This window comes from Artemia franciscana, chromosome 2, assembly GCF_032884065.1.
Source record: "Artemia franciscana chromosome 2, ASM3288406v1, whole genome shotgun sequence".
Classification (NCBI taxonomy): domain Eukaryota; kingdom Metazoa; phylum Arthropoda; class Branchiopoda; order Anostraca; family Artemiidae; genus Artemia; species Artemia franciscana.
Genome location: NC_088864.1, coordinates 11629493 through 11917850, shown reverse-complemented (window position 1 = coordinate 11917850; position 288358 = coordinate 11629493). Strand labels below are relative to the sequence as shown.

At 34.9% G+C, this 288358-nt stretch overlaps 2 protein-coding genes across 3 annotated transcripts; one reads left to right on the top strand and one right to left on the bottom strand.

Annotated features, from left to right (window-relative positions):
• Positions 1 to 96564: 96564 nt before the first annotated feature.
• LOC136037282 (calcium-activated chloride channel regulator 1-like) lies at positions 96565 to 155190 on the top strand. Its single transcript, XM_065719920.1, has 12 exons — positions 96565 to 97043; positions 101670 to 101934; positions 106051 to 106186; positions 116185 to 116352; positions 119899 to 119998; positions 135079 to 135309; positions 139311 to 139625; positions 144607 to 144837; positions 146027 to 146306; positions 147201 to 147362; positions 148820 to 149056; positions 153818 to 155190. The coding sequence occupies exons 1-12, from the start codon at positions 96894 to 96896 to the stop codon at positions 154732 to 154734; spliced, it is 3192 nt and encodes a 1063-aa protein (XP_065575992.1). The 5' UTR covers positions 96565 to 96893; the 3' UTR covers positions 154735 to 155190.
• Positions 155191 to 170211: 15021 nt separating this feature from the next.
• On the bottom strand, positions 170212 to 283739 carry LOC136037267 (calcium-activated chloride channel regulator 2-like). Of its 2 annotated transcripts, none has more exons than XM_065719905.1 (13): positions 283428 to 283739; positions 230257 to 230533; positions 217286 to 217424; positions 203123 to 203278; positions 195229 to 195328; positions 192584 to 192814; positions 190428 to 190751; positions 188488 to 188715; positions 184524 to 184694; positions 181936 to 182041; positions 175421 to 175570; positions 173629 to 173853; positions 170212 to 171426 (listed from the first exon to the last, which is right to left on the bottom strand). In XM_065719905.1, exons 1-13 carry the CDS (start codon positions 283572 to 283574, stop codon positions 170462 to 170464), a joined length of 3219 nt encoding a protein of 1072 aa, XP_065575977.1. In that variant the 5' UTR covers positions 283575 to 283739; the 3' UTR covers positions 170212 to 170461. The 2 variants fall into 2 exon arrangements, with proteins under 2 accessions (XP_065575977.1, XP_065575983.1); XM_065719911.1 differs by lacking the exon at positions 283428 to 283739 and adding an exon at positions 233059 to 233178.
• Positions 283740 to 288358: the final 4619 nt, after the last annotated feature.

Genomic DNA, 288358 nt, shown 5'->3' with positions numbered 1-288358 from the left:
TCAGGGGTCAGGGAAAACATTGCCTCCCCTCTCCCAACATTTTTGTCCACCTTGATTTGAAAAATACCTTTTTAATGTGTAAAAAAAGCTTTTTTGTGTACTTTAGTTGAAACAATTGAAAATACAACAAAATTACCCCCCCCCCCTTTCAGTGAATTGACATAACGAAAATAAGCCGAGGTAACAATGTTATCCTGGGTGGAGAAGTTGCAATGCATATTTTTTCACCGCAAAAAATTGTCAAGATAATTCACCTAAAAGACGTGCAAAGCCTCATGTAAAACAGTGGAAAATTTCTAACAAAATAAGACTGAAGCATATAAGAAAAAGTTATCAAATCATGGTTTGATAGTAATCAATGAATTATCACTGTGAATCACTATAGTATCTATGAATACTGTCAGTTATTTTTGGCAACGCTACTTGAAATGGTGAGTGTTAGACTGAGAATATATTTGTAATAGGCCTAAATTTTCGTCCATCCTAGTGATAAAAGAACATTTTCTTCGACTGAAAGTTATGAGAAACATCATAACTGCAAAAGAACAGAAATTATTCGGTATTTGAGGGGGATTGCACCTTCCACATCTCTCGTTCTTTCCACTAAAATCTAAAAGTTCTTTAAAAATATTTCTTATTTAAATTCATTGATCCTTGTGTGTGAGCAGTCTTCCTCAAAGAATTGTGACAAAAAGTCAAAATTTAGCGTAAAGGGCAGAGGATGAGGAAGGGGAAGCCCCTCTCACACAAAGAACAGTTTCTGTTTGTTTGAAGTTTTAATGTTGCTCCTTAATTTCTGATATAAAAGCTTGTTTAATTTTTGACCGTTTTTCAAATCATGCCAAGAAATCCCCATCTTCTCTGTACAATTCTTTCCGGAAAATTCCCCCTGATAACTTTACTCCCCAAAGAAATACTACCCACAGACCCCTCCCCCCCAAAAAAATATATTCTCCGATAACAAATACTACACGTAAATAATTTGAAAACTGCATAACTTACAACCCCTTCCTCAAGGACGCTGTGGGTTCATGGCATCCTTTGAGACATGGTGTTACCAGACCTTTCAACTATGCTTAAACAAATGGGTATCTCCAAGATTTGATTGAACATGTTTGGGGAAAAAGCAGCTAGGGATGGGGGCTATTTGACCTCCAATATTTATGGTAACTGAATAAGGACCCTGGAACTTTAAATTTCGTCCGAATGAGCCCTGTTCCGATTTGTTAGGACCATTTGCTTTATGCGAAGCGCAGTGTTTTTTCTTCTGGCAAAAAATACAAATTTTGACATTTTTGCAGATAGTAGGTTGAAACCACCATAGTAGAGGCCTCTGATATGCTGGATCTAATCACATAATTTTCATTAAGATCGCTTAATATTTACTATGTGTTTCCCCCCTCTCTCAGAAATCAGGCAAGTTCCTCAGGGTCCTGGTTTTTAAACTTAATATTAAACTCAGTGAATTTTATATATTTGGAATGAATATGAAGAGCCCATTCTTTTGATGTATCAAGTATTATCATAATTCCTTTTTTAGAGTTTCTGTTATTATTCGGTCTAGTCGCTGCCTGCCCACATTCCGTTAGAACGAACAGATTGACTAGCTTGAACACATACATTTACTGAGTAATATAATAGATATAGTATTTTATATTGTATAACATTTTTATGTTCAGATTCTTTTATTATTTAATAATAGAATATAAACAATAAAATATAGAATCGGAGCAATAGAATAAGTAACAATATTCTAACATAATTGAGGGTAATATAAGAAAATAGAATATAGAATAATGAAATAAAATGTGGAAAATAAAATACAATAACCTTGCCTGAAAAAGAAACTAAACAAATTAGGGATTAAATCCCATGTTTCAAACAGTTCGTGGTAACGAACTGTAGTAGGGAGTGACCCGGCTCAATAGTAACCAAAACTCTAAAAAATGGAATTTTGATACCAATAGCTACATCAAAAGAATTGCATTTTCATGCTGATTTTAAATATATTAAATAAAAAAAACAAGTTTTTTTAAATGAAAGTAAGGAGCGACATTAAAACTTAAAACGAACAGAAATTACTCCGTATATGAAAGGGGCTTTTCCTCCTCGACACCCCGCTCCTTGCGCTTAAGTTTGATTCTTTCTCGCAACTCTACTTTTTAAAACAATAAAAAACTTTAGCGTAAGGAGCGGGGTGTCGAGGAGGAAAAGCCCCTTTCATATACGGAGTAATTTCTGTTCGTTTTAAGTTTTAATGTCGCTCCTTACTTTCATTTAAAAAAACTTGTTTTTTTTTATTTAATTTCTGAAAGTTTTTGAATTAATGCATGTCTGATTTTGGCTCTCCGTACATAAATTACTAAAATGAAATTTGCATATTAATTCTTTTTTTGGCTAAATGGCTTTCTCTTAGTTTTGATCAGACGATTTTGAGAAATAAGGGGTGGGGAAGGAGGTCTAGTTGCCCTCCAATTTTTCGGTTACTCAAAAAGGCAACTAGATCTTTTAATTTTTAACGAACGTTTTTATTAGTAAAAAAAAACGTAACTTAAGAATTAACTTACGTAACAAACGTACATAACTTACGTAACTTACGTTACGTTTTATCCCAATTCTTTAAGAATGACCCCTAAATCAGAAAGGCCGTAGAATAAATAGTTGAAATTAAATAAAAATTTTATAGCATAAAGAGCGAAGTATTTATCTCCTCCTAAATACCTCGCTCTTTATGCTAAAATATTTTTAGAACCCTTCATATGCGTAATAATCTCTGTTCGTTTTAAGTTTTAATGCTTCTCCTTACTTTCAATTGAAAAAAACTTTTTCATGTTTATATTTTCATTGTTTTTTTTTTCTAGTAATGCTAGAAAGTCCTGCACCCTTTTCATTGAATTTCTCTTCCCCCATGAAATACTCCTCCAAGGAAAGATCCTCCCATATAGCCCCCTCCCCTGAACCCCACACCCAAACCAAAAAAAACCCCTGATAACGTCGGTACACTCCCAGTAACCATTACTGTATGTAAACATTGGTCAAAGTTTGTAACTTGCAGCCCCTCCCCCAGGGACTGTGGGGGGTAAGTCATCCCCAAAGACATAGTTATTATGGTTTTCGACTACGCGGAACAAAATGGCTTCTCAAAATTTTGATCCGTTGACTTTGGGAAAAAAAGAGCGTGGGAGGGGGCCTAGGTGCCCTCCAATTTTTTTGGTCACTTAAAAAGGGCACTAGGACTTTTCATTTCCGTTAGAATGAGCCCTCTTGCAACACTCTAGGACCACTTGGTCGATACGATGACCCCTGGGAAAAACAAGCAAAAAAAACACAAAAAAACAAATAAACACGCACCCGTGATTTGTCTTCTGGCAAAAAAATACGAAATTCCACATTTTTGTAGATTGGACCTTGGAATTTTTTCTATAGGGTTCTCTGATACGCTGAATGCGATGGTGTAATTTTCGTTAAGATCCTATGACTTTTAGGGGGTGTTACCCCCTATTTTCGAAAATAAGGCTCGTAAATTCTCAGGCTCGTAACTTTTGATGACAAAGACTAAATTTGATGAAATTTATATATTTAAAATCAGCATAAAAATCCGATTCTTTTGATATATCTTTCAGTATCGAAATTCCGTTTTTTAGAGTATCGTTTACTATTGAGCCGGGTCGCTCCTTACTACAGTTCGTTACCACGAACTGTTTGCTAAGTTTCATCAAATTTAGTCTTACCCATCAAAAGTTACGAGCGTGAGAAAGTTTGTGTTATTTTAGATAATAGGGGGAAACACCCCCTAAAAGTCATAGAATCTTAACGAAAATCACAGCATCAGATTCAGCGTATCAGAGAACACTACTGAAGAAGTTTCAAGGTCCTATCTACAATGCGGAATTTTGTATTTTTTGCCAGAACTCTGATCACACATGCGTGTTTATTTGTTTGTTTGTTTTTGTTTTTTTTTCCCAGGGATGATCTTATCGATCCAGTTGTCCTAGAATAATGCAAGAGGGCTCATTCTAACGGAAATGAAAAGTTCTAGTGTCCTTTTTAAGTGACAAAAAATTGGAGGGCACCTAGGCCCCCTCCCACGCTAATTATTCTCCCAAAGTCAACGGATCAAAATTCTGAGATAGCCGTTTTATTCAGCGTAGTCAAAAAACCTTATAACTAGGTGTTTGGGGACGACTTACTCCCCCACAGTTCCCGTGGGAAGGGGCTACAAGTTACAAACTTTGACCAGTGCTTACATACAGTAATGGTTATTGGGAAGTGTACAGGCGTTTTGAGGAGGATTTTTTGGTTGGGGAGGGTTGAGAAGAGGGGGATATGCTGGGGTAAATTTCCATTGAGGAATTTGTCATTGGAGAAGAAAATTTTCATGAAGGGAGTGCAGGATTTACTAGCATTATTTAAAAAAAAGAACAATGAAAAAATAAATATGAAAAAAATTTTCAGCTGGAAGTAAGGAGCACCATTAAAACTTAAAACGAAGAGAAATTATTACCCATATGAGGGGCTCACTTCCTCCTAATACCTCGCTCTTTAGGCTAAAGCATTTTTACTAATTTCAACTATTTATTCTACGGCTTTTGTGATTCAGGGGTCATTCTTAATGAATTGGTACAAAATTTTAGCTTTATTGTAAAGAGCGAGGTACTGACGAGGGGGCAAATCCCCTCATATTTGTAATAAAATCGTGAGAATACAAAAGTTCTTTATGTAAGCTAATTTATAAGTTACGTATGTCTTTTACTAATAAAAAGATTCGTAAAAAATTAAAAGTTCTAGTTGCCTTTTCAATTAACCAAAAAATCGGAGGGCAACTAGGCTTCCTCACCCGCTCTTTTTTTCTCAAAATCATTCGATCAAAATTATGAGAAAGCCATTTGGCCAAAAAAAAAAAAAAATATATTCAAATTTCGTTTTAATTATATCTCTGCGGAGAGCCAAAATCAAAACATGCATTGATTCAAAAACGTTCAGAAATTAAATTTAAAAAAAAACAAGTATTTTTTAACTGAAAGTAAGGAGTGATATTAAAACTTAAAACGGACAGAAATTACTTCGTATATGAAAGGGGCTGCTTCCTCATCAACGCCCTGCTATTTACGCTAAAGTTTTACACTGTTTCAAAAAGAAGAGTTGAGAAAAAGAGTCAAACTTTAGCGTAAAGAGCGGGACGTTGATGAGGAAGCAGCCCCTTTCATATACGAAGTAATTCCTGTTCGTTTTAAGTTTTAATGTCACTTCTTACTTTCAGTTAAAAAGACTTTTTTTTATTTAATAACTACAAGAAACGGAAGCAACTGTATGTGAGGTATAAGCACAGGCATTGGCATAAATCCATGGATTAAGCCCTTCTTACCAGACTGATTTCATAAAATCATCGCCTATTTGACCGTTGATTATTAGTATACCATAAAATATTAACGTAATGTAAATAAAATGGAAATTCACACCCTCTTATATTTAGTCTAAAGAACTTCAGGGAAGCTTGAATTAAAAAAAAAACAAAAAACAACAACAACAGAAAATAGTCTGCGTAAAGCATGTTTCAAATTTTCAATTTTAACAGTTGTCCTTGAGGTAATATTAAATAAAATCAAACATTTTTTCAACAGAAAATAAGGAGCAACATTAAAACTTAAATGAAAAAAAAAATCGTTATAAGAGGAGGGCCTTCCTCAATCGTCACTCTTTATGCTCAATTCTAAAGTTCCTTCAAAATACTTCTCGTTGAAATTGATTGTTCCTTGTGTTTCAGTGGTTGTTCGAATGAGCCCTCTCCCGATCTTCTTGGTCCAAGGGTTGGATACGATCACCCCTAGAAGATGTTACTGTCACATGCTTGCATACAGAGAAATGGAAAAAGAATTCAATGGAAAAAAACAGAATTCTAAATATCCCTCTGAAGAGTAATGCAATGGCTTGAGAAAATCATTTTTGGCATTTTAAATTGCCCCCCCCCAAAAAAAAGAAAACAAAACAGGGGGGTTCATTTTGGAATCTTCCGAAGCATCATTTTTCATGGGTTTAGTCTTGTTGGGTGCAGTTTTTGCAGTGTTCATCTTTAAATTGCTTTAGTTCATTGTGGGATTAATTGTGTAAGCACTCAGCCTCGGTAGGTTGTGATTTTTGGGTAGAGTTTTGAGCGATGAGTTTAGCAAGAAATATATTTTGAATACATTCCCTGACTTATATCGAAAGGTGTGTTCTGGCCATCAGAGAGTATATTCAAGCCGAAGTATATTCAAGACATCATTCAAAATGCCTGGACTTAACACAGAATTTCGAAATAATATATGTCTAACTTGCGAATATAAAATATGATTCAGATTGTTATATTAGAGCAAACCCAGCCTAAAAATTGTCATTATTCAATAAGGATTTTAGAGTCAGTCTTTAAATGATATGGCAAAACCTGAATTCTTTTAAATTTCTTCACTCCTCATTATTTTGCCTGCAAACATATAATTATATCTTTTAGGCTCTCATCCACTATCAGTTTTGACATATAGTATGAAAAGGATGAAAAACAACACGTAATAGGCGGAGCTGCGGAAACTTAAGAATGTCCATTTCTTCTTCGATTTGATCTTTTTTTATCCTTAGTTTTTGTCTATTCAAGAATCTTCTTGATTTACGAACGCATCATTACAAAGACATAATCTGAAATAAACGTCTTTATTGACAAAGATGTTAGTTTGAGACATAGTGCCCATATATAGTAAGTTCCCAAGGAAAATAATTTTTGGTTTGCAGTGGCAGGAGAGAATAATCAACCAATCCATCAGCGAATGGATAACAGGTCAGTCTCTTGTGACAGATGTCAAAGAGTTCCCCGATGGAGATAACTTGGTTATGTACCAGGTATGGACAATCCCCAGCTACCAGATGCAGCGCTCCAATGACAAACCATCGGTACACGATGCAAAGGCAGAACCAGAAATACCGCGCACCGAACATACCAGACAGACCTGTGAAACCTAAACACCTCAATCCAGCCTCAGTGGGAGGATATACTGGCAGCAGCAAATCTGTGGGAAGATTGACAGCCTTTCTGGATGCCCTGGGTGCCTCTGGAGGCACCTGCGGAATTAATATAAAGTTTGCTTTTATTGTAGTTGGACATATAAGATTTTTTTTTAACCTTTAAAATATTTTTAATTTTACAACACTGTCTGAACATGATATGTGCGAACATAAGATTTCTTTTGAAATACTCTGACGTTTATATCTCTCAATTTCTTCTGGCTTAGAATTATTAGAGCGATATAATCAAATTTTACCTCTATTTAGGGACTTGAACTGATTCGGCTTACTCTTAGCTCTCACTTTTCTCGTCAGCCAAGAATAGAGAAGGCTCGTGCTTTGTGATTAGACAAGCCGTTGACCTGGAATTGGGAAGCAGACACGCCTTTTGAATCTAGCTGTATAAGTTATCCTAACACGTCATCTTACCCCACTTTTTTTTACTATTAATTTAAAAAATTCCGAAAAAAAGTTTTTCAAAGGAAGTAAAAGCTATATTAAACTTAAAGATCAGCAGATACAAATACCGGTTAAAAATCATAATAGAAACGACAAGAAATTACTATCAAAGAATAAATGAAACCCAAAACGAACAGAAATTAAATAAACAATCAAATCAAAAAAAAACATACAACAAGTACTAACATAAATGAATATGAATGAATAATAGTAAGGAATTACTATTAAAGAATAAATTAAACCCAAAACAAACAATCAATGTAAACGAACATTCAATAGGTAATAATATAAATTGATAAATAAATATTAAAACGAGTGAAAACTTAAATTGAGTAGGTAAATCAAGCTTGAAAAGAACAAAAATTACTACAAACAAGAGTCAAAAATACGTGTAATGACAAAAAATCGAGTGGAAAAGGGGGTACTAGATTTAATCTCCTTTTCTCATTGTAAAAGTCTAAAGCCTACTGTGTCATTACCACTATACTGAAAACGAATTAAATTACAAATATTTTCTTTTGCACTTATCACAACATTTAAATAAACATACAAATTACAGTATAATTAAATTTTGAAGTGATGAGCTTTAAGCAATTAATATCGTTATATATCAAATATTGAGTTTAATTTTATTAGTTCTTTCAAAGACTGTTCAAGACAAATATAGTTTCACTACAAACAAGAGTCTAGATACTGCCCCCTTCCTTAACTGTAAAAGTCTAAAGCCTACTCCGTCATTGGCATTTCACTGAAAACGAATTATATTAAATTTTTTTTCTTTTCCGGTTGTTACAGCATAGAAAATTACAATAAAAATTACAGCGAAATAATATCTTGAACTAATTATCTTTCAACAATTAATTTTATTATATATCAAATATTCAGTTTGATTGTACTTGTACTTTCAAAGACTGTTGAAGATACGTGCAGTTTTCAGTAAAGCGCCAATGAAGCAGTAGGTTTTAGTGAGAGCTACAGTGAGAGAAGGAAGCAAATATAATTTTCATTTATATTAGTACTTGCTGTATTTTTTTTTGCTATCTTTGTTTATTTACTTTGAAAAAAAACACGTTTTTAGATGAAAGTAAGAAGCAACATTAAAACTTAAAACGAACAGAAATTACTCCGTATATGAAAGGGGCTTTTCCTCCTCAACGCCTCGCTCTTTAAGCTAAAGTTTGACTATTTCTCTTAACTCTATTTTTAAAACAGTAAGAAACTTTTAGTGTAAAGAGTGGGGCATTGAGGAGGAAAAGCCCCTTTCATATACGGAGTAATTTCTGTTCGTTTTAAGTTTTAATGTTGCTCAATATTTTCATTAAAAAAAATTGTTTTTCTTATTTAATTTCTGGACGTTTTTGAATTAATGCATGTTTTGATCTTGGGTTTCCGCACATAAATAATTAAAATGAAATTTGCATATTAATTAATTGCAATTAATCGGAAAATTTTGAGAAAAAGGAGCGAAGGAGGAGGCCTAGTTGCTCTTCAATTTTTTGATTATTTAAAAAAGCAGCTAGAACTTTTTAATTTTTTACAAACGTTTTTATTGGTAAAAAATATACGAAACTTACAAATTAACTTACGTAACGAACTTCAATATTCGTATGTTTTTATTGCGTATATGAGGGGGCTCAGCCCTCGTCGATACCTCGCTTTTTACACTAAAGCTTAAATTTTGTCCCAATTCCTTAAGAATGAACTCTGAATCACGAAGGCCGTAGAATAAATAGTTGAAATTACTAAAAATACTTTAGTGTAAAGAGTAAGGTATAACGAGGAGGTAGACCCCTCATATGAGTAATGATTTTGTTCGTTTTAATTTTTAATGCTGCTCCTTACTTTCAGTAGAAAAAAAACTTTTCATATTTATTTTTCCAATGTTTTTTTTTCAAATAATGCTAGAAAATCCTGCGCCCCCTTCATTGAAATTCTCTTTCCCCATGAGAAGTTTCTCCATGGAAATATTCCCAGCTCAACCCCCCTCAAATCTCCCCCTTAAGCCAAAAAATCCCCTTGAAAACGTCTGTACACTTCCCAGTAACCATTACTATATGTAAACCAGGTCAAAGTTTGTAACTTGCAGCCCCTCCCACGGGGACTGCTGGGGAGTAAGTAGTCTCTGAAGACATAGTTATTAGGGTTTTCGACTATGGTGAATAAAATGGCTATCTCAGAATTTTGATCTGGTGACTTTTGGGAAAAAATGAGCTTGGGAGGGGGCCTAGGTGCCCTCGGATTTTTTTAGTCACTTGAAAAGTGCACTAAAACTTTTAATTTCTATTAGAATGAGCCCTCTTGCGACATTCTAGGACAACTCAGTCGATACGATCACCCCTGGGAAAAAAAACAAAACAAAAAAACAAATAAATACGTATCCGTGATCTGTCTTCGGGTAAAAGAAAAAAAAAAAGAAGCAAAATTCGACATTTTTGTAGATAGGAGTTTGAAACTTCTACAATAAGGTTCTCTGATACGCTGAGTCTGATCGTGTGATTTTCGTTAAGATTGTATGACGTTTAGGGGGTGTTTTCCCTGTTTTCTAAAATGAGGCAAATTTTCTCAGGCTCGTGACTTTTGAAGGGTATAATTGATCTTGATGAAACTTTGTATTCAAAATCAGCAGCAAAATACGATTCTTTTGATGTAACTATTGGTATCCAAATTCCATTTTTTAGAGTTTTGGTCACTATTGAGCCGGGTCGCTCCTTACTACAGTTCGTTACCACGAACTGTTTGATTATAATAGTTATTAAATAAAAAAAAAACAAGTTTTTTGAAATGAAAGTAAGGAGCGACGTTAAAACTTAAAACGAACAGAAATTACTCCGTATATGAAAGGGGTTTTTCCTCCTCGACGCCCCGCTCCTTGCGCTAAAGTTTGATTCTTTCTCGCAACTCGACTTTTAAAACAATAAAAAATTTTAGCGTAAGGAGCGGGGCGTCGAGGAGGAAAAACCCCTTTCATATACGGAGTAATTTCTGTTCGTTTTAAGTCTATTTTCTAAAATAACGCAAATTTTCTCGGGCTCGTAACTTCTGATGACAAAGACTAAATTTGATGAAACTTATATATTTAAAGTCAGCATAAAAATCCGATTCTTTTGATTTAAAGTCAGCATAAAAATCCTATTCTTTTTATATATCTTTTAGCATCGAAATTCCGTTTTTTAGAGTTTCGTTTACTATTGAGCCGGGTCGCTCCTTACTACAGTTCGTTACCACGAACTGTTTGATTTACATCTGCTGATCTTAAGTTTAATATGACCTTTACACTTCTTTGAAAAGCTTCTTTTTCAGAAAGTTTAATATTTGTTCGTTTTGATTGTAAATAGCTTCAAGTTTTTAGAAAAAGCCTTATTTCAAATCATTTTTTTGTTCAACATCAAGATTCCATCTAAGTATCAAAAGTAGGATCAAAATACCAAAGTATCAAAGTAAAGATAGTATCTAAGAAACAAGGTATCAAGGTAAACAAAGTATCAAAGTAACAATAAGCAAGTTCCGTAGCTTCTAGCCATATCCCTGGGGATTGGGGGGGGGTTCAAGCCTAGAAACATATTTATTTGGCCTTTGAACTATTTTGAACAAAATGTCACTCTCAAAATTTTGACAGGATGACCATTGGGAAAGTTGGGAGTGGGTTAATTGTCCATTGATCACTTTTGACTCTTAAAAAAAGAAATAAAAGTTCCGATTCCCGATCATATGAGTCCACACCAAAGTTAATACGACCAGCCCTTTCAAAAAAAACTTATATTCTAATAACGGGCAACTTACATAAGCTACAATCCTTTCCCTGGGGGCTATGGAGGATTCCTAAACTCCTAAGTTATAGTATTTTGAATTTAGGACTATTTGAACAAAGCGGGTATTTCAAAATTTTTATAAAATGCATTTAGGGGGAAGAAGAACAAGGGAGGGGGGGGGTGTTACTTTTTGATTATTTTCGATACTTAAAAATAAACTTCCTCCAAAGTATTTACGACCACAACTTCCATAGAAACTTTATATGTTAACGATGGGCTGCTAGTATAGCTTACAGCTCTCTCCCCAAGGGCTGGGGGGAGGGGTTCAAACCGCTAATCATAGCTTTTTGACATTTGGATGATTTTGAACAAAATGGCTAACTTAAAGTTTTGATCGAAAGCATTTAGAAAAAAGGCGGGGGGGGGGGTGGGGGTTCTAGTGAGGCTTTTCCTAAGTCTAAACGATTACCCCTTCGATAAAAACCTTATAAATGAACAGTGGTTAGTTTACATAACTTACAGTCATTACCCTGGGGGAAGTGAAAGGTTTTGTTAGCCCCTGAGGAATTATTTTCTTATTTACTTCACCTCTTGACTATTTCAGAATGGTCATCTCAAACTTTTAATTGGATGCGAATGGGGGAAAGAGGACGTAAAAAGGGAGGGAGGTGGCTTGATGTCCTCCAGCCCCGTTTGACTCTTAAAAAAGGCACTAGAAATTACTATTTCCAACTGAATGAGGCCCCTTCGAAGTCTATAACACCACTCATTGCGTTTGAAGTGCCTCTGGAGATTGAAATTGGAACCATATGGCCTTGGGATTGGCGGGGGGAGTTAGTTGCCGTCGGATTACTTTTAACTCTTAAAAAGGGAATTAGAACTTTCAATTTCTAATCATTTAAGTCCCCTCCAAGATTTTATACGACCACCTTTTCCGTAAAAACCTTATATGCCATCGGGGCACAAGCTACAACCTTTCCCCCAGGTTTTTTCGGGGGAGAGAGGTATGTGGAGTCCTAAGTTTTGTCTTCTGATCAATAGAATATTTCAAACAGAATGGCTATCTTAAGATTTTTATCAGATAAATTTGGGGAAAGAGGGTGAGGGGGGGGGGAAGCGATCCCTTTTTATGACTTTTAAAAAAGTAAATGTAAATTTAAATTTCCAATCAAATGAGCGACATCTAAAGTTTATACGACCAACCCTTACAAGAAACCTCATCAAACTTACAACTTTGATCAGATGCATTTGGGGAAAAAGGGGCCTTTGGGAGCTAGTTGCCCTTCGATCACTTTTGACTCTTAAAAAGGGCACTAGAAATTCCAATTTACAGTCGAATGAGCCCTCTCCAAAGTTTATACTACCATCCGTTCCAAAAAAAAACCTTCTATGCCCCCAGGGCACAATTTACAATACTTGCCCCCAGGTTCTGTTGGGCTGTGCTATCCCTTGTGTCTTTTTTATAGTATTTTCGGTCTATTTTGAACAAAATAACTATATAAACAATTCGATCGGAGGCATTTAGAGAAAACGGGGTTGGTGGGGGGGGGGGCTAGTTACAATCCAATCATTTTTGACTCTTAAAAAGGGAACTAAAACTTTCAATTTCTAATCATTTGAGTCTACAAGGTTTGTACGACTACTTCTTTCATAAAAGTTTGTATGCTCCAACGGGATAAGTTATAACCCTACCCCTTGGCTCTAGGGGGGAGGTACGTTGATCCCAAAGTTTTTGTTATGTGACCGCTGGACTATTTTAAACAAGCTGGCAATTTCAAAATTTTTATTGGACGCATTTGCAGAAAAAGGGGTGTGTGTGTGTATTGGGGGGATAGATAACCTCCTATCCCCTTTGACTCATACAAAGGTAACTAGAACCTTATGTTTCTAATCAGGTGAGCCAAATCTGAAGTTTAAGTGACCCCCCTTACATAGAATCCTTATACGCCCTCTGGGCATTATTTTAGAACACTTGCTCCCGGGCTCTGGGGGCTCTTGTCGACTCTGGAGTTTTTATTATTTGATCTTTGAACTATTTTTAGTAAAATAGCTACCTCAAAATTTTTATCGGGTGGGTTTGGGGAAAAAGGGCGTGGGGAGGAGCTAGTTGCCCTTTGGTATCCTTTGACTCTTTAAAATTGAACTAGAACTGTCAATTTTCAATCAAATGAACTCTCTCTAACCTTTATACGAGCATCCCTTCTATAAGAACCATTTATACCCGGAGGGCATAACTTATAACGCCGTTTCCCGTACCCTGGGGGGTTGTGTCGACCCGGAGTTTTTATTATCTGATCTTTTTATTATTTCTAACAAAATGACTATCTCTCATTTTTATCGGTTGGGTTTCGGGCAAAAAAGGGCACTGGGAAGGGGGCTAGTTACCCTCTGGTCGTTTTGACTCTTGAAAAGTGAACTAAAACTTTTGAATTTCTAATCAAATGAGCCTTCTCTGAATTTTATACGAACATTCCATCTATAAGAACTGTATATGTCCACAAGGCATAACTTACAACGACTGTACCCAGGCCTGGAGGGGGTGTGTCGACCCCGGAGTTTTGTTATATGATCTTTAACTTTTTTTTTTAACAAAATGGCTATCTCAAAATTTTTATCGCATATATTTGTGGAAAAAAGGTCGTGGGGGAGGGCTGAATTACCTCTGATCTCTTTTGACTCTTAAAAATTGAATAAGAACTTTCAATTTCCAATCAAATGAGCCCTCTCTGAAGTTTATACGAGCATCCCTTCCATAAGAACCATATATGCCCCCAGGGCGTAACTTATAACGCTTGCCCCAGGGTTCTGGGGGGTTTTGTCCACCCCAAAATTTCTTCTGAATTATCTTTGAACTAATTTTAGCAAAACAGTTATCTCAAAATTTTTATTGGATGTATTTGAGGAAGGAAAGGCGTGCAGAGCTTGGCTTCTGATTTCTTTTCAAATGAGCCCTCTCTGTAGTTCATACGAGGCTGCACCCGGACCCTAGGGTTTTGTCGACCCTGGAGTTTTTACTATCTAATGTTTTAACTATTCTTAAAAAAATGCCTCTCTCAAAATTTTATCGGATGGGTTTGGGGAAAAGGGCTTGGGAGGGGGGGGGCTAGTTGCCTTCTGATCTCTTTTGACTCTTGAAAAGTGAATTAGAACTCTTAATTTCCAATCAAATGAGCCCTCTCTGACGTTTATACGAGCATCCCTTATATAAGAACAATGTAGGCCCGTAGGGCATAATTTGCAATGCCTGCCCCCAGGCCCGGTTCTTTTTTCAACCCCAGAATTCTTGTTTAGTGATCTTTGAACTATTTTCAATAAAATGGCTCTCTTAAAATTTTACCAGATGTATTTGGGGAAAAAGGGTGTGGGAAGCTAGCAGTCCGATCCCTTTTGACTTTTAAAAAGGGCACTAGAACTTCTAAATTTCTAATTGAGTGGGCGCTTTATGAAGTTTATACGACGGCCCTTTCCAAATGATGAACCTCTGGGGGAAAAACATTGGAGCTGTATGTCCTTTACTAAGATTCAAACCCATAGCCAATGCTATTTGACATAGCTATTTGACAACACTTGCCCTTGGGCTCTGGGGGATTTTGACGAATCCAAAGTTTTTATTATCTAATTGATGAATTCGTTCTAATAAAATGGCAATCTCTAAATTTCCATCGGGTGGGGTGAAAAGGGCGTGGGGGGCTAGTTCCCCATCAGCCTCTTTTGTCTCTTTGAAAGTGAGTTAGAACTTTCAATTTCCAATCAAGTGAGTCATCTCTAATGTTTATAAGAGCATCCCTTCTATAAGAACCATACAAGCCACCAAGATAGTGGCTATAAAGCCTGCCCTAGGCCCTAGGGGGTAATTTCGACCCCGGTGTTTTTATTATCTGATGTATCGACTATTTTTAACAAAACGGCTATCTCAAAATTTTTATCAGAAGGGTTTGGGAAAAAAAGGGCGTTGGGGGCTTGTTGACCTCTGATCTCTTTTGACTCTTAAAAATTGAATAAGAATTTTCAATTTCCAAACAAATAAGGCCTCTCTGAAGATTATACGAGCATCCCTTCTATAAAAGCCATATATGTCCCCAGGGCATAACTTGCAACGCCCGCCCCAGGGCCCTGGGTGGTTGTGTTGGTCCTGGAGGCTTTGTTATAGGATCTTTGAACTATTTTTCACAAAATGACTATCTCAAATTTTATCAGATTTATTTGGGGAAAAAAGGTATTTGGGGTTAGTTGTCCTTTATCTATTTTGACTCTCAAGAATTGGACAAGAACTTACAATTTCCAATCAAATGAGCCCTCTCTGAAGTTCATACGAGTATCCCTTTTACAAGAACCATATGCCTCCAGGGCATAATTTACAAAGCCTGCCCCCGGGCCCTGGGGAGTTTTGTCAACCCCAGAGTTTTTTTTATCTGATGTCTAAACTATTTTAACAAACTGGCTGTCTAAAATTCTTTATTAGGTGGGTTTGGGGGTAAAAGACGTTAGACTTTCTCTTTAGACTTTCAAAAAGCGAACTAAAACCTTCAACACACCTGAAATTTTAAATTCTACCAAAACTATCAAACATTCAACACTCGCTGAAACATAGTTCTATTTTTATTCTCTTGGATTTTCTAGCACTTTTTTCCTTTATTTTAGTAAATTCTTATTGATAAATTTATCGTGATGTGAAACAAATAGGTTCAGGCTTTTATTACCTTACTGAGTTCACACAGGGGTGTCAATTCATGGAGGTGTAGGGGAGGGAGGCAAAATAGGTTTTACAAGAACTAAGGGCATAATTTAATTGTTTTCGAATTTTCTTAATGAAAATGCCCTTAATGAAAATGTCCTTAATGTGAAAATGTCCTTAATGAAAAAAGCATTTTTGAATACCAATACCAAAAAATGTATTTTTTAATTAATGTATGGGGGGAAGACAAAGAAATATAGAAGGTTAATTGCCCCTCCACCCGAATAACCCTGTTGAATTCACAGACTTGTTGAAACCTTTATCCGCTGTTATACGTTTTATATTTTCGTTGGTTTATAATTTAAAAGACAGTGTTGTCTAAAAATTTTTATATTTAAATGCAATGATAATTCTAGTAAAAACTACTGTCAAATCTGTTTGTTGTTTGTTTTTTTTTAATCATAAGGAAAAGAGAATGAAATAATAACGAAAAGGTGGTAAAAAATAAAACAAAAACAAGCATTAATATGATTAATATTTCGAGGTTACAGACAGGTTTAGCCCTACTACTACTACTACTAATAATAATAATTCACTGCAGCACCAAACCGCCTGAGGCCAACACAGCTACGCACGCTCCACCTTCAACCTAATCTATTCAAGCCCTCTCTCTTTACACCCTCCCAGGAAGATCCCATTTCCTTTAAATCTTTATTTATGACATCCTCCCAACCCAGACAAGGACGACCTGCTTTCCGTGTAGCCCCAGACGGTTGGCCAAAAAGGACAATCTTTGGTAATGTCATCCTTCATCCACAGAACGTGGCCTAGCCCGCTCAACCTTTCTTTCATTAGAGTCCTAGAAAGCGGGATTGAACCACATTTTTCGTACTACCTACTGTTTGAAATACGGTCTGTCAGTCGGGTACCCAGAACAATCCGTAGGCAATTTCTCTGGAAAACATCTATTAAATTTTCATCTGCTTTTCGGAGTGCCCATGCTTCAGAGACATATTGACCACTGTCATCACTGTAGCTTCCAATATTATAATCTTGGTTTGCAGACTTATCTTTCTATTCTTCCAAACTTTTTTTAACAGTGAAAAAACACCCTGAGTCTTAGATATTCTACTTTTAGCATCTTCACTGCTCCCACCGTCTTTACTAATAATACTGCCAAGGTAAGTGAAGCTGCCAACCTGATCAATCTTTTAGTTACCCAATTCTATTCTAGCTTCCTGAACTCGCAAAACCTCTAAAAATTCATTCATTTTGCTCACACTTTCATCTAATATGCTTAAACCATCAGCATTATCTAAGTCCAGGAGCGTTTTTTCACCCCATTTGATTCCGTGGTCTCCAATTGCCTTTCCTGGGCTCCTTAAGACGAAGTCCATCAAAATGACCCATATGAAGGGGGATAGAACACGACCGTGCTTAACTCCTGATTCAATACAAAACCAGTTGCTAACCTCATTTCCTACCTTAACCGCAACAGTATTATTCTCGTACATAGCACAAATCACTTTAATGTATTTTCTGGTATACCATATAAGGATAAGACTTTTGCTAACGCTCTTCTATCAACAGAATCGAAAGCTTGCTCATAATCGATAAAACTGAGGACCAAAGGTGTTTGACAACGATGGGACTTCCCAATTATTAGCCTAAGAGTGAAAACGTGGTCGACACATCCTCTACCTTTTCTAAAACCGCACTGTTCTTCCGTTAAAACTTTGTCTACAGGATCTCTGTCTAAAAAGTATCATATTACTCAGTAATTTGCTATCTATAGAGACCAGACTAATGCTTCGATAATTACGACACTCACTCTTGTCACCTTTCTTATACAGTGGTTTAATTAAGGTTTTCCTAAAATCATTAGGTACTTCCCCTTTTTCAAAAATCATGTTTATATTCTTCAGTAGCTTATTCCTAACGTCAGAGCCATCATATTTAAGAAACTAATTTATCACACTATCAGCACCTTGAGCCTTATTATTTTTAATCCTTTTAGTATTGTCGCTAATTCTTTCTCATTAAATAAATCTTCCTTCACATTCAAGGTATCACAAACTTTTTCATTTTCATCTATATCTTTTCCTGCAACTGTATCTCGGTTTAGCACATTCTCAAACTGTTCCACCCATCTTTCTTTAATTTTTTCCTTATCATTAATTGTGGCCCCATTTCTATTTTTAACTGGGACTAGTCCGGATTGACTACTCCCTTTCAATTTATTAACATGTCAGTATAATATTTTACTATTATGCCGTCTAGCCGCATCTTCCAGATCTTCAGCAATTTTATCCATGGCCTCCACTTCACATCTCCTTAGTTCATATTTTAATGCTTTCTCCACTTTCTTCATATTCATTTTGTTTTCATACGACCTATCACTCGGATAATTCTTGAATAAACCCCTTTAAAGCTTTTTCACTAGTATTCCTAGTTGCAGCGTTAGCACTCTTCCCTAAGACACTATCAGAAACTTCACAAAATGTTTTTCTAAAATTATTCCATCCATCTTCCACATTGTCAAATTTTAAACTCTCAAGTTTAGTATTCAACTGTTCCCGGAAGTTTTTTTTCTCAAATTTTCGTCATGGAGTCTACCAACATCATAACTTTCCGGGAGGTAGTTACCCTCCCGAAATTTCAGCTTTAAATTAACCCTAGACACTACTAGATGGAGATCTTTACTTTTAACATCGATTACAGCACTCCTATACCCCTAGTATCTTGTACTGATCCTTGTAGTCTTCGGTTTACAATAACATAATCAATAAAGTTTGCTGTCTTACCATCATGTGAATACCATGTCAACTTATGGGCCATTATATGACCAAACACCGTATTGGTTATTGCTAGGTTGTTATACCTACAAAATTACAAAAGTCTATAGCCATTACTTTTTTTTCTACACCAGATTTACCTGGGCTAGGATACCATCTATCCCTATTTCTACCAACCTGGGCGTTAAAATCTCCAAGCAAAACACCATATTTCTACTTGGTACCCTGTCTATTTGATCCTGTAACTGTAAGTAAATTTCATCTGAGTCACTAGTATCTCCATCAGTTGGTTCAACAGGGGCATATACTACTATAACTGATACCCTGAACTTCTTAGTCATAAAGTGAGTAATTAGTATTCTATTATTAATACCTTCCCAGCCTAAAGAAGACTTAGCAGCTCCTTATTCATCGTGAGCCCTACTCCCTGTCTATGTACCCCATCCTTCCTTCCTGAGTAAACAAAGTCTATGTCACCTAATTTCATGCTTCCTACGCCTGGGATACGAGTTTCTGAAATTCCTAATAAATCCAGTTCAGACCGTCTGAATTCGTCAGTCAAAATGTCGATGCGATAGTCATTTTGCTACGTCGTAACATTCCAAGTTCCAATTTTCATGTTCTTTAAATTTTTAAAATTGTTTTGGCCCTTGGAAAAGCAATGATCCCAGATACCAGTGCAGGATGTGGACCAACATATCTTCTCAAGTCTACACCGAAGTGCTTAAGCCGGCTTAGAACCGGACAGCAAGAAGTCCCTTGGACCTCCAGTAAGTTGGAGGCTTTGTGCAATCCTGGGCCCATCTTGGTCACAACATGGTTTTCAGCACTCTTCTATCAAGAAGAGTCGAATCCAAGAAACCCGTCGAAATCCCAAGCCTATTACCTCCGACTCATATATTCATGCCTACAAATATTATGCTACTACGGGGAGGCAGTCCATAGTAGATAAATTAGCTAGGAAGAGGTTTTCAGCCCAAAAATGCCCATCAAAACACCACGAGCCCAGAAGAATATCCAATAATCAGAATCCCGTGCGAGTGCTGTGTTGTTTACTAGGCTATAATTTCCTCAAGGGGCGCCAATCCTCAAGTGGAAAAGATGACCGCAAGTGTCCCAGTCTTGCAGGTACCCCGAAAGGGTCGAGGAAGCCCTTTACAGAGGCCGTTGACCATAAATCTGGATCTTACGTCCTGCCGCAGTTACCCTCCTATAGAGGATCCTCCAACGATGGTGTTCTGCATCACCATGCGATTTAACCCATTACTGGGAGAAGGTTTGTAACTCATGTGACGTGTGGACACGCCAGTGGGCCCTGTTGAGTGTACATTTTAGGGAACTTCTACCTCCTACTCCTGTGTTTATGACCCCAGGAGAGGGTACCCCAGTTTCTATTACGGGCCCCAGGGACAAGGTCCTTCTTGGTCTGTGCCTCCTATGGAGGTACTCTATATAACTGTAGGTCATTTCTCTATCTGTTATCTATCCCTATCCCTATCAGACAAATTTGGTATAACTTATCTTAATCAGGAATTGCAAAATACCCTATTGTAAAACCTTATTTTCCCGCAAATGAAAAAAAAAAGAACTCTCTGTTAAGATCCCGTTCACACGTGCGCTTAGCTAAACATCAATTTCTTGCCACCATCACTTTGGATAAATAAGGACTGTTTACAAAAATGAAGCAAATCATGATTGGTAATTGATGATTATGCCTACACATTGATGTCTAGTTAAGCATGTATGAAAAATCGGTTTAGAAAGGTTGTTAATTTTAGTTTCTTTTAGAAACTAATTTCAAAGAAACTAAACTAATTTCTTTTAGGTTGTTTCTTTTAGAAAAGATTAGTTATTAGGGAAATAACCGTTAAATCAGACGCAGAAAACAGTCCTATAAATTAAGTGTAAGAGCTGTGTAAACTGCGTAGCCTATACATATTATTATTATTATTACCTGAATAGATATCAGACAATATAGAAAAATACTGTAATATACGAGTTGGTAAACAGTCGTCACGTATTTAGAAAGAATGGTACCATTATAGTAATGGCTGGTGTATTAGACAAACAGCCATCTCAGGTTTGGCAAGAATGGCGTCATTATAATTGCTGTTTTTAGCGATTACCTAATAAACCTAAGTCAGCAAATCTAGCAAATTAACCAGACTAAGGCATATTAGCGAGAAAATTTTCCAAGAAAAAATCAAGTCATATATAAATTAACTAGCCGAAAAACTTGTTAGACTAAATTTGTAATAATTTACAAATTTAAAGCAAAAAATAATCTAAGTTTAAAAGAATTAATTGCAAAGTTTATAATATGCACTATTGTAAGGTTAGAGAAAAATTCCCCCGGTACAAAATTTGAAGTTTCTTTGCCTTCCCCAAACAGTAAAAGTTTTTCAGAAAGTTTCACCTCGATCGCCCAGGCCTTAGAAAAGTAATGGCAGATATACCAAAGCACCATATAAATTGGATTGAATTCATCAATATTACCAATTGTGTGAAGTAAGGTCTATTATAAAATGTGATGAATATTAGCGAAAGTTGGATTTACACAGTCTAATCAACATGGAAATGCTGAACTGGAGCAGTATCATTCTGACAATCCAAAACCGACTATCTTGCGCTGAAGGAAGGTTATCAAACAGTTTGTGGTAACAAACTGTAGTAAGGAGCGACCCGGCTCAATAGTAACCGAAACTCTAAAAAAGGAATTTTGATACCAATAGTTACATCAAAAGAATTGCGTTTTTACGCTGATTCTAAATACATAAGTTTCATTAAGTATAGTTTTACCTATCAAAAGTTAAGAACCTGAGGAAATTAGCCTCATTTTAAAAAAATAGAGGAAAACACCCCCTAACAGTGAAATAATCTTAAATAAAATAAAATCATCATATTCAGAGTATCAGAGAAATCTATTGTAGAAGTTTCAAGCTCCTATCTACAAAAATGTGGAATTTTCTACTTTTTCCCAGAAGACAAGTCACGGATGCGTGTTAATTTTTTTCCCATGGGTGATCGTATCGACCCGGTGGTCCTAGAATGTCGCAAGAGGGCTCATTATAACGGAAATTAAAAGTTCCAGTGCCCTTTTTAAGTGACCAAAAAAATTAGAAGGCACTTAGGCCCCCTCCCACGCTAAATTTTTTCCCAAAGTCACTCGATCAAAATTTTTAGATAGTCATTTTGTTCAGCATAGTCGAAAAACCTAATAATTATGTCTTTTGGGTCGACTTAATCCCCATAGTCCCCGGAGGAGGGACTTTAAGTTACAAATTTTGACTGTTGTTTACATATAGTAATGGTTATTGGGAGGTGTAGAGACGTTTTCAGGGGAATTTTCACGTTAAAGGGGGGTTGGAAGAAGGGGGCTTGGAAGAAGGGGGCTATGTAGGAGAATCTTTACATGGAGGAATTTATCATGAGGGAAGCAAATTTCCATGAAGGGGCCGCATGATTTTCTTAAATTATTTACAAAAACAATTAGAAAATAAATAAAAACAAGTTTTTTCAGGTCGAAGTAAGGAGCAGCATTAGAACCTAAAACGAACAGAAATTATTGCGTATATAAGGGGGTTTCGTCTCCTCTAAAATACCTCATTCTTTACGCTAAAGTATTTTGTGATTTTAGCTGTTTATTCTACGGCCTTTGTGTTCCAGGGGTTATTCTCAAAGAATTGGGACCAAATTGAATCGTTAATGTAAAGAGCGAGGTATTGACAAGGGGGAGAAACCCCTCATATACGTAATAAAAACATACGAATATAGAAGTTCGTTATGTAAGTTAATTCGTAAGTTACGTATATTTTTTACTAATGAAAAGGTTCGTAAACAATTAGAAGTTCTAGTTGTCTTTTTAAGTAACCAGAAATTGGAGTGCAACAAGGCCTCCTCCCCATCCCTTTTTTTGTCGAAATCCTCCGCGGATGTGAAAGCCATTTAGCCAAAAAATTAATATGCAAATTTCGTTTTAATTATTCGTGTGCGGTGAGCCAAAATCAAAACATGCATTAATTAAAAACGTTATGAAATTACGTAAAAAAACAAGTTTTTCAACTGCGCTTAAGGAACGACATTAAAACTTAAAACGAACAGAAATTACTCCGTATATGAAAGGGTTATCGCTTCCTCAACGCCTCGTTCTTTACGCTAAAGTTTGATTCTTGGTCACAACTCTACTTTTTAAAACAATAAAAATTGTAGCGTAAAAACTGCCTATATACCCAATAAAGCACAGTTTTTTTTTTTTAACTCATTATCTTTCTCAGCTATGGTATGGCAAGCCAATATTGCTTCTCTTTGAACAACTATGTGAATCCGGACTACGAAACAGATTAATCCTATCTATCAAATTTAGAATATACTTTTATGCCGCAATATTATAATGTGATGGAACCTAGACAAGTTCAAACTCAAGGAAAGGGCACAAAGCTCGGAATGTAGGCTATATCAGGGATAATCCTGATATGTACAAAGGAATTATTTGTGTCTGAGCTATAGGCTTTCTAAAGACACACACGGGGAGGGGGCTTTCAGGCTATTACCCCCCCCCACCAGATAAAGGAATAATTATCGATTTTTTCCGTTTCCATAATTTCACATATTTTCCATTTAAATACCTATTAGAGTTCTTATTCTAAGGCTATGTCCCCACCTCGGAACAAATATTGCGTACTTGTCTGGCCACGGGTGCACTACATTATTCAATCTTCGAACTAATGGAAGACTTAACTACTTTACAGATTCCAACTTTGCATTCTGAGAAGCTAGTTATTTTTTAACTGACACCCAAAAATCATAAAACAGATTAATCATATTCCGCAAACAAATACCTGAGTGGCAAGCCCCCAGCTAAAGGCAACAAATTCAAGCAACAGATCATAAGTCATATTCCATTTCATTTTGCCATGGTTTATTCAATAATTCAGAAAGTCAACAATTAAAATTCAAAGTAGTTCGTACATAAATCTTTTTGAGCCAGGCTTATCTTCCACCATTAATCTCTTGACTTCACAGATGTACATTTTCCATCAGACGTGATTTACAATCCTACCCTAAGCTACCCGGAAGCCACAGGGTTGTCAGAAAAGGTTTGACAATTCACTCATGCACAGCTCAAAATACGAGACCCCACTAATAAAGGGTACATAATCATATGCAGTAGATAGAGGGTTCCTCTATCTATCTCCTCTATGAGGAGAGCTGCTTCCTCATCAACGCCCCGCTCTTTACGCTAAAGTTTGACTCTTTCTCTCAATTCTTCTTTTTAAAACAGTAAAAAACTTTAGCGTAAAGAGCGGGGCGTTGATGAGGAAGCAGACTCTTTCATATACGAAGTAATTTCTGTTCGTTTTAAGTTTTAATGTCGCTCCTTACTTTCAGTTAAAAAAACTTGTTTTTTTTTATTTAATTTCTGAACGTTTTTGAATCAATGGATGTTTTGATTTTGGCTCTCCGCAGAGAAATAATTAAAACGAAATTTGTATATTTATGTTTTTGGCTAAATGGCTTTCTCATAATTTTGATCGAATGATTTTGAGAAAAAAAGAGCGGGGGAGGAAGCCTAGTTGCCCTCTGATTTTTTGGTTAATTAAAAAGGCAACTAGGACTTTTAATTTTTTACGAATCTTTTTATTAGTAAAAGATTTACGTAACTTATAAATTAGCTTACGTAAAGAACTTTTGCATTCTCATGTTTTTATTACGGGTTGGTTTGCCCCCGCGTCTGTACCTCGATCTTTACACTAAAGCTTAAATTTTTTCCCAAATTCATTAAGAATGACCCCTGAATCACAAAAGCCGTAGAATAAATAGTTGAAATTACTAAAAATACTTTAGCGTAAAGAGCGAGGTACTAGGAGGAGGTGAGCCCCTCAGATGGGTAATAATTTCTGTTTGTTTTAAGTTTTAATGTTGTTCCTTACTTCCAGCTGAAAAAATGTTTTCATATCAATTTGTCTATTGTTTTTTTTTAAATAATGCTAGTAAATCCTGCGCTCCCTTTATGGAAATTTTCTTCCCCCATGACAAATTTTCGATGGAAAGTTCCCCCAGCATATCCCCCTCTTCTCAACCCCTCCCCCAATCAAAAAAATCCTCCTGAAAACGCCTGTACACTTCTCAATAACCATTACTATATGTAAGCACTGGTCAAAGTTTGTAACTTGTTGCCCCTCCCACAGGGACTGTGGGGGAGTAACTCGTCCCCAAAGACATAGATATAACGTTTTTTGAATACGCTGAATAAAATGGCTATCTCAGAATTTTGATCCGTTGACTTTGGGAAAATAATTAGTGTGGGAGGGGGCCTAGGTACCCTCTAATTTTTTGATCACTTAAAAAGGGCACTAGAATTTTTCATTTCCGTTAGAATGAGCCCCCGTGCAACATTCTAGGACAACTAGTTCGATACGATCACTCCTGGAAAAAAAAAACAACAAACAAACAAACAAATAAATAGGCATCCGTGATCTGCCTTCTGGCAAAAAATACAAAATTCCACATTTTTGTAGATAGAAGCTTGAAACTTCTACAGTAGGGTTCTCTGATACGCTGAATCTGATGGTGTGATTTTCGTTAAGATTCTATGACTTTTAGGGGGTGTGTCCCCCTATTTTCTAAAATAAAGCAAATTTTCTCAGGCTCGTAACTCTTGATGGGTAAGACGTCATGAAACTTATATATTTAAAATCAGCATTAAAATGCAATTCTTTTGATGTAGCTATTGATATCAAAATTCCATTTTTTAGAGTTTTGGTTACTATTGAGCCGGGTCGCTCCTTACTACAGTTCGTTACCACGAACTGTTTGATGAGAGCAAAAGCGAAGAGGGAGCAGTATCAGTTACATCACCTGATTTATATTGAATACTTTAACGAATACGGTTTATTGAGCTCCAGTTAGAAAATACAAAAAAAGTAAGTGATATTCAATTATAACTAGTCAAAGCAGCATGTCTAGAACACAAAAAAACAAAACGTGCTGAGTGAATTTAAATGGCGCCAGTGCAAAGAAGAAATTGGGAAAAGGGAACAGTCGAAAAATAAAAATATTCCCACGCGCTTTGAATTACATCACTTGAAGTATCTTGAGTACATTAATAAATACGCTTCATTGAACTGCATTTAGAAAATATTAAATAAAAAAAAAAAAAAAAAAACTGACACTCGACTCAAATCAGTCATAGCAGCAAAGTCTGAAACGCAGAAACTGAAATGTGTTGAGTGAATTTAAATGATTCCGATTTTCTATGTCGGTAAACACAAGACTTAAATTAATGCAAACAAAACAGCAAGATATTGAATGGCTTGCTGTTATCTTTATCGAAAATTTTAGTAACATAAATAATGATAGTCAATGGTATTACTAACTGGTTTCTCTTTTTTTTGGCAAGTCACTGACATGAATGTATTCGCTTTTAAGCCGTACATGGAGCTTAGTAATGCTGGTAAGAGACTTGCATTGGCGGCAAACTCAAACATTTATGTCGTGGGGACAAAGGGGATTAAAGTCTGTGTTCCAATGTGCAAGTTTGGGTTCATTATTTTCCGCCCTCCTACATCTTTATTATATCAACAAAAGACAAAAATTTAATCAAATAGTTCGTGGTAATAAACAAGTAAGGAGCGAATTGGCTCAATAATAACCAAAACTCTAAAAAAACATGATATTGATATCAAGAGATTCGTCAAAAGAATTGAGTTTTTATACTGACTCCAAATATATAAGATTCATTAAGCCTAGTGTTACCCATTAAAAGCTAAGAGCCTAAGAAAATTTGTCAGATTTTTGAAAAAGCAGGGAAACATTCCCAAAAGGTCAAGGAATCTTAATGAAAATCGCACCGTCAGATTCAGCTTATCAGTGACGCGTACAGTAAAGGTTTCAATCTCCCGTCTGCAAAAAAGTGATTTTTTTTTTTTTTTGCCAGAAGAAAGTTCACGGATTCATGTTTATTATTTTTTCCCTGAGGTCATCGTATCTAAACAATGGTCCTAGAATATCTCGAGAGGGATCGTTCAAATAGAAATTGAAAGCTATAGTTTATTTGTTGAAATATCCGAAAAGAATGGAGTTTCAACTAGCCCTCCACCATACCCCTTTTTTCCCCAAAATCATCCAGTCAAGAATTTGAGATACTCATTTTGTTCAAATTAATTGTTAAATTTGTTCATGGATAGCAGCTGAGTAACCCGAGGGGAAATATTACAAATGAACCTTGAGCTTCACTAGTGCCCTGGGAAGGTTCCTGGAGTTATCTTTTCACGCCTGCCTCGTCCAAGAATCAGTAAGTAGTGATGGACTTGGATAATTTATGTGTTATAAACTAAAGCTTTTAAAACATACATCTCTAGCTCAAATGAGCCCCCAAAAAGTGTTTTTATAAGATGTTAGGACTTTTTAAGAATATGTCCTAGTTTAAAAAAAACAAGAAAACAATAAAAAAGGGCTTAAAACCTCACTTAAGTTATTATACATAGGTTTCACAGGTTGTAATTTTCAAGGTACGATACGTAGACTCAATTTAAAATTCAAAAACTAGACTCAAAGCTAACTCAGGATAGCTAGTCAGGAAAAAATATGTTTTGTAGAAGGTAAAACCAGTATTTTACAGGATATTCTAGACCTTAAAAAGAGAAGGAGTAGATATATTAACTTGAAAACTCTTTCCCACGATACATTCTGAAAGTTCCATTCACCCATCTCCGCAGCTTTCCATGATACTGAAGAGCCCACCTATTAGAATTGTGTGACCTCTTTCGAATAACCCTACTATTTTTTGCATTTTTTCCCATATAGTTCATTGATCCGAATTTATGTGCCTCCTTTGAAATAGATTCTTATGTAATGCCTGAAAGACCTGAAGGAGGTATCTAAGAATTTTCTTCTATTGTGGCAAGGAGACTTCATTAAGATTAAAAACAAATCAAAAGCCACCAAAAGAAATACAACCTGTAATAAATACAGGAAAATTGCGACTCAAGTAGATATAGGCTGTTTGAACCTGTTATTTCAAATTCTTTAAAAAAAATAAAGTTAAATAAAGACCATTAAAATAACAAAAAAACACTATAAAATCGCAAAAAAAGTAAATAAACGTAAACACCTATTTTTTTTGTAAATATTTTCTTTAAAAGAAATTTATTTCTATATGTTGTTTTCATTGAAAATACCTTTTTGCTTTGGATTTTCATCGAAAAAAACAACAACAAATTTTCCTATCTAATTTTGAAAAATTACCCCCCCCCCCCTTCTTCCTACAGTAGTACAGTTAGATTTTATTATATAAAGATGTAGCTATAGTTACACGGCTACGATACAATTAGATATGCAGAAATTGTGATGATCAGAATATGTTAATTAACTATTACTATCCATAAGAACCAAATTGAATCATGAATTCAGAGTAAAGTGTTTACAGCAAAACAAATATGCATCAAATTAATACTTTTGTATTATAGTTTGTATTATAGCTGTTTTTGCTAAAAGTTATTTACTTTGGTCTCATAGTTTCGTACTATGATAGTTACCTTTGTATCGCAGTTTCATTATTTTTGTTATAAGTTATCATCATATTTTTTCGTTTCTTTTTATTGTCTTTCTTTGATATTGATGGAGCGAAGTTGAAGAAACGACCCAAGATAAAAAATAGAGAATATAAGAATGTCATAGCAATTAATCCTGCTAACTCTTCGTCTTTGCTTCATGGCATCCCAAGATAATATTGCTATCCTAGTGTCATATTAAATAAAAAGAAAACAAACAAATTTATTCAACTGAAAGTAAGGAGTAGCAATAAAACGAACAAAAATAATTCTTTATGTGAGGGGGGCCGCTCCCTTCTCAACAGTGACTCTTTACGCTGAAGTCTTAAAGTTCTTTAAAAATATTTTTAATGAAAATTCAAACACCCTTGTGTTTGAGCAGTCTTTCAATTGTCTTTCATTGGGACAAAAAGTAAAACTTTAGCGGAAACAGTGAGGGTTAGAGTAGGGATAGCCCCCCTCATACAGAGAATAATTTCCTTTCATTTACTGTTTCAATGTTGCTGTTTGCTTTCATTTGAAAAATCAGTTTTATTTTATTTAATTTAAGACCGTTTTTCAAATAATTCCCGGATGTCCCCTTCCCCCCTCCATGTAAAAGTTTCCTCCTGAAAATTCCCTCCCGATGAAAATTCTTCCCGTGGAAAATTACCCCTGCAGGAAATATCCTTCAAAAATTTTTCGTCAGTTTCCCAATCACAAATACTAAATACAATGGGCAAATTACGTAATTTAAAGTCCTTTCCCCAGGGAGTATGGAGGGTCTTGTTATCCCCAAAGATATAGGTATTGTACCTTTCAACTATGCTGAATCAAGCGACTATCTCAAAACCTTGATCAGATGTCTGCGCGAAAAAGAGGAATCGGAGGGGGCTAGTTACCCTCCAATCTTTTTGGTCACTTAAAAAAGGCATTAAAACTTTTGAATCCCTATCAAATAAGCCATCTGCCGATCTTCTAGGATCACCAGTTTAATACAATCAACCCAAGGGAAAACAAAAAAGAAATAAACACACATCCGTGATTTTCTTTTTGGGAAAATAAAAAACTCCTCATTTTTGCACTTTTGCACATAAGAGCTTAGAGCCTCTATAGTGGGGTTCTCTGATGCGATGAATCTGATGGGGAGATTCTTATTATGGGTCTTGACATTTCTGGATGTTTCCCAATTTTTTTGAAAATCCGACAAATTTCTTAGGCTCGTAGCATTTGATGGGTAACATTAAACTGAATAGCCTTTATACATTTGGATTCAGCATAAAAAGTCAAGTCTATTAATGTATCCATTATTATGAAAATTATGCTTTTTAGAGTTTCGGTTACTATTCAGCCGAGTCGCTCCTTACTTACAGTTCATTGCCACGAATGTTTGAAAAAAAGAGAATATGTTTTAATTCTGCTGAAATTAACTGTCACTTACTTTTATGAAATTCTGTTAGAATTGTGCAATTACGACTGATGTGCCAGTCGTGATATGCCAATGATAAATGCGCCAGTGGTGCATTTATGCAAATCCAGGATGAAATTCAGGAACTTGGGAAAAAAAATGAGAGTAAACACATGGGCTTCAGAAACAAGTCCCTTACCTACAAAATGTAATCATTTTGAAAATTTCTTTCCGGCGTTATATAATTTTGACGCAATTAGCCTCTTTTTTGAATTATGCACCCTCTCTCCGAAAACAATTGATCCTTCGATAAAAAAACAAAAACATCTACATACGTTGCTGAATGAAATTAATTTTTTTGATAAGATATGGATCAATTATATAAGATATTTCATCAATTAGTATGCATATTATTGTGTTATAACAGAGTGAAATATTCGGAAGGGAATACAATTAATAATGGTAAAGGAGTGAACTGTATACGAGAGAAATAATTATTCCCATTTCTTTTTTAACTTTGCCGAAAATAAGGATTTCATTATAAAAATAGGTGAAGAAGAACTATATACCAGACATGACCGAGTACAGCTTGCAGACTGTTTAAGGAAGTCACTTACTCAGAATACTAACCTAACAGAAGTGAATATGCTACTAATTTAGGACCAGTAAAATGTTTATCAGGTAGTCCAGAATCTGTCGTTTCTGTTTGAACCCCTCTCATGAAGAATCCAAATAATTGTTTTCACGGCCAAGAAGCCATACGTTGATTAAACCTTTAAATTTGAGAAATTAATACTGATTCATTACTTATCCAAGCTTGGGTTTAGCCTTTTTGGCATCCAACAGTTATTGTTGAAACTGATACCAAAGAGAATCTCAGCTCTTTATAGCTCTTTTCTTTGAACCATATATCAAAGTAATGATTGTTGGGCGAGGGAAACCCTAATCATCCTTCTGCCCACATAGGTTGGGTATTTCACTGACCAAGAATGCCTTTTCTTACCCTTCCAGTCCGAATAGTAAACAAAATCAATTACTTTAGATTAACTTTTATTTCCGACAAGAATTTTAGTCTAAAGAATTTTGGATATGCACGTGTGCAATATTTTAATTCGGTTATTTGGGAATAAAATAAAAATTTGAGTTAATTTGGTTATTAGGACAATTTGGCCAATTAAAATAAGCGTCTTCTCTTCTAGAATAACATGCCAAGAATCTTTAATTGATAAGCTACGGCCGTTCAGGTTCAAATTGGAAAGGGGGCTCAAAACGTAATGCTTTTCTTAACCTTTTCCAATGCAGCATTAGGTAATAATTTTTTTGTGTCTGTTACTTTTTTTCTGCATCGATTTTTTATTACACCTGGAAAATTTCCCTGGAATCATTTTAAGGGTTCACTTGAAGATAATACCCAAGCTTCCAAAACGCTATTGTGGTGTTTAAATACTACACAGTAAAACAATTCACATTAGCATACCTTGAAGATTTTTCTTTGTGCCGTGTGATCTTACAAACGGAACTTTTGATGCTAAAAGATGCATCAAAAGAATCGGATTTTCATGCTGATTTTAAATATATAAGTTTCATCAAATCTAGTCTTTGTCATCAAAAGATGCGAGACTGAGAATATTTGCCTTATTTTGGAAAATAGGGGGATACACCCCCTAAAAGTCATAGGACCTTAACAAAAATCACACCATCGCATTCAGCGTATCAGAGAACCCTATAGCGATAGCTATTTTATTCAGCATAGTGGAAAAACCTTATAACTATGTTTTTTGGGACAACCTACTCCCCCATAGTCCCCGTGGGAGGGGCTACAAGTTATAAGCTTTGACCAGTGCTTACATATAGTAATGGTTATTTGGAAGTGTACTTACGTTTTCAAGGGTATTTTTTGGTTGGGAGGAGGGGTTGAGAAGAGGGGGATATGCTGGGGGAACTTTCATTGGAGGAATTTGTCATTGGGGAAGAAAATTTCCATGAAGGGAACGCAGGATTTTCTAGCATTATTTAAAATTAATGAAAAAATAAAAATGAAAAAGTTTTTTCAACTGAAAGTAAGGAGCATCATTAAAACTTAAAACGAACAGAAATTATTACGCATATGATGGGCTCACCTCCTCCTAATACCTCGCTCTTTACGCTAAAGTATTTTTAGTAATTTCAACTATTTATTCTACGGCTTTTGTGATTTAGGGGTTAATCTTAAGAAATTGGGACAAAAGTTAAGCTTTAGTGTAAAGAGCGAGGTACTGACGAGGGGGTGAACACCTTCATATACGTAATAAAAACGTGAGAGTACAGAATTTCGTTACGTAAGCTAATTTGTAGGTTACATATATCGTTTACTAAAAAAAAACATTCGTAAAAAATTAAAAGTTCTAGTTGCCTGTTTAAGTAATCAAAAAAATCGGAGGGCAACTAGGCCTCCTCCCCCGCTCCTTTTTTCTCAAAATCCTTCGATCAAAACTATGAGAAGGCCATTTAGCCAAAAAGATAAATATACAAACTTCGTTTTAATTATTCATCTGTGGAGAGGCATAATCAAAACATGCATTGATTCAAAAACGCTCAGAAATTAAATAAAAAAAACAAGTTTTTTTAACGAAAAGTAAGGAGCAACGTTAAAACTTAAAATAAACAGAAATTACTTCGTATATGAAAGGGGCTGCTTCCTCATCAACACCCTGCTCTTTAGACTAAAGTTTTTTACTGTTTTAAAAAGTAGAGTTAAGAGAAAGAGCCAAACTTTAGCGCAAAGAGCGGGGCGTTGTCAAGGAAGTGGCCCCTTTCATTTTCACAGAAAGTAATTTCTGTTCGTAGCAAAACTCTTGTTTGTAGTGAGAAGGTTTTACACTTTTAAAGTTAGGGAAGGGGGCAGTAGCCAGACTCTTGTTTTAATGATTTCTGTTTATTTTCAATTTGATTTGCATTTTAATTTAAGTTTTAGTCGTTTTAAGATTTACTTATTCATTTATATTAGTACCTGGCATATGTTTGTTTGCTATGGTTGTTTATTCAGTTTCTGATCGTTTTGGGCTTCATTTATTCTTTAATAGTAATTAAATAAAAAAACTAGTTTTTTAACTGAAAGTAAGGAGCGACATTAAAACTTAAAACGAACAGAAGTTACTCCGTGTATCAAGGGGCTGTTCCCTTCTCAACGCCCCGCTCTTTACGCAAAAAAGCTCCACAAATTTGTAGATAGGGGCTTGAAACTCATACAGTAGGGTTCTCTGATACGCTGAATGCGATTGTGTGATTTTCGATACGATTTTATGACTTTTATGGGGTGTTTCCCCCTATTTTACAAAATAAGGCAAATTTTCTCAGGCTCGTAACTTTTGATGACAAATACTAAATTTGATGAAACTTATATATTTAAAATCAGCATAAAAATCCAATTCTTTTGGTGTATCCTTTAGTATCATAATTCCGTTTTTTAGAGTTTCGTTTACTATTGAGCCGGGTCGCTCCTTACCACAGTTCGTTACCACGAACTGTTCGATCTATGGTCGTTTTCAGTTTGAATTACTCTAGGAATTTATTTCTGTTGAACTTAAGTTTAAAATGACATTTAATTTTCTTTGAAAAATTCTTTTTAGGATAGTTTTTTTATATTTAATCCATTAAAATAAACTTTTGATTACTACAGCTGTTTGACCATGTTGCACCTAATTTAGTAGCTAATAACTCCCTAGTGTGACTATTTTAGAGTACTAATAAATGATAGTTTAATCTTCTTTGAAAATTCTGGTGTTAAATTCCGGAATAAAGAATACCACTAGTATGTTGATGGACCACTCAAAAATGACTTGTCTCCATTCCTCCAGATTCTTGAATCTGTCAGCTAACTGATAATAAGAAGATCAGAACTCGCTCCTATCAAACAGTTCGTGGTAACGAACTGTAAATAAGGAACGACCCGGCTCAATAGTAACCGAAACACAAAAAAACGGAGTTTTGATACCAATAGAGAAATGAAAAGAATCTATTTTTTATGCTGATTTCAAGTATATACGTTTTATCAAGTTTGAATTTACTCATCAAAAGTTACGGGCCTGAGAATATTTGCCTTATTTTCGAAAGAAGGGGAAACCGCCCCTTGAAAGTCGTAAAATTTTTAATGAAAATCATACCATCATATTCAGCGTATCAGAGAACTCTACTGTAGAGATTCCAAGCTCATATCTGCAAAGATTCGGAATTTGTATTTTTTGCCAGAAGAAAGATCACGGATGCGTGTTTATTTATTTTTTTTTTTTCAGGGGTGATTGTTCCAACCCAGTGGTCCTAGAATATCGCAAGAGGTCTCATTAGAGCAGAAATTAAAAGTTCCAGTGCCCTTTTTAACTGATCGAAAAGAATGGGGGACAACTAGACCCCCTCCCACATCCACTGCTCTTCCCAACGTCTTCTGATCAAAATTTTGAGATAACCATTTTGTTCAATAGTCAACAAACCTAATAAATGTGTCTTTTGTTGTAAAATGACCCCTGGAGTTTCCGGGGGAAGGGCTGCCAGTTGTGAGCTTCACTCATTTTTTACATATAGTATTTGTTATTAGGAAGTATGCAGACAATTTTCTTTGGGGGAGGGGGGTTGTGGTTGGGGTGGCTTTCTATTTGGAAAATCTTCATTGGCGAGGGAAACTTTTACAGGTAGGGGAATTCTCAGCGAGAATGGAACTATGTGGAGGGAATTTGACAGGGGGAAGGTGAACTTTACGCTGGATATAGTTTCTGCGGAGGAATTTTCTTGGAGGGGGAAGGGTAAATTTCATAGAGGGTTATCCAGGTTTACCAGCATTATTTGAAAAACGAACAGAAATTGTGCCATATATGAAGAATTGCCCTCTACTCAATACCTTACACTTTACAAAAGTTTGACTGTTTCCTAAAGTTGAAATACGGGAGGCGTTTAATCAGAATAGGAGCCTTTTTTAAAAGTAATAACAGCTATAGTGTAAAAGCAAGGTATTGAGGAGGTGGCAACCCTTCATATCCAGAATAAATCTGCCAAAATCAATATTAAAATTTCGTTCTAATTTCTTATGTACGGTGAGACAAATTTGATCCTGCATTAGTTGCAAAACGTTCAGAAATTAAATGAAAATTTTTAAAAACTGAAAGTAAGGAGTGACATTATAACAAACATAAAGCATTCCGTATATGAAAGGCATTTGTCCCCTCCTCAACGCCCCACCCTTTACGCTAAAGTGGTTTTTATTGTTTTAAAAATTAGTGTTGTGACAAAGATCAAACTTTAGCGTAAAGAGCGGGATGTTGAGGAGGGGACAGCCCCTTTCATATACGGAATAATTTCTGTTGTTTTTAATGTCACCCCTTAGTTAAAGTTAAAAAAACTTGTTTTTTTGTTAATTCTAAAATTGATCACAGGAATTCAGGCACCTCTGTCAAAAGTTTTGCAAATTCTTGGCGGCGGCACTGAGTAGATATATTGTTTTGAGAATGATTATTGATATAGCTGGTTAGCAGGATGAGGGTGTCTATCAGTGCTGCAACAAGTACTCCAAATTTTTACTTAAGTATCAAGTATTAAATACTCATTGTTTTTAAACTTAAATATAAAGTAATAAGTACTTTCCAAATTCTTACTTAAGTATAAAATATCAAGTACTTGCCAAAATTTTACTTAAGTAATACTTCAAGTACTACTTCAAGTATTTATTCTATGTGTATATTAAATAAAAAAGCCCATACTACCTTTTTTTAAAGCCATTCTGAAGGCTTCTTAGCCCCTTCCCTTGCCTGTAAAATGTCGCCTGTCATTCCTCTCTTGGAAATCTTAATCAAGAACCAGAATTTCCGTTTTATCCTTTTTAACCGTTTCCCTTGCTCGGCTGGTACAACCCAATGAAGTCCAAGAAATAATCTTAACCAATTTTCAACACAACGGCTTGAAAGCAAAAGACTCAAAATATTTAAGTTCAGTCAAAAAACTTTTGATTGGATCAGAAATATCACATGACAGGATTAACACAGTGTACGCAGAGTTTAACTTCTGGCGATTAGTGTTCAATCAAATCTGGCACGTTTGAAAAAATAGAGGGTTATTCTGAAACATGTGGGAATGATGGAAAACATACTGAAAGTATTGTTTTCCATTGTTTGGCTGGTATACACTCAACGAAGTCCAAAAAATAATCTGAACCAATTTTCAACACAACGGCTTGAAAGCAAAAGACTAAAAATATTTAAGTTCAGTCAAAAAACTTTTGATTGGATCAGACATATCACATGACAGGATTAACACAGTGTACGCAGAGTTTAACTTCTGGCGATTAGTGTTCAATCAAATCTGGCACGTTTGAAAAAATAGAGGGTTATTCTGAAACATATGGGAATGATGGAAAACATATTGAAAGTATTGTTTTCCATTGTTTGGCTGGTATACACTCAACGAAGTCCAAAAAATAATCTGAACCAATTTTCAACACAACGGCTTGAAAGCAAAAGACTTGCAAAACAATTAAGTGCAGTCAAAAAACTCCTGATTGGATCAGACATATCACATGACAGGATTAACACAGTGTATGCAGAGTTTAACTTCTGGCGATTAGTGTTCAATCAAATCTGGCACGTTTGAAAAAATAGAGGGTTATTCTGAAACATGTGGGAATGATGGAAAACATATTGAAAGTATTGTTTTCCATTGTTTGGCTGGTATACACTCAACGAAGTCCAAGAAATAATCTGAACCAATTTTCAACACAACGGCTTGAAAGGAAAAGACTCAAAATATTTAAGTTCAGTCAAAAAACTTTTGATTGGATCAGATATATCACATGACAGGATTAACACAGTGTACGCAGAGTTTAACTTCTGGCGATTAGTGTTCAATCAAATCTGGCACGTTTGAAAAAATAGAGGGTTATTCTGAAACATGTGGGAATGATGGAAAACATATTGAAAGTATTGTTTTCCATTGTTTGGCTGGTATACACTCAACGAAGTCCAAAAAATAATCTGAACCAATTTTCAACACAACGGCTTGAAAGCAAAAGACTAAAAATATTTAAGTTCAGTCAAAAAACTTTTGATTGGATCAGACATATCACATGACAGGATTAACACAGTGTACGCGGAGTTTAACTTCTGGCGATTAGTGTTCAATCAAATCTGGCACGTTTAAAAAAATAGAGGGTTATTCTGAAACATGTGGGAATGATGGAAAACATATTGAAAGTATTGTTTTCCATTCTTTGGCTGGTATACACTCAACGAAGTCCAAAAAAAATCTGAACCAATTTTCAACACAACGGCTTGAAAGCAAAAGACTTGCAAAACAATTAAGTGCAGTCAAAAAACTCCTGATTGGATCAGACAGATCACATGACAGGATTAACACAGTGCACGTAGAGTTGAACTTCTGGTGATTAGTGTTCAGTCAAATCTGGCACGTTTAAAAAAATACACGGTTATTCTGAAACATGTGGGAATGATAAAAAAACATTGAAAATATTTTTTTCCCTTGTTTGGCTGGTAGACACCCAACGAAGTCCAAAAAATAATCAGAACCAATTTTCAACACAACGGCTTGAAAGAAAAAGACAATCAAAACAATTAAGTGCAGTCAAAAAACTTCTGATTGAATCAGACAGATCACATGACAGGATTAACACAGTGCACATAGAGTTGAACTTCTGGCGATTATTGTTCAGTCAAATCTACCACGTTTGAAAAAATACAGGGTTATTCAGAAAAATGTCGGAATGGTGGAAAAAATATTAAAATAGAAAAATAAACCTTGGATTGGCTTTAAAACAGATAAAAGATAATAAAGTAGTTCATTCTCTGATTCAATAAGTAAAACCCTTAGCAACAAAAAAACTCAAATTTAAAAGTAAGGAGCCAAGTGAGTCATTTGCAGACTTTTTTAATAAGATAAATTAAAGCTTAATAATCAAGAATCAAAAATCAATTTATGGCATGTCTCGCCCTCGGCACCTTTACAAGGAAACTACCTAAAGTTTTCAAGTTAAATTTCAGACACGCTATGAAAATGTATGGCATCTATATCCTTTGGCTGGTTTTCACTCAAGCAAGCCACATGGTATGTAGTCAATTCAGATGGTCGGTAAAACTCCCTACAAACATATATTATAAAATCACGGGCCTGCAGTAAGCCCGCTTATTCAGACGCATTCCATACGGCTGGTCAAACTGCAGAATGAATGAATGAATCAATGAATGAACTTTATTATCCGTAAAAGTATAAAAAAACACAAAGTACGGAGTATTATAAATAACCAAAAACAAAAACGATAAACAGCAAGAAAAAAATTCAAACTAACAAAAGACAACATGGACTAATTAACCAGTATCAATATGGAAAAAAGGCTGCAGAGGATCGTAAACGTGAATAAAGTAGATAGTCTTTTTACATAAATCATCACTGGAAGACCAACTCCAAGAAGGCATATCTATTAAACCAAATCGAGCAATTATTTTTCTGTTTTGGTGCCATCTAGGAAGCCGGAGGAGGATTTTGCAATATCTGAAATAAGCCGCACGTAGAGTATGGGGTTTTCTTACGAAACAGATGACCCATGCCTGATAAAAACAAAAGCACAGGGGCGGAATAAGCGTTATAAATCATGCACAAACCGTTGCGGTTGTAACAGCTTTTGTTTGGGGATATTTTTCCGTAAGAGACGCGTAGGTTCTTCATGGCTTGATTCACTAGGGATGAAAAGGTAGTGGAAAGTGTTGGACCGAAACACAGACCAAGCCAACCAACTAAAGAAGAACATGGCAGAATTGCAGTCCCAGCAACGAAAGGAGCGACCGCATAAGGGCTATTAAAACAAATAAACTCGCAGTTAGACGCATTAACTGACAGTCCAATCATAGATAGCTCAATGGTTAATATAGTAAAATTGGAAAGCAATCCACGGCGAGTCCGGGCAACAAGAAGAACGTCGTCTGCATATGCAACAGAAGACAAACCAATATTACCGTAAGAAACAGAACTTTTAAGGGTACGCAGGCACGATGCAAGCACACATTTAAATATACTAGAAGACAATGCGGCAGAAGTTGCAACCTATCTATTTCTAGCAGCAGTTTTTATACCATGAAGTGGAAAAAACCATGAGACTAAGTCGAAAATCTTCTGAGAAAAAAGGAATAAAACAAGAGCTAAGAGCTCATATGGCACTTGTGACGAGGTCGGAAGAGCTAAGAGCTCATATGGCATGAGCTCTAGCAAAATTATAAGAATCAATAGATTAATTTAAAAGAAAAATCAGAGGCTTAATGTTGGTCGGCATTTAAAATAAGAGCTCCGAGACACAAGGTCCTTTTAAATATCAAAATTCATTAAGATCCGATCACCCACTCACAAGTTAAAAATACCTCATTTTTCTAATTTTTCCTCTCCTTTCAGCCCCCCCCCAAGATGGTTGAATCGGGGAAATCAACTTTATCAAGTCAATTTGTGCAGGTCCCCCTCCAACTCTCACCCAATGTCACCAGAACAGGTCGGGGTTTAAAATAAGAGATCTGAGACATGAGTTCCTTCTTAATATCAAATTCAAAATACTTCACGAACGGTCATCCGCTCTTAAGTTAAAAATACCTCAATTTTTGTAACTTTTCCGAATTAACACCCCCCTCCAACTCCCCCAAAGAGAGCGAATCCATTTCGGTTATGTCAATCACGTATCTAGGACTTGTGCTTATTCTTCCCACCAAGTTTCATCCTGTTTACTAAACTCTAAGCGTTTTCCAAGATTTCCAGTCCCCCCCCCCCAAAAAAAAACAATTCTCCCAATGACACTCGATCTGGTCGGGATTTAAAACATGAGATCTGAGTTATGAGGTCCTTCTAATATGAAATTTCATCCGATGAAATTCAAGATCCGATCACACCTTCGTAAATTAAAAATACCTCATTTTTTTCTAATTTTTCAGAATTAACCCTCCCCCCAACTCCCCAAAAGAGAGTGAATTCGTTCTGTTTATGTCAATCACGTATCTAGGACTTATGCTTATTTTTCCCACTAAGTTTCATCCCGATCCCTCCACTCTAAGCATTTTCCAAGATTTTAGGTTTCCCCCTCCAATGTCACCTGATTTGGTCGGAATTTAAAGTAAGAGCTCTGATACATGATATCGTCCTATATATCAAATTTAATTAAGATCCGATCTAATTTTTCTAAATTAACCGTCCTCCCACTCCCCCCCCCAGATGGTCGAATCGGGGAAACAACTATTTCAAATTTAATCTGGTCTGGTCCCTGATACGCCTGCCAAATTTCATCGTCCTAGCTTATCTGGAAGTGCCTAAACTAGCAAGACCGGGACTGACAGACCGACAGACCTACAGAATTTGCGATCACTGTAATGCCACTTGGTAAATACCAAGTGCCATACAAAGTAATTTTTCTCTGGGAATGGAATATTTGGTGGAAGGCTGGCTTCAGTATGACTTATTTTGGAAAAGGGTTATTTCCAGGCTTTGGGCAAGCCATGGATGGAAGTAGTTATAGGCCCTACTAAACTGAAGGAAAACTCGACTTTCTTAAAACTTGAAACCCCTCAACTCGCCCTATTTTAGATAGGGCTTGTGGTATCAGAGCTCAGCTCGATATGAGCCCTGATCCTAGTCATCTTTGGTCTAGCTTTCATTTGGATCCGTTGCTCCATTCGCAAGTTATACTAAATTAAACCAAAAGCTTCACTGAGATCCTTCAATCTCTCGCAAGCTACACTGAATTAAATGAAAAACTCAACTTTTAATTAAGCTTGGGTCTCCATCCCAGAACTCAATGCATACCATACTCATGGGCATCTTTATTCAATTTTCACCGAAATTCATCTCCATATGCAACTTACAGTGAATTAAATAAAAAACTCGAATTTTTTTAACACTTAAAGTCCCATTGCCCTAATTAAGCTCAATTTTAAATCCAAATACTTCAATTTCAATACAAATCTGACTGGTGGTTCTCCCGCTATACTCGATTGCACAGACGGGCGGACAGACAGACAGATATCAAAAACCTATCTTGATAGATATTTTCCACTATCCAAATAGGTGATGATACCTGGAGGATGATATGCCATTGTTTTCTTATTTTTGGATCCAATTAGCCAACATGGCTACCTAAGACGTTGCGAAATCCGTCCGTCCGTCTGTCTGTTTGTCCGTCCGTCTGTGTAATCACGTATAGGGGGAGAAACGCTGTTTGGATTTGGATGAAAATTTTGATGGCCAGATTTGGTGCCAAGGATCATGAGACACATCAAGTTGAAAGATGAAGACCCTAGCTCAAATAAAAACAGGGGGGAGAGGGCTTTACCTGCTAAAAACAGTTTTTCGTTTAATTCAGAGTAACTTGCGACTGGAGTGATGGATCTGAATGAAAATTGAACATAAGAGGCCTAAGACCATGAGACATATCAAGTTTTGAGATAAAAACCCTAGCTCAAGTTTAACAAGGGGGAGGGGGTTTTAATTCCTGAAAAATTTAAGTTTTCTGTTTAATTTAGTATAACTTGCAAATGGAGTAACGGATCCGAATGAAAACTAGACCAAAGATGCCTAAGATCAGGACTCATATCAAGTTCTGGTATCAAAAACTCTATCTCAAATAGGGCGAGGGGGAGAGGGTTTCAAGTCTTAAGAAAGTTGAGTTTTCCGTTAATTTAGTAGGGCCTATAACTTATGAATGGAGTGACAAATCTAAAGTCAGATTCGTCTGAATACCTGAATTTTCTGGAACGACTTTGACAAAACACCAATGCATTGGATCCAGCTAGAATTGACTAGACTTGTTTATTGCAGACAACATTTAGATGGGCAAAGATCCATAGCTTCAGTAGTTTTACCAATAATATGGTCCTGAAGATGATGAAATGGTAGAAATCTGGTTCAGTTGACGAGATGACAAAACTTAAACACTAATGTCAGAAATATAAGCCCAAATTGACTACAGTATGCAACATTTAGCACAAAACAAGGGATTTTAGCTCACTGTCGACCAGTGAACCGTGAAATAATTTCAATTTTCTTTGTTATATAACTTTTAAACAAAAATTAAACCAAGTGTTAATCATGCTATAATTTTTTTTTCGTCAAAAACAAATACCTTATTTCATATCTAAAAATAGGGCATGGAGCTATATCTGAGTTGACGCTAAATCTAAAGGGTGATGTTTTCTTGTACATTGCCAAAGCACAGACACACAAAAGCTATATCTGAGTTTGCTCTAAATCTAAAGGTGATGTTTTCTTGTACATTGCCAAAGCACACACACACAAAATTTTCGTGTCAAAGGTTAAGTATATGAAAAACAAGTACATTAAAAATAACTTAAGTAATAAGTATTTCGCAATCTTACTTAAGTATCAAGTAATAAGTACACCCTACAGTTTTTGCTTAAGTACAAGTAATGGAAAATTTTACTTAAGTATTACTTCAAGTAAGTGACAGCACTGGTGTCTATCTCCTATAGACTCAGCTTTTCCGAAACCTTTTATGGTATATTTGATAAGTTAACCAATATTAACCTGACCTATAATTTATTACAATTTTAATAATAAAGCTATACTAAATTTATTGTGTTAATACAATCTTGTGGTGCCGTAAATTATCTATTGTGTCATTTTTAATAGTTTTATTAAACTGTGTAAAATATTTTTAAAGAATGTTTAAAGAAATCATTGGGATAGTAGCATATAACAAAAGCCTTTTGAATGTACTTTTTTTGAAAAAGGAGAAATGCACAGACTGAAACTTTGACATAAACCAACACGATTGGGAAATTTCCCATTTAGCCTTTTTGCCATTGAACCCAATGCTTTTTCCATTTATTTTATTAGTAGATTATTTAATTTTTTTCACCCCCTTCTCCGCCCCATCCTCAGACTTAAAGTTTGAAGCTCTCAAAACGTGCGAACGTTATTACAGTTGCTATTTGATTATCAGATTAAATCCAAACATGTTGTAGATGAAGTATTATGTAAATATGAGTACAAACCTTTCGATTCATCTTTATACAACACTGTGAAGAAGGGATAATTCCAAAAAACACTTTAGGCTTGTATCAATATATATATATATATATATATATATATATATATATATATATATATATATATATATATTTTAGCCTCTCCATCACTTTTTTCCTCCAAAACAATATTTGTTTCATCTTGCCCCCCCCCCCAACCCGATTTTTTCCCTAGATTGTCCAAGTTGAATTTTTTTAAAAATTGTGTGAATCTAAGACCTCTTGGTGTTCTCAGGGGCAAGATTAAGTTCATAGGCATAGATTTGATGAAATCTGATGGCTGAGAATCGGAACCATCTGATTCCTCAAACGGTTCCGATGGTACGCTCTCGTGATTTTGACACTTTTTCCAATAGGTTTCACCAGCTCTGAAAGGATCCTAATATGACCTAATTTTGGCTGAAAGTTGAATTCTGTAGAGTTTACTTTATCAAATTTTTTGTCGATCCTTAATCTGTACCTTTACTCCAACTTGGATGAGGAAAGTAGAGGGGACGTAGAGACTGACATTTTAGCAAGACCTATGAAGTGATTTTTCCACAGTCCTTGTGGCAAAATAGCACCGCCTAAGCAAAGAATGGATTAACCTGTACTTTTTATTTACTTATATAGTTAACGTTTCACCGGGTCACTTCGTATGGAAAAAGTTGTCATAGAAACTTCAGAAGGAGATCGCTCAGTTGGAAACTATATGTTCGTGTAACTAGGGGGAAACTAAACTCTAATCTAAATCCCTTTTTTTGTTTCCCTTCTCGCAAAGACATTTGATCAAAAATTTGAGATAGTCATTTTGTTCTGCATAGTTGAAAGGTCCAATAACTATACCTCTGGGTATTCCATGTCCCCCCCAAAGCCTTTGTGGAAGGGTTTTTCCTGTTGCTTCCATATAGGATTTATTATTGGGAAAGGGTACACGTACTTTCTTACTTTTGTAACTGATAGTAACTAAATAGTAACTACGACCGTTTGCAATTTGTTGCATTTGCTACGGATCAAAGCGTGTCATAAAGTTTAAACAACGGTAGCACATATTTAATGACCTTTCAATTGCTGTGGTGGATGAACAGAGATAGTTGTTATTTTGGTATCACTTTCATAGCTTCTTTCAGACAATACGGTAAAAATAAACATTTCATTACTCAGCCTTTTGGACTGTGTCGCACATAATCTAGTTACTATTGAGGTTCTAACGTTGCTAATTCAAAGTACCAAAATTTCAGTCATGCCAGATTCCAGAATAACGAAGATCGGTAGTATAGTTACGGATTGGTTGAAAAATGACTGGAGACTGGAATTCTGCATTCAAAGATTCCAGAATCTGTCAATGAAGACTAAGACACAAGTAAACTGCAGTAAGGTCAGTGATTACAGGCGTTGACGAATTTCACAGGCTTTTCGGCACATTAGCCACAGGTTCTGGAAATTCGTGGTTGCAACACTGATCGTAAACGTTATTATAGTTCTTCTGAAGGCACAAAAGAATTGACAATTATTAGCTAACATAGGCAATGAGCAATTCCTTCTAAAAACTCTCAAGATATCTTTATTCTTGAGAAATATTTTTGTTTGTAAGTAAATAAGCCGAATTTTTTATTTGTTTATTCTGTTGAACTGCATATAAAATGTACAGCTTTTATAAAAATTTAATAGGTAATTTATTAAAGAAATTTTGTACCATACAATCTAACGTCCGGTCTATTGTATCATGATTTTTTTTTTTGTAATGTCAGTGGTCAAGGTTCAGCCTCATTTGATCTTGAGGTCACTATACTTAAGAATTAATTAGCATGCTTACTGTTAAACGCAGATGCGCCCCCATGTGGCATTGTGACATCTTAAGCTGGTAGGCTAGGCGAATAGCTTTATGTAAGAGGCTTCTTTTATATACTAAATTTAATTGTGTAATTTTCGTTATAATCACCTCCCTCCCTAAGGTCCCCCTTTTTCTAGAGCTAGTTAAATTTTCAACAGCTCTAACTTTTGATGAACATTTTTAAACTTTATTTAACATAAAACAAAATGAGCAGAAATGAATTAATGTTATCTTCCAAACGAAAAAATCTACAACAAATCACCGTCAATAAATAAATGAAACCCAAAGTGAACAGAAATTTCAATAAATAACCGAGTCAAACTGAAAAACAAGCACATATTTACATGAGTGGTGTTGACAACCACCATGTCTCCCCAAAACCAGAACAGTATTTGCATTTTACTGAAAAAAAAAACAAAACAAATGACCATGGATCGCAAGTTTAATATGCATTTACTGATATTTATTCATTAAAGGTTTAATAGAACTTTTATTTATTAAATCCAAAAAAGTGAAAGATTGAATATGCAAATTGTTTTCAGTGAAGTGCAAATTATTTTCTATTCATTTCGTTTAAATCTGGAATTTTTACGTTCCAAATACCCATAGGCGTATTATTGTTAATAGACGCCAGGTTGCATGGGAGCAAGTTTCTTTCCCTTTGCCCTTTGCCTCCAGTTAAACATAAAGTTTGAAATTTGATTTCATTCAGAATGATTATTCCATGAATTGTGTTTCTTGAATTATCTTAGGATTGAGCTTCTTGAATTTTGAGAAGATCGAAGTGTGATTTTTAGACCAATTGTTTTCTTATGGTTTCAGGAAAGACAAGAAAGACAAGAAAAATATATAATATAAAAGGAAAATTCAAATAATCAATAAAAATCACAAAGGATCACAAAAAACGGTTCCTAACATCACGCATTAAAAATTTAAGAAAAAATGAAAAAAGGACAATATTTGTTAGTAGGCTAAGACAGTTAAAAAGAAAATGTACCAACAATCAAAGACCTAGTATTTCGACTCCACAACTGAAATGCCTTATCAACGGGGAGGGGGAGCTTAGCTTGAAACAAATAAGAACTATACAATAGTAATCTGAGCATTGAAAGGAAGCTCAAACCTATCAATTGGTTCCGATTCAAGAAAATTTATAATAGGAGGGGGAGGGGCCAAGTTTTTGTTCAAAATCTAACTTTTTTATTTTTTTATTTTCTATAAAAATGCCACGCCGGTGTCATGAGCCGCCACTTTTCAAATGTGCAAGCCCGTGTTAAAGCAATTCATGCAATTTGCATTTGATTGCATGCTCATACTCATAGACTTATCCTTATGTTGGGTGGTTGCATTCAGAGCTTGAATCAAACGGCATTTTTCTTTTCCATTCTTCAATAGCTGTGCTGTTTTATCACGAATAACATTACACGCTAACAATTGTTTGTTACTGCTCAGAAACCCACTGGCATAACTGTTCTTCAGCTGGAGAAATCATCTACTACAAGATTGGCATACTGGAATAGATCAATGAACAAAGTACTGAATAGATACGACTGCATTTCAGTCGTTTTATCAATTACCAAAGCATCTAGTCACAGGAAATCTGCAGCTCAGACAAACAGAATTGCAACCAGACATTTGAATTTATATTTACACTCCAACTAGTAGAGAAAAAAATTTTGTTTCACGAAATCTCAGTCTGAGCAGCTGCAGGTGGAAGACCTGGTTTTCTCTAGAGCCTTATTGCAGCTGCGTGAGATAAAATTATAGATATGTGAACTGAAAAAGCTTTTAATAATATCTTTCATAAAGCAAAAGAATTTCCTCTTGAATTTAGCCAATCAGAAGACCTTCTGCGATATTTTCAGAATTCTGATTCTTCATGTAAAAGACCAATGTAGGCATAGCAAGTAGTTTCTTGCTCACATGGTTTTGTAACAGTTTCGACTTTGGGAAAAAGCGATCTTGCTGAAGTGAAAGAATCAACTAAAGACGCTTTCTGTAGGGATTATTTTCTTTTGATAGACATATTATGTTCCGAGGTTGAATCCGCTTCATGTATGTTCTTCAACTGTAAGAATCAATCTCTGTGCTAGATGCCGATTCAATGCACTTTCTCGATACTAGTTAATTAGCAAGTGTATTACAAAGAAGTTTACATTGACATAACCCTGTTGGCCTCGCAAGTAGATTTTCTGAAAAGATATATTGACTCTTGAGCCAATAAGCCAAAAGATCTCTTTGAACCTGTCGATTGTCTGAAGGCAATGTCAATAGCATATTCCGAAGTTTTGAAAATTATACAAGTCTTTATTACTCTGCCTATCAAAACAACTGGTAATGAGAGTTTCTATTCTACACTAACCTGATTAAACCCTATTTAAAATCAGCAAGGGTGACGAAAAACTGAGTGATCTAATGTTGATGTCTAGCGAAAAGGCTCCTGTGAAGTGCTATGATGCTAGGATTTTGATGCTATGGTTGATATTTTTGGTTGATATGGTTGACATTTTATGATGGTAGGATTTTGATGCTATGGTTGATATTTTTGGTTGATATGGTTGACATTTGATGATGGTAGGATTTTGATGCTATGGTTGATATTTTTGGAAAAATAAGGTCTCGTAGATTCCATGTGTTGGAATAAAACTGTAAATTACTTTCCAGCTCAAGTTCTTTCTGTATTCATTGAACACTTTTAAATAGCTTCTTACTGTCATTACTCGATTTTGGAAGAGGCCTATGCTAACCACTTTTGAGAAATATTACCCTTGAACAACAAGAGGTTGCTTAGCCCCCCTGAGGTTAGAACAGAATGATTCTGCAAGTAACACTAAGCTTAATGAGTCTTATGTATTTGGAATCAGCATAATTAGCTGATTCTTTTGATAAATTTATCGATTTCAAATTTCATTTTTTTTAGAGTTTCAGTTACTATTTGAGTTTCGGACCCTTGTTATTCCTTATTTACAGTTCCCTACCATGAATTATTTGACGTCATACTTTTGATGTGTAGATCAGGATGGACAAAACATCACTTTAAAAATATTCGAAGTAATTTTCCTTGTCTTTAAAAACGGGGCTGTAAACCTACACTTGGTTGTTTTCAGTTACAGCAATTTCAATGGTATTCCTTAAATTTCGATCTGACGAAAATTTTTAGAAGATTCAGGCTATTTATTCAAAATTCTTGAAAATTTTTCTCATAAAATGATGTAGCCCTGCAACCATGATGCCATGTTTTCTATTTGAAATTTAGAATGGGCAGAACACATCTATTGAACAATTGAAGTTAGAGCCGATGAGAGAAAATAATTGGTCTCCAAATGTTTTTAATACAAAACCTTAAAAAGAAATTATTAGTCATTTACAAATATTGTTGAATAGAAGGGTTTTGGATATGAAGTATTTTGGATTAAGCCAAGTTTTCTGATTTAGTAGGCTTAAAGTATTTGAAAACTGAGGTAAGCGTGGCAGTATATGTATTTACTTGATTTTATAGTCCGTAGTATCACCTATGCCAGCCTTGGAGGAACTAGGCGGCTCAAACTACACCCCCCCCCACTGAGGTTAATTTATTTAACTGAATCTCCCCCTTCTCAAAAAATCTAAGAAGTATACAAGAGAAGTCATGTGCATCTTCTTTTAGTATTTATTTGAGATTAAAAGGATTCTATCAGTTCCCTCTAGAAGAAAAATATCTCTGAAATTACATGGATTTGTTGTCTTCTTAATTCAATTTTTCCTTGGGCACAATAAGGGGGGGGGATCATAAATTCCTTTTCTAATGGAAAAAAAAAACAAGAAAAAAGCACTATATTTTCGCATCTTCATTTATTTTGTGTTTTACACACATTTGTCAACCTTCGAATCTCAGGGGTTATAGCTCTGTGTCTAAATGACTTGGTTTTGGATATAGAATCGTAATACCTCACTCGGGTTCCGTATGAAAGCCTTTGTGTTTCTATTTCCCACATAGCACGAATGTTCGTTATTGAGCTATAATGGATGTTTTCAAGCCATTGCAGCTTTTAGAGGTGAGAGTGGATAGCCATATAGATAAAAGCATTTCTAGAAAATAGGCAAAGGCTAGGCCTATACGATAACCTGACTTTTCTTTTACGTCATATGTCTATTTATGTACAGACTTATGAATATTTAGCCATAAGATGGCCACTTTCCTTCTAGGCTAACCTCCAGAGGTAATCTTCTACTCATGATAGGGCATACCATATTGAAAGTTTCTTATATTTAGACACGAATGAGCTAACACATTTGATTTGAAAATAAAACTATTTAATCGTAGTTCACGACCGATTATTGGTGTTTGCTTAAATACAACATATAGAAAAAAGGGTTTAAACAGCCGGTATTGGGCCGTTCCATCTGTCGGCCATTCTAGTTTAGGCAAACATTGCTCTATTATATGCCTTGTTTTCAAATACGCGGCAAAATCTATTTTCATGACTAAGCCCCGGCTCTTATTTCACACTTGATCACTTCAAAGAGGTCGTCAACAATGGTTTGGATAAGCTACCCAAAACCTATTCACAAAATCGGGTAGCTTTAACTATTATAGAATTGGTATAGTATATAAGCAGAAATATCAAAATTTTCTGCTTCAACTGCTTACAATGGGTAGAAGTCTATCAATCCTATTTTTGGTGAGAAAAAACCATGGGGGAGATGGATATTCATGTTTGATTGACAGCCTAATACCCTTTTGTATCACCAAAAACGGAAAACCAGTCACTAGCGATGGCTATCCGTTTTTCCTTTCTAAACTTAATTTGGACTTGTCGGCAGTTTTGCTTCACAAACTTTTGTTAATCAATTATGTTTACGTTTCATCTGCTCTTGTGTTCTATCAAAAACGGATAACCAGTCATGGGAGATGTTTATCCGACATGTTTTTTCTAAACTACATTTGGGCATGTCGTTGATTTCATTCAATAAACTTCTGTAATCGGTTTTACTTAGGCTACGCTTCATTTTCTTTTATGATCCTTGGGTATCAGGTTATTGTTTTCGGGATGGGTTTGAAGGAGGCTTGTAGAACATTTCCAGAGAGCCGGAGGTTGCTTAGTTAAAGCAAAACGGCTATGTCCTATAATATTGGGGTAATTATAGTTGGAAACCAAAATCATTATTATAATTCTTTTATGACCCAATATACTAGGATATAATTATTATGTCATTATATTATCATATCGCTCTTTATATATCATATTGTTCTTTATTATATTATCATATCACTCTTTATAATCATATGCGTTTGATTATTTAATGACTTATTTCGTCTAGAACAGTCCAGATAGTTTATTATTTATTCTTCTCAACTCAAGCTAGTATTGTGTTATATATATATTAATTTAAAAAAAAGTTTTCTGAGGGAAATAAAGAGCGAAGTTAAAACTTAAAACGAAAAAAAAATTATAACTTCACAGCCTATCTAACATATTTCGATATAACTACTGCAAATAAACCAACTGGTGATATTTTCTTATGCTTATAGGATTACGGAAAACTAGCACTTTACTGATAACACATTTACTGATTTACTGATAAAAACAAGAATATTGATTTGGAGTCAAAAGTTAGCCAAATTAGTCTTAAACAGTTGAAAAACCACTGACGGTTTTTTGGCTGTTATTAGTCTTATGTTTACTTATTAAATAAAAAAACTAGTTTTTTTTAACTGAAAGTAAGGAGCGACATTAAAACTTAAAACGAACAGAAATTACTCCGTATATGAAATGGGTTATCCCATCCGCAGTCCCTCGCTCTTTACGCTAAAGTTTTTAATTGTTTTAAAAAGTAGAATTGTGGCAAAGAGTCAAACTTTAGCGTAAAGAGCGAGGGACTGCGGAGGGGACAACCCATTTCATATACGGAGTAATTTCTGTTCGTTTTAAGTTTTAATGTCGCTCCTTACTTTCAGTTAAAAAAACTAGTTTTTTTATTTAATTTCTGAACGTTTTTGAATTAATGCATATTTGATTTTGGCTCTCCGCACATAAATTATTGAAATGAAATTAGTATATTAATTTTTTTTGGCTAAATGGCTTTCTCTTAGTTTTGATCAGACGATTTTGAGAAATAAGGGGTGGGGAAGGAGGCCTAGCTGCCCTCTAATTTTTCGGTTACTTAAAAAGGCTACTAGAACTTTTAATTTTCACCGAACGTTTTTATTAGTAAAAAATATACGTAACTTAAGAATTAACTTACGTAACAAACTTTTATATTCTTATATTTTTATTATGTGTACGAGGGGGTTTGTACCCTCGTTAATACCTCGCTCTTTACACTAAATCGTAAGTTCTATCCCAATTCTTTCAGAATGACCCCTGAATCAAAAAGGCCGTAGAATAAATAGTTGAAATCACTAAAAATATTTTAGCATAAAGAGCGAGGTATTTATCTCCTCCTAAATACCTCACTCTTTATGCTAAAGTATTTTTAGAACCCTGTATTTAGTCTGTATTTAGCTTCCATCCAGTTTTTCCATCCATTTTAAAAATTAAATTTAAAAAAACAAGCTTTTTTTAACTGAAAATAAGGAGCAACATTAAAACTTAAAACGAGCAGAAATTACTCCGTATATGAATGGGGCTTTTCCTTCCTCAAAGCCCCACTTTTTGCGCTAAAGTTTGACTCTTTCTCTCAAATCTACATTTTAAAACAGTGAAAAACTTTAGCGTAAAGAGTGGGGCGTTGAGGAGGGAACAGCCCCTCCCATTTACGGAGTAATTTCTGTTCGTTTGAAGTTTTAATGTCGCTCCTTACTTCCAATTAAAAAAAACTTTTTTTTATTTAATTCCTGAACGTTTTTGAATTAATGTATGTTTTGATTTTGGCTCTCCGCACATGAATACTTAGAACGAAATTTAAAACGAAAGCTAAAGGGTTTTTTTTTAGTTTTGATTGGACGATTTTGAGAAAAAAAGGAGGGGGGAGGAGACTTAGCTGCCCTTCAATCTTTTGGTTACTTAAAAAGGCAACTAGAACTTTTAATTTCTTACGAACGTTTTTATTAATAAAAAATATACATAGCTTCCGAATTAACTTTCGTAACGAACTTCTATATTCGTATATTTTTATTAGGTATATGAGGGTGTTTGACCCCTCTTTAATACCCTGCTCTTTACACTAAAGCTTAAATATTGTCCCAATTCTTTAAGAATGACCCCTGAATCACAAAGGCCGTAGAAGAAATAGTTTAAATTAATAACATACTTTCACGTAAAGAGCACGTATTTAGGAGGAGATGAGCCCCTCATATGCTTAATAGTTTCCGTTCGTTTTCTTTTAATGCTGCTCCTTACTTTCAGTTGAAAAAACCTTTTCATATCTTTCTTTTCATTGTTTTTTGTTTTAAATAATATTAGAAAATCTTGCGCCCCTTTTATAGAAATTCTCTCCCATGACAAATTCTTCCATGAAAAGATCCTCCCATGTAACCCCCTTCCCTCAACCCCCTCCCTATCCAAGAAAAAATTCCCCTGAAAACGTCTGTACACTTCCCAATAACCATTACTATATGTAAACACTGGTCAAAATTTGTAACTTGTAGCCCCTCCCCCGGGGACTGCGAGGGAGTAAGTCGTCCCCGAATACATAGTTATTAGGTTTCTTGACTATGCTGAAGGAAATGGCTATCTCAGAATTTTGACCCGTTGACTTTGGGAAAAAATTAGCGTGGGAGGGGGTCTAGGTGCCCTCCAATATTTTTGGTCACTTGAAAAGGACACTAGAACTCTGAATTTCTGCTAGAATGAACCCTCATGCAACATTCTAGGACCACTGGGTCGATACGATCACCCTTGGGAAGAAAGAACAAAAAAAAAACAAAAAAAAAAAAACAAAACAAATAAACACGCACCCGTGATTGGTCTTCTGGCAAAAAAACGAAATTCCACATTTTTGTAGATAGAAGCTTGAAAATTCTACTGTATGGTTCTCTGATACGCTGAATGTGATGGTGATTTTCGTTAAGATTCTATGACTTTTAAAGGTTTGCCCTATTTTCCAGAATAAGGCAAATTTTCTCAGGCTCGTAACTTTTGATAAGTAAGACTAAATTTGATGAAACTTCGATTCTTTGATGTATCTATTAGTATCAAAATTCCATTTTTTAAAGTTTCGTTTACTATTGAGCCGGATTGCTCCTTACTACAGTTCGTTACCACGAACTGTTTGATGAAACAATTCCTGGTAACAAAATTTTTTACGGTTCGATTGAACTCGGCTCACAAGGAGCAATTCGGCTCAATGGTACCAAAAACAGAAATATGCCGGATTTTCAAAAAAAGGGGGAAGTATTCTCTAAAAGCAAAGGAAACTTAATGAAAATCACACCATCGGATTCAGCTTATCAGCGAACTCTACTGAAGAGGTTTCAAGCTCCTATATGCAAAAAAGTGTAATTTTGCATCTTCTGCCCGAAGAATGCGCAGCCATTATGGACGTATACGTGTTTATTTGTTTTTTTTTTCATGGGGTAAGCATATGGAAATAGTGGTTCTAAAAGATCGGGAGAGGCTGCAATCGAATGGATATTAAAAGTTGTAGTTCTCTTTTTAAGTGACCAAAAAGATTGGAGGGTAACTAGGCCCCCTCCCACTCTCCTATTAGTCCCTTACCGTTGTCTGATCAGAATTTTGAGATTGGCGTTTTTTATGGCACTTGGTATCTACCAAGTGACATATAGCAAACGCAAATTCTGTCGGTCGGTCTGTCGGTCTGTCTGTCCCAGTTTTGCTACTTTAGGCAATTCCTGGTAAACTAGGACGATGAAATTTGGCAGGCATATCAGGAACTAGACCAGATTAAATACCTCTTAGGTATTTTGCAAGGATATCGTGTCTCAGAGCTCTCATTTCAAATCCCGACAGGATATGGTAACATTGGGGGGGGGGGTTGAGGGGGAGAGCCTAAAATCTTGGAAAACGCTTAGAGTGGGGGGATCGGGATGAAACGTGGTGGGAAAAATAAGCAGAAGTCCTAGATATGTGATTGTCATAACTGGAACGGATCCGCTCTCTTTGGGGAGTTGAGGGGGTAGGTTAATTCTGATATATTAGAAAAAATGAGGTATTTTTAACTTACGAAGGAGTGGTCAGATCTAATGAACTTTGATGTTTGGAAGTATATCGTGTCTCAGAACTCTTATTTTGAATCCGACCGGATCCTGTGACATTGGGGGGACCTAAAATCTTGGAAAACGCTTAGAGTGGAGGGATCGGGATGAAACTTGGTGGCAAAAATAAGAACTAGTCTTAGATACGTGATTGACATAACCGGAACAGATCTGCTCTCTTTGGAGGAGTTAGGGGGAGGGTTAATTCTGAAAAATTATAAAAAATGCGGTATTTTTAACTTACGAAGGAGTGATCGGATCTGAATGAAATTTGATGTTCGGAAGGATATCGTGTCTCAGAGCCCTTTTTTTAAATCCCGACGGGATCTGCTGACATTGGGAGAGGTTGGGGGGACCTAAAATCTTAGAAAATGGTTAGAGTGGAGGGATCGGGATGAAACATGGTGAGAAAAATAAGCACAAGTCTTAAATAAGTGACTGACATAACCAGAACTGATCCACTCTCTTTGGGGGAGTTGGGGGAGGTTTAGTTCTGAAAAATTAGAAAAAATGAGGTATTTTTAACTTACGAAGGAGTGATCAGATCTTAATGAAGTTTCATATTTAGAAGGACCTCGTAACTCAGTTCCCTTATTTTACATCCCGACCAGATCCAGTGTCATTGGGGGGGGGGGGAATCTTGGAAAACACTTAAAGCGGAGAGATCAGGATGAAACTTGGCGGGAAGAATAAGTACAAGTCCAAGATACGTGACTGACGTAACTGGACCGAATCCGCTCTCTTTGGTGGAGTTGGGGGGGGGGAGTAATACGGAAAAATTAGAAAAAATGAGGTATTTGTAACTTATGAACGGGTGATCAGAATGAAATTTGATATTTAGAAGGATCTTGACCAGATCCGGTCGACCTTGAGTTGGAGGGGGAAACGTTAATTTTTGGAAAACGTCAAAATTGAGGTAGGCTATCTTTCTCTTACGAATGGGTGATCAGATATTAATGAAACTTGATATATAGAAGGATCCTATGTCTTTTATGCTCAATTTTCAATTTGAATCCGATCTGGAGACACAGGGGGTTGGAAGGTGATAAAGAAATATTGGAAGCCGGAAATCTTGGAAAACGCTTCGAGTGGAGAGATCGGCATGTAACTTGATAGGAAGAATGAACACAAGTTATAGATACGTGATTGACATAATTGGAACGGATCCGTTCTCTTTGGGGGAGCTGGGGAGCGTTAATTTGGAAAAATTAGAAAAATCGAGGTATTTTTAACTGAAGAACGAGTGACCTGATCTTAATGAAATTTGATATTTAGAAGGAACTCATACTTCAGAGCTTTTATTCCAAATCCTGATCAGATCTGTTGACATTGGGGGGATTTGGAGGGGGAAACCGGAAATCTCGGAAAACGCTTAGAGTGGAGAAATCGGGATGAAACTTGGTGGGTAGAATAAGTAAATGTCGTAGATAGGTGATTGAGGCAACCGTACTGGATCAGTTCTCTTTGGGGGAGTTAGGGGGTGGGGTTCCGTGCTTTGGCGAGTGAATTTTGGTATTTAGAAGGACCTCGTGACTCAGAGCTCTTATTTTAAACCCGACTGGCATTGAGCCTCTTATTTTCCTTTTAAATCATTCTATTGATTCTTAGAATTGTGTTATAGCTCATACCATATGAGTTCTTGGCTCTTCCGGCCTCGTCACAAGTGCGATATGAGCTCTTAGCTCTTGTTCAACATAGTTGAAAGATCCAACAGCTATACCTTAGGGGTAACATAACCCCCTATAGCCCGTTGGGAGAGGCCTGTAAGTTATAAAATTTGCCCATAGTTTGCGCTTAGTATTTGCTACTAGGAAGCATACAGACATGTTTTCAAGGGGAGAGAAAATTCTGGGGGTGAACTTTCTGGTGGAAATTTACGCTGGGAGAATCGACAGAATTTCTTTACAAATTTCTTTTTATTTGTCTTACTTTCTCTTTGCCAAATCAATTTTGCACGCGGAGATGTTCAGGGAAAATGGTCCGAAAAATTTCCACGGAAGAGGGACTGGGAAAAAGATAAGAAATTAAAGTCTTTTTCAAATGATTAAATAAAAAAAAAGTTTTTTTAACTGAAAGTAAGGAGCGACATTAAAACATAAAACGAACAGAAATTACTCCGTGTATGAAAGGGGCTGTTCCCCCCTCAACGTCCCGCTCTTTACGCTAAGGTTTTACCCTTTCTCTCAATTCTACTTTATTAAACAGTAAATAACTTCTTCAATCAATTTTTTTTCATAATTTTTCTTCAGTTGCTTTTTGATTCTCATTGAAGTAACTCAAATAGCTGCTTTTCCCTACGTGGATAAGTAGCGACAATTGTATTTATTATTATTGGTGGTGGTTTTTATTTGTTTTTAGATTTGTTTTCTTTTAATTTTCTATCTTGTGCTGAAGACGCCTTGTTTGGATACAGGCAAAATATCCGCGTTGTTTTAGTCTTTCGATTCTACTGGCCGTCGTCTCGTTTGAAATTTTCGTATTGTAGAGTTTGATCTCTCTTGGTTGTTTATTGTCATGTCTGGCCAGTTCGGATTAAGAACTTTCATAGGGAATATCTTCCCACGTAGCTCCGTCCCCTATACCCCCCCCCCATCCAAAAAAGCATCCTGAAAAGGTTTGTACACAAACAAATAATAATTACTGTATGTAAACGCTGGTCAAAGTTTTTAACTTGCAGCCCCTTCCCTGGAGACTGTGGGGGAGTAAGTGAGCCCGAAAGACATATTCATTATATTTTTTGACTATGCTGAACATTTGTAGATAAGAGCTTGAAACTTCTACAGTAGGGTTCTCTGATACGCTGAATGCGATGGTGTGATTTCCGTTAAGATCGTATGACTTTTAGGGGGTGTTCTCTTTTTTTCCAAAACAAGGCAAATTTTCTCAGGCTCGTAACTTTTGATAACTAAGACTAAATTTAATGAAATTTATATATTTAAAATCAACATAAAAATCCGATTCTTTTGATATATCTATTGGTATCAAAGTTCCGTTTTTAGAGTTTCGTTCACTATTGAGCCGGGTCGCTCCTTGCTACAGTTCGTTACCACGAACTGTTTGAAAGTGTGCTAAGGAAAATTTCAGGTTTAATTGTTCGCAAGAAATTCAACTGGGGGAAGGGGTTTCAGTGAGGAAGGAATTATCCGGAGGGAATTTTACGGGAGATTTTACTTAGAAGAAAATTTCCACGGAAGAATTTCCTGTGAGGGAAAAGAATTTTTCATGGAGAGTGAGCCAGATTTACTGGTATTATTTGAAAAGGATGAGAAATTAAATAATAATGAAAAAAGAATGAAAGTTAGGAGCAACTTTAAAACTAAAAAAGAACATATATTTTTGTATGAATGGGCTGCCCCCTCCTCAGTACCTTGCTCTTTAGGCTAAAGTTTGGTTGTTTGTCCGATTATTTTTTAAGAACGGCTCCTGAAACAAAAGGGCTGTTTAATTAGAATACGAAGCTTTTTTAAAAAATCCCAAGAGTTTTAGTACAGAGAGCCAGTTATTGAGGAGGGGGTAGACCCCTTCAACACAAAATGATTTCTGTTCGTTTTGACATAATGTTGCTCTTTACTTTCAATTGAAAAAAACGTGCTTATTTCATTTAATATTACATAAGGTCAAGTCTTGTAAAAATTTTTATGAAAATATATTACAATAAGGTTTTTGTTTTTTCAACTGGGTGATTTAGAAGGGATGGATACCCTCCCTTGTGTGTGTGATATTTTCAAAAAAAAAAGTTTCCATTGGATTTTAGTGCTATGTTCATTTTAGTGTGTAGTCTTGGTACTATGCAACTGGGCATGTAAATTTTGCACGTAAATGACATATAACTTATTTCTATAATTTTGCTCTATTGGGTAGCTATAGTAGATTTGTTCGTAGGGCAATGGAATTTATTCATACCCAGGTGTCAATATTTCTTTCTATTACTTTGATGGTCAACTCAATGGGGTATGGGATGATCTTTAACAGTTTATTGAGGCTCTAGTTTCACATAAAAGTTAAGAAACAGTGGGCACCCCCAGGGAGGGACTGGAAGGCAACAACCCCTCCCTGAAAAACAAGAAGACGTTTAACAAGAAATGTATAAAAGGGGGAAACTGAGGAAAATTTCAACTTGAATCCTCGTAAAAAAAAAAAATTGGTAGTTTTGCCCATCGACAATCAGTAGGGCCCGAAATTCCCCCTATGATATAAGGATTCATAAGAAAAGCACAGATAGGAGAGTGCGAAGTACTCCCATCTACATATTGGTAAAAAAAAAGATCCCGGTTTTTGCCCCTCCTCCTCTCTATGGCAAATTCTCTGGCGGCACTCATTTACATACCCCTCCCCTGTGACCACGTTCTGCTAGGAGCCATTTCTTTTAGGTTAGAATCCTGCGGTCGAATGTATTCCAGTCTAAATGTGTTCTTCCAATAAAACTTCTAACACAAAACCTTTTCAAAAATCATCAAAATCACCTTAAATTTCTGCTTTAGACATTGTAATTGCTTTACGGAAATGTCATCTGAAATTGACAGATAGCTTTATTTGACTTGGGTTTTGACATTTGAGTAATTTAAACAATGGGTTTAGGGCTACCTTTCAAAAAAAGAATAGTTTACTGGCACTACCCAGCTGAGTTTTGTTGCCTTAAAAGGGGTTTCAAATGACAACTTAGTTGCACAAAACTGCAGATGTTATTCGGAAGCTTTGACTAGCCATCTGTCCCCCCGCCGTTCAGCAAATTTTCTACAGTTTATGCTTAAGATTATTGTTGAACTATTCAAGTATATAATAAGAGATTAAGCAAATCTTTCCAACTGTTGTGTAACAAATTTCAAATACCCCTAATCTAAGCAAGGGAATTTGAGAAGCCCTTGTGCAGGTCTTAAAGGAACCGAGAATGGGAATATTTTGTTTAAAAAAAATTAGTACTTTTGTTGACACAGTTGTCACCCAGTTCCTGTCAAAATACGTTAGTCTTCAGAAAGTGAATACTCCTTATGGTACGATGTTTCTTTAGAGTTGGCCCCAAAAAACTAATTCTAACGGTTGTTATCTGTGGGAAACATTGTAGCGGGAGCAAAATGAAGAAGTTATGTGGCAAAGAGTTTGCTTTAACTTCATTTGTTTACGTCTGTGACTTATTTTCGTAAGTCAATGACATTATTTCATATAGAAATGCAATTTCCAAGGAGACCATTAAAATCTGAGTTTTTAAGCCATTAAATAACAAAAAGTTCAAGTTCTTAAAAAATTATGTTTAGCTAAAGAGCTAAAAATGTAAGCGTGAATGTACTAACAGCTCAAAATCTTAAACTTCAATTTATTGAGGTTTCAACAGCATAACTTTATCTGCATACGCTCATGATGGAAAATAAAAAACAAATTTTATTTTGTGATAAATGCTTAAATTAATTTCAAGCTTGGCCAAAACTTTACTTTTTCTCTTTCTCCCTTTGGTGCTCCAATCACACGGTACAGATTGTAAATCATTTTATGATTCTACTTCAAACAAAGCGTCATCTACCTACCTTTTTTCTAGTAAGTCAGCAGTAAGTGAAGGTACAGTCTCTAAACTCATACTTAACCTTCCTACTAGAAAGTAAACAGTAGGAGGGACAGGGAAATGATAGTGGATAGATTGCCCACTTTTACTCTTCAAACATGCAAATCGAGAATCCTTGCGCACTTATGGATTAAACAAGTGCAACTTGTCCACCTTTTTGCTCAGAATCCGGGATTGAAGGTCCAGTTAAAAAGGTTAGAGGGCTGGAAACAGGATATTTAAGGGCTCACTTTTAACCTCTAGCTTTGTTTTGTAGATAATCAGGTAAACAAAGTAAATAATGCAAATATTCATCAGCCCTTCAAGGAGTATTGGTCAGTGTTAAAATCTCTCTTTGCTCAAAAGTCGACTAAGTTGCTCAAAAGTTGCCATGGACCAAGTTTCTAATATCCCTGTTTGAAAAAGAACAGATGGAAAGCTCCAATTTCCTTAGCAATTAGGGAGCTATTAAGTTTTGGGATTTGAATGTGGCACCATTACGCTTTCTTAGTCCTAGTCCCAGAAATTCATAACAAGCTCAAACAGAGCTCAAGCGTCACAAACAGAAATTTCTTGTTATAGCAATTTGGCAGCACTTTTAGACCTACGGAAAAATGTTCCTGTTTTTTTTATTTTTGAATTTTTCTACTTAATATCATAAGAAAATATTTTAATAATGAGACCAGGGAACCATCGTACATTTTCAACCCTCTTAAGTTTTAGTCTAAATTCAGCTTGAAATTGATGCCTGCTTGCTTGTCACTTTGATGGAGCTTTCCACTCGAAAGCAGAACCAGGTTTCAAGAAGCTTAAGGCTTGGTTGAATAAATTCGTATAGCTCTCTCTCTCACAAGAGTATAAAATTCCACTTTTACCCTGCTCACTGTAGGCCGTCACTCAAAGACAAGCAAAACCCATCATTTTTGGAGTCAGGCAAAAATTATAATCAACTTCCCAAAATTAAATATTATATTCATTAATCTGACCAGGGCCACCTCCCAGTTATCGTAATAAAATGAAATCGATGAAGTAAGACAGAATAAAAACAGGCCAGCGCCAAATTGTTGCTCATGCGACACAATAATAAGCAAAAAATTCAATAATATATGCATAATAACAGTATGATAATAAAACAATGCCAAATAATATAAGAAGAAAATATAATGTAAACTAGTAAAGTAATATAAAATAAAGATATAATAAATAATTAGAATTCTAAAATTTAATCATGATCAAACTTTTAATTTAAAAATTTTGCAAAATTAACAGAATCACACCATAAGATTCAGCGTATCAGAGAACCCTATTGCAGAAGTTTCAAGCTCCTTTCTACAAAAACGTGGAATTTTGTATTTTTTGCCAGAAGACAGATCACGGATGCGTGTTTATTTGTTTTTGGACCAAAAAATTGGAGGGCACCTAGGCAACCCTCCCACGCTAATTTTTTCCCCAAAATCACCGGATCAAAATTCTGAGATAGTCATTTTATCCACCATAGTTGAAAAACCTAATAGCTATGTCTTTGGGGACGACTTACTCCCCCAAAGTCTCCTTGGGAGGGGCTACAGGTTACAAACTTTGACCAGTGTTTACATAGAGTAAAGGTTATTGGGAAGTGTACAGACGTTTTCAGGGGGATTTTTTTGGTTTGGGGGGGTATAATTTGGGGAGGGGGTTACGTGGAAGGATCTTTCCATGGAGGAATATGTCATGAGGAAGAGAATTTTAATGAAGGGGCGCAGAATTTTCTAGCATTATTAAAAAAAAAACAATGAAAAAATAAATATGAAAGTTTTTTTCAACTGAAAGTAAAGACCAGCATTAAAACTTAAAACGAACAGAAATTATTACACATATGAGGGGTTCACCTCCTCGTAATATCTCGCTCTCTTCGCTAAAGTATTTTTAGTAATTTCAACTATTTGAAATTATTATGGAATTGGAAACTATTAGGAATTGGGACAAAATTTAAGCTTTAATGTAAAGAGCGAGGTATTGACGAGGGGGCGAACCCCCTCGTATACGTAACAAAAACCTACGAATATAGAAGTTCGTTACTTAAGTTAATTCGTAAGTTACGTATATTTTTTACTAATGAAAACGTTTGTAAAAGAATTAAAAGTTCTAGTTGCCTTTTTAAGCAATCAAACATTGGAGGGCAACTAGGCCTCCTCTCCCGCTCCTTTTTTCTCAAAATCTTCCGATTAAAACTATGAGAAAGCCATTTAGCCAAAAAATTAAAATGCAAATTTCGTTTTAAATATTTATATGCGAAGAGCCAAAATCAAAACATGCATTAATTCAAAAACGTTCAGAAATTAAATAAAAAGAACAAGTTTTTTTAACTGAAAGTAAAGAGCAACATTAAAACTTAAAACGAACAGAAATTACTTCATATATGAAAGGGTATTTTCCTCCTCAACGCCCCGCTCTTTACGCTAAAGTTTTTTACTGTTTTAAAAAGTAGAGTTAAGAGAAAGAGTCAAACTCTAGCGTAAAGAGCGGGGCGTTGAGGAGGAAAAGCCCTTTCATATACGGAGTAATTTCTGTTCGTCTTAAGTTTTAATGTCGCTCCTTACTTTCAGTTAGAAAAAACTTGTTTTTTTATTTAATTTTGCAAACAGGGATGTGGATTGTAAGAAGTTTATATTTAATTGACAATCCAACAATATAAAGTGAAAATTTGAAATAGGTAATGAAAAGGCCCTATCATAGCACTGTTTTGCGCAATAAAAGGGCTAGTGAGCCTTGGAGCTTAATCCACATAAATTTATTGTTCGTTGCTGTCGTAAAAAAAAGTGGTTATCAAACTTGTTATCGAACATTGAAGAACAATATTTACTGTCAAAGGAAAGAATCCAATAATGACAGATATCAAATACAAAATTGATGAGTCAGTTGTCATGGTTTTTGTTACAGGCTTTGTAGAAGAGACAAATGGAGTAATAAAGATATGCTCGGCGTAATTATATTTTAAAGCCTAGAGAATAAAAAATGGGTTAGTTACACTTTACACGCTAAAGTAGGGAAACAACTGAAGTACTGAATTTTACAAATAAAATCTTACTTTGTATTTTAACCAAGGACCTTGCTAGGAAGTGGGGCAAGGAAAACCTTTGAATCAGGATCTCCCAGCACCAAACTTCTAAATAAGAGACTACACAATTTAATATGGATATTTTTGAAGATTCGTACAAAAACTGGACTTCGTTAAGGGGATAGGGACTTTGAAAGTAATGTCAAACGTAGTGAGTTATACGAAAACATGGTACTTACGTGTTAGCCCGACAACACTCAAAAAATTAAGGTAGGTTAATTGTAATGAAATATTCTAAAACATGATGAAAATAGGAAACTACAACAAAGAAATATGTAAGAAAAGGCCCCCCAGAACGCATTATATTAAATGCCTAACATAAAATAACCAAAATACCAACTGTATATAAAATATTTAATTAAAATATAGCTACAACGTAGTCTATTTCAGTGAACCTAAGCTAATTATCTCCCAATACGGAATGGTAAACCGGTTTTTAGCTCATTCAACTGGGAAAAAATCTAGAGTGTTTTCAAAAATTTAAAGTGCTAACATTCTGTTAAAGATAAAGTTCTAACATTTTTGTATTGTCGACTTACAAAATCATTTATTAGCAAAATCTGCCAACTAAGCTCTCTACTTGATTTTAATACAAATAAATTTGAAAATTACAAAATTATTACAACCGTTTGAATATTGATTGGAAATTTTGTCTCCCTAAAATTTCTGCGCCTGGTGAAAGTGACCCTTTCTGTCTCCACCCTAAAACCACCTCTTTTAGGGTCTGACCTGTGAATGTTTGCAAATCAATTTTATTTAATTTAAAAGGGATAATCTTATGTCAAAAGTGAAACACTTCTATACATATTTCCGATTTTGGATAGTAGCAAATCCCTTCTTTAGGATTTGAAATTGGAAAAGACCCCTCATCACCCTCCTTTTGGCCATAACCCATACGTAACATATCTGGGAAAAAATTATGTTTGCCTTAAAATGATTTTCCTTGGGAAACTGTTCCAAAATAAGCTGTCAACAAGTTTCAGATTCAGAAGCTGGTCACTGACAAATTCATCGCCCTGTTATAAACTCCCCATTGTGTCTTCCCACCAATGCTTCAAACCCCCAGATGGGTACCCCGGAAACTTCACGCGATCTCAGTGAGTTCTATTGTAAAAACCCGGATATCATTTCAATCCGCAAAGGCACGCAAAGTTCAGGGGGTCTGAAACAAGGCAACATGATATCTTCTATCGTAGGGAGGGTCACAGGGGTATGAACTTTCGACTGATCACCCCCATATGTTTGACAAATGAACAGAGTGATTTGTTGGAGATAATAAATGAATGCATAAGCTAATTCATTCGGGCGAAGAAATGAAAGAGTTCTTTTTTTTCTTCTTTCTTTTTTTTAAACAGAAAAAATTGATAATTATGTCAGCATTTACTGCTTTGGATTCACACAAGTTATGCTCACGCATGCTTTGTTAACACCTACAATAAACGAACAAAATTTATGTCTTGCCCCTTTTTACTCTTTTTGTTACAATGAACATTATTAAGCAGATGTATAAGAATCTTTATAGTTTATCAAATTTTTTCACCTTTATTTCTTTTTAACGAGCTATTGCTATAGCCAAGAGACTGGTGAAATAACGAAGATAGATGTCGTTCGACCTTAAAAGTAAGGCATCATTTAATTATATATTTTTAAAAAGTATTTTTATTTTTCCTAGACTATTGACATTCTTTGCTCAATTTGACATGAAAAGAACACATTTCTGCAGAACTAAAGTTAGAAATTCTTAAAAAGTGTCAGTTTGAACATAATGGTGGGAAGGTGGCCCTACTAAATATTTAGAGATTGCCAAAGACCCTTATGTCTCCTGAGGCATTTCTTATGAGTCAGAAATTTCTGGAAATTTTCATTTGAAGAAATAATGTTTAGAAGGTGACCCTACTAGACAATTAGAAAGTGACAAAGACTCCTATATCGGCTTTTTGTCCGTTGGTCGAGGCATTTTCACTCAATTTAATTTAGCAAATACTGACCATGATTCCGATTATAGAAATATTCAGCATCTCTAGCTCAAAGACGGTTAAAACATAAAGGGAAGGAGTGTTTAGGGGAGGGGGTTACGTGGGGGATCTTTCCATGGAGGAATTTGTCATAGAGAAAGAGAATTTTCATGAAGGGGGCGCAGGATCTTCTAGTAATATTTAAAAAAAAACAATGAAAAAATAAATATGAAAAAGTTGTTTCAACTGAAAGTAAGGAGTAGCATTAAAACTTAAAACGAACAGAAATTCATACGAATATAGGACTCACTTCCTCCAAATACCTAGCTCTTTACTCTAAGATATTTTTAGTAATTTCAACTATTTATTGTGCGGCCTTTGTGGTTCAGGGGTCATTCTTAAGGAATTTGGACAAAATTAAGCTTTATTGTCAAGAGCGAGGTGTTGTCGAGGGGGTGAACCCCCTCATATACGTAATAAAAACATACAGATATTGAAGTTTGTTACGTAAGTTAATTCGCAATTTATATATTTTTTTTTACTAAAAAGACCGTTCGTAAAAAATTAAAAGACGTAGTTGCCTTTTTAAGCAACCAAAAATTGGAGGGCAACTAGGCCTCCTCCGCTGCTCCTTTTCCCTCAAAATCGTCCGATCAAAACTATGAGAGAGCCATTTAGCCCCCCTCCCCTCCAAAAAAAAAATTATATGAAAATTTTGTTTTAATTATTCATGTGTGCAGAGCCAAAATCAAAACATGCATTAATTCAAAAACGTTCAGAAATTAAATTAATTTTTTTTTTTTAACTGAAAGTAAGGAGCGAGATTAAAACTTAAAACGAACAAAAATTACTCCGTATATGAAAGGGGCTGTTCCCTCCTCAACGCCCCGCTCTTTGCGCTAAAGTTTTTTTTTATTGTTTTAAAAAGTAGAGTTGTGAGAAAGAGTCAGACTTTAGCGTAAAGATCGGGGCGTTGAGGAGGGAACAGCCCATTTCATATACGAAGTAATTTCTATTCGTTTTAAGTTTTAATTTCGCTCATTACTTCCAGTTAAAAAAAAACCTGTTTTTTTTATTTAATTTATTACAGACAAGATGACATAATGTTGATTTTGACCTGAGCCTGCGATTGATTTGACGTAATTCAAACAGTTTCGGTCCCATATTAGCGTTGATTTATGCATATTGAAGGGCGCTGTAACATAATTCTTTGGCAAGTAAGAAATTATTGGAGTGCCAAAGTCAGTCAAAATAAAATCTGATTTTTTGAATTTATTAAGTGGAAACTTACAAAACCATATATGTCTTTAAAAATTAGAAAAAAAATGGGAATTCGACTTTTAATGAAAGGGACCTCCTTATGCAGTTTTTGGTTGTAGCTGGAACCAAATTTAAAGAGAAAGAAACGTGGGTGAAAAATTGGCTATAAATAAATTAAATATAGGCTGCATCAAACAGCTTAAGACGGTGTTGCTGTCCTTTGAATTCCGAAAGAACTGTCTCTGGGAATTAACAATTTGTTAATATTGTCAATAGAGTTTGTTAATAAAGTGCTTTAAATTTAACTATTCGGTTTTGCTTATCTATTTTCACGGTTCAGCATGAAAACACTAACGAGATAGTGGTTTTCAAGTATGCTTAGACCAAAGATGGGTAAATGGGAAAAAAGTTTATATTTGTGTTCTCAGTACTTTAAGTGGGAAAGCTCCTAAGATTCAGCAATGGCATACACTGATATTTCATGACTTATAGAAACGTCTTAGCGTAATTGGAGGTAGAAAAGGAAATATGAGATACTGCACAAATTAGTGTAATTTTTAACCAAAGCTAGTACCACATATTCAGCTAATGAATGAAACAACTACAGGAAAAATTGCGGGCCAAATGAGATTATTTCTGTATTCGTGTTATTTCAAGGGATTTCATTAACAATAGGTTAATAAACATTCGTCATAATTTTCTTAGTTGATAAATATCTGGTCTTATTTCTCAACAATATTTCAAAATTTGCCCCAAAATATATCGCATTGAGCAGCATAAATGTTTCAAATCCGATGTAGCAATTAAGCAGCCCAATAATACGTTGAAGTGAGCTTAAAGTTTAATTCATTTTTTTTTTATTGAATAGCTAGTCAGGATTGTCTTTCTTTTGCTCTAAGGAACTTGTACATTCGATTATAAGATTATTCAATGAAACTCATCAGACAAAATAGTTTTATCCCCACCTCCATATACTTGTTGGCAAAGAGGCTATGCTAATTAAAAGTGTGACATATGCCATTTTGGTCGAAAATGACTCATATATCAAGGGTAAACGAAGCAAGAGGAATTGAATGGTGCAGTCAGACTTGTCTTGTCTTGTACTGTTACAAAGATACAAAGAGACATAAGCCTCCAAGTGGCGTATGTCTATTTTAATCAGGTCTTGTTCCAATTCACAATGAATGTCTTTTTTTTTTAGGAAAATGGAGATATATGCCATATAATAGAAGAATTGTATTATTCGAAATACTTGGATTATGATTAAACCACTGAAAAGAGCATAAAAAGTTGGTTTAGAATATATTCCCTTTATTCCCACTAGCCTCACCTTTCATAGCGACCAGAACCGACAAACTTTTTTCCGTTTTTGGATCTCCTGAACATAAAAAAAATGGCATTCGTCGCATTTTTTATTATCATAGCCAAAAGAAGCTGCACACTGCCCAAAAGCTGGGCGTGGTTTTGTGTATTCAACGGAATCTATGCAGGAATTTCTTCGTGAAAAAGAAAACGAAAACTATTTGGCTAAATAGAAAAAAAAAATTAAAGCGTAATCCATAAAATATGTAGATCGATGGAGGAGGGGCTGGTGGGCCCAAATACTCCCATGTACTTGACTCCCCCACACATTAGATTGTGTCCCTCTGGTTCAGACTTCTGGGCAACCAGGAGTCTACCCAGAAAAAGTTGAATTAGTAAGTAGTCCCTGGACTTCCCTTAATATAGTTATCTCTTCTTTTTTTGTACCATGAGCAAAATTTCCCTTTTTATAAGTACTACTTGCTCTTGTTAAACTGACAAAGATCAATTCGATTTGAACTTTCTAAGAACATCATAAAGATTGCTTTCGTCTTTTAGCTTTCAATCAATCAAGTTGAATAGTAGATGCGTCTCTTGTTAATTGCTAGCTACGTGTTTATGTCTTCTAATTATCCGAATTCTTCACAAGATTCATACTGTACAATAGCTTTTGTAGAGTAAATGGATGGGATTTGTTTTTAAATGGAACTTTGAGGCCTATATTGCAAACCAAGGTTTGGTCAAACGCTGGCGTTTTTGTTCTATCAGCTGCAATCTTATTTATAGGCTATTCAACCATAAAACGCCTTCAGTATTTAATCAATAGCTTTTAATAGCTTTCTTACTTTAGCTGAATCATATTGTATAACAATAACAATAGATGCTTAGATAGACATGTATAAAAAGGTGATAATTTATAGCGAGGTCAATACGCATTTTGTCTGCCTAGACGCAGAGAAGCAAGTATAATTGATATTGAAACATTTCTAAGCGTCGCTTTAGTGTAAATTCAGCGTTTCAACTTTAACGATATTAAATGAAAAAAAATTTCTTTCAATTGAAAGTAAGGAGCTGTCTCAAAACTTAGAACGAATAGAAATGATTCCGTATATAAGGGTTCTGGCCCCTTCCTTAAACCCTCGCTCTTTACGCTAAAGTGTTAAAGCTCTTTTAAAAATAATTCTCACTAAAACCCAAAAGCCTTTGTGTTTGAGCCATTTTTCTTAAGGAATTGTGACAAAAAGTTAAACTTTAGCAGAAAGAGTGAGGCCTGAGGATGGGGGGGAGCCACCCTCGTGCACGGAATAACTTCAGTACAGTTTGAGTTTCAATTTCTGATCGTTTTTGAAATTATGCAGGAATAACACCAAACCCTCCCTCCCTGAGTAAAATTTCCCTGGAAAATTCAAAATATGAAATTCTATATGTAGGTTAAACAATGGGAATTGCTCAATTTAAAGTCATTTTCCCAAGGACTGTGGGGCATTACGTTATCCCTAAGGCATAGTTATTAGACCTTTCAACCATGCTGAATCAAATGGCTATCTCGAAATTTTGATCGGGTATCTTTGGAGGAAAAGGGACGTGGTAGGGTGTCTAATTTCTCTACAATCTTATTGGTTATTTAGATAGGACACTGGAACTTATTATTTTTGTTGGAATGAGCCCTCTCCTGATTTTCATGGACCATTGTCTCAACAGGATATTTAATTTGAGGCAGGAGCTCTGCCCTCATACCTACATGCTTTTAAAAGCGTAACGGTTGGGTTGGTTCCTTTTAGGAAGCTGTTACGATCTGATTTTCTCAGTAAAATTTCACCCCCTCCTCATAATGAATGCGTGCTCTAGGCATATCACAATTCTCCTGTGTAATCATTTTGAGCTTACCCCTCTGACTGAAAATAAATTTTGTCTTCGTTCCTGGTTCAGAATCCTTATATTATTCATTTGTTTGACTCTATTTTCATAGAACCTGTAAGACAAAGTGGCTTCCCTTGTATGTCCCAAACAACGTTCCAAATAATAATAGATCACACCCCCTTAGACATCTGACAAAGATCATCTCCATATCAATCATTAGCCCTTTACAAGGGGGATGGAACCCTTTCTCGTTTTCCACGCTCTTCGCTCCCTTAGAATTACAGCTTTCTGGCAAAGTGAGATAGAGGAATTTCCAACCAGAATGTCTCTCTGGTTCATTTCTAATTTGAGCAAATAAGGCGGTCTCAATTGATAGATTTAATATAGCTGGTAGAATAATTGATTATCAATATGAAGGGAGAGGAGATATGAGAAAAGATAATGCAACTTTGAAAAATACCTCCTGAAAGAAGTATGCAAAAAGCGTTCGCATTGTTTATGTATGGGGGCCTGAAAGTTAATTTTACCTTTTGTCGAAGTTGCATCTTTCTTCTGCTATTCATAATCTCAGCGTCAGAGGGCTCAATTCAATTAAGTATGTTTATTTGCTTTTTCTTTTTTCTTTGTAATTACCAGAAAGAACTTCCTTGATATGTTTTTTGGCTTAATTTGTAAAAATCCCGGGGCTTATTACACTTCTGTCTTAAAGAGCTCTAAGAGCTTATGCCAGATTTGCCTCTCACTCACTCGGACTGTCTGTCTCGGCCTTTTCTACAATTTAACCATGTCCGCAACTACTTTATTTTATTAAGTCCGTTGATATTTAATTGATGAGCCAAAAAGGAGCTTAAATTTGGGCTAAAAAGCTCAGGAGCCTAAAAACTATAGGAACAAATGATAGTATGCATATGTTCAACCCATGAATCTCTGCTCAAAGTCACTGTTTAAGGGGTATGGGTTAAGAACTCATTTTTTAAATCAAAGCCTTTGTACAGCCCTTGCGCTGGATTCGGGATCCCTTGTCTGAGAGGACGCGGGTTCGAATCCCGGTGTACCCAATTCTTCAGTTTGGGACGGGGGTCAGTGGCGTGACTCTGTAAGCTTAGCCAGAGTCGACCCAGCTCTAAATGGGTACCTGGAGAAATCTGGGGAAGGTAAACAGGAAGGGTGTGCCAAAGCACAGGATGGCTGGCCCCCAACCCCCCATTGCACTTCCTGGCTGAAGGGCCAAGAAACGGAGATCAGCACCGCCGGTACGGACTGTAAAGTCTAATGCCGTATCCTTTACCTTTTTTTTGCCCTCCCCCTTACCAGTTTACTCAAACTCTAACCAGATAAAGCCCTGAAAGCAAGTCTGTCCATTAAGTGTGGCATATTGATTGCCACACTTTGCCCTACCCCTTACCAGTTTTACTCAAAATCTAACCAGATAAAGCCCTGAAAGCAAGTCTGTCCATTAAGTGTGGCATATTGATGGCTAAATTCAGGGGTAGCTATCTCAAATCCTATTTCAAGTTTATAGCCATTTTCTGCCGTTCATTTCCCAATTTGAATGCCAGTTTAAAATGTCACAACATAGAAATCCTCATTTTATTTGAATCTCAATTGAATTGTATCGTCCTCATTTAAAAATTGTCAAGCCCTGTCACATAACTTTTTCGCAGCATTGTGCTAGTGAACCTTCGTAAACCATAAATTCTGGGGCTAAAGAATTAAATTGGGTTTGACTTCCACAATTGGTTGCTTATAAGTCAGTCAGAATCTGACACGGGTTTCAATGCATCAGTGTAGTTAGTAGATTGCTGAAATTTTGGGAATTGAAAAATTTAGCTCTTAATTTATTTTCGTTTGGAAAGAAAATGCTCATTAGACGATAAAACGAATCATTTCCGAACAGGAGAACATAAATTGAAACTATATCTTCCTATTTCAAATGCAAAGTCAATGGAATTTTTGCGGAAATATCTAGATAATTAAAATTCTTTTTTTGCTCAACAATCGCGATAGCATAGATGAAGACTGGTTTTCCTTTTTTCAACCATAATGCGCGTATATTTCTATCTTAACCATAGCCACCAATTCTCGAGCAGAAGTGTTACTATGGTCCGGTTTCATCTTCCTCCCCATTACCTTCATAAATTAGCCAGACATGCATCAAAGCAGGAAACTTTTACTTGAAAACGATGTAAATATATTCAAAAATAAAAAGAGAAAAATGGATACGATATTTAACCAAAGCAGCGGTTAAAAAAAAAAACACAACAAACATAATAAAAAACTAAATAATAAAAATCCAAATATTTCGACTCCACGTCCAAGAGCCTTTATCAACGGAAAAAATGAATTAAGCTAATTTAAACACAACATATCAAGAAAAAGAAAAAACAAAACAAATAATTAAAAATTAATAAATATTTACCAACGAAAGTTAAATCTTTTATTTGGAAAATGGACAAATTGGATAATATACAATCCTTGATGTGGATCTGTGGGGCATGGTGTCCCCAGAGCCATAACTAATATACCTTGTGACTATATTGAATAAAATAGCTTTTTAAGATCTATATCAGTGTAAATGGGAGCATCTAAAATGGCAAGGGGGAGGGGCTGGTTGTCCTCTGTTCCCTATTCGACTTCCCTCTCAACATGATTTTAAGGTTCGAACTTAATACCTTTAGCCATAATTTAGATATAACTATTGTACTCCTTTGACAGTCCTCCTACATATAGAGCGTTTTGATTTTGTTTGAAACCCCCTCAACATTTTCTAAAGGTTTTACCTCAATACTCTTAATCTTTTTGGAGAACCAGGATCAAGCTTCTCCCTTTTCACAATAATAACCAACCTCATACATAAACAAGGGGAAACTTATATAACGATACAACACTTACTCTAAAGGTTTTTGGGATTTTGTTATACCTGGAAACGTAATTATTTGACTTTTCAACTATTTGGACTAGATGCCTAATCAAAAATTTTGACCAGATATTTTTGGGAGATTCCAGCTAAAAATAGTATGAGAGGGGGACTAGTGGCCCCAAACCATATTTCAACACCTATTTCAACATTCCCTGAAAGTTTAAACTTTATACCTCAGCCGTTCTCGAGATATTGCAAATATACATTTTGAAAAAACGGAATGGACGTAGTATATTTTGATTTGGTTAAACATGTCCTTCAGCATTTCCTTGTTTCGCCTTAATACACATATTCGCTGTAATTTCGCTGTAATTGAAAAAGGTTAAATTGTGTAATTCACAATTCTTGCCTCAGGAGCTTTGGGGGTCACTGCAACTTTGGAGGCACTTGACCTTTTTCCTATTTAGAACAAAGTTGCTGTTCAAAATTGGGATCAGTGTTGAGCGGAAGGGCATCTAAAAAGGACAACGGGTTCTTAGCCCTACAACGACTTTTCAACATCCCCCTCAACACATCCTGTAAGTTTCAGCTTAAGGTATAACTGCCCTGTATTAATTTGCCGGGTAAAATTTCTTTACGCTTGTATTTCCTTATACTTCAGCACAAAATTAAGATAGAGATGCAATTCAATAACAATAACTATATTCCTGAGTACCTTACTTTTTCTTTTCTTTTTTTCAATTCTTCAAAAATGTAAAAATATTTTGGAAAGGTGTAGTCTAATTAAGTATCTTGCATGTCTTTATTCTGAATAAAAAGAAAACAATATCAATACAAATTTGTTCAGCACTTCCTGATCTAGATAATAATTACGTCAAAATTGCAATATATCTCTCATATTGATCTCATAAAAGCAGTATAAACTTCATGGAAAAACACCATATTTTAAAAGGACGTGTAATCGCTGGTTTTCCGTTTAAACCCTCTCTGTTTACCCTCAGCCGTTCCTTAGATACTGATGATGCACCATTTTGACAATTAGCATGTTGTCATGCCATACATGCATGCATCATATATATCATATGTATGTATCATAACATGTTATGTTATGATTTTGTTCGGCATTTCTCTCCAAAGCCTTGGAGGATTACGTTATCCCTATTGGCATAAATATTTGACCTTAAGGCTGTTTTGAACGAGATGGGCATTTCTAAATTTTGATCGAATGTTTTTGGAGTGAGAGCAGCTAAAGAGGGATGGGAGGGGGACTGGCAGTCCTTCAACCACTTTAAAATATACCACTCAACATGTCCTGAAAAATTTAACTTAATATCCACAGCCCTTCTTAAGATATTGTAGATCCACCTTTTTGATAAACTGGAGGCACATAGTGCCTTTTGAGCGGTTTGAGGTACACATGGCTGCCCTCCTATTTCTCTTCAATATACCATGAAAGTTTCAACATAATACCATCAGCTGTTCCTCAGATGTCGCTTATATTCCCTTTTAACAACAAGCGAGGACATGGTGTATTTTGATTGTTTTTGGCATTCCTCTCAACACCAGGGGCATGGTTATTTGACCTTTGTACTATTTTGAACAAAATGGCATCTCGAAAATTTGATCGGAAGGATTTGGAGTAAAATAGCGTTTAAGGGGAGGGAGGGGACTGGCTGCCCTTCCATTACTTTTGGTTCTTATATAGAGAACTACAAATTTCGATTTCCAATTGAATGAGCCTCATCTAAAGTTTATACGACCATTCCTTCCATAAAATAAAATAATATCAGGAGCGCGGCGGTTTTGCTACCGGGGCCGACACGGCTACGGGGCAGGCTTGTATATATTGCGTCTCATTGTCGCTTGCCTTTCAACCGCAAACAATATGGGCCTCTTCTTGATGTCATGGCATCACCACAAGTTCGATACAACCACTTTGGGAAAATACGAAGTATTATTTAAAGTTATGACCTATTTACATATTTCCCGGGGACAGAAATGTCACTATGCCAGTTTTATGAAAATGAACTATGTAGCCGATCGCGAGGCCGGGCCCAGACTCTCGGCACGTGCCGCTTGTCTTGAACTTCTTCTTAACGTCATGGCTTCAGATTGGATTTTATGCAACAACGCTGGAAAAAATATTAAAAAAGTCTACAATTTTAACAAAAAATGAAGTTTTAAATAAATAGACACTTACATCTATTTTATAGGAATTTTTTTCTTCAATTCCTCAGAGAATCGTAGATTTCATTTACGATTCCATGCATTTGTTGTGATTCTGGTTGTCAAATTTCTTCTAGCCGCATATCTCGCTTGCGCTTCATTTTCGTGCATCATTACCTCAGACGTTTTTTCATGCCTTTTACTTTAGCTGTTCCGATTCATTGAAAATCATATGTTCCAGTACCTATGCCCTCTGAAACATCTAAAATTGTCCTAATCATCGTTTTATTCTTCAGTTTCAAGTAAAAGGGTGGCAAATGAACAATTTAAGCTGAATTAAGAAATTCTTTCATGAATTTAATTCCTCCTTCCTGCTTAACACGTTCCTTATTCCCTCGTAATTTTTTTAAATATATATGCTAAACATTAGCATATTATTGTATTATTCTTTAGTTTTAAGTCACATTTTCGTCTGCAATTCAATGAGATTTGTTGCTGTTTCTTGTTCCATGTATTTTTCTTTGGCTATTAAGACTGTTTTGTTATTTCAGGCCAAGATTTACCAATAGGCCCGCTAGCCCGGGCGTAGGGACGCACAATGCCAAGGGGTGCAATAAATTATTTCTAAGTGACTTTTTTCTTAACGAAAACTCGACAAGTGAGATTTATCGTCAAAGTGCCAAGTGCACCCCACCGCCACTCTATCTATTCACAGAAAAATGATTTTAAAATAACACAAGAATTCCGTGGCCACATATAAACTCTCAGATATCTCCCAAGAATGGCAGCTGAGAGTTCAGTATCATCTCACTCTTTCATTACTTTGGCTCCTAAGTTGTGTTCTGTTTAGTACTTCCACTATCCTCGAATTTTTGGAGATTTCATCGAAAATCTTGCAAAAATGGAGGGGAAAATGCTTGGGCCTAGAAGCATCAAAGCTTTAAATGTGGCCTAGCTCTCTTTGTGTTATTTTGCTCATGTCATAGATACGAAATATTAATTCCTCATTCTATCCTTTACAGATGCTAAAATAAGACGTTCCTTGCTCAATTGTAATTTTTTGCAAAGCAGTTTGCCATCTTGTGTAGTTTTGCAAGCGTCATAGATACTAAAAACGGTACAACCACACCTGGGGTGGAAATGATATATTTTATGCTCTTCATATATGTTCACAAATACGACGTCACTTGCATAATTTGTTTTCGAAAATTAAGGCTCTAGACAAATTTCCTGGAGCTCGTGACCTATCGAGATCGCTTCTTCAAGCCAGAAAATGCCAGGGTGCCAACCCCTCCCCCAAAAAAATATGGAGTCGGTTTCAAAAAATATACATAGATGCATAAATAAACAATTAAAATTTTAATCGGATGCTTTCGAGGGGAAAAGGGTGTTGGAGACTGGTTACTCAACGATCACTTTAGATCTTTGAAATGGACACTAGAACTTTCAATTTGCCATCGAATGAGCACCCTCAGAAATTTATGCAGCCACGCCTTCCATGTGAAGTACCTTTGGGAAAATAAAAATAAATAATAATCCATTGATTCCTTATTGTTTCTTACTATAGACGACGCTATAGCATTGCTTCTGATAAAAAAAAAGAGATGTATTCACAAGCCCGCATAACACGAAAAAATCAGTTCAGTTTTTGGGGGTATAACAGCTATTGGTGTAAAGCTACGTTGTTACAATTAGCCAAGACCATAAGCGAGCGAAATAGCCACAATCTGACAAGCAATAGCATAATCATAGCATGGCCATATTATGTCATAACAACACCATTGCATATAGCCATGCTGCGCGTTAACCAAAAAATTCATTGTAGCCATTTCTCTTTGAATTGCCTAGGAGGAAGCTCCTTTTATTGTTCATTCTCAATTCGCATTTCCTCCTCTATCTCAAAGGTGGGGTTTACAAAAATTGACAAATTTGTCTAAATGAGTTCAGTTTTTTGCAGGACCCGCAACCCCCCTATCAAATAAGGAGTTAGTTGGAGCTACAAAACTATAGGTCTGTCTCTAGTAATACAGTTTGTCACTCATGCACCACTTAAAAATTGTATCTGAAATTTCTACACTGCTGGAATGATTACCAACAACGAGGGGTTCCTCTCCCTCAGAAATCATGTACACCAAGAGGCACATGCTAAGCGTAGTGGCACTGTGAAGAACGTTTTGGGGACTGTGCCAAGTATTTGGGGGAATGTGGCAAGCGTGGCTAAACTGTCCCAAGCGTAGCGGAGCTTTGCGGCACACGTGGCGGTCCGCGATGTACACCAAGTGGCAGGAAGTCAGCACCTGCTTGGCCGAAAACGTTTTTTTAGATTTATCGCAGGGAGGATCAAGGGGCCGATCATTGGCCGAAAAAGTTTTCTTATATTTATCGAAGGGAGGATCAAGGGGGCTATTTAGGTCAGAAGGATTCAACATACTGATGATCCCCCTGGTGAGCAGCCCTGCTGATCTTCCTTTGTGAATAGCTCGAAAAAAAGTTTTTGACAATTATCTCAGAAGCTTGAAAATTTTAAATACGACCTTTAGTCATGACAGCTACGTTATTGTAGCACCATATTTATTTGTACTGCCTAGGAGCAAGCTCTTTTAATTGTTCATTCTCTTCTCGTATTTTCTCGAGCCTCTCAAAAGTGACGCAAATACTTAGGTATAGGATTCCCTCTAATGATAGCACCATGTAGGGGGTAAAGACAGCCCATTGCGAGACATATTTTCAATACCATAGCTCTAAATCCTGGCCATTCTTTGCCTTACTGCATGTCATCACCATGATATCAGCAAGTAATAAAGAGAACATTTGAAATTATGTGGTTCATTTGTCAGGAGATTGTAGTTGCATGGCGGTTTAGTTGTGTTTCTGGAATTTCAAATCCATGTAATATAACTGCGCTAAGAGGATCTTGAATTCAAAAGACAAAAACTTTTCCCGGTTGAATAAACTGGAATCAGAATTTATGAGCAATAATTATGTAAATTTGTCGGCGCCGTACTAAAGACCGTAAGTTTGAATTTCGGAAAAGGTCCCTGGTTTACTTATTAGCTAAAATACCAATGACAGTGAAGATCCAATCTGATCGTTTTTATTGGCCAAGTGGAATCTTGTAAAATCATATACATCCTAAATCATATACATATCAATCATATATATTTCAATCACATGCATCTTCATAAATAAAGAAAAACCGGGAATTTAATTTTTAACGAAAAAGTCAGAAATCAAAAATTCAATTTTTAACGAAAAAGATTCCACTTACAATTGCTCAGTTCTTGGGGAGTGAAGGGTGTAAAAAAAAACGTAAGTGAAAACTCAGTGAAAAATTATTTTAAAATGTATGGCACCAAACAATTAAAAGAGATATAGCTTTCTTTTAAAGATTATTTAAAATATATTCTAGAGAAACAAGTTTTTCAAAGAAAAGAGATAGGCCTACACTAAACATAAGACAATCAAAATTAAGTTCAAATAATAATTCAAACTTAAAACAAAGAGAAATTACTATCAACGAATAAATGAGAGTCAAAAGTGAGAAACTGAAATTAACCATCAACTCAAACTTAAAATGAACAAAAGTTGCCACAAATGCGAGTGGGGCTAACATTCACTAAGCGTTCCAAAGGTAAAAGTATCATTTGCGCTTTATTGAAAGATATTTCCATTTCAAGCGATGTGAATTTACTTGACATAAAATCAACAAAAAATGTCGGAGGAAGGGTGTAATTCACCCTTCCTCCCCTATTCAAACATAATTTATTAGTCTTACTTATTTGTTTTCAAAATTCAACAGAGGAACACTAAATAAAATTTTGAACTTCCCAAAAATTTTCATAATTCAGAAACAATTCCATGACATATCATAGAAAATGCGTTTTCCAGATACGAACATACCTAAGATGAGTCGAGGTATTAGTCAACATTCACTAAGCGTTCTAAAGGTAAAAGTATCGTTATCGTTTTATTGAAAGCCATTTTCATTTCAAACGGTGTGAATTAATTTGTCACAACATCTACAAAAAAAGAAAGAAAATAGCCATAATAATCTGTGGCGTCAATTTACTGAAATTATGGCGGAAACAAAACACATTTTCCAAAGACGTAGGGGAAAGGGCGTAATTCTACTTTCTTTTTTCATTTTTTCAATTAATACCAAAAAAGCCTTTTCCGATGAAAACACAAAAAAGTTATTTTTAAAAACGTAGGAGAGGGATTTTTGGGGAGGGACCAACGCTTGATTTTGAGTTCTAAATGCGTTGTCGAATATAATTTATTGGTTTTACTTATTTGTTTTCAAAATTCAACAGGACAACACCGAAGAAAATTTTGAACTGCCCTAAAACTTTCATAATTTGGAAATAATTCTAAGACATATCACAGAAAATTGCGTTTTTCATATATGAACATACCTAAGATGAGGCAAGGGGGCAAATCGTTTTTATAATGATTTCTCTTTGGTACTTTAAGACTTCAATAATCTTGTCACCCATCTGAAAACTTTGAAAGGCACTAAATTTCAAACCCCCGAGGTTTTGATTCTTAAAAAGACAGAGCAAAACGAAATTGTCTTTCAAAGGAGTTAGCAAAGCTTAAAAAACATTTTTGGTAAGAACGGTGTTAGTTCAAAGTGTTAGTTATGATTTCAATTGACTCATTTATTTAAAGATAAAAAAGGTGTTTGAAAAAATATCATGCAAAATAATATTATTCTAAGGTTATTTAATGTGTATTCAAGGGTCCATGTCCACATGTATGTCCACCAAAGACATGTGGGCATCTAGATGATCAAACACTTCGTGGTAACGAACTGTAGTAAGGAGCGACCCGGCTCAATAGTAAACAAAACTCTAAAAAACAGAATTTTGAAACTAATAGATACATCAAAAGAATCAGATTCTTTTGCTGATTTTAAATATATAAGTTTCATCAAACTTAATCTAACTATCGAAAGTTACGAGCCTGAGAAAATTTGCTTTATTTTGGAAAATAGGGAGAAACACCCCTTAAAAATCATAGAATCATAACGAAAATCACACTATCGCAATCAGCGTATCCGAGAGCCCTACTGTAAGAGTTTCAAGCTCCTATCTACGCAAATGTGGAATTTCGTATCTTTTGCCAGAAGACCGATCGCGGGTGCGTGTTTATTTGTTGTTTTTTTCCAGGGGTGATTGTATCGACCCAGTGGTCCTAGAATGTTGCAAGAGGGCTCATTCTAACGGAAATGAAAAGTTCTAGTGCCCTTTTTAAGTGACCAAAAAATTGGAGGACACCTAGGCCCCCTCCCGCGCTCATTTATTTCCCAAAGTCAACGAATCAAAATTCTGAGATAGCCATTTTATTCAGCATAGTCAACAAAAAACCTAATAACTATGTCTTTATGGACGACTTACTCCCTCGCGGTCCACGGGGTAGGGGCTGCAAGCTACAAACTTTGACCAGTGTTTACATATAGTAATGGTTATCGGGAAGTGTAAAGATATTTTCAGGGAGATTTTTTTTGGTTGGGGGGATTAAGGTGAGGGGGTTACGTGGGAGGATCTTTCCACGAAGGAGTTTGTCATGGGGAAGAAAATTTCCATGAAGGGGGTGCAGGATTTTCTAGCATTATTTAAAACAAAAAACGATGAAAAAATAAATATGAAAAAGTTTTTTTCAACTGAAAGTAAGGACCAGCATTAAAACTTAAAGCGAACAGAAATTATTACGCATATGAGGTTTTCACCATCTCCTAAATACCTCACTCTTTACGCTTAAGTATTTTTAGTAATTTCAACTATTTATTCTACGGCTTTTGTGAATCAGGGGTCACTCTTAATGAATTGGGACAAAATTTAAGCTTTAGTGTAAAGAGCGAGGTACTGACGAGGGGGTGAACCCCCTCATATATGTAATAAAAACATGAGAATACAAAAGTTCGTTATGTAAGCTAATTTATAAGTTACGTGTATCTTTTACTAATAAAAACATTCGTAAAAAAATAAAAGTTCTAGTTGCCTTTTTAAGGAACCAAAAAATAGGATGACAACTAGGCTTCCTCCCCCACTCCTTTTTTACTCAAAATCATTCAATCGAAACTATGAGAAAGCCATTTAGCCAAAAAAAAAATATGCAAATTTTGTGTTAATTATTCCTCTGCGGAGAGCCAAAATCAAAACATGCATTGATTCAAAAACGTTCAGAAATCAAATTAAAAAAAATAAGTTTTTTTAACTGCAAGTAAGGAGCGACAATAAAACTTAAAACGAACAGAAATTACTTCGCATATGAAAGGGGCTGCTTCCTCATCAACGTCCCGCCCTTTACGCTAAAGTTTTTTACTGTTTTACAAAGTAGAGTTGAGAGAAAGAGTCAAACTTTAGCGTAAAGAGCGAGGGATTGCGGAGGGGACAACCCATTTCATATACGGAGTAATTTCTGTTCGTTTTGAGTTTTAATGTCGCGCCTTGTTTTCAGTTAAAAAAATTTGTTTTTATATTTAATTTTACAAGAGAGCAGAAAAAAAATTGAGGGAATTGATTGGACAAGGGGAATCATTTAGGTTAGATTAACTGACACTTACGTGTCTTAAAAGTTAGAGCACAGGATCCCATTTGAAAACAGGACAATACTCCCGTTCATGAAAAAACTGCATCACGGAAGTCATTGTAAATATCCATAACGCATTAAACTTTTTCTAACAATAGAAACAAGTTCAAATCAGCCCAGTTGAACTACTGGATGCCCTGCATTCGGAAGGAGGACTTTCACAGCAAGGTAAAACTACTTGATTATGGAAGTGCAAGCTAAAGGCAGATATAAGTTTTGAGATCCGTGGCTTCCAGATGCAGCGTAAATGACTGTATTGTTTCTAAGCAGTTAGAGAAGATACAGCGGTTTGGGCAACACTATTCGATCGAACATAGCGAATTTAGGTAAAATCTTTTTTTTTTGAAATGGTCAGATATTGACTTTGACTTTAATCATCCGTAAGCAGTTCAATGCTCAGGGATGACAGCGGAGCTGAAGATTACTAAGCTGATGAGGTAAGCCTACAGTCAATGAGGAAGGTAATGAGACACACATGCATGTACATTCGCAATTGTTAGTGTAGAACCCCTTGAATACATAATGTTTTTTAACTAATAGAACAAAGAAGATTTTTCATGGGTCTTTAGATATTTAGCACCGGTGAAAAGATCAGGGCGTAGACCTTCCACCGTGTCAGTTTCATCTCTTTCTGGTTTGAAGTTCAATCCAAATTTTGACAAAGCTCTTCGATCAGTCCTGTTTTTTGAACCTCCCAAACCTTGTCAAATTTCTTTCGCTTTGTCCTATATGCCAAGAGAATTATAAATAGGCTTATAATCTATTGCCTATAATTGCTTAGTGACGCCTTGTTTACCTTTCAAATTGCTTGGGTATGATGAAAATGGTTGAGTGGGGCTACCTAATTAGCATTTTTAGTGGGTTGCTCGATAAAAGCCTATGATTATTAAACGGTCAGAATATTGAATCTATTCTTAGTTAATGGAAAAGGCTGTTTGTTCGTCTGATAGACCGAGAAATGCACCTTATAAAGCGAATAGATTGCGGAGATTCTGACTTTTGTTAGCTTAACCAGGATAATTGGCATACAGAAAGTATTTTAAAAGGTATTACCTGTGCTTGAATCATGCTTTGGAGGAGGGAAAATAAAAAATGAGAAATATTTATTATTTGGAAGAAACCTGGAGTAAATCTATGAAGATAGGCTCGCCCATTAACAAGACCAATAGCTTAGAATAGGGCTCACAGAGGCGGTTTTAAAGGAGTGACAGAGGGGGCGCTGGCCGCAGACGCAGACATTTTAGGGGTGCTTATTTTCAAATAAACAATTCAACAGTTATAGTCATCTTTTAATTTTTAAATTTTGTTTTTATTAAAATAAAATAGAGTGCGCAATTAATAAATGAAAATAATTAATCAATCAATAATTAATTGATAGAATAAAAACAAAATAAAAGAATAATTAATAACAATAATTAAAATTAATTAAATTCAAATAACTAATAATAATTAGATAATTAAATAATAATTAAAAAAAATTATTGAACAATAAATTATTAACTAATTAACAGATTGAAAACAATTTCGTTAATAGATCAGAATTTTTCTTAAAATTTGACCTAAAAATTTTGTGGGAGACAGGGGGGGGGTCTAATCAAGATTTGGCCTCGGGCAAAAGAAAGGCCAGAACCACCACTAGGGGTTCAGTACCTTATCTTTAAGGAAACATCTTAATGTATCCTTCAATTAGTTACCCTTTTACTGTTTCTGAGAAAGGGCCTATTTTAATTTATTGATTTGTTAATTTGAGGTATCTATTCTGCCTTCTTCTTTTTTTTCTTCTGAGGAGTTGATAGCCCCTGTGTTTTGTTAGTGGTGTGTGGTTTTCCTCTCCACACTTTGCTCCCAGGCATCAGGTATGTTCTGTATTGTTTTTTTTTGTTTTTTTTTTCTTTTTTTCTCCTTCTAGTTGTTGCTTATATTGTATCCCCCGTAAATATGTTGCCTGTAAACTGCTATATGTGATTGCCTATATTGAATTTATTGGTTGTGTAATATTTCTATATCCCCCTTGTGTCCCTGGCCATGGAGCCTTTCGGGGGGGGGGGGGGAATTATGTGTATCGTAATTCGATTTTGAATTGTATTTTGTATTGTCTTTTATTTAATATTAATAAACTTCTCTCTTTTCTCTCTCTTTGGAATTTTGTCTGTATATTTTAACCCAAGATTTTTAAAAACACCGTTTTTTATAAATAAAAAACCCAGGAAAAATCCTTCCCCCCCCCTTACCTACAGTTTTATGAATGGGTATTCCTATTCTAATCAAACAGTTCGTGGTAACGAACTGTAGTAAGGAGCGACCCGGCTCAATAGTAAACGAACGGAATTTTGATAATAAAAGATATATCAAAAGAATCAGATTTTTATGCTGATTTTAAATATATAAGTTTCATCAAATTTAGTCTTTGTCATAAAAAGTAACAAGCCGGAGAAATTTTACCTTATTTTGGAAAATAGGAGTAAACACCCCCTAAAAGTCATAGGATCTCAAAAATCACACCATCGTATTCAGTGTATCAGAAAACCCTATAGAAAAAATTTCAAGGTCCAATCTACAAAAATGTGGGATTTCGTATTTTTTGCCAGAAGACAAATCACTGGTGCGTGTTTATTTGTTTGTTTGTTTTTTTTTTGTTTTTTTTCAGGGATCATCGTATCGACCAAGTGGTCCTAGAGTGTTGCAAGAGGGCTCATTCTAACGGAAATGAAAAGTTCTAGTGCCCTTTTTAAGTGACCAAAAAATTGGAGGGCACCTAGGCCCCCTCCCACGCTCATTTTTTCCCAAAGTCAACAGATCAAAATTTTGACATAGCCATTTTGTTCTGCATAGTCGAAAACCATGATAACTATGTCTTTGGGATGAATTACCCCCCCACAGTCCCTGGGGGAGGGGCTGCAAGTTACAAACTTTGACTAATGTTTACATACAGTAATGGTTATTGGAAAGTGTACCGACGTTTTCAGGGGGATTTTTTTTTGGTTTGGGTGTGGGGTTCAGGCTGGCACGCACGTACACAGGGGGGACTTCACCTCCCCCCCCCCCCAAAACTTTGTCAAATGTTAAATTAGTCCATGGTTTCTTGGGATTTCTGGCAAAAGTAAGACATTTATTAAGAATCTAGATACATGTGTAAAGCCTTTTTTGGGGGATTTTACAGCATGCCATTATCCGGTCATGGCACTGCCCAATTATTAACCCATTTTCTGTCTAACTTTTTATCCTCTTTTAAGTAATTAGCAATTGTGCTGTTATTTTTTTTGTAAAGAGAGTTTGTTTTCCACAGCAAAATAGAATTATCCTTGATATTAGGGCTTTTATCCCCCCCCCCCTTCAGGATAAAGTACAGCTTTTAATGGATCAATTTTGGAAACTGTCATTTTTAATTAAAATCTACGTTTTTGCAATAAAAGAACTACCCCACACAGCATCCATATTGCACTGTTAACCCTAAAATTTCCCTTTCAGTGGCGATATAATAGATTAATTACTGGTTCTAAATTTCTATGAACATAACCCGAGCCTAAAACGTACTTTTGAGGCTTCAGTCTTCTCCCCCCCCCCCATCCGCCACAATACTACAGATTAAAGTTAGTCTGTATTTTCCTATATACGTGCTTTTTGCATTACTAAATAAAAATAGTGCTACTTTATATCTGCTGTTTCGAAGGTTTTGCCCCCCCCCCCCCGAAAAAAATCCTGCGTACGTGTCTGGGTTCAGGGGAGGGGGCTAAATGGGAGGATCTTTCCTTGGAGGAATATTTCATGGGGGAAGAGAAATTCAATGAAAAGGGCGCAGGATTTTCTAGCATTACTATTAAAAAAAAAACAATGAAAATATAAACATGAAAAAGTTTTTCAATTGAAAGTAAGGAGAAGCATTAATACTTAAAACGAACAGAGATTATTACGCATATGAGGGGTTCTAAAAATACTTTAGCATAAAGAGCGATGTATTTAGGAGGAGATAAATACTTCGCTCTTTATGCTAAATTATTTTTAGTAATTTCAACTATTTATTAAATAAAAAAAAACAAGTTTTTTAAATGAAAGTAAGGAGCGACATTAAAACTTAAAACGAACAGAAATTACGCCGTATATAAAAGGGGCTTTTCCTTCTCAACGCCCCGCTCTTTACGCTAAAGTTTGACTCTTTCTCTTAACTCTACATTTCAAAACAGTAAAAAACTTTAGTGTAAAGAGCGGGGCGTTGAGAAGGAAAAGCCCCTTTCATATACGCCGTAATTTCTGTTCGTTTTAAGTTTTAATGTCGCTCCTTACTTTCATTTAAAAACTTGTTTTTTTATTTAATTTCTGAACGTTTTTGAATCAATGCATGTTTTGATTTTGGTTCTCCGCAGAGGAATAATTAAAACGAAATTTGTATATTTATTTTTTTTTGGCTAAATGGCTTTCTCATAATTTTGATCGAATGATTTTGAGAAAAAAAGAGCGGGGGAGAAAGCCTAGTTGCCCTCCGATTTTCGGTTAATCAAAAAGGCAACTTGAACTTTTAATTTTTTACGAATCTTTTTATAAGTAAAAGATATACATAACTTATAAATTAGCTTACGTAAAGAACTTTTGTATTCTCATGTTTTTATTACATATATAAGGGGGTTTGCCCCCTCGTCAGTACCTCGCTCTTTACACTAAAGCATAAATTTTGTCCCAATTCATTAAGAATGACCCCTGAATCACAAAAGCCGCAGAATAAATAGTTGAAATTACTAAAAATACTTTAGCGTAAAGAGCAAGGTATTAGGAGAAGGTGAGCCCCTCGTATGGGTAATAATTTCTGTTCGTTTTAAGTTTTAATGCTGCTGCTTTCTTCCAGCGTGAAAAAAACTTTTTCATATTTATTTTTTCATTGTTTTTTTTTAAGTAATGCTAGTAAATCTTGCGCTCCCTTCAAGGAAATTTTCTTCCCCCATGACAAATTCCTCGATGGAAAGTTCCCCCAGTATATCCCCCTCTTCTCAACCCCTGCCTCCAACCGAAAAATCCTCCTGAAAACGTCTGTACACTTCACAATAACCATTACTATATGTAAGCACTGGTCAAAGTTTTGAACTTTTAACCCCTCCCACAGGGACTGTGGGGGAGTAAGTCATCCCCAAAGACATAGTTATAAGGTTTTTCGACTACGCTGAATAAAATGGCTATCTCGGAATGTTGATCCGTTGACTTTGGGAAAACAATTAGCGTGGGAGGGGACCTAGATGCCCTCCAATTTTTTTGGTCACTTAAAAGGGCACTAGAACTTTTCATTTACGTTAGAATGAGCCCTCTCGCAAAATTCTAGGACAACTGGGTCGATATGATCACCCCTGGGGAAAAAAAAAACGAAAAAATAAACAAACAAATAAACACGCATCCGTGATCTGCCTTCTGGCAAAAAATATAAAATTCCACATTTTTGTAGATAGGAGCTTGAAACTTCTACAGTAGGGTTCTCTGATTCGCTGAATCTAATGTTGTGATTTTTGTTAAGATTCTGTGACTTTTAGGGAGTGTTTCCCCCTATTTTCTAAAATAACGCAAATTTTCTCAGGCTCGTAACTTTTGATGAGTAAGACTAAACTTGATGAAACTTATATATTTAAAATCAGCATTAAAATGCGCCTTTTTTAATGTAGCTATTGGTACCAAAATTCCATTTCTTAGAGTTTTGGTTACTATTGAGCCGGGTCGCTCCTTACTACAGTTCGTTACCACGAACAGTTTGATTCTACGGCCTTTCTTATTCACGGGTCATTCTTAAAAAATTGGGACAAAACTTAAGATTTAGTGTGAAGAGCGAGGTATTAACGAGGGGACCAACCCCCTCATATATATAATCAAAAATATAATAATATAAAAGTTTGTTACGTAAGTTAATTCTTAAGTTATGTATATTTTTTACTAATAAAAACGTTCGTTAAAAATTAAAAGTTCTAGTTACCTTTTTAAGTAATCGAAAAATTGGAGGGTAACTAGGCCTCCTTCCCCACCCCCTTATTTCTCAAAATCGTCTGATCAAAACTAAGAGAAAGCCATTTAGCCAAAAAAAGAATTAATATGCAAATTTCAATTTTATAATTTATGTACGGAGAGCCAAAATCAGACATGCATTAATTCAAAAACTTTCAGAAATTAAATAAAAAACAAGTTTTTTGAAATGAAAGTAAGGAGCGACATTAAAACTTAAAACGAACAGAAATTACTCCGTATATGAAAGGGACTTTCCTCCTCGACACCCCGCTCCTTGCGCTAAAGTTTGATTCTTTCTCGCAACTCTACTTTTTAAAACAATAAAAAACTTTAGCGTAAAGAGCGGGGTGTCGAGGAGGAAAGCCCCTTTCATATACGGAGTAATTTCTGTTCGTTTTAAGTTTTAATGTCGCTCCTTACTTTCATTTCAAAAAACTTGTTTCTAGATTCTAGATTCTTAATTGAATGGGATCTTTTTTTAATGAAAGATGTAACATTTGGTTATTTACTAACTTGCCCATTAGCAATATTTTCTGTTGGAATGAAAATTTTTTACTCGCAATCAATCTTCTCGTTTTTTTCTAGATGTTTCTATCGCTTTCTTCAACAATTATGGAATGTAATTTCTCTGATTGATAACTTCATGCAGGCAAGCTGACAAATAAAAACTATTCGTTTTGAAAATGGATAGTAAAGCATTGTTCTCTTAGGAAATTAAATAAAAAAAACAAGTTTTTTCAACTGAAAGTAAGGAGTGACATCAAAACTTAAAACGCACAGAAATTACTTCGTATATGAAAGAGGCTGCTTCCTCATCAACGCCCCGCTCTTTACGCTAAAGTTTGACTCTTTCTCTCAATTCTTCTTTCTAAAACAGTAAAAAACTTTAGCGTAAAGAGCGGGGCGTTGATGAGGAAGCAGCCTCTTTCATATACGAAGTAATTTCTGTGCGTTTTAAGTTTTGATGTCACTCCTTACTTTCAGTTGAAAAAACTTGTTTTTTTTATTTAATTTCTGAACGTTTTTGAATCAATGCATGTTTTGATTTTGGCTCTCCGCAGAGGAATAATCAAAACGAAATTTGCATATTTTTTTTTTTTGGCTCAATGGCTTTCTCATAATTTTGATCGAATGATTTTGAGAAAAAAAGAGCGGGGGACGAAGCCTAGTTGCCCCCCGATTTTTTGGTTAATTAAAAAGGCAACTAGAACTTTTTATTTTTTACGAATCTTTTTATCGGTAAAAGATTTACGTAACTTATAAATTAGCTTACGTAAAGAACTTTTGTATTCTCATGTTTTTATTACATATATGAGGGGATTCGCCCCATCGTCAGTACCTCGCTCTTTACACTAAAGCTTAAATTTTATCCCAATTCATTAAGAATGACCCCCTGAATCACAAAAGCCGTAGAATAAGTAGTTGAAATTACCGAAAATACTTTAGCGTAAAGAGCGAGGTATTAGAAGGAGGTGAACCCCTCATATGGGTAATAATTTCTGTTTGTTTTAAGTTTTATTGCTGTTCCTTACTTCCAGCTGAAAAAGCTTTTTCACTTTTATTTTTTAATTGTTTTTTTTTTAAATAATGCTAGTAAATCCTGCTCTCCCTTCATGGAAATTTTCTTCTCCCATTACGAATTCTCGAAGGAAAGTTCCCCCAGCATATCCCCCTCTTCTCAACCCCTCCCCCAGACCAAAAAAATCCTCCTGAAAACGCCTGTATACTTCCCAATAACCATTACTATATGTAAGCACAGGTCAAAGTTTGTAACTTGTTGCCCCTCCCACGGGGACTGTGGGGGAGTAAGTCGTCCCCAAAGACATAGTTATAAGGTTTTTCGACTACGCTGAATAAAATGGCTATCTCAGAATTTTGATCCGTTGACTTTGAGAAAATAATTAGCGTGGGAGGGGGCCTAGGTGCCCTCCAATTTTTTTGGTCACTTAAAAAGGGCACTAGAACTTTTCATTTCCGTTAGAATGAGCCCTCTTGCAACATTCTAGGACAACTGGGTCGATACGATCACCCCTGGGGAAAAAAAACAAAAAAAACAACAAAAAAACAAAAAAACAAAAAAACAAATAAACACGCATCCGTGATCTGCCTTCTGGCAAAAAATGCAAAATTCCACATTTTTGTAGATAGGAGCTCGAAACTTCTACAATAGGGTTCTCTGATACGCTGAATCTGATGGCGTGATTTTCGTTAAGATTCTATGACTTTTAGGGGGCGTTTCCCCCTATTTTCTAAAATAACGCAAATTTTCTCAGGCTCGTAACTTTTGATGGGTAAGACTAAACTTGATGAAACTTATATATTTAAAACCAGCATTGAAATGCGATTCTTTTGATATAGCTATTGGTATCAAAATTCCATTTTTTAGAGTTTTGGTTACTATTGAGCCGGGTCGCTCCTTACTACAGTTCGTTACCACGAACTGTTTGAAAAAGAAAGTTAAAAACTGAATCGTGAAACAGTCGAGGGGCTACGTACTAGGTTACATATTGTATCCCTTATTTCCACCTGCTGCATTTTTGAAGAAAAGAACAGTTTCGAGGCAGAATTTTAGAGTTCTCATGCCTTCAGATATTAAATTACAACGTCCAAGAGACTATATACAGGAATTGAAGATAAAAATATAAGAATATGATTTTGGGAAAACTCATTCAATATTGTAGAGGGTACCATATTAATCGCCATCTCCTCTCTCTCTGACTCTCTCTCTCTCTCTCTCTCTCTCTCTCTCTCTCTCTCTCTCTCTCTCCCCTCTCTCTCTCTCTCTCTCTCTCTCTCTCTCGTTTTTCTGTTCCTATCTCTCATACTTCTTTTTTTACTTCAAACCATTTTATTTATATTTCATTTATGATTTTCCACACCAAAAGGTGTGATTTTCTCATCGGTTTTACTTAAAATCCCACTTAGTTCTTTTTGCAAAAGGAACAGAAAAATTGAGATTATAGAGAGTGGGGGCAGTTTATAAAAAAATGATTTGCAAAGTTCAAAAAACTAAAGAACACCTTCATCTGACCTTTCACTTCGATCTGGAATGATTAATTATCCCGAGGAAGTTATCCCCTAAGGTTTCTCTGTTGACTTTTCAAAAAAAAAAGATTCAATAACTTGATAAGAGGCTAGCGGCAAACCAGTTATTCAATTGTAACTGGCACCGGAAATTTAGGGATAAAAAAAAAGTAAGAAAAGGTAATGTAGTCGCATACACTGGAGTATTTCAACACATATAGGAAAGCGCACGTGAAAAACTAAGGCTAGCAAGATATATTTTGGTTGAAAAACCAAAACGAGTAGCCTTGTTATACGGTCCCTTTTCTAATGCTGCTTTGATTCTTCTGTTTGTTTCCGATTCTTCTGCGTTCCAAGTCTGTTTTTCAAAATCCTGTGTCTGTTTCTCATTGAGAGAACACATAAGGGTTTTTCTTGAAACGTATATCTGGATAGTAGGATATAGCTGCTTCTCTTTTGTGAATTATGTGTGCTTGTCGAGTTGGCTATTTTTGAAAATAAAATGGTTTATTCTTTTTTACATACTTAATTAGAGCCCTGGCTTGGCAGCATCATCAGTGCAGATGGAACCAGGCGGAACACCGTTAATCGTCTCCAAAGAAGTCTGCTCTGGACGAGGGTTGGAGCTTCATTAGAGTCAATACCTCTGGTAGTGAGACAAATGCAGATGGTGTTTACCGTCTCGTACATGGTCATAATCTGGACTGCTTCTAACCGTTAGTAGTTGGGCAAAATTCCAAGATTACTTTTACAGCTATTTGGATTGGCAGACAGAGCAAATAAACATACCATTGCAGCGAATGAGACTTAAGCTGCTCAAGTAGGGATGGCAGTTTAGAGGACCTGAGGATCTTCTAATTCCGCATCCTGTCGAACCCTCTAATGCGTTGTTGTGGGGGGCTGCCGCCCCCCTAACCCCCGCTCTTGGCTTCGGAAAGGCCCTCTTTTAATTAAAAAAACAAAAAACCTGCACAAAAGAGTCTTTAAAAGCGGGGGGTTTGGGGGGCGGCAGCCCCCCAACTGCCTCTCCTAATTCCTGTACGTTTTAAGGTTTGACTATGGGACGCAGCCTCTTTAACTCTTTAAGAAAACGAAGTTTTTTTCATATTATTTCTGTACGTTTTTCTACAATCCATGGTGGATGTAATTTAATAATTCCTGTACTCCTCGTACAGGAATTAGGACTGCCTCTCCTAATTCCTGTATGTTTTAAGGTTCGACTTTGGGACGCAGCCTCTTTAACTCTTTAAGAAAACGATTTTTTTTTCATATTTTGTGAAAAAAAAACCGCCCGATAAGGGACTTGATCCCTTGACCTTAGGATTAAAAGTCCCACGCTCTACCGACTGAGCTAACCGGGCATGTTTGAAGTCGAAATACATGCATGTGTATAAATATAACTTTTAAATAACTTTTAAGAATTTCAAAAATTAATTTCTAAGCTAGAAAATCGGGGGGTTAAGATTTTCCGACGAAACTTTCAAGCAAAATTACTCGAAGAATTCCACGTCGAATGAGTCTTCGTACACCCAGATCCGATGTCGGCTGTGACCTGTAGGCGTGGCGAAAAAAAAAACAAAAGGAGAACATGAACATTAAGTGTCTATGCGTGGTTTCTGGAAAACAGGGAAGGAGTTATCGGATTGAGCTGAAATTTTGCGGATAAGCTCCTGGGCGCTAGGGGACCTTAACTTGTGAATTTCAGCCCGATCGGACAACGTCAAAGGGGGGGGGGGGTTGGGGGGTCGAAAGTTTCGGCCAGATTTTCCCCATGAAGGGAAAGTCGGAGGGGGATGAAATTTGGCAGGTTTCTTAGTTGGAGCTTGGGCTACGAAATGCATTCCTCCCCATCCCTCTGCGACGACTGGAACCGAAGATCGCTTAACATTGTCGTGGTTCGCCTCTTTAAAGAGGCACGAGTGTGCCTCCTTGAAAGGAAAACGCTAGCTAATGAGTCAGAGTTATTTCGTGCCTTTTGTGAACCGGGGTTTATGAGAAGTTGATCGCAGACGATGGTCGGAGACAACATTCAGCCGTGCTACACTTACTGGTATGTCTACGTCTAGATCATGGTTACAACAGTAGCTGCAACCTAGTAAAGAGCGAACAACAGCCCATAGCAACCAAAAGTTAAAAGACACGTTTAGAAAAAAACTGCCATCTGAAACAATTGTCATCTGACACTGATTCAGGAATGGTAACTGTTATTTCAGTTCGTCTTAAAAGTAAAAGTTTATTGCGAAAAGTAAATTATGATTTCGAAAAAAAGCCTGAAACCCCTCAAAAATGGCATCAGATCAAAATGAAAAGTGTACCATCGGAACCAGAATAGTCATAAACCTCATACAGGGAAATTACAGTCCCCAACCTTAAGCAGTGAGGAAAGTCACTCTTTTACCTGGGTAGCTCTGATGTGTCTCCCGATTTGTTTTGATTTTTTTTTTCAGGATTAGTAGTTTACCAGAATATCATAAAGAAATTCGTAAGGACTCATTCAAAAGATATTTTTCCCATCTACTTCCTTTTTTATAAATTCCACCATCTGCAAGTGCCTTATGGCAAAAAATGGCACTTTCTGTGCCATTTCTCAATGGGTGGGGCTAGCGGGCTACCGAATCAGTTCTACCATCTGTGAGTGCCATATAGCACGAAACACGGCACTTTTGGGGCCACTTCTTAAGTGAAAAGCTTGGAAGTATAAACGGTACCATTGTAATAATTTTGTTCCGAAGCCCTTAACTGTTAAAAGAACCCCTCCTGTATGCTCCCCCTCCCAGCCCCCTTATTAAGTCTCATTAGTTCGTTGGGAGAATGCAATATAAACTCTTTAAAACTGTCAGCGGACGTTGAAGCTCGCAAAATGATTTTTAAAGTATCGAATATTCTTAAGATGAACAAATTCATAGAATAACAAATAATTTAATTTAGAAATCCCAAATGCCTGTTCCTTGACGTAATCCCTCCCCTCTTCTTGTTTACAAAAGTTCAGCTTCACCAAATACGATTTAATGCTCTCACTTTTTATAATAGAAACTTTTGTTAACTCAATGTCTTATAATAGCCAATTACAAATGTATTTGCTGAATATGGTCCAATAACTATGCTTTTGATAATGACATAATTCTTCATAGTCTTTTGGAAAAGAGCTGTAAGTTACAAAGTTCTGTAAGTTACATGAGCTGCCGTAGTTCAGTTACTAGCGCGTTAAACTTTGAATCAGAATGGCAAGGGTTCAGTTTCTTAATCAGTCATTTTTTTCAATGGTTTTGTGCCATATGTATGAATATTTTTCAGCAAATTCACATTTTTTTGGGAATTGTGAAATGTTCTATACAATATTTTGGAGCAAATTGCGCCCCGGACCCCAACCCCTTGCCACTTAGGGGTTGGAAAGTATATGCATATGGTTCTGGAACACCTCAAAGTTGTATCTTCAAAGAAGGATTACTTATTGCTATGTTTATTTATTCATATTATTAACTTTTTTTACTATTTAATAGACAGAATAAAACTATTTGCAATGTATATAGAAAAACCTTAGCACTAAGAACATATTCGCATTTTTTTTTCTGTGATATTTTTCTAGTTGTCAGGTTACTTCCCAACTTTTTCTTTTTTATTGACATTCTACACCTGTATGCCTGAGGTTTTTTGGTGTTTATCAGGGGGAGGGGGGAGATGTTTGGTGAAATACGTTAGACATACCAACATTTTGATTAGGTTTCGAAAAACATAAAAATCTTCTTTAGAAAAATAGTTACTCTTTCCTAACTGTCAAGGTTGCCCACCTTCAAAAATCGTGTACACCATTTTGAGTACCATAGATTTCTCGGCAATATTTTGAAAACGATCAGAAATTTAATAATTTTTTTCAACTGAAAGTAAAGAGTAACATTAAAACTTAAAACGAACAGAAATTATTCCGTATATGAGGGGGCTGCCACCCACCCAAAAAAATATAAAAAATCACTGTGGTGTTGCTTTTGCAATAAAATTTAAATTAAAAACGGGTAAAGATTAATTTAAAAAACAAAGTATTTTGAGGAAAGTAAAGAACGAAGTTGAAACTTAAAACGAACAAAAAATATCACTTGACAGTCTATCTAACATATATCAATAAAATTAGTACAAACAAACCAAATAATCATGTTTCCCATGTTTGTAGGATTATAGAAAACTAGCGCTTTACTGAAAACATAAAACAATATAGGAGTTTTGGTACAGTAAAAGCAAACCGATTAAGGACACTTATTACAGTATAAAAATAAAGCATTTTAGGATTGTTGCTTAATCTTTCTTTTCGTTTAATTTCGTAATACGTCTGCACAATGGTTTAGTCCGCTGATTGGCTCTTGTTTTGGTTCTGAAAAGGACTTGTTATGATTACTTTGTAGACAAGTTCGAAGTGAAGCCATCCTAATAGTATTAGGACTATAGACTAGCTTTAAAATTTTTATCATAACTCGGAATTTCCTGTTGTATAGAGAGTAATTACCAGACTTCCAGAGTTCATATTATGACTTGTTTGACCTTCATTTTGACTAATACTAAAGCGTATTTCTTGCAATTTAAGATTGCTTATTACTCACTATTAAATAAAAAAACCAATTTTTTTAGCTGAAAGTAAGGAGCGATATTAAAACTTAAAACGAACAGAAATTACACCATATATGAAATGAGTCGTCCCCTCCGCAATCCCTCGCTCTTTACGCTAAAGCTTTTAATTGTTTTAAAAAGTAGAATTGTGGCAAAGAGTCAAACTTTAGCGTAAAGAGCGAGGGATTGCGGAGGGGACAACTCATTTCATATACGGTGTAATTTCTGTTCGTTTTAAGTTTTAATGTCGCTCCTTACTTTCAGCTAAAAAAAATTAGTTTTTTTTATTTAATTTCTGAACGTTTTTGAATTAATGCATGTTTGGTTTTGGCTCTCCGCACATAAATTATTAAAATGAAATTTGTATATTAATTCTTTTTTTGGCCAAATGGCTTTTTCTTAGTTTTGATCCGACGATTTTGAGAAATAAGGGGTGGAGAAGGAGGCCTAGATGCCCTCCAATTTTTCGGTTACTTAAAAAGGCAACTAGAACTTTTAATTTTTAACGAATGTTTTAATTAGTAGAAAATATACGTAACTTAAGAATTAACTTATGTAACAAACTTTCATAACCTTAAATTTTTATTATGTATACGAGGGGGTTTGTACCCTCGTTAATACCTCGCTCTTTACACTAAATCGTAAGTTTTGTCCCAATTCTTTAAGAATGACCCCTGAATCAGAAAGGCCGTAGAATAAATAGTTGAAATTACTAAAAATACTTTAGCATAAAGAACAAGGTATTTAACTCCTCCTAAATACCTCGCTCTTTATGCTAAAGTATTTTTAGAACCCCTCATATGCGTAATAATCTCTGTTCGTTTTAATTTTCAATGCTACTTCTTCCTTTCATTTGAAAAAACTTTTCATGTTTATTTTTCATTGTTTTCTTATAGTAATGCTAGAGAATCCTGCGCCCTTGTCATTGAATTTTTCTTCCCCCAGAACAGATTCCTCCAAGGAAAGATCCTCCAACATAGCCCCGTCTCCTCAGCCCCACCCCCAAACAAAATAAAATCCCCCTGAAAACGTCTGTACACTTCCCAATAACCATTACTATATGTAAAAACTGGTCAAAGTTTGTAACTTGCAGCCCCTCCCCTAGGGATTGTGGGGGAGTAAGTCATCCCCAAAGACAAAGTTATTATGGTTTTTGACTATGTTGAACAAAATGGCTATCTCAAAATTTTGATCCGTTGACTTTGGGAAAAAAATGAGCGTGGGAGGGGGCCTAGATGCCCTCCAATTTTTTTGGTCACTTAAAAAGGGCACTAGAACTTCTCATTTTCGTTAGAATGAGCCCTCTTGCGACATTCTAGGACCACTTGGTTGATACGATGAACCCTGGGAAAAAAAAACAAATAAACACGCACCCGTGATTTGTCTTCTGGCAAAAAATACAAAATTCCACGTTTTTGTAGATAGGAGCTTGAAACTTCTACAGTAGGGTTCTCTGATACACTGAATCTGATGGTGTCATTTTCGTTAACATCCTACGACTTTTAGGGGGTGCTTCCCCCTATTTTCCTAAATCAGGGAAATTTTCTCAGGCTCGTAACTTTTGATGGGTAAAACTAAACTTGATGAAACTTATATATTTAAAATCAGCATTAAAATGCGATTCTTTTGATGTAGCTATTGGTATCAAAATTCAATTTTTTAGAGTTTTGGTTACTATTGAGCCGGGTCGCTCCTTACTACAGTTCGTTACCACGAACTGTTTGATTATTAGTATTATTACTACTAATAATAGCAATAATTTCACATTGAAGCACCCAGCCGCCTGAGGCCAACTGCGGGTGGAGAGTTTTCTGTATGAAGAAGTGAAGTGGGGGAGGGGGTTATAGCTATTTTGTGGAGAGCTAATCTGGAATTGAAATTGTGTGCTGTGTTGTTGTTTCTTGAGTACTTATCTGTTAGGCAGTACACACTCGATAATTTCGATCTACAGGTACGGGGTTGAAACAACGGAGACGCTTTGGAGATAGATAGGATAGATATATAATTTGGACTGTATATTTGCACATTAGGGGGTGGGGGTTAGGAGTTAAGTATAGCGGGGCTGCGTGCAAAATAAAATCAAACCAAAATACCAACTAAATATTTATTAAATATAGCTACAATGTAGCGTTCCACTAAGCCGAAGGGAATTGTATCCGTATACAAAAAGAGCATTTTTGGCTATTGTCTGATTTTACAGATCCAAATTCCTGAGTGTGTACTTGCTAACAGATAAGTACCGTTTTTTTTTCTTTTTTTGCGTGTGTCATTATCAAATCACTATCTTCCCTTCTTTGAACACACAAAAACCATTATCCTTGTATGAACCTTTTCAGTTTTATTTTCCTGCGGGGGGGGGGGGGGCAAAAACCGTTTTTCCTTTTTCAGGAAAATCCCCACCTTTGTCACTTATTTCGGGAATTTACGATGCGTAGAGAAAGGGTGAGTTCAAGCTCTTCAAATGACGGATCTATTTATTTACTTTCTTACGATTTTTCACGAATCTAAGATATGCAGGCTCTTTTTCACAAGCTTAATATGAGCTATAGACTAAAGCAGTCGGTGCATATACTATATGTTATTTCCCGTACACCATCTGCATGACGTAAAAATCAAGAACAATCCAATTATTTTTTGAACAAACACACTTCAAAAGGCATATAATTGGGCCCTTAATGCCACATCCTTTTTTAAATCCTCAGATTCGAAATTACTAACCATACACTCGCTTGTTGGCCATTATGTCTTCGCCGTTCCTCCGGCACGCGAGTGGTAATCTCTGAAACAGTCCACTACCAGCCGCTTCTGAACAGTGTTTTTCTTGACGGCAAAGAGCTCAGGTCAAAGTGTATTGTAAAGAGAAGAAGAATAATTGACACTGCTCTATAACAGCTATAATAAGATTTTTATTTTAATTGTGAACTGGATCTGTTCAATTTTTGACGAATTCCAATTGAACTAAAAAATTTGGGTGCAACTAGTGAATATTTGGAAAAGTTCTTTGTTTTGTATAATTTAAACTTGAACATAATGTGGATAAACCTTTTCATTTTTCTAACTTCTGTATTGTGTGCATGGAGCTTAACTTTTAATAATGGAGGATATGAGAACATTGTTGTTGGAATCAGCGAAAGAAATAAAGAACCCTCAAATTGCACAGAGTTCTTCCAAAAATTAGAGGTAAGACTGGAAATTTCACTTAGGATTGGGGAGGGGTCAAGATACTATGGCCTTGAAGAACAGGGGCTCAATTTCTATGAGGCAGGGAGGCAATTGCCCCTCCCAGACTTCAGTTTGCCCCCCCCCCCGCCCCTAGACCTGAGTTTGCCCCCCCCCCCCCATCTGAAATTTAATTTCTTCAAAAATCTTGTCAAAACTTACATAAGCATCCATAATTCAAGGATCAACAGAAACGGATCAGTTTTCTTTAGTATATGTTTACTTTTACAGTACTATAAAGCATCTTTATAGTACTTTTATAGTTTTTTTTTAACTGTAGGTAAGGAGCGACATAAAAACTTAAAACGAACAGAAATTACTCGGTATATGAAAGAGGCTGATTCTTCCTCAAAGCCTCCCTCTTTACGCCGAAGTTTGAATCTTTCTCTCAACTCTACTTTTTAAAACAGTAAAAACCTAGGTGCCCTCCAATTTTTTCGTCACTTAAAAAAGGCACTAGAACTTTGGATTTCCATTAGAATGAGCCCTCTCGCGACATTCTAGGACCACTGGGTCGATACGATCACCCTTGGGAAAAAAACAAAAACAAAAAAACAAACAAATAAACACGCATCTATGATCTGTCTTGTTTCAAAAAATACAAAATTCCACATTTTTGCAGATAGGAGCTTGAAACTCCTACTGTAGGGTTTTCTGATACGCTGAATCTGATGGTATGATTTTCGTTAAGATGACTTAAGATGACATTCTATGCCTTTTAAGGGGTGATTCCCCTTATTTTCTAAAATTTGGTAATTTTTCTCAGGCTTTTAAAATCAGCATTAAAATGTGATTCTCTTTTGATGTAAACATTGCTCCCGTCCTCCCAAGAAAAATCTTGCTCTTACTCCTTAATTTGCAATTCGGATGACACTCCTTTGGAAGGCTACAGTAACACAAAATCAGTTTCCTCATAAGTGAAAAATAGTGAATTTGCTTTTCTTGAAGTTTGTAAGCAGCAGTCTTTTCTGGAGATAAACTAACATTGACTATAACCCCCATATACCCTCCGATATACTAACGATTAAAAAACACAGCCACTCCATTGGTATCAATTGTAATGATCTGTGATCTGTTTTCCGCATGGACCTAAACTATAGATTTCTGGAATTTTGGGAAGAGGGGATGAGGGTGCAAAGCTATGATTTTTAAAAGCTTCAATTTTCATCAAATTTGTATCTAGCTATCCCCTAAAAAAAAAAAAACATAATATGTCACATAGTATGTGAGCGCCTGAATAAAACAAGAAAAAAAAAACAGATGAAAAATAAACAAAAATAAGCTAAATACACATGGCACTAACCAGCTTAAAAAATTGTAGCTTCCTTTGAAGGTGCATTGCCTTTAGGCTTAAAAATTGTTAATGTTCGAATATTTACGGAAAAAATGTGCTGTCAAGTTTAGCCAGTTGTTTTGCCCATTCCTTTTTATAGTTCAGTATGGCAACACTGACTAAAACGTGGTGTGGCCCTAAAAACTTTACAATATCAAAATAACCACGAAAAAAAAATCCAAGAAAGTCGCTTTTTTCATTTATGAATAAGCCTAAGACCAGCTGAACTTTAGGAGGGCAGCTGCCTGTCTACATTTTGAAAACTATCTCACTTGGTATTTTCACTAAAAACAAATTTAATTGAAACAAAAATCGAGAAATGAGCAGAATTTTCCCAGACTAAATTTTGATAACATGTTTTACTCTTCCCCCTTCTCTAAGCTTTTGTGAATTAGTGTTCCTTCTTAAAACGAGCCTAGAGAGTAAAAAATGTTTCAATTTTGATGTCCCTGGTGCTTGAACATCAAAAATACAGATCCATACACATCAGAATAACAAATTAATGAGCAATTTTGTTTATTCCAAGCATCTAGTTTTGCAAACAGTTAATCTTACATTATTACTTGTCTAAGGCTTTGCCAAGATAACCCGCCTTCCAACGAAAACTTAAATGATTGCCGATGTTCTGAGTGAATACCTCCCCTCTAATGTATTTCTACTCGGGGTTTACAATTAGGTTAATTAAAAGCCATGGCATATTTCACTTATCAAATTACATTTCTTGTAGATAAGGAGAATGCAAGAATACTCATCACCTCGATGTGTTCTATAATTTGGAAGAGCTAATATTTTAAGGAAGGTTTGACATTTGGGTCATGTCGGAGGTTTAGGGACCCTAATTAAGGGAACAGTGGCTTTTGCTCCTCTTTTAGATTTTATATACGGTGAAGTAGGTCTACCTAAGCCAACTACTCAATTTGGAAGAAGGTAGTGAAGTAAGCTAGTCCTTCCAACTTTGTACATAGAAGAGGCATTTACCACACCAACTCTCCAGATTATTCCGTACTCCCCCATGTTTGTTTGTATAATTTGTAAGATTTTGTGTTTTATTTAGTGGGCCCTCTAGAGCATGTGTGCCCCCACAAAGAAGTTCCTGCGCGCGTGCCTTAAAAATGGTATGAATCACGCGCACGGTTACATTATGGCCCCCGTCCTCCAGTGTTGCTGAAACGTAGCTCAAAAGTAGAAATATATAGTTAAATAGATGCAAAACGATTCAAAATAGGAAAAAAACATCTATGTTAGTCGAATACTCGATTAATTGAAAAAAACAAAAAACACGTTCATTAAGCTTACATATAATTCTAACTTCTATAAGAGTTTATTAAATATAAGACTTTACCAAAATACCTAGAATATAATTAGTCCAATAACACAACTGTTGTTCACTCACTAACATCATTTCTTACCAGGTCATTACTCACCAGCAATAAGTTCCGGTTCAAATTCCAATTTTACGTTCATTGTTAAGAAGATAAAAACTCTCTACCCTACGTATAATAACTCTGTGGGATACCCTATTGGGCCACCCCGAAGCATGGTATAGCTTAACGCTTATAAATGTGAAAGAATTGTCCCATTGGTTGAGATACTTTCTCTTTGAAAGTCAACGCTGAATAATAAAGTTTTTGGTAATCAAAATATTGTGTAAGAATATAAGAATATAAAATTAGTTTTATGTTTAACAAGCTGCTGAATTTTAGCTTAGCATATCTTATCGTCAAGATCTACATTTAAAAAGTTCATTTTGTTGCATGCTTACATGTGCTTTATTATAAAACTAAAAATATAGTGGAATTAGCTTGAATCTAGGGGTCTCATCAGAGGTGTCGAAAAAAAATTTGAAACTTCATTTTTTTTATATACAACAGACTTGGCTTTTATTAGCCAGATTTAACGAAAAATTTTATTTTTTGTGTAATTTTTGAATATTTAGAGGTAGGCCTTCCCATGTTTACAACACTCCTAATTTAAGGACTTTGATATATTGATAACTTCAACTTAATATCATCAGCTTTCTTTTCAATAAATGTGCTGCTCCGTCAGTTATTACTCAAGGTATCTCTTATTAATATCTTTTGTTCACTTGATTTTTTTTCCTTAAACTTTACACAAAATAAAAAAAGAGTATATTCGAACAATAAACAAAAACAGTAAAACCAATCTAAAGAATGGTATAGATGAGTAAAACCAATAAAGAATGGTGAAGTAAATAAATAGTAAAATATAGTAAAACAAGTAGAGAATGGTAAGACCAATAAAGAATGAATGTGAAGAGATAAAAAAGGATTTAGAGGACCCTGGCCCAAAAGAACAGCGCCCAAAGAACCCTGCCGTTTACCTCCATGCTTTTGAATACGGAAAAATTCTTAAACCGATGTCTTTGAAGCAATGTCAGTATTACTTACGAGTGCGTAAGTGCACGAAGCTATGAAGCCAGATTCCCGGAAGAAAACAATTGAGGGAATTGAAGAAATAGATATTCGAAAAAAAATTAACTGGAGTGCATTCACTTCCTGAGGGATTAATTGCGAGGGAGGGCGGTGACAGGTTCTTTGTCCCCCCATAGAATTTTTGGTTCTCCCTACAGTTTGAAAAATGCCTTTTGCCGGAGTATACTTATTGAAAGTTCTTTTTGTTGGCATTTTTATTGAAAAATTTCGGAACTTGTATTTTAAACGGTCTGATTGAACTTGGTTGAATTTGAGTGATTTATAGTTTTTTCATTCAACCAAAATTTGTTTCTGGCATTTTTTTTTTACCAACCCTCCAAAATGCAACACACTCGGGCCAAGAGTCAAGCGTCATTGCACGGAGCCACTGTTATAATTTCCAAAGTAAGGGGGTGGATAATAATGCAAAAACGAAATTTTTGGGCAATTATTCTTGAAATTCCTTGTAGGGAGGGGGTTCAAACATATATTGGTGGATTCCTTCCCCATGTTCCTATGTTAATTAATAGAATGAAACTTTTCATCTTATTTCAATGATATACTATTTTTGAGTAATTTTTTGGTTGAATATCACATAATTTTTTTTATTAAAAAGGCACTTAAAATATACTTTCAGTTTTTAGAAAGTCCTACAGCATTTGGGACAGTATTAAAATGCTTGAGAATTACAGGGGTTTAGGACTTCACTCCACAATTTCCCGGCACAATTGCTCCTGGCACAATTTCGTCGAAATGACTTTTAAAACAAAGCTCTTAAGTGAGTAATACTCTTTTTTATTTAATTGTATATTATTATTCTAGGAATCTTTCCACCAAGCCTCTGCGAAGCTCCACATCGGAACCAAGAGTCGAGCATCGTTTCGAAGTGCTACTATTATCATTCCAAGAAAGTGGCAGTGCTTAAAGACAGTTGATTCCTCGGCCGAGACTAACTGGGCAGATGCAAAATACAAGATTACAGACATAAATCAGGTTGTTACAGTACAGCCAAAGCTATGTGGTAAACCTGCAGAGACATCGATGTTATCATTTAAATTATTCGCCGCCCAAAGTACCAGCGATATCGGTAATTTCTGTTTCATTTCGACATTCGATTGTATCAACAAACTGTAGCGTTAAAAATTGCTTTTACAACATTTCCATTGAACATACTGAAAAAATGACAAAGCTGCTCCCCCTAGATTTTGGAAAATACAATGGATTTTGCCCCCCTCCTATATTACCGTGAATTAACATCACTGACCATCCCTGGCTGAAACATATTTGTCCCCTAGTTTTTCACCAAGAGTCAAACAGTTCGTGGTAACGAACTGTAGCAAGGAGCGACCCGGCTCAATAGTAACCAAAACTCTAAAAATTGAATTTTGATATCAATAGCTACATCAAAAGAATCGCATTTTAATGCTGATTTTAAATATATAAGTTTCATCGAGTTTAGTCATACATATCAAAAGTTACGAGCCTGAGAAAATTTGCCTTATTTAAGAAAATAGGAGGAAACACCCCTTAAAAGTCGTAGAATCTTAACAAAAATGACACCATCAGATTCAGCGTATCAGAGAACCCTATTGTAGAAGTTTCAAGCTCCTATCTACAAAAATGTGGAATTTTGTATTTTTTGCCAGAAGACAAATCACGGGTGCGTGTTTATTTTTTATTTTGTTTTTTTTCCCAGGGGTCATCGTATAGACCAAGTGGTCCTAGAATGTTGCAAAATGGCTCATTCTAACGGAAATGAAAAGTTCTAGTGCCCTTTTAAGCGACCAAAAAAATTGGAGGGCATCTAGGCCCCCTCCCACACTCATTTTTTCCCAAAGTCAGCGGATCAAAATTTTGAGATAGCCATTTTGTTTGGCATTGTCGAAAACCATAATAACTATGTCTTTGGGGATGACTTACTCCCCCACAATCCTTGGGGGAGGGGCTGCAAGTTACAAACTTTGACCTGTGTTTACATACAGTAATGGATATTGGGAAGTGTACAGACGTTTTCAGGGGGATTTTATTTTGTTTGGGGGTGGGGCTGAGGGGAGGGGGCTATGTTGGAGGATCTTTCCTTGGAGGAATCTGTCATGGGGGAAGAAAAATTCAATGAAAAGGGCGCAGGATTTTCTAGCATTACTATAAGAAAACAATGAAAAATAAACATTAAAACGGTTTTTTCAAATGAAAGGAAACAGTAGCATTGAAACTTAAAACGAACAGAGATTATTACGCATATGAGGGGTTCTAAAAATACTTTAGCATAAAGAGCGAGGTATTTAGGAGGAGATAAATACCTCGCTCTTTATGCTGAAGTATTTTTAGTAATTTCAACTATTTATTCTACGGCCTTTCTGATTCAGGGGTCATTCTTAAAGAATTGGGACAAAACTTACGATTTAGTGTAAAGAGCGAGGTATTAACGAGGGTACAATTCCCCTCGTATACATAATAAAAATACAAGATTATGAAAGTTGGTTACGTAAATTAATTCTTAAGTTACGTATATTTGTTAAAAATTAAAAGTTCTAGTTGCCTTTTTAAGTAACCGAAAAATTGGAGGGCAACTAGGCCTCCTTCTCCACCCCTTATTTCTCAAAATCGTTTGATAAAAACTAAGAGAAAACTAATTTTTTTTAGCTGAAAGAAAGGAGCGACATTAAAACTTAAAACGAACAGAAATTAGTCCGTATATGAAATGGGTTGTCCCCTTCGCAATCCCTCGCTCTTTACGCTAAAGTTTGACTCTTTGCCACAATTCTACTTTTTAAAACAATTAAAAGCTTTAGCGTAAAGAGCGAGGGATTGCGGAGGGGACAACCCATTTCATATACGGAGTAATTTCTGTTCGTTTTAAGTTTTAATGTCGCTCCTTACTTTCAGCTAAAAAAAATAGTTTTTTTTTATTTAATACAACCATAAGTCAAGGGGTTACAATACAGACGAATTTAACCCATCTAAAGTCAGGGTTTTGCCTTTGCTTTTCAATTTTTTCTTACTTGGGGCTTTGGAACTATATTTGGAGCACGCTCTGCCCTTTTTTCGGCAGGTATGATGGAATTATCTCTACGAATAACAGCTATTTTAGGCATGCTGTTGAAATGAACAAGAAGAAAAGAAGCAAATAAAAATAAGAGTATAAATGTAGCTAATAAAAATTAATATTTTTTGGTTACAAAGTTGAAGCAGCTGCAAGCTGGTAGAGTCTGCCGTATGTCGTTATAACAACCACAGCTTCCTTGCATCAACTAAATTGAAGCAGATCAGTTTCTTGGAGGGTCAACTGTCATTGCATGTCCACCTGGACTTTCCCTAATAAGGAACAATGATCGAAATAAATAAAGATTAGGTAATTTACGGAATACCACTGTAGCCTCAGCTCCACAAACTTTTGAATACCACAGCTATGAAGCGCTGTATGATTGATTCGCTGTTTTGTTTTTAATAGTGCCTTAAATATCATTTTCACTACAATATCATAAGTTTCTAATGCGGGGAACATATCCGCACACAGCCTCCCTCACCCAAAGGTTGGTCGCAGAGACCAAACTTGTCCTGAAAATGGAGAAATTATCTCCTTAAAAACTGCGTTTTTTTGTCTTGGCCCCCTCTTACTCTCTTATGAAAATTAAATAAAAAAAAACAAGCTTTTTTAAATGAAAATAAGGAGCGACATTAAAACTTAAAACGAACAGAAATTACTCCGTATATGAAAGGGGCTTTTCCTCCTCGGCACCCCGCTCCTTACGCTAAAGTTAATTATTGTTTGAAAAAGTAGAGTTGCGAGAAAGAATCAAACTTTAGCGCATATATAGCCCATATAGCCCTCTTGCAACACTCTAGGACCACTTGGTCGATACGATGACCCCTGGAAAAAAAAACAAAAAACAAAAAAACACGCACCCGTGATTTGTCTTCTGGCAAAAAATACGAAATTCCACATGTTTGTAGATTGGACCTTGGAATTTTTTCTATAGGGTTCTCTGATACACTGAATCCGATGGTGTAATTTTCGTTAAGATCCTATGATTTTTAGGGGGTGTTACCCCCTATTTTCCAAAATAAGGCAAATTTTCTCAGGCTCGTAACTTTTGATGACAAAGATTAAATTTGATGAAATTTATATATTTAAAATCAGCATAAAAATCCGATTCTTTTGATATATCTTTTAGTATCGACATTCCGTGTTTTAGACTTTCGTTTACTATTAGCCGGGTCGCTCCTTACTACAGTTCGTTACCACGAACTGTTTGATTATGTTTGATCAAACAGTGCTAGACTAATTTTGAAATAGCGGGCAATGGCCCAGAAGGGCTTTGAGGCGTTTTAGGCCGATCACTTCCAGACGTTGAATTCCGAGAGGAAAAGAATGGAATTTCCATGAAATTATGCCCATCGATTTATACTTTAAGTGGTTCTAAAGGACTTAAGGATGCAATGCATACATTGAATAAGGCAATCAAGCACCACTTGTCGATGGGACAATAATTTATCTACAAAATAATTTTTATTTCACAGGTCGTTAACAATTTTGATTAATTCTAAGAGACACTCACTTGAGATTGTTGGAAATCATGATTGCTTGTAATTCCATTAAGAGGTTTACAGATATGAAGCGAGTTACGTTTTTTATGAAGTACAACACTATGGGAATGTGGTAAAACAAATTTGATATTATGAGGTGCGACATAAGAAGTAGGTCTATATCACATGCAAGCTTCTTTTTTTTACGAAACAACCAATCATTTTATTAATATTAAAACACTATTACAAACGTAAAAAAGTTATTCGGCCCAAGAAGCAGTATATTTTTAGTTGGTATTTTACAAAATTACAAATAAACTTTGATATTATAAGGGGCGACATAAGAAGTAGGCCTATATAAAGTACAAACTTCTTTTTTTTATCAATCAATCAATCATTTTATTAATATTAAAACGCTATTACAAACGTAAAAAAGTTATTCGGCCCAAGAAGCAGTATTTTTTTAGTTGTTATTTTCTTTTTTAAGTTGTATATTTTACTAAATTGCCCTATATATGTCTTTTTTGCTCGACAAGTTTAATAGAACAGCTTATGATAAAAGGTATATATCCCTGAAGCTATTCCTCCATCATAAAAAATCTTAGGATTTCATCACCCCTCCCATACCAGAATTCCTGGTAAGTTCCTGCTTCGACCAATGTTTCTTTTTTTCCAGGAAATGTTTTAGTAAAAGAATGGCTGAAGCTTCGATATGGTGTGTACGACCAGCATGGTTTTCCAAACGACCCTGTTTACCCGTTACAAGAAAACCTTACTACAGAATGCAATAGAGAATCTATTGACAATAGAATGTAAGACTTTTATTCATTAGAGTTTTTCATCTTTTTGCACAAATATCACACCAACTTTCAAGAATTTTATATCAAAGAATAAGCTGTGTGTTAAATATGGTTCGATCGAGTTTTCTACGACTACAATGAAAAAATTAGACTAAGAAGGCTATGCCACATTTTAAAGATGAAGGATGATATGATCTAGTGCCTTTTTGCCACCCACCTAGGATCAAATAAAATTCAGGTCATTCTGGGTTAGGGTGGAAGGAAATCATAAAAAGGGTATTTGTTAATTAAACGAAATACACTCAAGAATTACGCTTAGGTTAGATCTGAGAAAGCCGGTTTTATAGCAACAAAGACAATTGACGGATGATAGAATGCATTGGACTTTCGCATGCTATACTTAAACTTAACCTACCTAATACTTAAACCTAACCTAAGCGTAATTCTTGAGTGTGTTTTGTTTAATTAGCAAGTACCTAAAAATAAGTATTTAAAGAATATAGGAAGTTATTGAGAGGGACTAAAAAAATGAAATTCTTAGCAAATTGGGGTGGAAAAGCTTGCCAAGCTGTGTTGACCTCAGATAGCTTTGAACTACAACGAGTTATTAGTAGTAGTGCTTGTTTTAAGGTCAAGAGGACCCACTTGGGTTTTCCAGGGATAATATATGGAAGGCAGGACATTATTCAAGTTCCATGGGTGCGAGTCAGCTTAAACTTTTCTGTGGGGAAGTATGTAATAGCTAATATATACATAATATAAGCTAACATATATAATAAAAATAATGTAATAATAAAAAATATTCCCCATGGACACTAGTAGGAGGCAACGCCCCCTGGGGAACAAGAACACGTTAAATGATGTATATAGATATGAAAATGTGAAACATTACCATTTGAATCTGAATTCAAACAAAGCTCCTTCTAGCACTTGCCCCCCTCAGAAAAAAGTCATCTCTTTTGTATTACAAAATTTGGTTTTCTCCTATGTTTTCTTTTCTGCCTCCCAGATGGGTGAATAGACCCCTCCCTTCATCTATGTGTACCCGTGGTTTACCGTGCTATTATCTGATTTTTGGTCATTCTCTTCAGCCTTAGTCAATTATTAAAAATATGTTCAGCGGAATAACAAGCCTTTAACCCTTTTATAGTCAAACATTGATCACAGGCATTTGTCAGGTGAAGCTGCTGCATCTTAAAATTAATGGAACTGTATTCTATTAAGATAATGAATTTATGTCTGAAGCTGCAACCTCTGGTATTATATTAAAAAAGATTCAATAGTTTGGTGAAACAACAAGTTTTTCTTGCATAATTAAAGACGTTAAATGTAAATGTTTTACCTTTGTTTGCACTCAGAACATTTCTCAGTGTCAAATATTTGCAAATGACTACATGAAGAAGCGGAAGAAAATTAAAAAGACCGGTCGTAAACCTACGAAAAAAGAAGTGAAGAAAAATGTTAGATAACCAACTGTCAAAGTTTGAAAGGGACCTATGATACCGTAATCTCGAAGCTGTCTGTAGTCAAGGAATTATTGGCTATAGTATTTAAAGTTTGACCACAGAGAACAGACTAAAAACAGAGTACTTGTAAAAAATGCTGTGAATAAAAACTTTGGATCTTTTTACTGGGAAAGAATTTGAATCAATAGAACCATTCAGGGTTTACGTTCTTTTTGACAAAGTCATTTGGTGCAAGCTCTCTTAAGATGAACAATTAGATATTAAAAAGGCTGTTCTATTTTTCTCTCCAGAAATAAAGAATAACGTTATTGGCTTAAACACATCACAGAAATAAACTAATCAGAAAATACGTTAACACGGCCGTATGGGACGGTCATCTCATTTTTTATTTTTATTTTTTTTATTTTTTTTTGATGTTGGGATCGTCAATTACAATATTAAGGTTGACGCTACCTGTAAAGCTAGAGGGGAGTGCAGTGGAAAACAGATCTTGGTACCAGATTTTCCCTCCAGAAATAAGGAATAATGCTATTGGCTTAAACACATCACAGAAATAAACTAATCAGAAAACAGGTTAACACGGCCACATGTGACAGTCATCTCTTTTTTTTTTTTTTTTTTTTTTTTTTTTTTTTTTTTTTTTTTTTTTTTTTTTTTTTGATGTTGGGATCGTCAATTACAAGATTATTCTGGCGCTACCTGTAAAGCTGGAGGAGAGTGCAGTGGAAAACAGATCTTGGTGTCAGAGAGATTTTGTGAAATAATAGTTTTGGAACATAGACGCTAATCGAGCCCTCCCCATTCCCTGTTCAAACCTGGAAAGCGTCTGGTATAATTAATCTACTTTTTAGTGTTGAATAAATAGAAATAAATAGCGGTAGCGTAGGCCTCTTTTCTGAAGCTTCCTTGTTTTTTAGGGGAGAATATAAAAAATGGTCGTTGTGTCGCTACATTGTCATAGCCAGTTTGTTCTTCGTATTTCTCTTATGAGAACGGAAATCAATCTGTTTTTCTCTTCAAACCGTAAGAAAATATCCCCCTATGATTCTAAAAAAAATCCTTTTACATTCTTTTGATAGGTAATTCAATACGTCATGCAGTGTGGCTTCAGATCGTTGTTTAAACATCCGATAGCAATGTCAGCGTAAATTGAAACCAGCCAACAAAATGCTGGCGATTATCTATAAAAAAGGGGCGACCGCAAATATATCTCACGGTTTTCGTTTTTTCTGTATCTACAATGCCAGCCAGACTTCAAGCCTTTGTCGGTCAGGATATAAAAAGGACTGTTATGGCAAATCTCTTAGTGATGCGATTAATTTTATGCGTCTGAAATGCACGGACTCACAACGCGCTCACAGAAGGTTATGTCGGACGTAAGCTAGGCGTGTGACCTGAGATTCTCAAGGCAGGCTCGTTGATAAGACTACTACATAGGTCCTAATAGGTATGGGTGTTTTAACGCCATCGTGGTTTTCCACCACGGTATATTTTCCGCCACACAGGAAAGCTTGCATCACCAAAAGGATTAGTTGGGTCAGAATAGACAGGTTAGGTTAGTCTGTGTCTATTTCTATGTTTTTGTCTATATCTATATCTGTGTCTATTTCTTTTCTGTCTATGTCTATCTATGTCTATTCTGACCTACCTGAATTAAAAGGTGGCGGAAAACATATGGTGGCCTAAAACCGCGGTGGCGTTAAAACACTGCTACTCCTAATACTGGCACATCTCCATGCTTTCTGAGGTTATGACATGGAATTAATAGCCTTCAGTTTTTAATAATTGACCAATTGCGTAATTACATCCAAACTCCTAGGGGAGGGGAGCGCAAAGTTGGAACCAGTTTTTCCAAGTCAAGTAAAAAAGACAGTGAAAACTGAATAATGTGCCATATAGTACCATTAAAGCAAAGTTATATGAAATTAAACTGACCCGTTTCTGCTGATGCTTAAATTACGTAGGCTTAACTTAGTTTTGATAAGATTTTTGAAGACATTGAGTTTCAGGGGGGAACTGGGGTTTGGGGGGAAGTTACCACCCCCCTGACCTATAGTAAATTATGCCCCTGTAATTAACTACAACTGAAAAAGCAGCAAAGGCTACGTACTTACTCAGAGGTTCAAGTCAAGTGGGTGTGATATAAAACAGGAAAGTAAATATTGCATTACAGGGAATTTTTACAAGTAAATGCAGTTGATATAAATGCAAAAACAAGGAAGTAAATTGAAAATGTAATGAACAATAAGAAAAATAATAAGAATGTCGAAGTTTCGAGGAGGTGTATGAGTTCAAAAGCATACCTAAGGATATGTGGGTGGTAGTACCATCATTTTTATGTTGTTTGTTTCATTTCGTTTTAAGTTCAAACCTCCCTATATATTGTCACCACCTTTCAGTCATTATTTTTTCTGTTTAATCATTGTTTTTTTATACATAAAATTTTTAGTAAAAGTTTCAATATGCGATGGCATTTTGCATCAGAATTCAAAACGTTTCGTCAAACATTTTTGATAAATACTTTTTGAAACGATTGTTTCCAATTTTTTCCGATGTGCCTCATACCAGATTACCGTTTTTGAATCGAAAAGGGCCTTTGCAGCATGTTGTGTCACTAGCTCAAAAACGCTTTGTGTGTCAGTTTATGAATTGACCGTTGTTAAGCTTTCTTCAACCATTGATTAGATATATAATCACCCTAGGAAAGTTTTCACAACTCCTTTTTGATTCATTATATATCATTTGCTTTTTCAGAGTGGGGGAGGTGTTTGCAAAAAATAATCCTGAGGAACAAGATCTAAAAAAAAGAAAAGATTGAATTTCTCAGAACTTGGACAATATTTTGCACTTTTTGTGCATGTTTGATGTTTTCTTTGGGAGCGGGTGGGAGAGGGCGGATGTCCTCTTAGGCCTCCCCCGTGTGCAATGTTTGATGCATATGAACGAAATTCATATCTAAAAATGCCAATATAACACGGATTTCATCCTTTTTGGGGCAACATTTTTTTTCTGGGGGGGGGGGTACAAATGGTGAAAAATTGCATCTTGGGATAATGTGGTATCTCCAGTTTAGAAACTGTTTAAAAAACTAATATATTCAGTTTAGCTGCCTAAACCCCCTCCGCTTTATATAGTTAAATGACCTGAAAACATTGACAAGGGGTAAAAAATTTACTCTTACGCAAGTGATTGGGTAAGTCTGAATATTTTGGTTTCACATCCGGAAGCCTTTATCTACGAGAAAAAAACTAGAATAAAAGTAACTTGACACAATTGACAGATTGACACAACAAATTGATGCATCCATAAAAAAGAGAAAAAAAACAAATACTATACAAAAAATAAAACGAAAGAAACGCATACCTGATAAACAATAGTTGCGGTTTTTAAACAAGTTTAATATTATAATTTAAGCACAAATACGAGACAGAGTGACTGCTGTATACTATAGCCAAAAAAAGAATTAATATATAAATTTCATTTTAATAATTTATGTGCGGAGAGCCAAAACCAAACATGCATTAGTTCAAAAACGTTCAGAAATTAAATAAAAAAAAACTAATTTTTTTAGCTGAAAGTAAGGAGCGACATTAAAACATAAAACGAACAGAAATTACTCCGTATATGAAATGGGTTGTCCCCTCCGCAGTCCCACGCTCTTTACGCTAAAGTTTTTAATTGTTTTAAAAGGTAGAATTGTGGCAAAGAGTCAAACTTTAGCGTAAAGAGCGAGGGACTGCGGAGGGGACAACCCATTTCATATACGGAGTAATTTCTGTTCGTTTTATGTTTTAATGTCGCTCCTTACTTTCAGCTAAAAAAATTAGTTTTTTTTTATTTAATTTCTGAACGTTTTTGAACTAATGCATTTTTGGTTTTGGCTCTCCGCACATAAATTATTAAAATGAAATTTATATATTAATTCTTTTTTTGGCTAAATGGCTTTCTCTTAGTTTTGATCAGACGATTTTGAGAAATAAGGGGTGGAGAAGGAGGCCTAGTTACCCTCAAATTTTTTTGTTACTTAAAAAGGCGACTAGAACTTTTAATTTTTAACGACCGTTTTTATTAGTAAAAAATATACGTAACTGAAGAATTAACTTACGTAACAAACTTTCATAACCTTATATTTTTATTATGTATACGAAGGGGTTTGTACCCTCGTTAATACCTCGCTCTTTACACTAAATCGTAAGTTTTGTCCCAATTCTTTAAGAATGACCCCTGAATCAGAAAGGCGTTAGAATAAATAGTTGAAATTACTAAAAATACTTTAGCATAAAGAGCAAGGTATTTATCTTCTCCTAAATACCTCGCTCTTTATGCTAAAGTATTCTTAGAACCCGTCATATGCGGAATAATCTCTTTTCGTTTTAAGTTTCAATACTACTTCTTCCTTTCATTTGAAAAAACGTTTTCATGTTTATTTTTCATTGTTTTCTTACAGTGATGCTAGAGAATCCTGCGCCCTTTTCATTGAATTTTTATTCCCCCATGACAGATTCCTCCAAGGAAAGATCCTCCAACATAGCCCCCTCTCCTCAGCCCCACCCCCAAACAAAATAAAATCCCCCTGAAAACGTCTGTACACTTCCCAATAACCATTACTATATCTAAACACTGGTCAAAGTTTGTAACTTGCAGCCCCTCCCCCAGGGATTGTGGGGGAGTAAGTCATCCCCAAAGACATAGTTATTATGGTTTTCGACTATGCTGAACAAAATGGATATCTCAAAATTTTAATCCGTTGACTTTTGGAAAAAAATGAGCGTGGGAGGGGGCCTAGATGCCCTCCAATTTCTTTGGTCACTTAAAAAGGGCACTAGAACTTTTCATTTCCGTCAGAATGAGCCCTCTTGCGACATTCTAGGACCACTTGGTCGATGCGATGACCCCTGGGGAAAAGAAAAAAAAAAAAAAAAAAACAAAAAAACAAAAAAACAAATAAACACGCACCCGTGATTTGTCTTCTGGCAAAAAATACAAAATTCCACATTTTTGTAGATAGGAGCTTGAAACTGCTACAGTAGGGTTCTCTGATACGCTGAATCTGATGGTGTGATTTTCGTTAAGATCCTAAGACTTTTAGGGGGTGTTTCCCCCTATTTTCCTAAATAAGGCAAATTTTCTCAGGCTCGTAACTTTTGATGGGTAAGACTAAACTTGATGAAACTTATATATTTAAAATCAGCATTAATATGCGATTCTTTTGATGTAGCTATTGATATCAAACTTCAATTTTTTAGAGTTTTGGTTACTATTGAGCCGGGTCGCTCCTTACTACAGTTCGTTACCACGAACTGTTTGATTGTGTTAAGTCCGAGTTGCTTTCTGGTATAATATTCTGACAAAATAAAATAATTGTTTAATCTAAAAATTGTACTTTAACTTTGTCAAATTAATTAAAATCAGATTAATGTCTAAAATCTTTTAGTGCGCTTATATTTGGGAAAATGAATGAATTCTTATTCTATGTAAGCTGAAGTAGATAGACCTTTCCCGTAATTGTGGCTTTTGAATTTTTCCTCTTCTGACTGGTGACAAACCTTTGACTTTTTCCCCCTATTTCCAAAAATCAGCAAAGAATTCATGAGTACGTGTCTGCCTGAGACATACCAAAATTTTTGCAAGTTCTTTTTGTATTCACTCCAAAGAAAAAAGCTGCTGAAGCTGCTATCATAGTTCTGGAAGTTGAATACTTGGAGCAGCCATTATTATTAATATACTCTTCTGAAGAATGTGAACTTCCTGTGAAGTTCTAAAGGATCCATTTTAACTACTGCAACTGATTATTATTAGTATTCTGTGAATGAAAAAGTCATCTTTCTAAATATGTTCAGCGTTGTGTAATGCATAAATGCAGCTTCTGAAAGTACCACTTTAAAATCACCACTGATGCCAGAGAATTGTTCTTACAACTTCATATTAATATTTTCTTTCAAAGAATTATTCTGACATTCACAATTGATTAACATTAGTATTCTCTAAACGAAAGAGTCATCTTTAGAGATGTGTGTAAAACATTGTATGATGATTAGATTTTGCTGTTTAAATTACCGCTTTAAAATCGACCACTGTTTTCCACTGTTGCCAAAGAATTATTATTACAACTGATTATTAATATTTTCTTCCAAAGGATGTGAGCTTTTGACGAACTATTCCGACTTTTCTACTGATTTTCATTAGTATTCTCTGAACGAAAGAGCCATATTTTGATATTCATGTTCAGCATTGTATAATGCATAATTTCATCTGCTAAAAGTACCACTTTAAAATTAATCAGTGTTTTAGAAATTCTCTATTTCTCACATACAATTACGTTACATTGCAATTCTCCCTTTTTAGAGGCTCGAGTTTTTGTTTACTACACTAGCATTTTATTTAATATTGCAAAACCTGTTAATAGGCAAAAGGTTCGCTCGTGTCAATCCGTTTATTGTATAGTATTACGTTCAAATTAATTTTTTCTTCAATAATAACACACGTAAGTAAAACAGTCGAATTTACAAGGTGCTAAAATAGGAAGTGATGGTTGTTTTTATTTTCTAGTATGTGGCTTGTGCAAATAATATCTTTTTTGCTCATTATGTCCTTCGTGCCAAGACTAGTAAATATGCTTGAACATATCTATTCGACCTCTTCTAGTTTTATCTATTTTTTTTTCTGAGTACCTGGATTTTTATTGGGAGCTATTAAGTGGATTTCGCACGTGAGTTTCTATGCTAAGTGGCTGAGATATGTTGTGTTAAGTATAACTTTTCACACATAGCTTAAGCAAGTCTTTTCACATTAGACTAACGTAAAAAAAAAATCACAAAAACCCTCAAACTAATCGTCTAAAAACATCACAATTATCATATGTAAATTATATCAAAACTAAACACGTGGAATGGAGGTGGAGATTCAAGCTGTGACAGAGCGTGAAAGGCTTTTTGTAAAAATTTTACACATTTATTTTTAAAATTTATTGTTCAACCAGGAATTCAATTTTGTCGCTGATATTTTGAAATGTTTCACTGCATAACATAAATTAATGTAACGTTAAGTTCTGAGTAGAGCTTGAATGTACGCAGCAATGCCTGTGTCTTGAGCAAAATTTGCTCCATAAGATATACTAGTGTAAAAGGTGTACGGTGTAGTGTGAATGAACCATTATGCCTTTTAATAGTAGCTACTTGCTGATCAGCATAAAGCTGGTTCTGAAAGAATAGACTCATGGGAGACGGCACCTAAGAAAATTTAGGGTTTTGGAAAGGCTGGAGAAGACTCTCCATTGTTTTTGCTTGAAACTGTATTGAACCTCCCTTTTTTCTTTTACTTGACAAAATTTAGTTCAGTTTTTTTGCAGTTTTTAATTTTCTTTTTCTGAAGAAGATCATGTATTTTTTCAAAATTGTAATTATCTTTCTTACAGAAAAGAATAGGAAGACCAGGTTTCTCATATAGAGGACCCTTGTAGAGGATCATATAGAGTACTAATATAGAGGACCCTTGTTAAAGTGCATGATTTTTTTTTTCACTGAGTGCTCTTTGACTGCGCTTAATCTTTGGATTAAACAAAAAAAACAAGCTTTAAACGAACAGAAATTACTCCGTATATGAAAGGGGCTTTTCCTCCTCAACGCCCCGCTCTTTACGCTAAAGTTTGACTCTTTCTCTTAACTCTACATTTTAAAACAGTAAAAAACTGTTTACGCAATGATTATGATAAATACGGCTATGAAATAACATTACAATATTGAAGAAATAACACATAACTCTTTAGTCTAATCTATATTTCTTCGTCACGCATGGGTTACTCGGTAAAAAAAGAAGATTATCGAAGTCAAAATCTAAAAATCTTTCAGCCTAAAATCTATATCATCAACCCATTCTGACTCCAAAGGGCTATTGCAATAGGCGAAACTCAGAGTATTTGAAAAAATCTCAGTCACCCGCTTGCCTACAAGTCCAATGGATATTGAGTCAGTCATGAGTCAACCTAAGAATCTTGGTTGCTCCCCTGCAATTCTGCTGGGCTTTCCCAATAGGAAAAAGTAAAAGTGTTTGAAAATATCTCAGTCTCCCATTTTTACTACAAGTTCGGTGGACATTGTCCGTTATAAGTCAAACCAAAAATTTCGGTCACACTTAACGGGAATTTCAGTAGGCTTTCCCAGCAGGCAAATCTCATATAACATGAACGATCTCAGTCGCTCACTTGCCTGCAAGTCCTGTGGTCATGGTCGGTCACATATCTTTGAATCATTTTTTTGTCAGCAATTGCCTTTAAATGGCTTGGAAAATTTTAGGGCCATTTGAACTGCCCTTACTGTATGTACCCTCTACCCTTACTGTACCTTATTTCTGCCCTAAGATGGATGATAGACATGATCGTCGAGAAGGGAAAAAAATTATTTTTCAACAACTCTGAAGAAGTTATGCCAGGTTTGCCTCCCACAGAGTCTATCTATATTGATTCTACGCTAATTAGCCATGGCTCTCAAGCCTTTCATCACTTCTGCCAAGTTGATCATTCAGTGTGTTTTGCTTTCTTTTTGTCAGGTTACAATGCGATGGCTATTCTACAAACTGCTCGATAATACCGTTGATGGTCAAAACAGGATTTCTACCATGTTCTTCTAGCCCTTTGAAGCCTACAAAACATTCTGTTCTATGTGGAAGACGATCAGTAGATGAAATGGTCTTTTCAAGCGATGATTTAAGAAACAGGTAATTTTTAGGCACTATAAGTACCAAGGACAGGGGAAATGAAATCTGCCTGAATTGATTTAGTAGAAGCTTATACAATTGTGTGTATTGTTAAAAATTGGTAAAAACTGGAAATCCAATTGTTAATAAAACAACCTTCACATGAAGCTATGCAGTTTCTCGTAGCAACGGGTGGGAAATTAAAAAATTTTGCGAGTGAAAAAGCAGCAAAAAATTAGCTAAAAAACATGGCACCACCAAACTGCCTAAAAAAGTTTGAGCTTTTCTTTGAAGGCATAGTTGTCTTTGAGAATCAACGGATCGTTAGTTACTGTTTGAATTTTTAGGGGCGAAAAAGGTTTATCAAACTTAAGTAATTAGTTTTGCTAATTTGTTTCATAGTTCAATATGGTAACTTGTTAGTTAGTGTTTGAATGAAAAGTTTTTTATCGAATTTAAATAATTAGTTTTGCTAATTTGTTTTCATAGTTCAATCTGGTAACTCGAAAAAGCGAGACGAAAAGCGTTTATCAAATTTAAGTAATTAGTTCTGCTAATTTGTTTTCATAGTTCAATGTGGTAACACTAGCGAAAATGTGACACTTCTCTAAAACTTCATACTCCTAAAACAACCAAACAAAAATTTTGGAAGATCGCAGTTTCCAGAAATGAAAATACACCTAAGATCGGTCCAGAACTAGAGACACAAAAGCTGTTATTTTGATGTCTTTGACACTTAAAAAAATTTAATTATGATTTTGAAACATATTTTCCAAGCAAGAAGTAGCTTACCCTCTTTTTATTTAATGTATTGGATATTGGATATGTTTCCTCATATACAAATTCAACAATATATATATATATATATATATATATATATATATATATATATATATATATATATATATATATATATATAAATATATATACATATACAATACATATATAAAGCGTCAAATAGGCGATGATTTATTGCACTCAATTTTATCTTTTCTGAATCCTAAGATTCTGCCACCTGTGCTAATTAAGTTTTATGACTTTAAGTTTTTTTTTTTGTCACCGAATAGCTCTTGGTGTCAGTAAAGACAAGTTAAAAACCTACTAATGAGAAAAAGCAAGCAAAGGCGCTCTGTTTCTGTCATGATTCTGGGATGCTTTGCAACAAGTTCTTTCTTGTCTTCAAAGAACGTTTTCTTGGTTTTGTATTCTTTTGAAATTTTGTTGAAAGCTCTAGGGTGTTTCTTTGAGCTCAGGTTTCTCAAATTTCGCAGAGCACTTAGTACCAATTTTATAGGTGTCAACTCACCCATGAGTAAATGTATTTCAATTGATCCTTCTACTTTCTTTTACTGTGGGCCTATTAGCTCTTTTTCTATATTTCACGGTATATATGGTTTTTGAGTGTAAAAATTAGGAAAGTCATATTTGAAATCATTGAAAAAAGCTTTTTATCGAAACGTAGGGTTTATGTTTCCCAAATTTATTTTACCGAAAAAATGTTTTTTGTTATCTGTGAAAAGTCTTCTGTTTTAAACTTTTTGAAAAGAGGAAAATTAACTTTGATGGAAATAAAAGGCTAATCAACTGCAAAGCAAGAAGGTAAAAAAAAGCAAATACCAAGCCTCTGGTCAAGCGTTTTTTGTAGCATTTGTCGGGAGGTTCCTCAGATCCCTCCTAGGTGAAAATATATATAAAAAAACAGTTTTTTTTCAACTGAAAGTAATGAGCAACATTAAAAATGAACAAACGAGCAGAAATTATTCCGTATATGAAGAGGTTGTCTCCTCCTCAATACCTTGCTCCTTAGGCTAAATTTTTTTAGCACTCTTAAAAAAAGTTTCTTATTCTAATTAAACGCCCTTGTGCTTCAAGAGTAACTGGCTGCCCTCAAATCGTTTTGGTCTTAAAAAAAGGACACTAGAACTTTTGATATCCGATCAACTAAGCACTCTCCCGATCTTCTAAGATCATTAATTCGATATGATCATCCCTGGGGAATATATATATATATATATATATATATATATATATATATATATATATATATATATATATATATATCCATCTGAATATATATATATATATATATATATATATATATATATATATATATATATATATATATATATATATATATATATATATATATATATATATATATATATATGTAAGGAGCGACCCGGCTCAATAGTAAACGAAACTCAAAGAAACTGAATTTTGATACTAAAAGATACATCAAAAGAATTGGATCTACTAAAGTAGTTTTTTACTGTTTACCAAAGTAGAATTGAGAGAAACAATCAAACTTTAGCGTAAAGAGCGGGGTGTTGAGAAGGGAACAGCCCCTTTTATACACGGAGTAATTTCTGTTCGTTTTAAGTTTTAATGTCGCTCCTTACTTTCTGTTAAAAAACTAGTTTTTTTTTATTTAATATATATATATATATATATATATATATATATATATATATATATATATATATATATATATATATATATATATATATATATATATATATATATATATATATATATATATATATATATATATATATATATATATATATATATATATATTCTGAATCTTCACCTATTTTCTCCGTTCCAAAAATAAAAAAAAATCACTACTGGGTAATTTTCTCAAATCCCTGTCTAATACAGATACTAGGTTTTGCCAAAGGAGAGCCAGTCGCTGAAGTCCTGTCGAAAATAGAAATTCAACCCTTGCAAAAAGCATAAGACTCCATATCGTTATGACTTATTGCACAAAAACGCGGCTAGTTTACCATACATCATCTGGCTTAAGGGTACATCAGTAAATGGCTTTAGTTTATAATTCCTGACAAGGATCATAGACAGCTTATGACTTGCAAAGGGCCGCTTTTTGATTGATGCTTGGAGCGACACATTGCGGACGGACACATTGATGGCCATAATTAGAAGTTGGCTTGACAGGCAAACTCCAACATGCGTGGGGTTGTCATTGATGCGTTTAACTTTGTCTTTTATGTTTGGACCGTCATTATGTCTATCTGCCGAACTTAACATATCTCTTAACAAAGGTTAATGGAAGCCTAATTTTGTGGTTGAATTGTTGTTGCATGTGAAGCTTTAAGCAGTCCATGAGCTAACTCCTACTTTATTTCTAGGATTTTAAGTCTTGCGGAATCATTAACAAAAAAAAACTTTAAATCTCAGTTCCATAAACATTAATTTATGATTAAATATTTAACTTTTCCATCCTGTGTAAATTTGGCCATGCTTCTTTTGCCTTTCACAGGCGAAGTTGTTTGTATGATATAAAGATGGTTAACCCATCAGATGGCACACGAATAGTACGGTTCTGGCCCCATCGGATCAAGGTGAGCATTGACTGATTATCTGCAAAAGACAAACAAAGATGCAGCTTATTTTAGCTGTTGGTATAAGATCTATATACACAAAAGAATCTGTATAAGACATTCGCTTTGGTTGTGTTTTAATCACTGTCTTCAAAGGATTCCTCGTTGACTTATATTTTATATGACTAAAAGGCAGGGTTGTCTAATTCTTTCTGTTTTTATATAGTTTTAAGACAGAGTTGTCCAATCTAACGTTCAAGTATGTAAAGCCTGCTCTACCCAGATTTATCTTGGCACTCGACGCTTCCGCTGAAATGAATCAAAAGGTAAGTCATTAAAGTCATTTTGTATTATGGTCGAGCTACCTGAATTTATTTTCCGTGGCAGTTGTTCCTACAAGTCCAGACAGGTTTAGGCTACATGGGCTCTGTGGTCACTTGTCAGGGATGCACATAGGGGCGCTCATATCATATTTTCGATGTAAATCACTTTTTTGGGGGGGCATTTTATAAAGTCCCCCTACCCCCCAAAAAATCGTGTGTGTTGTTGAGGATCAAGAGTTTTTCATAAGTTACATTTAGTAATGCATGGATATAAGCAATAATCTTGTATAAATGGTCAGAACGGTTAAAAAGAAAGAAGATACTTCGTGTAATTGGGACGACTGTCTTCTTCCAGATTCTGTTTCTGCCAAAAAAAAACTTCATATTTTCGGAAATAGGTAGAAAATGTTGAAAACCAATGATTGGTTACTAATCAAATAAAGTGAAGTTTCTAACTATAGTAAATAAAAACAAGTTTTTTCAACTCAAAATAAGGAGCAACATTTAAACTTAAAAATAATAGAAATTATTACGTATACGAGGGGTTTCACCCATCGTCAATACCTCGCTCTTTACGTTAAGGTTGGAATTTTGTTCGAATTCTTTAAGAATGACCCCTGAATCACAAAGGCCGATTAATTAGAATAAAAAGCTCTTTTGAAAGTACTAAAACTACTTTAGCGTCCAGATCAAGGTATTGACGAGGGGGGAGAACATTCTCATATACGTAATACTTTTTTTAAAGTTTTAGTGTTGCTCCTTACTTTTAGTTGTAAAAACCTGTTTTTTCATTTAATTTTGCAATTTGAATTATGCTGGGAAAACCGGCGCCCCTTCTTGGAAAATTCTCTTCCCCCGTGAAAATTTCCTCCCAGGAAAGATACTACCACGTAACCCCCTCCCCCAGCCCCACTAAAAAAGTACCCCCTGAAAACGTCTGTATACTTCCCTAATAACCAATACTATATGTAAACAATGGGCAAAGTACATAACTTGCAGCCAATTGATTTTTCGATTTGATTTATTAGATTTTTCGACTAAGCTGAACAAAATGGCTATCTCAAAATTTTGATCCAGTAACTTTGGGGAAAAAAATGAGCGTGGGAGGTGGCCTAGTTGTCTTCCAGGGCACTAGAACTTTTAACATCCGTTCGAATGTCCACTTTCGCGACATTATAGGACCACTGGGTCGTTACGATCACCCCTTGGGAAAAAAACAACAACAAAACAAAACAAAAAATAAATAAACACGCATCCGTTATCTTTCTTCTGGTAAAAAATACAGAATTCCACATTTTTGCAGATAAGAGCTTGAAACCTCTACAGTAGAGTTATCTGCTACACTGAATCTTATGATGTGATTTTTATTAAGATTCCATGACTTAGGGGATGTTTCTCCCTTTTTTTGAAAATAAGGCAAATTTTCCCAAGTAACTCGTAACTTTTGATGGGTAAGACTAAACTTGATGAAACCTATATAATTAAAATCAGCATAGAAATCCGAGTATATTGATGGATCTATTGGTTTCAGAATTCCGTTTTTAGAGTTTCGGTTACTATTGAGCCGGATTGCCCCTTACTTACAGTTTCTTACAACGAACTGTTTGATCAAGACAAGGCAGTTGAAAAATCAGCTGCCTTAATAGACGTCCTAATGGCAGAAATCAACCCTTTTTTTTATGACATGGCAATTTTCAGGTATCGGCCACAGGCCATTGTTGGATACAGGTAGGCCCAATTCCATGTTTCTAGAAGATTTTGACCCTCGTTCTTAACTCATTCAATTTTTTAAATCCTTCATTTTTTTATTCCATTTATTTGTATTCCACCCCTTTCTTGGTATTTTATTAGATTCTTTACATTTCAATTCTGTGATGTACCTGGCACTCTTTTTCTTGCCAAAATGATAAAAGTTATGTTTTATCTTTTATGGATTATTTATGATGAAGTTATGTTTTATGCGTCTGGATTATGTTGATGGGACAGTACAAAGGCTATGGGGCAGCAAGGAATCAAATGCAAAGGTAAAACTCTCCTAGATTTAGATTGCGCAGATTATTTAAGCGTCATGAAATTTTGTTTTAGTAAAAGGAATGAATTTCTGAAGGTTTTGATGGTTCAGAGCACAAGAATAGGTTTGAAAATTCATGGTAGGAGACTAAGTCGCTGCGACTGGGAAAAGCGAAGGTGAAGAGACGATATTCTGTAATGATAAGGCCGATCAAGTGGATACATTCGCTTACCTGGGTAGTATTATTAGTAAGATGCTAAAAGCAATTTGCCAGGACCCGAGACGTTTTCTCATGATTTACAAAGATTTGGGAGAATAGAAAGATAGGTCTGCAAACCAACATTTTAACTTCGGAAGCTACGATGATGAGAGCGGTCAAGAGTTGTTCAGATTCTGAAACGCGAGTGCTTCGAAAGACGCAGAAGGATTTGTTGTTGTTTTTCCCAAAGAAATTGTCCACGGATTGTGTTGGGTACCCGTCTGACTCGCCGTATTTCAAACAGTAAGCTGTATGGAATATGTTGTTCTACCCTGCTTTCTAGGTCTATAACAAAAGGAGGGTTGAGTTGGCTAGGACATACTCTGCAGATGAAGGATGACATATTGCTAAAGACCGTCTTTTTTGGCCATCCATTTAGGGCCAAACAAGAAGCAGGTTGGCCCTGAATGGGTTGGGAAGAGGTCGTAAGAAAGAATTTAATGGAAATTGGAACTTGTTGGGAGAGGATGATGAGGAAGTTTCGAATAAATTGGGTAGGAAAAAAAGCATACACAACTGTGTGTTTGGCGTCTCAGTGATTTCATAGTAGAAGTAGTGGCAGTAGTAGTACGGGATTAGGGACCTTCTAGCCTGCTCTCTACGGCTATAACAAAAGGAGGGTTGAGTTGGCTAGGACACACTCTGCAGATGAAGGATGACATATTGCATAAGACCGTCTTTTTGACCATCCATCTAGGGCCAAAGAAGAAGCAGCTTGGCCCTTAAATAGGTTGGGAAGAGGTCGTAAGGAAGGATTTCATGGAAATTGGAACTTGTTGGGAGAGGATGATGAGGTAGCTTTGAATAAATTGGGTAGGGAAAAAAAGCATACACAACTGTGCGCTTGGCGTCTTGAGAAAAAATTTCTGTATCTTCAGAAACAAAATTTAAGATACTTATTGCCCCTCCTACAATTTTGTGGTTTGGAGCCAATGCTATCCCTAGTTCGGAGGCAGTAATGAAGAGAATCGCATTTTTAATGGAAAATGGACTATATTTGTAACTGCTGTGCACAAAACGTAGCATTTAAAGTTAACTTTTCTTCTCGAATAAATTTTTATCATCAACTAAAATATATTTTGATGAAGATCCAAAAAAGGTATATTTCAAAATTTAAGAGGGGCAGTTGCATCCCTTCAGTTGGCGCTACTACCTTCATACGTTTATTCTAGGGATTGATGACATTTTGATACCTCATTGAGCTACCTCTTTGAGCTACGGGCTGATTAGCAAAAAAAAAGACAGAAAAGAAGTTGGTTTAAGAAATGCCATACAATACCACGCCATTTTGGATAAAACCTAAAGGCATCATTTTCAATTACGCTCTGTCATGATCTTTTGCTTGTAATTCTTTTATTAACACATTTGAAAGAGCGTTAAGCAACTTTTTTTGAATATCATCACATTGCCTATCGATATATTAGAAACCATTCAAAAGAAAATGCTAAACGTGATGCAGCAGAAAAAAGAGGGAACGTATCCCACGAACCTTCTTTAATTTGTTAAGCGTTAATAATTTCGTGGGTAACAAGAGGATAAATAAGTCTTAGATTCTATTTAGTGAAAGCCTAACCCCTGGTTTCCACTGCTGTGATTTCGTGCGAAATCCTGCGACATACGACGAATGACATAAATCGTGCGACAAACGACGCAAAACCATCCGTTTTGCTCCAATGCCGGATGCGTTGAATAATTTCAACTCATACGACAAATCGCACGCGTTGTTCTGATAATAAAAAAAAAAAAAAAAAAAAAAAAAAAAAAAAAAAAAAAAAAAAATCATAATCAAAGTCACGGAGCTGATTGGAAAGCTAATTTTGGCTAATTTGAATTCTTCTAGAGTTTATCACAGTGACAAAAAAGTCTTTCTGACTGAACCTCAATCCAATTCTGTCGTATGTCCGTTCCACCAGAAAAAAATCGTGTCGGGATTGACGCAGCAGTGGGAACCAGCGTTAACATGTAAGTAGTAGTTTGTATAGGAGGGAGTACAGAAATTGAAGCGGATCAGAAAGAAACGCACTGACGACAAAAATAGGTGAATTACATGAAAAGTAAAGGGAATCGTGGAATAGATTGTAAGAATCTTCAGATATCGGGGAGGGGTAACGGGTACAATGGTCCTGTTTTGTGCAAGCGTCTCACTAGCGTAATATTGACTAAAATACTGAAAATACTACACAGGTCTTTTGTATTCCATTTGTAATTTGTGGCAGATTGAACCCCAACAAAATCTAGGGTCTAGACCCAGGCATCAAAAACGTGAACCCATGAAAAATCCCCCTGCCATGTTGTGCCAGCTGTGGAACCTTCCATCCCCTAGATTACCTCCCAGCTGAATTTTTATGTGATTTAACTTAATATTATGATATGTATAACAACCGGTGATAAACATCATCTAGTTTAGACTTTATTTCAGGTAGTCTTGGAAGGTTTTTGTGCAATTTTTTTTTAATAAGTCTCAGCATTTGATCTTGAAATGAGACCAGCTTAAGGGAATCTTAAATTTGGTGTTTTTTTAGAGAAAAAAAGTAAACGTTTCTTCTCTATCTTACAATCCTTCCTAGTAATCTCTTACTAAAATTTCTAATTATATTCTACTCTTTTTTTAATTTAAGGGGATTTGAATATAAGACTGGCCTGCAAGCATTTTGAAATGGCTACTTTTGAATTAAAAATGAATATTTAGAATATTTATGATATTTTTACTGAATAATTTTCTGTTAAACCCATTTTACCAGACTTATTTGTTGTTAAATAAGAAGAAAAGGGGACACAATATGCCTCCTTTCCCTTTCTCCTTTTCTATTTTATGAATGTTTTTTTTTATAGAGTATTAGAATTAAGCAAATAAAATAAATTGGAAACAAAGTGATAGTTATGCGGGTTTCGCTAGAATGTAAAATAAAAATGAATACCGACAAACAAGGAATAAAAAGCTATGGAACGACAAGTAATAAGAAATGAAATATCGGATTTAGTATCTACGAGAGTCTTTTACTGAAAGTAAATTAAACACAGTTCTTACTGACACTTGTTCACTGAGAAATGTGGGGTAAAAAACCCCACGAAAATGAATATTGCATAAATTTGACCTCGTATGCATTTATCAAGGATTTTAGATCTTTATTGACTTGCGTTATCTTCAAATCCTCTTTAGGGCTCTTAATCGCTACAACAACAAAACTTGATTATCGAATCCGCCCAGATTCACTGCAAAAGTAATAAATAAGACAAATAAAAAAGTGAATACTTAAAATCCTTATATTTCTTAAACCGCATGTGGTTGTACATTAAATATGTTGAACCACAGTTTAGAACTCTCATTTACATCAGAATGAGTAATGAGACGTTTAAGTAAATAGGATTGACTCTGGTTTTTGTTCTGGTCTTAAGCAAGATTTGTATTTTTCAATGGTTTATTTTTATACTTCTTCACTGACAGTTTGAAGTTGTACAGATTGTAACTGAAGGAAGGAAGTTTTATTATGAAGTTAGTGGATAAAAAAGTACCACGACAGGATTGCTCCGAAGTGCAGAAGAATTCATTTATTAACAAAATATTTGTAACATTAATCAAAACCCATCAAGAAAACCAATTCAGCTGCTAATGATGGCTTTTTCCATCCTTTCAATAAACTAAACATTCGATATTTCAAAAGAAAAAAAATCCGATCTAAATTTGACCCAGTTCAATACTTTCTGTCAGCAAACCTGTGTTTTCACGGAAACAATGATGCTCGTCGAGTATTCCAAGCCCAGAGGTGGTCTTAGGAGGGACAGAGAGGGTACCTGCCCTGGGCACAGAAATTTTAGGGAAGTAAAATTTCAAATGAATAACCTAACGGTTATAATTAATTTGGAATTTTAGAAAATTTATTTTTATTAAGATAAAGTAGAGGTTAGAGTTAATAAAGGAAAGTAATTAATAAATTATTAATGAACGACTAAAATCATATATGCAAAATAATATAAAATTAATCAATAATGATTAAATAAGGAGATAAATCATAAAATAACTATAAAAAATCATTAAATAATTGATAAACTGAAAATAATTTTGTTAATAAATGAAAATCTTGTACTATTTGTCCTTAAGCTTTTGTGGGAGACATAGAGGGGGGGGACAAAGATTTTGCTTCGGGAGCAAGAGAGGCCAAAATCACCATTATCCAGGCCTCAAATACTGCCCTAGAGAATTCCTAGTTCCATCACAAGGATAACATAAGTTTGGCCTTTGTGTTTCCCGAAGCATTGGGGTGAATATGGGTTCAAACATTGATAAATAAAGATGGCTTGTTGATATTCTCTTAACTTACGAAGATTTAAAAGTAAAACAACCCTATTTTCCATTTTCAACTCTATTCTATTTTCAAAAGCACTTTTTGAAATCTGATATGATCACCTAACAGAAGAAAAAAGCTTGTGAAAACAGAGTACAAAAGAATGTTGAAATGAAAGCGAAGGCTAGAGCTTACAAAGAGGGGGAGGGGTTACAGATATAAAGTTTAATAAAACTTAAATGCATGGATTATATGGGAAATTAATTACTTTTTCTGAAAAATTGTGAAAATCACGACCTTTTTGGGAGAAGAGTTGGCGCAAATACTCTTGCATGCGTGCATGTAGCCTACTGGAACATTAATTGGCTTGTCTAATGGCCACTTTTAAAACATCTCATATTGTTTCCTTACGTGTCTTCTTGGGTAAAACACAATTCCTATTAAGAATGGGAGATGACTATCCTATTGTAAAGCTAATTTCTTATAAAAGTTTGCGAAGGATTGCTTTCAGAGAATAGTTAGCTGACATGGTTTTTTCACAAAGTTAAACGAGAACTCCATATTTTTTATGGTGTTTCAATCAATTATTTACCTTTCATTGCCTTCTATTTTTGAACAGGACTAAATTTTATCTCTATGTTAACACCCCTACAACTCGATGCTTGTTATTAAACCTCAACTAATGTTGATTTTTAAGCTCAAATCTGCACCTTCTTTAGATTTTTCCTCGTTATACCAGTTTTCAGTATTATGATACTTTGTTGTTGTTTTTTTTGTTATTCGCAATTCTGTAAGATAATATAGATACGGGAAAGAATGAAGCAGGGATTTAGACTAATGCCATTTATCCCCCCTGTCCCAGTTTACTCACCAACCTTGGTCCTTACGGAGATCCATTGAATTCGTTTCTTCCCCTTCATAACGAAACATTTTAACAATAGCAGAAAAACAACTTTTTTCCTGAAAGAGAAATTGTTCCTCCGTCTCTTTTTGGTTTCCTTCTATATTCGGTTTTCTTTCATTGTCCCTTTCTTGGTTTTGCTTCTGTTTGACACTTTTTAAGCCCTAGTTTTATGATCTATTTGTCCTTTATTGTTACTTCTATTTTACTCGTTTTTCATTATGCATCATGTTTTGATTTGTTTAACAAAGAATACAAATTTGGCTTTATTAGTATGGGATAGTCGTTTATTATTAGAGCATTATCTTATCTCAAGTTAGGTTTTGTTTTCATGATTAAAGAAACAGCGATTACATTAAGTGGTTTTCACTCTATCATGTAATTTTCTATGCCAATTGCTTTAGTTGCGTTAAGTAAATTTTTTCGCTCGTAAACAAGTCTTTTTACTCTAGTCTGAAGTGAAAATCCATAAAATCCTCACAATAACGCGTAAGGTCATCACGGCCATCATAACCAACCTATAAAGAATATAAATGGATAAATAAAACTAGCCAATCTAGAAAATCTTTGAAATAACCCATGGCTGGGTTTAAACACCCACTTGGGTAGGAGCTCTGCTGAATTGCAAATTTTTTATAGGTTGGCCATCATAACCAACCTATAAAAAATAAAAATAAATAAATAAAACTAGCCAATCTAGAAAATCTTTGAAATAACCCATGGCTGGGTTTAAACACCCACTTGGGTAGGAGCTCTGCTGATTGCAAATTGACTATATTAAGTTTCAATAATATTTCTAAATGATCGTTAGCCAAGGCCGTGACCAGGGGAGGGTTAGGGGGCTTGAACTCCTCCCGAATTTTTTTCTGACTCGCATAAACATAACAAAAATGCATATAAGCAAATTTAAATTCGTTTTTCAAATTTTTTGTAATCACCCCAAAAATATCTCCCCGTCTGAATAAAAATCCTGAATGGGGTCTTGCCGTTAGCTTTCTTTAACTAGCTAATTCAGAACATTTCTGAAATTATTTTTTCTTCGTCAGTCTTCTTCTGTAGTTTATTTTATTCTGATTTCTTGTGTTCTTTTATAAATTAAATAAAAAAACAAGTTTTTTTAACTGAAAGTAAGGAGCTACATTTAAACTTAAACGAACATAAATTACTCGGTATATGAAAGGGGCTGTTTCCTCCTCAACGCCCCGCTCTTTACGCTAAAGCTTGACTCTTTCTCTCAACTCTACTTTCTAGAATAGTAAAAAACTCAAATATTTTTAAACAGTCTTTCCCTCTGAAATTTTGTGTTTACCTCCCCTCCTCTCCACAGTAATATTTTGGGTGCACTAATACATCCATACTATACCATACCATATACCATACTATACATACACCCATACCATACTATAATACGAATATAAAATATTCTAATAACCTTCATGATCCCCAATCAGTGTGGAAGTCCGTCTTCTAAAACCAATCTATGTTATAAAAACTAATAGCCAATGTTTCATGTCATTGCCTCATTGAAACCATTCTGGAATGCAATTAAAACCCTTTTTGATAGCATTATTATATGGTAACAAAAGGGCATTATGTAGTATTTTAATGGTTTAGCTGTGCATATGTTAGCAGAAGCGGTTAGTTGCTTAAAATTTATGTAGTCGCAAAAGCCCTGAACAATAAAGTAATTTAAAGGTTGGAATGAAAGTGACGAAACTCAGGGACAAACCCCAGCTGTTTAGCAAGACAGGTGTGAAGTCTTTGTTTTTCGTAGAGGTTACACATTACTTTGCTCTTGCAAATTGCCATAATATATATTAAATAAAAATAAACAGGTTTTTCTTAACTGCAAATAAGAACCGACGTTAAAACTTAAAACGAACAGAAATTATTCCGTATATGAAAGGGGCAGTCCCCTCCTCAACGCCCCCTCTTTACGCTAAAGTATGACTCTTTCTCACAACTTTACTTTTTAAAACAATAAAAAAACTTTTAATTTTCGTTGGAATTAGCCCTCTCGTGACATTCTAGGACCACTGGGTCGATACAATCACCCCTGGGAAAAAAACAAACAAAAACAAACAAACAAATAAACACGCTCCCGTGATCGGTCTTCTGGCAAAAAATACAAAATTCCAAAATTGCAAAAATACAAACAATACAAAAATACAGAAACTATAACATGTGACAAACAAGTCCAAGTGGTATATTTAAACATGTTTTCGTCAGATTCATCACTTAGGGTTAATCTAAAAAATGATTTAAGAAAAATCATCTGTAATGTTACTTTAAAGTTACCTTATATAGTGCTTCTTATTTCTCAATACTGAATTTCCGAATTCCTTTAGAACTTATTAATTACTATAATACTGAGTATTGAATTCGATTTGGGACTTCCGGATTTTAAAGTTTAAGAATTAGTTTTCAAACAAATATTAGCGTAACTAACTCATTACAAAACTAAAATTAGTTTCTTTTGAAATAAAATTTTTCCCGGAATATTCTGTTTTAAAAATTTTGTTTAATAACAGAAGTATTGATTTTGGGATCAACATAATACCCGTTCGTTATTTCAAATAGCTCCAGAGGCCTAAGCTTTCAACTCACTATTTTAAAATGCTAAAACAATAGGCTTTACAATTTGAAAGTAAAATATTCTTCTAACTTCCAGTTGATCATTATGGTAACCCACTTTAAATAAAAGCTTTTAATGATATCTTAAAGACCACTACGGGGGCTTCGATATGATGCCGACATACCAGACACGTACACATACATTTATTTCCTGGGAGACACGACTTGGAAGAAATACAAATTGGTAGTCTATACGGAAGACATAAGAAATTATGGGAAAAATTTCAGGGGGACATTGGCCCTTAGGTCCCCATCCTATATGCACTGTTGCTAATAGCAAAACACCTGGAACAGATATAATTATCATCATAATGCTTGTTATAAATAAAAGAAAACAAGTATAAATAAATAACCACGAAGGAAACGAAACTCTCCCTGAAGAAGCAGAGGATTCTTAAAGAATGAATGGAATCAGTTAGAATAAATTTAAGTTTATTGATGTAGACATTATTCCTTGGATATCTACTTTGAATACCAGTTGTCAAGTAAAGGATTGGTCCCCCCCTAGCCGCCCACTGGTTGTTTTCCATAATAGGCGTGAACCCCATGTTGTGCTGCTAATATTTGGGTTTAAAAAAATATTTAGGCAGCTTCACAAATCAAATGAAAAATTTGGGCGGGGACGGAAAAGTAGAACTTTGGAGCGACCATCAAATGTTAAAATTTATGCTAATATTCCTTTTTGAATTCTTGGGCTCCAAACCTTTTTTGTTTTACATAAAACTTTTGCGTATGAATTCATTGTATTGCGGTCATGTTTTAAAATGGTTAGTCTGTTATTATTGCTTTTATAGGATGAGTTAAATGAGAAAAAAAGAATTAACTGCGAATGAAACCAAAAAGTCAATGTGGCTCTGTTGCCACCATCAACACTTTCAAAGTACCATTTAAATATTAAAAATATGCTATTATAATTTTATGAATGTTTGGGGTTACAAACCCTTTTTTATTTTGGTGAAAAATTTTTATATGTTCAAGTTGAGAATTTATATTGATGTATTCTATTGAGAATTTAGCTATAGTTGAGTTAAAAGAAACAAAAATAATATAACGCTTATACAACTAAGCGTCAATATGCCAAAATTCTGTAACAAGTAAAAATTGATACGAGGGGGAGGAGGGTACAGGATAGCCATGAACGCTCTTGGTTTTAAATAATGTTGCGGAAGTATTCTTTGCAAAACCATAGCGATAATATTTTTAATAAACAATTTCCCTAAACAAACTACAAAAGACAAAGACATTATTTTGATATTTTATGACATAATTTTTCAAAATCCTCAAAGGACCGAGGAGAGCGAGAATGAAATCTGGTTATCTAAATTGGTTAATTAGAATTTTACAAAACCATATTAATTAAAAAAAAAATCTGAAAAATAGATAGGTTAATTTTTGATGAAAAAGACTTCCTTATACATCATGCAGTCTTTGGATGTAGTGGACGCAAAGCTAAAAATAAAGAAACATGGGTCAAAACCTTCAAAATATAAGCTGAAACATTAACCCCCCAAAAATAAAGAAGCTGTAGCTTTGCTTAATAGGTGAAGGTGTCTTTGTGAGCCAATTGATTGTTAATGTTTAAATTTACTAAGATTGATAGACCTAAGATGAGTCGAGGGGAAAATTTTATTTTGATATTTCTTGTACAAAGAGTATGGGTAACTTATAACAGTGGAAACTGACGCTAGTGTTGGCCAAAAAACCATCAATGCCATCTAGCCTTTGGCGATATTTGATATTTTTCTAGCTTTGTAATTGTTTTTCTGTCAGCAGCTGAGATCATACTCTTTTACCCATACTCTTTGGTGTATATCTATCAATATTGGACAGACATTCACCGTTGAATCTTGGAATGCTGTAAGACTCATTAACAACATGCCCATGGCAAATGGGGACAAGGGAAAAGCCCCCTCTATTTAGTTTCCATCCCTTTGTTCCCTCCTTCAAGTGAATGGTTTTCAGAAAATGTCACTCAGGTTCAAGGTTCAAGGTTCTTTTATTATAACCAATATATACAAAATATTAGGTAACTCAAGGCTGAGAGTATAGCTCTAATGCAATTACGATTTGTTATAACTCGAATGTTATATACGATTTGACCAGAGCCCTATCAAGTAGTTGCTGATATGGGTTGACCAAAGAAGTGGCAAAAAGACGGACAAGTAATTAATTAGATAGTATCAGTTTTTTTTTCTTCAGCCATTAATAATTTTGGAAATAAATAAGCAGGATGAGGTAAGTTTGTTCGTCGAATAGTGTTGTTCTCAGGATCTATTGCTGAACAAAAGCTATTCACACTGAGTCCTCACATAGACCATTCAAAAGACAATAAAACTTATGCTAATTTAAGAAGGAAGTAAAAAAAATTGAAATATTACAGATTAGGATAATTCCATAACTTTTGGGTTAAGTTCTTAGGCCCCGTAACATTTGGGTATTTTTGACTATTTTTGTTTTTGTTTTATATTGAGTCAATTATATGTTTGGTGGTATCAAGGACACTCATACAGTTCGTGGTAACCCGGCTCAATAGTAACCGAAACTCTAAAAAAGGAATTGTTATAACAACAGTTACGTCAAAAGAATTGAATTTCAATGCTAATTTTAAATAACTAAGTTTCATCAAGTTTAGACTTACCTATCAACAGTCATGAGCCTGAGAAAATTTGCCTTACTTCAGAAAATAGGAGGATACACCCCTTAAAAGTCATAGAATCTCAATGAAAATCACACCATCAGATTTGGCAAATCAGAGAACCACACAGTAGAAGTTTTTACTGTATAGAAAATTTTTTACTGTTTTCAAAAGCAGAGTTAAACTTTTAAAAAGGAGTCAAACTTTAGCGTAAAGAGCGGGGCGTCGAGGTCGGAAGAGCCACTTTCATATACGGAATAATTTCTGTTCGTTTTAAATTTTATTTTCGCTCCTTACTTTCAATTGAAAAAACTTATTTTTTTATTTAATTTTACAAAACACGCGTTACAATGTATATGCTAAACCATTTTTTATTAGAAAGGTTGGATCAAGTCTCTCTCCCCTCCCTTCACACTAGAGAACTCTCATATTGAAAAGTTTATCCTAAATAGTATACAAGAGACTTGCTCTTTTCTTAATTCTAATAGTTTATTTTATGTTTTGACAATGAAACTGGAAATTAAATATTGTCAATCGTGCGAGAATTGGTTATAAAACGAATCCGGTTTTAAATTACTGTTAAATTAGCAGTACTTTATGGTTACTGCGGAGGGCTTTTCTTGAGTTTTTATTATTGCTATGCTTTTCTCTCTCTCAGTATTCTAATGCGGGGGATGTATAAACTTTGTCTAAAATACTCCAAGTTTAGACTTTTTCAACAAAAAATTTGTCACTATCACTATCTTCTTTTCCATGCCAGGATTTAATCCTAGTTCATTTTTTTTGCTATCTTATTTGATCCACTTTAAATCTTTGTAAAGTTTTATAACACATTAGGGTATCACTAGTTGTCTAAAATGAATGACCCACTCCTTTGTTGGGCTGAACAACCTGATAATAAGCAAATGAAATAAAAAGTTGTCCTATAGGACTAATGAAACAATTGTACGTTTTGAAGGGTTGGTGTTGGCCCCCCGTAAATTAATGCAATGCCCAAGAAAGTGCCCTGTTGTGAGGAATCACCTGTCTCATAACCCCTGCTAACCCCCACTGATAACCTTATTCAGAAATTCCAAGCTGTACAGAACTGAACAAATCAATTATCTCGAATTGACTACCAATATCTCTCCAAAAATAAGTTGAAGTAAAAAGCTTCTACCCTGAAGTGCTACCAGTTTAATTATATTTTATAACCGGGTCGGTAGTATATCTAATTATGGGTTGATTGAAAAGGTTTTACGTGTTTTCACACAAAGATGTCCTGCCGTTTTATTTAATGATCTCTTTCTTTATTGCTGATGCTTTGCCTTTTATATTCAGATTTTATTGTCTTACTCTTCATTTTGATTCTTTTGAATTCTTATTATAGAATTGACTCGATTATTCTTCAATTTGAAGAAATAGATTTACAACAGGTCAGTTAGAAAGGAGTTTCGCTTATGTAGTTGCTAGGTGGATTACTTACTTTTCTACTTACTTAAACTTGAGACGAGGCACAGGCAGGGTTGCCACCATGGTCAGTTCCTAAAGTGCCACAATTGTCAAAATTTGCGTGCTACATAGCGATTTTCGTTGCCACAGTCGAAAAATTGACTGTAATAGTGCTGAAACGGCACTTTCGTGTTGCTGGTGGCAACCCAGGTCAGAGGCTGCTTAGTGCGACTTGGCACTGACAGTTGTCGATGTTTCAGCAAGCATATTGTTCAACCTTGCGGCTCTTGGGATCGAACCTTCTGTCCCATTTTGTCAAACAGAGATCACCTCACTGCGTAACCACAACAGTTTACCAGTAGTAGTAGTAGTAGTAGTAATAGTAGTTGTAATACCTGGGGATTGAGGAGATGAACAAGGTAGTGGAGATGAGACGTCTATATTTTGTATATGGACGTATATATTTTGTTTTGTTTTTGATCGAAAATCCTTAAATCCGATTTTTTGTATCTGCAGTTACCAGTAGTAGTATATATATTAGCAATATCCGTTGACTGATTTTCCCCACCATTATGCAAATAAAAATTTTCGATCCATCTTGATTTCAATAAAGAGGTGGACATTGGAAGCCATTAAGGAATCGCAGGCTGTAGATTTTTTTTTTTTTTTTTTTTTTTTTTTTTAATACGCTCATGTTTCAATTTGAGTTTAATTTCAGAAATTATTACTCCAGAAACTATTACTATTTTCTAATTTCAGAAACTATTACTATAGTCTTTTACTTCAGAAACCTACCAGAATAGGCCTGAGTTACTTTCAGAATAGAATCAGAATACGTTACTAGAATAGAATAAGAATAGGCTTTTTGTTTTAAATAAAAGATTGCATAAACTATCTTAACTTTCGTTTTAAACTCGCCATATTTTTAGGACCAATGGAAATTTTTACGAGTTGCAAGCCGCCGATTTATTCGCCAAGATCTACCAAATGGAACAGAAATTGCACTATTAACGTTTTCGTCATCTGTAAGAACAATTACAGGCTCTATTGTGGCACTTTCTAGTGAAAAGACTCGAGATTGGATTGGAGCGAAAATCCCAGAGTACCCCGATAAACACTTAAACAAATGCCTTGAGTGTGTCGTTAAGGAGTCTATTAAGGTAACTTCTTTGTATTATCAATATTGTTATTATTGGTATTATTATCATTACTTTAACAACTGCCAAATTTTATTGTTAAACTCTTATACTTTTCACTGTTTGGATTGTCATATTTTGTTGACTAAGTAAAAAATTGATGAATATTAATACAACTATTTCTAGAAAAATTACATAAAAAGTTCAATCTTTTATCAAACTATAGGATTTTCTTTTGTTTCCTCCTGTTTGTACTTCTTGGCCTGTACACTAGTGGCCTACCAAATCTAGGAAACGTTTTTTTGTTTTTGTTTTTTGTTTTTTGCTCAAAGGCCACAATTACACAATTATACAGATCTGTGGGCATAGGTATAACCCGCTTTCATAGGGTCTAGATTCCGGAATGTGGCGCAGGAATATGTCAATGAAGCCCGAACTTAACTAATGGACAATTAAAAAGTCTCATTTTGAATGTCAGAAGAAGATTCTTTGGTACAAGTAACTCGTCTTCAGTTCGAAATTAAGTTGTCTTGATCAAATGTTCTTGAAAGTCTGCATAACAAGGCTTTACTAGCGATTCCGAAAGAAGTCAGAAGATTTTAGTTTTGAAAGTGGGATCTCTTCAGATTTTTCACTATCTTAGTAGAGACTAAAAAAAAAAATATGAAGTGTGAACGCTCAGGGGTATATGGCGATTGGACCCAATCGGTCCCTGCATTTGAAAGGACCTCGTGTTACCATCAAAATGAATAAAAAAAGATTTTGTAATTTGACGCAAATTGTTTTTGACGATAAGGGATGAATTATTGGATATTACAAGGAGTAAAAATACATTTATTTAATTTGCATTGTTGGATGAGATTTATTAATGTGTTTATTATATAATATATACTTTACATTAAAGAAAGCCGATACCTCTGAAAGTTCTTGTCAAATTTATTGAATTTAATCGGGATAGTCCTTTACTAGGGAGATTTTGCACTACGTACGTGAACTACTTTACACACGTAAAACTATGCAGCTATTTGTTTTTTTAATATTTGATATATAGAGAGGGTCCTGCAAAAAAATCCAATCGGGCCTCCACTCATTTGTTGATTTCAATTTTATATCTCAATGATTGTTTTCAATGATTTAAGTTGCCTTGATTTTTTTTCTTTAAATTTTTGTTTTATTCTTTAAATTTTTGTTAAATTTCTGTTATATTCAAAATTAAGTTTGTGAAGTGGAGAGCCCGATTGGAGAGCCGATGGGGATTCAAGCTCTGATCAAGCGTGGAAGGCTTTAATTTTAAAATTTTCTTTAAGTTTTTGTTTTTTGCTTTAAGTTCTTGTCAAAGTTACTGAATTTAATCAGAATAGTCCTATATTAGAGAGATTTTGCACTACGTACATGAACTACTTTACCTAATTAAGTACTATGCAGATAAACTTTTTTTAAATATTTAATGTATATAGAGGGTCCTGCAAAAAAAAAACAGTCGGGCCCCCTCTCATTTGTTGATTTAAATTATATATCTCAATGATTGTTTTCGATGATATAAGTTGCTTTAATTTTTTTTTTTTGCAAAAAGCTTGTCATTAATGACTGCCGAAGATTTTGTAAGTTTGTTCTACTCTGTTTTAAAACTTTAATCGTGAAAAATAACGTTTCTTTAATGTTGTAACGTAAATATAACGTTTATTTCACACTGCACTGTAGAACCTTTCACACGAGTATAACTCAAGACTGTACGTTATGGTGTACAATATTACTTAGTAATTTTTCTGCAACGTAGACAATTCCTAGACTTGAGCAACGCCCAAACTAGGCGATTCCTTGACTAGAGCAATGCCTAGACTAGGCAATATACTAGAATACTAAATAGGATTTAATGTTATAAAAGCTTATGTTAAGCTATAGAAAAGTCAGTTTAGCAGCATTAAAATAAATTTTCTGGGAAATCCATTAATATATTCTAAAAATAGATTAATAAAATATTTGTTGAAAGCCTTCCACGCTTGATAAGAGATTGAATCCCCCTCTCCATTTTACATGCTTAATTTTGAATATTTGCTGATGACGATTGTAATGATTTAAGACGATGATTATGATGGTTATATTGATTTTTACGCTAGCCGTGTGTGGAAAAACTTATTTAAGCCTGAATGGCTATACCTAGCGTAACATAAGTTAAGAACTGGACATAGCGAATAACATACATAGTGTAAAAGTTCCTCAACTTCTTTTGCGTTACTGCTGTCCATTACCAAAATTAGCAAAATTATAAATTATATATTATAATGAACAACAAACCCATTGGTTTGTTCTCTGAAACTATCTCTATTTTATTTCTTTATTTCTTTTTTTGCCTTTCCTTTTTCTTTTAACATACATAGTGTAAAAGTTCCTCAACTTCTTTTGGGTTACTGCTGTCCATTACCAAAATTAGCAAAATTATAAATTATATTATAATGAACAACAAACCCATTGGTTTGTTCTCTGAAACTATCTCTATTTTATTTCTTTTTTTCTTTTTTTTTGCCTTTCCTTTTTCCTTTAACATACATAGTGTAAAAGTTCCTCAACTTCTTTTGGGTTACTGCTGTCCATTACCAAAATTAGCAAAATTATAAATTATATTATAATGAACAACAAACCCATTGGTTTGTTCTCTGAAACTATCTCTATTTTATTTCTTTTTTCTTTTTTTTTGCCTTTCCTTTTTCCTTTAACATACATAGTGTAAAAGTTCCTCAACTTCTTTTGGCTTACTGCTGTCCATTACCAAAATGTTCATTTCACATTGCTGCTGACAAACTTAAATAAAACCCCTTTATGATTGTTCAGAAAAACCTACTCACAGCTCATAAATCAGTCATCCCTCATAAATTACTCATAATAATCAGCTCCATAGCGTAAAACCTTCCCTAAATGGCAATGTGAAATGCGGTAAATCAAAATTTTTCGCTATTCTTCACAAGTGTTACAAAAAAACCTCCTCAACAAATTAAATTTCTTAATTTAGTCCTTCTTATTTGAAGCGTTGAAAGGTTTTTGAACTTTTTACGATTAAAAGTGGAAAGAAGCTATTCTTGGTGAGTGTTATTCATTATCTTGCGAAAAGCGAGAACTTATACTGAAATCTGGAAACGACTTATAGTAGTAAGGAACTTCTACCTCATCAGGATATTTGCATATGCTGGAAACGCTTTTAAATAGTGTGGTTTATGTGAGAAGAAAAACAACAAACCATAAAATTTGTGTGGTTTATGTTAGAGTGAAAATTAACTGCGATATATTTTCAAAACAGTGTTGCCAGCGCGGTACAATTGTACCGTTTTTGGTACAATTTAGAGGTCTACGTAGTTTGCACATTCAGAAATTTTTTTCGCACAATACAAAATTTCCTGTATATTTTTGCCTTATTTGCTCCTTTCTGACTTGGATATCTGTTTAACATTTATTCTATAGAAAATTTTCTTTTTGGGTCGGCAAATTTTTAACCTGTTGTTTACACGGTACAAATTAATCCCTTGTGGTACAATTTTAGTCGGAAAACTGATACAGTTTATTTTAAGAAGTTGGCAACGTTGATCACAACATTGAGAAGACAATTTTATATTTTTAATGTTGTAAGAGTGATTAATTTGATTTATCTTTATCTCCAAAAACTAAATATGTAAGAATCAAGATGAAGCCTTTAAATAATTAACTAGTGTTATATAAACTATTTTATCTCTAAAACAGCGTTAACAGCGTTGAAAAACTCTTTTTTTTTTACAGAAACATTAACCTTCATTAAAGAAAATGCCCTGGTTTTTGATGATATTACAATTATTCAAGTCAGCTAATGTAGTTGACCCATACTTTTTTTTTTCTTCCATCGCTTTGCTTGTCTAATTTAATCCTGGAATTCATTAGTTAGGAAACTACTTATGCGTCTATAAGGTGAACGGGGTATCATGAAGTGCTGAATAACGATTTGAAATTCTCATTAATACCATTTCTTATTTTTGACAATTTATTTCGTATTTTATTTTCAGCTCTTTGAAAAAGATGGCGGTTCGGCTGCCGGTAATGTCCTGTTCCTCGTAACAAGTGGAACAACGAGCAGAAATGAAATAAATACAGCCACAGTTCTTGCAAAGCAGAAAAAGATGAAAATATCAGTTATTGCATACACAAAAGATTTTGAGCATCAGGAATATATGGCAAAAGAGACTGGTGGCATAGTTTATTCTGTTTCTTCAGGAAATTCTGTACAGCTTGAGACACTTGTCTCTTTAGGCGATGCTTTGCTTGCTTTGATGCAATTTCATTTAACTGGAACGCCTGGATCCAATCATCTGCCGTATTTGGTAAATATTTAATATATTTATTTAATGTTTCGCTTTTAAAATTAAGTGTTTTGATATTTAACTTAATATTCCTATTTAGCTAGTAGATGGCATATTTAGTTGTATTTTTTTACAATTTGTTCGTACTTATATTGTTGGTCTTTATAGTTTGAAGGTGATTTATTCTAGCAAAATACTTTTTTTCTGAAATTAACTGCTAAATAAATTCATTTAATGCTCATGAGACTCGTGGCTGTGAAATTTTTCCTTCAAAATTTTAGTTTTTGACAAAAAATAAATTGAACCACCTCTCAAAATATTCTTTATTGTCAATCAGGAAAATAGTGATATCTTATAGTAGGTTAAGATGTTACTTATACGGCCAACCGTCTAGGGCTAAACGGAAAGCAAGTCGTCCTCGTTTGGGGTGGGAGGATGTCATAAAGAAGAACTGGGAACTTCCTGAGAGGGTGTAAAGAGGGAGGCTTTGAATAAATCGGGATGGAGGAGGAGAAGCGCGCGTAACTGTGTTGGTCTCAGGTGGCTTGGTGCTGTGGTGTGTTGTTGTTAGTAGTAGTAGTAGAAGTAGTAGAAGTTAAATAAGCATATAGCAATATCACGCAGTGCTATCAGCAGTATAATAGTAATATCACAAAAGTAGTATTTTGTAATATCACGGAAATAGTAGTGTCTGTTTTCTACTGCTACTTTTGTCATACTTCTACTTTGTCCTAAGATTAGTAGTCCTAATCATTAGTTAGCCCTAACAGAGCCCCAAATTTTCGTTATCGACAACTGTAAACAATATTTATTGTAGTTAAAAAAAAGGTAGCCAATGAAAATAGTTGTTGTCTTCTTTGTATGGTCTTTCATTCACAACATACTGATATCCCTATCCTATTACTAATGAATTGTAGTACTAATCCTTGGGTAACCCTAGGATATTCCCCTGTTTCCTTGCCATTATTAACAAACGTGAATAATAATTATTAGTATAAATAATAGTCATTTTTATTCAAAGAAAATAGCAGCATTCAAAATTGATCATCTAGATTCTTTGATAGTGGAAATAATGGTCAGAATGCTGTGAAATTACATGGCAATTAAAGACAATAAATGACAGTAGTTGTGGAATAACAAAGGTACATACCACTGTGGTTACAGCTCACTGGGCCCACCAAGGCCCACACTGCTGCACACAATCTCTCTCCGCCCAAATCTGTTTTGACACCCCTCTTTATTTCCTCTTTTGAAGTTCTAGTTCCTTTTAAATCTATTTGTATGACCCCCTTTAACCCCATATGGACCCAGATGGATGTCAAACAAACATAGATTTGGCAGCCTATTATAATTCGTTTGTTAAATGTGACTTAGATGGGTGGATCCAGGGGTTGGTTTTATGGGCATGCCCCCCTATGTCCTCAGTTCTAATGTTGTACTAATCAAAGGGGTAGAGGGGCGCAGAGTACTATTGGGGTCCCAAGTTTCTTTGATGCCCCCCAACATTAAACTATGAATCTACCCCTGTGACTTAGCCATCTTAACCTTTCTTACCTATTACTTGAGCTTATTTATTTGTATTTTTTTATTTACTTACTTATTCATTGCATTTAAATTGACTTAAATTTATATACTCTTATTAAACTTATTGAACCTATTAAACTTTGCCTCAGTTATGTAACTATTTTACATTTCGTCATAAAGCTAAAAAAAAATGTACTGGTTAAAATTTTTTGTATGAATTCATGACTAGCATCGTTGATATAACCACATGCATATATATATTTAACTGACACAGCATCTGTAGATTTAGTATTTAGCATGAATTACATGTATAACAGACAAAAGAAATTTTAATGAAGGTATTAATCAATAAAAAATAAAGAGACAACAAAGTGACGTGGCTAAATGTTGCCTACTTTGTTCAGATTATGGCTAGTCATTTTTAATTGCTTCGCAATAAATATCTTTTTGTATTTTTTGTTTTCTTTGTATTTTAGCTTCATAATAAAATGATCGTATAGTAAACGGAAAATATTTGATTTCATTGAATTTAATTTGAATATGAAATTGGATTCCTCTATATATGGATAAATTTGAAGTTTATTTTAGTTATTTTTTTCGTCGAAGAAAACTAAGTGTTTATTTGCATTCTTATCTCTTAGTATATTTACTCTTTATGCATAATTTGCTCTTTGTATTCCACTTTTGTGAATTTTTCATTTTACGGTTTTTCTTGTTTGCTATCATTTGTCACTCAGTATACATTAAAATTTACGCAACCAATCACGTTACCTCTTTAAGGGCTGGCTAAGAGCTACCGAGTCTATTAAGAGAGACAAATCAGAAGCTCCTCTCCAAAATTAGTCTCTGCGATAAATTTAATTTAACTCTTCGCCACTGATATTCTAAATCTAAAGAGAAGTGTGATTTATTTTTTTAATTTATACAATTTCTTATTGCTGTCTTGACGAATCACTTCCCTCAAAGTAATTTTGTACGGACGCTCCAATAAACTTTGTAACTTTTTTCTCTTTTTATGGAGTTGGCGGACTCCGCTCTGTAATTTTGTAAATTTTATGTGCTTTTAGTAAATACTCATAAAAGAGTAATTTCACGTAGAGAGTACGTAATGAGTATATCAATACTCTAAAAAGAGTATTGGAAACTTGTAAGAGTGGAAACTGCTGGTAGTGTCGAAAAGAATAACTATCAGCACCGTCTATAGTTTGGTTATTTTTTTGCTCTAAGCTACTGCGCGCTTGTTTCTTCTGGTATTTCAAAATATAGTAGAGGGCTATGAGAGTAGAATTTTACCACCAGTAGGCCTACCAGTTTAGAGTCAAATAGCTTGGTTTCCCTTGGGCCTACTTCATACACACTGGATGGGACAAAAAGGCTAATCATGAACAGAGAGATTGATCCCATAATACTGCAGGCTAATTATATCAATTGTCGAATTTTTCTGTGAAATTAGCTGGGTTTTTTTTTACGTAAAAACTTGCATTAGGCATTTTTTCCAGACCACATTGCCTTTCTATGACGAATAAACAAACTTTCAAATAGGGATAAGACTATTAATTTGACAGTGAAAATAGATACAAAAGTTTGTAAAGTCAGAATTTCGTATTTCTGTATTTTAAGAGTATTTCTGACTTTTGTATATGTTTTCACTGTCTAATAAATGAATTTATCCCCATTTGAACGTTTATTTGTTGGCTGTTTTTACAGTAAAGCCCTCAGACCCTGCGTTATCAATGGTGCTAATGGTTTTAAACCCTATCTTCCTCATGCTAAATCGCCGAATGTCCAACTCATTCGTGTTTCCCTTTTCTCTTTGGTGTAGGGTTCCCGAGTACTCTAAATTTCTCCCTCAGTAGGAATAAATTAATTCGCTAACATTACTCAGAAATTAATATAAAAATAAAAGAGAAAAGAATGGCTTGGAAAAATGCAGATATAATTCAAAACATGATAAGTCGTTTTTAATTGTTTCATACTAAGTAACATTTTCGTTCTTAGTAAAGATTTTTCTATTTCTTTAGCTTGATAATAAAATATACGTTTCTTGAATGGTAATAGGGAAGTATTTGAATGCGTAAAATCTAATTTAAATGCGAAATTAGATTCCTTTTATTTCAGTTTCGTGTCGAAGGAAATTAAGTCTAATCATGAAATTTCTGATGTATGTTTTTTGTTACTAAACTTATAGAGCGTTTGCACGGAATGTCTTGCTGAGATTGCGCTATTATTTAAACTCTGTATATTTTTGCCATGTCAGCTAAAATTAAAAGCTTTACCAGAATTTAAAACATTGACTATTGAACAATAGTAATCCAAAGAAGACAATTATTCGTTATTAACAGGAAAAAGGCTATCAATTCGATTTAGAGAGATTTAAGCCTGCATAGTATAAAAAAAAAGAATATAAAATGGGATAAAAAATATAGTCTGTATAAACCTGCTGAAATTCGCATGAACAGAAAAAAAGTTTATATACAGCCATTGGTAAGATTGAGTTTATCAGTTAATATTTTCCTCGGAAACTGTAGGAAATTATAACGAAATTATTCGTTATTGACAGGAAAAAGCTATCAAGTCGATTTAGAGGGATTTAAGCCTGCGAAGTAAAGTTAGAGCTGCTATAAAATTAGAAGATAGGAATTAAAAGTAATGAGAGAAAATAAAGCAAATATAAAATGGAATACAAAATATACTCTGTAAAAACCTGCTTAAATTCCCATGAACAGAATTTTTTTTTATACAGCCATTGGTAAGATTGTGTGTATCAGTTAATATTTTCTTGGGAATGAGTGTCTGATTTAAGAACAATGAAGCATTCTGTATTTTGGTTGTTTAGTTGCTTCTTTAAAAGCCTGTTGAAGGTGAAGGCAGGGAAAAGATTCAAATATAACTGGATTTACTACGAAGTTTGTCCTTTATTTAACTTAAGTAGGCAGAACAATAGTTTGTTTTTAAGGCATTTGTTCCAGAGGCTAAATTTCAGCTTTTATATCAGTGGATGGAAAAATAGCTCTGTAAATTCGGAGGAAAATAATACGGCAGAAATAAGCTTTTACCCCATTTTCAAGAATATTTCCTCTTCCCCCTTTGACAGATTTGTTAGTTTTTGAGCGGAGATTGCCCTTTTTCCCATGCGTCAAATGGCGACAGCACTGTTTATGTCAACTGTTTTCTTATAGAGCTAGTCTTTATTTATTTATAATCGTATCTTATTTTACTTTTTTATCTCTAGAAAATATCTTAGGAAAGAACAGTAAATATTTTCACGCTTCATTTTAATGATTTAAGCTTCATTCCGAGGTCATGTCCAACTCTTCTTCAAGCAACAGATAGCTTTAACATTATCTGCACACATTAAATTAATGCCGATGCATACCCTGTACAGGGTTTTTGACTTTCTATGTAGATTAGGTCACCTAAACAAAGTTAATTAAATGTGTTTTATATAAAGTGACGGTTCTTAATAAAATACTTATAGGTTCACAAAGCGGAGTACAAGGATTCGTCTTCGGAACATTTTGTCAACGGAACGTTTTTTCTTGACCCATCCCTCGGAAGGAATACACACTTCGCCTTATACTTTACGAGCCGAGATCATCCAAATATAAAAAATTTATGGCTTACGTCACCAGAAGGAGTTGTCTACGAAGGACGAGATGAAGCCTATTTTTCAGCCTTATATTTTTCAACTCTGGCAAATATCGAAACGGTAAACTATGGATATTTATTAAGACTTTGATTTTATTTTTCCCATTTTTGTCTCTCCTCTGCATCTTGTCTTACATACTTCACCTTAGCTTCTTTTGAATTAAGTTTCTTTTGTATATGATGCGATACATTTGTAAGAAAATCAATTTTATAAGAATGTAAATGGTAAATTTTTCTCAATTTTTGAACTCTTGAGTCTTCCTTTGTCTATTTTGACCCTCCCCCATCAAAAATTGCATATAACAACCTAAGACACTTTCATACTAATGTTTATTTTCATATTCCGGCTAAGGTAGCCAGGATTTAAAGGCATCAATTCCCAACTTAGTAAAACGATTTACTTGGTGGACAGGTCTGAGGTCATTTCCAATCATTTGACAAATTTATTTTGAACTGAAAACATCATTTTACTTCAGTGGTTGGGTTGGATTTGACTATCAATTTCTTAGTTTTAAAAGGTGGTGCTGTTTCCCATTGATTCTTCCGTCTGGTGTTGTCTTGCGCCTAAGACCTGGCTTGAAAACCGGATTTGTCACCAAATTTTCCTGTTGCTCATAATACTTCGATAACGCTAGTGAGTATTTTTATTCCATGCCATTGTCATGTTTTCACCGAAAAAACAAAAGCCTTTTTAAGCCACTTATGCCGTTAGTTATAGTTAAAATGAAACTTAATTTTAAAATTTGATAAATGGTGAAACTTTCACAACCACGTATACCTTAAAACTAAAGAAAATTGGTAAACCAGTTTTTATTCGTTGTGGATACCAAATTAAAAAAAAGTTTAAAAACCAGCAAAAGTATGCTAAAAACAGATGGCACTAAACAGCTTAAGGTGGTCATTTGAAGAAGGAGTTGTCTTTAAAATCAACAGATCTTTAATGTTTCAATTTTTATAGATGAAAAGTACTGTCAAACTTAAATTATTCGTTTTGATTATTTGTTTTCACGATTTAACGTTGTAAGACTGTCGAAAATGTAGTATTGCCCTAAAAACTTTACAATTTGGAAACGGCCAAAAGAAGAATTTTAGAAAATATGGGTTTTAAGATACAAATAGACCTAAGATGGGTCAGGGGCAAAAAGACATTTTATTTTGATAGTCTTTGCACTTGCAAGTTTATTTAATTGATTAACTAGGTAATTGGGTCACTAAGTTATTTTTTCTTATTTATTCCCATTCCTTTCTAGCCTGGATTGTGGAAGTATGCCTTTGAACGGGAGCCACAAAAGCACCAGTCACATTTTGTCAAAGTTACATCACGACCACGGCTGGCCAAAGAAACTATAACTGCACGTCTTTTAAGCTTTGATCGAAAAACCCCCTTAAACACGTCTTCAGAACCAATCATTCTTTATGTCGAAGTAAAAGTCGGAGATATGGCAATCCGAGACGCAAGAGTAGCAGTTATAGTTAACTATGGTGGCGATCAAAATATGGAAATCGCTCTATCTGACAATGGAAGTGGAGGTAAACTTACTTTTACTTTTGAACTCCTGTATTTTTACCGGCGCTAAAAAGGGCTTAGCCAAAGGTATTACCAATGTTCAAAGTCACCCCCAACCCTGAAGTAGCATTTAAACTTTGTTTCATCGATGGCCTAGAACCTTTTTATCACCAAGAGAAATTATGGCGCTCTTGAGTGTTAACTACTAAGCAATGAAATGTGGTGTTTTTTTTTGGTATTGAAATAGCCGTTTCGGTGACATTAAAAAATACTTATTAATGACTCTCAGATGTGTTCAAAGTCCCCCCCCCCTTCAGTAGAAAATCATTCAAAAGTGGTACTTCCACATCATCTGGTTAAACACCATTTTAACACCCACCCAATCCAGATTGTGGTACGTACCTTTGGGAGTATTAATCATAAGGCTATGAAACGTGGTCTCATTTTCTGTTTTTACCGGCATAAAAATTTTTTTTATCAACTGTTCCCAATTGTTTCAAAGCCCTTCCCGTACCCCCCCCCTCCCAAAAAAAAATCAAAAGTAGTACTTCGGTACTGCCTGGTGGGCAACCTAATACTCTCAATTTTTACACCAACTTATCAACAAATCCCAATTCCATTATTTCTGTTACTGTTTTACTAAATTAAGCTAAACATAGTTAAAAATCATAATGTTCCAGCTTTCTTTAAATTTTTCATGACTTTTATTCCTCCTTTTTATTTTACTTTTGGTTAAATGTAATATAAAACAGAACTTTTATATTTTGTTCGTTTTATGCGTTTTTTTATTCGTGAAATGATATTCAAAAGACAATTGAAAAAAATTTCTTATTAGAAATTATAAAAATTATCTTACTAAAACTTTGTTCTAAAGTAAAAAAGAACCCTACAGTTATACTCTTTTATTATTATTTCAGATCCAGATATTACTGCAGGAGATGGTATTTACTCACGCTATTTTGTTCCACCTCTTTCTGGTCCAGCACAATACTCACTCACTATTGTTGTCGATCACAACGATGGTCGTGCATTTACTAGCAGAGCTACTGGGCAAACAACTTTAAAAAATAATGATATCGGTAAGCATCTTTTTAAACTCAGCTTTCTATTGAATTATTTTTCCACCTTGTTCTAAATACGCACAGTATTCACTCACAATTTGTTGCTGATCACAAGAATTTCCATTCTTTTACTGGCAGAGTTACTGGGCAAATAACTTAAAAAAGCAATAATAGATAGATAGATAGATAAATTTATTTTCCATATAACAGTAAAGTAATTACTTAACAATCTACAAATCCTTACAAAGGCTCCATGGCTATGATAACGATAAGCCTCTATTTTAAACTAGCTTTCTAATGTATTTTCTGTCCCACTTTATTCTAATAATGTAAGACAGTCACTCAAAATTATAGCTGTTCGCAACAAAATCCGTTCTTTTTCTAGCAGACTTACTCGGCAAACAACTTTAAAAAATAACTATTTCGGTAAACATTTTTTTAAAACTTAGCTTTCTATTGAATTATCTTTCCATCTTATTCTAAATATGCACAGTATTCACTCACAATTTGTTTCTGATCGCAACAATTCCCGTTTTTTTTACTAGCAGACTTACTGGGTAAATAACTTCATAAAGCAATGATAGATAGATAGATAGATTTATTTTCCATATAACAGTAAAGTAATGACATAACAATCTACAAATCCCTACAAAAGCTCCATGGCTATGATATCTATAAGAATTTTTTAAAACTAGCTTTGTAATGGATCTTCTGTCCCACTTTATTCTAATAATGTACAACAGTCACTCACAATTGTTGCTGTTGGCAACAATTACCGTTCTTTTACTAACAGACTTAATGGGCAAACAACTTAAAAAAGTGATATCGGTAAGATTCTTCTTAAATTCAGCTTTGTATCGAATTTTGTTCCACCTTATTCTAATTATGTACAGTTCTCAGTGATACTTCAAAATACTCAGTGAAACCTCAAAAAACAGTGATATCAGTAGACATATGTTAAAGCTAGCTTTTTACTGGATTTTTCCCACCTTATTCTAATTTTGCACAATACTCGCTAAAAACTGTTGATCATAACAGTTGTTGTATTTTTACAGTTCTATCTGTTCACCGTCCCAGAATTATGATATTGCTTCTATTTCCCCTGAAAAGGAATTAAACTTGCTTATAAAAGGAAAATTTTTAATTAATATTTAACGTATTTTCCATCTAACACCATATAAAAAATATAATTCGGTAGATGGATAGAACTGAATATCAGCTATGGAATTATGGCAAGATAGTTGCCTTTGCAATACAAAAAGAACTTTTGGAGACAAGATAAATAACAGAGCAAAAATAGCAAAGGGAGCAAAAACCTTAAGACTTGAGGAGACTAGAATCCAAAGACAAATATTTGGGATCAACGCAAGATATTTTCTAACCTTTGCTTGAATTCTATCGCTAGTCAGACTTCCAGTATCACCTTAAGTTATTTGAATTCAAATAAGCGTGTTTACATGTTCCACATTTTTTAGGGATCTCCCCTTGTTGTGGAAGCCAAATTGTCGTGCCGTTGGACGATCGTGAATACCTTCCTGCGTTTACACGAATTATAACTTGTCCTTCCCTAACAGTCATTGAAGGTCCCCCTAACACCCGTGATATCATACCACCAAATCGTATTGCTGATTTGAGAATATTCGTGAAAGAAGAAGAAGAATTAGTGAACATGCATTGGACATCTCCTGGGGATGACTATGACCATGGATCAGGTAAATATAATACTATTTAGGAGCTAAAAATACTAAATGGGATAATGCGTTGTTTTAAGGTTCACCAGATAAGACATTGTTTTATACATTATAATCCCAATGTGCAACAGTAATTTTAATTGCCAATATGTTCACATGAAATTTTTACATTGCTAATGTCATTTTGAAGATTTTCCAATTCCATGGCTGTTTGTGTTATACTCCTTTATCGTGATAAATATGCAACAAAGCGAAAAAACTCTATGAGCATTATTTTTTACCAATTTTTTTCTTTGTTTCCGTTTTTTCGCAAAAACAAATATTAAGCAAACTATTAAGCAAAATTTTGGCATAAAAAATGTCTTTCTGTCAAATAAGTCTTACGTGTGTATGTATGTAGTAAGTTTAAGTGTGAACATTTCTAGGCATGTTTCAAAATTGAGAGCTATGACTGCATAGATGGCAATCGAGATCCTAAAAGAGTAAAGGAATGATTTACCTATAAACTTACCTATGAATTTACTTTGATTGAGACTTGAAAGATAGAAAACTAGCAATTGTATGAAAAACACAGGAAATTATAGGTGGCCCAATCAAATAAAATTTTACGTTTTTCAAAAATGAATTTCAGAAGCTAAAATGAGTCTAATTATTATTTAAATCAAAAAACAAAATACATTTAGGTAAAGTTGCATAAAAGCAAGCCAAGGAAGATGCAAAAAAGGCAAAAGATTCAAGAGAGAAAATTCAGGTGGGAATTTTTTGTTGGGTATAAACTTGGTAGAAAGGGAAAGGAAAAGTTATAGGCTCAGGTATTAGGTGAAAGACGGTTCAAAACTTCTGCACTGCCTTCTTTTACAGCCACAGCTTATCTAAAATAAGAGGTTGTGAGGTGTGAAAAGACGTCTAGGAAACAGTTTTGGCAACAACTCTTAAGATTTTTGGCTTCAGGAAAGACGCTGAGATTGTGTTTGCCAGGTTTCTAAAGTCTAAAGGTTCTTGGACACAGACTTGAGAATCTGCAGTTTTCTTCACAAAAAATCGATTGTTAGTCTTTATTTATTTTTTTTTAGCAAGTTAACACAAATTCTACAAAAAAGGGCTTAGAAATAACTAGAATTAAAATGTAAAATGCCTCACTGTTATTTCATCCATTGTGAGTAAGATTCCGCTGTTTTCTATAGAAGTCAAGCAGCTTAACTAATAATTTTTTTTGGCCTTTTAAGTAATAAGAATATTTGTTGGCTTTTGTGACTAGGCGTGGCCCAAAACATTTTATAAGCTATAACATCATGTTCTTAAAATCTCATTTTAACGTTTGTGCTCATAGAAAGGAACACAAAAATATATTCCTTGTGGGATTGCCAGATTATTATTTAAAGAAGGTGTGGATATATTGGAAACATGGAAAAAGTAAAATTTCCAGTTCCAAGTTTTTCCCAGAATAGGCCCTTGGCCATATATTTCCCCTATGTCTCCATGTGTACAGGTAAAAACTGTTGATCATAACAGTTGTTATATTTTTACAGTTCTATCTGTTCACCGTCCCAGAATTATGATATTGCTTCTATTTTCCCTGAAAAGGAATTAAACTTGCTTATAAAAGGAAAATTTTTAATTAATATTTAACGTATTTTCCATCTAACACCATATAAAAAATATAATTCGGTAGATGGATAGAACTGAATATCAGCTATGGAATTATGGCAAGATAGTTGCCTTTGCAATACAAAAAGAACTTTTGGAGACAAGATAAATAACAGAGCAAAAATAGCAAAGGGAGCAAAAACCTTAAGACTTGAGGAGACTAGACTCCAAAGACAAATATTTGGGATCAACGCAAGATATTTTCTAACCTTTGCTTGAATTCTATCGCTAGTCAGACTTCCAGTATCACCTTAAGTTATGTGTACAGGTACAGGAACTGGCTATGAGCCGAATTTACTAATTTTTTACTTTATATTGACGGACCACACAGCTTAGCCCATCCTCTAATATATTTTCAAAACCTATAAGAACTTTCCACCTTAAAATACACATAAAACTGACAGTTGGACCCAACGCCGGGTTTTCTCTCCTTTGAAATTGCCGGTTCCACGGGACCCCCTGACCCAATTGGGCTTTTTCTTTTTCGATCTTCCAAGAGACGCATATGATTGAACGTCACTTTTAAAGGCTCAAAACTTTTATGACTAGTCTTTCATAGAGATTACTTATATAGAAAGATACTTTTATACTGGATCCCTTTGTCGTATTTGAATCGGTTGGTTGATATGATAACTCGAAGCTGTGTTTTTGGAACATAACCACAGGCTGCCCTCTTTTGGTTGAGAAGAATCAGCTTTCGAAAAGAAAAGGTTCGAGATATTCCTCCTAGATATGACAGAAACGACTATGTAGAAACAACTTTTTTCTCTGTAAAGCTTTTCGCTGAAGGTTGCAGATTGACTTCTGATTCTGAAGTTGACTGTGGTCGATTTTCTATTAAGAAAAAGAGGAGAAACAACACGGGCCTTAAAAAAACGAGTCCTTATTTGTCAGCTTTCAATTTAAGAACGAAAAAAGCGGACTCAAATTTTTTTTTATAGTTAGTGGAATTTTTAAATTTCTGGTATCTCACGGAATCATCAAAAGCCTGAAAACTATCGGATTCACTGCTTTCAAAAAAGGAAAATTTGAAAGTTTTCTATTTTCAAGCAGCCAAGCTTCTCCTCAAGCTAGAACCATTTTTCAGCCTTGTAGTACCTCTCTCTCTCTCTCTCCCTCTGTCACCTTTATTTCCCCTCCATGATATCTGATATGGTGTTGCAATCTATTTTTCAGTTCTATGGACTAAAATCCTTAAAGCTACGGCAGATCCGGAATTTTACGAAGGGACCTCATAAAATTCGTACGATCTTTTTTTGGCTCGTTAGGTTTGTGTTAATGCTAGCAAGATCTGCAAAAAAGTAAATTGAACTTAAGCCATGAAGGATCCCCCCCCCTCTGGATATTGCTCAATAGTAAACGAAACTCTAAAAAACGGAATTTTGATGCTAAAATATACATCAAAAGAATCAAATTTTCATACTGATTTTAAATATATAAGTTTCATCAAATTTAGTCTTTGTCATCAAAAGTTACGAGCCTGAAAAAAATTGCCTTATTTTGGAAAATAGGGGAAAACACCCCCTAAAAGTCACAGAATCTTAACGAAAATCACACCATCGCATTCGGCGTATCAGAGAACCCTATAGCAAAATCTACAAAAATGTGGAATTTCGTATTTTTTGCCAGAAGACAAATCACGGGTGCGTGTTTATTTGTTTTTTGTTGTTTTTTTTTCTTTTCCCCAGGGGTCATCGTATCGACCAAGTGGTCCTAGAATGCCGCAAGAGGGCTCATTCTAACGGAAATGAAAAGTTCTAGTGCCCTTTTTAAGTGACCAAAAAATTGGAGGGCACCTAGGCCCCCTCCCACGCTCTTTTTTCTCCAAAGTCAACAGATCAAAATTTTGAGATAACCATTTTGTTCCGCATAGTCAAAAACCATAATAACTATGTCTTTGGGAATGACTTACTCCCCCAGAGTCCCTGGGGGAGGGGCTGCAAGTTACAAACTTCGACCAGTGTTTACATATAATAATGGTTATTGGGAAGTGTACAGTCGTTTTCAGTTTTTTTTTTGGTTTTGGGGCTGGGGTTGAGGGGAGGGGGCTATGTGGGAGGATCTTTCCTTGGAGAAATATGTCATGGGGGAACAGAAATTCAATGAAAAGGGCGCAGGATTTCCTAAAATTACTATAAAAAAAAAAATGAAAAAATAAACATGGAAATTTTTTTCAATTGAAAGTAAAGAGTAGCATTGAAACTTAAAACGGACAGAGATTTCTACGCATATGAGGGGTTCTAAAAATACTTTAGCATAAAGAGCGAGGTATTTAGGAGGAGATAAATACCTCGCTCTTTATGCTATAGTATTTTTAGTAATTTCAACTATTTATTCTACGGCCTTTCTGATTCAGGGGGTCATTCTTAAAGAATTAGGACAAAACTTACGATTTAGTGTAAAGAACGAGGTATTAACGAGGATACAAACCCCCTCATATACATAATAAAAATTAATGAATATAAAAGTTTGTTACGTAAGTTAATTCTTAAGTTACGTATATTTTTTACTAATAAAAAAATTCGTTAAAAATTAAAATTTATAGTTGCCTCTTTATGTAACCGAAAAATTGCATGGCAACTAGGCCTCCTTCTCCATCCCTTATTTCTCAAAATCGTCTGATCAAAACTAAGAGAAAGCCATTTAGCCAAAAAAGGAATTAATATGCAAATTTCATTTTAATAATTTATATGTGGAGAGCCAAAATCAAACATGCATTAATTCAAAAACGTTCAGAAATTATATAAGAAAACTAGTTTTTTAAACTGAAAGTAAGGAGCGATATTAAAACTTAAAACGAACAGAAATTACTCCGTATATGAAATGGGTTGTCCCCTCCGCAATCCCTCGCTCTTTACGCTAAAGCTTTTAATTGTTTTAAAAAGCAGAATTGTGGCAAAGAGTCAAACTTTAGCGTAAAGAGCGAAGGATTGCGGAGGGGACAACACATTTCATATACGGAGTAATTTCTGTTCGTTTTAAGTTTTAATATCGCTCCTTACTTTCAGTTTAAAAAACTAGTTTTTTTTATAATCTTAGAATAAGATTAGGCTCCAAGTTTTTACCCTATAAACTTTTTTCTCAATTTGAAAAGTATATAAAGCATAGATCAATAATATTTTCCATTCTTTTCAGCCTCTCAGTATGATCTACGTTACACCTCCATCATTGAAGAAATTTATGACCCAGACTTGTTTGATTTACTACCTGTTATACCACTACCCTCTGTTCCAAAAATGGCTGGAATAGCATCAAACTTCAGTTTTCACTTCAACTCTTATGACACTGTTTTTTACTTCGTTCTTCGTGCTGTTGATGAATCTGATAATTACAATGAAATTTCAAACTTGGTAACTGTATATATGCCCTCTCCTCCAACTACAGAATCAAATGAAATAGTTACACCAAGGCAAATTGTACTGATTCCCCGCTCTCCACAGAAGCTAAGTTATATTGCAATAGCCGGAATAGCAGCTGGTGGCTGTGTAGCAATAACTTTAATGCTCATTGTAGCTTGTTTTGTTGTGATTAAAAACAAAAAGAACAAGTTAAATTATAATAACAATAAAACGTTGGCTGAGGTGAGCATTTACTCAGAAGAAGGAAAAGGCCCAAATACTCAGCCTGAAAAGCTCTTAGTTACTCATCAGAAATCAGAAAAACCAATCCAGCCAACTCAACCTGTTCACTGGACTGCCACACAGTTACTTCAAGAACACGAACGCCGTAATAGTTTCGCTCGCAATATCGACAATTTCAAAAATTTTGAGCCACAATACGGTGCACAGCCAACAGCTTTTGTTCACTACCCTGCCCCAGCAGAAAGATATGACTTGGGAGGTGGCTCTAGCCCGAACAGTTACAATTCAAACCAATCAGATGGTCCCATGCTACCACCGCCATATGAAAGGGACTATCAGGGATCAAAATTACCACCTCCAACGTTTCCTAAGCCTGCTTTAAGAGCAATTAGCTATGCCAATCCTAGTTTACAAGGCTCATTCGCCTCTTTAGCTAGTGATAAGAAAAGGAGAAATGTGACTCAAGTGTAAAGCAGTGTTTTACTTTTGAATTTATTTCCAGTGTTTCCACTCACAGTGGAATTCAGCTGGATCGTATTTAGCCTCTCAGTATAATTTATAGTTTTATCAATATTTAAGTTGTTATTATAAAGAGTTTTTGGTATCATTATTCAAACGTCTACTCTACAGGAATTTATAATATTCTGACAATTTCTTTGAAGTTTTTTGGGGAAAAATGTGGAAGCACTGGTTGAAGATCTGTAACATTTAATGCCATACATGTTAAGTATTTTCGAAGTATTGTTGTTGATTCGTAGGTTAGACTGATATGAATTTTTTGTACAGGATTGAAGCTTTTGAATTTCTTGAGTAGCCTGAAAGTGCTTTTTAATTTGATCTCGTTAATAAATTTTGTATAATAACATTTTTAAGCGCTTCCATTTTTATAATGATTTTAAGAGTAAAATCGCTTTATATCTGTTTTCACCTATTGTTTAGTCTAGAATTTAAACATGTTGGACCAGTTTTAGCAGTATTTGCAGCTGCCACAGCCCGTGTTACCCAAAGTTTTTTTTTTTTTTTTTTTTTTTTTTTTTTTTTTTTTTTTTTTTTTTTTTTTTTTTTTTTTTTTTTTAAGAAACTGTCTGGAGGGAAAGATTTTCCACATAAGTCTAATTTTTAAATAATCTTTAGCTAACTACTAAATGACTAGATCAATAATATAGATGTCTTCAATTAATGAAATGTATTAGGCTACGTCAGTCCCGTTTTCTATCTTTTTATGCCACAAAAATACCAATATTTGATCTAAAAGGGTCGAAATACCGAAGAACGGAAATTGCAGGGTAGCCAATCATCCTGAAATTGAAGGAAATTGTATGTTAGCTTCGGTATTGACAGAAAGACAAGTTTTGCAGAAGACATTATCCATGATTAGTCGATAATCAAAGAGGGATCCTTGAGGTAAGAGCCCAGGACCCCAAAAAGACCTCTGGACGTGAATTTTATGGAATCTTAAATTCACATAAATTTTCCAATGATTTTTATGCAACAATTCTAATTTCTCTTTTGGTTTATTTTTCCTCTATTCTCCCCAATTAATTGCAATGAACAGAATATATTATAACTAAATTTATTCCAAATATCGAAACGCAATTTAAAAAGTCCTAATGAGAGCCTGTTAACCTGTAACAATTATAGAAGTTGGTTAAGCTCCTTAAAATGTTTCAGAATCAGATATTTAATTCTGAAAAAAAAAACAATTGAAAGAAACAAATACGTTCTAGCAGACTTTTTGCAAAATAGTGTTGCAGAGCGACATTACTGCTTCCATATTTTTTCTTTTCAGAATAAGGGGTCAGTATCTCAGTAACGCTAGGAAATGCAAATGCTCCTTGTCACCTTAATCAAAGTTTTCATTGAGCAACCGTACTGAGAGCTTCTATTTATTTAATTAATAGCTTTCGCAATCGAATTACATCAAACAGCTCGTGGTACCAAACTGTAAACACGGCTCAATAGTAACCGAAATTCTAAAAACGGAATTTTGATGTCAATAGATACATCAAAAGAACTCGGTTGTTATGCTGATTCAAAATATATAAAATTCATTAGGTTTTGTGTTACCCATCAAAAGCTATGCGCCTAAGAGAACTTGTCTGATTTTCGAAAAAGGGGAGAAAGTCCGCCTTTTGGCTCACAGGTACATAATTTTTTTTTCAGTGGCGATTGCATCGAACCAATAGTCCTAGAATTTTGGGAAAGGGCTCATTCGAACGGAAATTAAAAGTTCTAGGGTCCCTTTTAAGTGATCAAAAAATTGGAGGGTAAATAGCCCCCCTACACCCCCATATTTTTATTTATTTAAGATAGTACACCACCATCGTTCCTACCTTTCCCAGTGGCCTTAATTCACAAAAAGTGTGTTTTAGATTTTTTTTTTTAATCTAGGAGGGCAATGTCGTTTTTTTAATAAGAATAACTAACAAAGGCATTTCTCAAAGAGAATACCAAAAAAGGAACTTTTAAAAATCAATGGGAAGCCCCCCTTGATTGGAGCCCTTGATATTTGGACAATTTGGGTGAAAATTAACCCTGGGAGGGATCTATCCCCTAGTCTCTGCGAAACGACCTTTTTACCCTGTACTTGGAAAAGTTCGAACAAATTTAAATGTGAAATAATGCCAACTATTTTACTAACGATTCTGTCATGTGTTAGCAATGGACAGACCTTCAACATTTTTTAAGGGGATGGGAGGAGGTCTTTAAAATCGTTAAGGGTTTATACTCTTTAGAATACTGTAAACTTGCACTTTGGAGACTTTAGCCCAGCCCCCTCTTCCTCCAGAGGAAGTATAGGGATGCTCTCCTGTCCCTCAAATTGGTGCAAATGGCCCCATCCCCCTAGAAAATGTGAAAGATAGGGGTTCAATCATGATTGCAGCGATGGTTGCAGCCCGTTAAAGAACGAACTAGCCTAAATTAATAAATAATTTAAAAAGACATTTTCTTAAAAGAAGTCAAAAGAAAAAAAAACATTTGAAACTGATTCATGAACGGCAACTACGATTCCAGTTAAGATTAATGGTTGAAGTTTACAGTGAAAACAAACTAAGTCAGTTTTTTTTAAGGGTGTTTCTAATGTACAGCCTATATACCTAAATGCAAATATTGCCTAAATTTTTCTTTTTTTGAATTTAACACTATTTTCGATATTTTGGAAAGAAATATTATAAGATTTAATATTTGTATGTTCTTGTCCTTTCGACACGCAGATTGAATCTCAGACTCGGATGTTTCCGGGCGTGGCTTTGCCTACTCCGCCTCCCCAAGGTACACAATATGAATAGATATACAGAAGATAAGCAGGTCAAAAAAATGAATACATACTACACGGGAAAAGGTGTTCAGATTTTTCTTAGCCGAACTTTAGTAACTAAAATAAGTGACATTTAAACTTGAAACCTACTGAAATTTATCCTCTATATAAGGGCTGGGGGAGAGACAGAAACAGAACACTAATCAATCGTCCTGATTTTCGTTATACATTTTTCTCAACAGGCACTGCAACCCTGCGCGAAAGTCGTTTTGTTGTGGATTGAGGGGGGAACAGGGTTTTGTGGATTGGGTGGATCACAAATTTTCTTCCGAAATCCATGCAGAGTTTCTCTCTTCTTTTTTCCAGAGTTTATATTTTAAACTTTGTCAGCAGCTCTTCATACAACATTTCTGCCTACTTCGAAACTATCATTAGAGCTCTTTCCTGAACTCTTGCGAGCCTGGGACTTTGCTCAGCCGTCAGTCCAAAATGCCATACAGGAGCTGCATACTCCATAATTGGGCGAATAAAAGATTTAAATATTCGGAAGAGGTGATCTGGAGGTGCGCTATGTTTCGAAATAAGCCTGAGCATCTGCAGCCCAGCATTACCCCTTTTTACTAGACTAGTTATGTTTGCTTCTCATTTTAAATCACTGGTTACAATAACTCCCAAGAGTTTAATCTTACTGACTTCAAGAGAATCAGAGACAGCTGGCAGGAAATTTGGCTCAGAAAAATTTAAAAATGAAATAGTTAAAATTAAAGATTTACTGTCATTTACTGTCATTTTTGAAACGGAAGCTTTAGTTTTAACATTATCAATTAAAATTTGAGCTTTGCTACATTCATTTGCTTCACAAATTTCTCCAAGGGTAAGCTCATCAACATAATCCGACGGTCTTCAAAATCATTAGCAATATAACTAATCATATCTAAAAAAAAGAATAGGACCCAGGATGGTACCTTGAGGTACACCTTAAAAAACTGGCTCAGGTTCAGAGAAAGAGTTCTTATATTTTAAAATTTGGAACCTATTTATTTAAAATTCTGAATGGTTTTCACAATAGCAGGGTTCACTCTAAAATCAATTAAAAGCTTAGAAATTAAAATATTATGATCATACAGATCGAAACCCTTTTAAAAATCAATTTTATTAAGTTTAGCCATTTACCAGGCTTATCAACATGCTTAAAAATAAAATGTAAAAGACTGACTAGATAATGGGATGTTGATGTATTCTTTCTGTTACCGTACAGATGAGGATCTAAGAGGGGCTCAACTTCAGCTTTTAGCCAATTTGCTACAAAGCTTTCGTACATTTTGCTGAACAAGGGCGTCAAAGAGATTGGTCTCACGCCATCAAAATTAAGTTCAGTGTCTTTTTCATGGATTGGAGTAACATACCTTGTTTTTCATATCTGTGGGTAAACTGAAAAAGTTGAAATGCAATTAAAAATTTGTGTTAGTGGCTTAGTCAATTTGCCAGGAAATGTTTTTATAAGTTCAATCGGAATATTTATGGGAGTTATACTAGTTCGTTGAGGTTTCTTTATTTTACTAAAAACTTGATCCTCAGAAATAGTAGGTAAAGGTACGTCATCATGTGGGATTTTCTTATACTCTTGTTTCGTTTTATTTACCTCAAGAGGCGGCAAAGACTGGATTATTATGGCCAAATGACCATTTAACTGGTTAGCAACTGTTTCATCATTAGAATCTGAATAAAAATAAACACAACTTGGGGAGAAAATTTTTTCGGGGGTTGGAGGGATTCCTGGTCGTGACAATGGATTTTGATTTAAGCCCTCCTAAACACTAAATCCCATGTTTATTTTTTAAATATTGATTTTACCTACGTAAAATGTTATAGAATGACCAAATATTTAGTCTTAGTAGAGCATTTTTGTTGAACCTTCATATTTTCCTCATTTAATCAAACAGTTCGCGGTAACGAACTGTAAGTAAGGAGCGACTCGGCTCAATAGTAACGGAAACTCTAACGAAATTTCAACAGATGTATCAAAAGAATCAGCATATTATGCTGATTTCAAATCCATAAAATTCATCAAGTTTAGTGTTACCCATCAAAAGTTACAAGCCTGAGAAAAATTGCCTGATTTTTGAAATAGGAGGAAACAGCCCCCAAATTAAAAAGAAATCACATCATCAGATTCAGCGCAGCAGAAAACCATATCGTAGAAGTTTCAAGCTCCTATTTGCAAAAATGCGGAATTTTTCTATTTTTGTCAGAACACAGATAACGGATGCGTGTTTATTTGGTTTTTTTGTTTGTTTGTGTGTTTTTTCCCTATTGGTGATTGAATGGAAATAATGGTCCTAAGAGACTGAGAGAGGGTGCATTCGAACGGAAATTAAAAGTATCACTGCCCTTTTTAAGTGACCAAAAAGTTTGGAGGGCAACTGGGCCTCCTTTCATGCCCATGTTTTCGCCAAAATTATCTGATCAAAATTTTGAGATAGCCGTTTTATTCAGTTTAAAGACAATTATGTCTTTAGGTTTAAAATGACCCCCATAAACCATGGGAAGAGGCCTGTAAGTCATGCGGTTCACCCTTTGTTGAAGTATAGTATTTGTTATTGGGAAATATCCAGACATACTTTTGGGGGTGGGGTGCTTTGGGTCGATTTATATAGATAAAATCTTCCTTAGGGGGGGGGGGAGCTTCCGGGGGGTGAATATCCCAGGTTACATGTTACACTGGGGAGAATTGACAAAATTACTATGCGAAATTCTTTTTAATTGTCTTACATTCTCTTTGCAAAATCTCTTTGACATCTCTCATGTGAAAATGTTCTGGGGGACTCGTCCAAAGGCTTTTTTCTGCGTGTTTTGATTTCCAGGAAATAAGTTCCACGGAAGAGGGTATTTCCGGAGTGATCGACAAATCGATTGTAAATTAAAGTTTTATTCAAATCAAAGAAGGCTAAAGAGAATTTTTCACGCTGAATCGTCCACAAGCAATTTTACATGGAGGGGGATTCTTAGCGAGGATGGAGCTGTCTGGAGTGAATTTGACGGCAGAAGGCGCTTTACGCTAGAGAAGTTTCCACGGAGGAATTTTCTGTTAGAGGGAGGGGTATATTTCATAGAGGGTGAGCCAGATTTGCCAACATTATTTGGAAAACGAGCAGAAATTATTAAATATATGAAGGGTTGCCCCCTCCTAAATACGTCGCTCTTTACGCTAAAGTTTGACTGCTCGTCCCAATTTTTTTAAGAGCGTCTACTGAAACATAGGGCCCATTTAACTAGAATCGGAAGCTTTTTTAAAAGTCTTAGCAGCTTTACCGCAAATGGTAAGGTATTGAGGAGGGGGAAACCGTTCATACATGAAATGAATCAATTTCGATTTGCAAATTTTGTTTTAATTTTTAATGTACGGTGAGCCAAATTTGAACATGCATTAGTTGAAAAACGATTAGAAATTGAATAAGAAAAACAAGGTTTTTTTTTTTCACTGAAAGTTAGGAGCGACATTAAAGCTTAAAAACAACAGAAATTATTCCGTATGTTAAAGCGGCTGTCCCCTCCTCAACACCTCATACTTTACACTAAAGTTTGTCTTGTTCTAAATATAGAGCTGTGACAACGAGTCAAACTTTAGCGTAAAGAGCGAGGCGTTGAGGAGGGGATAGCCCCTTTCATATACGGAATAATTTCTGTTCGATTTAAGCTTTAATGTCAATCCTTACTCTCAGTTAATTTTTTTTGTTATTTAATATCAAGATCATATCAATTTATAGAATGACATTATGTATTAATAGGTGCCTTTATTACAAAACATAGTAAAACGGCAAAGTAATCGGTTACCATTCAATAGTATTAATTTTTTTTAAAGAAGGTGGGAAGAGTAATTGAAAAAAAAACATAAATTATCTGCTAATTTCTTACATTTAAAAAGTAAACAGTACTGTGATTAAGACAAGGTAAAACGTTTACGACACAAGTTGTTATCTCCTACCGTATTTTGAATCTAAAATATTTAATACTTTATCTGTTGAAATTGCTGCACCTCTGTGAATGAATGTCAGTGCCAGTCTACAAAGCCAGTCTTGGCCAATAGTACTTAGCAAATGTGTCTTCAATCTCCTAAGTGTTGAGAACGTTCGTTCCGCCGTGCACGTGGTTACTCGGAGATAATATTTGTAGCAGCTTGAAAATGTTCGGGTAAAAGTCCCTGTTTACATTCTGTAGAGCCTTGATAGTATTTGAAGGACGATCACATTCTGCTTGCTTTTCCTAATAGCTCTTCCACTAATCTCAGCTTCTAATAAGTGCATTTCAATCTTTCAAGCCCTTCAAGCCCTTCGTGCATTTCAAGCCCTTCAAGTACTCCGAACCTAAAACAATGGACGTCTTGCAACATACAAGCGGCAACGAAGAGTTCAAAGCTTGGGAAACTCCTCGTGATCCATGAATCATCCCTGCAGCTGGTTTGTGAAATCTTCAAGAAGTGAAAATGCCATTGGAGAGGGAAAATATTGGTCTGGATTTGAATTTTAAATGTTACCTTGGTTGCGCTGTAATGCAGTGACAGGAAGAAGTTTGATTTCTTTACCAAAACTAGCTAATAGCATTTTAGCTGTCTTGTAGATTCCAGAAAATTCCACCTTAGTGTGGCATCCATGTCTGTGTCACTACTTAGTTCTTCCAAGGTGGAAATAATTGTTTTTAAAAGTTCTTGAAACTTATGTAGACTATTATGGTTCTCAACCCACTTGGTTTCACACATCCATGTAAGTGTGTTCCATTGTGGTTCAAGACTTTCTGTTTTTTTTTCTTTCAGCGAACACACTCTTTTAGGAGAGCTTTTGAAAACACTTATAATAGATTTGTCTGTGTCAACACAATCTCTCACACTCTGTAAGTTGTAAGAGTGACAAAGATTTAAATTTAAGGATTGAGACATAAAGATAATGGGCATAAAGAGCTTTTGGATGCTGTTTTCTTATCCAAGCTTGGACACCGTTTCATGACAGATACCTCATCATAGCTTTGACGTACCATATCCTTGCATTCTCTACCCAGACTTGACAAAAACAAAATGATAACATTGGCCATTGATTGAGCATTTGTGCCTTCAGCTGTGTAAAACCTGAAAAATCTTCCTTTTCATATTATATGTTTTTTTGTACCATACAAAGAGAGATAGTTGTTCATATCCTATTGTGTGTGCAGTTTCATCAACCAAAATATAGAATATACTAGCTTCAACTATGTCTTCAAGAATTTCTGTTTGAATGGCTTCTCCACATACAGCCATCACATCATTCTCAATTATTTGGCTCAAGTATATAGCACTTAGGGAAATGTTCCCTGTATGTTCAATGAGTTTTTGTCCCGAATTCCATTTTTAATCTGAGCAAGCCCTGAAATTCCCATCATTAATAGAGGGCTCTTCATCATCCAGCTTTAAGTGCCCTGAATCACTGGTTCCTCTTAATGCAAATTCCCGTTGACCGCAAAACTGAGTCGCATATACTGTAGAAGCCAGCATCTCTCAATTTTCTTGCACTTATATCTTCCTAGCTGAATCCACTTGATTTTTTATGTCACGTTTAGAATTTTTTACAACGCTGGTAAAGTTACTCCCTGATTCCATTTTGTCTTATGGTGCATACATTTATTTTGATGATGTCTAAAGTAATCCAAGGTACCTTTTCCCTTTTCCCCTGGCAGGGAATTAAAGAACTGCATCTTTTACCTACGAATTGCATAATAGTTTTAATGTTGTGTCTGGGTCTATTTTTTCAGAGGGGATATTGAGATATCTTTCTAAATCAAGAACATTTTCACCATCTGAGTCAGCTTCAACGCTGTCAAAAATACTGAAATCGTCTAATGACAAAGCTTGACTTTCACTAGAGGTCCCTATAACTAGCTTTTTCGGCATTGTATCATTCTAGACATCAAATTTCTTAACTTTACAACACTTTACCACACGGGATGGATCCTATCAAAACCAAACTTAAGGATGTCAGTGGTTTTGTGATGCTCATGTGCTCATGGTTAGGTTTCTACTTAATGTCTAGCCTAATAATGCACGGACCATTGTCTGCTCATTTGACGAGTTCTCCTTAGTTTTCAACTCGTTAGCAGGACTTAAGCTAACCAATAGTATTATAGAAAATATTTAACCATTAAATACTGTTCATTTTATTTGCCCAATGATGATTTTCGATAACCATACATTTCTTTACCTAATAAGCGTCTTCAGTCGACAAATCAACGTTTTTCACTGAAATGCGGAGCCAAAAAAAATGTAATTTTTATTTAATTATTTTGAGAGTTTGAAAAACTGTATGTAACTTAATTAACTTTTGTACAAATTATAATTTATTATTTATACGCATGGACGTATTTGTAGTCTATTCGTGTTTTGTGCAGTTAAATTTAACATTGGTAACACAGTCCAGGATTTTACTGTAGGCCTAACATAAACTGTGAAACATGTAAAGTAAAAATACATACCTTTTTTTCTTTCTGTAAAATTTTCTGTAGTCAACAAATGATGGTCAAAGTCCCAACAACCAACATCCAAAGAACTAAGACACCAAAAACTGTATCACAACACTGCTTCTAGCCACTGAAAAATTGCATTTCGTGTCGGCGGGTGGCCTTGAGCTACACTAGGACTCGATTGATCTATCTCTAGTGTTCTCTATCTAGTGTCTAGTTTCTACTGCCTTAGTACAGTCACGGCAAAAATAGTCGGACAAGCTCACAAGGGATCAGGGTGGTAACCTGTTGCATCCATGTGATGTCTAATCGTGTATTGCATGTTGTAAGATTAGTTTATTAAGAAAAAAAATAAAAAAAAACAAGTTTTTTTTAACTGAAAGTAAGGAGCGACATTAAAACTTAAAACGACCAGAAATTACTTCGTATATGAAAGAGGCTGCTTCCTCATCAACGCCCCGCTCTTTACGCTAAAGTTTGACTCTTTCACTCAATTCTTCTTTTTAAAACAGTAAAAAACTTTAGCGTAAAGAGCGGGGCGTTGATGAGGAAGCAGCCTCTTTCATATACGAAGTAATTTCTGGTCGTTTTAAGTTTTAATGTCGCTCCTTACTTTCAGTTAAAAAAACTTGTTTTTTTTTATTTAATTTCTGAATGTTTTTGAATCAATGCATGTTTTGATTTTGGCTCTCCGCAGAGGAATAATTAAAACAAAATTTGCATTTTTTTTTTTGCTAAATGGCTTTCTCATAATTTTGATCGAATGATTTTGAGAAAAAAAGAGCGGGGGAGGAAGCCTAGTTGCCCTCCGATTTTTTGGTTAATTAAACAGGCAACTAGAATTTTTAATTTTTTACGAATATTTTTATTAGTAAAAGATTTACGTAACTTATAAATTAGCTTACGTAAAGAACTTTTGTATTCTCATATTTTTATTACATATATGAGGGGGTTTTCCCCCTTGTCAGATCCTCGCTCTTTACACTAAAGCTTAAATTTTGTCCCAATTCATTAAGAATGACCCCAGAATCACAAAAGCCGTAGAATAAATAGTTGAAATTACTAAAAATACTTTAGCGTAAAGAGCGAGGTATTAGGAGGAGGTGAGCCTCTCAAATGGGTAATAATTTCTGTTTGTTTTAAGTTTTAATGCTGCTCCTTACTTCCAGCTGAAAGAACTTTTTCATATTTATTTTTTCATTGTTTTTTTTTTTTTAATAATGCTAGTAAATCCTGCGCTCCCTTCATGAAGATTTTCTTCCCCCATGACAAATTATCGATTGAAAGTTCCCCCAGCATATCCCCCTCTTCTCAACCCCTCCCCCAATCAAAAAAATCCTCCTGAAAACGCCTGTACACTTCCCAATAACCATTACTATATGTAAGCACTGGTCAAAGTTTGTAACTTGTTGCCCCTCCCACGGGGACTGTGGGGGAGTAAGTCGTCCCCAAAGACATAGTTATAAGGTTTTTCGACTACACTGAATAAAATGGCTATCTCAGAATTTTGATCTGTTGACTTTGGTAAAATAATTAGCGTGGGAGGGGGCCTAAGTGCCCTCCAATTTTTTTGGTCACTTAAAAAGGGCACTAGAACTTTTCATTTCCGTTAGAATGAGCCCTCTTGCAATATTCTAGGACAACTGGGTCGATACGATCACCCCTGGGAAAAAAAACAAAAAACAAATAAACACGCATCCGTGATCTGCCTTCTGGCAAAAAAAATACAAAATTCCACATTTTTGTAGATAGGAGCTTGAAAATTCTACAGTAGGGTTCTTTGATACGCTGAATCTGATGGTGTGATTTTCGTCAAGATTCTATGACTTCTAGGGGGCGTTTCCCCCTATTTTCTACAATAACGCAAATTTTCTCAGGCTCGTAACTTTTGATGGGTAAGACTAAACTTGGTGAAACTTATATATTTAAAATCAGCATTAAAATGCGATTCTTTTGATGTAGGTATTGGTATCAAAATTCCATTTTTTAGAGTTTTGGTTACTATTGAGCCGGGTCGTTCGTTACCACGAACTGTTTGATCTAGATATTACTCTGCGTGAAATGCACAATGATCTAAAGTATGTTGCTGGATCCTCTGCTGTATCGATTGTTTTATAATGTAACTTGCACTTTTTAAACCTAGTCTTCATTTTTACTGCTAAATTTCGGGAGGGTGGGGGGGGGGGTGCCTAACCCCTACCCCTTGCTACGGTCTTACCACAAGGAAAGTGTTCTTAGTGTCATGTTTGTGCACAATTTTATTTATGAAGTTTTAGTTATTTGTAAATTATTAAATTTGAAAAAAAGTTATTGGCACAGATTAAGCTTCAGCTAAAATAAAAGAAGACTGTATTTTAAAGACATAGAGTCAAAGAAAAAAGGACAAAGACCCATACATTTGAGTAAGACTGTTCTGTGAAAAATGAGATGGGCTTTGTCTTCTATATAATCTTCTACGTCCCAGAAATTACTTGAATCTTGATTTCTTAGGGGTGTTTCCCCACTTTTTCAAAAATCAGGCAAATTTCCTCATGCTAGTAACTTTTGATGTTTTTAAGTATTAGCAGATTTTGATGAAGTTTTGATGTATTAATTTTGATGTGTAAGTATTTTAAGTATTAAAATTTGATTCTTTTGATGTATCTATTATTATCAAAACCCTGTTTCTTAGAGTTTCGATTAGTATTGAGCCGCATCACTCCTTAATTGCAGTTCTTTACTCCGATCTGTTTGAGAAATAAACATACGATTAGTATTTAATTCTGCCAATCATTTTTGTTTTTACTTGTCTTTAGCTTTTACTTTGCAAGACTTGGTTTTTAAGTATAGGTTCAATTTTTGAAAGAATATCGTAAATAGAATCTCCAAGGTAATAAAGCCAATAAAACCAAAGGGATTAACAGCATTAAAAATTATCATACGATTATTTCTTAACAGAAAAATTAAGTCCACTTCAAATTTTAAATTGATATTCCCATTGCTTGTGTGGTTTTATGGAAGTAGCTGGTTAATTGTATATGTGAGCATTAATTGTATATTAAGACGCCTTGTTTTATTTAATTAAAAAAATGCAAGTTTTTCAACTGAAAATAAGGAAAAGCATTGAAACTTAAAACAAAAGAAATTATTATGTATAAAAAAGGTTGGCCCCTCTTCAACAACCGGCTCTTCACGCTAAAGTTGTTTAGTACTTTTGGAAAAGCTTACTTATTTTTTTAATTAAGCGACCCTTGCTTTTAAGGAGTCGTTCTTAAAGAACTAGGACAAAATTTAAACTTTCAAACTTAAAAGAGTGAGGTGCTGAGGGGTAATAATTATTACGCCTTCATAGGTGTAATAATTTTTGTTTGTCTCAACTCTTAATGTTGCCCCTTACCTTCAGATTAAAAATACTTCTATAATATAATTTCGGATAATTTTAAAAATGATGCCAAGAAATCCAGCTCCGTCTAAAAATCACCCCTTCCCCGCGGAGCGATCCTCTATACACTTCAATCCCGATGAAAATTTACCCCGGACAATTACCCTTAACATCTCCTCACATAAAATTGAGTCGGCAAAGAGAAAGGAAGCCAAATAAAATTTCGTATCGGAATTCTGGCAAATTGCCCTATTGTAAAATTTCCTCTGAAAAGTCCCTAATCCCAGAAAATTCACTCCTCGTGAAAAAATTTCTCTTTGGAGAATCCACCGAGCAGGAAATTCAACGCCCTGCCCCCTCTTCTACCCAAAAAGATGTATGCAAACTTCCCAATAACAAACACTATGCGTAAACAACGGGCTGAGTTTTCAACATAAAGACCTACCCCCAGGCACTGTGGGGGTTAATTTATCTTCGAAGGCATAGTTTTTCAACGTTTTAGCTATGCTGAACAAAATTGCTTTCTCAAAATGTTGATCGGACGATTTGGGAGAAAAAAGAGGCACGGGAAAGGGGCTAGTTTTCCTACAATCTTTTTCGTCACTTAAAAAAGTCACTAGAACATTTAATTTCAGTGGATGATCCCTCTTCCGAAGTTCTAGGACCATTGGCTCGATACGATCACCCCTGGGAAAAAAACAAACAAAGAAAAAGACAAAACATGTAAACACGCCCCTGTGATCTTTCTTCTGACAAAAAATACAAAATTCCACATTTTTACAGATAGGAGCTTGAAACCTCTACAGTTGGGTTCTCTGATATTCTGAATTTCATGAAGATTATTTGACTTTTTCTGGGGTGTTTTACGATGCTATAGACAGCGAGATGCTGTAGACAATGTGATAAGAGAAGAATAGTGCGATTTTGGAAAGGGTGAATGATGTATCGACCACATTTTCACTCTTATGTTAATAATTGAGAAGTGTCTGGGTTATCAAACACCTTTGGTCCTCAGTTTTATAGATATACAGTTTTAAACACACATTTTTATAGCAAGCTTATGATTCTGTTGATTGAAGAACTTTAGCAAAGGACTTAACTTTGTATGGTAAACCAGACAAATACATTAAAGTGATTAGTGGTATGTACGAGAACAACGCTGCTGCGATTGAGTTAGGAAATGAGGTTAGCAGCGGGTTTCATGTTAAATCAGGATTTCAGCAGGGTTATGTTCTATCTTCCTTTATATGGATAATTTTACATCATATATGGATCATCACATAATATACATGCTATTTTTCAGTTATTTATAAATGTACCAAATAAAAGTAAAAAAGAAGCTTTTAAGACTTTGATGACATTTGTCATCAAATGTCATCCTAAGCACTGGATGATAATAGCGGAACATTCAGTCACTTTCACAGTCATTAAGACTATATTCAACAGGATTTGCTTGCTGATCTAGCTCCTCACCTTCAGACTTAAATTCTGATTCAGGTCACCGTGACTATTCTGAAGCTCTCCCCTTCTTATTCTTCTTATAGAAAATTTAATGTCGTTGATTCTAAGGTTGGTCGGTCATCCCGATATATACCATGTTGGTATTTTTTATTTGCTATTAGAAAAATAAGAAGATAAATTTAGCACCTGTAAATTCAGCAGCATTTCATTTTTAATCAGAACAATATTCATAGCAGTATTACAGAATTCAAGAACAGTTAGTGAACTTTTTAAGTCTATGGACCGGTAACGTACTTTTCCTTACAATTTTGAAGAACCTTTATTCATTGCAGTATTACAAAGTTCAAGAGCAGTTAGTGAACTTATTAAATCAATGGACCGGTAACTTGCCTTGACACTGACGTGATTATTTTTTTTCAAACGTTTTTATTAGTCCAACCTCCTACTCAAAACCCCCTGAAAATTCCGAGTTAATACTTTAAGCCAATCCTGACATGTTGCTGATAGCCTCCCTTAATAAATTACTTGCACAAAGAGTGTTTGAATTATTTCGGTTTCCCCGTCAAAATACCCACAAATTTTGATTTTCATACCCTAAGCCGTTCCCGAGACATTACTAATTAACCTTTTGACAACTCATTTGCTTCAATATCAACTTGAACATTGCACGAAAGAAATGTTTTTTTTTTTCTGAAAGGAAAAAGAAAAATGAGCATGTGAACTTAGGGAAGCGTTAAAATGATGGATTTATAAGATTGATCAATTTTTAATTTCTTCATTACAATTTGATACAAAACCAAACAATACCAACTGAAAATTGTAATCTCATTATCGAAATCAAATCTGGAACAACTCTATGGAAAGACCGTTGATTTTCACTTCATTTATATTTTTTGCAGAAATCTTTCAATATTCTGATGTTTGTTCATTACTAAAACCTTTTACTAAAGCACAATTTAGTAAAACTCTATTATACATGAAGTCTAATTTTTCTACTTAAAAAGATTGTAAATACAGCAAATGGAAACACAAAAATAATCAAAAATCTTTATTCAAAACAGTAAAAATAACGCAAATATATTTACAAAAATTGATGTACAAGAGATCACAAGTGATACGACACTTCTTATATGGCAAGGGTGCTACTGTGATTTAAGTTAAGTTCTGACAAGAAACGGTAAATTCCCCCAATCGAAAACTATGAAGCAACCCTCCTAAGTTAGTTCTCGCAGGTCCATTAAACATGAAATACTCCAACGTCTTTTCAAAAACAAATTTTTCAGCCTTCATCTGACACAATGAACTGAATATTGACGCAATTGATTCTTTTTGACGTAATTAGTTTTGCTGATAAGGAATTTAATATCTGTAAGAACCTAACTACCCTAAAACAGAAATTTTGGCACCGGTTTCATTGTCCTTCGGAAATAAAATTTTGGTAAAGTCTGGAAAATTTACGCCACAGAAAAGGCATGACTTGGCAAAAGAGAGTCTCGCTCCTCAAAGTTATATTATTTAATAGCTGGAGCCCGAACAATACCTTTAACTGGATTGAAACACTTGCCCTGGTTGAGCTTTTCATCAAATTTTCGAATAAAATACCTCTTGTCTTGCGCAGATTTCATGGATAAAATCTACACTTGAGTTATATTTCGACGTTTCCTATCACTAGCTAAAGAGGTCACTGACCCCTGTAAATTAGGACTTGCTTTTAATATTATTTTAGGCTTTGGAAGTGTTGGAGGAGGAACTTTTTGATAATCACCAGAATTATCATACGGAGGAGGGAAACCGTCCGATGGTGCAGAATAGCTCCCAGATCTGGGGCTACCACCACCTCCATAAGGTCCATATCTTTCTTCATTTCTGAAGCCATAGTCTTGTTGGCTTTGATAACCACTATAAACTGATCCAACTTGCAGATAAGATTCATTTAAGTATGAATAATCACTAGATGGGTTTGGACGATAATTTGGATAAATATGAGCAGTGCCTGCTGGTGTTTGTCGGCGCTCATGTTCTGTTAGCAACTGACTGGCAGTCCAATGCACTGGTTGTGTAACAGACTTTGCAGCCGAGTCAACTGTGTCAATAGAATTATTTCTTGAGCTATCTTTTAGTGCACTAGTTTTTATCTGACCACTTGTATATATTGTAGGATTTTTTAGTGCATTTTCTTTCATACATTTTCCTTTTTCTTTTCTTCTACTAACTGCACAACAGCTAAAAGTAATTATCAAAATAACTGCGAGAAAACCACCAGCAGCTATTCCAGCAATAGCACCCACAGTTAAATGAATATCATCTTCTGAAACTGTATCTGTTGCATATGGCATGGGAGTTGTTGAGGAGGTTGAGGTTGTGGGCGGAGCTGGAATAAAAACTTCAACTGAATTAGATAATTTTCCCTGGTTGTTGTTCTCATCAACGGCTCGCAGAGCAAAATAATAAGGTTTGTCATAGTGGGTAAATCGAAACGTATATTCAGTCTCGGATCCAGCAGCCAGTGGAGCTTCTGAAAGTGCTATTGACGGCTGCTCATCGAAACTGTCGTATAAATCATCCAAAGAGGTTGAGTAACGAAGGTCATAGGATTTGGCTGTAAAAAAAAAAACAGTATAAAAATTTGCTCCTATAGTAAAATTGCTCCTAAACAAAAAACAAACGGTCATTAAATGGAAATTATTAATTGATCAGAATGACAATACATAATTGAGTAATAGCAATGGAATTAAAATCGACAATGAACTATTTTAATTAGCATTCTATTTTAATTCGAGAGCTTGAAGATAGGAAGTTTGACGTTCTATCACTATGTTAAAAAACCTCCCAGAAGAGATTATATCCCACAACATCATTCTCTTACCTGCTTTAAAGCAAAATAAAAAGTAAATTCAAAATGAAAAGAAAATATAATTCCCACGACTTGTGTCTTATCATCATATTGAGAGACCAAATAGCTTTTCTTTAGTATTTACTTCTGACTTGCATAAATTCAAGATGTGATTGAAAAAAATGTTACAAAATAGACTCCTTAAGTAATAATAAATAAAGAATACAAAAATAATAATAAAAGAATAACGGGAACAAGTAACACTAACAAAAGAAAAAAAACAGGACACCACAAATATTCCCCAAATAACATAAATAAGGCTAGTTTTAGACTGGTTGTTGGAAATGAAAAATGTAGGCTTTTCTGCCTTTTATCACTAAGGTTTTGTATTTACAATACATATAGTGAGAATAGAAAGGAGTAAAGCTTCCAAACCAAGATACCCCATAGCCCATTGAACTAGCCCATGAAACGCGCTGAATACAACAATGTAGGGGACAAATCATAGTTTAATAAAGAAAAAATAAAACATCAAAGCTTTATTTAAATTACCGTACCCAAGCTGCAAAATATTAACAATTGTGAAAACTGAAATGAAGCTATTCATGTGGGAGGGTCAAAAGATACACAAAAATTGTCGAAAAATATATGGGACTTAATAACTAAATTTGAAAATGAGAGAGAATATAGGAGAAACTCTAAAATATTGAGATTTTTGTAGATTTCCTGCCCAAAGAATTCCCCCCTGCATATATGTTTGGGCAGACAATATTTACAAATTTAGATAAAAATTATATCAAAGTATTCTTTACATGCATTCTTTGTGGCAAATGTGTTTTTAACATCTCTATAGTTATTTCAAGTACCGATGGATGGACAGCCAATCCTGGCTCATTAAATTTCGTAAGTAAGTCACACAATTGTAAGTTTTATCTTAAATATGTATTAATGGATTGTATTCAAGAATTCAACTGCTATATCTTAAACAAGAATTCCCCCCCCCCCAAAAAAATAGTTTAGGAAATGTAAGTATTGATATGATCTTCAATGTAACCTAGCCTTTTTTCTCTTTCACTCTCCCCACCCTCCTCTGAGCTCCACCTCTTCTGACATCCCCCCGTACATATAAATTTAATATAAAATGTCAGTAATTTTTTATTAAATCCTTGCTCCTGAAAAAATTTAAAATGTCATAACAATTTTCTTTGCTTTTCCTCCATAATGAAGAGAAAAAAAAATAATAGTTTATTTTTAAGATTGGAAACTTTACAAGTTTTCAATGTCTAAAAATTTAAACAAGGTGGCAAGAATATATTTAAAGAGACAGTGTTGAATCTTTTAGACCATTAAATGCCAGGTCTTGTTTTCAAGTGAATTAAATAGGCATAACAGCATAAAATAAGCATCCGAGAGAAATTATGAATTGAGATTCAGATTGAGTATAGATAATCACATGAGATCGGATCATTCTTCAAAAGAAAATACATAGAATTGAGAGTTCCCTCCCGACTTCCTTCATATCAAATGAATGATGAGCTGGTGCTATGTTTCTACACCTCGTTGACACAACCTCGGAGTAAAAAAAGGTAAAAATGCGGGACCCGAAAATCTGAACCAGCGTTGCCGATCTCTGTCTCAAGGCCCTTCAGCCAGGAGGTGCAATGAGGAGATGGAGCCAGCCATCCTGGGCTTTCGCACACCCTTCCTGTTTACCTTTCCCAGATTCCTTCAGGTGCCCATTTTAAAGCTTGGTCGACTTTGGCTGAGCTTACAGAGTCACACCAATGACCCCCGTCCCAAACCAAATAATTGGGTATACTAGGATTCGAACTCTCGCCCTCTCGGATAGAGGATCCTAAATCCAGCACACCAATCCTCGGAATAATATGGGTGAAAAAACACAGGTGAAAATACCATAGTAGTTATAGAAAAATGTTAGATAGGAGAGGCAGGCCTGAAAATAATTACCTAATCCACTGTCGAAATCTGCACCAGGAGCTGTCCACTGAATCTCTACAACTGCTTTAGGCTCTTCTATTCTAGCCCTTAGATCGGAAATTCTGTTTGGAGGAATTTGCGACAATATTGGAGCATTTACAACCCTTAGTGATTGAGGCGGGGATATCCTTTGAAAACTCGGCAAATAATCCCTGTCTTCCCTATATATAGGAATTTGGCTACCACAACAAGGACCTGCAACAAAAAATGTATAAATTTAGCCATTTGTTTAACCAAGAGTCTTTAAACTTGGGACTAGAAACGCAAACCAAAAAAGACAAAATACGACTTTCCAGCTTCCATCATCTCACTCTTTTGCAATCCAAATAATCCTTACATGGTCTTTAAAGAGTCAGAGTAAAAGGTTATTATTCATAAAAACTATTTTTGAGAAAAAAGAAAATGAAGTTAGAGCAATTCTTACAATGCTTATTACTTCCTAACAAGTATTTGATTGTCAATTACCATTTTTGGGGTCCTAGGAACATCTTGCAGGCTGCAAAGTTTAATATAGGTTTTGAAAGAATTTTAATTCCGGTTTTCTTGTTTGCAATTAAATTTCTTTTCCCAGAGCCTTGGTAAGCTTTTGCGTGAAGGGCATAGCTTTTTAAAGTAACTGTCAATAGAAACTTCAGCAGGTACCTCAATAGGAGTGGGGGGAGGGGAAGGAACCATCTCCTCCTCCCTCAGGTTTGGTTTATCCTCCGAAGTTTTGAAAAACCTATGAATTTTCAATAAAATAAAAATAAAAAACACGATACATTTACCACCTCTGTATTTTTGAGAATTGACGCCCCCTAAGCTTTGTATTTCTACTTAGATGAGAGCAAAAATAAGAGCAATCAAACTTGTCAAATTCTTTAGAAAATTGGAAGGAAACAGATTTCGTGTTTTATTTCTCTTTCAACTCATTGAAGTTTCATTAATTAAACACGTGCATAAGAAACATAAACATACATTAACACTTTTCCGATATACAACACCTATTAAGTCTTGAAGGAAAAAAGTTCTATTGTCCCAGCTGCATGGCCTGCACGTATGTTCACCCACACTTTGTAAACCTCATACGGGTATAGCTGTTGTCTTAGGAAAAAGAGATCTCATAGAAACACTTATTTCCTACATAGTTCAAATAATTTTAATCCGTAAATTTAATCAGGGGTGGTGACCTGTTTTCCTGTAAATCCTTTCAAATAAATATAGTATTTTATTTTTGTTACATCTTATTTGCCAATCTAATTTATAAAGGGGAAATACTGTGTATACTAAAGACATTTGTTTATCTGTTCTGTGACTATTCAGACAACTACACTTTTGCAGTATTTTGGAAGCTATTAAGATGTGAGTTTTATTTGTTTGTTATTTTTTTCTCTTGTGTGTTGTTTTGTCTTTTTTTTGTATGATTGAAGTTAATTTTTTTGTCTTACTGTTGACAAAGACTCTACGACGTGGAATCAAAATATTCAGATTTTTATTATCTAAAGTTTTGGTATTGTTCTTTTGTATTGTTTTATTTAAATTATCCCCGTTTTTTATCGCTTTAATTTCCAAATATTTAACATACACACTCAAAGGGTACAGAAAAACATTAACTTCATGTAATCGTACGCTTAGTTACATGAAGAATACAAATAGTACAGGCCAATAAGCAAAACAAAAAAATATCGGGGCGAGGAACAAGGGCACTTGCTATGAGACTTTCTCGCTCGTATGTACCTGCAGGGAACAAAATATTATACGGTAAAAAATCAATAAAACTTGCCATCTCCTTCTCCGTCTCCTCCTTCCCTGTACGTATAAGCTCTTCCATCATTATGATCAACAACCAATGTGAATGAATAGTCTGTCTTGGTTTCCAGTGGAGGTATAAAATATCTTGAATATATTCCATCCCCATTTGTTATATCAGGATCTATAAAATATAGAAAATGCAAACTACCTTGTCACAAAGTTATTTTTTAAGTAAGATAGCCGGTACCTATCTTTATGTAAAATAGTATAAATGGAAACAATCTTGATTTTCAATTAAAGATGAAACAATTTTGTGAAACCTCCGGGACGAAAATTTAATTACGTTCATTTCTCTTTTCAAACAGTTGTGGTGACGAACTGTAAGTAAAGAGCGACCCAGCTCAATAGTAACTGAAACTCTAAAAGACGGAACTTTGATCCCAACAGATACATCAAAAGAATCGGATTCGTATGCTGATTTCAAATATAAGTTTCATCAAGTTTAGTTTGACCCATCAAAATTTACAAGCCTGAGAAAATTTACTTTCTTTTCGAAAAAAGAAAACACCCCCTAAAAGTCTTAGAATTCTAATGAAAATCACACTATCAGATTCATTGTATCAGAGAACTCTATTGTAGAGATTTCACGCTCCTATCAGCAAAAATGTGGAATTTTGTGTTTAATATCACAAGAAAGATTACAGATGCGTGTTTACTAGCTGCTGTTTTTTGTTTGTTTTTTTCCCAAGGGGTGATCGTACCCAGTGGTCCAAGGATATTGCGAGAGGGCTCATTTGAAAGGAAATTAAAAACTCTAGCGCCTCTTTGGGGTTACGAGGGAAATTGAACAAAAAAAAGTTTTTCAACTGAGAGAGAAGTTTTTCAAGTAAGAAGCAACATTCAAATGAAAAAAAATTATTACGTAAATGAGGGGGTTCACCTGCTCGTCAATACTTTACTCTTTACGCTAAAGTTTTTTTTTAGTACTTTCGAAAGAGCTATTATTCTAATTAAACGGCCTTTGTAATTCTGGGGTAAGTCATAAAGAATTGGAAGGACAAAATTCTGACTTTAGCGTAAAGAGCGAGGTATTAAGAATGGGGGGAATTCCCTCATATACTTAATAATTTCTATTCATTTTATGCTTTAATGTTTTTCCTTACTTTCAGTAGAAAAAAACTTGTTTTTTTTTATTTAATGTAGTCTGAAAACTATATAATTGCTTGAAATTCAAACAACAATTACCGCTTATTGGCAACGCTGGGATCAGACTTCAAAATTTATTACTCTGCGACACTGCTAGAGACTAGTGACAGAAGCCCATGCCTAATACAATAACTAAGAATTTGCCTAAAATATACTTTTTTATAGATTAACCTCTTTAGCCTAGAATTGCCTGGCAATACATCGGCATAAAAGATAATACTTTGGTACTCCCCCTCTGTCTAGGTATATCTTTAAACCAAGCTGAAGCAATCAACTCTGACAAACTTCTCCAACTTATCTCAGGGTAATCATTCTCGAAATATAAGAAAAAACGTCATTTTAATTATCAGACCATATTAGACACAAAACTGAGTTTAATAATCGTACAAGCTAAACAAAATAAAGTTCCCTTCTCTCGTCAAACTAAGAGATGAGACCAATAAGGGGAAAGTGATGTTAATAGTTTGAGAGGGAGTTGTCAATCCGGACTTGTCCCTACCAAAGATAGGAACGGGGCCACAGTTAGTGATAAGGTAAGAGTTAAAGAGAGATGAGAAGAACATTTTGAGAACGTGCTAAACCAGGATAGAGTCAAACAGTCCATGGTAACGAACTGTAATTAAGGAGTGACTCGGCTCAATAGTAACTGAAACTCTAAAAAACAAAAAACTTATACCAATAGACATATCAAAAGAATTGAATTTCCCTGCTGATATCAAATATATAAGTCTCATTAAGCTTGAGTTTATCCATCAATGGTTACAAGTCTGAGAAAATCTGCATGATCTTTGAAAAAAGGAGAAAATACCCCTTGAAAGTCATAGAACACTAATGAAAATCACACCATCAGATTCAACGTATCAGAGAATTTTACGGTGGAGGTTTCAAGGTCCTATCTTCAAAAATGTGGAATTTTGTATTTTTGCCTCAAGAAAGCTCACAATGCATGTTTGTTTGTTCGCTGTTGAATTTTTTCCCAGGGGAGATCGTATCGATCCAGTCGTCCTAGAATGTTGAGAAAGGGCTCATTTGAATGGAAATTAAAAGTTCTAGTGCCTTTTCTAAGTGACAAAAAAATCGAAGGACAACTAGGCCTTTTCCCAGGGGAGATCGTATCGATCCAGTTGTCCTAGAATGTTGAGAAAGGGCTCATTTGAACGGAAATTAAAAGTTCTAGTGCCTTTCCTAAGTGACAAAAAAATCGAAGGACAACTAGGTGCCCTCCCACGCCCCTTTTTTCTCAAAATCGTCAGATCAAAATTTTGATATAGCCATTTTGTTCAACGTTGAAAGGCAGAAAAACTATGCCTTTGAAAATATTGTGACCCCCCCCCCATAGCCCCCAAGGAAAGGTCTTTAAGTTACAAAATTTGCCCTTGCTTACGCTATAAACGACACCTGCTGTTGGGAGGTATGCATACATTTTTCGGTTGGGTGAGGGGGGATTTTCTGAAGCTGGGATTTTCTCCGGGAATAGTTTACAAGGGGAGGGAAGTTTCCAGGGAGCAATTTTGTCTGGGGAAGTTTTACACTGTGGGATTTTGCCACAATTCCTATATGACATTCTTCTTATTTCTTGCTTTCTCTTTGCCGGCTCAATTTTATTCATGGTGATGTTAAGGTTGTCCGAGGTAAATATTCCCCAAGACTGAATTGTCTAGAGGAAAAATCCGTGGGGAGGAGGGAAGTTTCAATGTTGCTCCTTACTTTCAGTTGAAAAAAACTTTTTTTTATTTAATTACAGCAAAAGTTATAGAGGAAATTGAAAAATGTTGTAATACTTTTGATATGAAGGAAAATTTGTTTTGTGAGAAAGAATTAGTGACACTACTAACGAATTAAAAAATAATAAGGTCCCAGGTGCTTATAGTGTGGTAGATGAGTTTCTTAAAGGTAAGGTTGTTTCTGAGAGTAGGATCAGTGACCACGCTGCGTATTATCAAACAGTTCGTGGTAACGAACTGTAGTAAGGAGCGACCCGGCTCAATAGTAACCAAAACTCTAAAAAATGGAATTTTGATACCAATAGCTACATCAAAAGAATCGCATTTTAATGCTGGTTTTAAATATATAAGTTTCATCAAGTTTAGTCTTACCCATCAAAAGTTACGAGCCTGAGAAAATTTGCGTTATTTTAGAAAATAGGGGGAAACGCCCCCTAAAAGTCATAGAATCTTAACGAAAATCACACCATCAGATTCAGCGTATCAGAGAACCCTACTGTAGAATTTTCGAGCTCCTATCTACAAAAATGTGGAATTTTGCATTTTTTGCCAGAAGGCAGATCACGGATGCGTGTTTATTTGTTTTTTTGTTTTTTTGTTTTTTTTTTTGTTTTTTTTCCCAAGGGTGATCGTATCGACCCAGTTGTCCTAGAATGTTGCAAGAGGGCTCATTCTAACGGAAATGAAAAGTTCTAGTGCCCTTTTTAAGTGACCAAAAAAATTGGAGGGCACCTAGGCCCCCTCCCACGCTAATTATTTTCCCAAAGTCTACGGATCAAAATTCTGAGATAGCCATTTTATTCAGCGTAGTCGAAAAACCTTATAACTATGTCTTTGGGGACGACTTACTCCCCCACAGTCCCCGTGGGAGGGGCAACAAGTTACAAACTTTGACCTGTGCTTACATATAGTAATGGTTATTGGGAAGTATACAGGCGTTTTCAGGAGGATTTTTTTGGTTTTGGGGAGGGGTTGAGAAGAGGGGGATATGCTGGGGGAACTTTCCTTCGAGAATTTGTAATGGGAGAAGAAAATTTCCATGAAGGGAGAGCAGGATTTACTAGCATTATTAAAAAAAAAAAAACAATTAAAAAATAAAAGTGAAAAAGCTTTTTCAGCTGGAAGTAAGGAACAGCAATAAAACTTAAAACAAACAGAAATGATATGAGGGGCTCACCTCCTTCTAATACCTCGCTCTTTACGCTAAAGTATTTTCGGTAATTTCAACTACTTATTCTACGGCTTTTGTGATTCAGGGGGTCATTCTTAATGAATTGGGATAAAATTTAAGCTTTAGTGTAAAGAGCGAGGTACTGACGATGGGGCGAATCCCCTCATATATGTAATAAAAACATGAGAATACAAAAGTTCTTTACGTAAGCTAATTTATAAGTTACGTAAATCTTTTACCAATAAAAAGATTCGTAAAAAATTAAAAGTTCTAGTTGCCTTTTTAATTAACCAAAAATCGGGGGGCAACTAGGCTTCGTCCCCCGCTCTTTTTTTCTCAAAATCATTCGATCAAAATTATGAGAAAAACATTGAGCCAAAAAAAAAATATGCAAATTTCGTTTTGATCATTCCTCTGCGGAGAGCCAAAATCAAAACATGCATTGATTCAAAAACGTTCAGAAATTAAATAAAAAAAACAAGTTTTTTCAACTGAAAGTAAGGAGTGACATCAAAACTTAAAACGCACAGAAATTACTTCGTATATGAAAGAGGCTGCTTCCTCATCAACGCCCCGCTCTTTACGCTAAAGTTTTTTACTGTTTTAGAAAGAAGAATTGAGAGAAAGAGTCAAACTTTAGCGTAAAGAGCGGGGCGTTGATGAGGAAGCAGCCTCTTTCATATACGAAGTAATTTCTGTGCGTTTTAAGTTTTGATGTCACTCCTTACTTTCAGTTGAAAAAACTTGTTTTTTTTATTTAATGTTTAAAAGGTAGCGATCAAGGATCCTGGTGTCCAAAAATGGACTGAGTCTTGTTATTAGGTGTAACTTATTTTTTAAATTGATAATAAACCCCCTTGAACTTGAACCATTGAACTTAAATGTGGTAGCTCTGAGTTTAGAAATAAGTAACTGAATATTATGGATATTATTTTTGAAAAGGGGGAAGTACCTAGCTATTTTAGAAAAACCTTAATTAAACCATTTATAAGAAAAGTGATAAGAGTGAGTGTTGTAATTATCGACGCATTAGCCTGGTCTCTGTAGGTAGCAAATTACTTAGTAGTATGATAATTTATGACTGAGAGATGCTGTAGACAAAGGTACACGAGTAGAACAGTTCGGATTAAGAATGGATAGAGGATATGTCGACCAAATTTTCACTCTTAAGATAATAATTGAGACGTGCCTGAGTTATTCAACACCTTTGGTCCTCAGTTCTGTAGATTATGAGCAAGTGTTCGACTCTTTTAATAGAAGAGATTTAGAAAAGGTCTTAAGCCCTTGTGTTAAGCTTAAAGCCTTAAGCCTTGTGTTAAGCTTTAAGCCCTTGTGTGGTATACCAGACAAATATATTAGAGTGATTAGTGCTAAATACGAGAATAACACTGCTGTGGTTAAGGTAAGAAATGAGGCTTGCAGCTGGTTTCATATTAAGTCAGGAGTTAAGCAAAATTGTGTTCCATCTCTCCTTATATAGATGATGTTGATGGAAATTGTCTTATGGAGCACAGGAAAGGCAATATGAGCACACGGAATCAAATGGGAGGAAAAACTCTCCTGGAATTAGATTATGCTGATGATTTAAGCATCCCAGATGAAAAGTATGAGCAAAATGAATGAGCTTATAGAGGTTATAAGAGTTCAGAATGCTAAAATAGGTTTGAAAATAAATTTTAAAAGACTAAGTCGCCAAGGGTAGGAATAAGTGAAGATGAACAGGTGACGTTCGATAACGAAAAAATTGACAAGGTGGACAGCTTCACTTACTTTGGTATTATTATTAGTAAAGATGGTGGAAGTAGTGAGGATGTTTAAAGCGGAATGGCAACAGCTCATACTATTTTCTTCTTCTTCCTATTTAGTCTCGTAACAGTCGTATCTCCAAGCGTTACGGAGTTTTTGAAAAATGTGATAGGACGGATGTTTTAGAAGGCAGATTCAGACAGGGATCTGAGTCAGTCATAGACTTTCCTTTGGGATGTATTAATCGTTTGTGCGTCATTATTGTGGTCTTCGGCACGGCTACGCAGCAGGCATTGATCCCATTGTCGCTTATCTTCAAAACGAGGCTGCTGTCCCAGTGAATACAGCAGGTCGATTTACATCATCTTCCACTTTTCGTATTTTCATGTAACCTTTGGCATCGTTGTTTGTATCCCGCAATATTTCTTCCGAGAGATCCATTAGGTTGCAAGAGATACCATAATTTAAAGGATGTGCAAGGCTTTCTTCAACAGCTTTATTGGGTGTAATTGACAAAAATCCTAAAGGCTACAAAATTTTTGTGGGGTAGAAATTTTTGATGAGCACAAAAGAAAACAAGACAACAAAAAATATAACGTTTTAAGCCAAAAAATAAATTGGTGCTGATAAAATTATCCATTTTCTGACAAATTTATCCCACAGCTTAACAGATAAATATACAAATAAAACTAGAGTTACCTCCGTTTCCATTGTCAATAAGAAATATTTCTTTGGACTCGGACCCATTATACCACACAATAACCCGCACTCTTGCATCATGGATTGGATAGTCGCCAAATTTGACCTAAAAAATATTAGTATAAAAACATCAAAACGGAAGCTAATTTATAACTAACGTATTTTACTCCCATATTTTGCATTTAAAATACACATTACACAGTCATTTGATAATAACATAATTACCCGTGCATAGAAATATAACAAGTTTTGAGATGAAAAGGCCACTGTGTGAGTATGGAGGTAGTCTGGAGAAATTCATCAAATTAATTCAAGCAGTCTTTCGCGAAGGATTTCGCTTTAGTATTAAAGTGAAAATCATCTAAAATGGCACCTTCATCAAAGTCCTACTAAACCCTCTTCTTAACTTGGGCAGCTAACCGTCTTAATTGGCAAACAATCTCCGTATTAGCAAAGAGTCTTCATTTTGGAAAACAATGTTGACGAGGTAAAAATCACCAATATAACTAAATCGAAACACGTTCTTTTTTTCTGATTCATCAGGATATTGAAGCAATAATGTGTTATAGAATTGGAACGGCTATTTATTTGGAAGATGAAGGAGGCGTGGTCTGTTTCAGCCTGTTCTTCTATTTCTTCTAATTGTCTTGCACCTGGATTAAGACAAGCAAAATTGGGCAAATATTTTCTCCACTATCAAGCATTTAATAAAAGACCAAATTATGGACAGTTTCTCCGGAAGATGACTGATACTTTACAATCGAAATCAGCTATGATTCTTCTTTCTGAATTTTATTCACTGTTTGAATTACGAACTTGACAACAATCAAATCTGATTAGGCCAATTTCCTTCAATATTTTGCTATAAATTTAAATAGCTTTTTTAATCTATTTTGCATTCACGTTTTCAATGAAACATAACTGCCATAGAGAGTTTTCTCACAACGTTCGAACAACTACAGTGTGATTAGCAAGAATACATTTGTTGTTGGTCTTAAATTAAATTTAAATTATTAACATACCTTTTTCCCTCGTCTTAGCTGCACTCACACTAAGGGGAGTGCCAACATTTCGTTCTCCAGAGACAAAAATTAAAGAAAACTATCTAAACTGCCACTATATGTGTAAAAAGTAAATATCCATATGCACTACCCAAAAGTTTAGGTGGCTTTCGCGCACAGGAATTTATGTTAAGTAGTTGATTTACCTTATGTTAAATATAACTTTTAAACTTAAACTATTATTTTTCACTAGGCTAACGAAGAAAATCATGAAACCATCAAAATCATCGCCTAGAATTATCAGTCATCATCCAGTTCCAAAATTTTGTATACAGGGTTATGAACTACCAATAAGTCCTTTCACCCCGTTGACTTTCCAAAAAGTATCATCAGGATATTCGGATCATCAGGATATTATTGGATATTCAGAAATCCATCGACCTCTTCTGTAAAAACCAACTTATCAGTTAAACCAGTTAAACCAGTTAGATCAGTTAAAATCTTCTTATCAGTTCTTTTCAGTTAAAAACTAATCATCTCAAATACAATTCTTAATTTTATTGATGGGTTGTGGGAAGTGCGCGTATTTGAGTTACCTATCCCCGGTAGTTTAAGACCTATAGTCCAGCCAGTACAAATACGCATAACTAATCATCATAACCAAACTGTCAAAATTTTAAATGCTGAATTGATATGGAGATTCAAGCTTCGATAACAATTTCATGGCTTTGTAACAGTGTCCTCAGTGATGAAAGGAAGAAGAAAAGCTTTTCTAAAACAAACTAGTTGTATCCCTAAACTTATTAGCTGCTCATACTTTTATTCAACTTCGTTGCTACAATGTTTAGTTTTACAAAATGTACTATAAACTTTGAGCTATTACATAAACATAAAGTCATAACTACTACATAAACATATCAGCTATAATGTAGACATTTAAAATAGCAAAAAAAAATGTTTATTAAATAAAACAGCCATTATGTGTGCTATAAGTAAATGTTCATATGTCAATTTCAAGGGTTTAGTTAGGAAAGTAGGAATCTAAGGAGCCTCTCTCTAGAAACGTCAAATATTCAACCCTTGTGTTTTGTAGTTTTTTCAACTTTGTAAAGCATTTACGAATTAGACAAATATGGAATAGCTTATGTGAGATTACAATATTCCTTATAATCTCTCAAGATTTAGTAGACGCGGCAAGCGAAGACGTCAGCCATTTGCGTCTATAATAAAAAGAACAAAAGACTATTTACAAGAAAAAAATAGTTTAGATTTAATGTTGAACAATTTCTTGGTAACTAAAAGAAAAGACATTTATTTTTAAGTTTTAAGGAGAGTCTAGCTGCAGCTAATTAGATTAGTAAGATTCCTTGTTCGCTTAAAACAAATCAATAGTTAAAATTAAAATACCAAACAAAAGTTAAAGTTATATTCTCTATAGTCCTCTTTTTAACCGAGATATGTTTTTTAGCCTGAATAAATTTTGTATTCAAAACATTTGAATTGCCAGTATGGTGTATCTTTGGGGGTTTTAAATTACAACGAAACCATGTTAAATATAGATGAATAAATGAAAAAAGAACAAATTACCTCAGCAAGTAATATAAGTGATCCTTCAGAAAAATCAAATATGTTCTTGTCCAGCAAAAGCCTTCCTGTTACCGTTGCTTGGCTTTTAGACTTGGGCTTTGAAAAAACCTTAACAAAGTGCGATTGGTGACTTTGTGACTCTCTCTCAAAAGCATATGACCAAAGTCCAGGCTGAGAGAAAAGATTGGTTAGATTTTTTCTATACATATTGCATAGATATAGTGTGTAAATATCTGTTCATATAGATGAGTTAGCTCTTATTTATAATAGCCTATGTAAATTCTTTGGGAATAGATAGATAGAAAGATAGATAGATAAGTATATTTCAAAAGCCCATGGGCCATATACACACAAAGGTATAAATAAATAACGAACAAGCAATGAAATTAAATAACAGTACAAATTACAAGCACGCACACAAACAGAATACAACGCGAAAATACCTAATCTAATACCTAATATGATTTTAAGTGACGCGCCAGTACTATACATAGAATTATTTGTAAGGGAATACCAAACATTTTAGATTAGAATAGCCACCAAGTATAACTATGTTAAGGTTTATATTCCCTGTGCAAATTTTTGTGCGTTATTTTTCTGCTCTCTTACAGTTTTAATATATCAAAAAAAGATGAAAAGTATTTTATTTTTCTGTAGGGGAGATCCATAGCTAAGATATATCTCTCGAATTAAATTTTTAAAAAGTAGGTATGCAAGGTTTTAAATTAAAAATACTTTGAAAATTTATTGAAAATTGTTGAAAAAAGGGACAATTTACTATCTTTTTAAGCATGTTTAGGTCTTTCTTTAAAAAAACTTAGGTATTATAATAATTCTGGCTCTATGAATGGATTAAATAAAAGAAAGACAAAGATTTTGTACTGAAAATAAGGAGCAACGTTAAAACATCTCTGAGTCTGTATGCTTCCCAATAACAAATACTATATATAAATAATTTGCAAATTATATAGCTCATAGCCCGTTTCAAAGGGGCTGTGGGGGGAGGGTGATATCATCCACAAAGGCATAGTTATTGGATGTTCAACTATCCTGAAGAAGCAATGGTCAGCTCAAAGCCTTGATCAGATGACTTCGGGGAAGAAAAAGGGGTGGGAGAGAGGCTAGTTGCTCTCAAATCTTTTTGGTCACTTCTAAAGGGTACTTGAACTTTTAATTTTTGCTCGAATAAGGTCTTTTTCGATCTTCTAGGACCATTAATTCGAGACAATCACTTATGAAAAAAAAAACCAATGAACACACATTCGCGATCTTTCTTCTGGCATATAGTGCAAAATTCCACATTTTTCAGATGGGAGCTAAGATTGGGTTTTCTGACATGCTAAATCTGATGGTGCGGTTTTCATTTATATTCCCAAATTTTCTCAGGCTTGTAACTTTTGGTAAGTAACATTAAACTTAAAATTTTCTATATATTTGTAATAAGCATAAAAAAGACTATTCTTTTGATATATATTTTGTTGTCAAACTTAATTTTTTTTAGAATTTCTGTTGCTAGAACTGTCTCCTGGGTCGACTGTCTCCTTACTTGCGGTTCGTTGCCACGAACTATTTGACTGATTAAAGAATTTAATGATATAAGGATTTTTTCCTTTTGTGCAAGTTATAGCTGTAGGTTTGTCATAAAATTGTTTCTTTCATAAGATATACCTTAAAGTTCAATACAGGCGGGGGGGATTATAAAATGGCTGAAAGAGACCGGGCTGGATAACATATATTTTGATGAAAATCAATTAGTTACCAAAGACAAGTCTTGGACGTTTTGATCACAGAATATTAGTTGAAGAGGAGAAACTCAAACAAATCTAATTGGAAATGAAATATATTTTTTAATTGAAAAATTAATCTATCTATCTTTTTAGTATATTTTCAATGATTTACAGCTGCCGGCTCATCACAAATTCGCTTACCGTAGAGTGACACATACTTCAAGCAATATATATGAGTCTTTTTCTGTGTGGGCACAATATACCTTATGCCACAACATGTTTTGAAAGAAAAAGTACAAACAGAATAGATTATAATTTACGCACTAAAAGCATATAAATAAGTACTTTAAGCTAATAAAACCACGTTAATAATTCCAAAAGAAAACAAAGAGTTTATGAACATATGAAATTACAATAGTCGTGGATTTTAAAATAAGTAAACAAAAGACAATAGTTTATAAATTAAATTCAATATAAAATGAAAAGTAATTTTAGAAGGAAAAATATTATTTTTCATTCACTATTAAGATTGCAATAATAAAAATAATAATAAAAACAATCAAAATTACTCAACTCTAGTTTTCCAACTCTTTGTGGCTTAGTCTGGTCACAGGGATTTGCTGAGGGATTTCAAACAATTTGTGGTAGCGAACCATAAGTAAAGAGTGAGCCGACTCAATGGTAACTGAAACTCTAAAAACTGGAATTTTGATACCAATAGATATATCAAACGAATCGGGGTTCACTCCTCCAGAACACCTCGTTCTTTACGCTTAGTTTTTTTTAAATTGGAATAATCAGAAACCTTATTTAAAAATAATAAAAATTTTAGTGCAAAGAGCGAGGTATTGGGGAGGGATAACCTCCTTCAAATACGTAATAATTTCAGATCGTTTTAAATTTAAGGTTGCTTCTTACTTTCAGTTGAAAAAGCTTATTTTTTTAATTTAATTCCTAAAAAGCCGAGAAAAAACGTAGTTGACTGTCTTAGGCGAGACCATTCAAGTCCAAGCTTTAGTCTCAGAGCATGAAGGTTTTTTTTAAAGTGAAATAGAGTTTGGCCTTTTCAACTTCGTATGATTCAAGCAAGCTGTACTGACATCTGGAATATAATCAAAAGAACGAGTGAATCTTTGTCAAAATCTTGAGTGAGTCTTGTCAAACAAAGAGACCGTCATCATTCCATGAATTCATATTGGTTGTGGTGCTACATTTTGTGGTGCTAAGTATTTTAACCTCTATCTTCTCCTGTTAAACCACCGAAGATTCAATTCTTGTTAGTTTCGAATGTTCTTTGGTCCAGGTTGTACAAGGTCTTTGAGAAATAATCATAAAAGAATATTGTACGGCTAGAGTTAAAGCTAATGCTTGAGATAGTAATATTGGTTTCTCTTTTGTTGCTTCACTGTTATTTCTTCTTTTTTCTACTTTTAGGGCTTTGACGGCTCTTATTGTTTTAAATTTAAAGCACAGTTTTTTTTCTTATTTCCCTAGTTAAGGTTTTTTTTTTTCACTTCATTTGGTCCATTCAGCTTCGGTGACTTTTAGTTTTTTATTTTGATAGTCCAGGCCTTATACAAACCAAAGGTTGACAGTTTATTAGGCAACTATGCTTTAATGAAATATCTTATTATAAAGTAATATTATGAATTAATATACTGTACCATAAGAAGATAATTAAGACTTGTTTTAGGCATAAAAACTGGCCTTATGTGTAGCAATAAAGTAGATTAACAGTAAAAGGCCATGGATTAACTGAGGCTACGCTTACCATAGATTGCCAGAAGCTATGTAATGAACGATTTTTTTTTGTTAATGTGGTTATCTTAGAAGACTTTTCACGGTCTTATTGATAGCTATGGAAGGTCTAACCCCCAAAAAGTAGCCCAACCACAACCAGACTAATTCTTACTTTTTTTAAACCCCCAAAATATGTTATCTACTGAGCGATTCTTATGGCCAAGACAAACCCATAGTTTTTTACATGACGATTTATCAGAAATCAAGATTTTAGCTTTGTTACTTATGAGCAGTGTAATGTAACATGTTGTTTGAAAAAGTTAAATTTCTCCTTAAACGCTGTGTCAGTCCAGGTTTTTAGTTTCTCGACCTGCGAATTTCTTTGCATAGATATTTTGACAGTATTTCAGGGTTATTGTTGGCCTTTGTTTGTGACAAGGTGAAAAATTGATGGAATTTTAAAGTAAGGTATTTATTATCCAAAGTAAAATACTCACCGTGTTTACTCCATGCAGGGGTGTAAAGTAGTGACCAGAAAGGGAGTATTCACTTTTACCCTCGAAAGTTTTCCCACTTGGAGAGGTCAGCCATAGCCTCTTCACGTATGGATTGTCACGACTATAGAAGTACAAAGCAAAGAGGTTGTCACGGTTCAACATTGGGTCCAGAACAAATGTCCCGTTAACTATTGACGTTGCTGTGTCTTGGTATTCCATCTCATGCACCTGAAGGTATACATGGAAATAATGATATAAATGGGAGACTATTCAGCTATATATAAGTAAAAAATAAATACATGGATTAGGAAAACATTGCATAAAAATGTAAATAGTAGAATGTTATGATTTATATCAGTTTATTTGAAAGGAGTCAGAATGTGAGAAAATAGTAGGACGATCAAATAAAAGGCAATTGTTGGCACAATTGAGAGCTTTAGAGACTCCATCTTAGCAAGCTCCTTGTTTAAATTAATTAATTAGCTTAAATTAACTAATTAATTAATTAATTAATTAAATTAATTCCTAAGTATTTACTGCTTTATTTAAGGAGATATGATGAACTTGTCAAACAGTTCGTGGTAACGGACTATAAGTAAGGAGCGACCCATCTCAATAGTAACAGAAACTCTAAAAAACGGAATTTTGATATCAATAGACGTATAAAAAAAATTGGCTTATTGTTGTAATTTAAAATACACAAGTTTCATTTCGTTTAGTCTTACCGATTAAATGCTACAAGTCTGAGGAAATTTGCCTGTTTTTCGAAAAAGAGGGAAATACCCCCTAAAAAATTGTAATCTTAATGAAAATCACACCATCAGATTCAGCGTAACAGAAAACCCTACTGTAGTGGTTTCAAGTTCGTATCTAACAAACTGTGGAATTACGTATTTTTTGCCAGAAGAAAGATCACGGATGCGTGTGTGTGTTTTTTTTTCAAGGGTAATCGTATTAACCCAGTGGTTCTAGAACGTTATGAGAGGGTTCATTCAAACGGAAATTGAAAACTCTAGTGCACTTTTAAAGTGACAAAAAAATTGGAGGGCAACCTGGTCCTTGCCCCTTTTTTCCCAAAGTCGTCTGGTCAAAATTTTGAGACAGCCATTTTGCTCATTATAGTTGAACGGTCCAAAAACTATGCCTTTTGGAATAACATGACCCCCCCCCCACAGCCCCAGGATAAATGTCTTTAGGTCATAAAATTTACTTTCAGTCCTTACCTTCAGTTAAAAAAAAAAAAAATATTGAATAAAGCTAAGATTCCATCAAGTACCTTAGTGCTAATACCTTAATATTCCCTAAGAAGTATGGAGTATTTCCCATCTGTGAGGGTAATTTTTTAAATGTTTTTTTTATCTGTTTCATATTATTTGCCCTAGGCTCACTATTTTTTAAGTATTTGGCGTACCTTGCACAGTTCTTACAGAATCGTATAAAGTGTTTACTTATGTTCGCCTTGAAAATTTAAATTCTTGCGCCGAATCGAAACCTGTCAGTAACATAATTTGATAATAATTTTACCTTAAAGAAAATTTTAGTTTGCCATTATTTAGATCTTTAGCAAGTTTCAAAAATATAAAATTCTACAATAAGTATTGAAAGCACAGACTTTTGGTTTTGATGTTCTAACTTTCGTAATAATTTACTTATGTCATGTAAACTTCTTTCCAGTCACCTAAAGAAACATTAAAATACTAAAGTGAATTTGGGATTTATAACAATTGTAAACTTTCCGAAATTCCAGTTTGGGAAAATTAGTGTCGTTGCAGAGTTTTCTTGCCTGTGATTTCTCGTTCCGCTGGGCAGTTTTATATATAGTATCTAACGTATTAAAAACTAACGTCTAATTAAAACAAATCTTTTAATAATTTAGGTTAACGATAGCTTAATTTTGAAGGTACTTGAATTCAATTCAATTTGAATATTCAAAAGTTTACCTGAACAGGTAAGTCACCAAATTCTTCACTACTTCCTAGATGGCGCTGAACCGAAGACAAAAGTGCATCACCAAGTCTAATCATCATTGACAAATGTGACGATGATCCAACTCCTTTAGATGGCACTATTTCGGTAAATCCTCCAGTTTCAGAGGCTAGTTGATGTTGATTTTCGGATGTAGCTGCATATGATATAACTGTTATTTTCATTTGCTTATTTCTGGCCAGATTTATAGCTGCATTTAAATCGTTTATGTTTGCAGTTCCACTGGTTATTAGGAGCACGACATTTCCGAATGCAGACCCTCCGTCTTTCTCGAATAACTGAAAAGAAGAAAATATTGCTCAAGTTAATAATCAAGTTCAAGTAAATATTCCTTTAACAAAAACAATCAATATTCAACAGATCTGAAGCAAACATCAAAAAGAAAAAATAGTAATGAAACGTTTTATTTCATTTAACGTTGAAAAAAAGGTAATTGATGGAAAAACTATTTAATGAGTTTACTCATATAAAAATTTGTTGGATTCGATTTGGAAGGAAATAAAATAAAGGTGACAGCCGGAGTAATTGTGCTAAAGGAATCAAGTAATTCGTGGTAACGAACTTTAGGTAAGGAGAGGCGCAGCTCAATAGTAACTAAAACTCTAAAAAATGGAATTTCGTCACCAATATATATAGTTTCTAAAGTTTGAGTTTTTTTCTCAATTCTTTAAGAACGACTACTGAAAAACAAGGGTCAATTAATTAGAACAATTAAACGTTTGACTAAAAAATACTAAAAAACTATAGCTTGGAGAGTGAGGTGTTGAGTTATTAGTGTTTATTAGTTTTTTTATTTATTTTGACGGTTAAAGGTAGCAATACTGACGAATGTGTATCACTCCCCATTCTTTTCTTTTTTTCTTTTTGTTACTGCAAGAAGAACAAATATAACTAAGGCGTATTTTTAGGTACAAATAGACCTAAAACAGATCCAATAAGGGTGAAAATATAGATTCTAAATACTTTAATATATTGATAAATATATATATAATGTTGGTACTATAAAGAGAAGACCAGGGTATATTTCTCTTTTTTTTTAATGCATCACATAATTTTTTCAGGCCAAGTCACATATTATTATCAATTTCCAACAGTCTGAATACTCAACTCATTGTTTTATATACTCAACTGAAAGACTATATGTCCATCAGTAAACTCTAAGGAAAATGTTATCCGGTCCAACTGTCAAGAACCATAACGAAAGAAAGGTTAAGCTGGTTAGGCTATGTTTTGCAGATAAAGGGTGGTATGCTGTGATCTTTTTGCAATCTTGCAGAGACCAAACGGTAAACACAATTCCTCAAATGGGGTGAGCTAGATCCTTTAAATCAAGGAAGAATTTAATAGGACGAAGTCAAGAATAAAACTTGTGTAGCTGTTTGAGCCTCGAGTTAAAACGCACTATACGAATTTTTCAATAATAGTCTTGGTAAGAATACAGTCTATTTTTTTCATACGATAAATCAAAAACATAGATAATGAGATTGGGGCCTCTAGTACAATGATCTTCTCTCATAATATCAATATTAAAAGGGTTTACCCTTCATTTTTTATGTTTTTTGTATTTCTCTGTTTTTTCTTAACCTTGACCCCATCCTCCGAAGAGTCAAATTTTATTTACGTACCTCAGACTACATATAACTTTTGGTTGTCTTACAATCACGCTGATTTTTTTCTGAATATCTTCATTCTGAAACTGTGCACACCTATCACGGATTTATAAAATGGTAAGGTGAAAACAATATAACTAACTTGGGTTAAGGCACACCAGAGTTAAAAGAAGACATACAGCGTAAGAAATTATACCCTTAATTATATTTAAGATTATTATTTATACTTTATCTTGCTTCTATCTACCGTAAATCTTCATTTTCTTTATTTCATACTTGCCAACTCTATTCTTTAAAATCCTTAATTCTTATTTAAATCTTAATTTATGCCTCAACGGAGAAACAAACGAGTTTGATGTCTGTACTGTTGGAAAGAGCATAAAGGGTTAAGGGAATATTGATTATGCGATGTTTTATTAATTTTAGCCCTCTTTTGCTCGTTAATATATTTGATGTCTTAGTTTTGAAAAAAATTAGGAAAAAAAAAATCAATTTCGTACCTTTATACTTTCTCTAATGGCGCATTCAAAGCACTTCTCGGCCATCTTCTCTGGGTAGTCAGGTATCCGCGCCACAATTGATTCTCTATCTTTATCGCTAGATAGTGATGTAAGTGAGTCAGTTTCAGCTTTAGCTTTTGCTGAGAAACGAACAAGTCCGATTTCTGTATTGTTAGGAAGATCATAAAGGACAAATCGACGAGCTGCAATTCTTATAAACTTCCAGTTGTCCTAAAACAAATTATAATATGAATGGAGGAAAAAATTGCACAAAGAGTTACTATTCAATTTTAAAAAAAGACAAAATTGTATGTCGAACTAGAAAATAGACGAATTATAGTTGTTATGAATGGTTTGTTTTTGTTTTTTACTGGTAAAGGGTGCAGGTTTATTATCCCTTTATTATCCATAAATCGTGGCAAAAGGAATGCAAAATGTTGTTACCAAGACAGAATTTGACTCCTGTCAGAATATGCCTTCATTTCTATTCTTCAGTTTTCTTCTGGTATATCATTCATGCGGTATAATATTCAATTACAAGTTCCTGCAATGTAAAACTTCCTGGTCCAATTTGAAATTCCTCAATAAAGAAATTCAGAAAAGACAGTAGTTTTAAGATTAAATAATGAAACTGGGAATATTTTATTATTTTTCTCCAGTATAGGAAATTCACTTTGAATGGGGAGATCAGGGTTGAGGCACCCTTACAATCCTAAATTTTCCCAAACCTCTGGATACGTTTAGCACAAATATAACTTGCTTTGTGAATCCCCCCCACCCCCACGAAAAAATTACTGAGTAACTTTCTTCAAATTATATAGTAATCAAGAACATATCCTAGATTTTGTTTTTCAGGGAGTGGGAGAGGTTACAAAAATACTCGTAGAAACATATCAAACATTTTCTTATGTGGATTTTTCTTACGTTTATGGTCCGGAAAACTATTTTGGGGGAGGGAGTTCAAACCCGGTAGTCCTATCCTCCTGAATACGGCTTTGATATTAATCAAGCATTACTTAAATTTAAGTGCTTAATATAGCTTTGGTTCGATTTTGATTTCTGATTACGCTCCCTTCCTCTCAAAGAAATTTCTTTAATAAACCAAGAAAGTAATCGACTGCAAAGTTAGTTTGTTGTAAACTTGCACGTACTTATGGTAACCTTAAAGGAGGTGAAAATGTGGCCAGATTTTAAAATAGACTCTACAAGTACGATCTCCTAAAATGTGACCAGTTATTTTCCTAAATGGCAAATTGAGATGCACTGATAAAACAGATTGCTGTAAAGAACAGTCGCAGAAGAATATTGTAAAAACAACCAAATTTACATCTTTAACTAGAAGATTCGAAATCAGGATGAGACGGCCAACGGAGTAGGGAGGATTTTATACTAAATGAGTGCCAAAACCCTTGGAACCTAAACAACAGCCTGCAAAATATTATTTTTACTTTATCAATTTTATTTTTTTTTCAAAAAAGAAGCAGTTTACTTGCATTTCAAAATGGGACTGAAAAAGGTCAATAGGACTGTGTTTCGTACTTGGAATGATTTAAGAAAGAAAAATTACGTTTTTCTAAGCCAAGCGACCATTTTTCACCGTGTATGCACTTGCCGTCAATAGTAAATATTTTCATTTGAATAATTGAATTAATATCATTTGTGAAACAGAAGGTCAAAGCTTGCTTAGATAAGAATTTCTCAGCGTATACTTCAAAACCTAGTTGTAATTTAAAGAAAATGGGAAATAAACAATTTAATTTGATCCAATCAACGATTAATTTTTACGGAGTGTGTAAAATTAAAAGGTGTAGGTAGAGCTATCAAGTACAAGCTTATTCTGTAGTGAATGGCTACCACATAGATTGCTGCATAAAACATAATTATCTAACGCAGAAATAATCCTAAGAAGGATATCGTTGGATTCCTTAGAATGAAGTTTTGCATACTTAAACAATTAAATGCAGAAAGAGCCAGAGCTGCGTTGGCCTCTGGTGGTTTGAGTATGCGATGATTTGTTAGAATTAGTACGAGAATCCCTCGCAGCAGCAGTTGTCAGAGCTTTGTTGGCCTCATCAAAGTCTGATGCTGAAACGTGTTGTCACACAACAAGTATATTTGCGGTGATGCCACAAATACAGATGAAAAATAATAAATAAAACTAAAGCAAAAAGCAGTTTTGAAGATCTTAGGAAGGCATTAACATATTCGTCACATTTGGATTTTTTTTTCATGTCTACGGTCATAAACGCTCGGCCAAGGTCCGAAGTGATGTTCAAAGAATTGACTGCAAAAGTTTCAAAAATAATCTAACAAAGATATGCTAAGTCTAAGATAGGTATTATCTCTCTCTATGACTATTATTTTATACTTATTAGATCGTTTTTTAGTTACATTGTTTACATGGGTTAATGCCTCCCTACTGGTGATGATTTGGGACTGTCATATAGTCGAAGGACTATTACAGTTGAATAAATCTGTATATACTTCTTCACTTTATTTGAATTTGATTTTACTGTTCATTTTATTCTGGGGTTTCTCGGTTATTTTTAGCCGCACAGGCTGTTGTTTCTTATAAACTAAATTGAACTTAAAAAAACATGGTTTATCTGATTGCCTAGCCGAATGGTTTAGTCATCATGTCTTACCCGATCAATCATGGCTGAACTTGAATCTAAAGCCAACACAAACTTCACTTTTTCCTCACAGAAATATTGGAACTTTGGCATATTAAAGACACTTGACTCCCTGGAATATAGGAAAAAAATTAACTGTGGTTTATCATAATGAATCTTCTTAGAAGTTTTTTTTTATTTAAGCGTAAATGCTAACATATTTATATAAAAACAATATTCACTTTGGTTTTAGAGCAAAGCACTCAACTAAGAATGCATGTGCAACTCTCTTGAATTATTTACGTTCAGCTCTTCACTCTGGTCTGATGCCTGCTGATCTTTTTCTCGATGTTCGAAAAGCATTTGACTCATTAACACACAACATTCTTCTTTTGAAACTATCCCATATTGGTATAAGAGGGAATGCTTATTCTTGATTTCTATCATATTTACCTGGTCGAGTTATCTCGGTTGGTCCGCACTTTTCTAACCCTTCTGGAATAGAATTTGGCGTTCCACAAGGATCTGTCATTGGGCCGATACTCTTTTTAATCTACGTCAATGACATTATTAATGCATTTAAAATTTAAAACCTACCATTTGCTGTCGTCTTTGTCAAATATTATCCGTCACTAATTTTTACAGGAGTTCGTCCTTCCCGGATGCACTTATTTCTTTCGCTGATGACAGTACTCTTGGCACAACTGGTAGAACTGAGACTGATCTTCGTTCAACGATGATAGCGCTTTTTGAAAGAGTTATCCAGTGGTTCAATGTAAATTATCTTGCCTTAAATGTCGGAAAAGCGTGTTTTCTCATTTTCTCCTGAGTCTGAAAAGCTTGCCCTGACTTAAATCAAAATACACGTATCATGAGATTCTCTAAGTAGACCTAAGGATCGTTACGTTTGATTCCTAGGCATCTTGCTTGACGGAAATCTTTCCTTCAAGCATCATATCGGCCACATTAAAATGAAAGTCTCCAGGAGTATTGGAATCCTTGGAAAGCTCAGACACATATTTCCAAGGTCGATTCTTAGAATCGTGTTCTGCAGCATAGTTCAGTCTTATGTTTCATATTGTTCTGTTATTTGAATGTCAACTTTTCCCACGTCTCTGAAACCACTTTCAAAACTTTATGATAAAGCAAGGACTCATATTCAGGAAACTAACCGATCTTAATTTAATTACGTACTACTGTCCATTACCTAAATTTTCCATTATCTTTAACCATTCATTAAATTCTATTGTGCTACATTGAAAAATACATAATATACTTATAAGCTATAAGCTGTAAAATACTTCTAACTTTGTTATTTTCCTTTTCCCAACGTGAAGAAAAAGTTTCACTTCCGAGGCACCATCTGAACTTATTTAAAAATATTCAAAACAAGGTAAAACTATTCTAGAATAAACCCAAAACCCAATTTATGGGAGCTCCTCTTCCATTTATCTAGCAGCTCCTCTTCCATTTATCTAGCGCTCCTTTTCTATTCATCTAGCAGATCTCCTTCCATTTATCGGAGCTCCCCCACCTCGAAACCATACTTGACCTCTGTCATCAATGTAACTTCCAAGATTTGAATCTTGGTTCACCGACTTATCTTCCTATTCTTCCAAAATTTTTCAACTGTGAAAAAAAAAACACTTGGGCCTTAGCTATTCTACTTTTTACATCTACACTGCATCCACCGTTCTTACAAATAATACTCCTTGTCTAATATTCCTAGTCATAGCAACTTAGTCGCTATGAGTTAGGATCTTTACTAAAGCTCTTCTATCAGCTGAATCAAACGTTTGCTCATAATCTATCAAACTGAGGACTAAAGGCCTTTGAAGACTTAGGCACTTCTCGATTATTAATCTAAGAATACGATTTCAGTCGATACATCTTCAACTGTTCCTAAAACTACGCTGATATTCTCTTAAAAATTTATATATAGAATCTCTAAATCTAAAAAGTATCATCCTACTAAGTAATTTCCTCACTATAGAAACCAGGCCAATGCTTATATGATTACCAAAATCACCCGTTTCAATTTTCTTAAGGAAGGATTTAACAAGACTTTTCCTAAAATCACCAGGCACATTCCCCTTTTCAAAATCATATTTTGAAAAGTTTTTTTAAAAAAGACTCTACTTTCATCAATAGCTCATATGGACGACTCTAAAATCGACGACGATCATTTACCAATCACGTGCCAATTATCTTGCTCCATGGCGAGCTCTGTGCAACGTAACTCTCCCAAGTGGTTCTCAAAGTTAAATTGGGAAAATACCAATGTTCCACTTTATGCATTGACATTGTCCCAGTTATTATCATCTATTAAAGTGCCTTTCCACTTATTGCAAACATCTGTTTCTACAACTTCAATTCGGATAGATATCAACTCGTATTATCAGCAAATAGTGTTTTGTCTAAAGTCTGCCGCTAAAATAGATGTACCGTCCGAGTGCGTGCGAACGGGTACTCGCAATCCCTTTTGGAAAGTTGATCCTAAAGTGAAGATGACTAAACAAAAAGCTAAGTTATGGCTCCGTATGTGGATAGCCTGTGACCGTCCTTCTTCTGGTTCAGTATATCAAATAAAACAGAAAACCAAACAAGAGTACAAATATTCCCTGCGTAGAGCAAGACTGAATGCCTGGGATGGTCCTTGTGACAAGAAATCCTGGGATCGTGTTATAAACAGTGTAAAGTGTTCACCTCCAATTAATTCGTCTCTTCGGCTATGTGACTTCGTTTCTCATTATAAAAATATTTTGCTTTCATTTAATATTAATCTCCAAAATCATTTTACAAAGCTTGTCAACTCAGCCCTCCCAATTCGTATCAACCAATCTCAAGTGTTGTCGGTGGAATCTGGTGTTATACTCCGAGCTCTTAAGCAAGTCAATAAGTCTGAGTCTCTCGATAGTGATGGTCTTTGCTTCATGTTTTTTGCTTATGATTGTCCTGAACTGCTGAAGCATTTGCAGTTATTGTTTCAGATGTGTTTGGCACAGTCCATTGTGCCAGATAGTTTTCTATCCGGTTGTATATCTCCCATAGTCAAGAGGGGTAAGGACCCCAGTGCTTGCTCTAATTACCGTCCTATCCCTGTGTCTTGTTTTGTTAGTAAGCTATTTGAATATGTACTGCTGCCGGCCATTAACTCCAAGTGCAATTTTACACCCTTCCAGCTTGGTTTTGGAAAAGGTATGGGCTGCGTTCAAGCTCACCATATTGTGGGTCGGCTAATGAAACAAGCTGTTGCTCAAAAAAGTCCCCTGTATTGTTGGACTGTTGACATATCTAGCGCTTTTGACAATGTAATTCATTCAAATGCTTTGTTTTCTCTAGCAGCCTCAGGTGTTAACCCTTCTATTGTTTCCGTGCTTAAGTATTGGTATGCTAATTCTTCAGTTAGGGTGAAGTGGAATGGTACTGTAGGGGAGTATATTCCTGTTAAAAAAGGCGTGAGGTAAGGTGCCGTGTTATCCCCAATCATATTTAAATGTGTTTTAGCTTCGTGTCTCCAACGTCTTCAACCGACAATTTTTTACAATGATAATTTAGACATTAGTCACGTTGCATATGCTGATGATGTTCTGCTTCTTAGCCGGACAAAACATAGTCTAATTACCAACTTTTACCGACTTTCAGCCGCACTATACACAGTAGGCCTTTCAGTTAATGCCTCCAAATGTGAGTTTTTGTGTTTTGGGAGTCCTCCACCAGCATAACCTCTTTGCTTGGGTTCTTCAACTATACCATGTTCAGCAAGTATTAAATGGTTGGGTCTCTTTTTTTCCACGTCACTTTCGTCTATTTGCTCCGCTATTACGTCCAGCGTTCTGAAAAGTATGCGGGTTGGATACGCAAAAATTTCACCAAATCGTGGTCGGTATAACCGAAAAGGACTATGCCGTCTTTGTTCTAGTTTTGGTGCCCCTGCTGGTTTTTTTATTTCTGGTTTTGCTTTCCTCCTTCGCAAGAAGGATACAAAGAAAATACGCTCAGGATATTTTAAGTATTGCAAGTATTTGCTGCGTCTCCCTCGGTGGTATCGGAATTATACAGTCGTTTCTAAATTTGACATCCTTGATGCGCCCTCGCGACTGAAACACTTATCTAAAGATATATGTCTTAAAACTCGGGAAATGATTGGTGTTTTTGACCCTCTTTGGTATTTTTTTGATTGAGGTAATTTACTTATGTTGTATGTTGTTATGCTGCTATGTTATTTATTTTGTTATGTTTTTTGTCTTGTTTTTTGTGTGTTTACTCCACAGTTTAATGTACTTTGTGGGTTATAAATAAATTATTGTTATTATTATTATTTCATCAGTAACTTACCTCTAACCTCACAACCACCATACTAAAAAATTCATTTACCACACTATCAGCACCAGGAGCTTTATTAATTTTTAATCATATTGCTAATTCTTCCTCACAAAATAAATCTTCCTTCACATTCAAAGTGTCACAAACTTTTTCATTTTATACTATGCCTTTTCCTGTAATTCACGATTTAGCATATTCTCAATATGTTCTACCCATCTTTCTTTAATTCTTTCCTTCTCACTAATTGTGGCTGCGTTCCTATCTTTAACTGGCAAAAGTCCAGATTGACTATTCTCTTTCAATTTATTAGCATGCCCGCACAACATTTTACTATTATGCTGTCTTGCTTCATTTTCCTAATTTTCGGCAATTTTACCCGTTGCCTCCACTTCACACTTCTTTAATTCATATTTTAATGCTTTTCCCAATATCTTTATATTCCTCTTATTTTCATATGATCTATCTCAAATAAATCTTGCACATGCCCCTCTTCCACTCTATTAAATAAAAAGCATTTAAACTAAAATTCCAAGCTGTGTTTCTAACTTTCTTCCTAAGACACCATCATCGACTATCACAAACTATTTCTTAAAATTATGCTATCCATCTTCTACACTGTCAAATTAAAAACTTTCCGATTTAGCATCCAACTGTTCCTGGAAACTTTTTTTCAAATTTTCATCGTAGAGTATACCAGCGTCATAACTTCCCAGAAGGTGGTTATGCTTCTGAAATGTCAGCTTCAAATTAACGCTAGACACTACTAAATACTTATCTTTATTTTTAACACCAATAACAGCACTCATGTATACACTAGTATCTTGTATCGATCCTGCCAGTTTTCGGTCTACATTAACAATCAATAAAGTTAGCTGTCTAACCATCATGTGAATACTATGTTAACTTACATTTTACACAATTACATTTTACGACCAAACACCGTATTGATTATAACTAGATTGGTGTATCTACAAAATTGCAGCAGTATTTAACCATTGCTGTTTTCTTTTCCTGTATCAATTTATCTAGACTAGGGTACCATCTAACCTTATATCCACCGAACTGGGCATTAGAATCCACTAACAAAAATACCACATTTCTACCTGGAACCCTGCCTGTTTGTTCCTGTAGCTGTAAATAAAATTTATCTGAGTCAATACTATCTCCATTAGTCAGTTCTACAGGGCACATGCTACTATGACAGCTACCCTGCTTTTTTTAATCCCAAGATTAGCAACTAGTATCTTAATATTAATACCTTTCAAACCTAAACAAGAATTGGTAGCTTCATTATTCATTATGAGCCCAACTCCTTGCATATGTGCCCCATCCTTTGGGCCTGAATAAATAATAAATTCTATATCACCAAATTTCATGTTTCCTACCCTTGGGATATTCGTTACATCTTCAATCATTAAAATTTATATTATATAATCTGGATTAGTATATAATCTAATTACAGGTCATAAGACGTTTTCAATTCCATTATCTGCTTTTGCATGAAGGTTAAGACCAAGATTCACAAAACAAAATTCAAGTCTGTTTGACTATTTAAAAAGGAGGTGAAATATGCGTTTGATAGATTTTGCCAAAATAATTTGTGATGTTTTAGCTACATTAATACCATCTTTCTTATCATTGAAAAACCTTTATAAATCATTGATTGGTCGGATAAATTAAAACCCTAAATTTTAAGCTTAGGCAAGCCACAAAATTACACATAAAGTAACTCTTGCGATGATCATAAAAAAGCTTTTTAATTCTGATTTATTGCTACTTTTATTATACCCTGTGAAACGCTTAGACTTTTATAATACAAAGATTAAAAAGTTATAGCTTCTTGTCCACTATCAACTATAAAATATACAAAATCGAAAATTGATGGTCGGGAATGAAGTAATCTCATTAATATCCTAGCCTATCTAATTGAAACCTTTAAAAAAATTCACACAGAATCGATGTTCCTTTGTCTAGAAAATAAACGAATTCCTGAAATTATGTTTGGTTCTCAAATGTGAGCTTTAATACGAATCACGCAAAAACTTTTAAATAAATAACCAGATTTTTACGGTAATTATAAATATGCAAAATTCATTAACTTTAGATTTAACTATCAAAAACTATGACTCTGCGAAAATTTGCTTAGTGTAAAAAAAAGGGGGGGGGGGGCAGAACGGCCAAGAAAGAAAACCTTTATAAAAACCACACTGAAAAATATACAATACTATAAACAACAAATACCCAAATATTTGATCAAGTTTGAAAAAAGACGTATTTTTAGAGGCAAATATACTTTAAAAGACTAGTTAGATTTTTAATTTCGTTCTTTTTTTTCAATTATGTTATAATCTGTATAATATTTTTTTTCTTTGGTGATTAACTGAAATAGTACATTTGCTTTCTGTACTTAAAGTTAAATAGTATTTCCAAGGTCTCCGCGGAAAAAGTAAAAAAAAAAAAAAATAGGCAGATGCCTAGCGATCATTTGAATGTTTTGTGAAGTGCAAAATGCTTTCAAAGTAACTTCTGCTTGCTATTTACCCGTTTCACCGTTTACTTGTTGTGGGAAAACCTGAGTGCTTTTCAATTTAATCTACTAAATCGTATAAATAACGCTAGTCAAAGTAGCTTTTATAGGACTTTTCTTAGATTAAAAAGCATGAGTCAGAGCAAAAAAAAAACAAAAAAAAAACGGAAGTCTCTACTATTAGCTCCTATATTGGTTACTGTACTAAGCTTAAGAGTTTAAGTTTAGGTTTAAATTAAATTTTGGCTTAAAGACTAATTAAAAATTAAAATCAAGGTTTCAATTTTGTAATTAGGCACTAAAAAATATAGGTACATTCGCTAAAAGTTTAATCTTATTGCGATATCCTTTGATCATTAGCAAAATGGGGCACCAAAAATAGAACATCTACATGATCTTTAGGTGGAGGTTCAATGATCTTTTCAACAGGGTTGATGATTATGATAAGTAAAATGCATTTTCTAGGCAGCTTTTAACAGGGAAAGGGGCATTACCAGGGGTTATGCATGTCAAAACTCCCCTAATTCTGTGTAAAAGAGCAAATTGGTTTTTTTAATTCATAGCATGTAAAGTCTCAGACATAACTTAAAAGAAAAACTTTTTCGCATGCTGACCAATGGTCTAATTACAAAGGCGCCGATCTCCTGATTCGATGCCTTCGGCTGGGAGTGCAATGCATGGTTAGGGGCAAATCATCCAATGCTTCCCGTGTTTTTCTTCCAAATTTCTCCAGTTACCCATTTAGAGCTGGGTCGACTCCGACTGAGCTTACAGGGTCATACAATTGACCCCCGCTCCAAACCGAACCGTTAAAACAAAAGTTTGTTTAACATGTAGGCCACCCAAGTACAGACATTTTTTTCGGTAGAGGTTAATAATGAATTTTTTTTTGGGGATAGTTTGAATAAAAAGTACCTAGAAATTCAGAAAATTTTTGAATTGTGGGGGGTCACAAGGATCACTCCCTGTGTACACCCTTGACTTAAGATACTCTATGTTGAAACTGATTCAACGCCCAACCTTTGCTTAGAACATTATCAGAGATTTGCCACGGAAGATTGCAATTTACTTTACCTGTTTCTTATATCAACATGGTCGAATATAACGCTCTTTACTGTCTCTCTATTGCAAAGTATATTATGCTTAGTGGGTGGATAGCCTTCGGGTTTGCAAGAATCAAAGGAACATTTCTCCGAATCTTCTGTGTTGCAGGCGATACCGGACGTTGTCCTATAAGATATAATTGCATTTACCTTAAAATGTTTCAAATGAATAAAAACACGTTTATTAGTAAAAAAAAAGACAAGCGCTCAAACAATCAAACTAATCATTAGTCGTAATTTAAGACTTTAAAGATGATTTGTATACTTAAACCCAAGTGGATTGGATAGAGCCTAAGACTCTATGAGAGTGGAGATAGAGCAAAATCAAAAGACACTACGCGTATCTAAGTTCTGAGTTCTGACTTCTTTATTTAACAATAAATTTCATAAACAAAAAACTACTTCAAGACAATCTCGCCCATATGGATTAATGGCCGGGAAAGAATAGGGGAGAAACAAAATACCAACACAAAAATGTAAGCAAAATCCAAAAAATCGAGTCCCCAAAAATGACAAGCTAGACAGAAGGTAGCACATGATTTCACCAACTCAATTAGATATCCAACTCAGTCCAGAGACATCAACTCCAGAGGAAAGCGGAAAAAAAACCTTATTTACTAGTTAGAAATTCTCTAACATAATTTTGAACATACCAAACGAGCGGCAGCTTCGTGCGAACTCTGGGAGCGTGTTCCAGATCCTGTTGCAAGCTGTCAGAGGGTTGAAGTCAGACCTCACTGATGGAGTATGAAGAATCTGTAAATTATTGTAAGTACGGAGATGATAAGTCGATTGATCAGAAACAAAAGATATATTATTACATAGGGCAGCAGGAAGATGGCCGTGCAACTGTAAAAAAAAAGAAAAGAAAGAAGAACAAGAAAGGAAATAGAGAGATTTCAAATCAAGCAAGGAATTAAGTGAAGATTGGTTAGTTTCCTCAATAAGAGTCCCTGCTTTATCCTAAAGTTTTGAAAGTGGCTTCAGAGACGAGGGAAAAAGTTGAAATTCAAATGACAGAACAATATGAAACATAAGACTGAACTAGGCTGCAGAACACGATTCTAAGAATCGAACCTGGAAATATGTGTCCAACCGTTCTAAGGATTTAAAGACTCATGGAGAATTTCATTTTAATCAGGTCAATATGATGCTTGAAGGAAAGATTTCCATCAAGCAAGATGACTCGGAATCGAACGTAACAATCCTTAGGTATACTTAGAGAACCTCTTGATACGTGTATTTTGATTTAAGTCAGGGCAAGCTTTTCAGACTCAGGAGAAAATGAGAAAACACGCTTTTCCGACATTTAAGGCAAGATAATTTACATTGAACCACTGGATAACTCTTTCAAAAAGGGCTATCATCTTTGACCTATGATCAGTTTCGGTTCTATCAGTTGTGCCAAGAGTATTGTCATCAGCAAAAGCAATAAGTGCGTCCGGGAAGGACGAACTCCTGTAACAATTAGTGACGGATAATGGTTGACAAAGATGGTAGGTTTTAAATTTTTAACCGCATTAATAAGGTGATTGACGTAGATTAAAAAGAGTATCGGCCCAATGACAGATCCTTGTGGAACGCCAAACTCTATTCCAGAAGGGCTAGAAAAGTGCGGATCAACCGAGATAGCTCGACCAGATAAATATGATAGAAACCAAGAATAAGCATTCCCTCTTATACTATTATGGGACAGTTTCAAAAGAAGAGTGTTGTGCGTTAAAGAGTCAAATGCTTTTCGAACATCGAGAAAAAGATGAGCAGGTATCAGACCAGAATGAAGAGCTGAATGTAAATAATTCAAGAGGAGTTGTACATGCATGCTCAGTTGAGTGCTTCGCCCTAAAACCAGACTGAAAATCATGAAAGTGCTTAGAATTGAGAAAATTAAACAGTCGAGAAACATAGCTTTTCAAAAATTTTACTAAACACTGATACAAGAGATATGGGACGATAATTTACAAGATCGTGCCTTGGTCCACCTTTAAAAAGAATAATAACACGAGCACGCTTTAAAGTACTTGGAAAGACACCATTTTCCAAAGAAAGATTGACAAGTCTCGTGAGGGCAGACACGATGGCAGGAAGAATGAACTTGACAACCTTAGTCGAAATACGGTCTGGGCCAGAAGATGAAAAACCCCTTAAACCATTGACAATTCTGGCTATTTCAGCTTCAGAGACAGGTTCCAATGCCATTGATTTAGGACAAGGTGGTCCAAGGTAAGACCTAAGTCATTAGAATAGCCAGTTTGTATAGTCTTGACAACAGCTTGTCTGTTCATTGATATTCACCCCTTCCCCAAAATATTCCAAAAAAGCCCTTTCTTTTTGAAATCGCTTTTTTGTTGTTGAAACAATTGAAAATAACAAAATTAGGCCCCTAGTTTCTAAGAAACCATTTTTGCCCTCCTTTTCTGCACTTCCATGAACTAACTCCAATGCCTCTGGTGAGAAAATACACGGGTCTAAAACACGGAAAATTCATTAGCGTGTTCAGTATTCATTAGTATACCTGGTATTTCGTTTAAGACAACCATAGTTGACTGGCAACACGACATTAGCACCAAAGCAGTACATTTGTGCCCTTTTTCGTTTAATTTCGAAATCATAGTAAAATATTTTACATTCAGACAATTTATAGTATTTTATCTATAAATCCTTGCACACTTCAGTACATTTTGATTGTATTCGCCAGGTCGGGAGTTGCTTTTTCGAGTTTTCAGACTTCTCCTCAGTCAGCTCCTAGGGATCAAACAGTTTGTGGTAACGAACTGTAAGTGAGGAGCGATGCGGCTTGTTGCTATTGCGGTTGCTATTGCAACCGAAACCGTAAGAAATAGAGTCTTAATAATAAAAGATATATCAAAAGAGTAAAATTTTGATCCTTATTCAAAATAAATAAAACTCATGAAGTTTAATGCTACCCATCAAAAGTTAAGAGCCTGAGAATCGCCTAATTTTTTAAAAAAGGGAAAAATACTCCAAAAAATCAAGTAATCTTAATGAAAATTACATCATAAGATTCAGAATATAAGAGAACCTAACTGTAGAAGTTTCAAGCTGCTATACACAAAAATGTGGAATTTTGATTTTTTTGCCAGAAGCAAGATCACATTTTTCCCAGGGGTATTTTCCTAAAGGTATTCGAATCGAACCAGTGATCCTACAAGATCGAGAGAGGGCTCATTTCATCAGAAATCAAAAGTTTTAGTGCCCGTTTTAAGTGACCAAAAATATTGGAGGGTACTACCCCTCACTCCAACCCCCCATTTTACCCAAAATTGTCCAATAAAAATTTTGAGACATCCATTTTCTTCAGAATAGTCGGAAGATCTAATATCTATATCTTTGAGAATGTTTGACCCCCACAGCCCCACGGAAAGGCTGCAAGTTATGAAATTTGCCCATTGCTTACATACAGTATTGGCTATTGGGCAAAAATATATTTTTTTTTGGGGGGGGGAGGTCTGGTGGAAAGATCTTTCCATGGAGAAGCTTTCGTGGGGGAAGGGAATTTTCCATGGGAGGGAGCTGGATTTTCCAGCATTAATTAAAAAAACTATCAGAAATTAAATTGAAAAAACAAATATTTTTAGCTAAAAGTAAGGAGCAGCATTAAAACTTAAGATGAATAGAAATTATTATGTCTCTGAGGGTGTTACCCCCTCCTCACTAGCTTGCTCTTTACGCTAAATTGTTTTGAATTTGTTAAAAAGTTTATTATTCTAACTAAACGATCCTTGTTTATCAGGAGTCATTCTTAAATGATTGGAACGAAAACTCAAGCTCTAGTGTGAACAGTGAGATATTGAGGATGGGGCAACCCCCCCCCCCATATACGTCATTATTTCTGTTTGTTTTAAGTTTTAACGTTGCTCCTTACTTTTAGTCGAAAGACTTGTTTTTTTATTTAATATAAGAAAGAGAGGAGGGTGAAAGAGCGTTTAAAATCAGTGAGTGAGTGGGTGAAGAAATCAGCGGGAAAAATATTATTTGATTTTCAGTTTATCCCAGTGCTTTTTAAGGTGAAATGTTAGCTAACATACAATCCTATAATTGTGCCACATGAGTCTTTTGTATTACAATTTGATCAGAAAAGAGGTTCAATCAAACTGCTAGCAATGCAAAATATTAGTAGAAAAGCAAAACATATTTTTTATTTATTTCACAAACATATATAAACGATAAGAACTAAAACAACTAAGGGACCCTTACCCTTAGGGTCGATATGACTTTCTTTATACGTTTTTATCGGTGTACCAATCATGACTGGACCATATGGCCCATTTGATGACTACAAGGACTTTATCTGTGAGTAAACACCAAACAAACATCAAGCCTGAGATGAGTTTGGCTCCCTCAAAATATAATTTATGAAAAGGCAGAGGCAATACGCATGGTTTCCCAGGTAGAAATTTAAAAACTTTGGCTCAAAACTGGACGTCTGTGTTCTCAACCCAAACAGAAGAATAGTCATCAATCATTATCACTCATAAGAGTCGAGTAGGTCTCTACCTATGTATTGCTGCCAATAAAATTTTGAGATAATAGTATTTCATGTATTGAACCGAAAATGAACATACAATATTCATAGCCATTTTAGTAAAGGCTTTAGCTAATGGTAATAATATAATAGTGGTTAGTTTAGGGGGGTTTACACCAAGCTAAGGCAAATACAGCTAGGGTTCATACTTTTTGAAAACACAGTAGGCAAGAACGTTCCAAAAGTCTTTTTTCAAAACCGGTCCCCAGCCTACTAAAACATTCTTGAGAATTTACTACTGTTTGTATAATTTTTGACATTTCCCGTAAAAGCTGTCAAAATTTTTATTTGTCAAAGTTTTTCTCCCTCCTCCCCGCAAAACAAGTAACTGCGTACATGTCTAATACGAAGTGGATTGAATGGTTGTCAAAATATTTTTGGTTTTGCAATCACAATTCTTTATTCTAATTAAAAGCCGCAATCATTTAATAAATATGAGAATATCGGCAATTGATATCCTAAACTTTGCTAATGGGCCCCATATATAATGATGACGGGTTATAGTTCATAGCCTTTTTCATATGATTGAAAGTGACTTGAAACGGTTAAAGATACCAAATACGGATTCATGCTTTTTAATAGCTTACTAACTCATGTATAATTAAATTCCTTTATGTTCTGTTGCATTCGAATAAGAGTAAAATCAGTAACTAGTATTCTTGTTAACCTTAATTGATTTTGTCATTTCTAAATTAGTAAAACATTTGTTCTTCTTAAAGCGGTACCGAATATGGCATTGAATTTCTGAAATGTGACACCAATGCTGTTAAGCTTTTCGTATTTTTTTTCTTGTGTCACTAACCACTTAACAGGATTATTTTATCAATTTTTAGTCAAGCGTTCATTTGAAAAAAAAGGAAAACTTATTAGACCTGTATGAAACTAGATTTAAGGGTTGCAGGGTAGAACACAGAGGGCAAAATCACATTAGATATAAGGCTAAGCGAAATCAGATAGAAGACTAGTGGTCACAAAACCGGATTTATTTTAATTTCAGATGGGGGAATTAAAAGTAGGAATGAAGATAGTGAATATAAAATGCTGTTGAAAAATGGATTTGTTTTCTAAATATGATCGTAAGCTGAGATCAAAATCCTGGCAATGTATTGCCATTTACCAATACATTATACCATCACACTTTATTTATCTTTACTGTAACTTATTTAGATAATGTTCTAAAACTTAAATTCAGGTGGTCAGAGACGTTTTAGCTAGATAGTTTCTACATAAAAGTGCTTGCTATGATCAATATCAATATTCATACAATCACGTACAAAAAATTGTTCCAGGATTACTGGAACAATTTTCAGTATGTAATTGTAAAATATTGATATTGATTATAATAAGCACTTTTATCTTTACTATAATAAATTACGCCAGGATTACTGGAACAGTTTTTAGTACGTGATTTTATGAATATTGATATAGATTATAGTAAGCAATTTTATTTTTTTTTGCTAGCGGTTCTTTTTGCGGCAGAAAAACACAGAATCTCTTGATTTCAATCCTTTTTTACCACGATATACAATGCTGTATCTAGTGAGTGGGGGTTTCAGCCCCCCCACCGAAATGTTTGACTCTTAAAAACGTAACAAAAATGGATAAAAACATATAAACACATTTTGTATGCGTTTTCTAAAGTTCCTTTGTGTAGCCCCCCCTCCTCCGAAAATAATAACCTTCAGAGCAAAAATCCTTGATACAGCCCTGAGGATATTACATGTATTTTTCATATTCTGCAGTTTGTTTTTTATCTTCCAAATTCATTAACTAGTGTTATAGAAACTATTTTAAAAGTTTATGCATTGTTATTAAAAATTAAAATTAATTTTTATACATATTTCATTTGTCTTTTATTTTTTACTAATTTAAGTTAATTAGCTATTAAATATAGATATGGGCTAACTTTAAAGCTAATTTTCGCATACCGAAAGCAACTTTGATATTCTCATTTAAAAACACAAAGAGTTCGTTATTTATTTCTTGTCATCCTAAAAAATCCTAAAAAAAAAACAAAAAAAAATTGAATTCTCTTTAAATGGCCACTCTACATTAATGGCTCACCTAATAGGGTCAACACTGGTCACGTACGCAGGGAGCAAAGGTCTTCAGCCCCCACACATTCCCCATTGGAGTCTCATCTTTTATATTATTTTCCTGCTATTTCCTATATTTTCATAAATTTAAGCTTTATTCTGAATTTTTTTCCAGTTTCTCGTCCTCCACAAATACTTCCCTTTATAAGTGTTTCTTAGATTGTCCTAATCTAGCAAAAAATATGAACTTACAAGGGCTATTACCAATTACTCCCCCCCCCCTTGTGAATGAGATAGCATTGGTAGATAGCTTTTCTTTTAAGAAATTTCATCTGATATAACTCTCATTAACAAAACATATACTTTTTTTTAGTTTAGAACCGTAGTGACGGAAAATAAGCCGAAAGTGTCTATCCTTATTAACCGAATAAATATGCTATCCCTATATTGAAATTACACACGAGATCTTAAATTTCCGAATATATATTTTCGTAGCACATTACATTTACTGTGGGATTAATTGGAATAATGACGAACACTTTCAATTCTAATTCTAATCCTTAGAAAAATAGCTATGCTTCCTTTGCTATTAACAAAGTTGTCTCAGTCTACTATGAAGAATAAAATGTGTTCTAAAGAAGGCACATCAACTTTCAACTGGTTCTCATTTCAGCGAGGGGCTACCCAGTCTCCACTACGAGGTATATACCTTAGAGGACCACTTTCTTTAATTAGCATATCGTTTTTATTCATGCGTGGTTCACCTCTCCAGTACGTGTTTATTATCACCTTGTGTATACAATTAAATTTAAAAAAAAAAGAAGTTCTTTTTAACTGAAAATAAGGAGCGACATTACAACTTAAAACGAACAGAAATTACTCCGTATACGAAAGGGGCTGTTCCCTCCTCAACGCCCCGCTCTTTACGCTAAAATTTAACTCTTTCTCTCAACTCTATTTTTTAAAACAGTAAAAAACACGCATCCGTGATCTGTCTTCTGGCAAAAAATACGAAATTCCACATTTTTACAGATAGGAGCTTGAAACTTCTACACTAAGGTTCTGTGATACGCTGAATCTCATGGTGTGATTTTCGTTAAGATTGTATGACCTTTAGAGGGTGTTTCCCCCTATTTTCTAAAATAAGGCAATATTCTCAGGCTTGTAACTTTTGCCTGGTAAAAATAAACTTGATGAAACTTATATATTTAAAATCCTCATTAAAATTCGATTCTCTTGATGTAACTACAGGTATCAAAATTCCATTTTTTAGAGTTTCGGTTACTGCTGAGCCGGGTCGCTCCTTACTACAGTTAGTTATTACGAACTGTTAGATTTATGGAAGTGTGCAACTCCTCGAATTTGAACGTCACTCATAATAGTTTTTTTTTACGACTGATCAAATTACAGGCACGCCTTGATGCTTTTGTTGCGCCAACATAGTCTGGTTGTCAACATGCTTCTGCGGCGAGAATTTTATGTCATGTGTCACTACCTATTAACTGAAAAAGGTAGCATCAATGAACAATTTATTAATAATAGGTTAGCAGTACCAATTTTTTTTCAAGGGAGAAACTATCTGTTCAAAAATGTATTTCAGATTTTGGGTATTTTTAAATGAATATTGTAACACGGTAAACTTTCTCCTAAAAGGCCACAAAAATAGTTAAACTTCAAACTCGAAGCTCTGCTTTAGTCATTCTCAAACTTAAGCAAGTAAACTTCCTCCCGAACATTATTTTCAAAACATGTTTTGGATGTTTTTGTTATTTCTTTTCAACATGGCCCTTACGTTGTAGTTTGTCGGCCCGTCAAACTGAAGAATTCAATTTGTACCAGAATTTTTATCTTAGAAACTCTCTATAACTCTCTTTTTCAAAAGTTTTATTTTATATTTTTTCAACCTAAGCAAGCTTCCAAATCTAATTTCAGCCATTTATGAAACAACTTCAAACATTAAATGCCAATTATCTCAAAATCTACAACTACTACTACTTATAGCTCACTGTAGCACCAAACTGCCTGAGGCCAATACAGCTACGCACACAGAGCTACACAGCTCCGATTTCCTTTAAATCTTTCTTTATGACAACCTCCCACCCCAACTGCAGACGACCTGCTTTTCCTTCAGCCCTAGACGGTTGGCCAAAAAGGACAATCTTTGGCAATCTGTCACCTTTCATCTGCAGAACGTGCCCTAGCCATCTCAACCTTTCTCTCATTATAGCCCCATAAAGTGGGATTGAACCGCACTTTTTCGTACAGCTTACTGTTTGAAATACGGCCAGTCAGCCGGGTACCCAGAACAACCGATAGACAATTTTTCTGGAAAACGTCTAGCAAATCTTAATCTGCTTTTTGGAGCGCACAAGCTTCAGAGCCGAGAAAAAAAAATCGAACACGCTGCATGTGAACTGGGGTTCACAGTTTGCCCGCCACAAGAACTTGGATTTTATCAAAATTTCCAGTTTGAATACTTAGCTTTTTGGATTTCAAATTAATTATTTCTTAGACACAACCATTAAAAGAAATCTGTGACTGAAATCGAGGTCATTTTTACGTCATCTATAAGAGCTATTGCTACACCCAGGGACGTTCAAAGGTCCGAGACGCTCGAGAAAACCAGCCTGGGTTCCTTGGTAGTGCCAGCCGACTCCACCAACTCTCGGAACAACCCTGGCTATGGACGTTTACAAACAAACAAAATCTGTAATTGTCATGACAAATAAAAATATCAACATCAGCGCTATCTATAAGACCCCGTAATTTCTAATATATAAACTTGTCACTGCACTTAAATATAGGCTAAAAGAGTGCTTTATTAGGCCAAATTCCTGAGAAATATAAAATTAAGTTAATAAAAGAAAAAAATGTACGATTTATGAGAAAAAAACCGGCGCAACGTAGGAAATATTTAACAATTGTACAAGTCATAAAATTTTAAGACTGGAATCAAAACTGAAATATACACTAATGTCACTAAAGAAAGCTTCAAAGTCAACTTTACTAGTGAAATAACTTTTTAATGGAGTGGATTGACTTATCTTTGTGATAAATTTATTTTTAGTATCCCAATCCGGTTTTTTTTTCTTGTTTTCCATACATTAATAACGACGCCTGGACATTACTAGTTTGCGAAGTTGGGTCTATGCAGAAACTTCTTGTTTGTCACTGGTATGTCCGGGAAAGGCTTTGAGGGTAGTGCACTCCATGTATATATATATATATATATATATATATATATATATATATATATATATATATATATATATATATATATATATGAAATTTTAAATACCAGTATGTATTTTGGCTTTAATATAGCCACTTATACAACCACTCTAATATGTCAAAAAATTAAGCCAATGACTTTGCCTATTTAAATTAATTAAAAAATTATTTGGAATCTCAGTTTGGGCTAACCTTACTTTAAGTCAAAATGAATACCGTACCCACGAAGAAAATTTTATTTTAGTCTCAAAGGCAGAGGATTAGCTATCAGATAATTTTGGTCATTCTAATTTCGGCAGTAGCGATTCAGACCGTATGTTGCATGACTTTAGCCTCTCAACGGAGAGCAGAAAAACTAGAAAATACGTTTCAGTTCTGATTTTCCGACTGTTTATAACGACCTTGGACGTAGAAGGTATGATTTTTCATGCTTCGATTTATGGTAGAAACCATTCGAGTAAAAACTGGTAAAATTAAAACAATGTTTAAAAAATTAAGCTACAAATAACACATTTTAGGAAAACAAGAGGAACTTTAGGAACTAAATAAGATCCAGAAAAATAGACTAACCCAATATATGAAGCGCAATTAGTCGAGGGGGGGGGGAAATAAATACAAATTTAGAAAAAGAGGTCATATAATTTATTTTTGAATTAGCTCTGCCGTTTTTACATCAGTTTTAGGCACATTTCTCGGAAAACATTATCGATGTGAATTAATCCTCGCGAACACATTCCTATATAATTGAAACAAATGAAATATGACCCTCCGAAAATTCGGGATAATTAAGGGTTATTAATGTCTTCATGAAGGGCAATGAAGTGTAAAACTTGGATTTACGGATTACAAGGTTCATGTCATTGTATTCATTATCTTAGGTGCCAGCGTTTAGCGCTATGGGAATTTTCCATAGGTAGCCAATATCATTCCAACATTTCAATGGTGGCATAATATGAGTGAAGATGGTGATTAATATTTGATTTCTTTAATAAATAACAAAAACCCGGCAATGGCACAGATGCAGAAAATTATTTTGGTGGTGATCAGGGGCAAGGGCATCAAACTTGAAAATACTGTAACATCAGTTAGTTACATGAAAATGAAACAAAAAAAAAAGAAAAAATATAGAGTCTTGAGATTTGGGCGGGGGAAGACTCTTTAGTCATATATATGTACCTGCTTCTTCTGATTAAAGATTTCTGTGTGAAAATATCTCGTTCTGAAAATTTATCATTGAGCCTCTTACGTAAAAATTGTCTTCAATAATTTTTTTTTCTTAACTTAGCCCAGTGTTTTCAGACAAATTGTTAATTACATCACCATTCCTTTAATATTAAAGCTATATGAGAAGGAGTTAGAGACATTGCTAAAAGGACTGAAAAATAACAATACCTGTGGTAATGATAGCGTCGTAAATGAGTTTTTGAAATATGATGGTTGTGAAGTTAAAGGTAAATTACCAAAGATTATGACCATTATTTATGAAAAAGGGGGAAGCACTTAGTGATTTTAAGAACGCTTTAATTAAACCCCTTGATAAGAAAGTTGATATGAGTGAGTTAGGTAATTAGAGAGACTTCAGCTCGATTTCGTTATGAAGCCAACTACTTCGTATGATGATACTTATTAGAACAAGAGATTTGTGGATATGTTTAGTAAACAAACAGCTTTTAAAAAGGCTTTAAAACAGGCTTTAAAAAGAAAGAAGAGTGTTTGTCAAAATATTCCCAGTTAAATTAATAATCGAGGTGTCAGAATAATAGGATCCCTTTAATCTTCAGTATTATATATCGTGAACAGGCATTTGATTCAACTGACAGAAAAGCTGTAGAGAAAGCCCTATTCATATATAACATTCCAGATAAGTCGACTATAATTGTTAGTGCCATATACAAAATAATATTGCTGCGGTCACGATAGAAAGTTAGGTTAGTAGTCGGTTTGGTGTAGAATTAGGAGTTAACAAAGGTTGTGTCCTATCCCCGCTGATAGGGATCAATTTAATGGACTTCATCCTAATAACTCGAAAAAAGCTACCGAGTAATACAGTAAGATATAGGAACGTAAAGTTCTGTTAGAACTGGATTATACGGATGGGTTGAGTGTCATGGATAGAAATTCTAGTACAATTAAATAATCATTGGATATTATGAGAGTTCAGGCTCCATGAATAGGTTTAAGAATTAATATTAAAAATAATAATTCGCTTCGACTAGGAATAAATATGGTGAAGAGGAGATGCTAGGTAGCGAGATAGTTGATCTGCTCGATAGCTTTACTTACCCGGGTGGTATTACTAGAGAAAATGGTGGATGCAGTGAAAATCTAAAAAGTAGAGTAGCCAAGGCGCGGGGTGTTTTTTTCTCAGTTGAAAATTTTTTAATGAAACGTAAGATACGAATAAAGGCTTGAGCAGTGGAAGCCCCAGAGAGAAAGTGCGATCTTGAAACATTGGCACTTTGAAAGAATGAGGTAGATTTCTTAAATGTTTTCTAAAAAAAATTGTCTAAGGACAGTTTTGGGTATTCATATGGCTAACCGTATAACAAACGGTAAATTAAACAAAATATATAGTTTGATCGGACATTCTATTATGAAAGAAGGAATAAGAAGGGTATGTATAGATTATAATAGATTTGGGTAGAAGACGAGGGTGTGCAGCTGTGTTGGCCCCAGGATATTTGGGGTTGCAGTGAGTTGCTTTTAGTAGTAGTTATGGTAAAAACATTGCCTAAATGTTCATATTTAAAACCACTAGACAATTTGACTAATCCATGATGATGTAAACTATATGATCGGTTTGTTGTATTGTAGCCAGTTAGTTTTTCACGTATGCTTGTAAGCCAAAATACCGTTTAGCTTACAGCTTACCTCCTACACAGAACGTACTAAAAAAATATACGTTAATCTTAGTTCACATAGTTCAGTTTGCTCAATCGAAGAGCATTCCGGAAACAGGTAATGCTGACCCTCGAGAATGACAAAGAGAAATTCAATTAGAATTGATTTAAAAAACGAGCAGAAATTACCCCGTATATAAAAGGGGCTCTTCCCTCTTCAACGCCCCGCTTTTTACGCTAAAGTTTGACTCTTTCTCTCAACTCTACTTTTTAAAACAGTAAAACTTTAGCGTAAAGAGCAGGACGTTGACGAGGGAACAGCCCCTTTCATATACGGGTAATTTCTACTCGCTTTAAGTTTTAATGTCGCTCCTTACTTTTTAGAGTTTTGGTTACAATTGAGCCGGGTCGCTCCTTACTACAGTTCGTTACCACGAACTGTTTGGCAATTTAAACAACAAAAGTTATTTTAACTCCTCAGATTGCGATTACTCCAGCAGATTTTTCTCTTGAGTTTCATTCTTCATTATTTAATAATACAAGAAGAGGACCTTTTATGACGAACACTAGTCTAGTGCTTAGGTTTAAACATAAATGTCGACGAAGACCATACTGCCTTTCCATCACAAACACAAAAAGAAGAACAATAGGGAATTCTTTTCGCAAGACAGTGGGAAACTAATTAGAATGAATGTTTCGTCCCTCTGTCCAAGGGCCGTCCTCAGCAAGACGTGAATATATACGATCAATACAACAAGATACGATCAATATAACTAAAATGATTTTTTTTTTAAACAGTCCCAGCATACTTACTTCAGCGATTTTTCTTTAGGTCCTGGTTGAACTTCTTGTTTTTCTTCTCGTTCTTCTTGTTTTTGGTGTATATGTTTAAACGTCTCTAATAAACTATTGTATTTACAACCAAATCACCTGTTACCGCAGTAACATACTGTTCCTTTGATAAAACTATTGGGATTACACTATTCAAGTCTAAATTAATGTCTGCAACCTTTTAAATTTTTGAAAGGCTATAAAAAAATCTATGAAGATTAAGTCAAGTTTGATCTCATTTCAATTTTACACAAAACCTGCATAAATAAACTTATGTATTATATTAAATTCAACATTAGTTGAATTTGGACGACCTCAATTTTCAATATTTCAAATCATCATGGAAAGTATATTCTTTTTAAGTACATATTGTTAAAAAAACTCCTTGTGTTTGTGTATAGGCCAGAATACCTTCAAAATTCCTTAGCCTCTAAGAAAATTTCTTTCGTTGAAGTTAGAGTATACCACTGGCAAGGGTCGCTCCTTATTTACAGTTTGTCATCATAAACTATTACTTGGCTATATTTTTCAACTTTGTTTATATGTACTATCATAATAATCTAAGCTAATATTTTTTATATGTAGCAATATGTCAGCATATAGTTACTTATAATATAAATTACAAACTACTGTTTTTACAAACAGCTCACCCGTTACTATAGTAGCAGGCTGTTTCCTTGATAATGTTATTGTGCTTATAGTACTCAGGATATACAGGATCATTACTGAAGCCAATATTGGGAAACACTCCATAACGCAGTTTTATCCACTCGTTTAAAATTGTAATCCCTGAAAGAAAAGGTGGCATTAGCTTGAAGTGAAAAACCATGCAGTCACGGCAAGAAAGTTTAAATAATAGTTTAAATTACCATTAGTTTAAAAAATTGAAATTACCATCAAAACCGTTGCTAACAATTGTTACTGGCAATTGCTCCTGCTAGCTAAAACATAATGGTTAACTAAAAAAAAACAAGAAAATTATTTGCAACATTTTGCAGAGACTTGTTAATTTGGCGTGAAATTTAAAATGTGACCTCGCAAGCTTATCGAAAGTAGCAGAAACGCTACTTTCTTTGCATTTACTTTTACCCTTTCGTCTATTGGCTTTTAGGTCTTAGGTACGAGAAAAGCGCGTATGCTGGGTGGGCACTTACAGCCATGTGCCTCCCTGAAACCTCTATGTTTCCTCAATTGTTCCTGCAATGTCTTATATTGTGCAATGTACTATATTTGTAATATATTGTACAATGTATTATATTTATAATAAACTGAAGAGTTTTAAGTTTTTTCCAAAATTGTGGTCCCACACCTTTTGCTTGGGAACGGCTGCGATATCAAACACACACACACACACACACACACACACACACACACACACACACACACACACACACACACACACACACACACACACACACACACACACACACACACACACACACACACACACACACCCACAAAACCATAAACACCAAATGTAACAATTTTTGTTTTGCCAATGATCCCGTCTTCATTTTAAAGAAGGTGGGCATGTGTGCAAAATATCTTTCCGGGGGCAAATATTTAAAAGCCCCCTCCTCCTACGTACTTCCCTGATTGAAGGTATAGAGGCAATCGGATATGCTTGTCCTTTGGTTCCACCCGATAAAATAGTCGGAGCAAAACGTTGTTTGCAAAATTTGTCATTTCTGGGGTTTTGAAGAGTTTACCTGTTGGTTTCTTTGTAGATTTTCTATTATTATGTTTGGTCAATTCAGTATCAAAATTGTCCTTTTTTTAACAAATGCATGCTCCTCTAAGCCTTATGATCCGTCTTAACTCTAACAATCAAAAAGCATCTAAATTACATTAAAGGTTCTTATAATAGAATTCTTCTTAGCAAAACTGGGAACCGCTAGTTATTATGTAAACTGCAAGAATGTTTCTGGTGCCTGAGCAATAATTTTAATGTTTCACTTCAAACTAGAAAATACCTAAGAATTTTAAAATTAGTTTTTTTTATTAGACAAAATAAACTCACTACGTGATTAAGCTTGAGCGCAATCAGTTATATAATGTTAGTAGGAAGGCCTAAAAACCAAAATTTGTAATTGTTACAAATGATGGTTCTCTATTTTGACAAGGGATAATAAACAATTCAAAAACCTTAAAAAAGAAAACCAAAAGTTTCAAGCTTAGTACATATCGTTGTTAGAAATCGGACTAACTTCAATAATCAAATATCTTTGAAGATTTTAGTATGAAAAGACATTAAATTGCGTAAAGAGAAAAAGAAATGGTAATTGCAAAAATATTTGCATATATTTTAACAAGGGCACAAAGTTCAAACATCTCAAAAAAGAAAACCTTTTTGAATATATTTGTATATATATTAACAAAGGATTACAACAATTTAAAAACCTAAAAAAGGAAACCAAAAGTTTGAAGCTTAGTAGAAACCGTTGTTAGAAATTGGACTTGCTTTAATAATCAAACATTTTTGGAATTGTCTGCGGTTAGACGACACGCAACAATGAAAATCCATACATAGAAACCTGCCGCGTGCCGAGTTCCGGATACATGCGGTTGGTAATTTCAAAATATTTTTCTATATTTTAACAAGGTACTACAACAATTCAAAAGCCTTAAAAAAGAAAACCGAAGCTTAGTAGATATCGTTGTTAGAAATTGGACTTGCTTTAATGATCAAATATCTTTGAAAATATTAGTTTGAAAAGGCTGATAATTGTCTCAAATTGTCTGCGGTTAGAAGACAAGCGACAATGAGAATCCATATATAGAAGCCTGCCGAGTGCTCTCGTTACTACATATCAAACAGTTCGTGGTAACGAACTGTAGTAAGGAGCGACCCGGCTCAATAGTAACCAAAACTCTAAAAAATGGAATTTTGATACCAATAGCTATATCAAAAGAATCGCATTTTAATGCTGGTTTTAAATATATAAGTTTCATCAAGTTTAGTCTTACCCATCAAAAGTTACGAGCCTGAGAAAATTTGCGTTATTTTAGAAAATAGGGGGAAACATCCCCTAAAAGTCATAGAATCTTAACGAAAATCACACCATCAGATTCAGCGTATCAGAGAACCCTATTGTAGAAGTTTCGAGCTCCTATCTACAAAAATGTGGAATTTCGCATTTTTTGCCAGAAGGCAGATCACGGATGCGTGTTTATTTGTTTTTTTGTTTTTTTTTTGTTTTTTTTCCCCAGGGGTGATCGTATCGACCCAGTTGTCCTAGAATGTTGCAAGAGGGCTCATTCTAACGGAAATGAAAAGTTCTAGTGCCCTTTTTAAGTGACCAAAAAAATTGGAGGGCACCTAGGCCCCCTCCCACGCTAATTATTTTCCCAAAGTCAACGGATCTAAATTCTGAGATAGCCATTTTATTCAGCGTAGTCGAAAAACCTTATAACTATATCTTTGGGGACGACTTACTCCCCCACAGTTCCCGTGGGAGGGGCAACAAGTTACAAACTTTGACCTGTGCTTACATATAGTAATGGTTATTAGGAAGTATACATGCATTTTCAGGAGGATTTTTTTGGTTGGAGGGAGGGGTTGAGAAGAGGGGGATATGCTGGGGGAACTTTCCATCGAGAATTTGTCATGGGAGAAGAAAACTTCCATGAAGGGAGAGCAGGATTTACTAGCATTATTTAAAAAAAAAATTAAAAAATAAATGTGAAAAAGCTTTTTCAGCTGGAAGTAAGGAACAGCAATAAAAATTAAAACAAACAGAAATTATTACCCATATAAGGGGCTCACCTCCTTATGATACCTAGCTCTTTACGCTAAAGCATTTTTAGTAATTTCAACTATTTATTCTACGGCTTTTGTGATTCAGGGGTCATTCTTAATGAATTGGGATAAAATTTAAGCTTTAGTGTAAAGAGCGAGGTACTGACGATGGGGCGAATCCCCTTATATATGTAATAAAAACATGAGAATACAAAAGTTCTTTACGTAAGCTAATTTATAAGTTACGTAAATCTTTTACCAATAAAAAGATTCGTAAAAAATTAAAAGTTCTAGCTGCCTTTTTAATTAACCAAAAAATCGGAGGGCAACTAGGCTTCGCCCCCGCTCTTTTTTTCTCAAAATCATTCGATCAAAATTATGAGAAAGCCATTTAGCCCCCCCCCCCCAAAAAAATGCAAATTTCGTTTTGATTATTCCTCTGCGGTGAGCCAAAATCAAAACATGCATTGATTCAAAAACGTTCAGAAATTAAATAAAAAAAACGAGTTTTTTTAACCGAAAGTAAGGAGCGACATTAAAACTTAAAACGCACAGAAATTACTTCGTATATGAAAGAGGCTGCTTCCTCATCAACGCCCCGCTCTTTACGCTAAAGTTTTTTACTCTTTTAAAAAGAAGAATTGAGAGAAAGAGTCAAACTTTAGCGTAAAGAGCGGGTGTTGATGAGGAAGCAGCCTCTTTCATATACGAAGTAATTTCTGTGCGTTTTAAGTTTTAATGTCGCTCCTTACTTTCAGTTAAAAAAAACTCGTTTTTTTATTTATTTAATACATGTACAGAGTTATTACACATCAATAGTATAGATAGAGCATAAATAAAACAAAGCAATGATACTCAGCCCGGTCATCCTCGTGGAGTTTGTTGAAGCCACAAAGCCTGCCAACTCATGCGGAAAAGCTTGATAAATAACTATCTTGTTTTAATGTGCAATAACTGGACTATCTTCAGGTTGCCGAAATTCTCCGCCCATCGTTTTCCGTGATCTGCCAGGTCGATGGAGAAATCCTTCGAAGATAATCTTCGGTAGAATTGACATGGCCGAACCATCGGAGCTGTTGCTTATTCTGCCGAGATTCTGCTGAGACTTTTTTTCGGTGGACTAGACCCTTTGCTGTACTTCAATTCCTTAATACAGTGAGTATATTTAACAGTAAGTTAAGATAAGATGTATTGCCTGACAAAAATAAAAATATCCTTGGAGACATCCATCTCGAATGCAAGAATGCTAGAAGTTTTCTTCCTCTTTGATTCTGAGTGTCCATGTTTCGCATCTATGCATGACTATTCGGATGACTAGGCTTAGGAATATTTGCAGTTTAAGATCAAACTATACTAGTGTAATGTAATTTAATTAAATTCAGTTTAGAACGTTTTCTTCCTCTTTTATTGAGCGTCCATGTTTCACATCTATACATGACTATTGGGACGACTAGGCTTTGGAATATTCGCAGTTCAAGATCAAACTATACTAGCGTAATGTAATTTAATTAAATTCAGTTTAGAACTTTTTTTCCTCTTTGAATTTGAGTGTCCATGTTTTGCATCTATACATGACTATTGGGACGACTAGGCTTTGGACTATTCGCAGTTCAAGATCAAACAATACTAGCGTAATGTAATTTAATTAAGTTCAGTTTAGAACTTTTTCTTCCTCTTTGATTTTGAGTGTCCATGTTTTGCATCTATACATGACTATTGGGATGACTTGGCTTTGGGATATTCGTAGTTTAAGATCAAACTATACTAGTGTGATGTTTGATTAAATTTAGTTTAGGACGTTTTCTTCCTCTTTGATTTTGAGTGTCCAGGTTTCGCATCTATACATGACTATTCGGATGACTAGGCTTTAGAATATTCGCATTTTAAGATCAAACTATACTAGTGTAATGTAATTTAATTAAATTCAGTTTAGAACGTTTTCTTCCTCTTTGATTTTGAGTGTCCATGTTTCGCATCTATGCATGACTATTCGGATGACTAGGCTTAGGAATATTTGCAGTTTAAGATCAAACTATACTAGTGTAATGTAATTTAATTAAATTCGGTTTAGAACGTTTTCTTCCTCTTTGATTGAGCGTCCATGTTTCACATCTATACATGACTATTGGGACGACTAGGCTTTGGAATATTCGCAGTTCAAGATCAAACTATACTAGCGTAATGTAATTTAATTAAATTCAGTTTAGAGCTTTTTCTTCCTCTTTGATTTCGAGTGTCCATGTTTTGCATCTATACATGACTGTTGGGACGACTAGGCTTTGGAATATTCGCAGTTCAAGATCAAACTATACTAGCGTAATGTAATTTAATTAAGTTCAGTTTAGAACTTTTTCTTCCTCTTTGATTTTGAGTGTCCATGTTTTGCATCTATACATGACTATTGGGATGACATGGCTTTGGGATATTCGTAGTTTAAGATCAAACTATACTAGTGTGATGTTTGATTAAATTCAGTTTAGGACGTTTTCTTCCTCTTTGATTTTGAGTGTCCAGGTTTCGCATCTATACATGACTATTCGGATGACTATGCATTAGAATATTCGCATTTTAAGATCAAACTATACTAGTGTAATGTAATTTAATTAAATTCAGTTTAGAACGTTTTCTTCCTCTTTGATTTTGAGTGTCCATGTTTCGCATCTATGCATGACTATTCGGATGACTAGGCTTAGGAATATTTGCAGTTTGAGATCAAACTATACTAGTGTAATGTAATTTAATTAAATTCAGTTTAGAACTTTTTCTTCCTCTTTGATTTTGAGTGTCCATGTTTTGCATCTATACATGACTATTGGGATGACTTGGCTTTGGGATATTCGTAGTTTAAGATCAAACTATACTAGTGTAATGTTTGATTAAATTCAGTTTAGGACGTTTTCTTCCTCTTTGATTTTGAGTGTCCAGGTTTCGCATCTATACATGACTATTCGGATGACTATGCATTAGAATATTCGCATTTTAAGATCAAACTATACTAGTGTAATGTAATTTAATTAAATTCAGTTTAGAACGTTTTCTTCCTCTTTGATTGAGCGTCCATGTTTCACATCTATACATGACTATTGGGACGACTAGGCTTTGGAATATTTGCAGTTCAAGATCAAACTATACTAGCGTAATGTAATTTAATTAAATTCAGTTTAGAACTTTTTCTTCCTCTTTGATTTTGAGTGTCCATGTTTTGTATCTATACATGACTATTGGGACGACTAGGCTTTGGAATATTCGCAGTTCAAGATCAAACTATACTAGTGTGATGTTTGATTAAATTCAGTTTAGGACGTTTTCTTCATCTTTGATTTTGAGTATCCATGTTTGGCATCTATACATGACTATTCGGATGACTAGGCTTTGGAATATTCGCATTTTAAGATCGAACTATACTAGTGTAATGTAATTTAATTAAATTCAGTTTATAACGTTTTCTTCCTCTTTGATTTTGAGTGTCCATGTTCTGCATCTATACATGACTGTTGGGATGACTAAACTTTGGAATATTCGCCATTTTAAATCAAACTATACTAGTTTAATGTAATTTAATTAAATTCAGTTTAGAACAGGCCTTGACTCATAGCTAAATCTGAGCTCTTGGTTCAGTTTAGAGCCTCTTTAGGTCTAAAAAATTAGCCCTTCTCTAAATAAATTCTGGCTTACTTTACTGCTTCCATGAAATAAAAATAACTGATAGAAATCTAAAATAATTATGGAGCAGGGTTGAAAAGAGGGGTAGGGGCTCAGGGCTGTCCCCCTGAAATCCTTATTTTCCCCAAATTTTTGGATACAATTTTTTCAAGTTTTTAAAATATTTTTATTATTATTATCCCCCCCCCCAAAAAAAAAAACCTACGCACGTACCTACTATGGGACTTTCTTGTTAGTTGTCTTGGGAGAGAATGTGCATGACTTTTAGAAAAACTGCCCATCATGGTTCATGATTGAAATGAACAGCACAGGAACTGAATGTCTGCATTTTGTTCTGCATTATAATTAATTTACGTTCGCCTTTTTATGGCAAGTCACGACGAATTCTATAGTTATAACAAATAACTGATTATACAAACGTCAAACAAAACTTTTTTGCACGACTAAGACCGCACAAATTTGTTTCTAATTTATGTGTCTAATATGCTTGCAAATACGAATATCCTGATGATGTGTACGAAAAATAGTTCTTTGATTTCGTAATATATTCCTATAACTCAACTTTTTTGCTGAGATTCTGACAAAGTCAAAACAGATTTACAGTCATTGATTGCATGCTACAACCAGCGACGAAATAAAATTACAAACAAAAACCGAGCTCTAATTAACGAACAGGTATTTAAAGTCAAATTTGGATGCAAGGAAACTGCATCAATATAATATTGTAAATTAAAAAGCTTGACAATCAGGCATATACACAGAGATAGCTTTGGGACCAGTACCCCTTCCCCTCAAACTAGAAATATTTATGATTTACCCTGAAATTTTCCTATAGTAATATTTTGGAATTTGACCTTCCCGGCATTAAGAATGAGATATCATCATATGGGGTTATTAAATAAAAAAAACTAGTTTTTTTAACTGAAAGTAAGGAGCGACATTAAAACTTAAAACGAACAGAAATTACTCCGTATATGAAATGGGTTGTCCCCTCCGCAGTCCCACGCTCTTTACGCTAAAGTTTGACTCTTTGCCACAATTCTACTTTTTAAAACAACTAAAAACTTCAGCGTAAAGAGCGTGGGACTGCGGAGGGGACAACCCATTTCATATACGGAGTAATTTCTGTTCGTTTTAAGTTTTAATGTCGCTCCTTACTTTCAGTTAAAAAAACTAGTTTTTTTTATTTAATTTCTGAACGTTTTTGAATTAATGCATGTTTGATTTTGGCTCTCCGCACATAAATTATTGAAATGAAATTAGTATATTAATTTTTTTTTGGCTAAATGGCTTTCTCTTAGTTTTGATCAGACGATTTTGAGAAATAAGGGGTGGGGAAGGAGGCCTAGCTGCCCTCCAATTTTTCGGTTACTTAAAAAGGCTACTAGAACTTTTAATATTCAACGAACGTTTTTATTAGTAAAAAATATACGTAACTTAAGAATTAACTTACGTAACAAACTTTTATATTCTTATATTTTTATTATGTGTACGAGGGGGTTTGTACCCTCGTTAATACCTCGCTCTTTACACTAAATCGTAAGTTTTGTTCCAATTCTTTAAGAATGACCCCTGAATCAAATAGGCCGTAGAATAAATAGTTGAAATCACTAAAAATATTTTAGCATAAAGAGCGAGGTATTTATCTCCTCCTAAATACCTCGCTCGTTATGCTAAAGTATTTTTAGAACCCTTCATATGCGTAATAATCTCTGTTTGTTTTAAATTTCAATGCTATTCCTTACTTTCATTTGAAAAAACGTTTTCATGTTTATTTTTTCATTGTTTTTTTTTATAGTAATGCTAGAAAATCCTGCGCCCTTTTCATTGAATTTTTTTTCCCCATGGCATATTTCTCCAAGGAAAGATCCTCCCACATAGCCCCCTCCCTCAACACTACCCCCAAAACCAAAAAAATCCCCCTAAAAACGTCTGTACACTTCCCAATAACCATTATTATATGTAAACACTGGTTGAAGTTTGTAACTTGCAACCCCTCCCCCAGGGACTGTGGGGGAGTAAGTCATCCCCAAAAACATAGTTATTAAGATTTTCAACTATGCCAAACAAAATGGCTATCTCAAAATTTTGATCCGTTGACTTTGGGAAAAAAATGAGCGTGGGAGGGGGCCTAGATGCCCTCCAATTTTTTTGGTCACTTAAAAAGGGCACTAGAACTTTTCATTTCCGTTAGAATGAGCCCTCTTGCGACATTCTAGGACCACTTGGTCGATACGATGACCCCTGGGGAAAAAAAAAAAAAAAAAAACAAAAAAACAAACAAATAAACACGCACCCGTGATTTGTCTTCTGGCAAAAAATGAAAAATTCCACATTTTTGTAGATAGGAGCTTGAAACTTCTATAGAAGGGTTCTCTGATACGCTGAATCTGATGGTGTCATTTTCGTTAAGATCCTACGACTTTTAGGGGGTGTTTCCCCCTATTTTCCTAAATAAGGCAAATTTTCTCAGGCTCGTAACTTTTGATGGCTAAGACTAAACTTGATGAAACTTATATATTTAAAATCAGCATTAAAATGCAATTCTTTTGATGTAGCTATTTATATCAAAATTCAATTTTTTAGAGTTTTGGTTACTATTGAGCCGGATCGCTCCTTACTACAGTTCGTTACCACGAACTGTTTGATTTACAAACATCAAATCATATTTGTTTTCTTTTAGTACCGAGGACAGTGACAAACAAAAATGATGAGAATTGGAAACTTCTGTCAAAGCGTATGTCCAAAAAGATAAAAACGGACATACAACAGCCAATGAAAAAGAATCCCTCCTCCCTTCATAAACTTGTGAAGTTTCGATAGTGGAAAAGGCCAACTTAAAGCAAAAAAGAAACATGGGGGAGAAAATCAGTAAAATATAAGCTAAAAAATAAGGTACATTAGAAGTGCAATCAAACAGTTCGTGGTAACGAACTGTTGTAAGGAGCGACCTGGCTCAATATTAACCGAAACTGTAAAAATGGAATTTGGAAACCAATAGTTGCATCAAAAGAAACGCATTTTAATGCTGATTTTAGATATATAGGTTTCATCAAGATTAGTCTTACCCATGAGCCTGAGAAAATTTGCCTCATTTTAGAAAATAGAGGGAAACACCCCCTAAAAGTCATACAATCTTCACGAAAGTCGCACCATCAGATTCAGCGTATCAGAAAACCTTGTTGTAGAAGTTTCAAGCTCCCATCTAAAAAAATGTGGAATTTCGCTTTTTTTTTGCCAGACGACAGATCACGGATGCGTGTTTATTTTTTTATTTTTTTTTCCAGGGGTATTCGTATCGACTCAGTGGTCCTAGAATGTCGTGAGAAGGCTCATTCTAACGGAAATTAAAAGTTCTAGTGCCCTTTTTAAGTGACCCAAAAAATTACGCTCATTTTTCCCCAAAGTCAGCGGATCAAAATTCTGAGATAGCCATTTTATTCACCATAGTCAAATGACCTAATAACTATGTCTTTGGGGACGAGTTACTCCCCTGCAGTCCCCGTGAGAGTGCAGAAACCTGTGCTAAACCTGTGTTTGCACATAGTAATGGTTACTGGGAAGTGCACAGACGTTTTCAAGGGGATTTTTGGTTTAGGGAGGGGGAGAGCTGAGTGGGGGGTTACGCGGGAGGATATGTCTATGCAGGAGCTTATTATGGGGGAAGAGAATTTCAATGAAAGGGGCGCAGGGTTTTCCAGCATTATTAGAAAAAACAATGAAAAAACAAATATGAAAAGTTTTTTCTACTGAAAGTAAGAAGCAGCATCAAAACTTAAAACGAACAAAAATTATTACGGATATGAGGGATTTACCTCCTCGTAATACCTTACTCTTTACGCTAAAGTGTTTTTAGCAATTTTGACTATTTATTTTGTGGCCTTTGTGATTCAGAGGTCATTCTTAACGATTTGGGACAAAATTTAAGCTTAAGTGTAAAGAGTGAGCTATCGACGAGGGGTGAACCCCTTCATATATGCAATAAAGACATACGAATATAGAAGATCGTTACGTAAGTTAATTTGTAAGTGACGTATATTTTTAGTGTAACTCAACAGATAGCCTTGTAAGAATATTAGACAACAATTACGTACATAGCATATTAATACAAAAACTTTCTTATTTTAGGAAGAGGGGTCTTCATCAGTGGGATGATTAGGATCAATCGTTTCAAATACGAAAAATTAAGCAAGAAAAAAGGGATTTAATTTTGACACAGTAGTGAACAAAAATAAAAACAAAACAACACTTTAATTAAAAAAAATATTCCGAATAGTTCGGCCCCACGTCCGGGAAAACGGAAAAAATGAAAAGAACAGAAAACCAAATTTCATGCTCTTTAAATTTTATGTAGGAAGAACACAGCAGAATTTAGAAAATAGGCTACAGCAGTGTTATAGATTGCTCGCTAAAACATAATCAAACACCGAAAACGTTTGAATCAGCTGCAGCAGAACACGTATTTAATTTTTCTCCTCAGAGCATTTTAATTGATCAGACAAACATTGCAAATACGTCTGTAGAACTTTTGCAACATTTCGGAGAAAGTACAGAGATAAAAAAGATTGTCTACGGGGGTTTTAGTATTAATAGAGATGGAGGGCATTTAGGATAAACTAAATTTATAGTAGTTTAATTATGGAGCAGATAAAAATTTCAACTAGTTGTGATTCACTTAATTGTCCTGGAACAAGTAATAACTTTGCAAACAAAAGTTAGAATGAGGTCCAAGCTGGGAAAAGTCAACGGACTGCAGCTAATCTAGCAAAAAAAAACTCCATTTAATTTATAATTCATGAATTTGTTGATTAGCCTGTGAAATTTAGTTATGGGTGATAGACCTGGGGTATGGTGACCTTTTTGTTTGTTGAAGTAAATATAGTCTTCACTTTTAATAGATTCCCATTTATACACTGAATGTTGAAAGGAGGGTGACCCAAGACATAGACTATAGACATTTGCTTTGGTTTTTTTCTCATGTTGTAACATCAATGCTGGAAGTTCGTTCATAATGTGAGTTGTTCTCATTTATTTATTTTTTCTTCGTGTATTTAGTTGTCGTATCTTTGCGTGTGTTATTTTTAAAACATATTTTCGTTTTTTTTTTCACTGAGAAAGGCTCCTGGACGTGGGCCAAAATATTCGGAATATTTTTAATTAAAATGTTATTTTGTTGTTTTTTTTGGTCACTCCTTTGTTGAAATTAAAACCCGTTTTTTCTTCCTTAATTTTTCATAAATGGAAAACCAGTGTGGTCGAAGAAATTATAATCGTTTGAATAATGTTTCAATTTATTGTATTTTTTAGCCAAAGCATTTTAGCCAAGATATTAAAGGATAAGCTAGGCGTGACTGGTATTTACCTCCCAAATGTCCTAGATTGAATTCTCATTTGCATATTTTCAACACATTATACAACGTGAATTTAATAACTTGATAGTAGAATCACCCTTTTTTAAAAAGGAAAAAAAATCCAATACCGAAAGTCTCAAATTTGGCGCAAAAACAGACCCTATCAAGCCCTATTTCCCTATCAGAAATTCCTAAAAATTGGGGAAAATTTAGGGTTTCAAGGCCCTAGCCTTCCTTTTCCATTAGGACGTGCCTTAACCGTGTAGGAGTGCCAATTGCCCGGAAGTAAAGCATACTTAAACAAAGCCAAGTTATCTTCGAAAAGAAAAAAAGAAAAAAAAAGAAAGAGCAACCAAAAATAATATTCAAATGCTTAGAGTGTACAGAACTAAAAGAAATCAACATGAACAAAAAAGATAGTGGTGGTATTGTCGAAAGACTGTCTTCGTAATATAGCTACAATAAGAACAAAATTCTAACTAGAAAAAACTAATTCTAACTAGAAAGATAGGAAACTCTAGTTAACTCTTTTATATTTTACTACTCTGCCTTTCTATTTTTTTAGAACTCACTGCTGGCAAGAAAGGATTGCAGAAAAAAAGTTAAGAAAAAGAGAAAAATGAGAAAAAACTAAAATTGTTAATATTATTCCTAATTTAAGAGGATATTCTTCACACACGCAAAAAAAAAAAATAAATAAAAAAAAGTAAAAAAAAGTAACAGTTATACAAAACAGCTAGGCCTATAATTTTTTGTTTCACGAAATCTGAAACTTAATAGTTAGGAAGTGAGAAATCGCTACTTAAAAGACTAAAGAGATAAGGAGAACAATGGAAATGAGTCAACAGCTAAAAAGACATAACATTACCATTTTTTGTTTCATTGTTATCAAACATTTTCAAGGGTAAGTGCGAATAATAGCCAGAGTTGCCACATCCTTTCGGCTGGAGCGTCCATGCAGAGTTACCCAATGAGCCTTTTTCAGTCACCAGTAAATCTGTCCTACTCCAAGCAACTCCCACCCTCGGGGTGACTTGCCGTGGACAATTTGACCATGTTTTGGGAATAATAATTGACATATTCTTGAAATATACCTTAGATTCGGTAGCTTGATAAAGTAGTTTTGACGCATAGTGGAATGAAGCCTGAAAAATAAAAGGTTAACTCATTATGTGTCCAGGTTGACAGGTAAGAGGCCAAATGCGTCCCAAAATTATCAGAAGTTATAATTTTAAAAAATATGCTGTTTTCGGAATTACCATGGTAGGGTAGGACACACCATAATGAGTAAAATAAATTTCCTTAAAGCAGTCAACAGTCTGGCTTACAATAAAGTGACTTCTAATACCCAAAATATTTAAATCCCTTTTATTTATTTTATTTTCTTAAAACATATATTTTATTCTATTGTGCATTTTAAAATGATATGATCATAATTGTTTGAAAAAGTTAATAAGCCATATACAAGAATGCAAGGACTAAATAATATAAATTTTAAGGCCAACAACACCCAATGCCGTATTATCCAATAGGCTAGTACAAAATACAAACTATGGGCACCAAGCTTTAGGAGCTCACCTATTTGTTTAGCTCACATTTTTTTTTTTTTTTTTTATGGAAACTTGTAAAATGTTTCATGATTCCTTGCTACCGAAAAATCAACTTATTTGAAGAGAAGTCTTATTCTAACTAAGAAACATATCCTTCAAAAAAAAAGTGACCCATGTGCCGACCCCTTGCCTTAGACCCGTTATTAGAAGTAAGTTACTAGGATAAAAAGTCATATATTCAAAATAAGAAGCCTTAATCTACGTAAGCTGCTCACATATAAGTTTAATTAAATGAGCCCTTTCTAAGAAAGTCCGAAGCACAATCAAACAATTCGTGGTAACGAACTGTAGTTAAGGAGCGACCTGGCTCAATAGTAACCGAAACTCTAAAAAAGGGAATTTTAATACCAAAACATACGTCAAAAGAATCGGATTTTTGTGCTGATGTCAAACATGTAGGTTTCATAAAGTTTAGTCTTACCAATCAAAGGTTACGAACCTGAAAAAAATTGCCTTATTTTCATAAAAGGGGGCCTAAGAGTTATAGAATCTTAATGGAAATTACACCATTAGATTCAACATATCCGAGAACCCTATTGTAGAGGTTTCAAGCTTCAAGCTTTGTTATATACAAAAATGTGGAATCTTGTATTTTTGCCAGATGGAAGATCACGGATGCGTGTTTATTTGTTTGTTTTTTCATAGGGGTGATCATATTAACCCAGTGGTCCTAGAACATCGTGAAAGGGCTCATTCGAACGGAAATTAAAAGTTATAGTGCCCCTTTTAAGTGACGCTAAAGTTTGGATTTTGTCCCAATTCCTTAAGAACAACTCCTGAAACACAAGGTTGTAACTAAATTGGAACAATAAGAAGCTTTATTTCAAAGTACTAAAAAAACTTGAGTGTGAAGAGTAAGGTGTTGAGGAGGAAGCAACCTCCTTCATATAAGCGGTAATTTCGGTTCGTTTTAGTTTTAATGCTGCTTCTTACTTTCAGTTGAAAAAAACTTTTTTTCATTATTTAAGTTCTGATCGTTTTTTAAATTATCCCAAAGGCTCCACAATACCTTAATCTGGCTATGACAATACTACAGCCTATGGAAAACTTATAAGTTATCCTTGCAGAATCAAACAGTTCGTGGTAACGAACTGTAGGATGGAGCGACTCGGCTCAATTGTAACCGACACTCTAAAAAACAGAATTTTGATACCAATAGTTACATCAAGTTTTCTATTGTTTTAAAAAGTAGAACTGTGACAAAGAATCAAACTTTAGCGTAAATAGCGGGACGTTGAGGAGGGGACAGCCCCTTTCATATATGGAATAATTTCTGTTCGTTTTAAGTTTTAATGTCGCTCCTTACTTCCAGTTGAAGAAACTTGTTTTGTTTTTTAAAATTTAATCTTTGTCGCAGGACAGACATATGAATAGTATGGTAGCACAGCACAATTTCTAAAAGTACAAATGCAACACGGATTATGGTTTATTGATTAATAATCTATTTTAATTGCCACTATTTTGTTATTCAGTCATTATGATTAAGTTGTTTTGATTTATTAATGGCACCCTGGGTACTCCCTTACAATTCAGAACACACTCGAGAAAAGAAGTTAGGTTAATCATAATGAAATATACCAAAGCAACATGAAAATATTGTAAACTTGTAAAAAGTATACAATATAATACTTTAGTTTATATAATAATACATCTCAGGCTATATATTTGCACATTAAGGGGGGGATAAAGTAACCTAACCTGATGTAACCTTACCCCCCCCCACCCTAATGTGCAAATGTATAGCCTAAATAATGCAAGTCCAATACAACCTGTCATTTCTATTTATGGCCGTGAAATCGGTTATCTTAGATCTTACATTAAGCAAACTTCTCGAGTGTGTTCTAGATTGCACGCGAATACCGCGCCCTGTACTTTACTTTAATAAAAATAAAACTTCCAAAAATTGCCAAATGATTATAACTGTTAGATTATTCAGTCAAGATTCTGCTCCCCTAAAATTTCTGCACCTGGGACAGCACCCCCTTTGCCCCCCCCAAAAAAAAAGACACCTCTGTATATTACCCTTCTGCCAAATTTGGACTCCATTTACAAAAACGAACCTGAATTGAAAACAGGAATCAGATTATCCAAAGAGGAAGGAAATCAGAAGAAATCGTCATCACAAGAGATCAGATTATCAGACCTGTTGCATTGTAATTATGGTGGGAAATTTTAAGAAGGAAATGCTGAGCTTTGTCTGAATTGCATGGATTTGTATTGTTCACTGATTTAAATTATCATTTTAAAGGATTTACCGGAAAGCTCTCATGTTTTATTCAGTGAAAACTTTTTACGGATGATTCTGTCAGAAGTTCGCTAGTGGTCAGAGAAAAAAAAAAAAAAAAAAAAAAAAAAAAACTGGCGCTGAATTACAAGAAGCCGGTTGTTAATACAAGATGACCCAATTAAAAAAAAAGAAGTTTTTATGTCAATGTAATAAATTTAATAAGGGTTGAATCAAACGTACAGCTTAATCTTGTTTATTTATTTATTGAACAAAAAAAAAAAAATACTTGACTAAATTTCTAGAATGCTTGTTCTAGATTTCATTAACAGCATATTTTATCATAGCTATGTGAAAAAGTAAAATCTGTTGATACCAGATGTCTGAATAGAAATACAATTTATTCTTAAAACTGCGAGGAAATTGCCTAAAATTTGCCGACAGTAGTAGATCAAATAACAACATCAATGGATTAACCGCATCAGCAAACCATTCACATTGTTTAAATTTTTGACTCTGTCTATATAATTGATAATGTGAAACCTTTTGCAATCTTCTTTGTAACGCCCACCTCCAACTCTTTGTACGAACATAAAAACCCATATTTTAAGCACGATATAAGACAATGAAGATGTAACAATAAGAGACTTCAACTTATTGTTGTTTTTTTAACAGTGGAGTTATATGAACAAAAGAACCATCATGTCTGCTTAGTTCAAAGATTTACATGATGTCACTCCTTAACATCAAACCCGAATTCTGTTCTTCCAGCTCCTTAATAAACGACATCTTTGAATGTGGTGAATTACTGCCTTGATACCTTGCTGCTTCAACCAAGGGATTACATATTGTTTCAAGCAGATGTACAGAACTTGGTGTCTCGGACCAGTGTTTCCACTTCTACGGTTTGTTTCGTAGATTTACGGGCTTCGTAGGACCCAAATTAAAATTCTACCGCCACCAGCGGAGGGTTACCACGGTTAGTACCAAAGTACTACTTTTAGAACTTCTTGATCAAACTATTCCTTTTTGAATACTTTTTGCGAAAGCAGTAAAACAAATAAACGTTATATTTTACAATTACAGGTTGACATTATATTTTATATTATACTACATTATATATATTATATTATATTACAAACACACACACACACACACACACACATATATATATATATATATATATATATATATATATATATATATATATATATATATATATATATATATATATATATATATATATATATATATATATATATATATATTACTAGATTCTGGAAATGATTTCTCGACATTTGCCTTTATAAGATTTTTTAATCCTCTCATTTTAACCATTTACTAAACCCTTCCCCAAAAACTTAATACTTAGATATAATCTAGGGTCATAAGCCAAAGTTTGCTGTTTTTTTACTTAGCATTATGAAAAGTTGCTAGTGATAATTTGGGTAGCTAAAAAAATAATGGTAAAAATCAAAATGTGATAACTTTCGTTTAAGAAAGGCTATATCCAGGTATCAATGACGAAAATTGGATAACGGGCTATCCCTCATAAATTCTTTGGCTCCTTAAATTTTGAAAGAAAACCTTTCTGAGGGATACTTTTATTGATAACACCTTTTCGATTATTCAGGGTTTTTTTGCTTGGACCATGAGACTTTTGTAGCTTACAGAAAATTTTACTGAATCGGAAACACCATCTATAGATTTTCTATTGAAAATTCCCGACGATTAACAGATTGTAAAAAGCCACTAGTGGAAACACTGTCTCTGACCATACCTCACCATTGGGTCAACCCTAAGGCCTATTTTTTATTTTATGTACATGACTTTTGTTTATTGTCCGTATCCTCAGTGATGCTGAGTAAGCCTCGCAATAGATTTAATTTCCATTCTTGAATTTCTTTAACAAAAATTTTCTATCCTACAAACACAGGCAAAAACAATTATTCCTCCCAAAGATCAAAAACAATTGTTCAAAACCGTGACTTGTTCTTAAACATGCTGCTAAACTTGGACCTTGTTTGAGGTCGTTAGACAAAGTCTACATAAGGCACAACTCGTCTTCTTCATTGGTCTGGAAAATCCCTTCCCCGGACAAAAATTCTTGCGGTTCTCTCCTGCCAATCCTGAACACGGCCTTAGCTTTGAAAATGGAATTGAACCATTAGTTTTACTAAAAAAAGTCTTAAAAAAATATTTGGATGATTAGAATTTTGAAGAAGAAACCAAGCTGTAATCCAATCCAACGCATCGTATCTTTGAATACTTAATTTTGCTTTCTTTTAATAGCAATTTCTCAGATTTCATCAACTATTTTTTTTGTAAACACTCTGTGTTTTTTTCTCTCTAAAAGATAATGTGTTTCTTGTACTGCAGTTTTTTATGAAATCCAGTATATGAAAATTAAGGACAAAGTGATACAAATATGTGGAATTAGAGTCCAAAGAGTACACAAGGGTAGGACACCTTCAAACCCTTCAAAGTGATACAAATATGTGGAATTAGAGTCCAAAGAGTACACAAGGGTAGGACACCTTCAAACCCAGCCTCTCAAAAATATCCAAATGTTCAATTAAGGGTAAATCTAGAGATGTTTGGGAGTTTGAAGTACCCTCTCCCCGAAACTTTTGTCTGACTCATGAAAACATGACAGAAATACATTTAAACAAATTTTTGATGTTTTTTTTTATTTTCTTTACCTCCCCCCCCTCCGAAAAAAATACTGGCTACTGCCTTGTTTTCATTACATTTCCCATAAAATTCTATATTTTCTACACGTTTTTAAGTTTAAAAAACTACCCCCCCCCACTCATAGTAATCACATGTATTCATACCTTTAGTGTGCACAAAACAACCCAGTAAGTAGCCCCTTGGAACAGACCTAATCTTCATTGGTCAGACCTTGACTAAAAACTTCTTTGATTCCGATGAATTACCGCTTCTACCTCTTGCTGTTTCAAGCAAGTATTCAACTTCATGTGGAACTGGCAGATCTTTATGATAGTTTCCTGTAGTTTTATCGACTTTTTTCATCGATGCTTCAAAGCCATCATTAAAGGTTTTATTCAAACTTCTTTGGCTCAACAACTGTGTTGTCAGGGCTTATAATTGACGGTAGCAAATTTTAATCCAGCGACTTTATTTATGATTTGTCTTTTGTTAGTCAACGATGATTAAGACACAAATGTTTGTCACAGGACCTTATAACTTGCTGAATCATACCAACTTGTAGGTTTCAATATGACAGTTCTTTTTCAATTTTGTGCTTCGGAAAATTCGCTATTCTACTTTGCATGATCGTTATTCTAACGTATGATCACTATATACTGCATTATAATTATATTTTACAGCCATTGAAAATCAGTCTCCAGAAAATAATATGAAGTTAAAAAAATTTAAAGTTGAAATAATGTTTAGGAAATATGTTATAGAATTTTCTTTCCATGGCGCGTTTTAAAGAATTATTCTATTTTGCCTTATAGGCGATCTACTATGCATTCTCAATTCTTCATTTTGGCGTTGCTCTTCAAAAATACACTTTTCTGCTTTACAAGTTCGGTCATTATGCCATTTTCATATTTGCTTTGGTTAGTTGTTATTCCGTAGCTAACTATAGAGAAACATACTATTCTGCCGTACAGTTCTAGCTATTATACACTCAATTTTTTATTGGTGTCATGCCTCAAAGAATACCCTAACCCCCTTTGCAAGCTGCGATCCTAGGCATTCGTAGGGGGAGGGTGGAATAAAAGCGTTTTTCAAAATCTTGTCATTTGTACACCTACCAGAAAGAGTTGTCATATACAGGGTGGGCCAAAAGTCACTGACCCTTTTTATTTGTCAATATCTCTTTTATTTCTTAATATTTTTTTTATTTTCTTAATGTTTTTATTTTTTTCTCAGATCCTGGAAATTAATTATGAAAAATTCAGTACCGTACAACGTACGGTATATACCGTGATACAGTATACGTACGGTATACATACGTGATAGAAAATCAATTTTGATCACCTTGACTTTATGATATTAAAATTTCACGCATATAACTGTTAAAATAAAAAAGTTATTTAAAAATGAAATGGGTCAGTGAATACTGACCCATTAACCCTGTATAACCAAATTTGTTGAGAAATAAAAACTAGTGTCAAAGCTGTAGCTTTTGAAGTCATGACGCAACAACAAATCTACAGAAAACGGGAGATGGGTTCTCGAACCTTAACATTTGCAAAACTACGAAAAGGGGTTGTCAGTTCTCGACCAAACTTGACGGAGTGAAAAATTCAGTGCACTAACCCCAACTTTTATTGACATTCTAATCTAAAAAGTATATTACACGGATTTCAAGTTTTAGCTTTCCTGCATTATTTCATCTCAACACTATTAAGCAGCCAACAGATGTTATTCCTAAATATAAAGCCAAATTTTGCTAAAAGTAAAAACAGATTTTTTTTTTATACATAGCATTACATATCTAAACATGCAAAATACAAACGGGAGTAGGATCTTTATACACCCTTATAAGTAAGCAATCTTAGGCATATACGCAGAATTTTGTGTGGGGAGGGCGACAATTTTATATCATTAAAAATTAAATTAAATTAATGTAATATAAGAAAAAATGGAACACTGTGAACAGGGCCGTATCCAGGATTTTTGTTCGGAGAGGGGAATTTTTTGTGGGGGAAATACAAAAATAACTTAAAAACGCATCAAAAACTTGTTTATATAGCTACATTTTGTTACGATTTTGGACTAAATATTTCGAGAGGAGGGATCAAACCCCATACCCCTCCCCTGGATACGGCCCTGACTGTGGAAATGAAGTCCTCGTAAAATCAAAATGAAAAGAAAAAAGAAGCCCTTTCAAATCGCCGATTGTAAACATGGCAATCTGAGGCTTCTTTTTGTTAAACTCGGTTCTCAGAAATCAATCATGGAAATTTAAAGTAAAAAAGCAGAGACTCAATCAAATTGGGAGTCGCAGTACATTCAGTAAAATATATTTAAAGAAAGAAAGCCTACAACTGGTTTTCCTAAAAGCACTGTTCAAATTAAAATTATTTCAATCATGACAGATTCGTGACTTGAATTTAAATAATTTAAAATACGGAAAACAAGGAAACCCTACTTTCTCTAGTCAACAAAAAGATTTCAAAACTTTAAATATTAGAAGTGATAGACAGTTGTCCAAGGCTTTTACAATTCAATCGTCCAAAATCAAAACAAATCCTTTGGATCTGTCTTAAATTTATCATATTATTTCAATTTTAAAAAGTTTTGGGGCTATATAAAGAATGATAGTGGAAGGGGAAATGTTAATACCCAGGCTGTTCCGGAAGCTGATTCATGGCCTGATTACCTAAATAATTTAGAAGGTGTTTGTGCAGATCTTCAGGAGGTAGCGCATACCCCAGAGATGGTTATTTATCCCATGAGAGAACATGATTACGATTTAGTGGGTGATGTGAATGGCCAAGAGATTAAGTCAATATTTAAGAATTTAAAAGGTGGTACTGCTGCGGGTGTTGATGGTATACCAATATTGTTACTTAAGAATTTTCTTTCCATTTTGATGCCGATAATTGTTCTTCTTTGTAATAAGGTGTTAAGGTCAGGGCAATGGCCAAGCGCTTGGAAGACATCATTGTTTATACCACTTTTTAAGAGAGGAAACCCGAAGGCTCATGAAAATTATCGTTTAATAGCACTTGTCCCTGCTTTAAATAAGGTTTTGGAGAAAATATTAGATACCAGGCTTTCCAATTGGTTAAATAAAAATAATTTAATACATGAGGAACAAGGAAGTTTCAGGACAGGGTATGGGACGACAGATAGTGTGTTTATTTTAAAGGCATTAATAGATAAATATGGAAAGGGTAAAACTTGTCTTTATGTGGGATTTCTGGATCTCCATAAGGCTTTTGATAGTGTCGACAGAGAGTTATTGAAGGATGCCATGCTAAATATTGGCCTTCCCCATTCATTTGTTAGATTGATAGTGATCATGTATACTGGTGTGAGTGGAATCATTCAAGTTGGTAATAGGTTTTCGAAGCTTTTTGATTTTAAGCGGGGAGTAAAATAGGGCAGCACCCTTTCACCTAAGTTGTTTAATATTTTTATTAATGATGTTGTTAATTTTCTAGAGAATAGATGGGCTCCGAAAGTTAGCCTAGGGACTCAAAAACTATCTCTCTTATTATTTGCAGATGATATTGCTTTGGTGGCTAATAAACGGCAAGATCTACAGACTTTTGAATCTCATAGAAGAATATTTGCATATAAAAAAGTTAAGGCTGAATACTGAAAAGAGCGAAGTTGTTATTTTTAAAAAAAGGAAGGTTGGGGAGGATGAAAAATATACATTTAAATTTAATAATAAGGAACTACTTATAAGTAAAAGAATAAAATATTTAGGCTTTATCTTATCGGAATATGGAAGCCTAAGGAGTCATGTTGATGAAATAATTAAGAGAGGTAGGGTGGCCATGTCAGCTATATTTAGAAACCCGACGATAATGGGGATCAAAAACCTAAAAATGCATAAAAGAATATTTAACACAAAAATTTTACCCGTCATAGAATATGAAGCAGAGATATGGGGTGGAGAAACGGTGCAGCAACTGGAATCCCTTCAGCTCCAGTATTATAAAAGAGTGTTTGGTCTACATCAGACAACTCATTCACAGATTCTGAAAGGTAATATGGGCCTGCTTTCTTTAAAGCTACGTAGGTATATTTTAATGCTTAGATTCTGGTTGAAGTTAACTAAGAGTAATGAAGATAGACTAGTAAGAGTGGCATATGAAGAGATGTTGAAATGTGGTTTAAAAACCTCGTGGCCATCCCAAATTAAATCATTACTAGAAAAAGTAGGAATGCCTTATTTATGGAATAATGGTCTTTGCTCTCGTGATGTACCAACAAATTTAGAAAGCCAGGTACGATTTATATTAGAGAGTCAGGAAATTCAGCATTGGCAAGGGCTGGTTTTTGATTCTACAACCCTACAACATTATAATCAGGCAAAACCTAGTTTTGGGGAGGAAGTTTATTTTAAATTTAATTTACCGGCTATGATTCTACGTCGTTGGATTCAGCTTAGGGGAAATTGTCTTCCAATCCAGAACAGGCAAAAACGTTCGACAAAAATAAAATGATAGTTGGTCCTGATAGGCGGTATGTTTGTCCCCTTTGTAAAGATGATGATGAAGACTTGGATCATTTTCTCCGGAAATGCCCGGTGCTCTTGGATTTACGGGAAATTTATTTGCATGGGATTAATTTGATGCTTCCGGGTATTCTACAAAACAGTAACCCAACCACAATATTTCGAGTGGGAGTATATATAGATAAATCTTTAATAAGAAGAAAAAATTTTATATGATTAATTTCTTTTGTAGTTAGATCAGGTACTTTTTGCGTTGAATTCTGTTTTTTTGTGCGTGTTCGTACTGTTGTTAATTTCCTTGCTTGTTTGTTATTTATTTATATTTTTGTGTGTATATGGCCCACAGGTTTTTGAAATACACCTATCTATCTATCTATCTATTATTTCAATTTCGAACTATTCCACCCCAGAATGTGGGACAAGGTAGGTATCCTTAGAGTTTATTTCATTCGAGTTTCAGACACTTCATTTAGTAAGAATTGCTCTTTTTAGGTTTAATAACTTTTCATGAGATTTGTAAATAGTTTTGTGTTTGCCAAAGATTACCGAGTTGTTTGTACACTTTTTGTATAACCTGTTTTTGACTATATCAACAAATCTATCTACATTGCATTTTTACGCTACAGGCATTGTTTGGCAACATTATACGATAGTTTTCACGCCTGAGTACAAAGTAATATCACAGCATTCCCTACACTTACTAATCTCTATTTTTTCCTGGGTGCTCATTATTTCAAATTATCAAATTATTTTTTATTCCCCCCCCCTCGAAAAAATAATTTGTACGTGCCTGAACCTTTATCATGGAGCATGAGACTTGGTTTTCACTTGGTTTTCACCCGTCTCAAGTATTTGCCAAAATCTCATTCAAGGATGAGTAGAAAATTTCTGCATTGGACTTTGATGGATTAATTAGAAAAAACAACTTTTTTCAACCGAAAGTCTGGTTACTTCCCAATAGCCAATACTATATGTAAATAGCGGGCAATGTCCACAGCTTGCAGCCCTTACCTGGCTCTTGCGGGGTCAAGTCATCCTCAAAGAAATAGTTATTAGATCTTTTTACTATGATGAAGAAAATAGCTATCTCAAAATTTTGATCGGACGAGTTTAGGAAAAAGGGAGTGGGGGACGGGGGCTAGCTGCCCTCCAATATTCTTGGTCACTTAAAAAGGACATAAGATTTGTTAAATTCCAATCGCCTTCTCCCGATCTTCTAGGATCACTGGTTCAATGCCATCACCCCTGGAAAAAAAAAACAACAAAAAACGAATAAATACGCATCCGTGATCTTGCTTCTGGCAAAAAATACAAAATTTCATATTTTTGTATATATTAGCTTGAAATCTATACAATAGAGTTCTTTGGTATGCCGAATCTGATGGTGTAACTTTCATTATGATCGCTTAATTCCCCTTTTCTTAAAAACTGGGCAAATTTTTTTAGGCTCATATCGTTTTATGGGTAAAGTTAAACTTGACGAATCCTATATTTTAAATGAGCATCAAAACTTGATTCTTATGATGTATCCACTGTTATCAAGATTCTGTTTCATAGAATTTCGGTTACTACGGAGCAATATCGCTCCTTACTTGGATTTCGTTACCAAGAACTGCTTAAAAAAACAAGCTGAGAGACTATCTTATTTTTTTCTGCTTTAATTGAAACCAAATTCCATTCTCTAAATTTCTTTTAGCTTAAAAACTGAGTTTTTTCCTATTGTTCAAGATTCTTTGCTAGCCTTAGGGGAGAGCAATGTTGACCATCGTCATTATACAAATAGACAAGATCAAACTTCAAATTTAGTCTCTAGTAAAGCTTTTTTTCGAAATTACGGAATTTTTTTCAGGAAAGGAATATGTGTTTTATTGTAAACCGTTTAGCAAAAATAATAATAAATAAAAAAGTTAATTTTACCCAATATTCAAAATGGCAAAAAAATAGCTATGCCAAAGAAAAGATTAATAAACTCTCTTTTAAACCATCTAGATTGAAATCATGTTGTCAAAAAGGTAAAGATTAACAGTCGTTTGACCGACCTCAAAATTGAAAGATTAAAGAACAAAGATAACGTTTTAAAAGTAATAATTATGTAGATAGTCTCGACTAAACGACCAATGCACACATTCAAAATATGCATTTGAATGTGTGCATTGAATTCCCACATTCAAATGCACATAACGAATAATTAGTTATAAAGCAATAATTTGCTTGTATGCAATATTTTTCCTTACCCAAAATCAAAAAATTGCAAAAAATAGTGGTGCCAAAACATGGGGACTTGTCTATTATATAAAACACACTCGAGAAGTGAAGTTTGGTAACAATAAAATATGATGAAAATAGAATACTTTATTAACAAAATTGTCAAGGTCATTTGTGAATTATTAAATTGGAAGCTTCGGTGTCAGCTGACCGTCTCAAAGACAAAGAAAAGTTCATTATTAACACGATTCTTGACCAAGTTCATTTTAGTTCTTTATTAACGCGATTCTTGTGGACACCAGTAATTTTGTTTTGACTAGTGATAGAATATAGTGTCTCACCATGGATGTTCAAATTAAGATTTTTGATTTGCCAAGGACCGAAGAACAGACAATTACATTTTTCCAGGATTAAGGTTGTTGCCCAAAACAAAACCCTGCGTTAATGGACACACCATGACTTTGTACCCTTACGAGAAGCAACATTTTTGGAGGTGTAACACTTGGTTCTGGGGGTAAATTTGTTTATTTTGGGGGTGTAGTCTTCATAATTTTGCTAATAATGTATTCTTTTTTCATCATATTTTGTTTTTTTCCATTAGCATTAACCAAACTTCACTTCTCGAGTATGTTTTATATAATAGACAAGTACCGAAAATAGTTAATACACTTTGTGTATTTTTTATATTTCAATTTACTTTATTAAAAAAAGTAAGGACTAACAGTCGTTTCACCAAACTTACAGAGATTAAAGAGCACATGATTTATTTTAGCATATATTTTCTTCATACATAAGGAAAGGATAAGGTTTTAAAGATAGCAATTATGTAGATAGTAAACTAATCTTGACTAAACGACCAAGTCAGCTATTCACATACTTAAATGCAGATAATTAAGTCCAAAATTGGTCTACAGTTTTAATTGGGTTTGGAATTACCCATTAAATTACTAGCATAAAAACGTTGATCAAAACTAGTTATCGTTTAACTCAAGGCAGCTAGTACACTTACTAACTATTTTTGATTACAAAAATCACTTTGCAATGCAGGATATGTATAAGATTATATTTAGGACATGACTAACATTTGGAACTGCGGGTTAATGCTTACTAAGCTATTATGTGAGCAATTGTATTCACACATCTGAACATCTATTTCGAATTGGATGCAAATCTCTCTGAGCTAAAACATAGGAAATTATTTTGATTATTTATTTTCAAACTCATTCGAAAAAAAAATTAAGTATTTTCGTCCACTAGGGATTGGGACGTTTGGTTTCCCGGGTGAGACGAGATACTGAAAAAAAGTAAATCTTTATGATTTATTTTTCTTGCTTTAATGTGCGAAATTAACTGTACTTTTGAAATTTTACACAGGGGAAGTATGTCACTGGTAGTCCTTAGCGACGAAATTTGTCTTAATTTTCCCTTTCTTAAGTGCCTTTTTTCTGGACATTCTACGTCTTTGTCAAATGTCCAGCAGCTAAGACGACATATATTTATTGACTTTTTGGATTGGAGGGGGGAATCTTCACAGTAGCCATAACCAGAATAAGATTAATTACTCAGAAACTACTGAAAAAGAATCATGCATTACAGGGCAGGAGGACTCCCCGGGCACATTCTAACTTCTTGCAAAAAATTGAAGTCATGGATTTGTAATAATAACATGAAGTTTTGGTCACCAAGTTTTCATTGTTGTGATGGAAATCCCTTTAAGTTCGTTTTGTATTGGCTCAAATCCCGCCGACGGCTGCCTAGGGCTGCTTTAGTCGTAAAATCCTCAAAAGTTGGCCCTCAGTACAAGATAAAAGAGAAGGCGGAGAACCAGTAAATGTTCCTAGGGAAGTATTTGCTACCCTATCCAGGATGAAAGGGAGGGGGGGGGTAAATTTGTATAATAAATTCTAAATAAGCATACTGCTTTAGCTGTTTCTTTATTGAGTCAAAATACAGAAGTAAAAATAACAAACTATTCATTATTTCAAGTCAATTTAGCTTTCCACCTTTGAAATTACTATTATTCATAAATATAAGCAATGCTTACATTCATGAGAAAATGAGTTTGTAAACACACTTGCACAGGGAGTGTTTGGTCATTATGATGCATCCCTTTTCCATTTGTAGGGAGCAAATTTCAGGTAATTTGCAACAAATGATATTCTACATTTACGAAAATATCATTTGTAATAGGAAAACTTCATCTATATCTGAAAATCAGAACTGTAATTACAGACGATTTTCTGCGGCCAGAGGTTAAAGCGCTTAGCAATTAGCCCCCTGGTAAATTCGATTTTAATGGTACAATGACTTGTCTCACTAGCAGATATCTTTGCTATTGAAATTATGGGTTGGAAAAAATCCTCTAGTAAATCTACCGTATCAGAGAAGATTCCAAATTAGTTGTTCATTATTTTAAGATCATCTCATCATTGCAAAGTACATTTTTTTTACAACAAGTATGGTAGACGAATCAAAAGCTGGTATTTCAAATAATCTAAACAGCCAAGAAAGGTAGGCAGGCGCATATGCAAGGAATTTCTTCAGAGTTATAACTTCAGAATTAGGTGAGTTATAAGAACAATTTAAATATTTATCGGAATTATCCCCTTTTTTAGGAGAGGGAGGTCTTACATAATTTTAGAGACCCCACTGGCTAGGTATCACAAAACGAAAAAAGAATCTTAAAGAAGAGAAAACGAGGATAGTAGCAGACAGAAAAAAAAATAGAAAAAAAACTATGTAAATATCTTGGTCGAGACCTCCGATCAAGTATCTTCATTGTAGAATAAAATAATAAAATTTATTCGCGTCTAGAGTTTGTTTTAAGGTTTTTTTTTTTTTTTATATAAACCTGTGGACTCTTATCTGTATTTTCTATTGTTTTATTCTGTAGTAAAGACGGGTGAGTGGAGGTCTCAACCGAAACATTTCCATGGTTTCCTTCAATTTGTCACTGGCTGTTATTATCCCCGATTTCTCTTCTTTACGATTTTTGTTCGTTTTGAGGGTCTTACGTCTGAACGAAGATCACTTTTGGGTCAACTTAATTATACGAAAAATTATAAATACTGACTGGAATTTTCTCAAGCCATGGGAGTACTTCTCATAAGCCTCTACTTGATTAGGTGATGGAGTCAGGCTTGACTGTAGGATTAAGTAAAATAAACAAGTTTTTTCAACTGAAAGTAAGGAGTGACAGTAAAACTTAAAACGAACAGAAATTATTCCGTATATGAAAGGGGTTGTCCCCTCCTCGACACCTCGCTCTTTACGCTAAAGTTTAACTCTTTCTCTTAACTCCACTTTTTAATAACAGTAAAAACAATGAAAAAAAAAATGTGCAACAGCAATATCTTAGGAACAGTTTGGTGTGTGAAGTTGAAACTAACAGGGCTTGTTGTGAGGGGTGTTGAACTATTTGCATCCTTATGCTGTTGCTTCTACTCATACTAATGCTAATGTTACTATTATTACTACTCCTACTTCTACTACTGCGACTAAAGCTTATGCTATTATAATAAATCCTACAGCTACAACTACTACTACTGCTATTAAAACGAAGAATATTAAGGCAACAAATTTGGGATATATAGAAACTGTATTGAACTAATTCGAAACACACTATGACCGCACAGGTTGTCAAGCGGACGCATCAGAAATGCTTCAGGAACGGTTGACGGTATGTATTAAGCTCAAACTTCCAGTGCGTGTTAAAAGAAACCAAAGACTTTTTTGTCGAAATAACTATAAATTTCTTTTCAGAGCAAATTTTTTAATTTTTAATGGTGGAATTTATAGGTAGAACGTAGAAAAGGTTTTTCCAACATACAAATAGCAACACATACAATAGACTCTTATAGAAAAATAACTGAAAAGTTATAAAATGTTATTTTTCTATTAAAAAGACGATATCAATAAAAAAAGAACATAAATTAATTAAAAAAACTTTTTCCACGAAACAAGTTTTCAAAGAAAAGTAAAGAGCTCCATTAAGCCAAGAATGAGCAGGAATAAAGTCAAATAATCTTCCAAGCTTAAAACTATCACAAATCACTATCAATAAATATATTAAACTGAAAATGAACAGAAATTACAATAAACAGTCGAGTCAAACTCAATACGAGCAAAAATCAATGTGACCAGAACATAATCTGCGCTTTAATGCAAACAATATACGTTTTAAATCTTTTCACTTTTCTTACTTTCATAAATAAAAAAATATCAAACTTTACAGAATAAATATCAGTATTTGTCAATTGTACTGAAAATCAACGGTCATCTTTTTTCAGTAAAGTGCAAATTATGTTCTGGCCTTGAGAGGGCATGGGTGTTATCAGCCCTACACATGTTAATTTTTGCTCGTTTTCCGTTTGACGTAGCTGTTTATTGTAATTTCTGTTCGTTTTGAGTTTTATTTATTTATTGATAGTGATTTGTGGTAGTTCAACGCCTGGAAGATTATTTGACTTTATTTCTGCTCATTCTTGGCTTAATGGAGCTCTTTACTTTTCTTTGAAAAACTTGTTTAGTGGAATTTTTGTTTTTAATTAATGAAGATAAATACTAACGTATAAAATAATCTACTTCTTCCCCTTACGCAGTCATAAGTAGGCTAGTGAAAAAAAAATTCAAACTAAATCAAACAGTTCGTGGTAACGAACTGTAGTAAGGAGCGACCCGGCTCAATAGTAACCAAAACTCTAAAAAATTGAATTTTGATATCAATAGCTACATCAAAAGAATCGCATTTTAATGCTGATTTTAAATATATAAATTTCATCAAGATTAGTATTACCCATCAGAAGTTACGAGCCTGAGAAAATTTGCCTTATTTAGGAAAATAGGGAGAAACACCCCCTAAAAGTCGTAGGATCTTAACGAAAATGACACCATCAGATTCAGGGTATCAGAGAACCATACTGTAGAAGTTTCAAGCTCCTATCTACAAAAATGTGGAATTTTGTATTTTTTGCCAGAAGACAAATCACGGGTGCGTGTTTATTTGTTTTTTTTTTTTTGTTTTTTTTTTCCAGGGGTCATCGTATCGACCAAGTGGTCCTATAATGTCGCAAGAGGGCTCATTCTAACGGAAGTGAAAAGTTCTAGTACCCTTTTTAAGCGACCAAAAAAATTGGAGGGCATCTAGGCCCCCTCCCACGCTCATTTTTTTCCCAAAGTCAACGGATCAAAATTTTGAGATAGCCATTTTGTTCAGCATAGTCGAAAACCATAATAACTATGTCTTTGGGGATGACTTACTCCCCCACAATCCCTGGGGGAGGGGCTGCAAGTTACAAACTTTGACCATTGTTTGCATATAGTAATGGTTATTGGGAAGTGTACAGACGTTTTCAGGGGGATTTTATTTTGTTTGGGGGTGGGGCTGAGGAGAGGGGGCTATGTTGGAGGATCTTTCCTTGGAGGAATCTGTCATAGGGAAAGAAAAATTCAATGACAAGGGCGCAGGATTCTCTAGCATTACTATAAGAAAACAATGAAAAATAAACATGAAAACGTTTTTTCAAATGAAAGGAAGAAGTAGCATTGAAACTTAAAACGAACAGAGATTATTACGCATATGAGGGGTTCTAAAAATACTTTAGCATAAAGAGCGAGGTATTTAGGAGGAGATAAATACCTTGCTCTTTATGCTAAAGTATTTTTAGTAATTTCAACTATTTATTCTAGACCTTTCTGATTCAGGGGTCATTCTTAAAGAATTGGGACAAAACTTACGATTTAGTGTAAAGAGCAAGGTATTAACGAGGGTACAAACCCCCTCGTATACATAATAAAAATATAAGGTTATGAAAGTTTGTTACGTAAGTTAGTTCTTAAGTTACGTATATTTTTTACTAATAAAAACGTTCGTTAAAAATTAAAAGTTCTAGTTGCCTTTTTAAGTAACCGAAAAATTGGAGGGCAACTAGGCCTCCTTCTCCACCCCTTATTTCTCAAAATCGTCTGATCAAAACTAAGAGAAAGCCATTTAGCCAAAAAAAGAATTAATATACAAATTTCATTTTAATAGTTTATGTGCGGAGAGCCAAAACCAAACATGCATTAATTCAAAAACGTTCAGAAATTAAATAAAAAAAACTAATTTTTTTAGCTGAAAGTAAGGAGCGACATTAAAACTTAAAACGAACAGAAATTACTCCGTATATGAAATGAGTTGTCCCCTCCGCAATCCCTCGCTCTTTACGCTAAAGTTTGACTCTGCCACAATTCTACTTTTTAAAACAATTTAAAGCTTTAGCGTAAAGAGCGAGGGATTGCGGAGGGGACAACTCATTTCATATACGGAGTAATTTCTGTTCGTTTTAAGTTTTAATGTCGCTCCTTACTTTCAGCTAAAAAAATTAGTTTTTTTTTATTTAATTAAAACAGAATCGTTCCTAAACGTTCTTTTAAGCTTAAAGTATGATTGACATCAAAATAAAATATTTCACCCCCCCCCCGGGACCCATCCTGGTTTTTCTTCCAATCTGAAAACAACAATTTTGCACAATTCTTCTGGATATTTCAGAATTAAGAGGTTTCTAGATCAGTCTCATATTTTCGTCAGTGTTAGCACGTGAAACATCAAAATAAGTAAGGATAACTAATTAGTTAAATTTGAATGCACTTTTTTTCAATTCTCAAAGACAACTACAAAGGAAAACATATTCGGTGCCATTTTTTAGTTCATTTTCGCTAATTTTTCACCCATGTTTCTTCTTTAAGATTTGGTCCTCAGTACTACAAAAAGCTATACAGCTTTGACCCAAAATAAAAAAAAATCCATTAATTCAAAAACGTTTAGAAATTAAATAAAAAAAACAAGTTTTTTTAACTGCAAGTAAGGAGCGACATTAAAACTTAAAACGAACATAAATTATTCCGTGTATTAAAGGGGATGTCCCCTCCTCAACACCTCGCTCTTTACGATAAAGTTTGTTTTATTGTTTTAAAAAGTAGAATCGTAACAAAGAGTTAAACTTTAGCGTAAAGAGTGGGGTGTTGAGGAGGGAACATCCCCTTTAATATACGGAATAATTTCTGTTGGTTTTAAGTTTTATTGTCACTCCTTACTTGCAGTTAAAAAAAACTTTTTTTTTTATTTAACTTCATTAAAGTTTGAATCTTGATTTTCCAAAACATTTTAAATATGTCATTATTTTTTTAAATATAGGCCTACCCTTATGTAAATACACCTTAATATTATATAGCCTATTACACAGCTGCATGAGACATTATTTCATTAAAGTTTGAATCTCGATTTTCCATAATATTCTAAGATATATATGGTTGTACATGTCTCCCTTTGGCCGACTGAAATAATCAAGCTTCCTTTACACTGTCCTTTGTAGTTAAATTAAATAAAAAAACAAGTTTTTTAAATGAAAGTAAGAAGCGACATTAAAACTTAAAATGAACAGAAATTACTCCGTATATGAACGGGGCTTTTCCTTCTCAACGCCCCGCTCTTTACGCTAAAGTTTGACTCTTTCTCTTAACTCTACATTTTAAAACAGTACAAAACTTTAGCGTAAAGAGTGGGGCGTTGAGAAGGAAAAGCCCCTTTCATATATGGAGTAATTTCTGTTCGTTTTAAGTTTTAATGTCGCTCCTTATTTTCATTTAAAAAACTTGTTTTTTTTTATTTAATTTCTGAACGTTTTTGAATCAATGCATGTTTTGATTTTGGCTCTCCGCAGAGGAATAATTAAAACGAAATTTGTATATTTATTTTTTTTTTTGGCTAAATGGCTTTCTCATAATTTTGATCGAATGGTTTTGAGAAAAAAAGAGCGGGGGAGGAAGCCTAGCTGCCCTCCGATTTTCGGTTAATTAAAAAGGCAACTAGAACTTTTAATTTTTTACGAATCTTTTTATAAGTAAAAGATATACGTAACTTATAAATTAGCTTACGTAAAGAACTTTTGTATTCTTATATTTTTATTACATATATGAGGGGGTTCGCCCCCTCGTCAGTAACTCGCTCTTTAAACTAAAGCTTAAATTGTGTCCCAATTCATTAAGAATGACCCCTGAATCACAAAAGCCGCAGAATAAATAGTTGAAATTACTAAAAATACTTTGGCGTAGAGAGCGAGGTATTAGGAGGAGGTGAGCCCCTCATATGGGTAATAATTTCTGTTCGTTTTAAGTTTTAATGCTGCTGCTTACTTCCAGCTGAAAAAAACTTCTTCATTGTTTTTTTTAAGTAATGCTAGTAAATCCTGCGCTCCCTTCATGGAAATTTTCTTCCCCCATGACAAATTCCTCGATGGAAAGTTCCACCAGCATATTCCCCTCTTCTCAACCCCTGCCTCCAACCAAAAAATCCTCCTGAAAACGCCTGTACACTTCCCAATAACCATTACTATATGTAAGCACTGGTCAAAGTTTTGAACTTGTAACCCCTCCCACAGGGACTGTGGGGGAGTAAGTCGTCCCCAAAGACATAGTTATAAGGTTTTTCGACTACGCTGAATAAAATGGCTATCTCAAAATTTTGATCCGTTGACTTTGGGAAAATAATTAGCGTGGGAGGGGGCCTAGGTGCCCTCCAAGTTTTTTGGTCATTTTAAAAGGGCACTAGAACTTTTCATTTCCGTTAGAATGAGCCCTCTCGCAACATTCTAGGACAACTGGGTCGATACGATCACCCCTGGAAAAAAAAAAACACAACAAAAAAAACAAATAAACACGCATCCGTGATCTGCCTTCTGGCAAAAAATATAAAATTCCACATTTTTGTAGATAGGAGCTTGAAACTTCTACAGTAGGGTTCTCTGATACGCTGAATCTGATGGTATGATTTTCGTTAAGATTCTATGACTTTTAGGGGGTGTTACTCCCTATTTTCTAAAATAACACAAATTTTCTCAGGCTCGTAACTTTTGATGGGTAATACTAAACTTCATAAAACTTATATATTTAAAATCAGCATTAAAATGCTATTTTTTTAATGTAGCTATTGATATCAAAATTCCATTTTTTAGAGTTTTGGTTACTATTGAGCTGGGTCGCTCCTTACTACTGTTTGATATCTTTGAAAAGATTAGTTTGAAAAGCCAGATACTTGTCTCAAATTGTCTGCGGTTAGAAGACGAGCGACAATTAGAATCCATATATAGAAGCCTGCCAAGTGCTCTCGTTACCACACATCTAGTTATTACACATCAATAGTATAGATAGAGTATAAGTAAATAAAACAAAGCAATGATACTCAGCCCGGTCATCCTCGTGGAGTTTGTTGAAGCCACAAAGCCTACCAACTCATGCGCAAGAGCTCGATAAATAACTATCTTCTTTTAATGTGCAATAACTGGACTATCTCCAGGTTGCCGAAATTTTTTTCGGCAACCAAGTCCATTTTTTAGACTTTTGGTTACTATTGAGCCGGGTCGCTCCTTACTACAGTTCGTTACCACGAACTGTTTGATTCCTCCATGGAAAGATCTTACCACGTAACCCCCCCCCTAACACACCCTGTTCTGAGCACAAAAAGTCCCCCTGAAAACGTCTGTACACTTCTCAATAACCATTACTACATGTAAACAATGGTCAAAGTTTGTAACTTGCAGCCCCTCTCCCGGGGACTGTGGGGGAGTAAGTCGTCCCCAAAAATATAGTTATAAGGTATTTCGACTACGCTAAATAGAATGGCTATCTCAGAATTTTAATCCGGTGACTTTTGGGAAAACATGAGCGTGGGGGGGGGGGCTAGTTGCCCTCCAATTTTTTTGGTCACTTAAAAAGGGCACCAGAACTTTTAATTTCCGTTAGAATGACCCCTCCCACGACATTCTAGGACGACTGGGTCGATACGATCACCCCTGGAAAAAAAAAATACGCATCCGTGATTTGTCTTCTGGCAAAAAATGCGAAATTCCACATTTTTGTAGATAGGAGCTTGAAACTTCTACAATAAGGTTCTCTGATACGTTGAATCTGATGGTGTGATTTTCGTTAAGATTGTATGACTTTTAGGGGGTTTTTTCCCTATTTTCTAAAATGAGGCAAATTTTCTCAGGCTTGTAACTTTTGATATGTCAGACTAATCTTGATAAAAATTATATATTTGAAATCAGCATCAAAATACAATTTTGTTGATGTAGCTATTGGTATCAAAATTCCATTTTTTAGAGTTTTGGTTACTATTGAGCCGGGTCGCTCCTTACTACAGTTCGTTATCACGAACTGTTTGAAAAAAGGGTCTTTTTTGGTCTAAACAGAACTTTTAAGCGACGTTTAAATTACGCTTCTGAATATAAATTATTGTCATCAAACAGTTCGTGGTAACGAACTGTAGTAAGGAGCGATCCGGCTTAATAGTAACCAAAACTCTAAAAAATTGAATTTTGATATCAATAGCTACATCAAAAGAATTGCATTTTAATGCTGATTTTAAATATATAAGTTTCATCAAGTTTAGTCTTAGCCATCAAAAGTTAAGAGCCTGAGAAAATTTGCCTTATTTAGGAAAATAGGGGGAAACACCCCCTAAAAGTCGTAGGATCTTAACGAAAATGACACCATCAGATTCAGCGTATCAGAGAACCCTACTATAGAAGTTTCAAGCTCCTATCTACAAAAATGTGGAATTTTGCATTTTTTGCCAGAAGACAAATCACGGGTGCGTGTTTATTTGTTTGTTTTTTTTTTTGTTTTTTTTTTTTTTCTTTTCCCCAGGGGTCATCGTATCGACCAAGTGGTCCTAGAATGTCGCAAGAGGGCTCATTCTAACGGAAATGAAAAGTTCTAGTGCCCTTTTTAAGTGACCAAAAAAATTGGAGGGCATCTAGGCCCCCTCCCACGCTCATTTTTTTCCCAAAGTCAACGGATCAAAATTTTGAGATAGCCATTTTATTTAGCATAGTCGAAAATCATAATAACTATGTTTTTGGTGATGACTTACTCCCCCACAGTCCCTGGGGGAGGGGTTGCAAGTTACAAACTTCAACCAGTGTTTACATATAATAATGGTTATTGGGAAGTGTACAGACGTTTTCAGGGGGGATTTCTTTGGTTTTGGGGGTAGGGTTGAGGGAGGGGGCTATGTGGGAGGATATTTCCTTGGAGAAATATGCCATGGGGGGAAAAATTCAATGAAAAGGGCGCAGGACGAATCTGGTCACGTTAGAAAAAAACGTCAAATTAAGAGTTTAATATACAATGCTGGGTGTTCGGAGCCTCTCTATTATGGAGTATAATTCGAAAATAACACAACTATACGAGCGATAAAACATATATACCACAACCATAACTCAACTAACGAAAGAACTGCTAAGAGAAACACAACTATAAAGCGAAAACAGGTGAAAACTAACGGGAAAATAAACAAACTAAGAGGTGGAAGGGGCCCAGAGAAAAAATATAATCCTTTTTCAATTTTGAGCCTAACTTCCGCAAAGGAGTAATAATGTCAGAAGCCCCGAAATACCGAATTATTTTCTTTTCAAACAGTTCGTGGTAAGGAACTGTAGTAAGGGGCGACCCGGCTCAATAGTAAACGGAACTCCAAAAAACGGAATTTTGATGCTAAAAGATACATCAAAAGAATTGAATTTTTACGCTGATTCTAAATATATAAGTTTACCCTACTATAGAAGTTTCAAGCTCCTATCTACAAATACCGAATTATTTTCTTTTCAAACAGTTCGTGGTAAGGAACTGTAGTAAGGGGCGACCCGGCTCAATAGTAAACGGAACTCCAAAAAACGGAATTTTGATGCTAAAAGATACATCAAAAGAATTGAATTTTTACGCTGATTCTAAATATATAACTTAACCCTACTATAGAAGTTTCAAGCTCCTATCTACAAGCCTGAGAAAATTTGCCCTATTTTGGAAAAAAGGGGGAAACATCCCCTAAAAGTCATAGAATCTTAACGAAAATCACACTATCGCATTTGGTATATCAGAGGACTCTATAGCAAAAATTTCAAGCTCCTATCATAAAAATGTGGAATTTTGTATTTTTTGCCAGAAGACAAATCACGGGTGCGTGTTTATTTGTTTGTTTGTTTTTTTTTTGTTTTTTTTTTCCCAGGGGTCACCTTATCGACCAAGTGGTCCTTGAATGTCGCGAGAGGGCTCATTCTAACGGAAATGAAAAGTTCTAGTGCCCTTTTTAAGTGACCAAAAAAATTGGAGGGCAAATAGGCCCCCTCCCATGCTCATTTTTTCCAAAAGTCAACAGATTAAAGTTTTAAGATAGCCATTTTGTTCAACATAGTCGAAAACCATAATAACTATGTCTTTGGGAATGACTTACTCCTCCACGATCCCTGAGGGAGGGGCTGCAAGTTACAAACTTTGACCAGTGTTTACATATAGTAATGGTTATTGGGAAGTGTACAGACGTTTTCATGGGGATTTTTTGGTTTGGGGGGTGGGGTTGATGGGAGAGGGCTTTGTGGGAGGATCTTTCCTTTGAGGAATATGTCATGGGGGAAGAAAAATTCAATGAAAAGGGCGCAGGATTTTCTGGCATTACTATAAAAAAAACAATGAAAAAATAAACATGAAAACGTTTTTTCAAATGAAAGTAAGGAATAGCATTGAAATTTAAAACGAACAGAGATTATTACGCATATGAGGGGTTCTAAAAATACTTTAGCGTAAAGAGCGAGTTATTTAGGAGGAGATAAATACCTCGCTCTTTATGCTAAAATATTTTTAGTGATTTCAACTATTTATTCTACGGCCTTTTTGATTCAGGGGTCATTCTTAAAGAATTGGGACAAAACTTACGATTTAGTGTAAAGAGCGAGGTATTAACGAGGGTACAAACCCCCTCGTACACATAATAAAAATATAAGAATATAAAAGTTTGTTACGTAAGTTAATTCTTAAGGTACGTATATTTTTTACTAATAAAAACGTTCGTTGAATATTAAAAGTTCTAGTAGCCTTTTTAAGTAACCGAAAAATTGGAGGGCAGCTAGGCCTCCTTCCCCACTCCTTATTTCTCAAAATCGTCTGATCAAAACTAAGAGAAAGCCATTTAGCCAAAAAAAAATTAATATACTAATTTCATTTCAATAATTTATGTGCGGAGAGCCAAAATCAAACATGCATTAATTCAAAAACGTTCAGAAATTAAATAAAAAAAACTAGTTTTTTGTACTGAAAGTAAGGAGCGACATTAAAACTTAAAACGAACAGAAATTACTCCGTATATGAAATGGGTTGTCCCCTCCGCAGTCCCTCGCTCTTTACGCTAAAGTTTTTAATTGTTTTAAAAAGTAGAATTGTGGCAAAGAGTCAAACTTTAGCGTAAAGAGCGAGGGACTGCGGAGGGGACAACCCATTTCATATACGGAGTAATTTCTGTTCGTTTTAAGTTTTAATGTCGCTCCTTACTTTCAGTACAAAAAACTAGTTTTTTTTATTTAATCTGAATAAAAGCTGCACCAGAGGTATTTTTTGTAAATATACCCTTATGTAATAGAAAACCGTCCTAAGAGGGCGTAACCAAGCATCATAAATTTTGGTTCAGTTGATTCTTGGTAGCTCAAACACAACCCTGGGCGTTTAAAAAACATGCCTTTATCAACACAGAATTTATTTAAATATCCCTTCAGGGTGATCATTTGACTTTACATTCAATTTTCGCTTTGACCCATAGGTAGAAAATTACAAAATTGAAGCAACTTCACTAAGCTAAAGCGGTTTCTGATGAGGTTTGTTAATTATAGTCTGAGCTCTGCATTGATTAAGAATATTTTTATTGCAGGTGTAAGGCTTTTTTTTAAATAAATGATGAACGATTTAGGTACCGTGAAACCATTAGTAATCATCTTTGAGTATGCACCACCTATTCACTGTAACTAGATTATTGGGCAAATGAATCTAAAAATGTACTGCATAATTGGGGGTATAATTACTTCTTCAGACCATTTTTTCTTTTAGAAGGTCTTAATTAGCAACGACTTGAACATCGTACTGGATTTTTTTTTTTTAACAATTAAATTAAAAAAAAAAACAAGCTTTTTTCAACTGAAAGTAGGGAGTGACATTCAAACTTAAAACGAACAGAAATTATTACGTATATGAGGAGGTTAATTCTCCTCAACATCTCGCTCTTTACGCTACAATTTTTTAGTACTTAAAAAAAGCTTCTTATTGTTCTAATAAAACGAACATGGAATTTCAGAAGTCGTTCTCAAAGGATTGGGACAGAATTCAAACTTTAGCGTGAAGAGGGAGGTACTGTGGAGGAGTAACTCCCTCATATACGTAATTTCTGTTCGCCTTAAGTTTTAATATTGCTGCTTACTTTCAGTCGAAAAACTTTTTTTTCTAATTTGTTTTCTGATCGTTTTTAAATAATGCTAGGAAATCTGGCTAATCCTCCAAGGAAAAATCCCTCCTCCCCAAAGATTTATTCTCACAACAATTCAATCCTAGTGAGGTTTACCCCGGACAATTACTCTTAACATTTCCACGCGTAAAATTGAGACAGAAAAGAGAAAGCAAGACATGAGCAGAATTTCGTATAGGGATTCTGACAAGTTCCCGAATGTAAAATGTCCCCTGAGAAATACAACTCCTGGAAACTTCCCTCCCAGTGGAAAATCCCACCAGCAGACCCCCCCCCCCCCGAAAAAATGTCTAATACTTCGCAATAAAAAATACTATACGGTATCAATCGGCATATTTTGTAACTTAAAGACCTTTCCCCAGGGGTCGTGGAAGGGTCTTGATATCCCCAAAGGCATAGTTATTCGGCCTTTCAACTATTCTGAACAAAATGTAGATCTCAAAATTTGATCGGATGATTTTGGGAAAAAGGGGGGAGGGCCTAGTCGCCCTCCGATTTTTTGGGTCACTCAAAAAGGGCAGTATAAATTTTAATTTCCATTTGAATGAGTCCTCTCACGATATTCTAGGACCACTGGGTCTATACAATCACCCCTGAAAAAAAAAACACACATCCATGATCTTTTTTCTGGCAGAAAATACAAAATTTAACATTTTTTAGATAGGCGCTTGAACCTTCTACAGCAGGATTATATGATAAGCTGAATCTCATGGTATGACTTTCATTAAGATTTTATTACTTTTGGAGAGTGTTTCCCCTTTTTCTCAAAAATCAGGCAAAATGTCTCAGACTCTTATCATTATATGGGTAATATTAAACCTATTGAAACTTATATATTTGAAATCAGCGCAAAACTCCGATTCTGTTTACATATTTATTAGTATCAAAATTCCGTTCTTTAGAGTTTTGGTTACTATTAAGCCACGTCCCTCCTTACTTGCAGTTTGTTACCACGAACTGTTTGATAAACCATACAAACACAAAATTTCTACAAGATAATTCTTCATCAGTCTCAGACTCACTGATACTTCCACACTGTAAAGACTTGTCATCCGACTCGTTGAGCTGCATATCTATGTCTGAAATGCTGTCTCCTAATTTCGTCAGCAATGAATGAAACATTTGACGTTTTTAGCGACTTTTTCTTAGCAAGTCTTCCTCAATATTTGCTTCTACTGCCCTTTTTCCGGTGGTTATGTCAGAATTCTACTTTTGCCTTTTCTACACTATTTGCATGGACCCAATTGCATTTTGCCTGTGGATATGGTCTGATGCTTTCAGGAGTTTTATGTTCTAATCATAGAAAATACTGTCCAATCTTGAACACAGAATCTTAAACTTGGAACAAAGTATGAAAATAACAGGCAGACTTAATCTTGGACGGGTTTGACCTAAGACACAGATTGTTACGCACAATAATTGTGTTTAAATGGGCTAGACTGCAAGGGAAGGGCTAACTTAAGTCTAAGTGAAAATGTAGAAAACAAACTTTCATAGTCAAAAATATATTACTTTATGTCTTCTATAACACAACAGAAACACCATCAATTTTACCAATTTTCTGCCTCCAGCTACACATAGTTACATTTTCCAAGTTACAAAAAGCTTCCGTCAGTACAGGGCGAAACCGGACACCACGAAAAGTATCCGGAATCGCCCCCCAAAAAAGTGTCCGGAGTTGCCCCATGTTGATACCATTTTGAAAATTTACTTTTTCGTAGATAACGGCCTTATATTTACTGATGAAAATTGTCATACAAATAGCAGGGTATACATAGTCTGATCATGCCCACTTACGGCCCAAGAGCTACAATAACTTAGAAAATATTTGACAAAGACTAAATGTGTCAGGATTTCCAACAGGCAAAAACTTCCTTACCTCTTTTCTCGGTAGTCTCTTTTATCCGAAATTTAAAACTAGCGCCAAATGTGTTACATGAAGGGCATCTAGAATGAATTTTTTGAATGGATTAGCTCAAAAACTTTTGATGAGAGGTCTAGATGGGATCACCCCCGTGCGGTTTCGCCCCTCTCTCATTTAGAGTTTTGCAAGACTTCTTGAGCTTATCATAGAGGTGTTATATTGAGAGGCTCTGTCTTGATACATTATAATTTTAGAGTCGTAACTTCAGATGAATATTCAGTTAGAAAATCGTCATCGTTAAAAACCCTAAAAATCCTAAACGAAAAGAAGATGCTAGCGGTGAAAGATGAAGGTGTAGATGCTTTTTAGATGTAGATGTAAAGTTTTATGAATTCTTAAAAGCAAAATAAAAAAAAAACCTATCAAAATGAATAATTCATACTGATCCGTATATTTAGTTCATAAGTTAGGACATTCAGCAATCACGAGGAGCGGTAAGCCATTGGAGTTGCTTAAAGCATGGTATAAACAAGTTCCTTGCTGATGTATTGTCATGTATTGCAAGTGAAGACAAGCCTTATTAGCAATGCTAAGCTTTTAAAAAAGTCGTGATTCAATTTATTAAAGAATGTGATTTACTCGCTTCATCTTACTTCAAGGTGTTGACAAATTGGAATAAAAATTTCGTGACTATGCTCTTTAGCTATAAAATCCTTTATGAAATTAGCTCCGCACACGATTTTAAAGTTATATTATCATGGGTATATGTTCATTAAAAAACACTGTGTAGAAAAACCAGGTGCGTCAATTTACGAAAATGTAGGGTGGACATAGATTTTGTTTAAAGTGGAGATAAAATAAAAAGAACACGACTGAAAGTAAGGAGCAACATTAAAACTTAAAACGAACAGAATTTATAACGCATATGAGGGATTTCTATCCCTCGTCAATACCTCGCTCTTTACGCAAAAGTTCGATTTTTGTTCCAATTCCTTAAGAATGACCCTTGAATCAAAAAGGCCGTTTAGTTAGAATAAATAGCTCTTTTTAAAGTACTAAAAAAAACTCTAGCGTAAACAGCGAGATATTGACGAGGGGCCAAACCCCCTCACATACATAATAATTTCTGTTCGTTTTAATTTTTAAGATTGCTCCTTACTTTCATTCAAAAGAACTTGTTTTTTATACTCTGATCCTTTTTTTAATTTTGCTGGGAAGTCCGGTGTCCATGGAAAATTCTCTTCCCTCATGAAAAATTCCTCCAGGGAAAGATCCTCGCATCTAACCTTTAATCAGTAAGACTAAACTTAATAAAACTTATATATTTAAAAATCAGCATAATATGCCGATTCTTTTGATACATCTATTGGTATTAAAATTCCGTTTTTTAGAGTTTTGGTTACTATTGAGCCGGGTCACTCCTTACTTGCAGTTCGTTATCACGAACTCTTTGAAAAGTAACTTGAAATTAGTATCGCTTGAAATTTTGGGTTTGCACAATTATTAGTATTTAATTGGTAAGAACTCGGCAGAGTATTTTGAAGGGGGGTATGTTAAAATTGCGCAACAGTAATGTGTTACCGGGCAGTGATTTTTCATTAGACGATCCTCACAATAACATTCGATGGAGAACTCCCCCTATGCCCCTGTGTTAAGATATATGGTGGAAAGATATATTGTAGCAAAATGTATTGACCCTTCCAAAGGCGGGGACAAGCCTTGATAAACTTAGAAGTTAATTTAAAAGCATTTAAAGAAGAGGGTTAAGATACACGGTATTGAAAGAATATTTAAATAGACAGTGTTCATTATGCAGTTATAGAGGATAACAATTTTTTGTTTTATTTAACCATATTCTATAGTTGATAATTGAAGAACAAATGGAAAACCCACTAGGATATGTTTTTTTATTGTTATGAACTTTGTCTTGAATAATATTGTTTTGCTATGCTGGATTATATAATTACATCGATTTGTAACATTGCGCTTAAAGTAACCACATGATTTTTTGTTAAATTTTGTTTTTAATTTGCACTTTTGGTATTCGTTTTCGTTAAGGGAGAGGCTCATTTGAAGTTTTAAAATTGTTTTGACAGAATAATTAAAAATTAATAAATATCCAAGGATGTTTTAGAAAGACAACTCAAACTAAAGAAATCCTAAATTAGGCTTCAGACTTGATTACCACTAGATTGGATTCAGTTGATTGTGATATTAATACAAGGAACTGAGATTGCTGGTTTTTTCTCTCCTCATATGGAAACACAATTTGGTGCATTTCTTTAGCAGTTTCTGTTCCATTCCATTTTATTCAAAAATTAGTTATTTTTTTTTTATTTTTCTCTAGCCAGCTGCTAGTTTTCTTGTGGTAGGCTATATAATTTCGTCTATTTTTATTTTCCAAAAAATAATTAGGACTAAGAATTTTTTCTGCATTTATATGAAGATTACATGTATGGTCTTCTTTAATATGCCTGGTAATTTTAAATATTCTAATAGACAAAACCATAAAAAAAAACGCATTTAGAATCAACTTTTGATTATTGTACTTAGTGTTGCATTAGTAAATTAGCTTCGGAAGTTCACTGTCATACTGTGTCAGTAAAGACCCAAAACGGTCGAAAACAATCTTTTGAATTTAAGTGATAAAAAAACAACAATGAAAAAAAAAAAAACACATTCCGAACAATCCCCCCCAAAAAACGAAAACCATAGCTATCATAGCTTATAGCCGCTGCTTCATCACGTTCGACGTAAACAAAATGCGCCTCAGTCTTGTGACGGATATATTTGACTCAATTTTTCTTAAGCTTTCGGAATCACGATAAAATGAAAATAATTTTGATTCACAGATTCTTTTGAAATACCCATGTTTTAGAGTTTCATTTATCATCAGCACGAGTAGCTCTTTACTAATTTTTTTATCACGAACTGACTGAGAAACTTTTTGAGGTTAAATCCACTCGAAGAACCCTCCCATTGCTGGGTCTCTCCCCCCTCCCAAGAAAAAGGACTACTTCCCATATCCAGGGCTAAGGTTGTAATAGCTAATCAAAAATGGTAAATGGCTAACGGAAAAACAAACTTAACGGAATAGCAAAAAAAAGCTTCTGAAGTGCTTGAGCGTTTCAGTAGCCATCTTCACAAAGATTATTTTTGTACATTTTCTAGGTCTAAGCATCAGGTATTTTCTAGGTCTAAGCATTTTTCTAGGTATTAGCATCTAAGAAGTTTATTGCTTTGTAGATTTACATAGTCACATAGATGTTCTCTAGAAATGCGGTTTAATAATAGGAGATGACCAAATATTTTTTCTGATATGCATTGCTCTTTTTTAGAAGTAAATTTGATTTATCACTAAACTATTCTTTAGGCTGAAGTATTAAACAGAATTTAAAAAATTACATATATATTCCCACCAAATATGGAGCAACAGCATTGAATTTTACCCTTTTAATTTCACTGATTGTTTGATAGACACAACCAAGTTAGGGTCTGAATGGGTCGCTTGTTTAAGTTGTTTGTTGAGAGACCAGAAGCCAAAATTGAAAAAAAAAACTTGCAATCTATATCCAGCCTTATCCGCTTTAGAACAAAAAACCCTTTAGAGAATATTTGTTGCAATTATAAGCTCTTTAATTCTAGGAGTTCTTTACTCTTTGAACCCCCTGAAATAAAACTACTAAAAAACTTTTTTTTGCATACTCACAAGCTTTCAGAAGCTTCAACAATAAATCCTCCATATTTACATATATTAACGTCTCTACTTCTGATAGGAATAGCTACATTTCAAGCAAACTCTAGATACGTCAGGAGCGGAAATAGGGGGGTGGGGATATTTGCTTTCAATTTTTTTTGCCCTTTCCACTTGGATTAAAAAATAATATATTTTTTGTTAGAAAAAACTTAAAAAAAACTAGTGAAAATTTTCTTGACCTCCCTTACATTTTTGTGAGTTGCAACCTTTGATCGACAGCTACCTGTAAATAAAACTCCGTCTGAATCGCTGTGATAAAGGTCATCAGGATTCTGGATGAGCGCAAAAGTTAAAAAAGCAGAATCCGTTCTGTCCACCCCCTCGCTCTGAGCCAGTAAGCCTTCTAAACCTGTGACCAAGTACTGCTTCAATGTTTAGAAGGTCTGGAAAAATAGAATGTTTGTTTAGTTAAGCATTATTACAGCTATTAACCTTTCTCAAGTTTTAGCCAAGCAATTAGGACTCCCAATTAACGCACTCTTTGCTTCCAAAATCACTTCAGAGTATATCTTAAACAGTCAGAACCTCTTGAATTGCATAAGTTATGCACAATTAAATAAATGTATGAAATAAATCAAATAGCTGTTTTTACACAATCAGAAGCCCTGTAAGTCGTCCACATTTACATGAATGTTGCTACTTCTGCGTGAAATACCCAGATTTCAGGTTAAAAGCTATTTAAATGTAAGCTTTCACTGATTAGGATAATTTACGCTTTACATGAGGTTTATCTTGATACAGCAATGATATAAAAAGCAGTGATGCAAGGTCCAAATAAGGAAAGAAGGGCGGTTGGTACCATTTTTCTTATTTTACCGGCAGTTAAAAGTCAGAGACAACGATCAGAACTCATCAAGACAGGCATAAATTGCCGCTATTAAAAATCAACGGGATGTTATGCCACTGTCATTAAGAAATTTTATCACATTCAGCATCTTTCAACACCGCTACTTAATGGCTCGCTTGGTGAGGGATATTCAACTACCTTCCGGGTGGATCACAGTGAAGAACAATCACACATCATCCTTTATCTAGATGTTTTCGTAACAAGTCAGTCGAGTGAATTGAACAGGGCGAGAAAGGAGCTGCTTCATAAAGTATTATCAGTAAGTAAGGTGACCGAATAAAAAGTTTATTACTGAGAAGAAGTAGCAGAAAGTGACCTTGGTTACTAAACTTTATATTTTTTGCCGACAAAACGTCTGAAACTGAATTGAGAAAATGCCTTTTATTAGGAACTGTCCCCCCCCCTGTTCGTGGAGTGAACGCTTGGAAACTAAGTCCCTCTCGAAATCTTGATATGCTTAAGATTTTTCCTGTTGGTTCTTATGTTAACTAGAAATTTCTATTTTTGTGGGGTTTTTGGAATATGAGCCTGCTCTAAAATGCTGGACTATTCCAAAACAAATTCCTGTGTTTGAACAAGTCCTCGCTACTAATGGTCTTTGGCCTTATATTCATATTTTTGATAATTTATTTTGTATGACACGATCAAATACAAGTACGAGCTAGGAAATAGTAGAATTAGGGAGAGGGGAGGATATTGACGGGGTAGCAGGACGAACTACAAAAAAAAACAGCTTAAACTAGGTTAATAGAGAAGAAAAAGCATACGACAATTAGCCCTTTAGCCAGGAAGTACAATGGGGGGTTGGGGGCAACCCATCCTGTGCTTTCACACCACCTTCCTGTTTATCTTCTAAGATTTCTCCAAGTACCCATTTAGAGCTGTGTCCACTCTGGCTGAGCTTACACACCACTGACCCCCGTCCCAAACTAAATAATTGGATACACTAGCATTCGAACCCTTGTCCTCTCAGACAAAGGATCCTGAATCTAGCGCACCAATCCACTCGGCCAGGACGACTATTTACTAGATTAAATATACCAACAAATATAAAAAATTGTAGGAAGAAATGTGCACATGTCCATATATCAGAAGAAGAGGGCTTGAACGCAATTGTGCACATTTCTTACCCAAGGATATTTAGTGATCTTCCATATCTAAGGTTCGTGTGGTTCCCTACATCTGCTTTAGTCATTTCACTTTTATCATAGACTATAGCTGGACCACTTGAATTCCAAATACATATTTCCTCACTTTCACGGTTTGGGTGGGATGCAATTAACATATAATAGATCAGAATTTTTATCAATCGGTGAAATCTAAAAAACCCCTGAATATATCCTCATTGATTGAAATTCCACATGTACAAAATGAAACCATGTAAACTGAAAATTTTTAAAACTTTTTTTGCTGTGAATTTATCAACAGTTTTTAGTCGATATTTAGTCGATATAGAAACGATTTTTAGTCGATATAGACCTATCTAACCAAAAAACCTGTTTCATTTCTTCACCCATAAGGACATGCCCTGAAATTATATATTATGGACAGGCCAAAATTTAAGGTTAATTGAACAAAATTGCAGCAGATGGGAATTCTTTCAAAACCGTCAATCAGAAAAGCCACATGGCTTTATTGCTTATTTATGATACGCAATTTTCAGCACATTTGGAAGTGCAGCTAACAAACTACGCCGAGTAGTTTTCTGATTGTGCCACACTGTCATAAAATCTTTTTATTTAAAATCTTTTTATTTTCGTACTCAGCTTGTTTGTCGCTGCTTTTTTTCTTGTTTTAAGGACAGGATGATTTTATGGAAGTCATTTCAGTGTTGCAACAATTGCAACCTTAAAACGAAACAAAGGAAATTATAAATTACCAAAGACAGTAAAAATAAAACCAAATTTCTTAAATTGGTTAAGTGAAAACTTGCAAAACCTTGCATATCTTAAAAAAAGAACAAATAGGAAAAAGCGGGAATCCAATTTTTAATTAAATAGGCCTCCATATGTAGTTAGGAGTCTTTGGTGGCAGCGGGTGCCAAATAAAAATAGTATATAAACAAAAGAAAAAATGGTTCAAAAACAGCAAATAATAAGCTAAATTCACATGACAAGAAACAGTTTAGGAAGGTGGGCCTTCCTTTGAAGGTGCAGTTTTGTTGGGAATCGACTGATTGTTGGTGTTTGAATATTTATTGCGCTTTTACGGTTCAACGTAAAAACACTGCCAAAAATACGATACTACCCTAAAATCTTCATAATTTTGAGACAAAAAAAGAAACATCTTAGAAATTCGAGGGTTTTTGGTATGAATAGACCTAAGATGGGTCCTGGGGACAACACATATTATATTTTGACGTCCTCGATATTTTAACAGTTTATGGACCAAACTATGGCTTGTCGGTCGTTCAAAGAAAACGAAATATGACTCGTAGAATTCTGTCCAATTCTGATTCACCCTTTTGTCGAAATATCTTATTTGTTCCCAAAATGATATGAGCTACCCATATTCAGAACCATATGTGCAATGTCCAGTACAAGTATCCTCCGGAAAAATAAAATAAAACACAGAGGGTCTTAATGTTTTTTTTTTTTTGCATATTTGCCGTGTTAACAAGGATTCATCTACCCTTATTTATACTGGTAGCACCTTGTGCAGTGAAAATGTTTGCTTGATCTGATGTATCAAAATTAACAAGCCTCTAACCTCTGAAAATAATACTGCCGATTCAATAGTGGGTAACAATGAGTCAAATTGTAAGTTATAAGGATTGCCATTAACAATTTCCAAGAAGCAGTTTTACATTTTTTCTATTCAAATTGTCCTATTCTACTTCGCTTGAATTAAAATCTCATCTTCTTCCTTTTAAAGTTTTAGGTTAGTTTTGTCACAGGATAGGAGTTTGCAATTCGGCTCAGAAAATAACTTGACTCAATTATGGAAATCAGTGACTCCCACGTTTTTGTTCTCTTTTTTTTTTCATTGCCACGCACAAGGATATCTCCCATCCCTTAATAACACGTCATACCTACAGAGCTGTCTTGGGAGGGGGAAGGGGACAGGAATAATTTCCCTCTCCTCTACAGACGAAAAATATTTTTTGGCATTCTTACTTAAAAACAGCTTTTTGATATGTTCGAGAAAAAATAACAAAAGCACCGCGTCTTGACTTTGAAAAACAAGTTTTGCCCCCTCTACAAATTCTCGAAATACGCCACTGCATATCTATCGCCCTTAAAGGCCATTGTTCAATAGAGGGAATGTGATTCCTCCTTAAACTGGGAGTGCTCCACGTGTCATGAGCCACAGGTGCGAAGCACAGTACAGACATCCTACTATAAAAATAGAAACACAAAAAACTGCAGTTTCTCATATTATTTATTTGTATCTGAATGTCTACCCGTATACCAGGCTACCCTTATTTATTTGGATCTTTTGCTTCGAAAATGGTTAATTGATAGCAGAAATGTAAATAGAACCAAAATTAACGAGCCTCGAAACTTGTCTGCTAGCAACATTGCCGAATTAACGGTCGGTAACATTTTTCTTTAATGGGCATTCGATTTCATCGTTGTAGCCAGGAACTGAGTTAATAATGGGAACGTAATTTACACTTTCCTCTTAAATTTAGATAAGAATGAGGAAGATAGTTAGATAGCCATCTATCAAGTAAATGGTTTCATTATGTCATGGACATTGACATCCTTTGATATTACCAGAGTAAAGTGGAAAAAAAACGGTGTTATAATATCTTCTATTTTATGCTACGAAACATAGACAAGGTACGTAATGGCTTTAAACTTGAACTTTAACGGTGAGTATGTTTTCTTTTTCAAGTGTAAGCTATTCTCAGGTTTCAATATGGAAACTAAATTGGTGACAATAATGATAAGGGAGTAAAGAGTCACTGGGAGCCTGCTTATCTGGGGACAAGAATGTCCCCTTTCCAGTTTTACCGTTACTACTACTACTAACAACTCGCCACAGCACGACACCGGCACGGACGACACCAAGCTATCCGGCATTAGTAAAAGGAAAACAAGAAAGAAAGAACCAGCAGACACTTATACAAGAATTTTAAGAGTAACGGGTCTGTTCCACGAAGGGGGTCAAATTAATCAAAATAACAAAGGAGGCACATTGTTTGAAAGGTAACAAGGTGGAAAAATACATCAAATTCAGAAGATGCAGGGGGACCAAACATAAACATACAGTCTACATGTCTTCAAACATGGAAAAAACATATAATGCGTAGTAAATTGAATACGTTCTTCGAACAAAATATCCACTAAGATACTTCTGTATTCAAACTGTAGGTAAGAAGTGACTCAGCCCAGTAGTAACCGAAACTCGACATTCTAGTAACCGAATTTATATAATAATAAATACACCAAAATAAATTATTTTCTATGTTCATTCCAAATTAATAAAATTTATTAGCCTTGATGTCACCCATCAAAAGTCACGACCCTAAGAAAAGTTGCCTGATTTTCAAAAAAGGAGAAACACCCCCAAAAAGTCAAGTAATCTTATTGAAAATCCCTCCATCTGATTCAGCATATCAGAGAAACCGTACCGAAAAGATCTCAAGCTCCTATCCACAAAAATGTGAAATTAAAAAAAAAATTCCAGAAGAAAGATCATGGATGCGTGTTTATATTTTGTTTTCCCCATAGGTGATTGTATCGACCAAATGGTCCTAGAAGATAGAGCGAGGGCTCATTTGAACGGAAAACAAAAGTTCTAGTGCCCTAGTGACTTCAAAGACTGGAAGGTAACTAGCTTCATCCCACGGCCTTTGTTCCTCCAAAAACTTCCAATCAAAATTCTACACAGCCATTTTATTTAGCATAGTTGAAAGATCCAACAGGACCAATAGTCCCTGGGAAAAGCACTGTAAGTCACGCAGTTTACCTATTGTCCACATATAGTGTTTGCTATTGGGAATTGTACGTAATTATTGAGGAAGAATTTTTTACGGGGAAGGGATTTCCCGAGGATAATTTTGTAAGAGGTAGAAAGTTTTCAGGGAAGATCTTACGCTGGAGGGGAGAGACGGGGATTTTCTGGAAATCCCCTTCCCTACTATTAAATAAAAAAATAAATAAGTTGTTTATTTACGCCAAGCTTTGACTGGTTGTCACAATTCTTTAACAAAGACTGCTCAAACACAAGATTGGTTGAATTTGGATTATAAGTGTTTTTAAAGAACTTTAATTCATTAGCGGAAAGAGTGAGGAATGAGGAAGAGGCGTTCCTTTATATATGGAGTAATTTCTGTTCATTATAAGTTTAGTGTCGATCCTTTTTAACTTATATTAAATCGTCTAAAGGAGTGAACACCCTTACTATTGATCCCTTAAATATCTCCTCACTACTGTCTTTATTACGTCTTAGTCTTAGCCGACTATCCCGTAAGCTATCTTTGTACAATATCCCTCTAGAAATGTTTTCTACGAATTTTCAAAAAAATTCGCCGGTTCTCACTTTTCAGCGAATATTGTCCGGCGCAAAACATAATTCCTTTAGTTCCAACTCTCACCCCTGGGTGAACTTATCCGCCCTTAGTCACTGTGGTGTAGGCTAGTTTTTAAAAGAGCATCTAAAAATAAGTTGGGAGAATCAAAGATTCTGAACACTCAATTAAAAAAAAAACATTTATTTCATTAAGAAATACCTGTGGGTGCACTTGATACTATTCTATGGTCATTAAAGAGGCCAATTTACAATGAATGGCCTGTTACAAAATATTTCGCTGTTCTTTGCCACTCAAATTGAGGGCATGCCCCTCCCTTTCTTTTCGAACTACACCCATTTAATGCTAAGTAGTTTTTGTCTAGCAATTGTCCCTTGGATTGTTTTCATGATTTAATTATATCATTAATCAAACAAAAAGATTGCCCATTCCAATTCCTCCAGTCTAGGGTTTATGGGCCCCACGCATTGAAAACACATCAGAAGTGACTTTGAAACATTTTAGTCGATGCTCCCTGGTGCGAGATTTGCAACCCATTGGTAAATAATTTGAATATCTTTGGGTGCAATAAATTACCACAAGTTGTACTATTTTATGTTCCTCTTTAATTTGAAATACACACCTTAAGTTTTGTTCTTTGGGTAATCGATTATCCTTGCAGGATTAACCACAAGTCTTTATTAGCTGAAATGAGGCATGGAAGGGTAAAACAAAATGTTTACCGAAGAAAAAAAATTTCCTGATAATTCGAGCAAAAAAGAAAAAGAAAATAGTTTCTTGAATGGTATAATTAGTCTTAGGCACTCAAAATTGCGAAAATTACGGAAATCGATTTGCTTAATAAAAAGAAATGTATGAACTGAGCTGAATGAATGAATATACAGATTATAGAGTCCACACAGTATTGTTAATCAAACAGTTATGGTAACGAACTGTAAGTAAGGAGCGACCCGGCTCAATAGTAACTGAAACTCAAAAACGGAATTTCGATACCAATAGATATATTCAAACAAATGGCTTATTATGCTGATTCCAAACATATAAGTTTAATTAGGTTTAGTCTTACCCATCAAAGGCTACGAGCCTGAGAGAATTTTGAAAAAAAGGAGGGAAATACCCCTAAAATTCATAGAATCTTAATGAAGATCACACCATCTAATTCAGTGTATCAGAAAACCCTACTGTAGAGGTTTCAAGCTCCTATCTACAAAAATGTGGAAGTTTGTATTTTTTGCCAGAAGAAAGATCACGGGTGAGTGTTTATTCTATTTTTTTTCCAGTGGTGATCGTGTCGACCCAGCAGTCCTAAAATATCGAGAGAGGTCTCATTCAAACAAAAATTAAAAGTTGTAGTGCCCTTTGTAAGTGACCAAAAGATTGAAGGGCAACTAGGCCCCCTCCCTAGCCCCTTTTTTCTCAAAATCGTCTGATTAAAGTTTCAAGGTAGCCATTTTGTTCAACAGATTTCAAAGGCCCAATAACTAAGCTTCTGGAGATAACATGACTCCCCATAGCCCCTGGGGAAAGGTCTTTAAAATATAAGTTTTGCTTATTGCTTAAGTATAGCCTAGTATTTGTTATTGGGAAGTATAGATACATCTTTTGGGCGGGGAGGTGGTGAAATTCTTTCTGTGAGGATTACCCACGGGGATAATTTTCCACACGGAGGAATTTTCCAGGGTGTGAATTCTTCAGCAGAAATTTTACACTTGGGGAGTTTTCCATAATTGTGTCTCTCTTTGCTAACTCAAATTCACGCGTGGAGATGCTAAGGGTAAATGTCCAGAGTAAGTTTTCACCAGGAATAAATTTTTTAGAGGATATATTCGTGGGGAGGAGGAATTTTTCAGTGGAGGTGGAGCCATGTTTCTTGGCATTATCTAAAAAAATAATCAGAAATTAGATAAAAAAACTATTTTTTTCAACTGAAAGTAAGGAGCAACATTAAAAATTAAATCAAACAGTAACTATTACGAGTATAATGGGTATATTTAATTAGAACAATAAGAAGCTTTTTTTAAAGCACTAAAAAATTTTGGGGGAGGTGGCAGCCCCTTCATATACGTAATAATTTCTGTTCGTTTTAAGTTTTAATGTGGCTCCTAGCTCTCAGTTGGAAAAACTTGTCTTTTTTTTATTTAATTTAGTCAAGAACCATGTTTCGAATGTGTTATGTATTACTTTTTGAATGAGTTAAAGGTGCATAGTATGTGCATGCTGTATGTATATATATACGATATGTACATAATATATGAGTCGCTAACTACAAAAACAAACCATTCCAAAACACAGAAAATTTACTGAAGGCAAAAATTTATGTCCTGTTATTTTCTGCAAAAAAGAAGATACAAAAAACAGTTTATTGAATTGTATTATTAGTATTGGGCACTTGAAATTTGTTTTTATTTTATATCTTTGTGAACCCTCAAAAGAAATTTTTTTTCTTCTGCTCAAAATTTCTGCTCAAAAAATCTTATAAAAATTTTCCTCAATAGAAAACAATTGAACTAGAACAAGACGGACAAAAAACTAACCTTTGAACCACTATTAATTTAACCAGATAAGTATAGTAAAAAAAAAAATAGTCTAGTTTTGCTACAACTAAATTCCCAAGGTAACACAAACTACATATCAGATTTCAAGTGAGATACGAATTCAGGCATCTTCATCCCCTGTATAGGGCTTTGGGCCCTGCACCTGAATATCTCAAGATTTCCCGTCAGATTCTCTATATTTTGCTTAAAATTCTTCTGGTTTGTCTTTTGAAATCCCCCTCCTTAATATAAATTCTTTGATATGTACCTGAAGAAGATAGTGGACCAATTTATCCAATACAGTTACTTTCATTTCTCCAATCAATCAATCTATTTAACCACTAGTTCGTTATAACAAAAGCAGGTTTATACCCTTATGACGAAGTAACATAATAAAGAAACAAGAGCCAAGAGCTCAAATGGCACTTGTGACAAGGTCGGAACCTAAAATTAGACTCGGTACTAGAGTTATCGATTTCATCGTCCTAGCACGTCAAGAGGCACCGAACTCGCCAAAGCACTAGAAATGCCTCAAATGCTCCCAAAGAGATCGGATCTAGTCCGCTTATGTCAATCACGTATCTATAACTTATTCTCGAATTCGACAAAGTACTAGGAATCCCCTCAACTCCCCCAAAGAGAGAAAATCCAGTCAGGTTATGTCACTCACGTATAAAGAACTTGTGCTTATTCTTCCCATCAAGTTTCATCCCGATCTCTCCATAAGAGTTTTCGAAGATTTTCGATTGCCAAGATTTCCGTTTCCTTCCTCCACCCTCCGAATTGAAAATAGAGCATCTGAGATATAAGATCTTTCTATATATCAAGTTTCATTAAGATCCGATCACCCATTCGTAAGATAAACATACCTCCATTTTATTGATTTTCCCTCCCTCCAGCCCCCAGATGGTTGAATCGGGAAAAAATTGTTATCAAGTCAATTTGTGCAGTTCCCTGACACGCCTCCCATTTTTATTATCCTAGCACGTCCAGAAGCACCGAATCTAGGACTTGTGCTTTTTCTTCCCACCAAGTTTCATCCCGATCTCTGCACTCTAAGCGTTTTCCAAGATTTCCGGTTTCCCCCTTCAGCTTCCCCAATGTCACCGGATCAGGTCGGGATTTAAAATAAGAGCTCTCAGAAATGAAATTCATCTAAATAACAATTTTGTTTAAGATCCGATCACGAATATAGCGAATCCGGTCTGGTCATGTCAATCACGTATCTAAGACTTGTGCTTATTCTTCCCACCAAGTATTATCACGATCTCTCCACTCTAAGCGTTTTCCAAGATTCCCATTTTCCTCCTCCGACCTCCCACTCCAATCTCACCGGATCCGTTCAGGATTTAACTTAAGAGATCTGAGACACGAGATCCTTCTATATATTAAGCTTCATTAAGACCCAATCACTCGTTCGTAAGTTAAAAATACCTCATTTTTTATAATTTTTCCGAATTATGTCCCCTTCCCAAAGTCTCCCAAAGAGAGTGGATCCAATCCGGTTATGTGAATCACGAATCTAGGACTTGCGCTTATTCTTTCTACCAAGTTTCAACCTGATTTCTCCACTCTAAGCGTTTTCCAAGATTTCATGCCCCCCCTCCCCCAACTCCCTCCAATGATACCGGATCCGGTCGGGATTTAAAATAAGTTATCTGAGTTACGAGTTTCTTCTAAATATCAAATTTCATTAAGATTCAATCATTCTTTCTTAAGTTAAAAATACCTCATATTTTCTAATTTTTCCAAATTACCAACCCCCCACCCCACTCTCAACTCCCCCAAAGAGAGTGGATTCGTTCCAGATATGTCAATCACGTATCTAGGACTTGTGCTTATTTTTTCCACCAAGTTTCATCCCGATCTCTCACTCTAAGGGTTTTCCAAGATTTCAGGTTTCCCCCTCCAACTCCCCTAATGTCACCAGATCCGGTCAGAATTCAAAATAGGAGCTCTGAGACATGATGTCCTTCTAGATATCGAATTTCATTAAGATCCTATCACCCGTTCGCAAGTCCCCCAACTCCCCCAAAGAGAGCGGATTCGTACCGGTTATGTCAATCAGGTACCTAGGATTTGTGCTTATTTTTCCCACTAAGTTTCATCCTGATCTCTCCACTCTAAGCGTTATAAAAGATTTCTGGTTTTCACCTCCAACTCCCCCCAATATCACCGGATCCGGTCAGAATTTAAAATAGGAGCTCTGAGACACGATATCCTTCCAGATATCGAATTTCATTAAGATCCGATCACCTGTTCGCAAGTTAAAAATACCCAATTTTTCCTAATGAACCATCCCCCCCCCCAATCCCCCCCAGATGGTTGAATTGAGGAAACGACTATTTCTAATTTAATCTGGTCCCTGATACGCCTGCCAAATTTCGTCGTCCTAGCTTATCTGGAAGTACCCAAACTAGCAAAACCGGGACCGACAGACAGACAGAAATTGTGATCGCTATATGTCACTTGGTAAATAGCAAGTGCCATAAAAATACTAATTACATAGGAAAAAAAAACACTAATTACAAAAAAACCCGCATATAGACAAACATGAAGACACTCATTGAGATACCCGAGGCCCTGGATGAGTTGAACCCGTGTTTTCTTGTGTTTCAACTGCTGGAGTTGGGCTCCTGAGAGAATTCTTTCTGCATGTCACACAGTTGCTGAATTGAAGCTGTTGGAAGTCTTTGAACGTAAACACAAAAGGTATTTTAAATATCAAGGAGGCACACTCGTGCCTCTTTAAAGAGGCGAACCACGAAAATGTTAAGCAATCTTCGAGTGGTCGCAGAGGGATGGGGAGGGATGCATTTCGTAGCCCGAGCTCCAACTAAGAAACCAGCCAAATTTCATCCCCCTCCGACTTTTCCTTCATGGGGAAAATCTGGCCGAAAGTTTCGACCCCCCAACCCCACCCCCCCTTTAACGTTGTCCGATCGGGCTGAACAGTTAGTGGTAACGAACTGTAGTAAGGAGCGACCCGGCTCAATAGTAACCAAAACTCTAAAAAATGGAATTTTGATACCAATAGCTACATCAAAAGAATCGCATTTTAATGCTGGTTTTAAATATATAAGTTTCATCAAGTTTAGTCTTACCCATCAAAAGTTAAGAGCCTGAGAAAATTTGCGTTATTTTAGAAAATAGGGGGAAACGCCCCCTAAAAGTCATAGAATCTTAACGAAAATAACACCATCAGATTCAGCGTATCAGAGAACCCTACTGTAGAAGTTTCGAGCTCCTATCTACAAAAATGTGGAATTTTGCATTTTTTGCCAGAAGGCAGATCACGGATGCGTGTTTATTTGTTTTTTTGTTTTTTTTTTTCCCAGGGGTGATCGTATCGACCCAGTTGTCCTAGAATGTTGCAAGAGGGCTCATTCTAACGGAAATGAAAAGTTCTAGTGCCCTTTTTAAGTGACCAAAAAAATTGGAGGGCACCTAGGCCCCCTCCCACGCTAATTATTTTCCCAAAGTCAACGGATCAAAATTCTGAGATAGCCATTTTATTCAACGTAGTCGAAAAACCTTATAACTATGTCTTTGGGGACGACTTACTCCCCCGCAGTCCCCGTGGGAGGGGCAACAAGTTACAAACTTTGACCTGTGCTTACATATAGTAATGGTTATTGGGAAGTATACAGGCGTTTTCAGGAGGATTTTTTGGTTTGGGGGAGGGGTTGAGAAGAGGGGGATATGCTGGGGGAACTTTCCTTCGAGAATTTGTAATGGGAGAAGAAAATTTCCATGAAGGGAGAGCAGGATTTACTAGCATTATTAAAAAAAATACAATTAAAAAATAAAAGTGAAAAAGCTTTTTCAGCTGGAAGTAAGGAAAAGCAATAAAACTTAAAACAAACAGAAATTATTAGCCATATGAAGGGCTCACCTTCTAATACCTCGCTCTTTACGCTAAAGTATTTTCAGTAATTTCAACTACTTATTCTACGGCTTTTGTGATTCAGGGGGTCATTCTTAATGAATCGGGATAAAATTTAAGCTTTAGTGTAAAGAGCGAGGTACTGACGATGGGGCGAGTCCCCTCATATATGTAATAAAAACATGAGAATACAAAAGTTCTTTACGTAAGCTAATTTATAAGTTACGTAAATCTTTTACCAATAAAAAGATTCGTAAAAAATTTAAAGTTCTAGTTGCCTTTTTAATTAACCAAAAAATCGGGGGGCAACTAGGCTTCGTCCCCCGCTCTTTTTTTCTCAAAATCATTCGATCAAAATTATGAGAAAGCCATTGAGCCAAAAAAAAAATATGCAAATTTCGTTTTGATTATTCCTCTGCGGAGAGCCAAAATCAAAACATGCATTGATTCAAAAACGTTCAGAAATTAAATAAAAAAAACAAGTTTTTTTAGCTGAAAGTAAGGAGCGACATTAAAACTTAAAACGCACAGAAATTACTTCGTATATGAAAGAGGCTGCTTCCTCATCAACGCCCCGCTCTTTACGCTAAAGTTTTTTACTGTTTTAAAAAGAAGAATTGAGAGAAAGAGTCAAACTTTAGCGTAAAGAGCGGGGCGTTGATGAGGAAGCAGCCTCTTTCATATACGAATTTCTGTGCGTTTTAAGTTTTAATGTCGCTCCTTACTTTCAGTTAAAAAAACTTGTTTTTTTTATTTAATTCTTAAAGAGTTAAAGAGGCTGCGTCCCAAAGTCGAACCTTAAAACGTACAGGAATTAGGAGAGGCAGTTGGGGGGCTACCGCCCCCCAACCCCCCCCCCATTTTAAAGACTCTTTTGTACAGGTTTATTGTTGTGGGGGGCTTCCGCCCCCCTAACCCCCCGCTCTTGGCTTCGGAAAGGCCCTCTTTTAATTAACAAAAAATACAAAACAGGTTTTTGTTTGCTACCCTACCCCCGCCCCCAGCTCTTAGCTTGTGTGCTCTGTGTCTGGGAAACAGCTTCAATAATTATGTTAAAATGTAAATGGAGTGGACATCTTCATTGTTACTAATTACTAGTTTCGGCGCAATGGTTCTCCTGTCCTCTTGTGTTTAACATTTTTCGAAGTTATTCCATTATTTATTCATTTCAATTTTTTGTTAATTAAAAGAGGGCCTTTCCGAAGCCAAGAGCGGGGGGTTAGGGGGCGGCAGCCCCCCACAACAAAAAACATGTACAAAAGAGTCTTTAAAAGCGTGGGGTTTGGGGGGCGGCAGCCCCCCAACTGCCTCTCCTAATTCCTGTACGTTTTAAGGTTCGACTTTGGGACGCAGCCTCTTTAACTCTTTAAGAAAACGAAGTTTTTTTCATATTATTTCTGTACGTTTTTCTACAATCAATGGTCGAGTAAAGGCTCGAGTAGTAGTCGAGGAAAGGCTCGTTTTCAAAAATTTAATATGATTTTGATAAAAATTCTGCCGAAACCCGGGATCGAGCCAGGGACCTTTAGATCTTCAGTCTAACGCTCTCCCAACTGAGCTATTTAAAATGAGCTAATATTAAAATGGGTTTTTCTAAGCTAGAAAATCGGGGGGTTAAGATTTTCCGACGAAACTTTCAAGGAAAATTACTCGGAGAATTCCGCGTCGAATGAGTAAAAAAAAAAGGAGAACATGAACATTAGGTGGCTATGCGTGGTTTCTGGAAAACAGGGAAGGAGTTATCGGATCGAGCTGAAATTTCGCGGATAAGCTCCTGGGCCCGAGGGGACCTTAACTTGTGAATTTCAGCCCGATCGGACAACGTTAAAGGGGGGGATGGGGTTGGGGGGTCGAAACTTTCGGCCAGATTTTCCCCATGAAGGAAAAGTCGGAGGGGGATGAAATTTGGCAGGTTTCTTAGTTGGAGCTCGGGCTACGAAATGCATCCCTCCCCATACCTCTACGACCACTGGAACCGAAGATCGCTTAACACTGTCGTGGTTCGCCTCTTTAAAGAGGCACGAGTGTGCCTCCTTGATGTTCTCCTTTTGTTTTTTTTTCGCCACGCCTACAGGTCACAGCCGACATCAGATCTGGGTGTACGAAGACTCATTCGACGCGGAATTCTCCGAATAATTTTGCTTGAAAGTTTCGTCAGAAAATCTTAACCCCCCGATTTTCTAGCTTAGAAAAAAACCCATTTCCCCGTAAGAGCCCATGTTAAGTTTTTTGTTGTTAAAAGTTACGAATTTCAACATTCAAGTACATCAAAATGATCAGCTCGACAAGGTGAGACTGACTGAAAGCTTCAAAAAATTCTGTCTTAATCCGTAAAATTTTTATTTGAGAAAAATGACAGAAACCCTTTTTTTTCTGCCACGCCTACAGGTCACAGCCGACATCGGATCTGGGTGTACAAAGACTCATTCGACGCGGAATTCTCCGAGTAATTTTTCTGGAAAGTTTCGTCGGAAAATCTTAACCCCTCGATTTTCTAGCTTAGAAAAACCCATTTCCCCATAAGAGCCCATGTTAATTTTTGAAATTCTTAAAAGTTATTTAAAAGTTATATTTATACATGCAGGTATTTCGACTTCAAACATGCCCGGTTAGCTCAGTCGGTAGAGCGTGGGACTTTTAATCCTAAGGTCAAGGGTTCAAGTCCCTTATCGGGCGTTTTTTTTCACAAAATATGAAAAAACTTCGTTTTCTTAAAGAGTTAAAGAGGCTGCGTCCCAAAGTCGAACCTTAAAACGTACAGGAATTAGGAGAGGCAGTCCTAATTCCTGTACGAGGAGTACAGGAATTATTAAATTACATCCACCATGGATTGTAGAAAAACGTACAGAAATAATATGAAAAAAACTTCGTTTTCATAAAGAGTTAAAGAGGCTGCGTCCCAAAGTCGAACCTTAAAACATACAGGAATTAGGAGAGGCAGTTGGGGGGCTGCCGCCCCCCAACCCCCCCCCCCTTGTAAAGACTCTTTTGTACAGGTTTTTTGTTTTGTTAATTAAAAGAGGGCCTTTCCGAAGCCAAGAGCGGGGGTTAGGGGGGCGGCAGCCCCCACAACAAAAAACCTGTACAAAAGAGTCTTTAAAAGCGGGGGGTTTGGGGGGCGGCAGCCCCCCAACTGCCTCTCCTAATTCCTGTATGTTTTAAGGTTCGACTTTGGGACGCAGCCTCTTTAACTCTTTATGAAAACTAAGTTTTTTTCATATTATTTAAAGAAGACACAACGACCTGTAGCTTATTTCCGCCTGAGAGAAGACGTTAGAGGGTAAAATCAAGTAGACGAGTGAAAACTCGAGAATTAAAAAGCCTTTCTTGGCAAATTGACTTTAATGGTGATTAAATAGAAAAAAAATGGATTTTCAGCTGAAAGTGAGGAGCAGTATTAAAACTTAAAACGAACAGAAATTATTACGTATATAAGGGGGGCTGTTCCCTTTTCAACTCGTTAAAGCTTTTAACTCAATAAAACTTTTTTTGGAACAAGAAGCTCTAAAAAGCTTCTTATTCTAATTCAACGGGTCCTAGTGTTTCAGCAGCTGTTCCTAAAGAATTTTGACATAAACCAAAACTTTAGAATAAAAAGCGAGGTGCCGAGGAGGGGGCAGTCCCTTTAATATACAAAATGATTTCTTTTTGTTTTAAGTTTTAATGTTGCTCCTTGATTTCAGTTGAAAAATTCTTCCTTCATTTGATTTCTGATTATTTATCGCACCATGCCCAGGCCTAACCTATAGGATACCAGCCCCATAAACTCCCGATTTCTCTCTGGTACATTGTTCGCCTAAATAATAAATATAAATTAATTGGCAGTGCCCTTGCTTTATCAGTTTTTCTGTTATGAATTAAAACATTGGATTGTAACTAATATTTTTGACAAATTATTTTTTAAAGGATAATTAGGCAGCAAATTGATCTATTTGCAGCGTATAACACCTGCGTACTAAATGATCCATCGGTCCTCTTTCATAACAGCTTATGTACATTTACACATCCCTACAGAAAATCTTATGAAAAATGAAGGAAATCAGTTTAGTTAAACGAAGCTTTAAAGTAAATGTAATTTTTTTTTTCTGCAAATTAAAAAGGCATCACCCCAAAGCACTATTATTCAGGCTTATTCTACATGAAGGGAGATGAGAGGATTCCTACCCCACACCCCATTCTATACTCATCTAAAGGCTCACAGAGTTAGACAATCTGGGCTTTGGAATGTGCTCTCTTAGGCATCCCCCCTTATAGCTGATGCGCAGTTATACCTAACTATACATAATGTCATGACAAATAAAGTGAATCAACAGTGTTAAATCAAAAGTTAAGATATATCCAAAGTAACCATTAATCTTTTATGGACTACATGACTTAAGGAACGAACGCATTAACATGGGATATTGCTTCCTCTACAACTGGGAAGCCCAATATGTAGTGATTGATAGTTTTTAATCGGTTGGATACTTCAGATTTTGAATTGATAACAAAATTGTCTTTTTTTGGGAAAATCATAGTTTGGTGCCATAAAATGACTGAAAACGTCACCTCACCATGACACAATCTTTACGGTCAATCAAAAAGGGCATTAAAACTTTTAATTTCCGCTCAAAAAAGCCCTATCCCAATCTTTTTGATCATTGGTTTGATGCGATCAGTCTTGGGAAAAAGACAACAAAAAGACAAAAAACAAAGAAAGAAACAAATAAACACGTATCCGTGATCTTCCTTATGGAAAAAAAAAATATATTCCACATGCTTGTGGATAGAAGCTCGAAACCTCTACTCTGGAGTTCTCTGACATGCTGGATATAATAGTGTTATTTTCATTAATATCGATTGCCTTTATGGGAGGTATTCCACCTGCTCCCTTTTTGAAAATCAGGCAAATTTTCTCAAATTCGTAACTTTTGATGGGAATCATTAAACATAATGAAATTTATATATTTGGAATCAACATAAAAAATAATTTCTTGGTGTATCAATTGTTAACACAAATTCCTTTTTTAAAGTTTCGATTACTATTGATCCGAGTTGCTCCTTACTTATAGTTCGGTATCACAAACTATTTGATGTTGTAGAGGCAATATATACATTTATTTTGTTTTGAGTCTTATTTAAAAATTATAAACAGTATAATTTTTAAAAAAGAATCGGCAGTTTTTCCAAAACTAAATTGAGGAATGGAGATAACTAGTGTAACTCTTTGGTTTTTAACGAAGAAATAGGAGTAAAGAGGAACATCGCTGAAATCATTAGTTAAGTTAGTAGGGGGTCTAAGAGGAGAAGGCTATGCTCACCCATGTGATTTAATAATCATGCAAAATGAAAAGAAAAAATCCTTTTACTGTCAAACTTGTCAAAAGAAATCTACCGTTGCTTCGCTTTCCTCAATTACTCATAGATAATGGTCGCCATGATTCAGGAAAAAATTGAAAAAAAAAACCTTTCGGTTAGGAAAAGAGATCTTCAGATTCCGGATACTATTTTTATCAGTCAAAGTGAAACACCTATTTCAATTTTTTATCAAAAAGCATTGATGTCAAAAAACCCAGGGACCTGTCATCCATTTTCAATTGAAAAAGGCTCCAATTAATTGATTACCCATTCACTGATTTTAGAAATGGTGGAAATCAAGTAGAAGTAACTGTCAGGTAATCATTTATTATTCACAAGTAGAATATTCTATTTTAGTGCTTTTCTCAGCAGAATTCCTGCCATTTGACTTCTGAAATCTGAAATTCTTCAAAAAGAAAATATAGGAGAATGGTAGCGAGTACAGAGGTATTTTCATTTGGTTGGGAGTTTAAATCTTTTTCTCTAGAGAGGCCATGCCAGAAATTTGATGGTACATAGAAAACTAAAATACACAAAATTAAAATAAAAAATGGCATGCTTTTCACTGGTTCAGACCCTTCTTGAAATGAGTGCCCAGTCATCATCCATTTGAATCTTAAAACATAATATCAAGCCCCCTGCTAAAGACTCAGTGGCGGTTCTAGCCTCTCTTGCGCCCGGGGTAAAATCTTTGTTAGCGCCCTCCCCACTGTCTCCCAATAATTCTCAGGCCAAAATTTAACAAAAGTTTTATTTATTAACAAAGTTTGCCAACTGCTCTCTCTCTACCTTATTTTCATAAAAACAGAATTTCAAAAATTACATAATGACTATAACTGTATTTACTTGAAATTTGGAGGTCTGAAATTTCTGCGCCCTGAGCAAGTCCCCCCCTACCTGCAGCCACCTGTGCGAATATTACTTTTGGTAAAATTCTAGATATTACTCAGGACCTCACCAAATCTTACTTTAGATCGTATATCCGTTACATCAAGAAAGAAAACGATCAAAAATGGGGGTTTTAAAGGTCAAACGAAAATACTAAAGGAACGCAGTAAGCGAACATTTCGAGATAACAACAGCCTCTTGAGCGCGAACAAAATAATATAATCAAGGAATATGCCGAAGAAAAAACCAAAAAACAAACGCGGAAAGTCAACAAAACCTATCAAAAACCAAAGAAAAAACAGCCAAAAAACCTAAAGATAAATAGAATTCAATAAAAGACCAAAACTATAAGAATTAAAATCAAATACCTAACAACAATAAAATGAGTCATTTGCCAATATACGCGATTTGCATAAAATCCAAACAGTTCTGAACTGCCATCAGCCGGATAGTAAAAAAAAACCATTTCTGATTTTTTTTTTTTTTTAATTTAGAAATCCCATTTTTGATCGTTTTCTTTATGTTATGGCAGGCCAATGCGGTTTTAGAAATTATCTTAATATATCCCTTCTTGAAAGTTCTATTCGCCCGCAACAAAAACTTTCCGATATAACACAAATCCTTTAGCCTGGAATTTTACCTGTATATGCACCCAGGATGGGGGTCAGTAGAACGTAGTCTAAAAATTATCGGACAGTGTTTTTTGGCTGTTTCAGGACGATGTTAAGCTAGATGAACGAAACCTTCAAATCGAATTCACAACCTAAAGTAGGATTTAAGAGTGTTTCAAATTGCTATGTTTACCCCTCCCTCCCTGTAATACTTTAAGATTATTAGGAGACATGTCAGTTACCTATTCAGATTCTTAAGGCATGCTTTGTCTTGATTGTCGGTTTTGGTTAGGTAGCTCCTAGGATTTGAGCCAAATTCTTCGTCAATGATTCTAACATTCATTTGTGTCGGAAATGAACATAACCCCCACCTCTATATGTACCGATTCAGGGTATATATTTGCATATTAGGGAGGTGGCGGTATCTGATGCAAATGAATGTTAAAATTGAATTTAGGATACAATTCTGACTAGAGGTAAGTTTGAACTTTACCCCCACCCCCTAATGTGAAAACATATACCCAGAAATGGTATGTATAGAGGTGCGGATTAAGTTCATTTCCGACAGAAATGTATGTTAAATTTGGATTCGGGATACAATTTTGACTATAAAGGTATTTTTTTTTTCTTAGCTATCTGAATAGTCCGTTAATACAAATCTTACAAAGGCCTATTAACGGACTATTTAGGTAGCTAAGAAATAAACTTACCTCTATAGTCAGTATTGTAAAATTCTTAATATATTTCATTCAAAATTGTCTTAATTACTGAGTTTTTATTGTCGCTCCCAGTTTAAACGCATACCAGTTCCCAGCCTCTAATGTTCAGGAGATAGCCTAGTCATAGCCTATTTCCAATATTTGCTGACATTTCTTTTTCAAATTGGCAATATTTGGCATTACAAATCAGCTGCTAACGAGAAATAAGTACGAAGATGAATGCAAACCGACGAAATCTGCAAAAAGCATCCTGTTTTCCCTTATTCCTACACTTTTCCCTATTTGTCAGGTTAAAAGTTTGGAAAACCTATATATTAACGGAGTATATACCCCCATGGTAAAATTCTATTTGATTGACTTTTATCGTCTAGGGTGGAACTGTTTTTTAGTTTTTAAATGAAAATACGAAAATGAGACAATTTTTTCAAAATTTTTGGAGGTTCGGGGTAATGCCACCCTTCGCCGAATTGGAACCCCAGCTGCCGAGCAGAAGAATGAACCAAATTTCAAAATAAACAATTTGAAACTAGAATTTTACCGAAACTTATAGCTAAATTCTGAAGATGCATCCATATAAATTTTACCTCCAAATTGCTAAGAAAACGTCCACAGTCTTGAGGCTCTTGCAAATTCCTCGGAATCCCAACAAAAATGTTTTCGTAGCCACTATCATTTAAAACAATCCCTTTCACTAAAATTGGTAGAAGCGTGATAAATGGCACTGAAATCATGTTGATATTATCATAAACTGTAGAAAAATATATCAAAACGTCTGAATAGCCAAATTCACAAATCCAATTTCAACGTTCCTTTCATTTATGATGCTGTCACTTTTTAACTTTCTTCCTCGGCCCCTTATTATTTCTTTCTTGAGCCTAGAATCGTTACTAGTCTTTAATAAAAGCTTTTTCTGGAGCCAGCGAGCTCTGAGGAATTTCAGCCAATGACAAACCGTTTCATTGAAGTGTTTCAACACCGAAATCCGGTAGCTTTATCTTTCCTACCCGGTGTAAAATCTTCCGCTAGAATTAATAGCATGGAGCCGTTCTTTATATGTGGTAGCATAGAATATACAAGAATACTTTGTACAAACAAGGACACCGTTTGGGGGGGGGGTATTTGCTCCTAAAATTTATTGCCACATAGCCTACCTAGATTTTGAGAAACATGTTTTTTGTATCTTCATTACATAAAACCTTTGCCCCCTCCTTAAATTTTCGTTCAGAACCTCTACAACTTATCACGAGCTATTAGAGTCCATTTTTACTTGTGCATCTAGTGCAATCATGCATAAAATTGGTTGGGGGGAGGAGGAGTAGAGCCAGACATGAGAGGTGTTGGCAAGATTTGTAAAATCAAATGCTTATATATTCAAAAAATGGGGTATAATTTCAGTAGCAACAACTGCAACCAAGTAGTGTAAAGCAAGGCCAAAAAAGTTTAAGGCTAGTTTTCTAAGAAATTGTCTAGTGAGAACGAACCGCCGTAAAACGACTCACCCGATCAATAAATAGTGATTATGAAAGGAATTTGAGAAAAGCCTGAAACCCTTTAAACATGACGCCAAATCGACATGAAAAGTACGCCAATGAACTTAAAATTGTTGAAGATCCTAGACAGGATATCTACTGACCCCAAGCTATAAAGCAAGGGAAATGCTTTTTTTGTAAGACCAATGTGTCTTCCTTTTTTCTTTTCCTTTTTTTCACCGGCGTTTGCAAGTTATTAAATAGAAAAACAGGTTTTTTAACTGAAAGTAAGGAGCGACATTAAAATTTAAAACGAAGAGAAATTATTCTGCATATGAAAGGGGCTGTTCCCTCCTCAACGCCCCACTCTTTTCGCTAAAGTGTGACTCTTTTCCTCAACTCTACTTTTTAAAACAGCAGCCCACGGGGACTGTGGGGAGTAAGTCGTCCGCAAAGACATAGTTATTAGGTTTTTTGCCTATGTTGAATAAAATGGCTATCTCAGAATTTTGATCCGGTGACTTTGGGAAAAATGAGCGTGGGAGAGGGCCTATGTGCCCTCCAATTTTTTTGGTCACTTAAAAGGGTCATTAGAACTTTTAATTTCCGTTAGAATGAGCCCTCTGATGACATTCTAAGACCAATTTGTCGATACGATCACCCCTGGAAAAAAGAACAAGAGCCAAGAGATCATATGGTATGAGCTCTAACAAAATTCTATGAATCAATATATTGATTTAAAAAGGAAAATAAGAGGCTCAATGCCGGTCAGGATTTAAAATAAGAGCTCTGAGTCACGATGTCCTTCTAAATATCAAAATTCATTAAGATCCGATTACTCACTCGTAAGTAATAAATACCTAATTTTTTCCTCTCCCTTTAGCCCCACAGAGGGTCGAATCTGGGAAAACGACTTTATCAAGTCAAATTGTGCAGCTCCCTGACACGCCTACCAATTTTCATCGTCCTAGCACGTCCAGAAGCACCAAACTCGCCGAATCACTGAACTCCTCCCCCCAACTCTCCCAAGGAGAGCGAATCCAGTACGGTTCTGTCAATCACGTATCAACGACATTTGTTTATTCTATCCACCAAGCTTCATCCCAATTCCTCCACTCCAAGTGTTTTTCCAAGATTTCCCCCTCCAACTCCCCCCAATGTCAAAAGATCTGGTCGGGATTTGAAATAAGAGGTCTGAGACATGAATTCCTTCTAAAAATCAAATTTCATTAAGATCCGATCATCTATTCGTATGATAAAAATACCCCAATTTTCACGTATTCCAAGAATTCCGGTTTCCCCCTCCAACTCCCCCCACTGTCACAGGATCTGGTCGGAATTTAAAATTAGAACTTTAAAGCACAAGATCCTTCTAAATATCAAATTTCATTAAGATCTGGTCACCCTTTCGTAAGCTACAAATACCTCAATTTTCAAAATTACCCCCCCCCCCAATTCCACCAAAGAGAGCAGATCCGGTCCGGTTATGTCAGTCACGTAACTTAAACAGGTTTCTATTCTTCCCATCCAGTTTCATCCTGATCTCACCGCTTTAAGTATTTTCTAAGGTTTCCGGTCCCCCCAACTGCCTCCCTCCAATTACGCTTGATCCGGTTGAGATTTAAAATAAGAGATCTGAGTTACGAGGTCCTTCTAAATATGAAGTTTCATGAAGATGCGATCACTCCTTCGTAAGTTAAAAAAACGTCATTTTTTTATTTTTCAGAATTAACCCCCCCCCCCAATAGAGCAGATCCGTTCCAATTATGTAAATCACGTATATAAGACTTTTGCTTATTTTTACCACCAGGTTTCATCCCGATCCCTCCAATCTAAGCGTTTTCCATGATTTTAGGTTCCCCCACCCCAAACTTCCCCCAATGTTACCAGATCTTGTCAGTATTTAACTTAAGAGATCTGAGACACGATATCCTTCTAAATATCAAATTTCATTGAGATCCGATCACCCGTTCGTAAGTTAAAAATACCTCATTTTTCCTATTTTTTCAGAAATAACCCCCCCCCCCCCCAACTACCCCAAAGAGAGCGGATCCGTTCCGTTTGTGTCAATCATCTATCTAAGACTTGTGTTTATTTTTCCCACCAATTTTCATCCCGATCCTTCCACTCTAAGTTTTTTTCCAAGTTTCAGGTTTCCCCCTCCCACTCCCCCCCCCCAATGTCACCAGATCCGGTCGGGATTTAAAATAAGAGCTCTAAGACACGATATCCTTCTAATCATCAAATTTCATTGAGATCCGATCACCCGTTCGTAATTTAAAAATACCTCATTTTTTCTAACTTTTCATAATTACCCCCCCCCCCAACTACCCCAAAGAGAACGGATCCGTTCCGATTATGTCAATCATGTATCTGGGACTTGTGCTTATTTTCCCCATCAAGTTTCATCCAGATCCCTCCACTCTAAGTGTTTTCCAATATTTTAGGTTCCCCCCTTCAACTCCCCCCAATGTCATCAGATCTGGTCCGGATTTAAAATAAGAGCTCTGAGACACAATATCATTCCAAACATCAAATTTCATTAAGATCCCATCACCCGCTCATAAGTTAAAAATACTTCATTTTTTCTATTTTTTCCGAATTAACCGGCCCCCCACTCCCCCCCAGATGGTCAAATCGGGAAAACGACTATTTCTAATTTAATCTGGTCCGGTCCCTGATACGCTTGCCAAATTTCATCGTCCTAGCTTACCTGGAAGTGCCTAAAGTAGCAAAACCGGGACCGACAGACAGACAGACAGACAGACCAACAGGCCGACAGAATTTGCGATTGCTATATGTCACTTGGTTAATACCAAGTGCCATAAAAAAAAAGAACAAATAAACACGCATCCGTAATCTGTCTTGTGGCAAAAAATACATAATTCCACATTCCTGTAGATAGGAGCTTGAAACTTCTACATTAGGGTTCTTTGATACGCTGAATCTGATTGTGTGATGGTTTTCTTTAAGATTATATGACTTTTAGGGGTGTTTCCCCCTATTTTCTAAAATAAGGCAAATTTTCTCAGGCTCTTAACTTTTGATGGGTAGGTCTAAACTTAATGAAACTTATAATTAGGTTATCCTAATAGTCGGAGGTTAATCCTAATATCTACGCGCTTTAAATAAAACATATCCTCATGGTGCCAGAATAATGTGTCATATGGCCTTAAACTTTTTGGTACCGTTTCCAGAGTGAAAAGGGTAGGCAACGTAAAACTGGTATCATTGAAGTTACCATCATTAATGCCTCATATCATGGTTTCAGCAACCTAGTAAAGAGCGACCCACGGCTCATACCTATTGACAGTTTTAATCAGCGTTCTCAGGGAAACTGTCTAGTGACTAAAAGTTTAAATTGACGCTTTATTTGGAAATAGTAACTATTATGCTGTTCAACAGATTAATTAATCACAGTTGTGAAAATAAGTTTTTGATATTAAAAAAGAACCTGAAGCCTCTCAAAATTGACGTGACGAAAAATTGAAAAAAAATGCATCATTAAAATTCCCATCGTCAAATACCTCTTGAATCCCCCACTTTGAAAAACAAAAGACAACTGCTCTTTCGTATTGGTAGCAGTCATGTATTTCCTCCCCCTCTTCCTTGTTCCAGTGCAAGCAGGTCACTGGGAAATTGTAGAGAGATGGCTAAGGGCTCAAATATTATGTTTTTTTGTTGTTTTTTGTTTGTTTGTTTTTTTACAAACATCTTCACACACCCTTTATGGGACAGGATAACCTAGCAGGCTATGCGGAATTTTTACTCGAGTTTATTTTTGTATTTCCAACCAATTAGAACATTTGTGCGTTCCCTCCTCTGAAATAACTTCTTCTGTAAATTGTAAGTTAAAAGCCCTTTCCTGGGATTGATTGTGAAGTGGCCTAAGTATTCAGCCCCCTCCTAATTCTTTTTACTTATGCTTAGAGTTAGTCCAACTTAATCAGTCTCTGTAATTATTTTTGGGGGGAGTGGAAGGACAGCTGCAGGTCTTTTGTCCAGAGTTTAACATCGATTTCTTTAATGTGGAAAATTACATGAGA

Coding starts and splice junctions, on each gene's coding strand:
- LOC136037282 (XM_065719920.1), top strand. CDS start 96,894: ATGTGGATAAACCTTTTCATTTTTCTAACTTCTGTATTGTGTGCATGG. Junction 97,044..101,669: donor AGTTCTTCCAAAAATTAGAG/GTAAGACTGGAA, acceptor TTATTATTCTAG/GAATCTTTCCACCAAGCCTC. Junction 149,057..153,817: donor TGACTATGACCATGGATCAG/GTAAATATAATA, acceptor CATTCTTTTCAG/CCTCTCAGTATGATCTACGT.
- LOC136037267 (XM_065719905.1), bottom strand. CDS start 283,574: ATGATTTCAGTGCCATTTATCACGCTTCTACCAATTTTAGTGAAAGGG. Junction 184,695..188,487: donor CCCTGCATGGAGTAAACACG/GTGAGTATTTTA, acceptor CTTTTCTCTCAG/CCTGGACTTTGGTCATATGC. Junction 173,854..175,420: donor AGGAGACGGAGAAGGAGATG/GCAAGTTTTATT, acceptor TTTTTGTTGCAG/GTCCTTGTTGTGGTAGCCAA.